Genomic DNA, 288358 nt, shown 5'->3' on the forward strand with positions numbered 1-288358 from the left:
TCATCCTTTATGTCAAGATCTGGTGTACCTCCCGTGACAAATGGTCCTTGGTTATGCATTCCCACCTGTCTGCATACTTTACATATCTCTTACATTGTGTAGCAGGCTTAGCTCCACTGATAATATTTATGAAAATTAAGTTACCCAACATAGATTCTCAGTTGCTCTTCAATGGCCTTGTTGAAATTTTGTACATTTAACATTGGTGGAATTAATTCGCCAGCTAAGCGAATGAAAATACTACACTTCTGAACAAACTAAATGTTGATGTAGCCATGTTACAGGAGACACATCTCACGGATGAGGAACATGAAAAACTTACAAAGTTTAAATATAAAATAGTGACTTATGCATCTTACAACTCAAAATCTAGAGGAATGGCTGTACTAATTAAAAAATCTGTACCCTACATTATACATACTAATATATGTGATCCAAATGGGAGGTTTGTTATAATGGATGTATCTTTTGGTTTAAGACGTATTTAGGGGTGAGCGGGTTCGGATTTCTGAAATCCGAACCCCCCCGAGCCCCCCCGATCCGAGTCCGATCCGAGTCAGGCTCGACTTTTCCCGCCTGACTCGGATCTGACATCGAGGCAAAACGTCATCATCCCGCCTTCCGAGTCTCGCGGGTTTTGGATCCTATATAAGGTACCCGCGTCGGCGCCATTTTCTCACTCGGCTGTGGACAGTGAAGAGGGAGGGTGGGAGTTAGTGCTGCGTAGTGTAGTGTAGTGTAGTGCTGCTGTTGTCCACTACTTCAAAGTCCATAGGGGCTGGCTGTGTTGTGCTGTGCTGCTGTTGTTAATAGGGGCTGTGTCCACTACTTCAAAGTCCATAGGGGCTGGCTGGACTGTGTTGTGCAGTCAGTTCCAAAGTCCTGTGCAGTGTCCCAGTCCTAAAGGGGTGCTGTAGTGTTGTCCAGGGGGTGCTCTGTCCATCAGGGGTGCTCCCCCCAAGTGCTAAAAAAATAATATATTTTCTGTGTTTGTGAATTGTGTGCGCAGTAGCCGCACGTGCATCAACAAAGTAGTGCCAAGCGTGCGCCTGTGTCATAAGTAAAGGGCCGGCTGGCTTGACCGTTAAGGGTGCTGTAACCCCCGAAAGTACACTCCAGTCCAAACCAAAAAAAAAATTATTTTCTGTGTTTGTGAATTGTGTGCGCAGTAGCCGCACGTGCATCAACAAAGTAGTGCCAAGCGTGCGCCTGTGTCATAAGTAAAGGGCCGGCTGGCTTGACCGTTAAGGGTGCTGTAACCCCCGAAAGTACACTCCAGTCCAAACCTAAAAAAAAATTATTTTCTGTGTTTGTGAATTGTGTGCGCAGTAGCCGCACGTGCATCAACAAAGTAGTGCCAAGCGTGCGCCTGTGTCATAAGTAAAGGGCCGGCTGGCTTGACCGTTAAAGGGTGCTGTAACCCCCGAAAGTACACTCCAGTCCAAACCAAAAAAAAATTATTTTCTGTGTTTGTGAATTGTGTGCGCAGTAGCCGCACGTGCATCAACAAAGTAGTGCCAAGCGTGCGCCTGTGTCATAAGTAAAGGGCCGGCTGGCTTGACCGTTAAGGGTGCTGTAACCCCCGAAAGTACACTCCAGTCCAAACCTAAAAAAAAATTATTTTCTGTGTTTGTGAATTGTGTGCGCAGTAGCCGCACGTGCATCAACAAAGTAGTGCCAAGAGTGCCCCTGTGTCATAAGTAAAGGGCCGGCTGGCTTGACCGTTAAAGGGTGCTGTAACCCCCGAAAGTACACTCCAGTCCAAACCAAAAAAAAATTATTTTCTGTGTTTGTGAATTGTGTGCGCAGTAGCCGCACGTGCATCAACAAAGTAGTGCCAAGCGTGCGCCTGTGTCATAAGTAAAGGGCCGGCTGGCTTGACCGTTAAAGGGTGCTGTAACCCCTGAAAGTACACTCCAGTCCAAACCAAAAAAAAATTATTTTCTGTGTTTGTGAATTGTGTGCGCAGTAGCCGCACGTGCATCAACAAAGTAGTGTCAAGCGTTCGCCTGTGTCATAAGTAAAGGGCCGGCTGGCTTGACCGTTAAGGGTGCTGTAACCCCCGAAAGTACACTCCAGTCCAAACCAAAAAAAAAATTATTTTCTGTGTTTGTGAATTGTGTGCGCAGTAGCCGCACGTGCATCAACAAAGTAGTGCCAAGCGTGCGCCTGTGTCATAAGTAAAGGGCCGGCTGGCTTGACCGTTAAGGGTGCTGTAACCCCCGAAAGTACACTCCAGTCCAAACCAAAAAAAAAATTATTTTCTGTGTTTGTGAATTGTGTGCGCAGTAGCCGCACGTGCATCAACAAAGTAGTGCCAAGCGTGCGCCTGTGTCATAAGTAAAGGGCCGGCTGGCTTGACCGTTAAGGGTGCTGTAACCCCCGAAAGTACACTCCAGTCCAAACCAAAAAAAAAATGATTTTCTGTGTTTGTGAATTGTGTGCGCAGTAGCCGCACGTGCATCAACAAAGTAGTGCCAAGCGTGCGCCTGTGTCATAAGTAAAGGGCCGGCTGGCTTGACCGTTAAGGGTGCTGTAACCCCCGAAAGTACACTCCAGTCCAAACCAAAAAAAAATTATTTTCTGTGTTTGTGAATTGTGTGCGCAGTAGCCGCACGTGCATCAACAAAGTAGTGCCAAGAGTGCGCCTGTGTCATAAGTAAAGGGCCGGCTGGCTTGACCGTTAAAGGGTGCTGTAACCCACAAAGTACACTCCAGTCCGAACCAAAAAAAAATTTATTTTCTGTGTTTAGCAGCACGTATATATCAAATCGATATAACATAAATGGAGGACCAAACTTTCTCCGATAAAAATAAAATAGAGAAAGATCAAGAACCACTTCCTCCTAGTGCTGAAGCTGCTGCCACTAGTCATGACATAGACGATAACATGCCATCAACGTCGTCTGCCAAGGCCGATGCCCAATGTCATAGTAGAGGGCACATACAATCCCAAATGGCAAAGTTCAGGAAAATGACCTTGAAAAAGACATTTAAATCAGCTGAAGAGAAACGTAAACTTGCCAATATGCCATTTACGACACGGAGTGGCAAGGAACGGCTAAGGTCGATCCCTAGTATGTTCATGACTAGTGGTTCAGCTTCACATGACGATGGAAGCACTCCTCCCACTAAAAAAATCAAAAGAGTTAAGCTGGCAAAAGCACAGCGAAGAACTGTGCTTTCTAAGAAGATATCACAAATCCCCAAAGAGAGTCCAAGTGTGGTGGTGGTTGCGATGCCTGACCTTCCCAGCACTGGACGGGAAGAGGTGGCTCTTTCCACCATTTGCACGCCCCCTGCAAGTGCTGAAAGGAGCACCCACAGTCCACTTGCTGATATGCAAATTGAAGATGTCACTGTTGAAGTACAACAGGATGAGGATACTGGTGTAGCTGGCGCTGAGGAGGAAGTTGGCGAGGAGGATTCTGATGGTGATGTGGTTTGTTTAAATCAGGCTCCGGGGGAGACAGTTGTTGTCCGTGGGATGAAAAAGCCCATCACGGTCATGCCTGGGCAGAAGACCAAACATTCCACCTCTTTGGTCTGGCAATATTTCTATCCAAATCCGGACAACAACTGTCTTGCCATATGTACCATATGTAAAGGTGAAATAAGTAGGGGTAGGGACGTCAACCACCTAGGAACATCCTCCCTTATACGGCACCTGCAGCGCGTTCATAAAAAGTTACTGTCAAGTTCAGAAACTTTGGCTCAGACCGTAAGCAGTCCAGGGACACCTAAATCCCGTTGTCCTGTTGTATCCAAGCGCCTGCAAACCACACCGTCAACTCCCTCCTCGTCAATTTCCTCCTTAGTCAGGATCGGAAGTAGTCCTGCAGGCCATATCACTGGCATGACTGACTCTCCTATCCGGGATTCCTCCGGAGGATCCTGCATTGCTACGCCTACTGCTGCCGCTGCTGCTGTTGCTGCTGCTGCTGGGAGTCGTTCATCATCCCAGAGAGGAAGTAGGAACACCACTACTTTTACTAAACAATTGACCCTCCAACAGTCCTTAGCGAGGAGGATGAAGTACGACAGCAGTCATCCTGAAGCAAAACGTATAACTGAGGCCTTGACTGCTATGTTGGTGTTAGACGTGCGTCCGGTATCCGCCATTAGTGCAGTGGGATTTAGACAATTGATGGAGGTAGTGTGTCCCCGGTTCCAAATCCCGTCTAGATTCCACTTCACTAGGCAGGCGATACCGAGACTGTACAGAAACGTCAGAAAAAGTGTCCTCAGTGTCCTGAAAAATGCCGTTGTACACAATGTCCACTTAACCACGGACATGTGGACAAGTGGAACAGGGCAGACTAAGGACTATATGACTGTGACAGCCCACTGGGTAGATGTATCACCTTACGCAGCAACAGCAGCAGCGTCACCAGTAGCAGCATCTCAGAAACGCCAGCTCGTTACAAGGCAGGCTACGCTGTGTATCACCGGTTTCAGTAAGAGGCACACCGCCGACAACCTCTTAGAGAAACTGAGGGAAATCATCGCCCAGTGGCTTACCCCACTTAGACTCTCCTGGGGATTTGTGATATCTGACAACGCCACCAATATTGTGCGGGCATTACATCTGGGCAAATTCCAGCACGTCCCATGTTTTGCTCACACAATAAACTTGGTGGTGCAGAATTTTCTGAAAAGCGACAGGGGCGTGCAGGAGACGCTTTGGGTGGCCCGAAAAATTTCTGGCCACTTTCGCCATTCAGCGACTGCGTGCCGAAGACTGGAGCGCCAGCAAACACTCTTGAACCTGCCCCGCCATCACCTGAAGCAAGAGGTTGTGACGCGGTGGAACTCAACCCTCTATATGCTTCAGAGGATGGAGGAGCAGCAAAAGGCCATACAAGCCTATACATCCACCTATGACATAGGCAAAGGAGGGGGTATGCACCTGACTCAAGCGCAGTGGAGAATGATTTCCGTGTTGTGCAAGGTTCTTCAGCCCTTCGAACTTGCCACACGTGAAGTCAGTTCAGACACTGCCAGCTTGAGTCAGGTCATTCCCCTCATCAGGCTTTTGCAGAAGCAGCTGGAGAAAGTGAAGGAGGAGCTAAGATGGAGCGATTCCGCTCGGCATGTGGGACTTGTGGATGAAGCCCTTCATTCGCTTTGCCAGGATTCCAGGGTGGTCAATCTGTTGAAATCAGACCACTACATTTTGGCCACCGTGCTCGATCCTAGGTTTAAAGCCTATGTGGTGTCTCTCTTTCCGGCCGACACAAGCCTGCAGAGGTGCAAAGACCTGCTGGTGAACACACTGTCAGCTGAAGCGGAACGTGACACGTCAACGGCTCCTTCTTCATTTTCTCCCGCAACTGGGGCTGCCAGGAAAAAACTTAGGTATCCTAAGCAACCCGCTGGCGGTGATGCAGGGCAGGCAGGACCAAGTTTGGACATCTGGTCCGGACTGAAGGACCTGGCAACAATTTCTGACATGTCTACTGTCACTGCATATGATACTGTCACCATTGACAGAATGGTGGAGGATTACATCGGTGACAGCATCCAAGTAGGCATGTCAGACAGTCCATACCTGTACTGGCAGGAAAAAGAGGCAATTTGGAGGCCCCTGTACAAACTGGCTCTATTTTACCTGAGTTGCCCCCCCTCCAGTGTGTACTCCGAAAGAGTGTTTAGTGCAGCCGGGAACCTTGTCAGCGAAAGGCGTAGGAGGTTGCTTCCACAGAATGTGGAGAAGATGATGTTCATCAAAATGAATTATCAGCTCTTCCAGGGAGACCAGCCTCCAGAAGGTACAGAGGGACCTGTGGTGGTGGATTCAAGTGGGGACGAGTTAATACTTTGTGAGGATGAGGATGTACACACTGAAGAGGGTGAGGAATCGGTGGATGAGGAGGATGAGGATGACATCTTGCCTCCGTAGAGCCAGTTTGTGCAGGGACACATTAATTGCCAGCTTGTTTTGTGGGGGCCCAAACGAACCAATCATTTCAGCCACAGTTGTGTGGCAGACCCTGGCGCTGAAATGATTGATTTGTTAAAGTGTGCATGTCCTGTTTATACAACATAAGGGTGGGTGGGAGGGCCCAAGGACAATTCCATCTTGCACCTCTTTTTTTCTTTGCATTATGTACAGTTTGGGGCCTAGTTTTTCTAACTGCCATCCTGCCTGCCACTGCAGTGTCACTCCTAGATGGGTCACGTGTTTGTGCCGCCCACTCGTGTCGCTTAGCATAGTCATCCAGCTACCTCGGTGCAACCTTTTGGACATAAAAACACTATTGTGAGGTGTGAGGTGTTCAGAATAGACTGGAAATGAGTGGAAATTAAGGTTATTGAGGTTAATAATAGCATAGGAGCAGAAAAACCTACAAATTCTGTGATTTTAGCTGTTTTTATGCTTTTTTTCAAAAAAATACAGATCCAAAACACAAAACCCAGAACCCAAAACACGGAAGGGTGGTTTTGGCAAAACCAATCCAGATCCAAAACACGAAGAAAGATCCAGATCCAAAACCAAAACACAAAACACGAAAAGTGGCCGGTGCACACCCCTAGACGTATTACACTATGCTCATTATATGCTCCGACTGTTTATTGTAAATCCTTCTTCGCTACAGTAGTCAGAAAACTTTATGCATATTTAGATTCTAATATTTTAATTGGAGGAGATTTTAATACAGTAGCTGCACCGGAACTGGATCATAGTGGCCCCATGGCACAATGAAACATCTCTTCTCAGCTAGGTATTAGATTTCTGTGCACTCAGTTAAATCTTAGTGATATTTGGAGAGAGAGAAATCCCACAACACGTGCATATATGTGTGTATCTGCTGCACATGGGTCTCTCTCCCGTCTAGACTACCTCCTTGTTTCGAAACACTGGTCACCAAGCATATCTAGGACAGATATTGACCTGGTTACATTGTCAGACCACATGGTGGTGTGGCTTGACATAGACTCTGGAGACTCTAGGGGAGGACATAGACAGTGGAGATTTCCCTCTTATTTGGCCTCGTCTCGTAATGTCGAACAATCCTTACTTTCAGCCTGGGAAGACTATGCATATAATAATGAGAACCATAAGTCAGGTTCAGTCCTATTTTGGCAAACGACGAAAACTGTTCTGAAAGGTCATATCATTTCTTATACTAAGGCGCATAATGTGGTAAACTCTCGCTCTTTCCTAGAGACAAAGGAAAATCTGTCCAAGTAATTTCGTATATACTCGAAACATTCTACAAGAGTGAACCAACTGAAATATATTACTAATAAAACATAGTTTAATGATCTTCTCTAGCAAGAGTCAGACAAAAAGATTTTATCGTCTAGATATAGATTTTACAGATATGGGAATAAGTCGGGTAGGCTACTTTCCCATCTTTTACAAGGTCATCGCCCTCCAGCTGTAATTACAGCTTTGCAGGATGGGAGAGGAATCATAAAGACAAAGACTGAGGAAGTACTAACTATAGTTAAGGAGTTTTACTCCAACCTATATAGTCAGGGCCCTATATCCACAGAGAGTAAAAAACAGTTTTGGGAATCTGTGACCTTACCACGAACCAGCCTAGAACACATAGAAGCTCTTCTGGAACCTATTTCAGAGGAGGAAGTAGGGAGAATTATTCAATCTCTAAAATCGTCAAAAACCCCAGGCCCTGACGGTCTCAGTGGGGAGTTCTTTAAAATACTTAAAGGTAAAATTGTACCCACATTGACCGAATTTTACAATTCTATAATAAATAATAGCTCCATGCCACTTTATTTTAATGCAGCATTAATTAGATTAATACCTAAAACAGGTAGAAATCCATTGTCTCCTGCCTCTTATAGGCAATTATTCCTACTTAACTCCACTACAAAATATTCACGAAATTATTAGCGGAAAGGCTTAAATTCATAGTTCCTTCTTTAGTACATAAAGACCAGACAGGTTTTGTCTGGGGAAGACACTCAGTGACTAATGTTAGAAAAGTGATTACCCTGATATATCAGACCCAGGCCTCTGGGAGCCCGAACTCCAATGTGTTACTCTCACTTGATGCAGAAAAAGCTTTCGATATGGTTACATGGGACCACCTTTTCGAGGCGCTTGGTAGGTTTGGGTTCCCCGAGGCCTGCCTAAATGTTATCAAATTGTTATATCACGCTCCTTATATGCAAATTTTTGTCAATGGACAATTGTCTCAACCGTTTAACATACAGTGTGGAATGAGGCAGTGCTACCCTTTATCCCCCCTGCTCTTCGCTCTAGCGCTTGAACCACTGGCAGTAGCGCTAAGGAACTGCCCAGATTTTCACAGGAGCGAAACAGTATGTCACTTTTCGCAGATGATATGCTTTTAATGCTATATCGACCTGACATTTCTATCCCTGCCATTCTGAAAATAATCGACACATTTAGCTCATTTACAGGGTACAAAATAAATGACAACAAGTCGGAGGCACTCCCATTACAGAAACTCTCCCATAGTGGTACACATTCAACTTCATTTGCTCCTTTTCGTTTAGTACATGACAAGATCAAGTATTTAGGAGTGTATATCACTGAATCCGTAGATAGTTTATACTCAACCAATTACCGCGCAGCCTTACTAGCTATTGAAAGTTTAATAATACGATGGCAACCTCTTCTGCTATCTCTCCTTGGAAGAAATGTGATTATCAAATCGATTTTGTTTCCAAAATTAGCTTACCTTATGCAGATGCTACCTCTTAAAATGACATATGCGACATGCTTAAATGTACGCAGCAATTTTGTGGTGGGAAGGAAAGGCTCGCATAGCTTATAGAAAATTGACACAGACTAAACTTAAAAGGGGCTTGGGATTCCCGGATCTGGTAGCCTTTCAGAATGCAACACATTTCAGGTATGATTGGCTTCTGAACACATCGGTGTTTACTGACTTAGAGTTGGAGAATGCGCTATTTCACCCTTATTCACCAGCATCTTTGATGCAGACACCGAGACATAAGATTCCTGTACAATTTCTACACAATATTATGTTTAGACTAGAGATACGTATCTCTCATGGTTAACTGTTAACAAAAAACTAGGTCGCTCGAGCGTCTCAACTAAATTTACTCCGTTCTGGGGAAATGTTAATTTTGAACGAGGGCTTCAAAATACAACTTTTCTTGAGTGGAGAGAAGCAGGAATAGCTCAGATAAAAGACGTGTTTCACCCAAGAGGTGTGTTATATTCGTTCCAACAAATGCAAGATAAATATGCTATACCACGCACACATTTCTTTATGTATCTACAGATTCGCCATTATGCTCTCACTTTTACTTCCTCATTTAATCATTTGCCACCTTCAGATGACTTAGAAATGCTACTTCATTATCTTAAGACTAACCCACACAAGATCAAAATGTTATATGTTGATCTCGTGGATGTTAACCAAACCAAATTGTGGTCTAATACTTATGCAGCATGGACACCTCACTTAGATGGGCAATGCCCATCTGATTAAATCTCAAAATATTATCCCAATACGTTAAAATATCTACATAGCTCTTTATTACAGGAAACTCACATTAAATTTGTTAACAAAGTGTAAATATCTCCTGCACAAAGAAGCCAATTTGTCCCAGATGCAGTGGGAGATTTCCCGAAGTGCAAGACGCAGGGAGCTAATTTTTACCACTGTTTTTGGGGATGCAGAAAAATTAAACACTTTTGGAATAAAATTCTGAATTACATAAATAAAATAACACAACTATGGTTGCCTTTGCATATTATTCCTATGCTTTTCTGTAACTTTGATGTATGGGTTCCTTTTATGCAGAACCATAGCAATTATGAGGTGTTCCCTTTTCTTATGGTTGTACTAACAGTGGCAAAGAAAATTATTCTTCGAACATGGTTAATCCAGGTAGCCCCCTTACTCTCAGTAGTTCAAACTAATCTGCTGGAAATTTTACATTTTGATAGATGCTTTACATTCCCTGATATAGTAAAGGGAGTGGAGGGCTTCTTTAGAAAATGGGGAGTTTATATACAACATTTAAATAGCTCAATACAAGCTGACATAATGAAAATTTTTGAAACTACTGTATAGTCTTTGAACAGAAAGCTGTTGGCCTCACCACATAGGCAGATGAGTAGATTTTCTCCCCCCCTCCTTACGTTACATGGATAAGCTCACCGGTCTTGCCAGAATGTGTGGTAAGCTTCATAACATAAAGGTATTATGATTATAGACTTTGTAGGTTGTGGAGAAGTATAGTAGGAATGTAAATCAGCGACCAGACAGGACCATATCACCCCCCCATCCCCCTTCCCTTCCTTTTCTCCCTTTATTTTACTAATATCTCTTGGATCATTTTTATATATTGTATGATTTGTTATGATTACAGCAAATTACGTTGGCAAATCAATTGAGTTTATCTTGCTAATTGAATTCTCTGTGTTTTATTGTAGAATTCCATTTTACTTATATATACCAACTGACATGTGTAAAAAAAATTTTTTGCGAAAGTTCAATAAAAAAGATTTGTGAAAAAAAAAAAATACATAAAATCAATCATGGGTCAGTCAATAGAAGGACAGGAGCAACAAGCCAGCACTAGTGCTGCGGCTGCTGCCAGTCATTGTACTTCAACATCTACTAAAGGTAGTCATGGGGAAATAAGGTTTAAGAAAGGGCACCTGAAATCTAAACAATATTTCACAATCTTGAAGAAAACATCACCTCTAACAAAAAGGGAAAATGTACTGCCAAAAACTGTAAAATTGGCAACATGCCATAAACCACATGTAGTGGCAAGGAAAGGTTCAGACCATGGCCTTCCTTTGTGAGTGGTGGTCCTGCTTTTACATGCCCTAGGCTGGGGCCAAATTCAGTAAGGTATTTTGCAAACAATAATACAAAGAAGGCCATTGCAATGCCTGGGCATAACACCAAAAAAGCCACCTTTTTCATGTGGAGATATTTTTTTCCAAATCCTGACAACATTTGTCAAGCCATCTGTACCATTTGTGAGTAAGTAAGTAAAGGTAGGGACATTAACCATCTAGGTACCTCCTCTCTATTACGTCATTTGCAGTGAGTTCATGCAAGTTATTTAGCAAAATCTTGAAAATCATGTAAAGAGCAGTCCATCATCAGCTACCAGCAGCATTGATAGATCCCAGCACATAAAGTACATTCTCTATCGTCAATGCCTTCATCATCAACCTCCGCATTAATGATCGTAGGTTGTCCTCCTGTATCCAATTTGTGAAGGCTAACTGACATCTCCAAGAAGAATCCTTGTATCCTAGGGCTGCTGCTGCTGGGGGTGAATCTTCATCACAGAAAGGAACAAAGAAGACTAATAGTTTAAAACACATTTGTAAGAGGAAGAAAGTATTTAAGCTTCCATCCTATTGTACAATGGATGATTACAGCCATGACAGCTATGCTAGGATTAGATCTGCGTCCAATATCTGCCATCAATGCATCTGGTTTTAGATAGTTAGTGGAGGTCCTGTGTCTCCACTACCAAATGCCATCTCAATTCCATTTTCTCAGAACAGCATTTCCTCGCCTGTACCAGGACGTTAAAAAAAAGTATTCTTTGCCTAGGAATTGCCATCATACTGAATATCCACTTGACTACAGATATGTGGACAAACAGTACTAGTCAAACTAAAGATTACATGACTGTGACAGCAAATTAAATGGGTGTATCACCTTCAGCAGCAGTATCTAACATACAACACTAGCTCACAGGCAAGATAATCTCTGTATTAATGGCTTTGCTAAGAGGCATACCTACTTAATCTGATGGAAAAACTCAGGGATGTGATAGGAAAATGGTTTATCCCGCAAAGACTCTCCTCAGGATTTGTCATTTCCGATGCATGTAACATTGTACAGTACAAGCATTACAACTGGGTGAATTTTAACACATACTGTACCATGTTTTGTGCACACAATAAACTTGGTGATTCAGATTTTTTTTTTAAATGACAGATGCACACAGGAGATGCTGTCTGTGGCCCTAAAAATTTCTGGACATTTTTGTAATTTAGTAACCGCATGTACATTAGAGGATTGCAAAGCTACAACAAAAGTTCCATTTGCCATGCCACCAATTGAAGCAAGAGATAGTAACTAGGTGGAATTCAACCCTTTGTTTGCTTCTAAAACTGGAAGAATAGTGACAAGGCATTCAAATGCACACAAGTCATTATATAAAGGGAGGAGGGGGAATGTACCTTAGTCCAGGACAGTGGAGAATACTCTCTGTTTTATGCAAGCTAATTAGGGATGTGCAGGCTCGGATAGGTTCGAGTTTGCACGTACTTTACTGGGGCGTTCATGTCGTTTTGTATCATGCAATGATATGCATCACCAGCTTCTTTGCAGTTACAGAGTAGTATCATCAAATCATATAATTAGTTAATTATCAACTTTGACTAGTCTTATATTCTGCCTTGAATCCTGAGACCTGTGATTTGCTCCTTGAATTCAGTTTCTACTTTAAAAATGTAATTGGGATTTAGGGTGCTTGTTTTGTATAGTTTGTTCCATGTCTCAGATTTGTTTTTTATAGTTATATTAGAATTGTTATCAATCAATCAATCCTTTACCTGATTTCCACTAAATACTCCAACTCCATTTACTTGTAATGGTATCGGCCCTCTAAACTAGTGCTTGATTAATGAAAATATTCTATAGCATCGTATAGTTTATATTAAACTGCCATCCTGTCTGCCACGGTTTCATAGATGTGCTATATTTTTTTTAAACTGCCATGTGTTTGTGCAACTGTTTTGTTGCTTAGTTTAGCCAGCCAGCTCACTGCTGCTTTTGGACAATATTGGTGAAAACAATACTGTGAACTGTGAGGTTATCAAAATTGACTGGAAATGACTGAAAAATAATGAGGTTAATAATACTGTAGGAATAAAAACAGGCCCAAATTACATGATTTTACCTGTTGTATCAATTTTAAAGAAATCCAAAACAGAAAAGAACCAAAACACTTGAGGGTGGTTTTGCCAAAACCAATACCAAAATACGGGGGTCCATGCTAGAGATGACCACTAGAGATGAGCGGCTCGGTTTTATTCAGCTTTTCTCAGTTATGTTCGGATCTCATATTGGGTTTCCGACTCCCATATGTTTTGGATAGCTAATAAGATAAATTCATCTAATCCAAACTTGCACTAATTTGACGAAAAGAACTGTGTCAAAACCAAACCGCTCATCTTTGGTCCTTTCACATCTCTATTAAATACAGCAAAGCAGTGGTGGTTTTACTTAGGGGCTGCAGGACTGCAGTTGCCCCTAGTACTGGTTATATGAATCCCTGCTGTGCACTTTAATATCTATGAGTCAAAAGCTCCCAAATCAAACATTATTTGATAACACCAAAGTGGTCTCCCAGAGAATTATATTCTAGTTTACATATTGAAACTGATGACTTAATTTTTTTGCTTTTTGTTGTGATCGAGGAACACCATAAGAATACTTTTTTACAACAAATTAATCACTTAATATGCCTATAGTTTTTCAAAGGGAATGGGTATGAAATACTGGTGGCTATTTAGCCGCCAGTTCAACTCCCGACTACAGAAGCCCGTCAGGACAAGATCCTGACTAGGGCTGGTAAGTACCCTAACCCTCCTCTCTCCCCCCTAACCCTCCCTTAGTGGTTCCTAACCCCAACCTCCCCGGGGGTGCCTAACCTCCCCCCCGGGAGGGTTAGGTTTAGAATGCGGAAAGCAGGGTTATGGTTAGGCAGCCCCCAGTGGAGCCTAACCATAACCCCCCCTTCTTGCATCCTAATCCTAACCCTCCTGGGAAGGGTGCCTAGCCCTAACCTCCCCCCAGTGGCACCTAATCATAACCTCCACCTCCCAGAAGCCTAACCCTCCCCGGGGGTTGCCTAATCCTAAATCCCCCCAGGAGCCCCTAAACCTAACCCTTCCCTCCGAGGCTAAGTGCTAAAATGCCCGGACTTGCCTCCATCCATCCAGTGTCCTTATTTATTCCGGCATCAGGATTAAGTCCCTCATCGGGCTTTAGTCGGGATATAGACCAGCGGCATGTAGTCCGCCAGTCTATTAACTACATCCCTTTCAAACAACTTTGGACCAGATTATATATTGATAGTTATAATTCTACTGTATTTATTGCTTTGTGCCATGTTTGAAGAGTATCACATTTATTTGTAATGAATGCATCATTGTGTATGTGTGGAGTTTCTGTATATCTTACACTTTTTTATTCTGTATTTTTAAATTGTAGTTATTGTGTAATAAATTGAAATTTATCTGAAATATGTTTTTCTTGTGCATAAATATAGGACCTCTGAGCGCTTCCCTTAATCTTTTGTTTCCATATATTTACATATAGAGAGCCCACATCTCTTTTTAGAGACAGCTTCACTGAGATTTGTTATCATATACAATTGGATAAAATCAGCACCTAGCATTGTGCACTTGTGTTTTTATTTAAGCCTGAATTATGGTCTGTTTGGTGCAAACAGGGCCGTAACTAGGGTAGTGCGGCCGGTGTCATCGCACAGGGCACCACAGGTCAGGGTGCGCTGTTTGGACCTGTCAAATTTCTGTTTATTATCATTCTCACTTGTAGCTTCCTCTTATTTCATCCCCAGCATCTCCTGGCCTCCCCTATCTCTTCCCTGGCCCTTCTCTTTTTGGGTGCATCACTTCCCTTTGAAAAATGAGGGGGTCGCCAATGCTCTTTCTGGCACAGGGCACCAAAGAGTCTAGTTACGGCTCTGGGTGCAAACACTTGTCAAACACATTTATCCATGCAGTTCCTCATTCATGAAGGTAACAAATTACTAAACGTAATTGCAAACCATGACAGTCTTTGCACACATAAATCACACATAAAAGTAAAATATAGAGTTGCATAGCTTATAGATAACAGATTTTAGAGGAAAACACAATTTCTCCTGCTTTTAGCCTGTGAGTTTACTGGATGGTGATGAAGTTCAGGTTACTGTGACCCAATACATGTCACATTATGTTCTAAATCAGAAGCATTGTTTACGCCTTTATATTTAACCCTTAAATGCATATATTTCACATAATGTATTGTATTTATTCATATAATTATTATAGTATTGGACTTGTCTTTTAGTAAAAACACATTGGACAGTGATAACCTAGCAGCCAATCAAATCCTAACTGTCATTTTTCAAACAAAGCCTATAACATGAAAGTTAGGAGCTGAGTGGCTGGTAGTTTAGCACTTTCCAATGTATCACTTTTCAGAGCTTAGTACATCTATTGTAAGTATTGTTTAAAAGATTTAATATAACCACTCAGTAGTTATATTGAATGTATGTGTATTTATCTTTTGTAGTTAAAAAAAAGAAGATTGATAACTATGAAATAGCATAAGAAAGAGAGGTTTAGTAACACACTGTAGCATAATCCAAGGGCAAGTGTGAGATGAGGGCCAAAATTCACATATTGTTTAGTTTATATGCATTCGTGTAATTAAACATTTTTGTAAACAGAGCATAAACATTTAATCAGTATTTCACAGGTGGCTCAGAATTTAAATAGTGCCCTTTAAAACAGAATGAGGGCATAACTTTAAAATTAGAAGCCCAGGCATAGAGTACACTGTACAATGAATAACCCTCAGACTGCAATTATCAGTTGAAATGAATGAATGCAGTAAGCACATATACTGTACATTTATCCGATAAAACAATTATGTGTGAATCCACCAATCATTTAGATCAATTCTGGACATCTTCAGAAATACAGGTGCATACCAACACAACAGACAATATTCAAGATAAAAGCTGTATCACTACTACATCATAAATCACCCTCATTAATTATATAGTGCCCCAAGTAATGGTATACACTGAATGTACCGTATATACTCGAGTATAAGTCGACCCGAATATAAGCCGAGGTACCTACTTTTACCCAAAAAAACTGGGAAAACTTACTGACTCGAGTATAAGCCTAGTGTGGGAAATGGCAGCAGCTGGTAGTGCCCCCAGTAGTAATTCCCCCTGGTTGTGCCCCCAGTAGTAATTCCCCCTGGTTGTGCCCCCAGTAGTAATCCCTCCTGGTAGTGCCCCCAGTGGTAATCCCCCCTTTCAGTGCCTCCAGTAGTAATCCCCCCCTGGTAGTACCCCCAGTGGTAATCCCCCCTTTTAGTGCCCCCTGTAGTAATCCCCCCCTGGTAGTGCCCCCTGTAGTAATCCCCCCCTTGTAGTTCCCCCAGTGGTAATCCCCCCTTTTAGTGCCCCCTGTAGTAATCGCCCCCTGATAATGCCCCTTGGTAGTGCCCAATGTAGTAATCGCCCCCTGGTAGTGCCCCCTGATAATGCCCCCTGGTAGTGCCCCCTGTAGTCATCGCCTCCTGGTAGTGCCCCCTGTAGTCACTCCCCCTAGTAGAGAGAGACGTGAAAAGAAAAAATAAATAAACACTTACCTTAAACTCCCGCTCCTGGTCCCGCCACTGTCCGCTCCTCCGGCCGCTTTGCATGGGAGAGACGTCGTCATGACGACGTGTCTCCCATCACCCACTGCGGGAGCCGGACAGACTCTCAGCGGCTGCTGATTACACCAAACACGCAGCTGCCGGCTCCGGTCAGCGCTACACTTGGCTCGAGTATAAGCCGAGGGGGTACTTTTTCAGCACAGTTTTTGTGCTGAAAAACTCGTCTTATACTCGAGTATATACGGTATACTAACTTATATAGTCTATGTACAAGGGCGTAACTAGAACTTTTTCGGCCCCATAGCAACATTTTAAGGGCCCCCCTAACTTAGGTCTTACACAATACCCACAGTAGTTCCCCTAAAACACTAAATGCCCACTGTAATGGTGCCCCTTATGCAATGCCAAATGTAATGGTGCCCCTTACACAGTGCCCACAGTATTAATAATGCCCCCTGTAGTAATGCCCCCCTAAAAGTAATGCCCCCAGTAGTAGTGCCCCCAGTATTAATGCCCCGTGCAGTGCCACCAGTAGTAAGGGCCCCTGTAGTGCCCCCAGTAGTTATGCCCCCTGCAGTGCCACCAGTAGTAAGGGCCCCTGTAGTGCTCCCAGTTGTAGTGCCCTTGTAGTGCCCCCAGTAGTAATGCTCCCTGCAGTGCTCCAGTAGCAATGCCCCTTGAAGAGCCCCCAGTAGTAAGGGCCCCTGTAGTTCCCCCAGTAATAAAAGCCCCTGTAGTGCCCCCAGTTGTAGTGCTCCCGATAGTGCCCCAGTAGTAAGGCCCCTGTAGTGCCCCCATATGATGCCCCCAGTAGTAAGGCCCCTGTAATGCCCCCTGTAGTGCCCCCATATGATGCCCTCAGTAGTAAGTCCCCATATTATGCCCCCAGTAGTAAGGCCCCTGTAGTGCCCCCATATTATGCCCCCAGTAGTAAGGCTCCTGTAATGCCCCCTGTAGTTTCCCCATATTATGCCCCCAGTAGTAAGGCCCCTGTAATGCCCCCTGTAGTGCCACCAGTAGTAAGGCAGGCCCCTGTAGTGCCCCCAATAGTAAGGCAGGCCCCTTTAATGCCCCATGTAGTGCCCCCCCGCCGCACACCGACATACACACAAAAAAATAATTAAATACTTACCTTAAACCCCACTCCACAGCCTGCTGCCATCTGTCCCAGGCGCCCGCTTCTCAGAACTATGGGAGTGACGTCATGATGTCACTCCCATAGTGCACTGCGGGACCCGGAAGCCGGAGCTCTGTCCTGGTCAACATGGTTTTTTTGTTTTCTAGCCCTAATCTTCACCCTAACCCTCCCCTTGGTGCCTATCCCTAACAGTCCCTCCTGGTGCCTAACCCTAACTGTCGAAGTAGGTGCCTGACCCTAACCGTCCCTTCTAGTGCCTAACCCTAACCCTCCTTCCTAGTGCCTAACCCTAACCGTCGGGGTAAATGCAAATGTACAATTTATGAGGTTATATATATATATATATATATATATATATATATGTAGTCACAATTCATGACATATGTATTTAATGTAGTAACATATCGATTTATGTGGTACTTTTTTTTTCTCTGTGGTGAGGTTGTGCTACAGTGTGTTGGATGCACTGGAGAAAAAGGTTCGGAGTGATATGGCTGGGTGTGGTTGGGTTCCTGTCAGGGAAAGAAGGACCAAGTTCAGAAAGAGATGAATAAGAGCTATTAGCAGCCACTGAGGGTGAGTCTGCAGATCTCTCTCCTCAGTGCCTGCCCTCCTGTGTTCCGGGCAGCCGATGAGTGGCTATGCGCTGCCGGGCACAGGGGGGCAGAGCTGGAGAGGAGACATTAGTGGCTGCAGGCAGCGAGGGAGTGCTGCTGATGGGAGGAGAGCGTCGCTGCAGGAAATCCTAGCTGTGGAAACGGCAGAGATGTTGGCGTGGGCTGAGGTGACCAGGACGTGGCGGCTGAGAGCAGTAAGTGTGGAGCACCTGTGCTTCCAGGGCACAGGCAAGGTATCAGAGACCATCCCTCCCATCTCCGGCAGCTGAGGGCAGATCGGAGGAACCGGTACACATCCAATAGGTGCGACTGGAAGGCTGGGCCTTGGGTGTATTGGGACAGCGGCAGCAGCCCTGTGCCAGGAGTGAGTAGCTGCTGCTCCAGCACTATATAAGACGCCCTCTATATAATATCACACACCAGCTGACTGAAAGCCACTACTATATGTGCACAGGTGTGAAGAATACAGTATATTGGGTGCAGGGAATAACACTGCCACAGTAAGACTGTATAGGCAGCTTTATGCAACAGTAATTAGAAAGTTCACTAGTTATAATTGGAGCCCTTGTTGCACTTTTCTACTCACAATAAATAGTTCCTTGAGAGGGATTTGAGGGAGTATACATCCTATAGATACAGCGTCAGAGGAGACTATCGAAATAAGATTCAGGATTAATTTATATTCTGTTGCCAAAAATAATAAACGAGGGTCAGCAACAGACTATTTGCCTTTATGTGCCTGAATGATCACAGCTAGGTTTTCTACAGTCTGGCAAAATAACAAAACGAGGATATGGGAGTTTGTACATACTTCTCACAGAGACTAGTATACAGAGGTAATAACTATAAGCACTGACAAAGCATAGTCTCACGTGGATAATGACACCAAGTAACACTGTGTATCAGCAGTCTGACCCTAGCAGACTACTAACCAGCCATAGGATACTCACAGAGACTAGTTATAACATGTGAGACTGTGGATATATATAATGAACCATCTAATGTTCTACCTACATGGTTAGTAGGAAAGAGTTTTGATAACATGTCTCTGTACAACATACATATGTTGTTAATGTATATTTAAGAGTAAGACATCCATAGTCTGTTAGAATCCAATATGGATGACGAGGCCTCATAAAATTGTCATTTACTCTGTATAGTTGTTATTATTTCGCAGCTAATTGAATATTTCCTGAGGGCAGTTTATCCCACTAACTCAGAGGAAGAGAATGTGATATATGTTACTAAAAGTGTTGGTGTAATATCTTGTAGGAATATTTTTTGTATGTGAATTCATCTTATTGTATGTAACAGATTTACTGGTAATTCAAGGTATGGAATGTAACTGTATGTTAAGCTCCATATATATTTAACCATTAATATAAACAGGTTTTATTTCTGCAGCAAATGGAGTGGTTACTTATTTGATCATTAGTGGGGAAATAATTATTATATCCAATGTTTCATTCTACTGGTAATTGCTTTACTATGCAACATTAGGATTTATGGGTACATAGACTAATGGGAAATACTAAACCAGTTATACATACTATAACATTTAAAGGGGTTTTCCCAAGTAGGCCCTTATTGACTACTATTACTTGGGTGGAGGCACTGATTCAATAGTACTGTATGTGTACCACTTCGTGGGAAGATATAAGTAGTAACCTATTGACCATAGAGAGGGTAAAAGGGGGGTAACACTATGGTTTGAAAACTGGCAAACTGTACATATATTACCATAATATTGTACATCCAAAAAGTGCTGAATGTACACCGCAGAGGTCATCTACCTGAGAACTACTAAGAAAATGACTTTAACATAAGACACAGGCCCGTATTCAATTAGAGGCGAAAAGCCGTAATCGGCGAAAAAGTGTAGCATATTGCCGCTTTTCGCCTGGTTGGAACTTATCTCCAAATTCAATTCCAGACGGAATTCGCCTAAGCAGAAACTCAATGCAATGTAATAGGCGAAAAAGATTTGCCTATGAATAGCAGGTGAAAAGAAGTGCAAAATCTTTATTTTGTGGTGCAAAGCTGGGGAAAGGACACAGAACCCTTGGAACAGCCCCCCAAAGGACAAAACTGGCAAAAAAAAAAGCCCCTAAGAACACCCCAAAAAGTACTTTCATTTTTGGGGCAACAAAGAAAAAAGTGGGGGAACAAGCATAAAAACTAGCAAAATAGACTTCTTGAGGGTCTGCAAGGATGGGTCAGGTGTTTTTGGGATAGCAGATGCATGTAGCAGGTGCGTTTTTGACATTTTTTAAAAGTTAATTTAAGAGACATTTAAATATGCTAGCACCCATTTTCAAGTACCCCAAATTTGACTGGACTACTTATTATTTACCAAAAAATACTGCTTTATGCCATTCTTCACCACTTTTGCAAAGACGCTAATAAGAATCAATTTAAACTACTTAAGTACCCCAAACACTTTTATTAGGGCTATTAGTACACATGTACATTGATTGACTATGTTAGTGCATCTTATTTGGGGGTACAGACTGATCTCCCCACTTCTGATAGTACTTTCCGCCTGTTCCACATTTACCGCTCTCTGTTTTCGCGTGGTTTGGAATTGAATAGGGTGAAAAGCGGGGACGCGCACAAAAAGTTTTCACCTCTGAAACATGCGAAGGAGGCGGAAAGTCGGACAGGCGAAACCTTTCCGGCTTTTCGCCTCTAATTGAATACGGGCCATAGACTGTGAAATCTCACGATTAATTGAATGTACACTATAATTTGTTTTGCACCCTTGAAGCAAAGAAGTTAAATGATACTGACAAAAAAAATAGAAATATACTATACAGTTTACGCATTAAGGGGCCTATGTATCAAAGCTTGATGAGAGATAAATTGTGACAGAAAAAGTATTAACCAATCAGCTCCTAACTGTCATTTTTCAAACACAGCCTATAAAATGTAAGTTAGAAGCTGATTGGTTGGTGATTTATATTTCACAATTTTCACGCTCATCAAGCTTTGATACATAGGCCCCTAAATTTGTAGAAATGGTACAGCAATATTTGTTTGCGTGTGTGTGTTATGCAAAAGTTTCAACTAATACTGTAAAATATTAAAAACAGATATGGAACAAGCTTTAATATACAGTACTGTACAGGGACTGTGCTATGCTGAACTGGGAAAAAAACTCTCAAAATAAAATGTTACTCTGCCTACAGAAGTACAATTATCAGTTATCTGTTACAGTACATACAAAATTGGAAGCTTAAAGTGAGCAATACACTAGTTTGTGTAGGGATACATCTTGTTCCAGAAATATTGCCAATGCCATATGCAAAGATTATTGCAATGAAGCAAACATTAATTGTACACCTATTATTCACTTTAGATTTCATTTTAGGAACTGTATCACAAAACCCACAATCTCTCACCTCGCAGCAGCTTCTGTTGTGCAGTGATTTTAGGTGCGAAAGTCACAGTCCACAGCAAGAGAATCACCACTCTTTCCATGATACTTGCTAGCTCTCCTCTCTGGCATTGTAATGGATTGTAGCTTCCACATATTATAGGTGGCGAATCTGGCAGCTGCCGTCATGCACTATTGTTGGCAAGAGTACAGAATATGGGTGTGTTCAGATGCAGGAGACCGGATAGTTTTTTTTTCAGCTGACCAGGAGGGCAAATTACAATTGTCTTCTCTGTGTTCCATTTGTCTGTGTTTGAGAGTTATGTGTGGGAATAGACCTGTGCTGAATGAGCCTTTGTATGAGACCACAGTATTTACAAGATCTAATTTTATTTACCAACAAAGATTCCCATTACTGTGTGACATTGTATTGTTCATCATTTTTATATTTTAAAATTAAAAGTTGTATAACAAGTATAAACCTTTAGTAAGGGGCATAACTAGATATTTGTGGGCCCCATAGCAAAATATTATATATACCCTTATGTTCTACCCAATGGTGAAAAATGTATATGACACAAGGAACTTTAGCAAGAAATTGGGCACCATAGCAACTGCACCCACAGCACAGGGATCGGTATGAAATACTGCCGGATATGATCCCGACGCCGGAAGACCGGCAGTGAAGATCCTGATAGTTAAGTATTTTAACTATGCACTAACCTTACCCCCCCTAACCCTCCCTTAGGGGTGCCTAAACCTATCCCCCCCTTCCCCGTAGCCTAAACCTAAGTCTCCCGGGGGTGCCTAACCCTATCCACCCCCAGGGGTGCCTAACCCCCCCTTACCCTAGCCTAACCCTAACCTCCTGGGAGGGTGCCTAACCCTAAGTCCACCCCGGGAGCCCCTAACCTAACCCTCCCCCCTCGCTGCTGTCCACGGCCTCTGCCCGACTTACCTTCGTTCAGTATGCCGGGCGTCGGGCTCCCTGCCAGGATTAGACAGTCGGGAGGTCTGTGGCCAGCATTTTGACTATCGGCATCCTGACTGCATCCCCACCGCACATAAGGTAGTTGTGCCATTGCCTTTGGTAGAATATGTTACCTGTTCTGCCAGATACAGTTTGTGGTCTATCATAGCAAGAACCATTATTGTCTCACCAACTCCTGCTCACTAATATGATTTGTTTCTATTTGTGAAAACAATTTGTTTTATTATTTCCTCTTGTTAATGTAGTAACTCTATATATTGGCAATATAGCCCTATTAACTAAAGTATCACAGATCTTAGTGCAAGGTAGGAATGAGGGGAACAGTCATTCCTGGGATAGCATTCGCTGTTAGCATTTGAGGACCCGCCTAGAGGATCTACGTTGCTTGCGTTATGCTTTAATCCTAAAAAAGACTGCACCACGCTACTACAAAGTTGGGGGCGATTATGTATCATGTATTTTATGTTACATCCAGCCCCTTATCGCATGGCATTTATTAATACCATATGCATGTATAATTATGCTCGGAACAGCTCTTCCAAAAAGAGTTGTCTATTGCGATGTGATGACTTCCAGATTTATAACCCAGGAGTCCTATTGCCCATGCGCGGCTGATGGCTTGCACACGCACATGCCACAAGAGAGGGGTGTAGAGGAATCTTTCGGATCCCTCGTTGAGGATTTCTACAAAAAGAAGCCCGTAGGCTACAATAGGCAAAACCATCTTTAGATGTCATTGCCTATTGGGCACAAGCTCTGGAGACATACATCTTTAGGTGGTGTTACCTATCGGCCAATATGGGGATTGCGGAAAACCTTCAAAAATTGCAGTTTTCAAACGTTTTACAGCATTTTAGCGCTTAATACATCCCGCCCTGGGTGAGTCACATATGGAGATCTTTGCAAACCTCAGAATTCTATAGGCCTCAACTCACCAGTGGCAAGCTACTTACAGCTAAGGCTTTGCTGACAACTTGCAATGCTGCTTCTGGCCTAAACATCTGGTTGAGCGGCTAACCTGCAGCATACAAGGATAATAGTGGGCACTGTGCCTCCTTTTTGTACAGTCTGGCTATTTAAGCCAATCAGGTTTAACACATGAGGGGGCAATAGACATCTCAGAGATAAAATAGAATGGACAATGGTGTGTTCAAAAATTTGCAAGAACATGAAACAGATGCTATCAGAAATGTCAAGTAACAGATGTACCATGTAAATATCACTAATAAACTGAGGTAATATTCTACTATGAATCTCATAAAAGTTTGGAGTCTATGTACTAAGCTTTGGAGAGAGATAAAGTGGATGGAAATAAAGTACCAACCAAACAGCTCCTAACTATAATTCTTCAAACACAGCCTGTAAAGTGACAGTTAGGAGCTGAATGGTTTGTACTTTTTCTCTCTCCAAAGCTTAGTACATAGACCCCTTTATGTGGTAAAATGACTACCATGTGGGTCTTATTAACAGTAGGATAATGGTAAAGTAGAAATTGAAGTTCCAGAGTTCTTAGAAATTCTGTTTAAGTAATGCTGTAGGATTCTGCGCCATGTTAGACATGAGCCAGATACTTTGAGAATCACCTGGCCTGTCATGTATTCATTTATGATTACATGCAACTTGGCTCCATACAACATAGAGGCATAATTCATGTGTATGTGTTTTGTGATGGCTTCTATGGGGTTATTAAGGGTCTAATTTGAGACTAGTTTCTAATGTTTTGGCTCTCAGTTCTAATAATAATAATGTTATTTTAAATAGCACTTTTCTCCTAATAAGACTCAAAGGGGATTATTTATCAAGCAGTGAAAAACTTAGTGAAGTGGACCAGTGGTAACCAATCAGCTATGAAGTAACATTTATAAAGTACAGTCTACAAAATAATAGGTAGGAGCTGATTGGATGCCATGGGCAACTCTCCACTGGTTCACTTCGCTAAGTTTTTCACTGCTTGATAAATAAACCCCAAAGTGCTTTACATTTGCCTTTACAGCACAAAATACAAAACACGCTTAACAAGGGACATTAGTGAAATGCTTGGTGAACAGGAAAGTCTCTAATTTTGAAGTACTCTAGAGTGGAGGCTTCTCGTACTGTGCGGGAAAATTAGTTCCATAGAATCAGAGACACAAAGCTGAAAGCTCAACCCTCAAATGAATTCCGGGAGATTCTAGGTACTGTTAATAGTCCTTCATCAATGGATCGCAGTAATCGAGTGGTAGAGTAAGGGATCAGAAGCTGCTTCAAGTATCTTGGGCCCTGGTCATGTAGGGCTTTGAAAGTCAGTAAACCAATCTTGAAAATTATTTGCCATCTTACAGGCAACCAGTGGAGATAGTAGAGAATGGGTGTTATGTGGCTGGAATGGAGCTGGTTTGTTAATAGTTTGGCAGCTGCATTTTGTACCATCGGCAAACGGTGCAATTTTTTTCCTGGGAGACCAAGGTAGAGTGCATTTCAGTAGTCTAGGTGTGATTATATAAATGCATGTATGACTTTAGGCAAAGCTATGTTCCTCAGATGAAAGAATGAGGATTTGATTGTGGCTCTAGGATGATTTTCTATAATTTTGACAAAGTCCACTATATAAGTGTAATTGGGCAGAACTTTGACCCGGGGCCTTCTACTGGATGGATTTTGATGAAAACTTCTCAAAGGTGAAAGCAATGGGAGGTGGTCCAGTTGGATCCTGGCCAAGTTTTAGGGGGGTTAGGATACTGGGTGGACCTTCCGTTGGTCTACACTGGGCAGAACTTTGACCTGGGGAGCCTGTTCTGAGCCTTCCAATGGATGGATTTTGATGAAAACTTCACAGAGTGGTAACCTTTAATCCCAGAAGACATACTAGGGGTTTGAGGTCCTGGTTGGACCACACCATGGAATTGGATGAAAACTTCACAGAGGGGCGGCAATTGGTCTGGAATGCTTGGCATTTGGTCTGGGATGCCTAACTTAATAACTTAAAGATCAGGTCCTGGTCGGACCTCCCATTAATGTACACTGGGCACAACTTTAATTTAGGGAGCCTGTTCTGGACCTTCCACTAGATGGATTTGGATGAAAACTTCACAGAGGTGTGGCAATTGGTCTGGGATGCCTAACATAATAACTTGAAGATTTAAAGCCAGGCAACACTGGGTACTTCAGCTAGTTATAAATATATACCAATATATGCACTTAAGCTGGGTACACACCAGTGGCATCAGCAGGTGTGCTGACACCCAGTGTGGCACTTCATTACTGCTCATGTGTGCCATTTAGGGGGGCGTGAGCGTGTATGCTGGGAAGCCCCCAGGCACTCCTAGCACAGTGTGGATGACTAGCGCATGCGCGCATTATCTATTACCGAAGCGCAGCTCTGCTCGTTGATAGCAAAATAGCAAAGTAGCTCTGTTATTTTGGTGTCACCTCCTCCAATGATGTCACCCATTGCAGTCAATACCCCCCGAAACCTCCCTAGTGATGCCACTGGTGCACATCATATGATGGTGCAACCCAGGGACGATGCGATGCAATGTAACAATACATTGTGTGCGCTGTACACAATGCACAATCCGGCGAACAATGGCGCAATGTTTCAATATATGCTGCATGTAACTACACCGCATTGTTCATTGCATCATCCAATCTAATGTGCAGAACAGCAGATGAGACAATGTGATGAATGACTATAGGGAATGACAGATCAGGTATACACAGTATACGATGTGTGCGATATATGGTTCTGATCCACATCGGAACGGTATATATCGTACAAAGAATCACATAGTGTGTATCCAGTTTTACTTTCTCTCCCATATATTGATGATTACATTTGTGTGTTTCAAGTACTTTTAAATGGGGCAAATATTCACCAATGTGAGTGATGCTGATGCAGTAATTCAGATAATCACTATTAAGTTTGGTCACACAAACTAGATTTATATATAACCCAGACAAATTTAGCACACTTTGTACTAAGTAAATATATAAGAAGCTTTAGGAGAGGAATATATTAAATGTTTGACAATGGGAACAGGTTGGACTAATCTGATATTTTTGTTGAGTGTATGTATGGTAGTTAGAGGTGTTTAAAGGTTCAATAAATTGGAGGTGTAAATTATGAATAGAAAGTTGGCCTGGGGTTGCTGAATCTATCGTAACTACTTTTCTATGGACAAATCACGTCATTTTCCACAAGCAATATAGGTTATTCCCCATGATCAACTTCAGGAATTACTGACCTTTTAGGACCAATACAGAACCTGTTAAATTGGATTAACTACTATATATTTAAACACATTTAGGGCCTCATTTACTAACAAGTTTTATCACCAAAACAAGTGATAAATGTCACTGTGTATGATGAATGGTGCTCCCAACTGTCAACTGTTAGAAAAATGACTGTAGGGAGCTGATTGGCTGGAGCACCATTTATCATACACAGTGAAATGTATCACTCATTTTGGTGATAAAACTCGTTAGTATATGGGGGCCTTAGTTAGATAATTATAAACAAGATACTGAAGATAACCTAATTTTAAACTGTTTTTTGTTCTTGCAGTACAGGTTGTCACACATATTGCCTTAACCTTATTTGGCTCAGCATTTGGGGAAAACATGATGACATTTAAGATTTTAATATTACTGAAATACAATTATGTTATATGATGTTTCTAATGATACTGTAACATGCCCCAAATTAGAACCTTTAATTATATATTTAATAAATCACGATTCTGGTTTCATTTATAATTATAATATACTGTACCAGTGATGTAACTTGTGTAACTCATGTGGATCTGTTTAGGTGAGTGTATTACAACAATGAAGAGATTGGAAACACTACTGTAATATGTCTAAGTGACAAAACTGCAGTAATAGAGATAAACTGTGTGAATTAACCAGACATTATAAGTTTGTAAGTGCACTTTCTCACTGTTATTCTATTTAACCCCAGGGTCATCAGTTGTAAATTAGGTGTTTACAACTCTGGTTCATGGTGACCTCTTAATAATTTTACACATCGTTGAGACACTGTTTATTCCTTTCCCATAACTGTAATATATATCCCCATCAGCATGTGAATGGAGTAACCCACACAAGCCATGACCACAGTGCAAATTAGTCATTTACTTGTCATTAACTATATTCCTTTTTTCTTTACATTTGAGAAATGATGCTAGGCACCACGGTCTTCATACTGAATATAAAGAGTATCAACATTATTAGATCATTGATAAAAACTGTTCTAATGCACATAATTGTAGAGTAATGTTGTCAATGCTGTATGGTTTCTTCTGTGGGCCATTATTACACAGCTCATGCTTACCGCATTGACACTCTTGTCAAAACCTATGATTGACCTGGTTCATAGTGACCTCTTCCGAGTTTGTGCACATAACAGTAATTGAGACATTGTTTATACCTTTCCCATCCTTTCCCATGATTGTAATTTTCTCCCCATGAGCAATAGCATTGAGTGATCCCCACAAGCAATGGCCTCAATGTATTTTAGTCACTAAAGGGAACCTGTAATTTATACACAGCAGAGGCAGATCATATTTCGGTGGGACCATTATTAATGAAAATGTTGACTATAAATCCCCTAAGGTACTGTACAATTACATTAATGGCATTTTGTTCCTTTAGATCCGAGTGAATTGTTAATCTTAATTCTAATTCCACACTTTAACTATATATATATACTGTATATATACTGTACATATATATATATATATCTCTATATATGTACTGTAGATAAGGAAACACTCAGCAGACTTCAGAAAAAAGTAGATTAAAATTTCTTTCATCCGACGTTTCGGGGCAAACCCCCGTCTTCAGGGATACATACCTCCGAAACATCGAATTGAAGAATATTTAACCTACTTTTTTTTTTTAAGCCTGCTGATTGCCGCCTTATCTTCATCTATGCATTTGGATCTGCCTGCATCCTAGGAGGGCACTGCAGCCAGTAATAAATATTCATCAATAAAGGGAGTGCCGGACTTGCTTTTGATCTATATATATTAGGATTTTGGTACTTACCGATAAATCCCTTTCTCTGATTCCGCAGGGGACATTGGAGTCTCAGTATAATGGGGTAAAGAAGTGGGTTAACCGGGAGCTGGCACCTTTAAAAAATCTGAATGGTAGCTAGCTCCTCCCCCTCTATACCCCCCTACAGCCTACAGGCAGTCTAAATAAACTGTGCCTGAGGGGATCTGGAAAGTAAGGAAAAACGAGACAGAAAAGCTACAGCATCCATGTACAAAGAAGTAAACAGTGTTATAAAAGAAAAAACAACATTCCAATCAGACTCTGGATAAACAAACAACCGTCTGAACCTGGAAAACAATGACAAATGCAGGTAAAAACAGTGCAGGGTGGGCATTCAGTGTCCCCTGTGGAATCGGAGAAAGGGATTTATCAGTAAATACCAAAATCCTAATTTCTACTTCATCCACTAGGGGACACTGGAGTCTCAATACAATGGGGACGTCCCAGAGCTCACATCCCGGGTGGGAAAGCACTGAAAACCCAGCAAAACCACAAGGCCTAACTCTGAAGCAGAGGCCGCAAAAGAATCAAAGCTGTAGAACCATTAAAAAGTATGCCTGCCTGACCAAGTGGCCACTCGACAAAGCTGGTTTAAGGAGACCCCACGAGCAGCCGCCCATGAAGGACCTACCGAGTGTGTTGAATGCACTGTAATAGAAACAGGTGGTTGTCTTGAAGCTGCCACATAAACCTGTCTGATAGTCAGACGAATCCATCTAGAAATGGTTTGTTTTGATGCCGGCCAACCTGGTCGCGCCAGATCAAACCGAATAAACAAAGCATCGGACTTTCGGAGAGAAGCAGTTCTGTCAACATCTAAGGATTTAGAGGCTGGAGACTCATCCATAAACTAAGGGACCACAATTGGTTGGTTTATATGAAAAGCAGATATGACTTTTGGAAGGAAAAACCTTTGCATACGCAACTCCGCCCTATCCACGTGGAAAATGAAATAAGGCGGATGACATGATAAAGTTCACAGGTCAGACACGCCTCGCTGAGGCAAGCGCCAAAAGAAGACCAACCTTCCAGGTTAAATATTTTATCTCCACCCTCTGTAACGGCTCAAAGGTGTCAAACTGGAGAAAAGACAGTACCAAATTCAAGTCCCGTGGTGCCGTTGGAGGCACAAAAGGAGGCTGAATTCTGACTACTCCTTGGAGAAAGGTCTGGATATCCAGCAATAAGGCTAATTTCCTCTGAAAGAAAATGGACAACGCAGATACCTGTACCTTTAAGGAACCAAGACGAAGGCCTGCTGTTAAACCAACCTGAAGGAAAAGAAGGAGGAGTGATACCTTAAATACTGATGGAGGTGAGTTTCATCATTTACACCAAGCTACATACGTCTTCCATATCCGATAGTAATGTTGAGACGTAACCTCCTTCCGAGCCCGAATCATGGTAGGAATCACACTGGATGGGATACCCTTTTTCCTGAGGACGGCCCTTTCAATAGCCACGCCGTCAAACAAAGCCACCTTAAGTCTTGATAAATAAACTGACCCTGAAGAAGGAGGTCTTCTTGTAGAGGAAGTGGCCATGGCTCATCTATCAATAGACTCCGTATGTGGGAGTACCACGCTCCTCTGGGCCAATCTGGAGTTACTAGTAGCACCTTGACATTTTCTTGCTTGATTCTTTGAAGCAATCAGGGAATGAGCGGAAAGTAGGGAACAGGTATATGTAGTGAGGCGGCCACGGGGGTTGTCAGTGATCCACTGCTGCTGTTCGGGAGCAGTAAACTGGTAATTGGTGGTTCAACCTCGATGCCATGAGGTCGGCCTGAGGTCAGCCACAATGCAGAGTCAGTTGGTGAAATACTTGTGGATTGAGCGACCATTCCCCCGGATGAATGTCCTGCCGACTGAGGTAGTCGGCCTCTCAATATTCTACTCCTGGGATGAAGATCGCAGAAATTGCCACTGTAAATTCCTCCACCCAAAGCAGAATTCTGCTTACTTCCCTCATGGAGGCCTGGCTTTTGGTGCCACCCTGTCTGTTTATATATGCCACCGCTGTGGCATTGTCCAACTGTACTCTAATTGCCAGACCCTGCAACAGAGATGCGCCAGCTGGAGTGCATAAAACACTGCCCTTAATTCTAGGATGTTTATAGGCAGTCCTGCCTTCCACTGATTCCAGTGACCCTGAAAATGTTTTCCCAGAGTCACTGCCCCCCACCCTCTCAGACTTGCATCTGTGGTCAGTAGAATCCAATCCCACACTGCAAACCACCTTCCTGCCAGCAGGTGAGAGGGATTCAACCACCAAATGAGAGATATTCGAGTTTGGGGAGACAATAGAACTTGCTGGTGGAGAAAGAGGTTGGATCCTGACCATTGGGAGAGAAGGTCCAATTGAAATAGCTGGGCATGAAATCTTGCATATTGAATCGCCTCAAAAGATGCCACCATCTTCCCCAGAAGTCGAATACAGAGATGTACAGACACTCTGCGATGTCGCAGAATCAGATGCATCATGTGCTGAATGGAGGAGACCTTGTCTTGAGGTAGGAATACCTTTTGTTCCACCGTGTCCAATATCATGCCCAGGAATAGCAGGTGTGGGTTGGTGTTAAAGAGGATTTTTGGAAATTGAGAATCCACCCATGGTGTAAGAGAAGACTCTGAGTTAATTGAATATCCAGTAACAAGTGAGCTACTGACGGCACATTGAGCAGGAGATCATCCATGTATGGAACAATAACAACCCCCTGAAGACGAAGCAGGGCCATCATAATTGCCATGACTTTCATGAACACTCTTGGTGCCGACGAAAGACCAAAAGGTAAGGCCTGAAATTGCAAATGAGAGTCTAGCACCACAAATCAAAGAAATGCCTGATGAGGAGGCCAGATAGGGATGTGGAGATAGGCATCTTTTATGTCTAAGGAAACAAGAAACTCGTCCCTCTCGAGTCCTGCTATAACAGACTGGAGGGACTCCATCTTGAACCTGAAGGCTCGAAGATAGGGGTTTAGATCCCTGAGGTTGAGAATGGGTCTCATTGAACTGTCTGGTTTGGGCACCACAAACAAACTGGAATAAAACCCTGATCTCTCTCATGGGTTGGAACATTCACTACCACCTGAGACAATAGCAGCTTTTGTATTGCTTCCTGAATTACCACTTGCTTTTCTGATGCCAGGTGTAAACCAGTTGTGAAAAAATGAGAAGGCAGCTGGATTTTGCAGTCCAACTTCAGGCCAGGAGTAATGATGTCCCGGACACAGGCATCCAGACAAGATTGGATCCACACTTCTTTGAAGTACAGAAGATGAGCATTCATCCTGGGATCCCCCAAGTGAGAAGGGAGATCATCATGCAGAGGGCTTCGCTGCAGACTTGTCCTGCTGGTACGAGGATACAGAGGATGGTGAAGCTCTACCGCGGTCTCTGGAACCACAGGAGAAGGCCAGAGTTCCTCTGGGATGACCTATAAACCTTCCAGGGGCATGAAAGAGCAGAAAGGATGGTCCTGCAGCAGGTCGTCTAGGAGGAGGAGCAGCAGATGGTAGGTAAGTGGATTTACCACCTGTAGCTTGTGAGATCCACCTATCTAACTCCATTCCGAATAGAACGTTCCCCGTAAAAGGAAGAGCCTCTACTGCTCTCTTAGATTCCACATCTGCTTGCCATTAACGCAGCCAAAGAGCTCTTCTAGCTGAGATAGCTAAAGCCGAGGATCTACCAGAAAGACCACATATGTCCTTAGAAGCTTCCCCAAGGAAAGAAGCTGATTCCGCAATCTGTTCAGCCAGCTGAATGAGATCTTCAGTTTGTGCTCCGGTCTTAAGACCCTCTGCAAGCTGCGTAGCCCAAGCTTCTACCACCTTATTTACCCAACAGCTAACTAGCGCTGTACGCAGGGATACCCCTGCAACTGTATATATAGACTTCAACGTGTTTTCCAGCTTCCTGCCAGAGGATTCTTTAAGTGAAACAGCCGCAGGTACCGGGAGTACTGTCTTTTTAGAAAGACGGGACACTGAGGCATCCACTGCTGGAGGAGTCTCACATAATTTCCTGCTTTCTGGAGGAAAGGGGTAATAAGATAAAAGTTTCTTTGATGTTTGAAACTTCTTATCTGGGTGTTTCCACACTGAGGTTAGCATTTCATCCAATTCCTCAGATGCTGGAAAAGTGACAGCCTGTCTTAGCTTTTTACTAAAGATAAACTGTCTAGCAGTCACCTCTCATACCCCTTTTACACCAGAGCAAAAACCTGGGTTTTTGCTGGGTCTACCCAGGTCACAGCTCAGTGTAAAAGGGTCCCTGAAAAATAACCCAGGTCAAGTGACCCAGCAATCCAACCCAGGTAGCTACCAGGGTTGGACCCAGGATGGACCAGGGTAATGGCGTAGTGTAAACGGTGCAACCCGGGTTATCTGACCTGGGTCATGCCTAAAATGAGCTGATTGGTGGTTGTGGGGCATTCACCTCCCACTTTTTATGATCTCACAGGTTTAGCAGGGCAGACCTGTGTTCAGTGTGAACAGGGCTGACCTGGGAGTAACCCAGATCGAAGGTGCAGTGTAAATGGGTTTAACCTGGGTCTGACCAAGGTTGGAACCATGTCCAAAAACCCAGGTCGGACCTGGGTTTTAGGTGGAAAAGAGGTATGAGTCTTCCACATGCAAAACTTGGCATACTGCAATAATTAATGCTTCTGCGCCCTGAGTTGCAGGTTCTGACTCCTCAAGAATCTGAACCTCATCTGGTTCCTGAACCTCGCCCTCTTCTGGCTCCTGCAACTCATCCTCCTCTGATTCATCCCACTGCAAGGGATTCTGAATCAGTCTCTTACTAGGGACATTATAAGATGAGGCTGCAGGAGGGGCATGGGACATTACCCTTGTAATTCCCTCAACAGACTTGACTAATGAATGAGCCCAATCTGGTTTGGAAGATGTCTTTCTGATGACCTCCCTGTCTCAGTGAACTGCTTCGAGCTCTGCAGACAGAGTAGACATAACTGAACTCAATTGATCAGACCATATAGGCTGAACTGGTGAATCAGCAGTCTGAGACTGAGAAACACACTTGTCACACAACAGGGAAGTATTAGACTGTCCCTGTGTGAATTTCTCTGCACAATTCTTGCAGGATAATGATTTCTTGCAGCCTTAGAACCCTTGTTAGACATGACTTGCAATTTACTGTCACACACACACACACATACACACACAGGTGAAGGGACAGTGAGATTATTCAGAGATCAATACAGATCAATACAGAGCCTGTAAGAACTGGAAAGGGGCATAGAGGGAGATATGCTATGACCCTTGCAGCGCTAACTGAATATTGCTGTAGTATGTAATAAATGTTGTGAAACAGCAGTAATGGCCAGAGTGTCACAGCTCCATTTTGCAGACAGTCTCCGTGTGCAGCAGTAGCTAAAATGGCCTCCAGCCTCCCTTTGGAAGCGGTGAGGTTGCTGGGAGGCATGAGCAGAAGATCTACTTAGGCTCTGCCCCCCCCCCTGCTATGGCGCTCTTTCTCAACACTAGCGGACTGCTGCTATCTATGCCCGGCTAACATCCTGGCTCACCTGCTATTCAGAGAGCCAGGATTCACTAACCTTGCTCTGCCTTGTGATGCCAGCAGCGGGCTTTGCTGTGGGAGCCCGTGACATGCACCGCTGAGGTCTCTGTAGCAGGCTACCCCAGCACACACCGCAAGCAGCTTCGGTGAGGTCTCTCAGGCAGCTATAACGGCACAGACAGGCAGGGGCAGTGAGCTGGCTGTCTGTGTCCTCAATTTGCTGATTGTAGTAATCATGTGACAGAGCTCTAAGGAGCATAGGTCCAGCTCCCAGGGCACAAATTTTAGACTGCCTGTAGGGGGTATAGAGGGGGAGGAGCTAGCTACCATTCAGATTTTTTTGTACAGGAATGATGATTTTTTTTGTCCATGAAAGATGCATAATGTTTTGCCTATTTCTGAGTCCTGTTTTTTGGAGGGAAAAAATCCGAACCTGGCGTGTAAAACCGAACTAATTCGAGCCTGCACATCCCTAGTTATTTTATTTCCTTATTTATAAACAATCTTGTCACACTGTAAGTTGCAGCGCAGTGGGTTATTCTTATTCATAAATAATCTTGTGACACTTTAAGTGGTAGTGCAGTGTGTTATTCTTATTCATAAATAATTTTGCGACACTGTAAGTGGCAGCGCAGTGTGTTATTCTTATTCATAAATGCATTTATTTTATTTAATAACAGTTTCTTATATAGCACAGCATATTCCATTGCGCTTTACTATCGGAAACATTTATAGAACAAAACAGGGTAATAACAGAGAGGTAAGAGGGCCCTGCTTGCAAGCTTACAATCTATAGGGAAAAATGTCATTGATACACAAGGATAGGTGCTATATATTGCAATTTGGTCCAGCCAGAATGCAGAGTTTCTTGATGGGCTGCATGATCCAGTCACACAGGAATGTTGGCCAAATGTCAGGAGTATGTGAAACAAGACAATGTGTGAGGTTATGTGTGGACTGTGAGAGGGGATGTAATAAGACATGGAAGCTATGAAGGTTATGTGGTCGGTTCTGGAATCTGATAAGCTTGTCTGAAGAGGTGACTTTTCAGGGAACGCTTGAAGGATTGAAGACTAGAGGTAAGTCTTTTTGTGTGTGGTAAGGCATTCCATAGAGTGGGTGCAGCCCAAAGAAAGTCCTGTAACCGTAAATGGGAGCAAGTAATGCGTAGGGATGAGAGACGCAGATCTTGTGCTGAGCGGAGAGGTCGGGTTGGGAGATATTTTGAGATGAGTGAAGAGATGTATGTTGGTGTAATTTGGTTAATGGCCTTATGTGTAAGTAACAGTATTTTGTATTGAATACGGTAGAAAACCGGCAACCAATGGAGGGACTGACAGAGCGGGGCAGCAGACAATGAACGTTTGACAAGGAAGATAAGCCTTGCAGCTGCATTCATAATGGATTGTGATGGCGATAGCCTGTTTTGGGGAAGACCAATAAGGAGACTATTGCAATAATCAATGCGGGAAATAATAAGTGCATGGATTTGAGTTTTTGCAGTGTCTTGTGTGAGATATGGTCGAATTTTGGATATCTTTTTTAGATGTATGTAACATGATTTTGAGACGGATTGAATGTGGGGAACAAAGACAGTTCACAGTCAAGGATGACACCAAGGCAGCGAGCTTGTGGGGCAGGGTGGATTTTTGAGTTATCAACAGTGATAAAGAGATCAGGTTGGTAACTGTTATTGGCCAGTGGAAATATAATTAATTCTGTTTTAGAAATATTAAGTTTCAGGCGGTGAGATGACATCCAAGATGAAATGGCAGAAATACATTCAGTGACACGGACGAATACAGATGATAAATCTGGAGAGGATATGTAGATTTAAGTATCATCGCATACAGATGGTACTGAAATCCAAAAGGCAGATTAGCTTGCCAAGAGAGGTGGTATAGATTGAGAATAGCAAAGGACCTAAGACAGAGCCTTGCGGTTCTCCAACTGATAAGGGTAGCGAAGAGGAGGCAGAATACGAAAAACGAACAGAAAAAGAGCGATCAGATAGGTATGAAGAGAACCAAGAAAGAGCTGTGTCCTTAAGACCTAGGGATTGTAATGTTTGGCCATCACTACAATACACAATCAGTGTATTACTACTTTGTATTATTGGACAGCCTGCTATTTTCTAGATTTTGGAACCTTGCACCATCTTGTTATGTAAACACACAGAATGCAGATTGATCCAACACAGCACGCTTTGAAGCATCATTTACATCATCAAACAGTCCGCTTGTCCTAACATCCAGCTGTAAGACCACAGTATATATTGGGACCCCAAACAGGATCGCACCAAGTTGCACATATTCTCCAAGCTAACAAGGGGATACCATCTGTACCAAGGCCACAGCAACCAATTGGACACCATTTGCGGTATCTACCTACCTGCAGGTTAGGTTATAATATAAAAGCATTCCAGTGTGCCACTATAATAACTATCCGAAGTATGTGCATACCATACAATATATGGTTTTATTGAACTTTATTTTATTCAACATTTGTTGGGACTCCTTATCCAATATATTACCATTCTTATACATATGAATAGTTCGATGAATATGTGATTTTACATGCTATATTCATTTAGATATTAAATTGTTTTATTATTCATTTTCATCTGCCACTTCATTGATTTCATATATATTTATATATTATATATATTTATTTATACTATTATTCGATTGTGCTAATTTCTGTATTTATTTGCTTGTCTTACTCTTCAGATGACCTCTGATTTTTATTAGCTGCATTCTTTTAGAGTTATATTTTTTTATCACACCTACACGGTACTGACAGTGCAACCTTTATTCTTATTCTTTTTCTACATACAAACTGGGTGACTGCTGCCTTGCTTGCTCCCCCTGGCAAAGGATTGTTTAGCAATCAATTGATTTTAAAGTACTTATAGTAGTCTTCCTGGTCCCCTTCTGTTATGAAAATCCACTCCCAGCAGCAGCAGGCATAGCACTCAAGGATTCTTCTGGGGCCTGGACTGATGTGAATGATTTAAATATTTTTTGTAAATGCCTTCCCTCCTCCCTTCCCCTTCTCCCTCATGAATTTACTTCGGAATCAAAAAATTTTAATACATTTACTACTAATCAAATCTTCCTTTCCCTGCCTTCAACTACATACATACTCCAACTCCCTCAGGCCTCTTGAATAATAAAAACATTTGTTTCCTGATGTGCCATATTTGAAGTTGAACTGCCACTGATGCTACAATCTTTGACATGCAGTTGCTGAATGCCAAAAATTTCCAGAAATGTTTATGGCCACAGACAGAATCTCCTGCATGCCCCTTTAATTTAAAAAAAATATTCTAAATCACCAAGTTGATTTTGTGGGAAATACATGGTACATATTGTTCACCCATGCTCTCCCCTCCTACCTCATAAATTTGCTTTGGAAACAAAAAATTTAATTAAATTTACTACCAATTAACCCTTCCTGTCCCTGCCTTCAACTGCATACATACCCCAACTCCCTCAGGCCTCTTGATTAATGAAAACATGTTTCCTTATATGCCATGTTGGAAGTTGGACTGCCACGTATTTGTGCCGCCCACTGCTGCCGCTTAGCTTAGTCAGCCAACTAACTTGGTGCAAATGTTGGGCCTAAACCGGATAAAAACAATATTGCAAGCTGTGAGGTGGTCAAATATGACTGGAAACAAGTGGAAATTAATGTTACTGAGGTTAATAATACTGTAGGAACAAAAAAAAATAAAAAATTATGTGATTTTAGCAGTTTTTATCAATTTTTGAAAAAAATTATAGATCCAAAACCAGGTAGTGAGCGAGTGAGACTAGCAACTGAAGAGAAATAGCGAGAGAAATACAGAGAGTAGTGGGACTGGCACTACTAAATAGGACTTGTATTTGCCTAGGGTCCTTCCTCTGTTTGTAATGTAGAGAGTATGGCAATGATAGACAGCACTCCGGGTCTTTTTTTCAAGGCAACATATACCATATAACATATATAACATATATATGTTACCTTGAAAAAGGAGTACTGTTGCGCTCTGAAACGTTGGTCTATTTGTAACATGTTTTAATACAACTTGACTATTTGCAACTAAGACCCGGAGTGGCGCCTATCATTACCATATTCTCTCCTCCTCTCTTTCTTTTGATATATAATTACATATGTGCACCGACCACCTTTTTTTTTTGGTTTTGTATCTATATTTACTTCGAGTTTTGGCAAAACCGCCCTCCCGGGTTTTGGATCTTTTTTTCAAAAAAGTATAAAAACTGATAAAATAACATCACTTGGGCCTGTTTTTGTTATTACAGCATTACTACCTCAATAACATTAATTTCTAGTCATTTCCAGTCAGTTTTGACCATCTTACAATATTGTTTTGACTCAGTTTCATTTATTTTAGGCCAAATGGTTACACCAAAATAGCTAGCTAACTAAGCTAAGCCTTGCAAGACTTAGTAGTAAACTTATCATCATACATAATCTTTAATACAGAGGTGCAGGTATTGGAGAAAGGGCTATCATTTGTACCAACTGTGAAGTTTGACCAACCACAATGGCAAGTGGAACAATTTAGTCTTCATAGACAACTGAAAATTAAGGCATACTTTACCAAAACCCACCCCCTGTGAGTAGGGATTTGACCCAGCTACAACCCAATTTACATAAACTACAACCTTGGTCATCTTTTGACCCATTGTCTTTGAACCCTTTGATTAAGACATTTATACAGCTCACAACATCCTGTGACACCTATCCTTTACAGCACTCCTAAAATTCACAAATCACTAGTAGAACCCGCTTTTCACCCCATTATAGCAGCCAGGGGATCGGTACTACAACCAGATGCTATTTATCTTGATTCACTTATGCAGCCCTGCATTTATCAGCATCCTAACTACCTTTGGATATATCATCCCTTTATTTATCTATACCAGGATAGAGGGAACCCTTGGTAAAACTTGTCCAACAGGCAGCTTGTAAAATAAAGGAGCAGCACAGGTTTCTAACATTCTCAATTAGAATAAATTTTTGTTTGACAACAAATTTTATTTACAGTTGATAGGCTGTGCAATGGCCCCATCGTATTTGAATATCTATGTTTGGTATTGAGAAAAAAATGTTCTTTGAGGAAACATCTATTGCCAGTAGAATTGTGTTCTATACGTGATATATCAACTATTTGCTATTATTTTGGAGGGACCCTAAACAGGATTTGCTCAGTTTAATCAATGTTCACAACATGAGTGAGAGTCCTGTCAAGTTAACATGTAATATCAGTGACGCAAGTGTCAATTTCTTAGGTGTAAATATTTTACTTGAATCAAATAATTTATAGTTTATTAGTCTATAATGGTGTTATAGACTAATAAACTATAAATTATTTGATCACTGGACTTTTGCAAGCAAACATTTTTTTGGATTTAAATATCTACACAAAGCTCAACAAACTCTATATTTAAAACTCGACGGACATCGAGTTTTAAAATACAAATGTCCAAGGCTTCCATTAAACCCCATTCAAGGTGAGTATACTACTTAACCTTGTAGGACCTTGTATTGGTTTAATTGATTAGCACTATGGAAGCTTGTCATATGTGTTTTCCCCCATCTATGGAGTGACCCAAAGGTATCCAGATCTACACTGCATTTTGCAAGCATCGCAGGACCACGATGAAAATTGTGTCCAACGCCTATCACCCACTGGTAAATGGTGAGTGCATTTATTTTTCTTAAAAAATAAAACTTTTTTTTGACGGTATTATACAATATTGCCATTCTGGTTTTTTTACATATCTCTGAATACATCGAGAACACCATCAAAGGCATTTATAGGATAGATCGTAGAAAGCTCTGGAACCATCCTGTATTTCCATAACTGTCTTTTTGGGGGCATTGTTGAAAGGCTTCTACCGTTCCAAGCTGCACATCTGGATCTATCATTGGATCTAATAGGGAAATTGGCGCCAGTCTCACGCATCCCTATTATGCACCATAGACTGACATGTAATTTGAGCTTTGTAGTCTACCAGATAGTTTGCACTTGTGGCTTATCCAGATAGGTCAGAGTGAGAGAACTGCTATTGCCGCCAATAGATCTGCTATTAGATCTGCCATTAGTTCTGGCAAAAGTGAACATTCGGTTGCCAGACACTTTGTCAATGCTCCCAATCTGCTTTCCTTAATCAGATATAGTATAATAGATCATATTCCTCCCTCTATTAGAGGTGGGAATAAAACTACAAAATCAATACAGTGTAAGACACAGTGGATTCACCGTCTTGGCACCCTTGCTCCAAGAGACTTAAATGAACAATTAGCCTTAGGTTAATTATATAGCAATTAGTGACTAAGCCCCCTTTAGGTATATAAAGTGCATCTTTTATTATAAACAATCAAAAAATAAGGTGTCCCACCCTAGCACCAATTATACACAGCATTAACAGGTACTTATCTTAGATACAAAAGGAATAAATCTTGCGCTAAAAAGAAGCACCTGTAAGTAGTAATATCAAGTATCTATAGCTGACTAAGCACCAATCACGTGGAGAATGCCAACTCCACACATAAAAACTAAAAACCAGAAAACATGTTAGGTGCTAAATGGCGCTCAAAATACAAGATATAAACACTCCAAATACTAGCCGTTTAATGATGATTACATACAGTCACAGTTAAATAACTCCCGGGAGTGGGAAATATATTAAATAATACCAATAATATATATAAACAGAAAAATTATATAAATAAAGAAAAAGTATATAATGAATAAAAATATTAGAGAATGGCACAGTAATAAAAAGTCTCTAGCACCAGTATAGAAACATATTACTTAAAAAGTGTCTTTTGTATTCTTTCCAAAATATATGGTATAAAGACACACCGTATCAAAGTCTCTGAGCTAATGTCCACTTGATGAAAATAGGGGGTACTCACAAAACAGGAATGGATAAATTCCAAACTCCAGCTAAACTCTGGATGTAGATAAACCACGTAGAAACAGGGGACTACAGAGAGGTCGTACTGTCAAATAAGTCTAGATGGGGAGCTGCAGACTCACCCAATATGTAGCAGACCAATGGGTATCTCAAATGGCTGTATTTAGCAGACACCAAGCTCCAATTCAGCGATCCCATCCCGCAGTGGATTAAGCAAGCCAGTAGCCCGCTACAGGTAGAATCTCCTCCGCAGGTGGCTAGCTGTATAGTGGCTAGCAGGCAATATGTAGCATATTAGTGGATATCTCAAATAGCTGCTTAAACGGACACCAAGCTCCAAATCAGCGATCCAGTCAGCAGTTAATTAAATAGGCCAGTAAGCCGCTGTAAGCAGGGTATCCTCCACAAATGGCTGGCTGTGTAATAGCTAACTGGACAGCACAGCGCAGCACACCAGCTGACAAGCGGTGATGAGTGAAAATGGGCTATAAACCGGCAGTCATCTCCCAATACAAAGGGAATCCACACTGGTATAAGTTCATGTATAATAGCAGATCCAGGAAACAGCCAGAGCAATAGGAGCAATCGACATGAAGTACAGCACAGTATACCAGGAAAACACCTGAACCTTCAACGCGTTTCTCCGTGTACCACGGCTTTCTCAAGAAGCAGGTGCATCCAAACAGAGGGCTAATGGTCTCCATTTATTCACTCCTCTTGATTAAAGAACAGGTGTTCAGTTTTTAGATAATTGTCTTTAGTAAGGAGCTTTTCACAGTGGTCATTATACATATAAATATATATATATAAAGAAAAGGAAAAATCATGAATCAATGTAAAAATCTTTAAAGGACCCTACCACAATTATACATTTGTACAAACAAAGTATACACAGATATAGATGCATAGAAAAAAATAGATGAATGAAAAAGAGAAAAATAAAAATAAATAAATATAAATCACACATAAAAATTATATATAATATAATATAATAATATAATAAATATTATATCCACATAGAATTAATGTAAATACCATTAGTTGTAGAATGCATGTTCATATAACCGTGTAAAAATTATATATATACATAAACACATATATGTGTATATATACACACATACACAGAATACATACAAGTGTGTACAGACAAAAAAGTACATATGTGCACACACCTCAACAGATATGTGCACATATGAGCCACATAGTGGACATGGCTATAATATAGTAAAATAACTAAACAACATCATTCGTCCCTTCATTATGAAGAATAAATATAATAATACTACATATTAAATAATAACTGATAGCTAATTCCTGAATAGACAAGGAGGAGATGGATAAATATTTAAACTAAAAACTAGAAATAAACCCTCAAACTAATTGTGAGTAAATGAACAAAAACAAAGAAAGAGAGTCCGATATTTCAATGAGAAACCAATATAACCCCCACTAATATTTATTATCAATAAAAAAGAGAGAGAGAGCTCTCAAAACTAAATATAAATACACATGAAAATATGAAAACACATGAAAATACCCGTCAATGCCTAAACGTCTATGCACACACACATATACATGTGAATTCCTCAACACATTAGAGTGAACCATACATTCAAATGCGCATAAAATATGCACGTCTGAATCCACGATAGTGGGGGAATACATATAATAAGTATATACACATATACATATATATATATATATATACACATACACATATAGATAAAAGGGGATATAGATAGAGGAAAAAACTAAATATGCTGATATGCCGTATCAGTAGATCAGCACATATAGCAGATGGATATAATATACAGTGCTCATGCATGTATGGCTCATTCAAATAAATTAAAGGTCGATATTTTCATTAAGGCCTTTAGGTTTAAGAGTTTGCATCTTGAAGATCCAAGCAGCCTCTTGCCTGCATAAAGCACTGAACCTATCCCCACCTCTACAGGTATATGGAATCTGTTCAACTGCAGTAACTTTCAGATCTCTTGGATTTTTATCGTGATACTCCAAAAAATGTCTGGAAACGCTATGATTGAGAGCCCCCTTAATGATATTCCTCCTGTGTTCCAGAAACCTAACTTTTAAGGGGCATGTAGTTCTACCTATGTAATGGAGTTTACATGAACAATGTAGGAGATAAATAACATAACTAGAATTACAGTTTATATAGGAGTTAATAGTAAATTCTTTAGCAGATTCAGACATGTGGACCGCTTTCGTTTTGTTCATAACAAGAGTACATGTAATCCATTTTGTTTTATTACACCTATAGAACCCATATATCGGTTGTTTAGTTAATGTTGTTTGTATACATCCACTATTTGTAGTTGGATTTTTTTAAAAACTAGGGGCAAGAATATTCGTCAGATTTCTTGCCCTTTTGAATATAATACTAGGTTTAGGATCTAAATTGTTTTTTAATATAGGATCTGTGAAGAGTAAACCATAATTTTTTCTTACAATGGTACTGATCTTAGAAGCGGCAACATTATACTTTGAAACAAAGCTCAAACTGAGATCTCTATTCTTTTTATTAATAGATCTACTGTTCCCATCTGTTAATAATTTATCCCTATTTTCCAAAAGTTTGGACCTGTCTAATATCCTTGTTTCCTCTAGTGCTTGAATCAAAATCTGTGTGGGATAGTCTCTCTCATTAAATGCATCTAGCAATTCAGATGCTTGTTTCTCAAAAACATCATACGAGGAACAGTTTCTCCGTATTCGATATAGTTGAGCCAACTCTTCTTATGGTTACTAGAGAATGGTATAAAACCAAGAGTGTCTACTGGTTTTTTGTATGTGGATGAACATATAACTCCCTCTATCACATCTAAAGAAATATCTAAATAATCAATATGTGTAGGATTGTGTGTGCTCATAAAGGACAACCCAAAATCATTGTGATTCAAAAAATTAACAAAATTAACAACTGAACTAGTGTCTCCTTCCCAAATAAAAAACAGGTCATCGATATAGCATCCATAGAAGACCAGGTTTGCAGCGAAAGGGCCGTTCCAAATAAACTCCTCCTCTAGACGTCCCATATACGTAATAATTGTGTGTTAGAGGAATGACGGAGGGACAGCATGAATTTATTTTGGCTTCAATCACTTTTATTCTAACACACAATTATTTTCTTTTTGATCACGTGCACTTTTTGCAGGTCCTCGGTACAGCGATGGGAACCAAGTTCGCACCGAGTTTCGCCAACTTGTATATGGGACATCTAGAGGAGGAGTAATTAGTTTTTTCCTCTATCTATATCCCCTTTTTTCTATATGTGTATGTATATATATATATATGTATATATGTATATATATGTATGTGTATATACTTATTATATGTATTCCCCCACTATCGTGGATTCACACGTGCATATTTTATGCGCGTTTGAATGCATGGTTCACTCTAATGTGTCGAGGAATTCACATGTATATATATGTGTGTGCATAGATGTTTATGCATGTACGTGTATTTTCATGTGTTTTCATATTTTCATGTGTATTTATATTTAGTTTTGGGAGCTCTCTCTCTCTTTTTTATTGATAATAAATATTAGTGGGGGTTATATTGGTTTCTCATTGAAATATCGGACTCTCTTTCTTTGTTTTTGTTCATTTACTCACAATTAGTTTGAGGGTTTATTTCTAGTTTTTAGTTTAAATATTTATCCATCTCCTCCTTGTCTATTCAGGAATTAGCTATCAGTTATTATTTAATATGTAGTATTATTATATTTATTCTTCATAATGAAGGGACAAATGATGTTGTTTAGTTATTTTACTATATTATAGCCATGTCCACTATGTGGCTCATATGTGCACATATCTGTTGAGGTGTGTTCACATATGTACTTTTTTGTCTGTACACACTTGTATGTATTCTGTGTATGTGTGTATATATACACATATATGTGTTTATGTATATATATAATTTTTACACGGTTATATGAACATGCATTCTACAACTAATGGTATTTACATTAATTCTATGTGGATATAATATTTATTATATTATTATATTATATTATATATAATTTGTATGTGTTATTTATATTTATTTATTTTTATTTTTATTTATTTTATTTATCTAATTTTTTCTATGTATCTATATCTGTGTATACTTTGTGTGTACAAATGTATAATTGTGGTAGGGTCCTTTAAAGATTTTTACATTGATTCATGATTTTTCCATTTCTTTATATATATATATATATATTTATATGTATAATGACCACTGTGAAAAGCTCCTTACTAAAGACAATTATCTAAAAACTGAACACCTGTTCTTTAATCAAGAGGAGCAAATAAATGGAGACCATTAGCCCTCTGTTTGGATGCACCTGCTTCTTGAGAAAGCCGTGGTGCACGGAGAAACGCGTTGAAGGTTCAGGTGCTTTCCTGGTATACTGTGCTGTACTTCATATCGATTGCTCCTTTTGCTCTGGCTGTTTCCTGGATCTGCTATTATACATGAACTTATACCAGTGTGGATTCCCTTTGTATTGGGAGATGACTGCCGGTTTATAGCCCATTTTCACTCATCATCTGGCCTGTTTAATCCACTGCTGACGGGATCGCTGAATTGGAGCTTGGTGTCTGCTAAATACAGCCATTTGAGATACCCATTGATCTGCTACATATTGGGTGAGTCTGCAGCTCCCCATCTAGACTAATTTGGCAGTACGACCTCTCTGTAGCCTCTGTTTCTACGTGGTTTATCTACATCCAGAGTTTAGCTGGAGTTTGGAATTTATCCATTCCTGTTTTGTGAGTACCCCCTATTTTCATCAAGTGGACATTAGCTCAGAGACTTTGATACAGTGTGTCTTTATACCATATATTTTGGAATGAACACAAAAGACACTTTTTAAGTAATATGTTTCTATACTTGTGCTAGAGACTTTTTATTACTGTGCCATTCTCTAATATTTTTATTCATAATAATGTCTTATTCCTTGATCTTCGGTCCTTGGTACAGTATATCACAACATATAAAAAGAGGAAAAAATAAAATCTAGTGTAGATTGTCTTAGATTTGTGCAAATAATCTTGCCACGGGTAAATGAATCACATATATCTCAGTCATCTAAAACATGCCGTGAGGAATAATTAGCTTCTGTGCAGAAAATAGTAGTATATACCACATTTATTTCACATAAAACATAACATTAAAAAACATAGACTGTTGATCCCATGCAAGGAACCAGAATACGCCCTAGGTGACAACTCGGGCTTCTTTAAACTATAACCAGGTACATCTTCACATGTAAAGTTGTCCTCCTACCAGAAACAGGTCAAATAGATACATGTAATGACTGAGGAGATGTTAGCAAACCCGGGTGTAACCTCAGTAATTAGTCCTCATCCATCTCACACCGGCTCTGGATAGGTCCTGTGGTATCCCTCTGCCACCAATGCATTTCGACCAGTTCAGGGTCTTTGTCAAGGCAATGAGGGTCAACATAAAGTGGGCTCCCTAAATACCCCTTCCAATTAGGACCTGGTTGCTGGGAAGAGTAATCTCTATTACAATTCAAAAAACATTCTATAACATAAAAATACATTTCTCATCCCAATACTTAAAATAAATCACCTATCGGATGAGGGTCATAATAGCCTTATTTCAATAAAAATCAAACTTAGTGCTGTTATAAAATTATAAAATAGTCTGTATCCACGCAGCACTGGAAGTTCCCACATGTGTCTCTTCCGGTCGCGGGTGTAAACAAATCCACATGTGGTGATAGATAACCTTAACCAGGCTGGTCGCGCCAAAATGGAGGCTCTCAAAACCGGAAATAATGTCAGCAAGATGTTACAGTGTGTGTCTCCACGCACCACTCCGCCATCCCGGAAGTGGCGTCTCGTCATTGCCGTCACAGATCCCGGAAGTCCACGTTTACAACTCCCAAGGATTATGGGATTTCTAGTTTCTCCCTCCGTTTATCATTATAGCTTGAAGAAGCCTTAAAGTTGTACTTCATATCTTTCAGAGCAAGTTTGGGACTTGTAGTTTGACATCCCATTATGGTTAAAACATATGTTCAGAGTCAATATGCAAATTTTCAAAAAACTGTCAAGGATAAAACAATAAAATTAGAATACAAAAATAAAAAATACATAATAATGTTAAGGTGCTTGAATGGTAAAAATGGTCTTATATACAAAAATTCTAGTAAAAACATAGAATTAATCTAAAAACCACTTTAATTCAAAATCTTTGTTAATTCCATTAGGCTGTAACATTTTTAAGGAGTATATAAGATCCATCACTGTTTTAGCAAGTTCTTGATTAAGGTTATTATTTATCCAATTAGCTTTAACTTGTCTTAACACTCCAAATTCTTTAATCTCTCGAGCATCCATATTGTGCTTGGTTTTGAAATGGGACAACAAGGCATGGGTATCCAGAGCTTTTTTAATATTTTGATGCTCCCCTAGCCTAACTTTAAGAGGTCTTATAGTCCTTCCTATATAGTATTTATTACATTTACACCCTATATAATACACCACATATTTGGAGTTACATGTCACAAAATCTTCAATTTTCTTCTCAATGCTGTTAATTTTCACTTCACCGCATTTTCAATCCCCCTTTATCAGTTTGCACATCATACATGACCCACATCTGTAGAAACCTTTGGTAAGGGTTCTACCATTCATTTTAGAAGGTGAGAGGGCACTTTTTGTGATTTTATCCTTAATGTTTTTCGCCCTCCTGTAAATAAATGTAGGTCTTTCCAGGAGGAAAGGTTTAAGGATTTGGTCCGCTTTTAAAATGGACCAATGAATTTTTATGACGCGTTCAATTAATTTATATTGAGAATTCTAATCTGTGATGAAGGCTAAATTAAAACTTACTTCATCTTTTCGAGTTTGTTTGTTCTGGGAAAGTAACACATATCTCCAACTTCATGCATCTTTCCATTGCTCCCTGCACCTTATCTTTTCTATAACCACTATCACCAAATCTTCTTATCATGTTAGTAGATTCTTCCTTAAAAATTTTATCTTCCATGCAATTTCTCTTAAGCCTCTGTAACTGACTATTTGGGATTGAGTCCAACCAATCTGAATGATGGCAACTGGTGGTTTCTAAAAAAGTTCCCAAATCTGTTGGTTTAGTATAATTATGTGTCATCAATTGGCCTTCTTGCACATAAATAGTTAGATCTAAAAAATGAATTGTACGATTACTGACTTCAAAAGTTAATTTAATGTTAAAAGTGTTCTCATTCAAATAATTACAAAATTTGTCCAAAGCTTGTTGGCCACCTCTCCAGATAAAAATGATGTTGTCAATATATCTTGACCATGACACCAGATTCGACCCATATTTCGCGTTATCTCACACGTAACAGGTCTCCCACATGCCCATAAAAATGTTTGCAAAGATTGGGGTGAATCTGGTGCCCATGGCAGTCCCAACCTTCTGAAGGTAAAAGTGGTCTTTAAAGTGGAAATAATTATTTTCTAAAATAAAGGCAATACCTTTCAATAAAAATTCTCTTAAAATCATTGTGTAGCCACTTTCTTCTAAAAACAAAGATATTGTTTCCAGACCTAATTTATGTTGGAGACCGTGTAAAGTGAACAAACATCGGCAGTAATAAGTAAATAATCTTCATCCCATTTTAACCCTTTTAATAAATTTAAAACATCAAGAGTATCTTTCAGATGGGATTTGTTTTTTAAAATGAGGGGTTGTAAAAAGTAATCTATGAATTCGGAAAGATTGGCCATAACTGAATTCACTCCCGATACGATTGGTCTGCCAGGAGTATTTGTTGTGTCCTTATGCACTTTGGGTAAAATATACAGTGCCGGTATAGCTGATTCATTATTAATAATGAATTTAGATTCTATTTCAGTGATAGCCAATTTGTCCACATATTCCCTTACAAAAATTGATAAATTATTTAAAATTCATTGTGTCTGGTTCCGTCTAAGGGCCTGATTCAGACCCACTCGCGAGCGGATGTCCGCTCGCATGTGGGTCGATGGTGTGCACTGCGCATGCACACAATGGAGGGAGCTCCGTTGTGCGCATGCGCGAGACGCGACAAGCGAAGGACTTTCCTTCGCTCGTTGTGTCTGATCAAAGGGGGCATGCTGTTGATGTTGATTGACAGCACGCCCCCTTTGGTGGGCGTGCCGGGGGCGTGCCTCCCAGATTGGGGTGTTCCCAAGGGAATGCCTACCATCAGAAGCCGGCCCCACTGACATCACTAGTGATGTCAGTGGGAGTGATTTTGGCTCTGATAGAGCCAAAATCACTCCGGGCCTTGCGGTTGAGAAACTCAACTGCAGGCTTCGGCTCGCAGTGGCGATAGTCGCGATGGTCAAGACCATCGCGACCATCATCCTGCACGCTCGTATATGCTGTGGGTGGTGACCCACAGCTATACGAGCATCCAGGAGGACGCTCCATAATTATGGAGGTGGGCCCTGATTCAGAGCGAGCGCTCTGGTCAGAGCGTCCAGCTCTGAATCAGGGCCTAAGTTTTTTGTAAGTGATAGTATCCGACAATTGTCTCAACACTTCTTTCTTGTAATTCTCATATCTCTCTAGAGTGCTCACCTCCGACCAGATTCAACTTTCCTTAAGTAACTTGTGTTCTAATTTATTCATTAAGCCTTCTAAGTCATCTTCTTCAAGTATGGTATCTTCCTGAACATTATTAAATAAATTTTCAGACTGTTTTTCTTTTTTCTCTTATAGAGAATATTATGGCCACAACCAGTTAAACACTCTACAGATACAGAGACCAATGAAAAAACACAACAAAATGGTGTTCACTAGTTGCACCATCTGGCAACTTTGGTAGAATCACCTAAGGGGAAAGGTATCTGACTTTCCCCATGTATAGCATGAACAATCAAAAAATAAGGTGTCCCACCCTAGCACCAATTATACACAGCATTAACAGGTACTTATCTTAGATAAAATGATGATGTCTTATTCCTTGATCTTTGGTCCTTGAGGAAGAGTGTGGTATAGTATATCACAACATATAAATAGATGAAAAAATAAAATCTAGTGTACATTGTCTTAATTTGTGCAAATAATCTTCCCACTACCCACATCTCAGGGCATCTAAAACATGCCGTGAGGAATAATTAGCTTCTGTGCACCAATTAGTAGTATATACCACATTTATTTCACATAAAACATAACGTTAAAAAACATAGACTGTTGATCCCATGCAAGGAACCAGAATACGCCCTAGGTGACAATTCAGGCTTCTTTAAACAATAACCAGGTACATCTTCACAGGTAAAGTTGTCCTCCTATCAGAAACAGGTCAAATAGATACATGTAATGACTGAGATGTTTGCAAACCCAGGTGTAACCTCAGTAATTATTCCTCATCCATCTCACACCGGCTCTGGATAGGTCCTGTGGTGTCCCTCTGCCACCAATGCATTTCGACCAGTTCAGGGTCTTTGTCAAGGCAATGAGGGCAACATAAAGTGGGCTACCTAAATACCCCTTCCAATTAGGACCTGGTTGCTGGGAAGAGTAATCTCTATTACAATTCAAAAAACATTCTATAACATAAAAATACATTTCTCATCCCAATACTTAAAATAAATCACCTATCGGATGAGGGTCATAATAGCCTTATTTCAATAAAAATCAAACTTAGTGCTGTTATAAAATTATAAAATAGTCTGTATCCACGCGGCACTGGAAGTCCCCACATGTGTCACTTCCGGTCGGGGGTGTAAACAAATGCACATGTGGTGATAGATAACCTTAACCAGGCTGGTCGCACCAAAATGGAGGCTCTCAAAACCGGAAATAATGTCAGCAAGATGTTACAGTGTGTGTCTCCACGCACCGCTCCGCCATCCCGGAAGTGGCGTCTCGTCATTGCCGTCACAGATCCCGGAAGTCCACGTTTACACCTCCCAAGGATTATGGGATTTGTAGTTTCTCCCTCCGTTTATCATTATAGCTTGAGGAAGCCTTAAAGTTGTACATCATATCTTTCAGAGCAAGTTTGGGACTTGTAGTTTGACATCCCATTATGGTTAAAACATATGTTCAGAGTCAATATGCAAATTTTCAAAAAACTGTCAAGGATAAAACAATAAAATTAGAATACATAAATAAAAAAGACATGATAATATTAAGGTGCTTGAATGGTAAAAATGGTCTTATATACAAAAATTCTAGTAAAAACATAGAATTAATCTAAAAACCACTTTAATTCGAAATCTTTGTTAATTCCATTAGGCTGTAACATTTTTAAGGAGTATATAAGATCCATCACTGTTTTAGCAAGTTCTTGATTAAGGTTAATATTTCTCCAATTAGCTTTAACTTGTCTTAACACTCCAAATTCTTTAATCTCTCGAGCATCCATATTGTGCATGGTTTTGAAATGGGACAACAAGGCATGGGTATCCAGAGCTTTTTTAATATTTTGGAGATGCTCCCCTAGCCTAACTTTAAGAGGTCTTACAGTCCTTCCTATATAGTATTTATTACATTTACACTCTATAATGCACCACATATTTGGAGTTACATGTCACAAAATCTTCAATTTTCTTCTCAATGCTGTTAATTTTCACTTCACCACATTTTCTATCCCCCTTTATCAGTTTGCACATCATACACGACCCACATCTGTAGAAACCTTTGGTAGGAGGTGAGAGGGCACTTTTTGTGAAACCTTAGGAGGTGAGAGGGCACTTTTTGTGATTTTATCCTTAATGTTTTTCACCCTACTGTAAATAAATGTAGGTCTTTCCAGGAGGAAAGGTTTAAGGATTTGGTCCGCTTTTAAAATGGACCAATGAGTTTTTATGATGCGTTCAATTAATTTATATTGAGAATTCTAATCTGTGATGAAGGCTAAATTAAAACTTACTTCATCTTTTCGAGTGTGTTTGTTCTGGGAAAGTAACACATCTCTCCAACTTCATGCATCTTTCCATTGCTGCCTGCACCTTATCTTTTCTATAACCACTATCACCAAATCTTCTTATCTTGTTAGTAGCTTCTTCCTTAAAAATTTTATCTTCCATGCAATTTCTCTTAAGCCTCTGTAACTGACTATTTGGGATTGAATCCAACATTTTCAATGATGGCAACTGGTGGCTTCTAAAAAAGTTCCCGAATCTGTTGGTTTAGTATAATTATGTGTCATCAATTAGCCTTCTTGCACATAAATAGTTAGATCTAAAAAAATTAATTGTACGATTACTGACTTCAAAAGTTAATTTAATGTTAAAAGTGTTCTCATTCAAATAATTACAAAATTTGTCCAAAGCTTGTTGGCCACCTCTCCAGATAAAAATGATGTTGGTAATATATTTTGACCATGACACCAGATTCGCCCCATATTTCGCGTTATCCCGCACGTAACAGGTCTCCCACATGCCCATAAAAATGTTCGCATAGCTTGGGGTGAATCTGGTGCCCATGGCAGTCCCAACCTTCTGAAGGTAAAAGTGATCTTTAAAGTGGAAATAATTATTTTCTAAAATAAAGGCAATACCTTTCAATAAAAATTCTCTTAAAATCATTGTGTAGCTACTTTCTTCTAAAAACAAAGATATTGTTTCCAGACCTAATTTATGTTGGAGACCGTGTAAAGTGAACAAATGTCGGCAGTAATAAGTAAATAATCTTCATCCCATTTTAACCCTTTTAATAAATTTAAAACATCAAGAGTATCTTTCAGATGGGATTTGTTTTTTTAAAATGAGGGGTTGTAAAAAGTAATCTATGAATTCGGAAAGATTGGCCGTAACTGAATTCACTCCCAATACGATTGGTCTGCCAGGAGTATTTGTTGTGTCCTTATGCACTTTGGGTAAAATATACAGTGCCAGTATAGCTGGTTCATTATTAATAATGAATTAGATTCTATTTCAGTGATAGCCAATTTGTCCACATATTCCCTTACAAAAGTTGATAAATTATTTAAAATTCTTTGTGTCCGGTTCCGTCTAAGTGTTTTGTAAGTGATAGTATCCGACAATTGTCTCAACACTTCTTTCTTGTAATTCTCATGGTCCATAAGGACTAATCCTTCCCCCTTATCTGCTGGTTTGACTATTATACCAGTATTACTTTTTAGTTGCTTCATTTTCTTTTTTGGTTTGGTTAAATTTGATTTTGCTCTTAGATAATTCTTCTAGATCCTTCTGTACCAATTTATTGAACATATCGATGAAATTACCCCCCATATGAGTGGGATAAAAAATTGATCTCGGTTTGAACGAAGTCGAGGAACTTGGTTCCTCGTTCATTGTAGGGTCTATGTCAGTTTTCAGAGCAAAAAACCTCTTTAATGAGAGTCTATACACATATTTTTGTAAATCCACATACACTTTAAATTTGTTAATATGGCTTGTAGGTGCGAATTTTAAACCCTTATCAAGGACAGAAATTTCATGTGGGTTAAGTACGTGTTTACTTAAATTGTAGATCTTCACTTTATTTTTTTAATAGTTTCCACAATATTGATGTTAGCTTGACTTTTGCAGCTCTTCTTTTCTTTTTCAAGTTTTTCTTTTTATTTTTCTGCTTCCCCCTCTTTCCCCTATGAGTGGGTTGGTTTGTCTCTCTCTGAAAGTTCTTCTCCCCCTTTAAAAAATAAGCATTTCTCTCTCTATCCAAAGGTTGACACCTATTTGATGTATTAAGAAAAGACCTATCTTTATATCTGCCACTGTCCTATCCTTTTTGGGATTCGTGATTATCCTCTCTTATATGAAATTATACATTCTCTTGGGGGGAATCACCTTTACACGAATTAAAAAAATTGTTCTTTGTTTATTATTAACTGGATTATATCTCCTCTAAGAGGATCCTTTCCGTGGCCTTCTACTTTCAAGGTTCTCATAGCAACTCTTGTCTACCCATCTATTATGATCCCTAGTATTATTTCGACACCCCTCTACAATGTCAAAAGATGGTTGAATGGCTGCTAGTGGTTTGTCAATTTCTTGTTATTGACTATCTCCTAGGAATTCATGTTTATCTTGATTAAACTTTTTAATTTGTTTACTCATCAACTCCTCATTTTTTCTTAATTTAAATTCAATCTCCTTCTCAATAGTACAAAAATCGTCCAATTTAGAGAATGGTGCTGCTAAAGTTTTTAACATAGAGATTTCCTCTTCTAATTCTGACAATTCCGCATGCCATTCCTTAATTATTAAATTCATTAGTTGAAAAGAGCAGCCTTCAATAATACCTTACCATTCTTTCCTAAAAGACTCTGTCGCATTATTAAAGGAGGTTGCTTTATTTCTTTTTAATCATCTAGGGATTAAATGGTGGGCTACATATCTCTCTAGAGTGCTCACCTCCGACCAGATTCAACTTTCCTTAAGTAACTTGTGTTCTAATTTATTCATTAAGCCTTCTAAGTCATCATCCTCAAGTATGGTATCTTCCAGAACATTATTAAATAAATTTTCAGACTGTTTTTCTTTTTTCTCTTATAGAGAATATTATGGCCACAACCAGTTAAACACTCTACAGATACAGAGACAAATGAAAAAACACAACAAAATGGTGTTCACTAGTTGCGCCAACTGGCAACTTTGGTAGAATCACCTAAGGAGAAAGGTATCTGACTTTCCCCATGTATAGCATGAACAATCAAAAAATAAGGTGTTCCACCCTAGCACCAATTATACACAGCATTAACAGGTACTTATCTTAGATAAAATGATGATGTCTTATTCCTTGATCTTTGGTCCTTGAGGAAGAGTGTGGTATAGTATATCACAACATATAAATAGATGAAACAATAAAATCTAGTGTACATTGTCTTAATTTGTGCAAATAATCTTCCCACTACCCACATCTCAGGGCATCTAAAACATGCCCTGAGGAATAATTAGCTTCTGTGCACCAAATAGTAGTAAATACCACATTTATTTCACATAAAACATAATGATAAAAAACAGACTGTTGATCCCATGCAAGGAACCAGAATATCAACTAGGTGACAATTCGGGCTTCTTTAAACAATAACCAGGTACATCTTCACAGGTAAAGTTGGCCTCCTACCAGAAAGGTCAAATAGATGCATGTAATGACTGAGGAGATGTTAGCAAACCCGGGTGTAACCTCAGATATTAGTTCTCATCCGTCTCACACTGGCTCTGGATAGGTCCTGTGGCATCCCTCTGACGCCAACGCATTTCGACCAGTTCAGGGTCTTTGTCAAGGTGATGAGGGTCAACATAAAGTTGGCTACCTAAATACCCCTTCCAATTAGGACCTGGTTGCTGGGAAGAGTAATCTCTATTACAATTTAAAAAAACATTCTATAACATAAAAATACATTTCTCATCCCAATACTTAAAATAAATCATCTATCAGATGAGGATCATAATAGCCTTATTTCAATAAAAATCAAAATTAGTGCTGTTAAAAAATTATAAAAAAGTCCATATCCATGCGGCACCGGAAGTCTCCACATGTGTCACTTCCGGTCGCAGGTGTAAACAAATGCATGTGTGGTGATAGATAACCTTAACCAGGATGGTCGCACCAAAATGGAGGCTCTCAAAACTGGAAATAATGTCAGCAAGATGTTACAGGGACACCAGTGTGTGTCTCTACGCACCGCTCTGCCATCCCGGAAGTGACATCTCATCATTGCCACCACAGATCCCAGAAGTCCACGTTTACACCTCCCAAGGATTATGGGATTTGTAGTTTCTCCCTCCATTTATCATTGTAGCTTGAAGAAGCCTTAAAGTTGTACATCATATCTTTCAGAGCAAGTTTGGGACTTGTAGTTTGACATCCCATTATGGTTAAAACATATGTTCAGAGTCAATATGCAAATTTTCAAAAAACAATCAAGGATAAAACAATAAAATTAGAATACATAAATAAAAAAGACATGATAATATTAAAGTGCATGAATGGTAAAAATGGTCTTATATACAAAAATTCCAGTAAAAACATAGAATTAATCTAAAAACCACTTTAATTCGAAATCTATGTTAATACCATCAGGCTGTAACATTTTTAAGGAGTATATAAGACCCAACTCTGTTTTAGTAAGTTCTTGATTAAGGTTATTATTTCTCCAATTAGCTTTAACTTGTCTTAACACTCCGAATTCTTTAATCTCTCTAGCATCCATATTGTGCATGGTTTTGAAATGGGACAAGGCATGGGTATCCAGGACTTTTTTTAATATGTCAGATATGCTCCCCTAGCCTAACTTTAAGAGGTCTTATAGTCCTTCCTGTATAGAATTTATTTCATTTACACCCTATATAATACACCACATATTTGGAGTTACATGTCACAAAATTTCTTCTCAATGCTGTTAATTTTCACTTCACCACATTTTCTATCCCTCTTTATCAGTTTGCACATCATACATGACCCACATCTGTGGAAACCTCTGGGTTCTACCATTAATTTTAGGAGGTGAGAGGGCACTTTTTGTGATATTATCCTTAATGTTTTTTGCCCTCCTGTAAATAAATTTAAGTCTTTCCAGGAGGAAAGGTTTAAGGATTTGGTGCGCTTTTAAATTGGACCAATGAGTTTTTATGATGCGTGCAATTAATTTATATTGAGAATTATAATCAGTGATGAAGGCTAAATTAAAACTTCCATCAATCTTTAATGGTTGTTGGTTCTGGGAAAGTAACACATCTCTATCCAACTTCCTGCATCTTTCCATTGCTCCCTATCATTTCTATAACCACTATCACCAAATCTTCTTATCATGTTAGTAGCTTCTTCCTTAAAAATGTTATCTTCCATGCAATTTCTCTTAAGCCTCTGTAACTGACTATTTGGGATTGAATCCAACCATTTTGAATGATGGCAACTGGTGGCTTCTAAAAAAGTTCCCGAATCTGTTGGTTTAGTATAATTATGTGTCATCAATTAGCCTTCTTGCACATAAATAGTTACATTTACACTCTATAATACACCACATATTTGGAGTTACATGTCACAAAATCTTCAATTTTCTTCTTAATGCTGTTAATTTTCACTTCACCACATTTTCTATCCCCCTTTATCAGTTTGCACATCATACACGACCCACATCTGTAGAAACCTTTGGTAGGAGGTGAGAGGGCACTTTTTGTGAAACCTTAGGAGGTGAGAGGGCACTTTTTGTGATTTTATCCTTAATGTTTTTCACCCTCCTGTAAATAAATGTAGGTCTTTCCAGGAGGAAAGGTTTAAGGATTTGGTCCGCTTTTAAAATGGACCAATGAGTTTTTATGATGCGTTCAATTCATTTATATTGAGAATTCTAATCTGTGATGAAGGCTAAATTAAAATTTACTTCATCTTTTCGAGTGTGTTTGTTCTGGAAAGTAACACATCTCTCCAACTTCATGCATCTTTCCATTGCTCCCTGTACCTTATCTTTTCTATAACCACTATCACCAAATCTTCTTATCTTGTTAGTAGCTTCTTCCTTAAAAATTTTATCTTCCATGCAATTTCTCTTAAGCCTCTGTAACTGACTATTTGGGATTGAATCCAACCAATCTGAATGATGGCAACTGGTGGCTTCTAAAAAAGTTCCCAAATCTGTTGGTTTAGTATAATTATGTGTCATCAATTGGCCTTCTTGCACATAAATAGTTAGATCTAAAAAATGAATTGTACGATTACTGACTTCAAAAGTTAATTTAATGTTAAAAGTGTTCTCATTCAAATAATTACAAAATTTGTCCAAAGCTTGTTGGCCACCTCTCCAGATAAAAATGATGTTGTCAATATATCTTGACCATGACAGCAGATTTGCTCCATATTTTGTGTTATCTCACACAAAACGGGTCTCCCACATGCCCATAAATATGTTCGCATAGCTTGGGGCGAATCTGGTGCCCATGGCAGTCTCAACCTTCTGAAGGTAAAAGTGGTCTTTAAAGTGGAAATAATTATTTTCTAAAATAAAGAATCCCCTTTGTTTTATTTGCTGCACACATATATAGATTTGTAGTATATTATTGTTAGGGCCAATAGCAAAAGTTTTTCTGTTTTGTATACATTTATCGCATTAATATTGCCATGCTGCTGGTACCATGTATGATATGGGTAAAACAGAGCGCGGGTATATTTCTTTTCTGTTTTGTTTCAAAATTTTGCCGTGCTATCATGGCAGCTTTCAATTAAGGCTATAAAAGGCCTAGTTGGGTGTGGCTAACAGCCAGCCCCTGTATATATGTGTCCCTCTGTATCTAGGAGGTGAGTACATTTAACTACAATGTAATGATGTGCTAGGCATATATGCTAGTGTTAGGGACCTGCAGAAAAATGGGGTCCCTTGATGCTGGGCTGCAGGCTTAAATGCTTTGATCAAATCATGACAAAATCCCCTTTGTTTTATTTGCTGCACACATATATAGATTTGTAGTATATTATTGTTAGCGCCGATAGCAAAAGTTTTTCTGTTTTGTATACATTTATGGCATTAATATTGCCATGCTGCTGGAACCATGTATGATATGGGTAAAACCGAGTGCGGGCATATTTCTTTTCTGTTTTGTTTTAAAATTTTGCCTTGTGCTATTATGGCAGCTTTCAATTAAGGCTGTAAAAGGCCTAGTTGGGTGTGGCTAACAGCCAGCCCTTGTACAGATGTGTCCCTCTGTATCCAGGAGGTGAGTAAATTTAACTACAATGTAATGATGTGCTAGGCATATATGCTAGTGTTAGGAACCTGCAGAAAAATGGGGTCCCTTGATGCTGGGCTGCAGGCTTAAATGCTTTGATCAAATCATGACAAAATCCCCTTTGTTTTATTTGCTGCACACATATATAGATTTGTAGTATATTATTGTTAGCGCCGATAGCAAAAGTTTTTCTGTTTTGTATACATTTATGGCATTAATATTGCCATGCTGTTGGTACCATGTATGATATGGGTAAAACCGAGCGCGGGCATATTTCTTTTCTGTTTTGTTTTAAAATAAAGGATATACCTTTCAATAAAAATTCTCTTAAAATCATTGTGTAGCCACTTTCTTCTAAAAACAAAGATGTTGCTTCCAGATCTAATTTATGTTGGATGACCGTGTAACCTGAACAAACGTCAGCAGTAATAGGTAAATAATCTTCTTCCCATTTTAACCCTTTTAATAAATTTAAAACAGCAAGAGTATCTTTCAGATGGGATTTGTTATTTAAACGAGGGGTTGTAAAAAGTAATCTATGAATTCAGAAAGATTGGCCGTAACTGAATTCACTCTATACTATAGAGTATGTAGTATTGCGTTCAATTAAAAGTATTGTGGACTGTATATCATACTATAGTTTACCTTGTATTGTAATGATTATGCTTTTATGTGGTGCTTAGGTTAGGCTTACTGTATAATCTGCATGTTGTTTTTTACTTTTCAAGAGGTTTTTGATGCTTATTGTTTATGCCCTTATGTTATAGTAGTATTCAACATATGCCCTTATGTTGAATACTGCTGTAACTATGGCGATGGTATACACACAGACATCATGGCACTTGCATAATGATGTCACCACATGTGCTCTGCCGATCGAGTGTGCAGTACCATCCCAGCGAATGGTGCTCAGAGCATTAGGTGTTTGCATCCTCTAAAGCCAAAAACTTTGGCCAAAATTAGGCAAAAAACTCTCTCATATTCAATGCAAAATGTATTATAATTTAGTATAGTAATGTTTGTATAGTGCACCTATTCTCTTTTTTTCTGTGTATGTAATAAAAGTCTCAGAAGGTAGCACCTCTTATTTCTTGTAGGTGTGCAGTCTAGGGCCCCTCCCCATATAGGGAGGGGCTTCAAATTAGGTGCCAGTGTGACATCACACTTTGCCCACCTGGCCTTTTAAATCATATTCAGAGTGGCATGCACTCCCCTATGACAGCCATGATGCACACAATACCAGCAGCAGCCATTGGGATTCCCTGATTACTGCCTGCCAGCCACAAGAAGATCACAATGGCAGGCACTGATGGACCTGCCACAGCAACACAGCCCCTACTCAATGCCAGTGCTCCAGGACCCAGTAAGAGGGCTGGGAGCCCGGCGTGCTGTGACATTATCCTCCCCTCTAGGGGTAGGCACCGAAAACCCCATAAATGGCTTGTTAGGAAAATTTTGATGCAACTTCTGGAGGAGTTGAGGTGAATGAATATCCGAAGGCTTGACCCAACAGCTCTCTTCCAAACCGTAGCCCTTCCAATCTTCTAGAAACTGCACTGTGCCTCGTGACCGCCTGGAATCCAGGATCTGTTTTACCTCATATTCCTCCTGGTTGTCTACTGGAATAGCCAAAGAAGGATTACCATGTGGTGAAAATTTATTGATAACAAGTGATTTTAGAAGAGAAACATGAAATACATTAGGAATCCTAAAATGTGTGCCTAGAAGTTTTAACAGGTATGCCACTTTGTTAATCACTTGGAGGATCTTTAAGTGACCAATGAACCTAGGAGCGAATTTCATTGTGGCTACTTTCAGATGTAGATGGTTGATAACCAGACTCTATCACCAGGCCTCAACAAAGGAACCTTCCTCCTCTTTTTGTTGGCAGAAAGTTTGTACTGTGGCAAAGCTTTATTCAGATTCCTATTTTCCTCCTTTCAGATATTAAGAAAGTGGTTCACAGTACTACAAACAGCTGGGAGTGATACTGGCAATTGTGGTAACACTGAGTTCAAGCCATAATAAATAAAAAATGGAAAATGACCTGACGTTTTATGGAACAAATTTGGCCCATGGCAACATCATCTTGATTGGCGGAGACATAAATCTGAATAAACTTCTTCAAGTCTTGGTTTACTCGCTCTGTATGACTATTACTGAAGATGGAAGAGAAGCTCAAGTTGATACCAAAGCACTTACATAATGCTCTCCAGAATCTAGAGGTAAACTGTACCCCTCGGTTAGAGACAATGTCTCTGGGGAACCCGTGCAACCTGAAGATCTCCCTTATGAATGCTTCTGACAATTTTTTTGCTGATGGTAGACTTCTTAATGGAACAAAGTGAGCGGCCTTGGAAAATCTGTCCACCACCACCACCCAGATAGTATTAAACCCTTGAGGTAGGTAGATCTGTCACAAAATCCATGGAGATGTGGGTCCAAGGATGGTCAGGCACTTTTAGACAAAGCAGAGAATCTGGTGGAGATTGCGGTGGAACCTTATGTTTAGCTAAGATATGACAGGCTGCCACAAAGTCCATGACATCTCAACAAACTGTTGGCCATCAGTAATCCCTGGGGATCAGCTCCAAAGTTCTTTTAACACCTGCATGACCACTGAAGCATGACGAATGTGCCCACTTAAGAAGCTTTGCATGAATTTCGGGTGCTTTAAATGTTTTCTCTGGAGGAACCTTGATATTTCTGGTTACTTGCTACAAAGCAAACAAGGTTAAGAATGGGTTTATTCTCTTGCACTTCATCCACTTTAGAGGAACTGAATGTCTGAGACAGAGCAACGGCTTTAATATTTTTGCTACCCGGATGGTAGATGCTAACCAGGTTAAAACTATCAAAGAACAATGACCATCGGGACTGGTGATAGTTCAAGCAATGAGCTGAGATATGTAAAATTCTTGTGTTTGGTGTAAACCGTCACCAAAATTTTTGCCTACTCCAACAGAAATCCCAACTCTTACAAACCCAGCTTGATGGCTAACAGCTCTTTATTTCAGACTGCATAGTTCTTCTCTGGTGCCAAAAACTTATGGGAAAAGAAGCCATAAGAGTACAATTTTCCTTTCTCATCTTTCTGCAAAAGTACCACCCCCACCCCGGTCATGGAGGGATCCACCTCCTGGAAGAGAGGATGATCACAGTCATGTTGCCCTAGAATGGGTGCTGATATGAAACACTGCTTAAGATGGCCAAATGCATCTTCCACTTCAGGAGGCCACACCCAAGCATCTTTACCTTTTTTAGTATGGGCTGTGATAGGATTTGCAATAGAAGAGTAGATTCTGATGAAATGGTGGTAGAAGTTGTAGAAACCCAGGAAATATTGTATTGCCTTCACCCAGATAGGACAGGGCCAGTTGACAATGGCGCTGAGTATCTCGGGATCCATCTGAGGCCTAGAGCCTAAAATGATGTATCACAGGAATGCCTGTTCCTTTTGCTTGAAGGAACATTTCTCTAGCTTAGAGTTAGTTATCCTGGAGTTGAGACATCACCTGACATACATGCTTGCGATGACTTGCTAGAACCTCTGAAAATATCAGGATGTCATCCAAATACACTACCATGTACTTATATATATAGGTCCCTGAAGATGTTATTCATGTATTTTTGGAAGACAGCAGGGGAATTGCTTAATCCAAAAGGAATGACCAGTTACTTGTAGTGGCAGTATTAAAGGCCATCTTCCAATTCATCCTCAGGCCAGATTCTAATCAGATTATAGGCACTGCGAAAATACAGCTTGGATCATCTTTGCCCCTTTTATTTGATCGAACAGTTCTGAGATCAGAGTTAGGAGGTACCGATTCTTGATTGTGATAGCGTTCAACTCCTGATAATCAATGCAAGGTCTTAATCCTCCATCCTCCTTCTTGACATAGAAAAGACCAGCTCCTGCAGGTGATTTAGATTCCCTTATAATCCTGCATTCCAAATTCTCCTTGATGTATTCAGAAACAATCTGGGCCTCTGGAATCTAGAGAGGGAAGACTCTTCCACGAGGAGGCATTTTCCCAGGTAATAGATCTATCACTCAGTCCCACTCCCGATTAAGAGGCAGAGTCTCGGTGACTTTCTTGCTGAACACATCCCTGAATGACTGGAATGGAGCAGGAAGAAGATCATCTGGGAATATGGTAAAATTTTGGATGATACGATGCAGGGGTTGAATTGTTGGCAAGATCCTCTGATGGCACTGAGATCCCCATGACAAAATTTGGAGTTCTTTCCAGTCTAACCTGGGAGCATGCTTGTTTAACCATGGATGACCCAGGACAACCGGACTTTCAGCTGATGGGAGGATATAAAAGGAAATTAATTCCCTGTGGAGAGGGCCAATCTGCATGGTAACTTGTGAAGTCCTAGAGCGAAATGTAGTCATTGAAAGATTATTCCCAACCACTGTGATGAAACAGGGTGGAGTCTGAAGAGACACTCTAGTAATTTTTAATTCCTGGACTTTATTAGATGTGATGAAATTACCATTGGCAACCAAGCCTAAAAAGCCCCTAAGAGGTTCAATGATTTCTTCTAGAAGCAGATTAGCATCATTAGTGAACTGGAAAGAAGCATTTTCTTTTGCAGTGTGCTGTAATGTACCTAATCTGACCACCCCTCGATCAGTTAGGCCTTCTCATTTCCCTGCCGTCTATAAAAGACAGAGAGAAGGTGATTTGGTTTGCCACAGTCTAGACACTTGTTCTTGAACAAGTACAGCTTGTTCTTGAATTCCTTTCCCTCCTTTACAGCCTTTGGTGTCCCCATCAAACTTTAAAGGATTCGAAATCCATAATGGTGCTGAAGCACCTGCAGCTTGAACGGGCACCACAGGTGGTGGTGCTGGTTGCACCAGAAATGGCTGAGAGGCACCAACTCATTGCATAAGCTTATGTAGGTACTGTATAATATGGAAAGGGGGAGTAGGTGTGGCCTGCACATCCTAATTTTATACATAATAAGAGGTGCTACCATGTTGAGACTTCTAGTACAATGCAGAGGACAAAGAACACAGGTACACATGAGAGTACTAAGAACAATGATAGTAAAAATAATCCTGATAAACTCTACAATTAAAATGCAGTATAAGTGAGGTACTTTGTACTGTGTATAGTATGAGAAGCGCTTATGAAACAAAAATGGTATGTGTCTGTATGATGGCTTCTGGAAGTTTAATGGGTGGGAAATGCCTGCAGATCCACTTTTAAACAATCAAAATAAAATCAAATAATAAAAATAAAATGAAAATGCAAGATGAAACTAAAGATAAATCAAAATAAATAATGAAAAATAAGGGTTTCCAACGCGTTTCATCTACATGACGGACTTTGTCTCAGGGTAAGATAGGGAAGTCACCTGCATACATTGCACTTCAGCAGCGGGCACCCATCATCCTCAAAAAAGAGTATAAACATGGATTGCAGTGATTTTTTTATTTATCAGTTTCATTTATATATATTCATTTTATTTATTTGTGTTTTTTTTATTTATTATATATTAATTTTCATTGTTTATTTTGATGTATCTTTATTTTCATCTTGCATTTTCATTTTCATTTTATTTTTATTCTTTGATTTTATTTGATGGATCTGCAGGCATTTCCCACCCATTAAACTTCCACAAGACATCATACAGACACATACCATTTTTGTTTCGTAAGCGCTTCTCATACTATACATATACTCTTCCTATTTATAATAGAAAGCATAGAAGCAGCTACATATTTTCAGGTGCACTATTACATTATCACTATAAACCGTTCTTTGTACTGTACAAGTTTAGTCAAAATTGTTTGACAATCCACCCCTTCAATAAGATGGGTCATCAACATCACTAATACTAAAGCCGCCCATACATGGTGCGATATGCACCTTGCAACACAACCTGCAATTAGATGGCTGACATATCGGTACAGTCCCCACACACGGTGCGATCATGTGGCCGCCCACCCGACATCCTGGACCCCCCTTCCCCCACCTGCATAGCGCTGCATGGGTTTGTACATCGCATCCCCAGATCAATTGAACAAACAGTAAGATCTGGAGGTGCAGTGTATGACCCCATGGGAGAAAGCACTGGCCTATATAATGCCCATACATGGTACGATATAGCAGCGATATCGTACCAATCTGTCAGATCGGCTACTATATCACAACGTGTATGGGCAACTTAACACATTATGTCAATTTATCCAAGACAGCTAATAGTGCCCATTCTAATATTTAGACATTAATTTAGGAACCTGTGCAGATTATTAAAAGCACCTAAGGGCAGATGAGTGGAGTGCAAATACCAAGCAGACGGAGTCTCAGCCTTCAAGTATACAAAATACACAAATATAGTGGAAGGGGGGAGGGGCTTGGGCTATGTCCACTGCATAATCTGGGCCTGGGCCTGCTCTTGCTTCTCGACTCTGGTGAGGAGGTTCTCTAGAAAATTTCAAGGTGAAAGATTACCAGCGCCATCCATGTTGGGCCTGAGTATTCTGTCACAACTCATGATTAGGTAGTGGATGCTAACCCAATTTTCAGGATTGGTGATATTACGGTCCTGCGAGCCGACCCTCCAGATACGCCAATCTGAGAATCGCCACTCATGACTTTTACAGGTTACCTCAGCACGTGTGGTTATCTAAACTTGGTAACTGCCACCAGCAGAAGAAAAATGTAATGCTAAAACATAAAGTGAGCTTCTGCTCTCACCTGCATACACAATTATCAATACTTAGAAAAATAGGTAACATAAGCCATATGAGGCATTGGGTCATAAAAGCACAGATCCAGAACTAAAATTAATGTTTAATTCAAGAATATCCTCAAAGCTTTATTTACAGAAAGTTACAAAGAATATAATAATGTTAAAGAGAATCACACTGTTACTTACAATTTCCAGAAAATAAAATAACAAATTGGAGAAACAAACCACTCAAATCACATTGGATTAAATGGTTTTGGGATGAGGCCTTCCCAGTGACGAATTAAGGATCACCTGTATCCTTCGATAGCCTCATGCAGAATGAACAATGGGCCAGGGTTGAGTCACATATTTATGCCTGCTTTTCCAGGCACCCCCTCACCCTGGGGTGATTTTAACCCTTTTCAGCTCAGAGAGGATTGTCCAGTTTGCTGAAGCTCAGGGTTTCCTGGCCACATGAGCAGGGGTTCTTTAATTACACATTCAGCTCTCTTTGAAGTTGGGAAGCAGGCCAAGGTCAATAAATATGCCTGGCACCTATGTGAAAAAATTCACACATGCTGAGACAGAGGGCCTGATTCAGACCCGCTCGCAAGCACATAGCACTTGCAAGTAGGTCAATGGTGACCCAGTGCGCATGCTCGGCGCACGCTACGCGTGTGCATGAGCCCTGTAGCAAGTGAGAACTTCACTCAATACGGGGCTCACAAACAAAATGGAGTGGCTGTCGATGTTGATCGACAGCTTGCCCCGTTTTGTAGGCAGGTAGGGGGTTGTTGCACAAATGGAGGCGTTCCCTTAGGTACACCTGCCATTTGTGGGTTGCCCTACTGACATCACTCGTGGTGTCAGTGGTGACCTTCCTGCTCTATTAGAGCAGGAAGTCCACTCGGCATTGCGAGTGCTGAGACCCTACCACAGGGTCTCCTCGCAATGCCGATGGTCGCGATAATTGTGACCATCTCCAGCCCACTTGCACAAGCTGTGGGTGGGCACCCACAGCTTAGCGAGTGGGCAGGATAAAAAAAACTGCGCCCTGATTCAGAGCGACTGCTTGGAAACAACGAGCTGCTCTAAATCAGGCCCTGAGTGTCTTACTGTGAAAACAATTATTTCTTGATCACTGTTCCCAAACCGAACACAGGGCTTAAAATATCTGTTTTATCAAGGGTCTGGCCAGCTGTCCTATAATTTCCACAGACATATTTCTTTTATGCCCTATACAGCGAGACAGGTTTATGGCTGCCTGAGGAAGACAGACCTCCCTATAACCTCTCTTGCCCAGCTTCAAAATGCTTGTCATTTTTCCACACACAAAGGATGCTACATACAAATTACATGTTTTTACCAACACAATATTATGTGCAGTTATGCCCATGCTGATGTGAAATTAGCTTTTCCACTACAGGTGAGACCTAGAACCATGTCTAACGTGTCAGCAGAGACTCCCGCAAAGAGGTTTAGACTTAGCTACATCTAATATGCAGGTTACGACCTGCAGACTTGGTTCCCTAATAGAGACACTGGTGTTTTCTGGATAAAAGTGGAGTACGATGAAGACTTACAACGTAGTCAATAAGCCAGGTCAGAACCAAATGGACTAGACAGTACCAGGGAGCAGATGGATGCAGGTTACAGAGGATAGCCAAAGGGCAAAACCAGTATACCAGGGAGGAGACAGAATCAGGTCACAAGCAAAGCCAAGGTTAGGAACGAGCACTAGTAATCACAGGTGAGAACGCTGGGGTAAGATTTGGGAGCCTATACTCTGGCACTGAATAGTGCTCAGAGTTGTTCTTATATAGGGAGGAACGTCAAATTAGGCGATAGTATGACGTCACACTAGGTGCACCTGGCCCGTAAAATCACATTCAGAGCAGCACGCGCTCCCCTATGAGAGCTTTGACTACACACACACAAAACCAGCAGCAGCCACTGGGACTCCTTGATTACTGCCCGCTGGCCACATCAAGATCACTGATGGAACCGCCACTGCATCACAGCCACCACAGGAAGCCAGCGCTGCTGGTCCTGGTGAGAGGGATCGGGAGCACGTCGCACTGTGACAGTGGAAGAGAGATTGATTGAGTAATTCATTGATTGATTAATCATTATTTTCTTACTGCTATAAAAAAATCAAATCAGAGAAGTGTAAAATGCTATTAATAAAGAAGCACCTAAAATGGATGAAAGTGGTGCATTAATTAATTAATTGATTGATTCATTGATTAATTAATTATAATTGATTGATTGATTGATCGATTGATCAAGAAAATTAAATTTAAGGCCATAAAATATGTCATTGTTAATAGCCAAGGATTCCTCACAAGGGATGAAAGATAAGCCATGATTCAGCCAGTCTTATGCTAACAAATATTAGGAGGCTGACCTGCTGGCCATACTACCTCACCCCTAAACTGAACTGTGATTAGGAACATATTTCCAACCCTGATCAGACCTGGGACAGAGACTTACTGAGTGCCTCACCAACCTGGGGTATGGCCGGGTGGGCACCTTTCACACCTGAGCCGGATCTGCAGTGACCTGGGTCTTTCGGCATTGCAGTGGATGCTTGGAGATGGTGTAATCAACAAGTGCCACTGAAGCCATCCAATCTGGTAGCATGCGGCATGATCTGGGTCGTCGAGAACTGTATCGCGTTGTTAACACTGCAGAGTTACACGGGAATGCCCTGTGGCCAACGCTGCAAACTATCTGAGTTGGATCCCCAGGTCCCTGGACCCGAGTGGATCCATTTACTCTGACAAAAATCCTGGGATGATGCACTTTCACATGCAAAAACCCGGGACTTTGAAGTTGGTGTAAAAGGGATATAAGACTCTCCTCAGGGACATTTCTGAACACACAGTTTGTTCTACTGGCTTAGTGTTTTTTTTAACTCTGAATTTCCGGTTTTATTTTTTTGACACCTCTTCTACTGTATACTCTGATACTCCTTTCACATCGAAATGCTGGTTCGCGCACAGGATTTTGTTCATGCCTCCATCCCAGGTGTGACCCAGCTGAGACCCCTTTCAGACTGGCAGCCAACCTGGCTTATTACCAGGTCGATGACATCAGTGCCATCACATGCTGAGATGGCACTTGGCGATGAGATAATTCTACAAGCAACGACTCTTCCTATGCTTTGAATGGGACCCGGTTTACATCGACCTGAGTTACATGTTCACAATGCATTGTGATCCGGATTGAACCCGTGTTCCACCCTGCTCATTACCAGGGTTGAAATGTCAGTTAATTTTATTTAATTTATTTTAACCTGGCCCTTTCACACTGCACAGTAACCCTGGTTGCTGTGCGTTCACGTGTAGTAACCCAAGTTGTTGCAGCAAGTGTGAAAGAGGTATGAGTGAAAAGGACTTACATCAACAGGAGAGGCAGAAGAAGAAGCCTCACTGACAGTAGTTGCAAGACCACCACTCATAAATAAAGGCCAAGAGCTGAGCCTTTTCTTACCACTGCATGTGGTGAATAGCATGTTGGCAATATTATGTTTTTCTGCACTAAACTTTCTCTTTATTAGAGGTCTTTTTTTCTTTACCACCGTAAAATATTGATTTTTTTTAATTTCAGATGCTTTGACACTTTAATAGATGATGCTAATAGACTAGTATTGGATTCATCATGACTGGTGGCAGCAGCATGCAGCGCTAGTATTTGGTTGCTCATCCTGCTCTTCTTTCGACTAATCATCATCCATATTGACAAATACACAGTTGTAGTACAAACAATTGAAAATATATATTTTTTCTACTTTTTTTAATATGCATCTCAGCTCACACTGCGTGGAGACACAGTGCTTTTATATGTATATGAACAAATGAATAGGGGGACAGTGTACAGATGTAGTACAAACAATAGTAAATGTATTTTTTCTACTTTTTATTAATTTGCAGCTCAGCACTGCATGCAGTCACAGCACTTACATGTACATGAACAAAAGCACAGGGGGACAGCGCACATAGGTTTTATAAACAAAATAAATGTTATTAACTTTTTATAAAAACATTTCTTTACTTTTTCCACAAATGACAACTGCGGAGTCACACTGCTTATATCGCAGTGGGGTATGGCCTGTGGAGTCACAGTGCAGCACCACTGTGTGTGACAGATAGACTAGTAAGGGAGTGAATGGACTCAGCACAGCAGCACCCACTGGAGGTGGAGAGGATGGACACAGCACAGCAGCCACTGGACACAGGGAGTGGATAGACACAGCAGCAGTCACTGGACACAGCGAGTGGATGGACACAGCACAGCAGCAGCCACTGGAGTTGGAGAGGATGGACACAGAATTCAAATGTGGAATGTTGCCCTGCACAGATAAGTATTAATATATATTATTTCAAAAACACTTCAATTTCCCCTCCCTCAAAATAATCTGGATAGTGTATTTAATGGCATCGCTATGGCCTTTACCATCATCATTAAGGGGTTCGGTGCTACCTTCCTCACTAAGACATATATGTATATCAAAAAGAAAGAATGAGAACCAAAAAGGTGCACTCCTGAAGTAAATCTATGTAATGTGTCTCTATGACCACGTGTTATAAGTGATATATTCAGTCTCCTAAAACATAACCTTCATTCAGTGTATTTATTTCAAATCTGGAATATAATCCACAAATTTATTTTGGGCAAAATAAAGTTAAAATATTTAGAAAAAGAAAAGTGAATAAAGTATGAATACTGTGATCAAAATTATACATCCACTGTGTTTGTATTTTTCTTATATTATTCCTCAGTATTGGAAAGTAATTGCATTTACCTGTGCTTTAGACATGTAATTCAGTCATCAGCATAGCGATTAAACCACACAGTCAATAGTACACACTCCTCTAGCTGTCACAGTGCGCCAGGCACCGGCACACGCTTACCAGGTCCAGCGGCACTGGCCAGCGCGGGGACAGCGGATGGGGGGTTCCCGGCATCTGCCGCTGGTCCCCGCTGCTTGTTCCTCTCTCTGATGCAGGTGGGCACACGCGCTGACCTGCTAGGGATTTAAAAGGCCATACATGCCCCTTTTAGTGATGTCACAGGAAGTGACTAGGATAGCTGCCTATATAAGGGGGACTCTGTGAACACTCCAGTGCCAGAGTATAGGCTCATTACCATACTCCAGCGTTACGTGCATATCCTGATTTCCGATTTGACCTTGGCTTCGTTTGTGACCCCGATTCTGTCTGATCCCTGGTTCTGTGTTGATATCTGGTTCATTCCTCGGCTATTCCCTGTGACCCGCTTACACCTGCTCCCTTGTGCCATCTCATCTTTATTGGTTCTGACCCGGCTTGTCTACTATGCCAATCTCCTACACTCTGTCTAAAGTACACCAGCACCTGTATAGGGAAACCTAACCTGAGGACCGCAACCTGTGTGTCAAACGCAGCCAAGCCCATACCTTCTTGCGAGGGTTCCTGGTGAATACCGCCAGCACATTAGACTCCGCGCCTCAGGAATAGGTCTAGCCAATTCCCTGCATACGGGTTGCATCCACAATCCACCCAAGAGTTGTGACAGAATACTCTGGCCCAAAAGAATATGGATGCCGCTGGTAATATTTGACCTCGAGATTTATTGGAAAACCTCCTTGCTAGGGTCGAAAAGCAGGAACAAGACCAGGCCCAAATTATGCAGGTGCTTCGGCGCCATTACGAATTCCAAATCCCACCAAGTATGATTGGGATCCCAAAGGCTGTTGAGGATTTTTGAATTAATGTTCCATTCAGTTCGAAGTCCAAGCTGCAAACTTTTCCTCAGAGAGGACGAAAGTGTCGCTACTGTCCGGACAGGTGTTGGCCTGCGCATCTCCATTATGGGAGAGAAATGATCCTCTGGTAAATAATAGTACTGAGTTCATAGCGGCTCTTCGGAAAGTCTTTGATGAGCCTGGACGAGTGTCCTCTGCAAGTTCGGCCATTCTACAATTGAAACAAGGCAACCAGAATGCTGGGTAATACACCATGCAATTCCGAACCCTTGCCTCGGAATTGGGGTGGAACAACGAGGCCTCGATAGCAGCATTTATGCAAGGTCTGTCAGAACAAATCAAAGACGTTTTGTCATCCAGTGAATTATCTACTGCATTGGACAATTTGAATTCACTGTGTATCCAGTAGATCTCTGCCACAGAGAAAAAGCGTGAGAGAAAGAACAATCCAGACGCTTCAGTTTCAAACTTGCTCCTCGTTTCACAGCTCCGTCTGAGGTTCCAGAAGAACCAATGCAGATCGGGAAGTCATGTTTACCCGCTGAAGAAAGAGAAAGAAGGTTCCGAAACAAGCTATGTTGATATTGTGGAGAACCGGGACATATTCTCTCAGGATGCCCTAAACGTCAGGGAAACGAGAAGGCCTAACTGATCAAGGGGTGGTCAGATTAGGTGCATTTCAGCACACCCCAAAAGGGAAATATGCCTCCTCGTGGAAGAGTGTTCCTCCTTTCGCTTCCTGAAACCCAGGCGGTGCCCGAGTACATCCAGGAGAACCTGGAGCGTAGATGCAGCAGAGAATCAAAATCGCCTGAAGGAGCGGGGTTGTTTTTTGTTAAAAAGAAAGATGGGGGATTGAGACCATGTATAGACTATCGGGGCCTGAATGCCATCACTGTAAAGGATCGGTACCCATTACCACTAATCTCTGAACTTTTTGACCGCATAAAAGAGGAAGGATTTTTTCCAAATTAGACCTCCGTGGGGCCTATAACTTAATCAGAATCCGAGAGGGGGATGAGTGGAAGACGGCCTTCAACATGCGTGATGGACATTACGAATACTTGGTTATGCCATTTGGGTTAAGCAATGCCCCTGCAGTTTTCCAAAAGTACATGAACAACATTTTTCGAGACCTTTTACACAAGTATGTCGTGGTGTATCTGGACAATATCCTAATCTTTTCCAAAGACTTGGTGAGTCATTGTGAACATGTATGTGAAGTACTGTCACAACTATGGGACATTATATCGGGTTCTAGACTTCAAATGGATCCTGAGAAGCTTTGTTAACTGGCCCCTACCTTGGCTTCTGTAACTTTTATCGGCAGTTCATCAGGAATTACTCGTCTGTTGCTGCTCCAATTACCTCTCTCACCAAGAAGGGTCAGGATACCCTGGTGTGGTCACTGGAAGCAGAGGAAGCATTCAACCAATTGAAGCAGTGTTTATCTCCGCACCTATTCTGAGACAGCCTGATTGCGATAAGCCTTTTTTCCTGGAGGTGGATGCTTCCACATTTGAAGTGGGTGCAGGACGGGAAATGGTATTCTTGTGGCTTCTTATCCCGTAAGTTTTCAACCACAGAGAAAAACTATGCCATTGGGGATAAAGAACTGTCAGCCATCAAGTTGGCCCTACAGGAGTGGCGATACCTGCTGGAGGGGGCAAAATTTCCTGTGACGGTCTACACAGATCACAAGAATCTTATATACCTCAGGACCACTCACTGTAAACTATCGGCAGTCCAGATGGTCGTTGTTCTTTGATCGGTTCAATCTGGTAATTACCTATCATCCAGGCAGCAAAAATATTAAAGTTGATGCCTTGTCCCGGGCATTCAGTTCTGCTGAGGAAGATGAAGGTTGGGAGAAGAAGCAAATTTTAAACCCAACTTGCTTCTTAGCGATAACCACTAAGGTCAGGATACCATCAGGAAAGTCAGTTGTAGCACCTAGTGCACTGAGTGTGCAAAGCTGTTACATTGGGCACATGGTTCATGCTTTACTTGCCATTCTGGGGTGAAGAAAACACTGGAGTTAATTCTTAGGAATTATTGGTGGTCTACTGTCCGTCAAGATGTCAAAGATTTTGTGGCAGCTTGCATTATTTGTGCTCAACATAAAGTCCCACCCCACCCATCCTCGGGAGATCTGCATCCATTATCAGTACCCAACTGTCCCTGGACCCATATTTCTATGGACTTTGTCACCGATTTGCCGTTATGCAAAGATTTCAACACTATCTGGGTAGCGGTGGACAGGTTTTCCAAAACCGCTTACTTCGTTCCATTAAAAGGTTTACCTTCGGCCCCAAAACTTGCAGAGGTGTTCGTAAGGGAGATTTTCAGGTTGCACGGATTTCCTAAAGACATTGTGTCAGATTGTGGGGTGCAGTTTACTTCTAAATTCTGGAGGGCATTGTGCAGATGTTTTGGAGTCAATTTGAGATTTTCATCAGCCTACCATCCTCAAAGTAGTGGTCAGACAGAGCGGGTCAATCAAGATCTGGAAAAGTTCATTCGAATGTATGTATTCAACCAATCAGGATGACTGGGTCTCCTTATTGCCATGGGCCGCATTCGCTCATAATAATTTGCTCATGAGGCAACAGATCACTCTCCATTTTTTATACAGTATGAATTTCATCCCGTGTTACCAGAATTACCAGCGTTGGCTTCGGTTTCACTTCCAGTAGTTCATGATATGGTTAAACATTTCCTCAGCATTTGGAAGGAAGTAAAAAAGAACTTGTGTAGAGCATCTGCTAGGTACAAGACGTTGCAGACAGGAGAAGGAAGGGGATGCCTTTACTATGTGCAGACGACCGAGTTTGGCTGTCAACCAAACATTTGTGACTGAAGGTACCTACAATTATATTTGCTCCTAGATTTATTGGGCCATTCCAGATTCTACAAGTGATAAACCCAGTGGCATTTCGCTTAAAACTTCCTGACACTCTTAAAATACCAAATGCTTTTCATGTCTCTCTCTTGAAATCATTAGTCCTGAATCGATATTCAAAGCACATTGATCCTCCCGCAGCTTTTCCAGTAGATCATCAGGAGGAGTATGAAGTAAAACAATTTTTGGATTCTAGAATATCTCAAGGTACAGTCCAATTCTTGGTAGGCTGGAAAGGATATGGTCCGGAAGAGCATTGTTGGATCAAGGCCTCAGATATTCATGCACCTCAACTTCTTCAGAAATTTCATCAGAAGTTCCCTGGCAAACCATTTGTGGGGTGTCTGGTGCCCACCCCTAGAGGAGGGGCTAATGTAACAGTGTGCCGGATGCCGGCACACACTTACCGAGTCCGGCGGCACTGGTCTGCATGGGGAAAGCGGGCTGGGGGTTCCCGGCATCTGCTGCTGGTCCCCGCTGCTTGTTCCTCTTTCTGATGCAGGTGGGCGCGGCTCCCTACGGGCACGTGCACGACCTGCCAGGGATTTAAAGGGTCATACACATCCCTTTTAGTGATGTCACAGGAAGTGTCTAGGATAGCTGCCTAAATAAGGGGGACTCTGTGAACACTCCAGTGCCAGAGTATAGGCTCATTCCGTGCATGGTGGTGTCAGTGGGGCCACCCACAAACGGCAGGCATTCGGCATGGGAACGCCTCCATTTATGAAGCCACCCCCCCGCCACACCTACAAAACGGGGTGAGCTGTCGATCAACAGCGACCGCCGTCCCTTTTGTAGTGAGCCACGGAGCGAGAGAATTTCTCTCGCTCCGTGGAGAATTTCTCTCTCGCTCCAGGGCTTACGCACGTGCAGTGCAGCCGCTGCACATGCGCAGAGCACACCATCGACCCGCTCGCGAGCGCTCAAGTGCTTGCGAGCGGGTCTGATTCAGGCCCTAAATTCATACTACGTCTCCGAGGGCTAACCCTCAGGACGCTTTGCCGCATACGGAGACAAAACATGCCACTGTGTGCACCTCTCTGAATCAGGCCCAGTACAGTATGTTGAATTAATAGAGCAGATTGTTAGCTTTAATCTGACATCTTGTGGTAGAATAGGGTAATGCAGTAAATATGAATTTTAATGTATGTCATTTGAACTGCTTGGCCATCTGCTCAGTCCAAGGAGGGAATTCAATAAGACGTCATAAGCCACTTTTTTGCAAAAAAATGGCTTATCGTGCAAATAAGTACTTATCGTGCTATCCTATTAGTCGCAGTTTTCACGGGAACGAATTCTCCATTGGATTTTTAGTGAAATTAGGGCCTGATTCAGAGCCGGACGCTATTTGCGCTCGCTCGTCCAGAAAAAGGGGCTGGCTATTTAAATTAACCGTTCACTCTTTGCGGTCTGTTCACGCCTCTATGTCTGAACGAGCGAACAAAACATGCGAACGTAATTTTGAAAAAACGCCCCCTGGCCGCTCGCATCATACGTCATGTCCACTATATATTAGATTAATCGAGTACATCAGACGGCGTATGAACTGCTCGCTATTCTTGTGGTTGGTTTTTCCTACCACAATCATGCGAGCAGTTCTAACTATAAAACAACCAAGTGACGTGGTCGATGGCGCTGCTTTAATAATTATGCACACCCTTAAAACGCCCGTTTTGACCTTTAAGCACGCCTGCGTTCTGATCTCCACTCCCCGTTTTCAAGCACCTTCCCCTGTTACCACCCACATACGCCTCATTCTGTCACTCAAAATAGCTCTGAATCAGGCCCTTAGTTATCACCACCTCCTGGGCAGGTGAAAGTTTGGAAAAATCCCTCTATTTTAAGGTAGAAATGTCAGGACTTGGGGCCTGATTCAGACCCACTCGCAAGCGGCTGTCCGCTCGCAAGTGGGTTGATGTTATGCACTGCGCATGCGCACGACGGCGGGAGCTCCGTCGTGCGCATGCGCCAGACGCGACGAACGAAGGAAAGTCCTTCGCTCGTTGTGTCTGATCAAAGGGGGCGTGCTGTCGATGTTGATTGACAGCACGCCCCCTTTGGTGGGCGTGCCGGGGGCGTGCCTCCCTGATGGGGCCGTCAGAAGCCGGCCCACTGACATCACTAGTGATGTCAGTGGGAGTGATTTTGGCTCTGATAGAGCCAAAATCACTCCGGGCCTTGATGTTGAAAAACTCAACCGCAGGCTCCGGCTCGCAGTTTCAAACTGCATGCTCGTATAGGCTATACCCACAGCTATACGAGCGTCCAGGAGGACGCTCCAGAATTATGGAGGGCGGCCCTCATTCAGAGCGTGCGCTCTGCTCAGAGCGTACGGCTCTGAATAAGGGCCTTGGTTCAGAGCCACTGGGAAATCCTCCTTAATGTCTAATTAAGCAAAAAAAATGAATCAACTTAATTTGGCCTATAATAACATGTCATTTTGGGGGTGAAAAAGAACAAAATGCAGGAAAATGGGTTAATTGATGTGGGACAAGCATATAGGGGGGTCTGTATGAAAGGGACAGGTGTTTTTAAGATTGCAGGTGGATGTTAGAGGTGTACAGTATTTTAAAGGTTTTTTTTTAAAGTGTCTTTAAATGATACAAATATATACTGATAGACTTTTTTATTCACCCCCAATTATAGTAAAGCATTTATTTTGCCAAACAAAGACTTGCTTTCTATAATTATTTTTCTATTTTAGAAATATGCATATAACAGCCGTTGTATACAATTTACAAAGCCAAAAAACTTTTATTAAAGCCACTAATACACTTCTATACTGGGGCAACTAATGTGTGTTTTATTTTTCTGTTGGAGGCCATTATGTTTATTTCTTTTTTTTACTGTGGGAGCCATTGTGTTTTACTTTTTTATTGTGGGGGTCAATGTGTTTGTTTGTTTTTTCTATTGGTGCCAATGTGTTTTCTTTCCTATCGGTACCAATGTTTTTTTTTCCTATTGGGGCCAACGTGTTTGTTTGTTTTTTCCTGTGGGGGTAAAAAGTGTGTTTTTTAATAATAAAAATGATAATAAAAGTATTAATTATGGATATAGTTGGGTCAGGGTTCTCCAAAATGTCCTGCACAGGGTGCTAGTAGACCTAGGGCTGGCCCTGTATCTGCTCCTTTATCCCAGAATGTACTTGTGTGCTCTTAATAGAAGCCTAGATGGGACAACTACTAGCAATGTCTGTTTTGAGGCTGACCACTATAACTAGATGGAGCTTACAAAAGAAAGATGATGCTGCAGGCAGGGCCAGCACTACCATTAAGCAGCTTTAGGCAGCTGCCTAGGGGGCCCGGCCACTGGAGGGTGCCACTGGGTCCAGAAAAAAAACATGTCCATGGTCCCAGTCAGTGTAGTGCAGTGCAGTCCGTACTACACAGTAACAAACACACCAGTGCTGGTTAGTACACTCATACTACCTGGAGGCGGTGTGTTTGTTTTAGCAGCCAATGAGAGTCACACAGACTCTCATTGGCTGCTGCGCCCACTGCCAGAGCCGGGCTGAAGCTCACTCATGAGCACTGCCTTCTGGCTCCCGCAATGGGTGATGGGAGAGACATCATGACATCTCTCTCATAGTGCCGAGCGGGAGGACGGAGGAGTGAATGGTGGCAGGCGCAGAAGCGGGGATTCAGGTAAGTTTTTTGTGTTATTTGTTGTTGTCTGTGTGTAAGGGGCACTGCATAGGGGAGACCACTACTGGGGGCTCTGCAAAGGAGGGACCACTACTGGGGGCACTGCATAGGGGAGACCACTATTGGAGGCACTGTATAAGGGGGACCACTTCTTGGTGCACTCTATAGGGGGCACTCCATATAGGGGGCCACTACTGGGGGCACTTCATAGGGGAGCCCATTACTGGGGGGCACTGTATAAGGAGCACTACATAGGGGTGACCACTATGGGGCCCTGTACAAGGGGCACTACTGGGAGCGCTGTATAAGGGACACTACTGGGGGCACTGCATAGGGGGAGCACTACTGGGGGCATTGCATAGGGGGGACATCTACTGGGGGTACTGTATAGGGGGGACCACTACTGGGGGCACTACTGGGGGCACTGTATAATGGCTTGTGTAGCTATCCAAGGCAAGGAAGAGGGGTGCTAGGCTGAAGCTTTGCCTAGGATGCCAAGAGACCTTGCACTGGCCCTGGCTGCAGGCATGACAGTGTCTCACCTATAATTACTACAGTACTACTGCATCCTATAGTTACTATTTACTGCTCCTCCTACAATGACTCATTTTACTGCCTCTCCTGCATATACTACATTTACTGCCTATCCTGCAAATACTACATTTGCTGCTTCTTGCAAATGCTACATTTACTGCCTCTCCTGCAAACACTATATTTACTGCATCCCCTGCATATACATATTTTACTGCTTCTCCTAAATGACTCTTTTTACTGCTTCTCCTACAATGGGCCATATTCAGTTAGGCTGCAAAAAGCCGTTCTCTTCTTCTTTTACACCTATGACGCCATTTTTACCGATTTGAGTTTTCCCCATATTCAATTTTTCTGACTTTTCGCCTATGAATAGGTGGCGAGAAAAAGTGCAGAATTGGAGTTTTGGGGTGCAGACTATTCAGGGGTACCCATAGTGAACCCCCATGTCAGAGCATCTTTAGGGGGGTGTCAGGCTGATTTCCCCAAAAATTACAAGACTTTTCACCGATTTTGTTTTCACTGCGACCCATCTTTGCCGATTTGGAATTGAATATGGGGATATGCGGGGACAAGTGCAATACATTTTTGACCCTGAAACCAGCGATGATGGCGAAAAGTCCGGCAACTGACTTTTTGCTACAAATTCAATATGCCAAAATGACTCCTTTTACTGCCTCTCCTACAATGACTCATATTACTGCATATTCTGCAATGACTCCTGATACTGCCTCTCCTACAATGACTCCTGATACTGCCTCTCCTACAATGACTCCTGTTACTGCCTCTCCTACAATGACTCCTAATACTGCCTCTCCTAAAATTACTCCTGCTACTGCATCTCCTACAATAATTCCTTTTACTGCATATCCTACAATGACTCCTTTTACTGCCTCTCCTACAATGACTCATATTACTGCATATTCTGCAATGACTCCTGATACTGCCTCTCCTACAATGACTCCTGATACTGCCTCTCCTACAATGACTCCTGTTACTGCCTCTCCTACAATGACTCCTGATACTGCCTCTCCTAAAATTACTCCTGCTACTGCATCTCCTACAATAATTCCTTTTACTGCATCTCCTACAGACTCATATTACTGCATATTCTGCAATGACTCCTGTTACTACGATGACTCATTTTACTGCATCTTTTGAAGTAGCTCTTATTATCGCTAATAGAAGGCCTCCATTTACTGCCTCTCCTACAATTACTACTTTTACTGCACCTCTTGCACTTACTCTTTTTACTGCATCTCTTATAATTACTCCTTTTATAGCCTCTATTACAAGTACTCCATTTGCTGAATTTTTTACAATTTTTGCTTGCACTGCCTTCTTGCAATTTCTCCTCATTGCATATTTTGCAGTTATTCCTACAATTATTCAATTTATTGTATGGCATCTCTTGCAGTTTCTCCTTTAACTACATCTCCTACAATTACTCCTTCTACTGCCTCTCCTGCAATTACTCCCCTTATTGCAAATCTTGCAGTTAGTTACTCCTTTTACTGCATAACCTACAACTTCTCCTTGTACTGCATGTCCTACAATTATGCTTCTTATTGCATATCTTGCAGTTAGTTACTCATTTTACAGCATCTCCTGCAATTACTCCCTTTACTGCCTCTCGTACATTAATCCTCTTATTACATATCTTAGTTACTCATTTTACTGCATCTTCTACAATTACTCCTTGTACTGCCTCTCCTACATTAATCCCCTTATTACATATCTTAGTTACTCCTTTTACTGCATCTTCTACAATTACTCCTTGTTCTGCCTCTCCTACAATTACTCCCCTTATTGCATATCTTGCAGTTAGTTATTCCTTTTACTGCATCTTCTACAATTACTCCTTGTACTGCCTCTTGTACAATTACTCCTCTTATTGGATATTTTGCAGTTAGTTACTCCTTTTACTGCATATCCTACAATTACTCCTTCTACTGCCTCTCCTACAATTATTCCTCTTATTGGATATCTTGCAGTTACTTCTTTTACTGCATCTCCTAAAATTACTTATTTTACTGCCTTTCCTACAATCACTCCTTTTATTGCCACTCTTACAGTTACTACTTTTGCTGCATATCTTGCAGTTACTCCTTTTATTTCATCTCTTGCAGCAACTTGTTTTACTGTATTTCTTATAATTAATCTTCTTAGTACATATCTTGCAGTTACTACTTTCACTGCCTTTTCTCTGATTACTCCTCTGACTACCTCTCCTGCAATTATTACTTTTGCTGCATCTCCTGCAATTACTAATTTTCCTGCTTCTTTTATAATAACTTTTTCACTGCCTCTCCTACAATTACTGATACTCCAACAATTACTGCCTCTACTATAATTACTCCTTTTACTTAATCTCCAACTTATTTTACTGCATACCTTATATTACTCCATGTACTTTACCTCTTACAGTTACTTGCTTTACTGCATTTCCTACAATTAATCTTTTTACCACAAATATTGCAGTAACTGTTATCATTGTATCTCATGCAGATATTATTTTTACTGCCTCTCCTCTGTTTACTACTTTTACTGCCTCTCCTACAATTACTCATTTTACTGTCTCTCCTACAATTACTCATTTTACTGCCACTCCTACAATTACTAATTTTACTGCCTCTCCTACAATTACTAATTTTACTGCCTCTCCTACAATTACTAATTTTACTACCTCTTCTACAATTATGAATTTTACTGCATATCCTATAATTACTTCATTTACTGCTTCTCTTGCAGTTACTCATTTTACTAATCTCTCTCTAAGAATTACTTTTTTACCACCACTTTTACAATTACTACATTTACTACATCTCTTGCAGTTACTTGTTTTATTGCATTTCCTACAATTAATCTTTTTACTACAAATATTGCAGTTACTGTCATCATTGCATCTCATGCAGATATTATTTTTACTGCCTCTCCTCTGTTTGCTACTTTTACTGCCTCTCCTATAATTACTAATTTTACTGTCTTTCCTACAATTACTCATTTTACTGCCTCTCCTACAATTACTAATTTTACTGTCTTTCCTACAATTACTCATTTTACTGCCTCTTCGACAATTACTAATTTTACTGCCTCTCCTACAATTACTCATTTTACTGTTTTTGCTACAATTATTCATTTTACTGCCTCTCCTACAATTACTAATTTTACTGTCTTTCCTACAATTACTCATTTTACTGCCTCGCCTACAATTACTAATTTTACTGCCTCTCCTACAATTACTCATTTTACTGCCTCTCCTACAATTACTCATTTTACTGTCTTTCCTACAATTACTCATTTTACTGCCTCTTCTACAATTACTAATTTTACTGCCTCTCCTACAATTACTAATTTTACTGTCTTTCCTACAATTACTCATTTTACTGCCTCTCCTACAATTACTAATTTTACTGTCTTTCCTACAATTACTCATTTTACTGCCTCTCCTACAATTACTAATATTACTGTCTTTTCTACAATTACTAATTTTACTGCCTCTCCTACAATTACTAATTTTACTGTCTTTCCTACAATTACTCATTTTACTGCCTCCCCTACTATTACTAATTTTACTGCCCCTCCTACAATTACTCATTTTACTGTTTTTGCTACAATTATTCATTTTACTGCCTCTCCTACAATTACTAATTTTACTGTCTTTCCTACAATTACTCATTTTACTGCCTCTTCAACAATTACTAATTTTACTGCCTCTCAAACAATTACTAATTTTACTGTTTTTCCTACAATTACTCATTTTACTGCCTCTTCTACAATTACTCATTTTACTGCCTCTCCTACAATTACTCATTTTACCATCTTTCCTACAATTACTAATTTTACTGCGTCTTCTACATTTACTAATTTTACTGCCTCTCCTACAATTACTAATTTTACTGTCTTTCCTACAATTACTCATTTTACTGCCTCTCCAACAATTACTAATTTTACTGTCTTTCCTACAATTACTCATTTTACTGCCTCTCCTACAATTACTCATTTTACTGCCTCTCCTACAATTACTAATTTTACTGTTTTTCCTACAATTACTCATTTTACTGCCTCTTCTACAATTACTCATTTTACTGCCTCTCCTACAATTACTCATTTTACTGTCTTTCCTACAATTACTCATTTTACTGCCTCTCCTACAATTACTCATTTTACTGTCTTTCCTACAATTACTAATTTTACTGCCTCTTCTACAATTACTAATTTTACTGCCTCTCCTACAATTACTAATTTTACTGTCTTTCCTACAATTACTCATTTTACTGCCTCTCCTACAATTACTAATTTTACTGTCTTTCATACAATTACTCATTTTACTGCCTCTCCTACAATTACTAATTTTACTGTCTTTCCTACAATTACTCATTTTACTGCCTCTTCTACAATTACTAATTTTACTGTCTTTCCTACAATTACTCATTTTACTGCCTCTCCTACAATTACTAATTTTACTGTCTTTCCTACAATGACTCATTTTACTGCATCTTCTACAATTACTCATTTTACTGCCTCTCCTACAATTACTCATTTTACTGCCTCTTCTACAATTACTCATTTTACTGCCTCTCCTACAGTTACTCAATTTACTGTCTCTCCTATAGTTACTCATTTTACTGCCTCTTCTACAATTATGAATTTTACTGCCTCTCCTACAATTACTCATTGTACTGCCTCTTCACTCATTGTACTGCCTGTAGTACAATTACTCATATTACTGCATCTCCTATAATTACTTCATTTACTTCTTCTCTTGCAGTTACTCATTTTACTAATCTCTCTCTAAGAAATACTTTTTTACCACCACTTTTACAATTACTACATTTACATCTCTTGCAGTTACTTGTTTTACTGCATTTCCTACAATTAATCATTTTACTGCAAATATTGCAGTTACTGTTATCATTGCATCTCATGCAGATATTATTTTTACTGCCTCTCCTCTGTTTGCTACTTTTACTGCCTCTCCTATAATTACTAATTTTACTGTCTTTCCTACAATTACTCATTTTACTGCCTCTCCTACAATTACTAATTTTACTGTCTTTCCTACAATTACTCATTTTACTGCCTCTCCTACAATTACTAATTTTACTGTCTTTCCTTCAATGACTCTTGCTGTATCTCTTGTAGTTACTTTTTCTTAAATTCCTTTGTGAATATTGGGGGTCATTCAGACCCACTCGCGAGCGGCAGTACGCTCGCAAGTGGGTCGATGTTCCCCACTGCGCATGCGCACGATGGAGGGAGCTCCGTCGTGCGCATGCGCGAGACCCGGCGAGCGAAGGACTTTCCTTCGCTCGGAGTCTCGCATCAAAGGGGGCATGCTGTCGATGTTGATTGACAGCACGCCCCCTTTGGTGGGCGTGCCGGGGGCGTGCCTGCCAGACAGAGGCGTTCCTACGGGAACGCCTACCGTCTGAAGCCGGCCCCACTGACATCACTAGTGATGTCAGTGGGAGTGATTTTGGCTCTGATAGAGCCAAAATCACTCCAGGGCTTGCAGTTGTGAAACCCGACCACAGGGTTTCACTCGCAAGTCCGATGGTCGCGATGGTCAAGACCATCGCGACCATCTTGTTGGACGCTCGTATATGCTGTGGGTGGTGACCCACAGCTATACGAGCGTCCAGGAGGACGCTCCATTTTAATGGAGGTGGGCCCTGATTCAGAGTGAGCGCTCTGGTCAGAGCGTCCGGCTCTGAATCAGGGCCATATTCCGCATTTACACGTTTCTATTTATTTTTGTGCTATCCTTCCTTTGATCCTTTTTCAAGATATTATTAATATTATTATTTATTACCAGTTATTTATATAGCGCACACATATTCTACAGCACTTTACAGAGAATATTGGTTCATTCACATCATTCCCTGCCCCAGTGGAGCTTGCAATCTAAGTTCCCTACCACACTTACACACACTTACACACACTAGGGTTAATTTTTTTTGTTGGGAACCAATTAACCTACCAGTATATTTTTTGAGTGTGGGAGGAAACCGGAGTACCCGGAGGAAACCCACGCAAGCACAGGGAAAATATACAAACTCTGCACAGTTAAGGTAATAGTGGGAATATATATATATATATATATATATATATATATACACACATATATACACATATATAGTGTATACTGTATGTATAGTATATCATATTTATTATTATTTCCATTTGTTTTGACTCTTACTCTAGTTTTAAAACATATTTTAGTTTATTTTGTATGTTGATCTTGATACACTTGACACCGCATTGTGTAAACATTTGAATGCACTTCTTAGCACTAATCATAGGTGCCCATATTTTTGTCAGGATTCTGCCTGGGATCGGCTGTTACTTACCACAGTGCCGGATTCCCCTCACTAGCGAGAGCAGGGAGACATCAGGTGCCTTTGGTAGGTGACTTGCTGAGTATTCTCCCCAAGGCCCAGGTGACTCCCATGCAATTCTCCATATCGGAGTTCCTGTGGCAGTGGTCATGGACACAGCCATCTTGGCTGAATCACCTGATAGATCCTTATCCAGTGGTAGCTGTGTCAGTGACTCATTTTACTGCCTCTCCTACAATTACTAATTTTACTGTCTTTCCTACAATTACTCATTTTACTGCCTCTCCTACAATTACTAATTTTACTGTCTTTCCTACAATGACTCATTTTACTGCATCTTCTACAATTACTCATTTTACTGCCTCTCCTACAATTACTCATTTTACTGCCTCTTCTACAATTACTCATTTTACTGCCTCTCCTACAGTTACTTAATTTACTGTCTCTCCTATAGTTACTCATTTTACTGCCTCTTCTACAATTATGAATTTTACTGCCTCTCCTACAATTACTCATTGTACTGCCTCTTCACTCATTGTACTCCCTGTAGTACAATTACTCATATTACTGCATCTCCTATAATTACTTCATTTACTGCTTCTCTTGCAATTACTCATTTTACTAATCTCTCTCTAAGAAATACTTTTTTACCACCACTTTTACAATTACTACATTTACATCTCTTGCAGTTACTTGTTTTACTGCATTTCCTACAATTAATCATTTTACTGCAAATATTGCAGTTACTGTTATCATAGCATCTCATGCAGATATTATTTTTACTGCCTCTCCTCTGTTTACTTCTTTTACTGCCTCTTCTACAATTACTCATTTTATTGCCTCTCCTAAAATTACTCATTTTACTGCCTCTTCTACAATTACTAATTGTACTGCCTCTCCTACAATTACTCATTTTACTGCCTCTTCTACAATTACTCATTTTACTGCATCTCCTATAATTACTTCATTTACTGCTTCTCTTGCAGTTACTAATTTTACTAATCTCTCTCTAAGAATTACTTTTTTACCACCAGTATTACAATTACTACATTTACATCTCTTGCAGTTACTTGTTTTACTGCATTTCCTACAATTAATCATTTTAGTACAAATATAAAAACAATTATTTATTTTACAGAAATTCCTACAATTACTAATTTTACTGCCTCTCCTACAAATACAAATTTTTCTGCCTCTCCTACAGTTACTCAATTTACTGCCTCTCCTACAGTTACCCCTCTTGCTGTATCTCTTGTAGTTACTTTTTCTTAAATTCCTTTGCGAATATTGGGGGTCATTCAGACCCACTCGCGAGCGGCAGTACGCTCGCAAGTGGGTCGATGTTCCCCACTGCGCATGCGCACGACGGAGGGAGCTCCGTCGTGCGCATGCGCGAGACCCGGCGAGTGAAGGACTTTCCTTCGCTCGGAGTCTCGCATCAAAGGGGGCATGCTGTCGATGTTGATTGACAGCACGCCCCCTTTGGTGGGCGTGCCGGGGGCATGCCTGCCAGACAGAGGCGTTCCTACGGGAACGCCTACCGTCTGAAGCCGGCCCCACTGACATCACTAGTGATGTCAGTGGGAGTGATTTTGGCTCTGATAGAGCCAAAATCACTCCAGGGCTTGCAGTTGTGAAACCCAACCACAGGGTTTCACTCGCAAGTCCGATGGTCGCGATGGTCAAGACCATCGCGACCATCTTGTTGGACGCTCGTATATGCTGTGGGTGGTGACCCACAGCTATACGAGCGTCCAGGAGGACGCTCCATTTTAATGGAGGTGGGCCCTGATTCAGAGCGAGCGCTCTGGTCAGAGCGTCCGGCTCTGAATCAGGGCCATATTCTGCATTTACACATTTCTATTTATTTTTGTGTTATCCTTCCTTTGATCCTTTTTCAAGATATTATTATTATTATTATTTATTACCAGTTATTTATATAGCGCACACATATTCTGCAGCACTTTACAGAGAATATTGGTTCATTCACATCATTCCCTGCCCCAGTGGAGCTTGCAATCTAAGTTCCCTACCACACTTACACACACTTACACACACTAGGGTTAATTTTTTTTGTTGGGAACCAATTAACCTACCAGTATATTTTTTGAGTGTGGGAGGAAACCGGAGTACCCGGAGGAAACCCATGCAAGCACAGGGAGAATACACAAACTCTGCACAGTTAAGGTCATAGTGGGAATATATATATATATATATATATATACACACATATATACACATATATAGTGTATACTTTATGTATAGTATATCATATTTATTATTATTTCCATTTGTTTTGACTCTTATTCTATTTTTAAAACATATTTTAGTTTATTTTGTATGTTGATCTTGATACACTTGACACCGCATTGTGTAAACATTTGAATGCACTTCTTAGCACTAATCATAGGTGCCCATATTTTTGTCAGGATTCTGCCTGGGATCGGCTGTTACTTACCACAGTGCCGGATTCCCCTCACTAGCGAGAGCAGGGAGACATCAGGTGCCTTTGGTAGGTGACTTGCTGAGTATTCTCCCCAAGGCCCAGGTGACTCCCATGCAATTCTCCATATCGGAGTTCCTGCGGCAGTGGTCATGGACACATCCATCTTGACTGAATCACCTGATAGTTCCTTATCCAGTGGTAGCTGTGTCAGTTCTCAGCTGACTTGCTCATCCAATGGACAGCTACCTGGGGGTATAAACAGGACTCCAGGTGAACAGGAAATTGCCTGATCAACTTTGTTATTCCCAGATGGTTGCTGTTTGCTTTATTCCAGGCTTCACATGCAATCTTCCAGAGACTCTTCCCAGTGGTATTTCCAGTGTATACTCTGTACATCTCCTATGTACTGAGTCCTAGTGACTATTTACAAAGTGCCATATCCTTGTGCAGCAGTGTGATAGAACACCTATGCCTGTTTGCTATTTACAAGTGCCATTTCCTTGTACAGCCGTGCTACAGAACACCTTTGCCTGTGTGTGCTATTTCAAGTGCCTTTGCCTGTGTATTATTTAGAAGTGTCATATCCTTGTGCAGCAGTGTGATAGAACACCTTTGCCTGTTTGCTATTTACAAGTGCCATATCCTTGAACAGCAGTGCACCAGAATACCTTTGCCTGTGTACTTGGTACGCACAGTAGTGTACAAGTACGGATCCTCCTTCTCCTCAAGTCAGCAGCATATCATCATTCTCCAGTGCTAGCTACAAAACATACTCCTCAGTGATTTCCTTTCTCTGGTCTCCCACAGCACCTCTTCAGGGTACATTTGTATTGTGCTTATTCTGTACTAGTGGTACAGAGATTATGGACCTTATTCAGAGGCGGCCATACGGTCTACGCCCGCACGGCCACCTCAATGTTTTGCGAGGGAGCCGGCTCCCTCGTGCGCATGCGTGAGAACCGCTATGACCGACAGCGCCGGTCGTAGCGGGTCTCTTTCCAAAGGGGGCGAGCTGTCGATGTTGATTGACAGCTCGCCCCGTTTGGAAGGCGGGCCGGGGGGGTGGCAGCCCAAACGGAGGCGTTCCCATGGGAACGCCTGCCATTTGTGGGAGGCCCCACTGACATCACTAGTGGTGTCAGTGGAGAGCTTCCGGCTTTGACAGAGCCAGAAGCTCTGCGGGGCTTACGACAAGTGAGACCCTACCCTAGGGTCTCGTCGTAAGCCCTGATGGTCGCGATGGTCTCTGACCATCGCGACCATCACCCGAGCGGTCGTTAGAGCTGTGGGTGTTAACCCACAGCCTAACGACTGCAACAGAGGAGGGCGGTCAGGATGCAAGTGGCCGCCCAGTTTCTGAGCGACCGCTTGCATCCTCCGACCGCCTCTGAATGAGGCCCTATATCTCCAGGGGGCCTAAGCAGTGTGTCTTTCTCCATTCCCACTCTCATTGGATCCCAGACCTGGGCACAGCGACCTGCTTGCCAGGTGCAGCTAAAACCCATATCCCGCTTTGAGGGGGCTCTGGTGAAAACCTCCTGGCAGGTTAGACTTAGCATTCAAGGTCAGGTCTCGTCAACATCCCATGCATGTGGATGGGGAGACTGAACATCACCACCACTTCCAGCCCCTCAGTAGGGGACTCCATGACGCTCAGCGTGACACTTTTAATTGTACAAATTATGAAGTTATTTAACATTTAGTAAGAGTAACATCAGGTTCATGTTTGGGGCAGCACAGATGGTGTAGCGGTTAGCACGACTGTCCCGCAGAGGTCATGAGTTCAATTCCCTGTCATGACCCATCTGTGTGGAGTTTGTATGTTATCATCATGTTTGAATGGCTTTCCTACCTCACTCCATAAACATACCTGTAGGTTAAATGGCTTCTTCTTCTTCTTCAAAAAAGAATCCTAATGTGTGAGTGCTTGTTTGTGTGTGTGTGTGTGTGTACATGGGGATCAACTGTTGATGTCGACATTGTTCAAATGTCAACAGGCAACATGTCAACATCTTCACAAAGTCGATATTATCGTTGTGCTGCAGGACGGAAGGGTTAGGACTAGGCTGCAGGAGCGGGGGAGGCTAGGGTTAGGCACTACGGGGACGCTAAGTGCTAGGCTGCGGGGGGGATAGAGTTAGGCACTAGGGGGAGGGTTTTAAAAATAGGGATTCATTTTAGGGATAGGGGGAGAATATTTACCAGAATGCCACTCTGCATGTCGACACTGCATGCTGCATGTTGGCAGTTTGTCCATATTGATATTATGAATGTTGACCTTGTAGACCGCACCCAGTACATGTGGTATGGAATATAGATTATCAGCTCTACTTGGGCAATGGCCGTTGTGAATGACTCAATATGTCCTGTAAGAGTGCTGCTGAATATGTGTGTGCTCTATAAATAACTGTCAAAAAATAATAAATAAAATTGAACCTATTGTTTCTAATGGCACCTTACTCCCTCATATTTTTACTATCATTCAGGTATATTGTTTGTATTAATTGGATTTACTGCAGCATTTCCTCCCAACACTATTAAGAATATAAGTAACAAATGTGTGTCAAACACATTTGCTTTTTGTCTCTCAGTTCCACTCATGCCTTTCTATAAGCAGCTTTGTATACTGTGTATTAATAATGAGACTAGTTAACAAAATAGCTGAAAAGCTATTTGTGAAAAGAGCAAGCCATTACCAGTTCTTAGTCTGGTGAAGATTCTAATTGACTCTGATCAATGCATTTGCAAAGTTCTAATTAACTGTACATAGTGGTAATCTGGTAATGTGCTCCAGAATTCAAGTATAATGTATTTATTAAAGCTGGTGTAGCACAAGCTGGCCACTGATAGTATATGACAGACCCTCTTTGAACCATGCTGGTATACTTGGATAATGGTATATGTTTACCACTGTTGTGTATACCTTGTCTGGCATTGTTGGGTACAAAGAATGGGACATTGTGGGTACATAGGCCCTGATTCAGAGCCGGACGCTCTGACCAGAGCGCTCGCTCTGAATCAGGGCCCACCTCCATAATTATGGAGCGTCCTCCTGGGCGCTCGTATAGCTGTGGGTCACCACCCACAGCATATACGAGCGTGCAGGTTGATGGTCACGATGGTCTTGACCATCGCGACCATCGCCACTGCGAGCCGAAGCCTGCGGTTGAGTTTCTCAACCGCAAGGCCCGGAGTGATTTTGGCTCTATCAGAGCCAAAATCACTCCCATTGACATCACTAGTGATGTCAGTGGGGCTGGCTTCTGACGGTAGGCGTTCCCTTGGGAACGCCCCCGTCTGGGAGGCACGCCCCCGGCACGCCCACCAATGGGGGCGTGCTGTCAATCAACATCGACAGCACGCCCCCTTTGATCAGACACAACGAGCGAAGGAAAGTCCTTCGCTCGTCGCGCCTCGCGCATGCGCACGACGGAGCTCCCTCCGTCGTGTGCATGCGCGGTGCACACCATCGACCCACTTGCGAGCGGACAGCCGCTTGCGAGTGGGTCTAAATCAGGCCCATAGTCCTTGGTCTAATTGTATGTGTTGGATATTGAGTGTCTATTATGTGCAGAGATGGTAAGATGTGATGAGTTCAGCTGATAAAATGTGTTAGAAACTAGTATAAATATATGGATACTGCTGGTATATTGTGCTTTGGTATGTTACTGGTTATTTGGTTTCTATAATACATAAAACATTAATTCAGCAACAGAAACTTGCAAAAAATATATAGTTGTGTTTGTACTGAATATTCTTTTGGCCAAGCTCTTTATAATATTGCTGTCTGCGGAGAACCATTGCTAAACTAAACATTGATTTTGGCATGAGTCAGTGCGCTCTGTAGTGTAGCCTGACACCAACAGGATGTGAAATAAAATGAAAAGGTTTGTTAAACATAGAATACGTTGTAAGGTAATAAAATAATGGCATTATGCCATATTTAAACTGTTAGAACGCATATGGCCTATTCCTCATGCATTATGTGCTACCAGTATAATATATTGCAGGACTGTAACTATGGGTATGTGACCTGTGCCATTGCACAGAGCACAGGGTCCTGGGCGTGGCACCATGGTTGCCCCATGGCACCTGCTTGTGGTTTGCAGGGTGCTTGGAATGGCACCCTGCAGCCAGTAACGCTATTGCAGAGCCTACCTGGACAAGGGACACTCCGAGCAGGCACCCTGCAGAGCTGCAAGGAGTGTCCTTAGGATGTTCCAGGCAGTGCTCTACTTCCCAGTGCCTGGCAGCCTTGGACCCTAGGCTTCACATGATTACGTCACAGGTTTAAGGGGCAGGCCCAACACAGGGCACACTGCCATCCTGTAATGGAGTTGATATATTATATTCAAGTGCACATGACCAACCTGTTAACAATGCATCTAAAGCATGTGTTACTTTTCAAGCTTTTGTCATACCCATTTTCCAAATACATAAAGTCCTCAATATACATTTGGCTCTACATAGAATAGCTACTGATAGTTAAGTGATATACTGTATGTGTAAAAATAATATACCTAGGAGCTTATAAGCACTTAACATATTGAGTTAAAGTTGAAATCATGAAGGATAATGTTTTAACCTATCTACACCAGACTTCCTGTCTATAAGCCTCTTACAAATCTGTGAAATATCCCAAGTTCTGTAAAAATATAAGATGATTGTTAAAATTGTCAGTAGTTCCTACTTATAAGACAATTTTTAGTTTGGCACTAGTGGCCCTTTAAATGACAATATTAAACATATTCCCTTTACTAGATCCAATGAGGCCCCTCTGCCAGTATCCCTCCTCTGTCCTGCTGGGGTCTATGACCATATCAGCCACCAGAACCTCTGAGGTTTCCAAGTGCAGAGCCCTAAGTTAATGGTGCCTCCTTCTCTTATCATGGCAGCGCTTCAGACCTCCAATGTACACTATTGACCCAAAAAGATATATTTATTGGTGCTGGCACTTTGAAGTGGTGCAATAATGGAGCCTGAGGTATTGTGACATAGGGTTGTACTTGCGCCCTGTGCAAATCAAGTCTTCTTTTCTTCGGGTCCAGGTATCATCATTACCTCCAACAATGCAAAGATTGGGGGCTAATGGGAGGGACCCAATAATTGTGGTAAGAGGAATGAAGGGAGGGGGAGATTAGATACTTCTGAAAATGTTCACAATAAAATTTTACCAACTAACTTTTCAACTAAGCAATTCCCAGGCATCATAAAACAGACAATGTTTTCATCGGTGCTGCATAATATGATGGTATATATACTGTAAGTAACCTTTCAGTTTAATAATGACCTTACAAACAAATAAAGACACTAATGCAACTATATGACGTAAGTGCTTTAATTTTAAAAAGAAACAAAATATGACATGTCGCACAAAAAGAATATATAAGTGATGTTGCAATATATTAATTTGTAGTGTATTTTCTCACTGTAAATGACAGCTGCCTCTTATTTATCGTTGCACTCTTTTTGACTTTAAGGACCGACGAGCGCGGACAGGTGTCTTTTCCTCAGATGATGTCCCTGATCCACAGTCAGTGTTTACACAGTCACATTTCTCCACATCGATATATTCATAGTCAACTTCATGTCCGTCAGAACACTGCAGCATAACGTGTTTCTGCCTGGTCTTTACTTCCTGGCAGCAGGTACATTTATGTGACATTGACATGGCAGCTGCTGAGTAGCTGAAATTATGAATCAAAATGATTACTGTGTCAGTTTTGTATTCTTGTGCTATCAAATACTTTTTTATGATAAATGCAGAACTTTTGTATAAGAGTAACATTAAGCTAAAATGTATCTCAACTGGGCTGTGCACCATCGGGCCTTGAACTGTCCAAGTGAAATCCTGATAGCGGAAGGCCGGGTGGATCAGAATGCCGGAAGCGGTGGGTAAGTAGGCTAACCTACCCCTCCCCCCCAACCCTCCCTTGGTGGTACCTAACCCTAACCTCCCTAGGGGGTGCCTAAGCCTAACCCCCCTGCAGTGGTGCCTAAACCTAACCCCCCCTCCCCGCACCCCAAAACCTAACCCTCCTGGGGGGTGCCTAACCCTAACCTCCCCCAGTGGTATCTAACCCTAACCCCCCTTCCCCTAGCCTAACCCTCCTCTCCCCCCCAGTGGTGCCTAAACCTAACCCCCCTTTCCCCAGGACTTTGCCGTTACTTACCCATCCGGACGATCGGGAATCTACTGCTTCGTGATGCCAGCGTCGTTATCCCGTTTACTGTCGGGATATCGTCATCGGTATATTGCCAGGCGGCGGGATGCGGGCGACGGGATATCAACGCCCGGTATTCTGTCAGAGCCCAGTGCTGGTTGTATTAAGTACAGTGGAACCCTACGTATTTTTTTCCCTGTACTTAAACAACCAGGACTGGCTTTGCAAAGTCCGGAGCTGGTTCTGTTTTGGGGGGGTAACTCACATCATTTTTTTTCTACATTTAACTCTTTATTTGCTTTTTACAGTCAGATACATGCAGGCATCTCACTGAAGTCTGCATGTATCTATGTCAATCCGACTTGCTCATGCTCAAATCGAAAGCATGAAGCAGGTCTATCCATTTGGGGATTTGACGTTCGATTTGAAGTTCGATTTTGTGTTTGATTTCAAATCGAATGATCGTAAATAATGGATTTGTGTGTAGGTCTATGTAAAAGTACCGATGTTTTTTCGATGTTCGATTTGAGATCGATTTGAATAAAATTCGATTTGAAATTCAATTTTACATTCGGTTTGGCCTTTAGTAAATACCCAAATGCAAAATCGAATACAAATCGAATACAAATCGAATGCCAAATCACTCAAAATGCAAAACCGAACCTTAGTAAATTTACCCCTTGGTGTTTACTTAAAGACATTCTCACCCATTCTTCATGTCCAAGTCTTTTTGGAATTCATACATTGAAAGTCATACATTCCGCTAAGAAACACAATTATACATATGTGCCATATGTGTTCTATTCCAAGGCGCTACTTCTAACCTAAAGCATAGACCTCCCTTTAGAGGCACTAACAAAATGCTAGGAAATGTACCAAATATTCTTTGTAACTAGAGATGTGTGCGGACCACTGTGTTTTGGTTTTGGCAAAACCACCCTCAAACATTATGATTTTGGTTTGGGCAAAACCACCCTCAAGTGTTCTTTTCTTTTGTTTTAGTTATGGATTTCTTTAAAATTGATAAAAACAGCTAAAATCATGTAATTTGAACCTGTTTACATGCAATCTAAAATCCAACATCTGTTTTTTAAATCCAAGTTCCGAAGTTACAGCACGCCCAAGCCGGTACTCAGTTCTTCTCGAAACCCTAAAATTGATCCAAGCCAGGACTTGTATTGACTTGGAACCCCAAAATTTGTATGTGTTCGGGTTTCAGCAAAACCAAACTGCACATTTCAATTTGTAATTATAACAAAAACATATCTTAGTTCTTTCTGTAATAAACTATAATAATGTTTGCTTGTTTATTTATTTCATTCTTACATTGAAAATGTTCCACAGGATCCTTCACATCGAGACATCTTCACCATTTCTTTAGTTCTGCATTTATTATGGGACAGATAATCATAGTATTGCTGCAACTGACAGGAGGTCGTCTTTTCAATACCTGTGGGATTAATAAGATGACATTAGGTTTTCTAGACACAGTTTATGTCCCCATTATGGTCCAAGCCAACAATTAGGATTGGATATGCCCCTAACTGTCAAATATTGCTTCCTAAAATTAATGTAGTGTACTCTACAGAATGTATCTTTTGCTTCTAGGGATTAGTATATGGAATATCTGTCATTCTATGAAAGTACAGACAACTGTTTTAGTATTCATAATCATATACATACAGAAAAAATAGAGTTAGGACATTATCTTAAATATGTAAATAATATAGCATTGGACATTTTGAGGAGCATGAAAAGTACTTACATATTTTGCAGCAGCCATTAGGTAAAAGTTGAATGGTTCCCTAAACATAAAGAAATTGTTTATATATTTTACTCAGAGATATTCTGTAAAAGTGAAATATTACAGACTCGGAAAGATATGACCATGGCTAACCCCTTCAATCATAACCTGGGGTAATGTGCACTCTAATTATCAGGACAGTCTCTGCTTTTCATGCTTCTTTGGTAATGCTGGGAATAACTATGATTTTTAAATCTAAATTTTATATATATATCTTATTTTCCAAAATGGATATACTTTCATTAGTCAATTTATTGGATTAATTATGTTTTGTCTGTTTTTCCCATAGGGTGGGGGAAATAGTCATATTCTTCAAAATGTATTCCCATATTTACAGATACAAAATTTGGGGCAACCCCAGAAATTTCCCCAAATTTTATTGTCAAGTTCCCTTGAGAATTGCAATTCCAGATATATGGACTTTTCTCAAGGTTTAGGTAGTTATAGGATTAGACAACAACACTGTGACTTTTTGCACATTTGCCTTGCCAAATGTGTCACCAGAGCCTCTACTAGGCTTCCCATATTTTCATCATTAAAATTCCAATGCAAATTGGACATACTGTACAGTTATAGGAATAGTAATTACTATTAAATAAGTCTTTACAGCTCTTTTAGTACTGGTTTGCATGGAAAGTCTGGTTCAGGTCTCCCATGCATTTAACCAGGCCTTTCATCCCTACACATAAATCCCTGTGATGTTGCATGATGATGTGATAGGTACTTCCTTTAACTTCCCAAATATATATACAGTAGTTACAGATGGCACTTGCTTCGAATTCTGCATTTAGTTAGTGGTCATGGAGCCAGGAACCATTCCGTGGTTCTTTGTTCCACTACTAGACCCTACAATTGTCAGTGATCACCCAAGCTTTTAGGCAGTCACAGTACTATACCTTGCTTACACCACCCATCACTTAGGGTAAATTCCTGAGCCATGCTATTGATTTCCTATGCAGTACAATAAAATATATTTTACCACTTTCTGTAGCCTATCTAATAGCCAATTACAGATTTTTGCTCCTGTTCTGCAGCTGTGAATACAGGTGAGATCATAACTGCTCATATCTATGGTGGCTGTATGGGACTAGCTGTTTTGGTGTGCACCTGGCAGTTGTTATGTAATATAGAGGGCAGATAGTCAAGAAAAACATCCCTTAGGGACTAATTAAGTTAATTATCTAAACCGTTGACATTTCAGGATAAATTAAAAAGTTGCCTTTGTAGAAAATTGTTTTGCATGCTAAAGGAGGAAAACATAAGGAATGACATACTTAGGCCGGCCACATATGGAGCAAATACTGTATGTTTTCCAACTTGGTTATTTTTGACATTACTCAGAACCACTAAGCAGACTGAAGAAAGTCTAATCTACTAATGATCACAGTCTCTATTTGAGTGTCATCTATTGAATTATCTTTTAATTTGATCCATGCTGTGGCCAGATGTCCATTCGCACCACTCACAGGTTCACAGTCATCTTCGTTAAAGTAAGGGCAGGAGATTTGTGAGACGGACGTGATGAACTGATTCCTGATCATAGTGCAGCTGTACACGGTACAGTTATCATTTTCAGCCTTAATCATTTCTCCAGGCTGCAAAAAATAGGATTAGAGACAAAGATTAAATTAAATGGAGGGTGGATTTTGTGTCTTCTCTTTAGTAAGTTGTGACACTGATTTCAAATGTTATGATACCTAAATTGAGAACAGTTTATCTCCAGAGACTCTCTCCTGCATCATCTTCTGTGTCTAACATGTTTATTAAAGATATACTTATAAAGTTGCAAAACATAATAAAAAAAATATGTTCTCTTTATGTGTCAGGCTAGTGTGTTTAACTCACTTCGCTTTGGAAACACCCCCATAAGAAAAATCTGCCCCCACCTTCGTGGGTCATTGAATACTCGTAAAAATGCACATGACGGAAATAGTATCATTGTCTCATCAAAGTCCTCTCTACTTGTAGTTTGGAACCACCCATTTTAGTAATTTAACCATTTCTATTTTCTCCTAAAATACTGATTGGTGTATATCATATCATCAATATATCTTGACAGTAAGGAGACAACAAAAATCCGATTCTTCCTACATTCTAAAGAACTCCATTTTAATTTAATGTGCAGTGTTAATATTTGTGTAAAATAAATCCTTATTTTTAATCACTATCAATATTACTTATTGATACTTTCTTCTTAGTAGTATAATAATGTGGAAAAAGAGAAAAACGATTCTGCACAGAACTATTAAGAGTTAATTAATAATAAACCAACCATTCAGCCATCACAGATAATTATCTGTATCAATAGTTGTTGGTGGTGCTCCCAAAGCCAAAGATATGTATTAAACAACAAAAGAGAAGAAAGTATGGCTATTGTCTGGGGCACTCTTTATAATTAATGATAATTAAATTAAGACATAACTTTTATTTTCAACAGTAAAATATTAATCATGTACCATATTTTTATATTTAAAAAATTCAGATGGTATAAATCCATTTTAGATAGATAGACTTCGCGAGTCATAACGAAGTCTGAAGGCGAATTGACAATTCATTACACACTCAGAAATCGGGTATGTTATACAATTAATATCAAATTTGATATTGCTTTGTCCTAATGCAAAATCACTCCCAAAAGTGTATTTTAAACTACAGCACCTGGTATTCCCTGGGGGTCACCCTACCAGGTACTAACCAGGCCAAATACAGTTTAGCTTCCAAGATCAGACGAGTTTGGGCAATCACGTATTGTATGGCTGTAGTAATATTTAGGGAAAATTGCATAATTATTGGATCAAAGCAATATATGTAGGACTAATGTTGTTAATAGTCCATTTTATAGTGAATTGCAGCTTACAAAAAAAGGAATGCACAGGCAAGCCTTAATTGTACCACATAAATCAATCAGAGGAAATTGCCAGACTTAATCTGCAGATAATATCATGTGCTTCTAAATCCACATCATTCAAGTAAATCATGAACATTTATGCATATATTGAAGCTGTATGCAAGACAGATAAAGTTGGTCCGGCAAAGTATCTTGTAATAAACCCTATATCGATAACATCATCAATCACAATCGGGACGGTATTGTATATGCAAAACAGATGAAAGCATACATTTGTCACAACCTGATGTTTCTAATTGGTATAATGAAAATGACACAACCAATGTCTACTCAGACCATTAATGGATATAAAAAGGTTCAAAATCAATGTCTCTGTAGGAATTATTGTGTGCTTAATAATAGAGGTCCATGCGAATTGATAATTGGATAGAAAAGAAACCCATTAGTGAGAATTCATAGCATATATGCATCAAATTCTGGACCAAAAAATTCTATAGTATAGTATAATAATGTGACAAGTTAATATAGTTCACATACATTTATACAGTGTGTTTTCTGCTCTAGTTACTTTTCCATTCTTAGTATATGGAAAATAATTTACATAGTCCACAATACACATAGTGGTATATTTACTAAAGTGCAGATTTTTAGAAGTGGAGTTGTTGCACATAGCAACAAATCAAATTCTACTTAGCAATTATTTAGCACTTTCTAGAAGATAACAGTTAGCATCTAATTGGTTGCTATGGACAACATCACCACTTCTAAAAAGGAATTATAATCACCACTATAACACTACATCCTGCCCTAAAGCCAATCTCTCCATAAACTAGTCTGACACACATTTAATACATTAAACTGTCTAAATCTATAATAAGGGATTAGGCAAACACCTAACTTGAAATCTGAGGATATTTTATTTGACCAGTGTTCAGTACAATCACAATACTCTGATATAGCTTTTAATATAACTATGTCCTGGTATGGGAGTGCTTTATGTTACATCCATACTACCTTTTTTGAAACAAGCATTTAGGCTACATGGGACATACATTCATGAGATGATGTGATCCATCCTGATTTAGGACACAGTGAGTCTGTTCACAAATTCCACAGCAGTCCCGTGAGCTCTCCTTCAGTTCGAAGCCCTGTGATAAATACATTTACTAAAGTTAAATCACATACAACATAACCGTTACATATCAGTGCAGCATTTTCACCCTCCAGAAGAATCACAAATGAAACCGGGGTGGACAGGGAAGGCATATAACCATCTGATGAGATAAGGCAAGACTGTACTTACCGGTGGGCACTGTACGTTGCAGGGTACATGTGTGCATTGTATCTCTAACCCTGTAGCCATGTTTGCATTTTCTGCACATACACAGCTTTGGCAGCTATTGGAGAACACTGGAGCTCCAGGCTGCGGAAAGACAATGTCAGCATCTTGAAGTAGCCAATGGAAATACGTATACACATATAACTAAAGTGGTACAATAATTTTTCCTGTTTAACTTCTTTACAAACATTATTCTTTGCTGATTTATTTTGTTAAAAGCACAATAATATTCTATTTTACATTCTCTTTTTTACTTCAGTCAAAAGATGTTTTCTCCCTAGGTTTACGTCTGATTTTTATGAGCCCCAAAAGGACTACAGCTGGGGAGTCTTGTACTTAGTATTCCTGGTGCTCTCCTAGCTAGGGTAACCTAAAAAGCTGTGGGCAGTGATGATCCTCGCTGGTAGATATGTCATGGAGCACACAATCCTTATTTTCAAGCTCCTCCCCTATGCCTTAGCCTTCTGCCATGGCAGAAAATGATGTACTATCACAGCCAAAGGTTAGGGCTGTAGCACACAGTACTAGTTATTTTTCTACTTGTTTTGTCACTGCACTTATTGTTTTGTAATTTATTTCAAGTTGTTGTTGGGGTGCAGAGACCCTTATGGGCTCCTCCCCAGGATTTAGGTGGTGGCATGTGCTGAGGCCCCCATTACCTTGAAAACCCCAGAAGCCATCTACTCAATACAAGGGTGGTGGTGGTTGGGGAGGGTCAGAAGACTTTGAGCCCTGTGGGGAAGAATAGTTGAACCTAGTGTAAAAGACCTTACAGCAGAGGAGGGTCTAAAGGGATTTTTTTGGGTTCCAGGGGTCAGTGAAAAGTGGTATTGTACTCACTCTTTTGAGAAGGGACAGGAGTTCTGCACCTATGTGTACTGTATAATGAAAAGATTTGTGTTTTCACTTATAGCACTATGCGATCAAAAGCACCAACCCAGGCGCTGAAATAAAAGTCTCTGAATGGAGGTGTGGCGAGAATTCAATAGTGGTCTGAATTAGGGGTGAGCGGGTTCGGATTTCTGAAATCCGAACCCCCCCGAGCCTCCCCGATCCGAGTTCGATCCGAGTCAGGCTCGACTTTTCCCGCCTGACTCGGATCTGAAATCGAGGCAAAACGTCATCATCCCGCCTTCCGAGTCTCGCGGGTTTTGGATCCTATATTAGGGTCCCACGTCGGCGCCATTTTCTCACTCGGCTGTGGACAGTGAAGAGGGAGGGTGGGAGTTAGGGCTGTGTAGTGTAGTGTAGTGTAGTGCTGCTGTTGTCCACTACTTCAAAGTCCATAGGGGCTGGCTGTGTTGTGCTGTGCTGCTGTTGTTAATGGGGGCTGTGTCCACTACTTCAAAGTCCATAGGGGCTGGCTGGACTGTGTTGTGCAGTCAGTTCTCCATAGGGGCTGTGTCCACTCCAAAGTCCTGTGCAGTGTCCCAGTCCTAAAGGGGTGCTGTAGTGTTGTCCAGGGGGTGCTCTGTCCATCAGGGGTGCTCCCCCCAAGTGCTAAAAAAATAATATATTTTCTGTGTTTGTGAATTGTGTGCGCAGTAGCCGCACGTGCATCAACAAAGTAGTGCCAAGCGTGCGCCTGTGTCATAAGTAAAGGGCCGGCTGGCTTGACCGTTAAAGGGTGCTGTAACCCCCGAAAGTACACTCCAGTCCAAACCAAAAAAAAAATTATTTTCTGTGTTTGTGCATTGTGTGCGCAGTAGCCGCACGTGCATCAACAAAGTAGTGCCAAGCGTGCGCCTGTGTCATAAGTAAAGGGCCGGCTGGCTTGACCGTTAAAGGGTGCTGTAACCCCCGAAAGTACACTCCAGTCCAAACCAAAAAAAAAATTATTTTCTGTGTTTGTGAATTGTGTGTGCAGTAGCCGCACGTGCATCAACAAAGTAGTGCCAAGCGTGCGCCTGTGTCATAAATAAAGGGACGGCTGGCTTGACCGTTAAAGGGTGCTGTAACCCCCGAAAGTACACTCCAGTCCAAACCAAAAAAAAAATTATTTTCTGTGTTTGTGAATTGTGTGCGCAGTAGCCGCACGTGCATCAACAAAGTAGTGCCAAGCGTGCGCCTGTGTCATAAGTAAAGGGACGGCTGGCTTGACCGTTAAAGGGTGCTGTAACCCCCGAAAGTACACTCCAGTCCAAACCAAAAAAAAAAATATTTTCTGTGTTTGTGAATTGTGTGCGCAGTAGCCGCACGTGCATCAACAAAGTAGTGCCAAGCGTGCACCTGTGTCATAAGTAAAGGGCCGGCTGGCTTGACCGTTAAAGGGTGCTGTAACCCCCGAAAGTACACTCCAGTCCAAACCAAAAAAAAAATTATTTTCTGTGTTTGTGAATTGTGTGTGCAGTAGCCGCACGTGCATCAACAAAGTAGTGCCAAGCGTGCGCCTGTGTCATAAGTAAACGGACGGCTGGCTTGACCGTTAAAGGGTGCTGTAACCCCCGAAAGTACACTCCAGTCCAAACCAAAAAAAAATTATTTTCTGTGTTTGTGAATTGTGTGCGCAGTAGCCGCACGTGCATCAACAAAGTAGTGCCAAGCGTGCGCCTGTGTCATAAGTAAAGGGCCGGCTGGCTTGACCGTTAAAGGGTGCTGTAACCCCCGAAAGTACACTCCAGTCCAAACCAAAAAAAAAATTATTTTCTGTGTTTGTGCATTGTGTGCGCAGTAGCCGCACGTGCATCAACAAAGTAGTGCCAAGCGTGCGCCTGTGTCATAAGTAAAGGGCCGGCTGGCTTGACCGTTAAAGGGTGCTGTAACCCCCGAAAGTACACTCCAGTCCAAACCAAAAAAAAAAATTATTTTCTGTGTTTGTGAATTGTGTGCGCAGTAGCCGCATGTGCATCAACAAAGTAGTGCCAAGCGTGCGCCTGTGTCATAAGTAAAGGGCCGGCTGGCTTGACCGTTAAAGGGTGCTGTAACCCCCAAAAGTACACTCCAGTCCAAACCAAAAAAAAAATTATTTTCTGTGTTTGTGAATTGTGTGCGCAGTAGCCGCACGTGCATCAACAAAGTAGTGCCAAGCGTGCACCTGTGTCATAAGTAAAGGGCCAGCTGGCTTGACCGTTAAAGGGTGCTGTAACCCCCAAAGTACACTCCAAACCAAAAAAAAAAAAATTTTCTGTGTTTGTGAATTGTGTGCGCAGTAGCCGCACGTGCATCAACAAAGGAGCAGCGCCAAGTGTGCGCCTGTGTCCCATAAGTAAAGAGCCGGCTGGCTCATTTCTTAAAGGCTGGTGTAACCCACAAAGTGCACTACTCTCCAGCAAAAATTAAAAAAATATTTTCTGTGTTTAGCCGCACGTATATATCAAATCGATATAACATAAATGGAGGACCAAACTTTCTCCGATAAAAATAAAATAGAGAAAGATCAAGAACCACTTCCTCCTAGTGCTGAAGTTGCTGCCACTAGTCATGACATAGACGATAACATGCCATCAACGTCGTCTGCCAAGGCCGATGCCCAATGTCATAGTAGAGGGCACATACAATCCCAAATGACAAAGTTAAGGAAAATGATCTTGAAAAAAAGATTTAAATCATCTGAAGAGAAACATAAACTTGCCAATATGCCATTTACGACACGGAGTGGCAAGGAACGGCTAAGGTCGATCCCTAGTATGTTCATGACTAGTGGTTCAGCTTCACATGACGATGGAAGCCCTCCTCCCACTAAAAAAATCAAAAGAGTTAAGCTGGCAAAAGCACAGCGAAGAACTGTGCTTTCTAAGAAGATATCACAAATCCCCAAGGAGAGTCCAAGTGTGGTGGTGGTTGCGATGCCTGACCTTCCCAGCACTGGACGGGAAGAGGTGGCTCTTTCCACCATTTGCATGCCCCCTGCAAGTGCTGAAAGGAGCACCCACAGTCCACTTGCTGATATGCAAATTGAAGATGTCACTGTTGAAGTACAACAGGATGAGGATACTGGTGTAGCTGGCGCTGAGGAGGAAGTTGGCGAGGAGGATTCTGATGGTGATGTGGTTTGTTTAAATCAGGCTCCGGGGGAGACAGTTGTTGTCCGTGGGATGAAAAAGCCCATCACGGTCATGCCTGGGCAGAAGACCAAACATTCCACCTCTTTGGTCTGGCAAAATTTCTATCCAAATCCGGACAACATCTGTCTTGCCATATGTACCATATGTAAAGGTGAAATAAGTAGGGGTAGGGATGTCAACCACCTAGGAACATCCTCCCTTATACGGCACCTGCAGCGCATTCTTAAAAAGTTACTGTCAAGTTCAGAAACTTTGGCTAAGACCGTAAGCAGTCCAGGGACACCTAAATCCCGTTGTCCTGTTGTATCCAAGCACCTGCAAACCACACCATCAACTCCCTCCTCGTCAATTTCCTCCTTAGTCAGGATTGGAAGTAGTCCTGCAGGCCATGTCACTGGCATGACTGACTCTCCTATTCGGGATTCCTCTGGAGGATCCTGCATTGCTACGCCTACTGCTGCTGCTGCTGCTGTTGCTGCTGCTGGTGTCGTTCATCATCCCAGAGAGGAAGTAGGAACACCACTACTTTTACTAAACAATTGACGCTCCAACAGTCCTTAGCGAGGAGGATGAAGTACGACAGCAGTCATCCTGAAGCAAAACGTATAACTGAGGCCTTGACTGCTATGTTGATGTTAGACGTGCGTCCGGTATCCGCCATTAGTGCAGTGGGATTTAGACAATTGATGGAGGTAGTGTGTCCCCGGTTCCAAATCCCGTCTAGATTCCACTTCACTAGGCAGGCGATACCGAGACTGTACAGAAACGTCAGAAAAAGTGTCCTCAGTGTCCTGAAAAATGCCGTTGTACACAATGTCCACTTAACCACGGACATGTGGACAAGTGGAACAGGGCAGACTAAGGACTATATGACTGTGACAGCCCACTGGGTAGATGTATCACCTTACGCAGCAACAGCAGCAGCGTCACCAGTAGCAGCATCTCAGAAACGCCAGCTCGTTACAAGGCAGGCTACGCTGTGTATCACCGGTTTCAGTAAGAGGCACACCGCCGACAACCTCTTAGAGAAACTGAGGGAAATCATCGCTCAGTGGCTTACCCCACTTAGACTCTCCTGGGGATTTGTGATATCTGACAACGCCACCAATATTGTGCGGGCATTACATCTGGGCAAATTCCAGCATGTCCCATGTTTTGCTCACACAATAAACTTGGTGGTGCAGAATTTTCTGAAAAGCGACAGGGGCGTGCAGGAGACGCTTTGGGTGGCCCGAAAAATTTCTGGCCACTTTCGCCATTCAGCGACTGCGTGCCAAAGACTGGAGCGCCAGCAAACACTCTTGAACCTGCCCCGCCATCACCTGAAGCAAGAGGTTGTGACGTGGTGGAACTCAACCCTCTATATGCTTCAGAGGATGGAGGAGCAGCAAAAGGCCATACAAGCCTATACATCCACCTATGACATAGGCAAAGGAGGGGGTATGCACCTGACTCAAGCGCAGTGGAGAATGATTTCCGTGTTGTGCAAGGTTCTCCAGCCCTTCGAACTTGCCACACGTGAAGTCAGTTCAGACACTGCCAGCTTGAGTCAGGTCATTCCCCTCATCAGGCTTTTGCAGAAGCAGCTGGAGAAAGTGAAGGAGGAGCTAAGACGGAGCGATTCCGCTCAGCATGTGGGACTTGTGGATGAAGCCCTTCATTCGCTTTGCCAGGATTCCAGGGTGGTCAATCTGTTGAAATCAGACCACTACATTTTGGCCACCGTGCTCGATCCTAGGTTTAAAGCCTATGTGGTGACTCTCTTTCCGGCCGACACAAGCCTGCAGAGGTGCAAAGACCTGCTGGTGAACACACTGTCAGCTGAAGCGGAACGTGACACGTCAACGGCTCCTTCTTCATTTTCTCCCGCAACTGGGGCTGCCAGGAAAAAACTTAGGTATCCTAAGCAACCCGCTGGCGGTGATGCAGGGCAGGCAGGACCAAGTTTGGACATCTGGTCCGGACTGAAGGACCTGGCAACAATTTCTGACATGTCTACTGTCACTGCATATGATACTGTCACCATTGACAGAATGGTGGAGGATTACATCGGTGACAGCATCCAAGTAGGCATGTCAGACAGTCCATACCTGTACTGGCAGGAAAAAGAGGCAATTTGGAGGCCCCTGTACAAACTGGCTCTATTTTACCTGAGTTGCCCCCCCTCCAGTGTGTACTCCGAAAGAGTGTTTAGTGCAGCTGGGAACCTTGTCAGCGAAAGGCGTAGGAGGTTGCTTCCACAGAATGTGGAGAAGATGATGTTCATCAAAATGAATTATCAGCTCTTCCAGGGAGACCAGCCTCCAGAAGGTACAGAGGGACCTGTGGTGGTGGATTCAAGTGGGGACGAGTTAATACTTTGTGAGGATGAGGATGTACACACTGAAGAGGGTGAGGAATCGGTGGATGAGGAGGATGAGGATGCCATCTTGCCTCCGTAGAGCCAGTTTGTGCAGGGACACATTAATTGCTAGCTTGTTTTGTGGGAGCCCAAACGAACCAATCATTTCAGCCACAGTTGTGTGGCAGACCCTGGCGCTGAAATGATTGGTTTGTTAAAGTGTGCATGTCCTGTTTATACAACATAAGGGTGGGTGGGAGGGCCCAAGGACAATTCCATCTTGCACCTCTTTTTTTTCTTTGCATTATGTACAGTTTGGGGCCTAGTTTTTCAAACTGCCATCCTGTCTGCCACTGCAGTTTCACGCCTAGATGGGTCACGTGTTTGTGCCGCCCACTCGTGTCGCTTAGCATAGTCATCCAGCTACCTCGGTGCAACCTTTTGGACATAAAAACACTATTGTGAGGTGTGAGGTGTTCAGAATAGACTGGAAATGAGTGGAAATTAAGGTTATTGAGGTTAATAATAGCATAGGAGCAGAAAAACCTACAAATTCTGTGATTTTAGCTGTTTTTATGCTTTTTTTCAAAAAAATACAGATCCAAAACACAAAACCCAGAACCCAAAACACGGAAGGGTGGTTTTGGCAAAACCAATCCAGATCCAAAACACGAAGAAAGATCCAGATCCAAAACCAAAACACAAAACACGAAAAGTGGCCGGTGCACACCCCTAGTCTGAATAAGTGCCATGGCAATCCGGTTAGGTGCTACTTTTATTCCACACCTATCTGAGATGATAATTTCAATTACTCCATGTATCGCTGTTTGCCCAGATAATGCAGAGCTCATAAAATGTGCTGGTTCCAGCAGAGACTATAAGCTCTGACTTAATTATTATGATGCAGACTGAGGGCCTGATTCAGAGCCGCTCGTAAGCGGCCGCTCGTTCGCTCCGAGCGATGTTCGCAGATCTGCGCATGCGTATGGGTCGTAATGCGCATGCCGACCCATATGCATGCGCAGATGTGCGAACATCGCTCGGAGCGAATGAGCGGCCGCTTACGAGCGGCTCTGAATCAGGCCCTCAGTCTGCATCATAATAATTAAGTCAGAGCTTATAGTCTCTGCTGGAACCAGCACATTTTATGAGCTCTGCATTATCTGGGCAAACAGCGATACATGGAGTAATTGAAATTATCATCTCAGATAGGTGTGGAATAAAAGTAGCACCTAACCGGATTGCCATGACACTTATTCAGACCACTATTGAATTCTCGCCACACCTCCATTCAGAGACTTTTATTTCAGCGCCTGAGATGGTTGGGAAGGCTGATTGGTTGCATTAATTAACAAATCACAATGCTGTATATTTAATTTATTATATTGAAAACTTACCAAGTATTCTGCATTTCCATGCACACAGACTTGCTTTTGAACTGTAAGAGAACACAACACACATTAAATATTTACATGTGCAAAACAATGTGTTGTCTGATATGATATGGCACTTCTTGCAATGAATAACATGATTCCTGTTGCATATAAACATAATATTATGCATGGCCGGTTATTGGATGGTTGTTATGCAATCTATGCGGCACTCATCATCATCAGATGTAAGGATGGTTATTAGAAGGACTAATGTAGGACATCAGCTACAGGTATACTGTAACTAGTTCTTTGGTTGCAGCTCAGAAAACAGCAAGTATTGAGATTACAGCTAGTTCACTGTGTTGTTTAATGGTAATAATAAAGAACTGAAGACAACTGGGATTTGCAAATGAACTGATCATTAGGATACATTGTCATTAAGCAAAGGACCAGAAGGACAAATGCAATGCGTATGGAATGAGTTAATAGCAAACATGCTGTTCAAATGTACCGTTGAGACCAGCACATATATAAGAAACAGTGAATCACAATACTTGCTGGAGAGCAGGGGTCTTCAACTCCAGACCTCAAGTACCACCAACAGGTCATGCTTTGTGGAATCAATGCTCTTGGATCATGTACAGGTGAGTTAATCTATTTTACTTCCACAGACAGAAATCTTGAAAATATGACCTGTTGGGGATACTTGAGGGGTGAGGTTGAGAACTACAGCGGTACGGTATATATTAGTACTGTAAATATTGATAGAGATAGGGAATTACAACAGTATAGCGTTCCATGCATCTATAGAGTTTAGGAGACTATTGATAGGCAAATTGTAAACACAAATTCATTGGTCAACACAGTCAGTTTCTAAGAGAAAGCAAAGGACAGGCTGCACCTGTGGACAGCAGAACATACCACATTTATACACAGGACAGCAATGGCCCTCAGGAATGCCACCAACAGCTTCATAGCCAAGTCCGCAGTTGGGAGATTTGGATGAGCACAGGCTGGTGTCACACTCTGCATAGAGATAAAAAATCAAAATGTGGCTCAACAAAATATATGGTGGACAAAATATAAATTTCAAGCAAATAAAGAAATTGTTATGTGTTTCCAGTTCTGCATTTCCCAGTTTTACAAACTGAACATCAGAGCAATACAATTGGCAATAGAGTTATAAGATAACTAATGTGTGTATGTTGTGTACAAGCAGAGATATAACAGCAGCACAAGGTGATAAGATTGCTGAAATATAAGTTAAAAATATAAGGTTGTATTATACACAGATGTCTGATCTCAGACCTACAGTAGCTACTGTAATCTTCTCAAAGAGAAACAAAATGAAAATTTTAATAACTTTTAAATGCAAATAAATTCATATGTTCATTGGTTTTACTATGGTCTTATTTATGATTGGTTTTAAAATAATAATTCGGTAACTCTAAACAAATATCTAAGTTTATATGGAGGGTGAAATGACAGTCCAGCTTGTCTGAATGTGTAGAATTAGTTTGACTAATGTGTGTAGAATGACTATATGTACTTTTCACTATACTTACTGCACACAGTCTCATTACAGCAGGTATCAGTGGGGCTGATCTGAATCTCAGGATAGAAGCCTTCCAGTTTACATGCTACTTTTTGCAATGGTCTGCACTCGTGTATCTGACATGTGATCCCACTGCCGCCTTCTCGGCAAATGCAGTCCTGACAGTCAAGCTGGAATACTTCTCCAAACTGTAAGGACAAAAATTAGATCAACATTAGAGCTGATTTCAGAAACTGAAAATCACACTCAAATCTATTCTGAATGGAGTGTGTCAGAATTTATAACTCAAAAAGGCCTATAAAAAGCGAATGGCGAGTAGCAAGTTTGTTTCTTGAAACTCACAGACTTCGCATCGAAGCGCGCTCCCGAGAATTCTCCAATCCAATTAAAGATGCCTATTCGCATTGCTCGCAGCGGAGGGGTGCAAATTGACTGCCAAATGAGATTTGAGAGAAGTGCAATGTGTGGAAACCATCCTGGACCCTCCAAAATGGATAATTTCATTAGCAGGACTGTATAGAAGGCTGTTTGTGGGCATTAGGAAGGTACTGTAGGTTTGTAAATGGTGTCAAATGGCTGATTTGTGGGGGGGGTTTAAATGCAAGAAAATTATAAAAAAACAAACTTTTTTCGTTTAATCCCAAACGAATTAAATGAAAAAATGCAAAAAAAAAGTAGGAAAAAGGGTGATTTTCGGGTACTTTGAGGGCACCTTGAAAAATGTAAAAAAAATTATAAAAACGATTATTTTTCAACTAAAAAATAATTGCAATTAAATCTGGGGTGCCTAAACTAACGAAAAAGTTGATTTTGGGGTAATTTAAGGCCAATATTTTTTTTAACCACAAAAAATGACATGTAATTATTGGACTAATTAAGCTAATTGGAAACTTCCAATTGCCTAATTAGTCATTATGGGGGGGTATCCAAGGGGTTCAGCACAGTATCCCAACATTTTAACCTTAAAATAAAGGTTTTCCTTTCCATCCCTCACCCTCATGGAGGTGCGAATGGAGAGATGTGAATTCAGTCTGACTGATTCAGTGCGAGTTGCTAATTGGATTGCAAAGTGAATTCGCTATGCGGATTCCAAGTGAAAATAGCAACTTGCACCTCGCCATTCGCACCTAATTGGATTGACCCCCTAGACTTAAACTTTAATAACACTTTAAATAACTCATTACATGAACTATAAACACAGGGAAGTAACCCATGGCAAACAAGGCTATATGTTTATCAGCAAAAGTACTCTTCACCCATTTGTAAATATGAGAGAAGGGGAAAAAAATCCCTTTTTATCTTCATGCTTACTTGATCAATATAACTTACAGTACTTCATCAATTTATTATTGTTTTTAAATGCCGACAGATAATAACTGTATGTTCTGTGTTGCTAAGATTGTGTCCATGCATTGAGTCTATTTATAGTGTCTTCCAACGCAACCATTATGGGAATGGATTCCACAGTGTCACTGCTCTTACAGCGGAGAAAACCCACACAAAAACTTTTTGTAGAACTTATTGTGACCTCTACAAGTATACAGTATCTATGACCATAGATCATTCTCTATCATGGTCATCTATCCAACAATGTTCCACCATCTACCGTCTTTCCACACAGTTTCCCAACCTATCTAGCTGCTATGGAAATGATAAAACATTTTGTGTGGACTTTGATGCTACATCATTTGTGTCATCTGCAACTTAGTACTTTAACACCAGATTCTACATATTACAGAAAGAGAATAAGATAAGGAACAGAACAGGCACCTACCTCCCGTGGTATATTGTCAGGTCCAAGACATCCTGAAAAACAAAAATATTGATCATTATCATTATCATTATTATTGTCAAGTATTTATATAGCACTAACATTATACACTCAAGGTGAGATGTATCAAGACTTGGAGAGAGATAAAGTGGAGAAGTTGCCCAAAACGACCAATCATCATTCAAATGTCATTTCAAAGAGTGTGCTAGCTAAATGACGGTTAGAAGCTGATTGGGCAACTTCTCCACTAATTATCTCTCTCCAAGGCGTAATACATCTCTGCCTCCATAGGGTAAAATTGTAGTACAAACAGTAATCAACCACTGATACAAGAGATACAGTATAGGAAAGAGTTTGTTCCAGATCTCATACATTAGTAATTGCTTTTTTTAACTATGCAGCATGTACTGTATGTTTACAAAATTACACATTTATAGTCAGTGTCGGACTGGGCCATGAAGGTCTCACTGGGGGAATGCAGTAGTAGGGGCTCATGTTGAAGTGGTGTGGTCAGTCACCACGGGGATGAAATAATGGCATCAATATTTAATGTTATACATATATTAAATACTATTTATACAGATATTATTTGCAGGAGTTATTACTTATATTAGCGTCACCTGTCTATTATACAGATGTTCATAAGAGCTGTCTACTGTTTATGACAAATCATCTCAAACCATGTATGGCTCCATTACCCACTTTGATGTGTGTAACCATAGTAACTTAGAGAGTGATTCAGCTTGGAATCGAATGGCAAAGCTGCAATTCCATCCTTGTAAATATGCAAATGAAACAGGAGGTGTATGACAGCCCCTGCTGCATTTGCGATCCCAGCACTGCGACTTAGGTCGCAGGATGGGATAACCATCGCAACCATCGGTCGCAATGGTGGACGGCGCCGGGTTGCAAACCAGCTGACTAAACCTCAGCTTACTCAGGCTGGCCGGCTTGTGAGGCCAGGAAACCGCGTCCGTGGACACAGCCCCTGGCCTTGCCAATTAGGGGGTCTATTTACTAAGCAGTGTTAGGAGACAGAGTGAAAAGTGATAAGGTGCCAGCCAATCAGCTCCCAACTGTCATTTTTCAAACACAGCCTGTGAAATGGCAGTTAGGAGCTGATTGGCTGGCACCTTATCACTTTTCACTCTGTCTCCTAGCACTGCTTAGTAAATAGACCCCTTAGTGTGATATTCAGTGTGTTACTAGAATATATGTTGTTTTACACCAATTATTCTGTCTGGTAGTTGCATTCATGCCTGTCTTCTATCTGCCTCTCACTGTTGTGAATTTTTCCATAGCTCCAAATTGTTTTATAATCTTCTGAACAATCACTGCAAATGTTTGTCTTACTAGATACATAAAAAAATAAGTGCTTTTCATTTCTCAATAATTATGAAATAGGTCTATATTTCAACAAATAGCAATTTCTCCTTACCACAAGTGTGCACACAAACATCCGTGCCTGGGCTATAAGCCATAGTACCGAGTGGGCAGAAGCAGCCCTCAACCAAACGCTTATCCTCTTTCAGTGCTGCATCTTCTTCTGGACTGAAATATAGAGAACAATCAAAGTTTACATTCCTCATGCATAGCGGTGACTAATATATAAACCCTAAACCAATCTAGTGCTCTGCATAGATATGTGATGTAAGCATACGCAATGCTGCAGTAAGGGCCATATGGGCCCTGGGCTGAAAATGTTCAAGGACCTATTGCGAGTAGCTGAGGTGGTGTGACCAGTGCTGTGTGGGTGTGGCCAGTGCTATGTGAGTGGGTGTGGCTAGTGCTATGTGAGTGGGTGTGACCAGTGCTATGTGAGTGGGTGCGGCCAGTGCTATGTGAGTGGGTGCGGCCAGCGCTATGTGAGTGGGTGTGACCAGTGCTATGTGAGTGGGTGCGGCCAGTGCTATGTGAGTGGGTGCGGCCAGTGCTATGTGAGTGGGTGTGACCAGTGCTGTTTGGGTGTGGCCAGTGCTATGTGAGTGGGTATGGTCCGTGCTATGTGAGTGGGTGCGGCCAGTGCTATGTGAGTGGGTGTGGCCAGTGCTATGTGAGTGGGTGTGACCAGTGCTATGTGAGTGGGTGTGGCCAGTGCTATGTGAGTGGGTGCAGCCAGTGCTATGTGAGTGGGTGTGACCAGTGCTGTTTGGGTGTGGCCAGTGCTATGTGAGTGGGTGTGGTCAGTGCTATGTGAGTGGGTGTGGCCAGTACAATGTGAGTGGGTGTGGCCAGTGCTATGTGAGTGGGTGTGGCCAGTGCTATGTGAATGGGCACACGCTTAACACTATCAGCCTCACTGTCTCCCTAAGTATGTAAGAATCTAATAATTGCATCATTTTAGAAATGCAATATTAATACATATGATTTATAGTTAACTGTGTGGTTAGCTGGTGATTGGTCGTTATCATTTAGTCATAGTGATGGGCCTATTTTTATGTTGAGGCCTGGAACTGTAGGCCCATCTACCCCATTGTTAATCTGGCCTTCAGCACACGGCTACTAAATACTAGACTAGCAGGTTTTTTTTAAAAAACAAACGATACTTTGCAGCACTTCATTACACTGCTGGCTTTGTGATGTTGTAAACAACTGGTTAAAGGTTATTATTGACTATATTACCTAATGCAAATGTACGAACAAAAAGTAAAGGTTTGCAATAGTAAAATAATTAACACCATTAGCAATTTCAGTTAATTTTCTCTCTGAGCATAGTAGTTTAGTATTGTATGGTATAGGGGTGAGCGGGTTCGGATTTCTGAAATCCGAACCCCCCCGAGCCCCCCCGATCCGAGTCTGATCCGAGTCAGGCTCGACTTTTCCCGCCTGACTCGGATCTGAAATCGAGGCAAAACGTCATCATCCCGCCTTCCAAGTCTCGCGGGTTTTGGATCCTATAAAAGGTACCCGCGTCGGCGCCATTTTCTCACTCGGCTGTGGACAGTGAAGAGGGAGGGTGGGAGTTAGGGCTGTGTAGTGTAGTGTAGTGTAGTGCTGCTGTTGTCCACTACTTCAAAGTCCATAGGGGCTGGCTGTGTTGTGCTGTGCTGCTGTTGTTAATAGGGGCTGTGTCCACTACTTCAAAGTCCATAGGGGCTGGCTGGACTGTGTTGTGCAGTCAGTTCTCCATAGGGGCTGTGTCCACTCCAAAGTCCTGTGCAGTGTCCCAGTCCTAAAGGAGTGCTGTAGTGTTGTCCAGGGGGTGCTCTGTCCATCAGGGGTGCTCCCCCCAAGTGCTAAAAAAATAATATATTTTCTGTGTTTGTGAATTGTGTGCGCAGTAGCCGCACGTGCATCAACAAAGTAGTGCCAAGCGTGCGCCTGTGTCATAAGTAAAGGGCCGGCTGGCTTGACCGTTAAAGGGTGCTGTAACCCCCGAAAGTACACTCCAGTCCAAACCAAAAAAAAATTATTTTCTGTGTTTGTGAATTGTGTGCGCAGTAGCCGCACGTGCATCAACAAAGTAGTGCCAAGCGTGCGCCTGTGTCATAAGTAAAGGGCCGGCTGGCTTGACCGTTAAGGGTGCTGTAACCCCCGAAAGTACACTCCAGTCCAAACCAAAAAAAAAATTATTTTCTGTGTTTGTGAATTGTGTGCGCAGTAGCCGCACGTGCATCAACAAAGTAGTGCCAAGCGTCCGCCTGTGTCATAAGTAAAGGGCCGGCTGGCTTGACCGTTAAGGGTGCTGTAACCCCCGAAAGTACACTCCAGTCCAAACCAAAAAAAAAATTATTTTCTGTGTTTGTGAATTGTGTGCGCAGTAGCCGCACGTGCATCAACAAAGTAGTGACAAGCGTGCGCCTGTGTCATAAGTAAAGGGCCAGCTGGCTTGACCGTTAAGGGTGCTGTAACCCCCGAAAGTACACTCCAGTTCAAACCAAAAAAAAAATTATTTTCTGTGTTTGTGAATTGTGTGCGCAGTAGCCGCACGTGCATCAACAAAGTAGTGCCAAGCGTGCGCCTGTGTCATAAGTAAAGGGCCGGCAGGCTTGACCGTTAAAGGGTGCTGTAACCCCCAAAGTACACTCCAGTCCAAACCAAAAAAAAAATTATTTTCTGTGTTTGTGAATTGTGTGCGCAGTAGCCGCACGTGCATCAACAAAGTAGTGCCAAGCGTCCGCCTGTGTCATAAGTAAAGGGCCGGCTGGCTTGACCGTTAAGGGTGCTGTAACCCCCGAAAGTACACTCCAGTCCAAACCAAAAAAAAAATTATTTTCTGTGTTTGTGAATTGTGTGCGCAGTAGCCGCACGTGCATCAACAAAGTAGTGACAAGCGTGCGCCTGTGTCATAAGTAAAGGGCCAGCTGGCTTGACCGTTAAGGGTGCTGTAACCCCCGAAAGTACACTCCAGTTCAAACCAAAAAAAAAATTATTTTCTGTGTTTGTGAATTGTGTGCGCAGTAGCCGCACGTGCATCAACAAAGTAGTGCCAAGCGTGCGCCTGTGTCATAAGTAAAGGGCCGGCAGGCTTGACCGTTAAAGGGTGCTGTAACCCCCAAAGTACACTCCAGTCCAAACCAAAAAAAAAATTATTTTCTGTGTTTGTGAATTGTGTGCGCAGTAGCCGCACGTGCATCAACAAAGTAGTGCCAAGCGTGCGCCTGTGTCATAAGTAAAGGGCCGGCTGGCTTGACCGTTAAAGGGTGCTGTAACCCCCGAAAGTACACTCCAGTCCAAACCAAAAAAAAATTATTTTCTGTGTTTGTGAATTGTGTGCGCAGTAGCCGCATGTGCATCAACAAAGTAGTGCCAAGCGTGCGCCTGTGTCATAAGTAAAGGGCCGGCTGGCTTGACCGTTAAGGGTGCTGTAACCCCCGAAAGTACACTCCAGTCCAAACCAAAAAAAAAATTATTTTCTGTGTTTGTGAATTGTGTGCGCAGTAGCCGCACGTGCATCAACAAAGTAGTGCCAAGCGTGCGCCTGTGTCATAAGTAAAGGGCCGGCTGGCTTGACCGTTAAGGGTGCTGTAACCCCCGAAAGTGCACTCCAGTCCAAACCAAAAAAAAAATTATTTTCTGTGTTTGTGAATTGTGTGCGCAGTAGCCGCACGTGCATCAACAAAGTAGTGCCAAGCGTGCGCCTGTGTCATAAGTAAAGGGCCGGCTGGCTTGACCGTTAAGGGTGCTGTAACCCCCGAAAGTACACTCCAGTCCAAACCAAAAAAAAAATTATTTTCTGTGTTTGTGAATTGTGTGCGCAGTAGCCGCACGTGCATCAACAAAGTAGTGCCAAGCGTGCGCCTGTGTCATAAGTAAAGGGCCGGCTGGCTTGACCGTTAAAGGGTGCTGTAACCCCCAAAGTACACTCCAGTCCAAACCAAAAAAAAAATTATTTTCTGTGTTTGTGAATTGTGTGCGCAATAGCCGCACGTGCATCAACAAAGTAGTGCCAAGCGTGCGCCTGTATCATAAGTAAAGGGCCGGCTGGCTTGACCGTTAAAGGGTGCTGTAACCCCCGAAAGTACACTCCAGTCCAAACCAAAAAAAAATTATTTTCTGTGTTTGTGAATTGCGTGCGCAGTAGCCGCACGTGCATCAACAAAGTAGAGCCAAGCGTGCGCCTGTGTCATAAGTAAAGGGCCGGCTGGCTTGACCGTTAAGGGTGCTGTAACCCCCGAGAGTACACTCCAGTCCAAACCAAAAAAAAAATTATTTTCTGTGTTTGTGAATTGTGTGCGCAGTAGCCGCACGTGCATCAACAAAGTAGTGCCAAGCGTGCGCCTGTGTCATAAGTAAAGGGCCGGCTGGCTTGACCGTTAAGGGTGCTGTAACCCCCGAAAGTACACTCCAGTCCAAACCAAAAAAAAAATTATTTTCTCTGTTTGTGAATTGTGTGCGCAGTAGCCGCACGTGCATCAACAAAGTAGTGCCAAGAGTGCGCCTGTGTCATAAGTAAAGGGCCGGCTGGCTTGACCGTTAAAGGGTGCTGTAACCCCCAAAGTACACTCCAGAAAAAAAAATTATTTTCTGTGTTTAGCCGCACGTATATATCAAATCGATATAACATAAATGGAGGACCAAACTTTCTCCGATAAAAATAAAATAGAGAAAGATCAAGAACCACTTCCTCCTAGTGCTGAAGCTGCTGCCACTAGTCATGACATAGACGATAACATGCCATCAACGTCGTCTGCCAAGGCCGATGCCCAATGTCATAGTAGAGGGCACATACAATCCCAAATGGCAAAGTTCAGGAAAATGACCTTGAAAAAGACATTTAAATCAGCTGAAGAGAAACGTAAACTTGCCAATATGCCATTTACGACACGGAGTGGCAAGGAACGGCTAAGGTCGATCCCTAGTATGTTCATGACTAGTGGTTCAGCTTCACATGACGATGGAAGCCCTCCTCCCACTAAAAAAATCAAAAGAGTTAAGCGAAGAACTGTGCTTTCTAAGAAGATATCACAAATCCCCAAGGAGAGTCCAAGTGTGGTGGTGGTTGCGATGCCTGACCTTCCCAGCACTGGACGGGAGGAGGTGGCTCTTTCCACCATTTGCACGCCCCCTGCAAGTGCTGAAAGGAGCACCCACAGTCCACTTGCTGATATGCAAATTGAAGATGTCACTGTTGAAGTACAACAGGATGAGGATACTGGTGTAGCTGGCGCTGAGGAGGAAGTTGGCGAGGAGGATTCTGATGGTGATGTGGTTTGTTTAAATCAGGCTCCGGGGGAGACAGTTGTTGTCCGTGGGATGAAAAAGCCCATCACGGTCATGCCTGGGCAGAAGACCAAACATTCCACCTCTTTGGTCTGGCAATATTTCTATCCAAATCCGGACAACAACTGTCTTGCCATATGTACCATATGTAAAGGTGAAATAAGTAGGGGTAGGGACGTCAACCACCTAGGAACATCCTCCCTTATACGGCACCTGCAGCGCGTTCATAAAAAGTTACTGTCAAGTTCAGAAACTTTGGCTAAGACCGTAAGCAGTCCAGGGACACCTAAATCCCATTGTCCTGTTGTATCCAAGTGCCTGCAAACCACACCGTCAACTCCCTCCTCGTCAATTTCCTCCTTAGTCAGGATCGGAAGTAGTCCTGCAGGCCATGTCACTGGCATGACTGACTCTCCTATCCGGGATTCCTCTGGAGGATCCTGCATTGCTACGCCTACTGCTGCCGCTGCTGCTGTTGCTGCTGCTGGGAGTCGTTCATCATCCCAGAGAGGAAGTAGGAACACCACTACTTTTACTAAACAATTGACCCTCCAACAGTCCTTAGCGAGGAGGATGAAGTACGACAGCAGTCATCCTGAAGCAAAACGTATAACTGAGGCCTTGACTGCTATGTTGGTGTTAGACGTGCGTCCGGTATCCGCCATTAGTGCAGTGGGATTTAGACAATTGATGGAGGTAGTGTGTCCCCGGTTCCAAATCCCGTCTAGATTCCACTTCACTAGGCAGGCGATACCGAGACTGTACAGAAACGTCAGAAAAAGTGTCCTCAGTGTCCTGAAAAATGCCGTTGTACACAATGTCCACTTAACCACGGACATGTGGACAAGTGGAACAGGGCAGACTAAGGACTATATGACTGTGACAGCCCACTGGGTAGATGTATCACCTTACGCAGCAACAGCAGCAGCGTCACCAGTAGCAGCATCTCAGAAACGCCAGCTCGTTACCGGTTTCAGTAAGAGGCACACCGCCGACAACCTCTTAGAGAAACTGAGGGAAATCATCGCCCAGTGGCTTACCCCACTTAGACTCTCCTGGGGATTTGTGATATCTGACAACGCCACCAATATTGTGCGGGCATTACATCTGGGCAAATTCCAGCACATCCCATGTTTTGCTCACACAATAAACTTGGTGGTGCAGAATTTTCTGAAAAGCGACAGGGGCGTGCAGGAGACGCTTTGGGTGGCCCGAAAAATTTCTGGCCACTTTCGCCATTCAGCGACTGCGTGCCGAAGACTGGAGCGCCAGCAAACACTCTTGAACCTGCCCCGCCATCACCTGAAGCAAGAGGTTGTGACGCGGTGGAACTCAACCCTCTATATGCTTCAGAGGATGGAGGAGCAGCAAAAGGCCATACAAGCCTATACATCCACCTATGACATAGGCAAAGGAGGGTTTATGCACCTGACTCAAGCGCAGTGGAGAATGATTTCCGTGTTGTGCAAGGTTCTCCAGCCCTTCGAACTTGCCACACGTGAACTCAGTTCAGACACAGCCAGCTTGATTCAGGTCATTCCCCTCATCAGGCTTTTGCAGAAGCAGCTGGAGAAAGTGAAGGAGGAGCTAAGACGGAGCGATTCCGCTCGGCATGTGGGACTTGTGGATGAAGCCCTTCATTCGCTTTGCCAGGATTCCAGGGTGGTCAATCTGTTGAAATCAGACCACTACATTTTGGCCACCGTGCTCGATCCTAGGTTTAAAGCCTATGTGGTGTCTCTCTTTCCGGCCGACACAAGCCTGCAGAGGTGCAAAGACCTGCTGGTGAACACACTGTCAGCTGAAGCGGAACGTGACACGTCAACGGCTCCTTCTTCATTTTCTCCCGCAACTGGGGCTGCCAGGAAAAAACTTAGGTATCCTAAGCAACCCGCTGGCGGTGATGCAGGGCAGGCAGGACCAAGTTTGGACATCTGGTCCGGACTGAAGGACCTGGCAACAATTTCTGACATGTCTACTGTCACTGCATATGATACTGTCACCATTGACAGAATGGTGGAGGATTACATCGGTGACAGCATCCAAGTAGGCATGTCAGACAGTCCATACCTGTACTGGCAGGAAAAAGAGGCAATTTGGAGGCCCCTGTACAAGCTGGCTCTATTTTACCTGAGTTGCCCCCCTCCAGTGTGTACTCCGAAAGAGTGTTTAGTGCAGCCGGGAACCTTGTCAGCGAAAGGCGTAGGAGGTTGCTTCCACAGAATGTGGAGAAGATGATGTTCATCAAAATGAATTATCAGCTCTTCCAGGGAGACCAGCCTCCAGAAGGTACAGAGGGACCTGTGGTGGTGGATTCAAGTGGGGACGAGTTAATACTTTGTGAGGATGAGGATGTACACACTGAAGAGGGTGAGGAATCGGTGGATGAGGAGGATGAGGATGACATCTTGCCTCCGTAGAGCCAGTTTGTGCAGGGACACATTAATTGCCAGCTTGTTTTGTGGGGGCCCAAACGAACCAATCATTTCAGCCACAGTTGTGTGGCAGACCCTGGCGCTGAAATGATTGATTTGTTAAAGTGTGCATGTCCTGTTTATACAACATAAGGGTGGGTGGGAGGGCCCAAGGACAATTCCATCTTGCACTTCTTTTTTTTCTTTGCATTATGTACAGTTTGGGGCCTAGTTTTTCTAACTGCCATCCTGTCTGCCACTGCAGTGTCACTCCTAGATGGGTCACGTGTTTGTGCCGCCCACTCGTGTCGCTTAGCATAGTCATCCAGCTACCTCGGTGCAACCTTTTGGACATGAAAACACTATTGTGAGGTGTTCAGAATAGACTGGAAATGAGTGGAAATTAAAGTTATTGAGGTTAATAATAGCATAGGAGCAGAGAAACCAACAAATTCTGTGATTTTAGCTGTTTTTATGCTTTTTTCAAAAAAAATACAGATCCAAAACACAAAACCCAGAACCCAAAACACGGAAGGGTGGTTTTGGCAAAACCAATCCAGATCCAAAACACGAAGAAAGATCCAGATCCAAAACCAAAACACAAAACATGAAAAGTGGCCGGTGCACACCCCTAGTATGGTATTGACTAGGTTAGTCTAAAAAATACAGTCATTCATTACTGGGGTGCTGTGCATGTATAGGGGGATCTCCTGGTGCCTCTTGTTGCTGCTTTGGTGGTGTCTAAGTGGGAGAGGTATCAAATCTTTGAGAGGGATAAAGTGGAGAAGTTGCCCATAGCAACCAATCAGCTTGTAACTGTTATTTTATAGACTGTGGTAGATAAATAAAAGCTAGAAGTTTAGTGCTTTCTATGGGTAATACCTCCACTTTATCTCCCTCTATCTGCTCCTACTGTATGTCATTTTTTGTAGTTTAATGGAGGGGCCCGGGGGATGAGGGAAGATGACATTATTGTCTGCCATCAGCATCATATAGCAAACTAAGATCATTAAGGAATAGATGCACTCTGCTAATCAGAAGAACACTGCATCAGGGATAAGTAAATACAGTATGTATTTTCATTTAATATACTGAACTCCAACCAAAAGTAAATTATACATGTTAGATGTTCTCCATTTAAAGTTCTCCTTTGTGGATTGAAGATAAATATTTCCTCCTAACAATGTTGAAAATGTTACCATATACAGATGGAGTAGAGCTTATGGCAGGTAGCAGTGCACCATGGATAAGTACGCGGGGAACCTGTGATAACATGTGACAGATGTGTGATTAGTTTAGCTGTGTATAGCTTAGAGCAGGGATGGGGAACCTCAGGCCCGGGGGCCGTATAATGCCCCCAGGGGGTCATTTTGTCTGGCCCTAGGACCTTTTTTTTCTGTTAGCCTCATCTGGCTAGTAGGGTACCTAGAATGGCACCCTGCAGCCAGAATGTATGCAGCAGTGCCACCTGGAGCATCCTTAGGACGCTTCAGACGATCACACCGCTGCCCTTACAGCTCCCCGGAGCATCCTCATGATGCTCCAGGCATTGCTGTAATCACCGGCGATTGTGGCCCCGCCCCATGTGACATCACACAGAGGGTGCGTGGCCTGCACCGGACCCACAAATAATGTTATATATATCAAAATGGCCATCGGCAGAAAAGAGGTTCCCCACTCCTGGCTTAGAGTATTCAAGGTAACTGCAAAAATGCTGTTATGGTGCTCGATTTAGTGCAATAAACTCTGTTTTCTACACTTACGTGGTTTGACATGTTCTTGACAAAGCTGGACCACAGCCATTGTAGACTTTATGTGATGGGCAGGTAATAGCTGGAAGAGAGGAGATTCCATTTCTTTTAATAGAACACATGTATTAGATTATCACTTCATTTGGGGCAATTAGTATAAAAGTCAACTGTCACAACACTGATGACTAAATAAGGCAACACATAAGACAACTTACCACATTCTGGGGCTTGTTTCCTCCATTCAATGCATATTCCCTGATCTCCGCAGAGGAGGGCATAGAGCTGCAAACTGGTACATTCAATGTTTGAGTCAGGGACATGGCAGCTGTCAAAACTGCAAGCTCCATAGAAATCTTTTGGGTCTATAGCCTTATGGCAAGCCTGGAACGTTCTTTGAATACAAATACGGAGAACCATAATTATTCTGTGTACAAGTAAAATATAAACAACTAACAGTTGTTTCCTCTGATATTGCACCTAACATAATCTGGATTGTTAATACTTACGGTCCAGTGATGAGGTTGCACAATGCTGATGGTTTGCAGGGAGTGGGAGGAGATACAGTGACTTTGGGGGGTAATGTAGGTCTGAGGTGGCCACATTCAGGTTTTCTTGGATCTGGCACTATCCAGGTATCAGCCATAATTTCACAGTTGGACACAATTTCTCCGCTGCGTGTCAGGCAGTCATCTGTTTTGTTGTTGGTGCAAGTACCTATGTAGGATGACAGTTTGTATTAAAAAGAAGAAGCAGGATTCATCCAGAGAAATATAAATGCTTCTATCGCTGTTCTGGGTCAAAGGCACCACTTGTTCAAGGTAGACTATAAACTTATTAAGTGGGGAGATACTGTAACAGCGCCAAATCTGCTACTTGCTTGTGTGTACTGTAGCCACAAAATGTTTGGTTGGTATGGGAATTACCTAATTGAGATGTATGAGATCATTCTGGAAGACCTCTGTCAGCCATTATCTGCATTCATCTGTGACTCCGATACATGCACTTTCATCTGCTGACCACACTAACTGGATCAGTGCAACTTGGGATCCCATATTTGTAGCAAATGAAGAGGTGAATTCTGTCTGTGATTGAGCTAAGTGTAAAGGCATACTTAATGTTCCTGGTCCAGGTAATTTCTTCTATACATTAGAAATTCATAAATCCAAAGGATGACCTGGCCTATGAATATTAGGCTGGTATGTATCATACTTACAGTATTCCCTGTCCATTTTCCTACCCAAGTATTGCTCAGTTCTGTAGCATAGAAACAGTAATAGCAGAGTTATCACTTGCTTCTGGGTCCTAAGTTTATTGGGCCCAGTTCTGCTCCCTATATGTCATAGGGGAATCGGGCATAAAAGGAAGACAAGTGGCTGCATATGGAAAACCTCAAAAAAACTAGCAGCATTTATAAAACGAATGTTCTGCTGCCATGACTTAATGTACTTCTTCCTTTGCTAGTGGCCTTTTATGTAGCATAGAAATTAAAATAATTCAAATTTGCTGCCTTCTGTGTGGACAAATGCCTGACCCTGAAGCAGGCATTGGTACGAGAGAGATATCTTCAAAGGGAGTGTTGTTACACCATGTATAGAGGAACGCATAATCAGTCTGGAACCCAAAACAATGAAAAATGTATAGCCAACAGATCCTACACATATTAGACAGTCCCTTTGTCCCCACACTTTCCTTGGTAGTTTGTTCCCAATATGAGGGTCGGGCAGCAGATTAATGCAATCAGTTGAACAACAATAATTTAGAAAGATACTTTAATGAGTATTCAATAGGTTCAGTATCACAAACTAATACTGTCATACTGACAAGCACTCACCACACTGTCCTTGTGTGTTATCTCCGAAAAGCCGATATGGCAGTTTAACAGAGAAAGCCAAACCATTGTATGTGATATTAGCCTCCAGCTCAGGTATCTCCACCACATAGTTGATGCCAGATTTGTAAATTTTCACTCCGTATTTTTTATAGGGAGTTCCAACAATTTCTCCATTTACAACAACCTACAGTATGCAAGAGAAAAATAAACAGTATAATATACTAATAAAATGTTAAGGAGATGTCCAGGCGCAACGGGACAGATATCAGCTCAAATAATACCCATTCTGGCCCAATGCAAGAAACAAAATAACATAAATACATAAAATAGAGTAAAATTAAAAGTGCTCCTCACTAGTACATTAATATACAGTCTTATACTCATTAATATCCAAGGCAAATCCTTGTGGTATTCCCGGATTCTTTTCTTTAGTATTCTTTTCCTCAATGATTTTCAACACAAAAAGAAAGAGAACTAAAAATGTGCAGATTTTTTTAATACACCAATCACACAGGAGGAAATGAGGGAAAGGTGATGTGAAAGAAAGGTCAGTAATTTCCCACGATTAGATCACGTTTTCCAAAAGCTCAATGGTGGAATGACGTACCATACTTATGTCAAAGTAAATTCTAGATGTCCGCGTAAAGCTATCTTTGTCGTGTATCACACGGATCCCAGTACTTGACACCCAGAGTGTAATTAACACCCAATGTGGACCACCAGCAACGTAGCTTACTCACTTGGAAAGGTGTGTTATATGCACTTACTTTGACGTAAGTATGGTACGTCATTCCACCATGTAGCTTTTGTAAACGTGATATAATCGTGGGAAATTATTGACCTTTGTTTCACATCCCCTTCCCTCATTTCCTTCTGTGTGATTGGTGTATTAAAGAATCTACACATTTTTGGTTCTCTTTCATTTTATGTTGAAAATCATTGTGGAAAAGGACGCTATAAAAAAGAATACGGGAATACCACAAGGATTTTGTCTTGGATGTTAATGTGTATAGTATAGTAATGTACTAGCTGGAAACACCTTTCATTTTACTATTTTATGTTTTTATAGTGTAATATACAAAAAAAATAATACAGTGGATGGTAACAGTTGTCAATAGTACCTACATAATCAGGTATTATGAACATATAGCAATTATGCAATTGTTACAACGTTTTATTTTTGTAAAACTGTGTTGGTCTGGTATAAAATTATATTTAAAGGAATTACTGTATATGTGTTAAAAATATAAGAGAGCAGTATTCGTTGTAATGAGTTTAGGCAGCTACAGGTAATATAATTGAATGATAGTGTAATATTATATACACACCAGTGATATCTAGTACACATACCAATGATGCAATGAGAGGACATGTACAGTACAATACATTTCTGTGACTGGGAAATAATAAAGGGATGAATGGATACACTGGTATACTGGGTGTTCGTGGCTGTCAAAAACCTGTTTTGTGCCATTCAAGCAGTAGTTTATTTTGTCTCCAGTTATATTTCTATCTTCATTTTCTAGTTTTTAAATTTTTTCTTATATCTTGGTTAAACTTTTTAATAACTTATATTTCCAGAGATTCCCTAACAGAAAAAAATAGTAATATAGAAAATGATAACTCTGTTACAGAAGCAGGATGTGGTGTGTACAGTAAAATAAGTGTTTTAGGTTTATGTTGCTGACGAGTTGGGAGCAAAGTTAAAAAAAACGAACACATTTGCAGTTTTTCACCATGGCAAAGTTGTACTGCATATAAGGCAGATTTAAATATGCAGAGAGATTTATGGGTCTATTTATTAAACTAAAATATTACTTTTCTCAAGCATTTTAGCTGGAGAAAGGCATACATTTAGCATCTCCATATTTAGTATAGTGAAAAGTGTGGAGCATCTATTTCAATGGTAGCTTCGCTTCTCACATCTTTTGTAGGAAACATAACGCCATCTCTAGACTGCTTCATCCCAGTGTAGTGCTCCCTTGGCTCCTCCACACAGTCAATCCACCCCTCATAATACACCTGCCCTCTCGCCATGAGCACTTTGGGCAGCCATGACCTTCTTCTCCTCCCCAGTGCCAAGCTTTCATTTGGGTGTATTACGGGGGAGGATGACTGCCCTGATCAGGGCCATCTTAACAGCATTGTAGGTCCTGGGCAAAGTAATGCACAGGGGCCCCTACCTACCCATTCACAGAAATAAAAATTGAAATGGTTAATAAAATTAAAGTTTTACAGGGAGGGGGTCTGTGCTCACTCCTAATCAGAGTAGCTGGGGAGTTTCTTTACTCTGCCTGGCTCTCTATGCATGGAGAGAGTGGCCGCACACACCATGTAGATGCCCCCCGGCCCAGCCCACCCTGCTTGAAGACCCCTAGAATCATGGGGCCCTGGGCATCTGCCCAGTGTGCCTATACGTTAAGATGGCATGGCCCAGATTGCACCCCCGCTGGCATCTGAATATGCCAGTTTTTTCTAATCAGGCAGCAAATCCCACCCTTGTCCTCCTATCCTGAGCTGTAAGCTCATACCTGGGCAGCTGGAGGAGGAGACAGCAATGCAACATCACTGGCCCTGACATTTGTGAAAGACGGTAAGCATTAACACCTTTTGTTTATCTCTTTGCCGGGACAGGTCTTTTTTGCATGGTCTGTCTGACAGGTCTTTTTATATAAACATGGAGGTATTGTTAATGCGATGTGTAGCAATAATTATCCACCATCGATCACATTTTTTACTAAATAGACTGCTTAGAGTTGGGAGCTGTCCAGCATTTGTTGATTATATGCAAAAGCAGCCAGTACTTACCCTGCATGCAAAAAAATAATAAAAGTATTTGCACCCCTTGTATTGCAACATGATTTGCCCAGGTGCAAAGTTGCTCCTTTTTTAACTTTGCTCATAATTGTGAATAAGCCCTGTTGTCAACATATCTAGGCATGTTTGAATAAAACTCTTTACAATGGAAAGTGGGATAAGCCAAATTTCATTAATTAACGTGGTTGTGAAAATGAGGACCATAAGTAAGTATCATATACCAAGTATTTATTGTACTTTTATTGTCACAGTCCCCTAACTAGAGGGGGAGTCAGTTAGTGAAGATAGAAAAGCTGTAATAGCCCACAGCATACTGTCACTAAAGTTATATTCTAATTTCCATAGTTATACAAACATTCTCAACGGGCTGCCCAATTGGCTGTCCATGCGGTGAGAGGCAGCACACTTCACGGTATGCAGTAAGTGATAATAACAAATGATTTTGTATGTGACGAGTTTTGATAAAGAGTTCATGGACAAAACTGTAGCTAAAGATGATGGATATCTGCAATCATTTACAACGCCTGTAATTTGCATTTTATTTTTTATTATGGATTATTTAACATTTACAGTCCAGTAATTATCTATTAAGTTCTGTAACGAGAACTGTAATTAATGAATCCTAAATAATCTTTCACCTAATGGGACTTAAATAGGATTGATTGAAGTCAAAGACTTACACATAATGTATTATTAATGTTCCATCCTACCTGTAATTTCAGTGATGTCAAGCTTGTTGTCTCAATGCGGATTAACTGAGATTCATGTCGAACAATAATGTTACGAGGACAGGAGACGAGGTCTTGTGCTCCACAATCATAGTTATCAATGTAAACTCCAAAGTTATCAACCTTCTTATCAATCTCCTCCACTAGAGTATAGGTACAGTTGCCTTGAAAGCTATAATACGTCCCATCAAATGTGAGATAATGAGGATCGCCCCAGCCAGAACACACACCTGGATATCAAAATCGACATTTGTAATTGTACAATTTTTTTTTTTTTAATGGTAAATTGCAATCCATTAAAGTATTATTATTATTTTTGCAGGTGAGATGTCACATTGCTCCACAGCTCTGGACAATGAAGAAAACATACTGTACTTAAAACAGGGACATAATAAGACAAAACAAGTGCAATTCTGAAAACAAAAGCTACTGTAGGTAGGAACTTGCTTATGATGAGAGTTTAAAATTTGGGAAGTAAAGGGCAGACATGAGACAAGATGGGTAAGTGGAGATTGGAAAAGCAAAGAGGGTGTACAGTATCAGTGTGACCAGTTCAGCTGGGAGTACAATAGGCTATTTAAAAAGTGCCTTTTCAGAGACCATTACAAATCTGAAGCCTGGGGTAGACTCTGGTCAATAACCAATTTCAGATTGTGCTTATATACAGCTGGTCACACCATATAGTAGCAGCAGCCCAGATTTTTCAGTTGGTGTTTTACTTCTTTCCAACAATGCTTGAATATTCCAGAATTAATTAGATAGTCATATGAGTAGAAATACTCACAGTCACACTCCCAGTGCCAGCAGCAAAGATCTTCATCTTCTACAGCTATTGGTGGACGTCCACTGGCACATGTGATTATAGGAGGAGGATCACACTTGAGTTCAATTATCTCTACTGTGTTGTTTTCCAGACATCTGGCCATGGTGCAGTTACACAACATCCACGTTTCATTGTGCTGGAGAACCACAGACAGCCAAAGTTAGATTGGAACCAATAGATCCAGATGAATCAAAGTGTAAACATCAGTCAGACATGTATCCTACGTAATATTAGTCTAATATTAGATGAAAGCATAAACCATTAACACTGCATAAATATATGTAACTGATGCGTGAACTCTAGTATACATGCTACGATTTATGAGGGGGTCCCCAGTAGATATCAGTGTACCTCCATCAGTTGAAATAATCCTATTTTTTATTTCCTTTTACAAGTTACTAAACTATGTAGCAACTACTATGGCGTGCGGACAATGATACAACTGTTCTGCTCTTATCTTGCTTGAAATCAATATGACAGTTATCCAGATCTGTTTTTCCATTTAACTTTCATAGTGCCTCAATACACTGTAATGTGCTACATATGAAATAAATGTAATTACTAGGTTCTGCTAAAGTATATTCCAATAGAATATATAGCACATCACCATCACAGAGTTTCAAGAAGGCAGGAGATGAAACTATATGTAATATATATTCCTAAAAACATATTAAATGTAAGAAAACTCTATTCAGGGGTGTATCTAAGATTCTGAGCCCCCTCCCCAATATGTCAATTTAGGCTCCCCCTTTGTCTCTCCATGCCTGAATGAAGATGTACTGCTGCACCCTTTAGGTTTTGCTTGGTACTGTGGAAAAGTCTCCCTTCTCCCAATACAGAAACAATAGCTCTAGACTGTGGTATAGTACAATACCACAACCTCAGGAACATAAAAGGTCCCAATTTTTAATTACTGAAGCCCAAGGTTCATGCTCCAATCACCCAGTGCAATGTAAAACTGTGCTGGGTGCATGGGACTTTATATCCTCTCCAAAAGGAGGAAGGCCCAGTTTCTCCCCATTCCCTCAGAGCCATTGAGGAGACTATAAATTCCTCAAATATCCCTTTGCCAAAGCTAAGAGGGACCACAGCCGCCGGGACTTCAAACCCATTCTGTATAAATCATATTTCATTACATAAGGATCTTGGTGCCCAGCAAATAAAACCAGTGCTCGAAGTGTGCCGGTATGCAATGGTATGGCATACCAGCACTTCAAGCCTTAAAACAAAATTGTTTTTTTTCTTAAATTGCAAGGACGGAGGGCGGAGGCGTGGCTTCAGTGATATGTGGGGAAGCTACATGCCTCTGCCCGTGGCTGTCAGCCAGAGGAGGACAGCCCCCTAAAGCCATAGCCAGCCGCAGTGTGTGATAAGATTGTGTGGCTGGCTCTGTTAATTCTGGCAGTGTGCCATATGGTGCCTGTTTCTCCCGCCCGCCAGTGCATGTTTCCCCCGCCTGACAGTCCCTAGTCCCCCAGTCTACTAGTGAGTGTTTCCCCCACCCACCAGTGCCTGTTCCCCCGCCCGCCAGTGCCCGTTCCTTACCCACTGCTGGAAAGTCACGTCCTGGCAACAGAGTCCGGCATTCTACCTCAGCTGCTGCCACCTGCCCTTCCGGCCATCAGCCAGTGTGTGCTCGGCCGGCCCCTGCCGGATTCAGTGACAGGAGTCACAGGACAGCCCCTCATACTGCCCGGGTGACTGAGTGTGCATAGCTGCTTGAGCCATTGAGCTTATTTTTACTGCTGGGGCTTCCACCCTCCCTAGTAAAGCATTTGCTCCACCTTTTCAATTCTCAGTTGGAGACAGCAAGAAACTGGTAAGTAATACCAGATTTCAGTTAATATTCCTGTATAGTGTGTACCCCACTACCCATAGTGTACCTCACCTCCTCTGTGTACCTCATTTCCTTTGTGTACCCTACCTTCTCTGTCTACCCCCACCTCCTTTGTGTACACCATCTTTTTTGTGTACCCCACCTTCTCTGTGTACCCCACCTTCTCTATGTGCCTCCTTACCTTTGTGTTCCTTACCGCTCCTTTGTCCCCCACAACATTCCCTATTTGTGCCAATATGTTTTTTTGTTCCATGCAAAGCCTATGGGCGGTATCCAATTAGCCCCGAATGTGATTTCAGTGCTAATGGATCCTTCGGAGCTATCCAAGTAGCCCCGTAGTCCGGCACGATGCAGACACTTATTGGCGAAAACACATAGGTCTGTAACCTTATCACGGATTGTATGTGTTTTTTTGGGGCAAATTATCCTATTTGTTCACCCAAAACAAGTGGGATAGGGTGGAAATGTCAAAAGTCAGCAAAACACAGGGATTATTGTAAAAAAAAAAACATTTTTCGCCACCTAAAATATATCCAGGCTGATTGAATACTGCTCTAAGTTTATTTGTTTTTTCCTGTGGTCTATGTATTTTTTATTTTCCCATCGGTGCCAATGAGGTAAATTCAATTTAGGGCAATGTTGAATAGCGCTGGGAACAGGTTATTGGAGCTATTCAGTTGACCAGATAGTCAAGGTGCGTACACAATAGACGAAATGTGTATGCACTGGTATCGGCTGCGACGGGATCTGGAGGGGGTGGCGGCATCGTTAAGTGCGTACACAATGTCAGTAAAGATGGGGAGGGGCGCGCAGCCAAGCTGCATTCGGCAGCATGGTATCACTAACGTTATCCCCAGATTGTACAGCAAGTACAAACAACTGGGCATATCGTTAACAACCCATGGGAGCGCACATCATTAATGATCTAGTGCGTACACACTAGACGATTAAACAAAATTGTCGTAACGATGTGTCGTTATCAGCAATATCGTTTAAACAACCGTCTACTGTGTATGCACTTTTATAGGGGTATTCAATATGGGAGCGATAACATCGTTTTTGCGTTAATATCGCACTTATGACGTCATTATCGCAGGTTTTAGTGTTACACCGTATTCAATTTCAAAGACTTATCGCAGTTTTGAAAAGTCTTTGAAAAAAAACGATGCTAACTTTTCACCATTGAATAGGTGTCGAAAAAAAGTGCAGAATTGGGGTTTAGGGGTGCAGGCTTAAAAAAAATAGCCTGCACCCCTGGGAATGACATTTAAAAAAGAACTGTGTCAAAAAAAGTTTTAAAAAAAAATAGGGACACCCCAAAAAATTAATTTAAAAATTGGGGTGAAAAAAAAAAAACATTGGAAAAAAATTATTAACAATAGGGAAATAGGTTCAGGGCTATTCTGCATGTATGCGGCAGGTGTATTCTAGAATAGAATTATAGCGGCAGGTGCACAAATGCAGAATTTTTAAAAACTTACTTTAGGGACTTAAAAATATGCTAGTACCCATTTTCATGTACCCCAAATTTGATGGGACCACTTAAAAAAATGAAAAAAATAACCTAAGTACTCTTCTGCAACACTTCTTCAATGTCGGGAAAAAACACCTGCTGCGGCTATTTAAATCCCCGACTTTCATTTAAAGGCTAAAACGGGGGTACCCATAGTGATCCCCCATGTTTTTACAACTTTAGGGGGGTCTTACAATTTTTTTAAGGAAAAATTTGTAATTTTACGCAAATCCAACTTCGGAGGCTCCCGTTTTCATTAATTTTATATTGAATACGGGGATAAGCGGGCGCATGCCCGATACTTTAACACAGGTAAAAACTCCAATATGAAACCTTAACTTCGACAGTGAAGTTAACGTTTCATATTGAATACCCCTCTTGGTCCAACTAAAGGATTTATGCTCACACCCTCCAGAGAGTGCAAGCAGAACCGCAATGCTATTTTTCAGTTTAGCATAGTGCTCAGAGCATTGCAGCCAGCACTCTGGTAAATGCCTGTTAGCACTCCTAAACACCCCGCTTAAGGCTTGCTAACGCGCATCTCCCAACTAAGTGCCGGACATGGGGGAAACAATTGAATTGATTCCTTCCCTGCGCTATTCACATCATGTTGAATTCAATTGCCCCTAATATGTGAATTTTGTCATGCAAAACCTGTGTGGTAATTTTCAGTTTTTTTCTTGCAAAACCTATTGGGGGAATTAAATTCCTCTGGGTGGTGTTTAAAGCAAATTCTATTTATTTGGGCGCCCATTACTTTTGAAGAACCCGGAGGCACCAGGTTTAGCAGCACTAAACCTGTCTACACTCATGGTATCAGCAGAGGCGTCACTAGGGTTGGTGTCACCTGGTGTGGTAGCTCATGGTGTCACCCCCCCCCCCCTCTCACTTTCCATAGATGTTATATTACTGTGACCGTGGTATCCAGGGGTGACACAGATGGGCTGGATACAAGGGTCACAGTAATCTAACATCTATGGAAGGTGAGATATCGAGTGGTTTCCAGAATCTAAAACTTGAGGACTCCCTTGGTTGTTCATGCTGATACATAAGTGGTGTATTCCACTTAATAAAGGTACACCCCTATTCACACAGAGGGTGACCACATCTGGTGAAGGTTACCGATATGTAATAATATTGCACTAGGAGGCGCTCCTTATCCACCTTTTGTTTTGTAATATATATATATATATATATATTTATATATATATATATATATACACAGCTACAAAAGACGGTGCACTCCACAAAAATTGATTTATTCAAATATGCACGTTGGACACCAACGTTTCGGGACCACCAAGTGTTACCTTGACAAAGGGACATTGTGGTCCCGAAATGTTGGTGTCTAACATGCTTATTTGAATACATCAATTTTTGTGGAAGCCTCTGAGTGCCGCCGTCTTTGTAGCTGCTTGTGGACTGTATTTACGTGGAGGGCACCAGAGCTGCTGAACGCTGCTCAGAGTGAGTGCCGATCCAAACAGGCTACACAATGCCCACAGTAGTGCCCCTTATACAATTATGACTGTAGTAGTGCCCCTTATGCAATGCCCACTGTAATAGTGCCCCTTATACACAATGCCCACAGTAGTGCTCCTTATACAATGACTGTAGTAGTTCCCCTTATACAATGATGACTGTAGTAGTGCCCCTTATGCAATGCCCCCAGTAGTAGTGCCCATTATGCAGTTCCCCTTGTAGTAGTGCCCTTTTATGCAATACCCCCTCTAGTTGTGCCCAATATGCAATGCCCCTGAATTAGAGCCCATTATGCTGTAGCCCCAGTAGTACCCCTTACAGTACCCCCAGTAGCACCCATTATACTGTACCACCAGTAGCTCCCCTTATGCAGTGCACCCAGTAAAGTCCCTTATGCAGTGCCCCCAGTAATGCCCCTTATGCAGTGGCCCCAAAAATGCCCCTTATGCAGTGGCCCAAAAAATGCCCCTTATTCAGTGGCCCCAGTAATGCCCCTTATTCAGTGGTCCCAGCAATGCCCCTTATTCAGTGACCCCAGTAATGCCCCTTATTCAGTGGTCCCAGTAATGCCCCTTATTCAGTGACCCCAGTAATGTCCCTTATTCTGTGGCCCCAGTAATACCTCTTATTCAGTGGCCCCAGTAATGCCCCTTATGCTGTGCCCCCTTCCCTGTGCACTGTCCACTACTTACCCTCTCTTCTTGACCTGGCCTGCACTCGAGGCCTGTCACTTGCTAAATAAATGGTCCTCTCTCTGGCAGCGCTCACAGTCGTACTCCCTCCGGCTCCTTCTTCTTCTCCCGCAGACTCCCAGAAGCACAAGCGGAGCCAGCGTGCAGCGCGCGATGACGTCATCGCGGCCGGCGGCCAGCACCACACACAAGCACAGAGATTCTCTGTGCCTGTGTGTGTCTCTGGATGCCGGCGCGATGACAGAATTAGCTGAGCGCTGAAGGCGGCGGCGTGAAGGACCAGCGGCATCCAGCTCATGGAGTCGGCGGGGACCAAGTGCGGTGGAGATGTATCTGAGAAGGGTGCGGCCCGCGGGTGTGAGTGCTGCTCTTCTTGGTGTCACCCCTTTGAAGGGTGACACTCGGTGCGGGCCGCACCCCCGCACCTACCTAGTGACGCCACTGGGTATCAGCACCCCAACTGCCGTTTTGGCATCTAAACTACGGACTTTTCACACATTTTTTTTCACCACCTCATGAGGATGTGAGAAGAAATGTGTTACCCACAGTAATGTGTGCCCGAAGGAGCAGAGTTTAAATTGCTGCATTGGGCGCCACACAGAACAATTGAATTCCCCTGTATGTGTTTTATTTATTTCCTGTGGGGCCTATTTTTTCCAAATGGTGCCAATGTGTGTGTGTGTTTTTTCTTTTTTCATGAAAAGCTGTGATTTATCTATTTTCTGTGGGAGCCTATGGGGTATATTTACTAAAATGCGGGTTTTTAGTAGTGGAGATATTGTTCATAGCAACCAATCAGATTCTAGCTATTATCTAAAAGGTGCTGGATACATGTTAAGTAGAATCTAATTGGTTGCTGTAAGCAACATCTCCACTTTAAAAAACCCGCACTTTAGTTTATATACCCCCTGTGTTTAGTTTTCTTCATATGGGTACTGTTTTTTTTCTTCCATACAACGGTAATGCGATTTATTTATTTCCTGTGGGGGCTGATGTGTTTGGTTTTTCAATATGGGTGCCAATGTGTGTTTTTGTTTCATGCAATAATAGTGATTTATTTATTTTCTGTGGCGGGGGCCTATGTGTTTTGTGTTTCCCTATAAGTGCCAATGTGTGTAGTTTTTATTTCATGCACAGATAGTGATTTATTTATTTTCTGCGGTGGGGGCCTATGTGTTTGAGATGAGTGAGAGGTGCAAAAGGTGAGAGATGAAAGATAGGAATGAGAGATGGATGCATGACACTCCCCCGTTTTGAGTGGCCACATCCCTCATGACATGTAGCCACACCCCTCGTGATGCATAGCCACACCCTTTTTTTTGCATGCCTTCAGCGCGCAAACATTCTGTATCTCCATACCACCACTTCAAAATTCCCACTTTGACCACTGGGTAAAACTATGCTGCACTGCAGGGGGGGCAGATGTAAAATGTGCAGGGAGATTTAAGGCACCATGCGAGGCGACAGGGGATCCGTCGTCCCACATATCGGGCGGTCCGCGCACACGGTGCGATCGGGTGGCAGACCGCTCAATATGCCGGCTCCCATCTCCCTCACCCGCATAGCAAACTATGTGATCGCACATTGCATCCCCTGATCGATTGGTCCTGCAGAAAGATCAGGGGGTGCGATGTACGACCCCACGGGAGCGCATTCGGCCCGACATCAGGGCTATACACGGTGCAATATAGTAGGCAAATCACACCAATCAGTCGGATCATCTGCTTTATCATCCCGTACATGGGGGCCTTTAGATTTGGAAGGGGTGTGTCCAAACGGACATCTAAATTGCAGTGTAAAAATAAAGCTGTCCAGCATTTGTGGGCTACATGCAAAAGCAGCAGGTATTTATCGCACATGCAAAAAAAATTTATGTATTTGCACATAGTTTGTATAGATATACAGTTACAGTACTTGCTGTATCTAACCCTAATTCAGACCCGCTCGCGAGCGCTGAGCGCTCGCAAGCGGGTCGATGTTGCCCAAGTGCACATGCGCGAGACCCGAATAATGACGGCCAAGCCGTCGTTATGGGTCTCGCACCAAAGGGGGTGTGCTGTCGATGGTGATTGACAGCACGCCCCCTTTGGTGGGCGTGCCTGCCTAGAAGGAGGCGTTCCAATGGGAACGCCTACCGTCTGGGGCCGGCCCCACTGACATCACTAGTGATGTCAGTGAGAGTGCTTTTGGCTCTGATAGAGCCAAAAGCACTCCAGGGCTTGCGGCAGCGAGACCCTACCGCAAGGGTCTCGTGGCAAACCCGATGGTTGTGATGGTCTTGACCATCGCGACCATCATTTTGGCCGCTCGCTATAACTGTGGATGGTCACCCACAGCTATGCAAGCGGCCAGGAGGCCGCTCCAAAAAGGAGCAGGGACGGCCCTGATTCAGAGCGAGCGCTCTGTCAGAGCGTCCGGCTCTGAATCAGGGCCTCTATTCACAACCTCTAAATTAGACCCTGAGTCCCATATATTTGCTTATTCTCCAAAGTAAAACCTTCAGTCATCAAATTCTGTTCACCGAATTAAAGTTTTTGTATGTCCTAAGTAGGCGACATCACGCCACACATTGTCACCGCTATCACCAATGTAACATAAGGCTATTAATCCTGTAATTCAAGTAATCTGGCAATGATACATTTAAACATATCAAAACCTAAGAAAAACTATGTTAAAACTTGCTAGTACTGTAGTATTCAAGTTACATGCAAGGAACAGTTAACTTACCTCACGATTAGGTTCAAATGGACAACCAGGCTTCTGAATGGTGGAAGAAGCCAATGATGTTGAAGTTGTGGTACTATGTGTTGTGGATTCCTTTGTAGTGGTAGTCTGTGTTGGCGAGCTAGTAGAACGCGCTGTAGTACTTTCTGAAGTTTGAATACTACTTGTTTGGATTTCTGGAGTTGTAGTGGTTCTTGGGGTTGTTGTGACTTCTGGAGTTGTAGTGGTTCCTGATGTTGTTGTGACTTCTGGAGTTGTAATGGTTCCTGGGGTTGTTGTGACTTCTGGAGTTGTAGTGGTCCCAGAAGTTGTTGTGACTTCTGGAGTTGTAGTGGTCCCAGGTGTTGTTGTGACTTCTGTAGTTGTAGTGGTCCCAGAAGTTGTTGTGACTTCTGGAGTTGTAGTGGTCCCAGGTGTTGTTGTGACTTCTGGAGTTGTAGTGGTCCCAGAAGTTGTTGTGACTTCTGGAGTTGTAGTGGTCCCAGGTGTTGTTGTGACTTCTGTAGTTGTAGTGGTCCCAGAAGTTGTTGTGACTTCTGGAGTTGTAGTGGTCCCAGGTGTTGTTGTGACTTCTGTAGTTGTAGTGGTCCCAGGAGTTGTTGTGACTTCTGGAGTTGTAGTGGTTCCTGGGGTTGTTGTGACTTCTGGAGTTGTAGTGGTTCCTGGGGTTGTTGTGAGTTCTGGAGTTGTAGTGGATCCTGGTGTTGTTGTGACTTCTGTAGTTGTAGTGGTCCCAGAAGTTGTTGTGACTTCTGGAGTTGTAGTGGTCCCAGGTGTTGTTGTGACTTCTGTAGTTGTAGTGGTCCCAGAAGTTGTTGTGACTTCTGGAGTTGTAGTGGTCCCAGGTGTTGTTGTGACTTCTGTAGTTGTAGTGGCCCCAGGAGTTGTTGTGACTTCGGGAGTTGTAGTGGTCCCAGGGGTTGTTGTGACTACTGTAGTTGTAGTGGTTCCTGGGGTTGTTGTGAGTTCTGGAGTTGTAGTGGATCCTGGTGTTGTTGTGACTTCTGTAGTTGTGGTGGTCCCAGGAGTTGTTGTGACTTCTGGAGTTGTAGTGGTCCCAGGGGTTGTTGTGACTACTGGAGTTGTAGTGGCCCCAGGAGTTGTTGTGACTTCTGGAGTTGTAGTGGTTCCTGGGGTTGTTGTGACTTCTGTAGTTGTAGTTGTCCCAGGGGTTGTTGTGACTTCTGGAGTTGTAGTGGTCCCAGGTGTTGTTGTGGCTTCTGTAGTTGTAGTGGTTCCTGGGGTTGTTATTACTTCTGGAGTTGTAGTGGTTCCTGGGGTTGTTGTGACTTCTGGAGTTGTAGTGGTTACTGATGTTGTTGTGACTTCTGGAGTTGTAGTGGTCCCAGGGGTTGTTGTGACTTCTGTAGTTGTAGTGGTTCCTGGGGTTGTTGTGAGTTCTGGAGTTGTAGTGGATCCTGGTGTTGTTGTGACTTCTGTAGTTGTAGTGGTCCCAGGAGTTGTTGTGACTTCTGGAGTTGTAGTGGTCCCAGGGGTTGTTGTGACTACTGGAGTTGTAGTGGCCCCAGGAGTTGTTGTGACTTCTGGAGTTGTAGTGGTTCCTGGGGTTGTTGTGACTTCTGTAGTTGTAGTCGTCCCAGGGGTTGTTGTGACTTCTGGAGTTGTAGTGGTCCCAGGTGTTGTTATGGCTTCTGTAGTTGTAGGGGTTCCTGGGGTTGTTATTACTTCTGGAGTTGTAGTGGTTCCTGGGGTTGTTGTGACTTCTGGAGTTGTAGTGGTTACTGATGTTGTTGTGACTTCTGGAGTTGTAGTGGTTCCAGGGGTTGTTGTGCCTTCTGTAGTTGTAGTGGTTCCTGGGGTTGTTGTGACTTCTGGAGTTGTAGTGGTTCCTGGTGTTGTTGTGACTTCTGTAGTTGTAGTGGTTCCTGTTGTTGTTGTGACTTCTGGAGTTGTAGTGGTCCCTGCGGTTGCTGTGACCTCTGTAGTTGTACTGGTTCCTGGTCCTGGGGTTGTTGTGGCCTCTGTAGTTGTAGTGGTTCCTGGTCCTGGGGTTGTTGTGACTTCTGGAGTTGTAGTGGTTCCTGGGGTTGTTGTGACTTCTGGAGTTGTAGTGGTTCCTGGTGTTGTTGTGACTTCTGGAGTTGTAGTGGTTCCTGGTGTTGTTGTGACTTCTGGAGTTGTAGTGGTCCCTGGGGTTGTTGTGACTACTGCAGTTGTAGTGGTCCCAGGGGTTGTTGTGACTTCTGGAGTTGTAGTGGTTCCTGGTGTTGTTGTGCCTTCTGGAGTTGTAGTGGTCCCTGGTGTTGTTGTGACTTCTGGAGTTGTAGTGGTCCCTGGTGTTGTTGTTGTGGTTGGTTCTGAAATTGTTGCTGTTGTTGGAGTCGTAGTTGGAGGTTTAGGACAAGACCACTGGTGCACTTGTATTTTGCACTCAATGCTACAAATGACTTTGTAGCACCATGTGTCATTGACTACACCACTAGTTATTATTTCACCTGAGGGTGAAAACAAACATATTAACAGTAAATACTTTGGTCCTATATTGTCCCCACATTTTATATGAAACTGCATTATTAAGTCTTTATAGATCAGTCTTGACTAATCTTTGGGAATGTATCTAACAATTATGTAATGCAATGGCTAATTCTTCAATAAGTATACAGTAAATCCTAAATACTTTGAATGGAATGACCATGTCCCAAAATAGACATTCCAAATTCCCCACATAATACCATGCAGGACTTTAGTTACGATACCTAGAGGGAAGACAGTGTTGACCTGTGCTCATTTGCTGACAGCCATGCATTATTGCGGACTCATACTTTGCAGCAATAGTTTAATGTAATACAGGTAACTGATATGGCAATAGGATATTATGTACAGTAGATTCATCTACTGGCTTTTTGATATAATACACCCCTCAGTCACATCTCCACTTGAAGCTGAAGTGGCGGAATTGGATGTTAACAGTTCGTTTACATGTAGGATAAATTCAGTGTGGGCTGGTGGAGGGAGTGTCAGCAGAATTGTGTGCAATGCAGAGCTGATAGGGATGAAGTCAGCAACATCTCTTGCACAAGCGATAGGGAAGGGTGCAAGTGCTCACTGATAATTATGAGAGCTATGGTTCCAATTGTAAGGAAAGGGGCAGTATTATTGGGTAGATGCACACAACAGCATATATGTAAATACCCTCATATTTCTCTGGGCACATAATACGGGTTTAATTATGGAGACTTGCTTTCAATATTGAATCAGTCCCTATGTTATCAGACAGTACATATTTATTGAGTATCTTATTGATGGATGTACTATAGCACTGTGTGTTTGATGATCACCACAGTTACCTATGTGCTTGTTATATTCAGATTGCAGACAAGGGAAATGTAAGAATAAAATAAAATCCTTTATAATTGAAATTTCCAAACATAATTTTTTCAGGCAAACACTGTCACTACAGGTTTTGATAACCATGTACCCTCTCTGATGTAGACGCTTTCAGTCTTATAATGTTAATATTATATACCTGTTACATCTCGCATGTCTTTATCACTGTTGAAGTGTGCCATTTTGTATATCTGAATAGGGTCAGTCCCGTGACATAACTGTTGTTGCTAATTTACAGACCTTTCCAGATTACTTGTTACTTAGTTTTACTATACTGTATATAATAGAGACAACAGGGATGCTGTACTGTGATATTGGCTAGATTACCTGGTGGAAACGGTTTGCCATTGTGCACACAAACACACATTGTAGATGACGAGATGGCAGTCTCAGTTGTGATGGTTGTTAAAGGTGTTGTGGTGACAGAACTAGTTGTTGGCAGTGTCTTCCTTGTTGTTGAAATAGTAGATGGTGGCGTTGGTTCTGTAGTAGATTGCTCTGTTAAAAGCAATGAGAAGATGAGATGACTCTGACAAACATACTCTGATAAGCTAAATGCTGGCTTAAATAATAACACAAATACTCTATATTATGGTTAGTTTAGTCCGACAATCTTCTTTTTGACACAAATGAATTTATTTATTTTATTTAATAAGACTGTTATCAATTTTAACAATGCTCCAAATTCCTATTTTAGGCGTCAGATGAAAAGATTAGGAGGAACACCTAATTACATTTAGCCCATGATTAGCATATTTTGGTCCTTAGAAGGACGGCCCAAAAGATGCACATTAACATTGTTTTATCCTTCCTGAATATATATGGTAGAATATCTCTTCATCTCTTACATCTGTCATCTAATATAATTACCTACAGCTTGTGGAGTTATAGTTGTCTCACTCGTTGTTGGAGGTGTATGAATACTAACATGATCTGCATGGGGGAAAAAATGAGTATTGTTTATGTAAATGAAAACAAGTCTGACAGGTAGTTTCATTCTTACTGTACATTCAAAGCTTAAATATAATTTATGTGTGACAGAAGCATTTAATAAACATATATAAGCACTGATTGGACACTGTTTGCTATATCAGCATTAAGGGTGGGATGTACTTTGGGCAGAAATGCAGTCAAACCCGTGAAAATGCCATTTTCGTGGGTATGACTGCATTTCCCATATGTACCAAGCTATACCCAGTGGGTAACGTCATCTCCAATAAAGGTCTATAGGCTTCTTATCAGGTTTCTTCTGGGAGGGATCCACGTGGCACGCAACGTGGTGTTACCACAGTATTAAACCTGGAAGTCCATCTATCTGAGTCTATCACAAGGGACAATTATTATCAAGAGAGTTGTCCTTTGGGATTTTAATTGTATTTCTAGGTACATACCGGCATAATTAATGCCAGTATGTATCTGATAAGTGGCGGGATGTACAGCATCACGGATGCAATGCTGAGTACATTCCACCCTCCCTATGTCACTCTCTCAGCACTAGCCCTTCTTTATCCCTTACTAGCTCTTCTTTGCTCCCATTTCAGGTAAAACTCTTAACCAAACTTCAATCCCTACTAACACCGACCTTTACCTCAGGTGTAGTTACTTTTTCTGTCTGTGAAAAGATTTTTTAAAAAGTGTGGCTTACACTTCTAAAAGTGAGCTAAGCACCGGCACTCATAGCACTAACTAATTGTTGTTATTGTGTGACATGATCCCACAAAAGCCACTACCACCAATAAAGCTCTAATCTGCAAAATAGGGACTTCCAGGGAAATCTGCAGAATAGGGACTTCCTCCAACAACGCCTTAGCCTGAACACTCAAAATCGAACGTCGGCAAAACAATGGTACTTTTACATAGACCAACATACAAATCCCTCATTTACTAATATTCAATTTAAAAAGGAACACCAAATCAAACTTCAAATTAAACTTCAAATCCCCAAAATAATAGACCGGCTTCATGCTGGCGATTTTAGCATGAGCAGGTATGGCTTACACAGATGCATGCACAGATCAGTGAGATCACACACACAGAAACATGCACAGATCTCACTGATCTGTGCATGCATCTGTGTAATTCATACATGCTATAAATTAATTGATTGAAAGTATGCAGGTAGTCATTGTCATCTGGTGGAGATAACCAGCAGGTATATCAGTTTGCTGTGGTTTTATCCAGCGCGTCCACCCGCTGTTGGCTGTACTTGCTGTCACTAAAGTCGGAGTAGCAGTGTCCCGGGAAGTGGTCAGCAGTGAAGTAGCCGCATCAAGGTTTTACCCGGCCCACAGTAACCAGTGCTGGAATTGTGGTAACTTGCAGTCGTTCTGCCCGGCATCTCAGCGGCAGAGGCAAGGTGTTCTAAGCACGATCAATTAGTTGGATTACCCAGGGGCCTGCATACTTTGAATTTAACAACACTACCAGTCTAAACATGCAATAACAGGGGAGAGACTGGTGAGTAACCCTGAGGTGTTCTTTAATCACTCCTTATAGGTTTGGGAGCTGTGTATTTTTCTTGGACATAATATCTGAGCCCTAACCTAAGCACTTTCATATGGATTAAGTTCTTTTCACGTTTTAAGGACTTCCTTAAACATTTACTGCAGTCCTCTGTGGAAAAAAATCATAAACTAAAGCATTGTTACTTGATCATATAATGATTATGGACTTTTAAATGGACACTAAATATATCAGAAGTTTAGTACCGCTGATGAATGATCAGGGAGTTCTGCTGGACTCATGTGCACATATTGATACATTCTGATTATTGCACTCTACTAGAAGAAACTGTTTTGATACATTTTGTATATATAAATAGATAAATGTTTGCTATTGTGCTCTGTGAGAACATAAGATTATATATGTGATCTGTATGTTTGGATGCTGTTGGATTTTATGTTGGATACTTTTCCAGAATAAAATGTTAAAGGATTTTTATCTTTAGCACTGTTGCACAATCTTGGCTCATTATATACAGAAATTGGTCAGCGCAGCTTTCTTCTGTCTTTTGATCTTTTTCTTATAAACAAGGGAATTACAGATACCCTTTAAGCTTGCTGCAGATCTTTTTTAGTTTTATTTTTGTTTTTCTCTGTTTTATGTCAAATATTAACTAAATTTTAGAGCTAGTACCAATTCTAGTCCCCTATTTTAGCCTGTACATTGGTGGGCCCATTCATTTAGTGGGTTGACCGATTTGTACCTTTGTAACAGCAACAATAAAATAAATTCATATTATCGTAATGAACTTTTTTTTTTCACAAATCAAACAAAATTTTAATAAATGTGTTAATGGTATGAGTATGCTTTAAATAACATTTATTGTCATACAACAATGGTAATTGTTCAGTATTGCTCTTTGGTTGCTGGAATTCCATTTTGAAAAGAAAGATATACTGGTGAAGGGCTTAGATAATAGTTATATAGTAAATACTGCACTAGGTAATTATTAAGATACTTTAGTTTCAAATTGAATTTAATGCCCATTTTAAAGTTTTGTCTTTCATCCTGTGTGTTGGAACATATATTTTTTACTCTTACCGGATGTTGCAGATGTGGTCGCAGAAGTTATTGTAATTGCGGTCTTCGTGGTTGTTGGAGTTGTGGTCTCTGACTCAATATAGATTGTTGTTGGGGATGTAGTCACAGATGCTGTACTCTCAGTTGTGGTTGTTGGGGATGTAGTCACAGATGTACTTTCAGTTGTGGCGGTTGTGGTCTGTGTGGTGGTGGGAGTTGAAGACTCTGAAGTAGTTGTTATCTCAGGAGTAGTTGTAGATTCTGGAGGAGTTGTTGTTGTAGTAACCGTGGTTGTTGGTGTTGTTGTTACTGATGTTGTTGTACTCTGAGTTGTGGCAGTTGTGGTGGTTTCAGTGGTTGTAGATAAGCAGTGAGCTGGGAGTGGGAGACAGCAGTACACACTAATCTCATAGTTGTAACACACAGGCATGAACCCATCTTGGTCTTTGTTGTTACAGATGAGCCCATAGGAGACATCACATGTCAGTTTCTGCCCCAAGTCCTCCAGTGGTGAATCCGGGTATTTCTGTGCTCTGCAGGAAATGTTCTCTGGCTTCTCACACACATCATGGCCGGCATTCTTGATGTTCTCATAGGTCTCATAATCTCCTCCATTGGGGTCATATTTAGGATAACTCACATCAAACCAATCTGACCAGGAGCAGTCAGGGATACAGTCAGGTGCTGAAGAAAATATAAATACATCAGATATAGTATTTGTTAGATTTGTGAAATTGTATGTATAAAGTGAGGTCTAGAATCCTTAGCTGATCTTTATAGTATTAAACAATAGAAGGTAAACACAAGAGACAACAGAGGATAAACATTATGCTGTACCGTACTTCAGGTTATACAGATATTATATCTAATACAATTTACATGTGATGGCATAAATGGAGAGCTCCCCTCTAGGCTGTGGTAGGTAATGCTGTTAAAAAAAAACAAGATACAACTTTGAACAATTCTGTGCAAATATGTGAGCTCATATTGTACTCAATGGAAGGTTCCCTGCATTACTGTGTTATGATCTTGATTACATCTGAGATGGACAGGATTGCAAAACCGATTGTGTGCGGCTCTGCAAATACGTCCATCTCTGAATCAGGCCCTTTATCTTTAAATAAGTTTTGTTATTTACAATACAGATCTACCAGAATAACATGTGGATCACTGTGTTGTACAGGAAAAACTTTTTTGATCCCCCATTTCCTTCTTACTTGTAGTTGGAGGTGAGGTCTTTGTAGTGGATGGAGTTGTAGTTTCTGGAGTAGTCTCAGTAGTGATGGTTGTTGGTGATGTAGTCACAGATGTTGTACTCTCAGTAGTGGTGGTTGTGGTCTCTGTAGTGGTGGGCGTAGGTGTCTCTGGTGTAGTCATTATCTCAGGAGTTGTTGTAATCGTAGTAACAGTAGTAGGTTTTGTTGTTACTGACGTTGTTGTACTCTGCATTGTGGTTGTTGTGGTGGTTTGAAGGGATGTAGATAAGCAGTGAGCTGGGAGTGGGAGACAGCAGTACACCGTTATCTCATAGTTGTAACACACAGGCATGAACCCATCTTGGTCTTTGTTGTTACAGATGAGCCCATAGGAGACATCACATGTCAGTTTCTGCCCCAGGTCATCCAGTGGTCTATCCGGGTATTTCTGTGCTCTGCAGGAAATGTTCTCTGGCTTCTCACACACATCAAGGCCGGCATTCCTGATGTTCTCATAGGTCTCATAATCTCCTCCATTGGGTTTATATTTAGGATAACTCACATCAAACCACTCTGACCATGAGCAGTCAGGGATACAGTCAGGTGCTGAAGAAAATATAAATACATCAGATGTAGTCATTGTTTATATCTGTGAAATTGTATTCGCTAACTGAGAGATAGAATACTTAGATGATGTTCATGATACACAGTAACCCAATAGAATATGTGAACACAGGAGACAATAGAGGATAAACGTTATACTTCAGGTAATGCATATATCTCATACAAATGACAAGTAATAGTAGGGAAAGAGAGCGCCCCTCTAGGCTGTCATAGTGTAACCCCCCTTTACCCTCTAAAGGGACACCAGGTTACTAACTCCTATGTAATCTTTTTTTCCCACCCTTAAACTCATTGTTAAGTGGTGTACCTCCTATTACTATTAATTCAGTGCCTCCACCCAAGTATTTGTAGTAGACCGGGCCTACTTGGGAAAACCCAAATGAGAATAAACTCGCGCTTAAACTGCATGTTTATAATTTTACTTAAGCTCACAACTGACATTCGCAAATAATAACATCTTGTATAGACATTATGTAATCACATAACCCAATTACAATATGAGTGGTAAAATTTAACTGAACAGAGTAACATTCAATCCTTGTATATAAATTAATAACTTAGATGTATATAGTGGTAATACAAGTCATATTTTACTGTAACATCTGTGGTCATAAAGTAGTTGATACATTGCAAGTCCTCAACTTGTTTAATACGGGGTAAGTATTTTACACCACTGTCGCTTTGTAGTCCCTTTGACACTTGTCGATAATATGCTGTTCCTAACTTTTAGTTTATAAAAGTTTTGTTGTCGGAATATCCTTTGACGGTAACTTTTCTTGTATGCTGCTGTCTATATCCGCTGAAGGATAAATAAAGTTGATACATGTGTTGCAAATGTTTCTAAGAGAAAAGCATATAGTTATAAACCACCTCCTGAGTTTTGAAATATTTCCTGAGTCGGTAGTTTGCCTTATACCTTCAAATGTATTCTTATGCATATATATATATATATATATATATTTATTTATATATATATATATATATATATATATATATATGCATTTCCTCCTCCCCCAGTTATTTGCTAAGGCTAGTATTGTAGGGAAGTTTTTCCAGCTCAATGGCTGGTAGTACAAATGTCAGCCATCAATACTAGTGTTATTTTTCCCACTTACACTCCTGTGATACTAATGTATAGTTTGTGCAGAGATTGGAGTCTACTCTCTGATCAGCATTAGTATTCATACCACCACCTTTATGGAACTGCAGATTTCTCTGCCGGGGCTCTGTTGCCATCTCTACCTCAGCTGCCAATTAAAGAGAATATGGTGAGGCTTAAATACACTAACAGATTAACCTCAGCCTTGTCCGACAATAGCCTGCCTCCTTCCTACAGCTGCCACCTCTCATGTTTGGTTCCACTCCTCCGCTGGCCGCTACTGCTGCTATTCTGCCTCTGCCTCAATTTTATGAGCATACGTGCCCACCTTCTGGAATGCAGCCACTCAGTTGCAGTTATGGGCCATGACTCCGGCCTCTCACAGCCCCTGCTCACCGCCGATCCCACCATGCAGCTCCCCCATCGGGACCACTGCTGCTGCTCCATCCCCATGACCTCGGCCTCTGACCCGGCTCCTGGGACCAACACTACCGGTCACTCCACCAAAGTGCTGCACGGTGAGTGACTTACTGGGACACCGCTGTCAACCTGCTTCCACAGCTCCGGCTGGGCTCAATCTCCAAGTCCACCCCCTGTGCCCAGGAGCATATCTACCACTCAGCTGCCACCTGGGACATAGGGGGGTGAGAACTCCAGCCCTCTTAGTCTGCTGGCAGCTCCTCCTCTCTGTCTCTGTCCCTGCCCTTCTTTTTCTGATAGGAACCAAACCACACCCAGCTAAATCACTCCACCCTTCTTCTAGTGTGTGTGTTGAGACACATCCCACCAAAGAAAGAAGTACCATATAAACTTACATGTAACTACATGAAATAGATATACTGTACCTGTATACATAAATTATAGAAGGGCCATGTACATGAATACAATAAATACATTTATATACATATACTTTACCTCACAAATTGTACATTTATAAATATTACAATCATTTATGAGTACAGTACTTATTTTAACCCTTAACCAGGATTACAATAGGTACTGCAGTAAAAAAAGAGCTCCAAGTTTGAAGAATATTTTCCTCAGTTGGAGATTCTCTGCATTACTGTTGTATGTTTCAATTACACTACAATAAATTCCAAATGAAAGTAAATATTACCAAAGTTATAATGACATAGTAAGTACTGTGATATCACGTACCAACTGCTTTAATAATCTGTTTTATTAAATTATATTAAGTAAAAAAAAAAATAGATATCTTCAAAATGGCTCAATTTCTGCTCCATCCGGCTTACTGTACATTACCAAATAAAACATTGTCGGGGCAAAGCAACAGACACATTGTGACTCTCTAATAATTCTACTGGCACTTTCTTGCTGCAGCGATATCTTACTGTATCTTATACTGTGTGTGTGAATTTGTTACCTCTGCTATAACTATTGAACATTCCCGAATGTCACATGACACATAACATACTGCACTTTGCTTCTGATGCAGAATAAGCACTACACTAATATCTGTAGTGTAAATTGTGTGAATTTGTTCTGTGCTTCCTCAGACAAGTGAGGACACATATAAGCACCTGTGCAGATTTACTGTACGTGATTCTGCAACTTGTACCTGCTTGCGCCTGGATATTCGGGATTCAAATACAGTAAGGGCACACTAGCACAACTACAAGTAGATGCAGACCGGGGAATAGAAGCATATACACCTTGGGAAGCCGTTTTATTTGCAAATAGACAAACCACTTGTGATTGGCTATTTGCAAACCCTTTGCCGACACTGATTGTTTCTTTTGTTCATTGCTTGGCATGTATTATGCTATTGTACAGGTTATAAGTAAAACATTTTCTTTGTTTTCTACATTAGATGTGAAGATTTGTCTGCTGTATTAGAGATGTTGTAACAGTTTTATTGATACCTAGTTGTTTATGCATTAAGTGCATATAATATAAAAAGATTACAATATGAGTACAAGTGGGATGTAAGTGTCTGTGATGTGTTTCTAGCATAAACTAGACACATATGCTATTTCCCTTCCTGTCCACATATGGGTGAAAATATACAAATTTTGAGCGCAACTCTTTGAATTGAAAATGATGCTAATTTTACTGTCGACTGTTGCCACAACCCCTCTTTATCTTTGTTTTTTTTAATATTATACTTTCTTTTTTTTAATCAGATTTATTATTTGCAAAACAGATCTCCCAGAATAGAATGCAGATCACTGTGTTTTACAGGAAAAACTTTTGATCCCCTGTTTCTTTCTTACTTGTAGTTGGAAGTGTGGTCTTTGTAGTGGATGGAGTTGTAGTTTCTGGTGTAGTTTCAGTAGTGGTGCTTGTTGTTGAGGAAGACACAGATGGTGTTGCACTGAGAGTTGTGGTGCTTGTGGTCTCTGTAGTGGTGGGAGTTGTTTCTGAAGTAGTTGTAATATCTGGAATGGTTGAAGTCTCAGTAGTGGTGGTTGTTGGTGACGTAGTCACAGATGTTGTACTCTCAGTTGTAGTGGTTGTGGTCTTTGTAGTGGTGGGAGTAGATATCTCTGGAGTAGTTGTCTCGGGAGTAGTTGTAATCGTAGTAACAGTAGTTGTTGGTGTTGTTGTTACTGACGTTGTTGTACTCTGCGTTGTGGTTGTTGTGGTTTGAGGAGTTGTAGATATGCAGTAATCTGGTAGTGGGAGACAGCAGTACACCGTTATCTCATAGTTGTAACAAACAGGCATGAACCCATCTTGGTCTTTGTTGTTACAGATGAGCCCATAGGAAACATCACATGTCAGTATCTGCCCCAGGTCTTCCAGTGGTGTATCCGGGTATTTCTGTGCTCTGCAGGAAATGTTCTCTGGCTTCTCACACACATCATGGCCATCATTCCTGATGTTCTCATAGGTCTCATAATCTCCTCCATTGGGTTCATATTTAGGATAACTCACATCAAACCACTCTGACCACGAGCAGTCAGGGATACAGTCAGGTGCTGAAGAAAATATAAATACATCAGATGAAGTTATTGTTTATATCTGTGAAATTGTATTCGCCAACTGAGGTGTAGAATACTTAGATGATGTTTATTATACACAGTAAATCAATAGAATATGTGAACACAGGAGACAATAGAGGATAAACGTTATACTTCAGGTAATGCATATATCTCATACAAATGACAAGTAATAGTAGGGAAAGAGAGCGCCCCTCTAGGCTGTCATAGGTACTGCAGTAAAAAAAAGAGCTCCAAGTTTGAAGAATTTTTCACTCAGTTGGAGATTCTCTGCATTACTGTTGTATGTTTCAATTACATTGCAATAAATTCCAAATGAAAGTAAATATTACCAAAGTTATAATGACATAGTAAGTACTATGATATCACGTACCAACTGCTTTAATAATGTTTTATTAAATTATATTAAGTAAAAAAAAAAATAGATATCTTCAAAATGGCTCAATTTCTGCTCCATCCGGCTTACTGTACATTACCAAATAAAACATTGTCGGGGCAAAGCAACAGACACATTGTGACTCTCTAATACTTCTGTTGACGCTTTCTGGCTGCAGCGATATCTTACTGTATCTTATACTGTGTGTGTGAATTTGTTACCTCTGCTATAACTATTGAACATTCCCGAATGTCACATGACACATAACATACTACACTTTGCTTCTGATGCAGAATAAGCACTACACTAATATCTGTAGTGTAAATTGTGTGAATTTGTTCTGTGCTTCCTCAGACAAGTGAGGACACATATAAGCACCTGTGCAGATTTACTGTACGTGATTCTGCAACTAGTACCTGCTTGCGCCTGGATATTCGGGATTCAAATACAGTAAGGGCACACTTGCACAACTACAAGTAGATGCAGACCGGGGAATAGAAGCATATACACCTTGTGAAGCCGTTTTATTTGCAAATAGACAAACCACTTGTGATTGGCTATTTGCAAACCCTTTGCCGACACTGATTGTTTCTTTTGTTCATTGCTTGGCATGTATTATGCTATTGTACAGGTTATAAGTAAAACATTTTCTTTGTTTTCTACATTAGATGTGAAGATTTGTCTGCTGTATTAGAGATGTTGTAACAGTTTTATTGATACCTAGTTGTTTATGCATTAAGTGCATATAATATAAAAAGATTACAATATGAGTACAAGTGGGATGTAAGTGTCTGTGATGTGTTTCTAGCATAAACTAGACACATATGCTATTTCCCTTCCTGTCCACATATGGGTGAAAATATACAAATTTTGAGCGCAACTCTTTGAATTGAAAATGATGCTAATTTTACTGTCGACTGTTGCCACAACCCCTCTTTATCTTTGTTTTTTTTAATATTATACTTTCTTTTTTTTAATCAGATTTATTATTTGCAAAACAGATCTCCCAGAATAGAATGCAGATCACTGTGTTTTACAGGAAAAACTTTTGATCCCCTGTTTCTTTCTTACTTGTAGTTGGAAGTGTGGTCTTTGTAGTGGATGGAGTTGTAGTTTCTGGTGTAGTTTCAGTAGTGGTGCTTGTTGTTGAGGAAGACACAGATGGTGTTGCACTGAGAGTTGTGGTGCTTGTGGTCTCTGTAGTGGTGGGAGTTGTTTCTGAAGTAGTTGTAATATCTGGAATGGTTGAAGTCTCAGTAGTGGTGGTTGTTGGTGACGTAGTCACAGATGTTGTACTCTCAGTTGTAGTGGTTGTGGTCTTTGTAGTGGTGGGAGTAGATATCTCTGGAGTAGTTGTCTCGGGAGTAGTTGTAATCGTAGTAACAGTAGTTGTTGGTGTTGTTGTTACTGACGTTGTTGTACTCTGCGTTGTGGTTGTTGTGGTTTGAGGAGTTGTAGATATGCAGTAATCTGGTAGTGGGAGACAGCAGTACACCGTTATCTCATAGTTGTAACAAACAGGCATGAACCCATCTTGGTCTTTGTTGTTACAGATGAGCCCATAGGAAACATCACATGTCAGTATCTGCCCCAGGTCTTCCAGTGGTGTATCCGGGTATTTCTGTGCTCTGCAGGAAATGTTCTCTGGCTTCTCACACACATCATGGCCATCATTCCTGATGTTCTCATAGGTCTCATAATCTCCTCCATTGGGTTCATATTTAGGATAACTCACATCAAACCACTCTGACCACGAGCAGTCAGGGATACAGTCAGGTGCTGAAGAAAATATAAATACATCAGATGTAGTTATTGTTTATATCTGTGAAATTGTATTCGCCAACTGAGGTGTAGAATACTTAGATGATGTTTATTATACACAGTAAATCAATAGAATATGTGAACACAGGAGACAATAGAGGATAAACGTTATACTTCAGGTAATGCATATATCTCATACAAATGACAAGTAATAGTAGGGAAAGAGAGCGCCCCTCTAGGCTATCATAGGTACTGCAGTAAAAAAAAGAGCTCCAAGTTTGAAGAATTTTTCACTCAGTTGGAGATTCTCTGCATTACTGTTGTATGTTTCAATTACACTGCAATAAATTCCAAATGAAAGTAAATATTACCAAAGTTATAATGACATAGTAAGTACTATGATATCACGTACCAACTGCTTTAATAATGTTTTATTAAATTATATTAAGTAAAAAAAAAATAGATATCTTCAAAATGGCTCAATTTCTGCTCCATCCGGCTTACTGTACATTACCAAATAAAACATTGTCGGGGCAAAGCAACAGACACATTGTGACTCTCTAATACTTCTGTTGACACTTTCTGGCTGCAGCGATATCTTACTGTATCTTATACTGTGTGTGTGAATTTGTTACCTCTGCTATAACTATTGAACATTCCCGAATGTCACATGACACATAACATACTGCACTTTGCTTCTGATGCAGAATAAGCACTACACTAATATCTGTAGTGTAAATTGTGTGAATTTGTTCTGTGCTTCCTCAGACAAGTGAGGACACATATAAGCACCTGTGCAGATTTACTGTACGTGATTCTGCAACTTGTACCTGCTTGCGCCTGGATATTCGGATTCAAATACAGTAAGGGCACACTAGCACAACTACAAGTAGATGCAGACCGGGGAATAGAAGCATATACACCTTGTGAAGCCGTTTTATTTGCAAATAGACAAACCACTTGTGATTGGCTATTTGCAAACCCTTTGCCGTCACTGATTGTTTCTTTGTTCATTGCTTGGCATGTATTATGCTATTGTACAGGTTATAAGTAAAACATTTTCTTTGTTTTCTACATTAGATGTGAAGATTTGTCTGCTGTATTAGAGATGTTGTAACAGTTTTATTGATACCTAGTTGTTTATGCATTAAGTGCATATAATATAAAAAGATTACAATATGAGTACAAGTGGGATGTATGTGTCTGTGATGTGTTTCTAGCATAAACTAGACACATATGCTATTATTCCCTGCTGGAATACATCTTCCTGTCCACATATGGGTGAAAATATACAAATTTTGAGCGCAACTCTTTGAATTGAAAATTATGCTAATTTTACTGTCGACTGTTGCCACAACCCCTCTTTATCTTTGTTATTTTTTAATATTTACTTTTTTTTTTTGATCAGATTTGTTATTTGCAAAACTGATCTCCCAGAATAGAATGCAGATCACTGTGTTTTACAGGAAAAACTTTTGATCCCCTGTTTCTTTCTTACTTGTAGTTGGAAGTGTGGTCTTTGTAGTGGATGGAGTTGTAGTTTCTGGTGTAGTTTCAGTAGTGGTGCTTGTTGTTGAGGAAGACACAGATGGTGTTGCACTGAGAGTTGTGGTGCTTGTGGTCTCTATAGTGGTGGGAGTTGTTTCTGAAGTAGTTGTAATATCTGGAATGGTTGTAGTCTCAGTAGTGGTGGTTGTTGGTGACATAGTCACAGATGTTGTACTCTCAGTTGTCGTGGTTGTGGTCTCTGTAGTGGTGGGAGTAGATGTCTCTGGAGTAGTTGTCTCGGGAGTAGTTGTAATCATAGTAACAGTGCTTGTTGGTGTTGTTGTTACTGACGTTGTTGTACTCTGCGTTGTGGTTGTTGTGGTTTGAGGAGTTGTAGATATGCAGTAATCTGGTAGTGGGAGACAGCAGTACACCGTTATCTCATAGTTGTAACAAACAGGCATGAACCCATCTTGGTCTTTGTTGTTACAGATGAGCCCATAGGAGACATCACATGTCAGTATCTGCCCCAGGTCTTCCAGTGGTGTATCCGGGTATTTCTGTGCTCTGCAGGAAATGTTCTCTGGCTTCTCACACACATCATGGCCATCATTACTGATGTTCTCATAGGTCTCATAATCTCCTCCATTGGGTTCATATTTAGGATAACTCACATCAAACCACTCTGACCACGAGCAGTCAGGGATACAGTCAGGTGCTGAAGAAAATATAAATACATCAGATGTAGTTATTGTTTATATCTGTGAAATTGTATTCGCCAACTGAGGTGTAGAATACTTAGATGATGTTTATTAAACACAGTAAATCAATAGAATATGTGAACACAGGAGACAATAGAGGATAAACGTTATACTTCAGGTAATGCATATATCTCATACAAATGACAAGTAATAGTAGGGAAAGAAAGCGCCCCTCTAGGCTGTCATAGGTACTGCAGTAAAAAAATGAGCTATAAGTTTGAAGAATTTTTCACTCAGTTGGAGATTCTCTGCATTACTGTTGTATGTTTCAATTACACTGCAATAAATTCCAAATGAAAGTAAATATTACCAAAGTTATAATGACATAGTAAGTACTATGATATCACGTACCAACTGCTTTAATAATGTTTTATTAAATTATATTAAGTAAAAAAAAAAATAGATATCTTCAAAATGGCTCAATTTCTGCTCCATTCGGCTTACTGTACATTACCAAATAAAACATTGTCTGGGCCATGTAACAGACACATTGTGACTCTCTAATAGTTCTGTTGACGCTTTCTGGCTGCAGCAATATCTTACTGTATCTTATACTGTGTGTGTGAATTTGTTACCTCTGCTATAACTATTGAACATTCCCGAATGTCACATGACACATAACATACTACACTTTGCTTCTGATGCAGAATAAGCACTACACTAATTTGTGTACTGTAAATTGTGTGAATTTGTTCTGCGCTTCCTCAGACAAGTGAGGACACATATAAGCACCTGTGCAGATTTACTGTACGTGATTCTGCAACTTGTACCTGCTTGCGCCTTGATATTCTGGATTTAAATACAGCAAGGGCACACTAGCACAACTACAAGTAGATGCAGACCGGGGAATAGAAGCATATACACCTTGGGAAGCCGTATTATTTGCAAATAGAAAAACCACCTGTGATTGGCTATTTGCAAACCCTTTGCCGACACTGTGTTTCATTTGTTCATTGCTTGGCATGTATTATGCTATTGTACAGGTTATAAGTAAAACATTTTCTTTGTTTTCTACATTAGATGTGAAGATATGTCTGCTGTATTAGAGATGTTGTAACAGTTTTATTGATACCTACTGTAGTTGTGCATATGCATTAACTGCATATAAAATAAAAAAAGATTACAATATGAGTACAAGTGGGATGTATGTGTCTGTGATGTCTTTCTAGCATAAACTAGACACATATGCTATTATTCCCTGCTGGGATACATCTTCCTGTCCACATATGGCTGAAAATATGCTAATTTTTCTGTTGACTGTTGCCACAACCCCTCTTTTTCTTTGGTTTTTTAAAAATTATACATTTTTTTATTAGATTTGTTATTTGCAAAACAGATCTCCCAGAATAGAATGCAGATCACTGTGTTTTACAGGAAAAACTTTTGAACCCCTGTTTCTTTCTTACTTGTGGTTGGAGGTGAGGTCTTTGTAGTGGATGGAGTTGTAGTTTCTGGAGTAGTCTCAGTAGTGATAGTTGTTAGTGACGTAGTCACAGATGTTGTACTCTCAGTTGTGGTGGTTGTGGTCTCTGTAGTGGTGGGCGTAGGTGTCTCTGGTGGAGTCGTTATCTCAGGAGTAGTTGTAATTGTAGTAACAGTAGTAGGTGTTGTTGTTACTGACGTTGTTGTACTCTGCGTTGTGGTAGTTTGAAGGGATGTAGATAAGCAGTGAGCTGGGAGTGGGAGACAGCAGTACACCGTTATCTCATAGTTGTAACACACAGGCATAAACCCATCTTGGTCTTTGTTGTTACAGATGAGCCCATAGGAGACATCACATGTCAGTATCTGCCCCAGGTCTTCCAGTGGTGTATCCGGGTATTTCTGTGCTCTGCAGGAAATGTTCTCTGGCTTCTCACACACATCATGGCCATCATTCCTGATGTTCTCATAGGTCTCATAATCTCCTCCATTGGGTTCATATTTAGGATAACTCACATCAAACCACTCTGACCACGAGCAGTCAGGGATACAGTCAGGTGCTGAAGAAAATATAAATACATCAGATGTAGTTATTGTTTATATCTGTGAAATTGTATTCGCCAACTGAGGTGTAGAATACTTAGATGATGTTTATTAAACACAGTAAATCAATAGAATATGTGAACACAGGAGACAATATAGGATAAAGGTTATACTTCAGGTAATACATATATCTCATACAAATGACAAGTAATAGTAGGGAAAGAGAGCGCCCCTCTAGGCTGTCATAGGTACTGCAGTAAAAAAAGAGCTCCAAGTTTGAAGAATTTTTCACTCAGTTGGAGATTCTCTGCATTACTGTTGTATGTTTCAATTACACTGCAATAAATTCCAAATGAAAGTAAATATTACCAAAGTTATAATGACATAGTAAGTACTGTGATATCACATACCAACTGCTTTAATAATCTGTTTTATTACATTTCATTAAGTTTAAAAAAAATAGATATCTTCAAAATGGCTCAATTTCTGCTCCATCCTACTTACTGTACATTAACAATTAAAATATTGTCTGGGCAAAGCAACAGTCACATTGTGACTCTCTAATAGTTCTACTGGCACTTTCTGGCTGCAGCGATATCTTTTCCTGTATCTTATACTGTGTGTTAGTGCTGCGTAATTTTTATACATCTGCTCTAACTATTGAACATTCCCGAATGTCACATGACACATAACATACTACACTTTGCTTCTGATGCAGAATAAGCACTACACTAATATCTGTAGTGTAAATTGTGTGAATTTGTTCTGTGCTTCCTCAGACAAGTGAGGACACATATAAGCACCTGTGCAGATTTACTGTACGTGATTCTGCAACTTGTACCTGCTTGCGCCTGGATATTCGGGATTCAAATACAGTAAGGGCACACTAGCACAACTACAAGTAGATGCAGACCGGGGAATAGAAGCATATACACCTTGGGAAGCCGTTTTATTTGCAAATAGACAAACCACTTGTGATTGGCTATTTGCAAACCCTTTGCCGACACTGATTGTTTCTTTTGTTCATTGCTTGGCATGTATTATGCTATTGTACAGGTTATAAGTAAAACAATTTCTTTGTTTTCTACATTAGATGTGAAGATTTGTCTGCTGTATTAGAGATGTTGTAACAGTTTTATTGATACCTAGTTGTTTATGCATTAAGTGCATATAATATAAAAAGATTACAATATGAGTACAAGTGGGATGTAAGTGTCTGTGATGTGTTTCTAGCATAAACTAGACACATATGCTATTTCCCTTCCTGTCCACATATGGGTGAAAATATACAAATTTTGAGCGCAACTCTTTGAATTGAAAATGATGCTAATTTTACTGTCGACTGTTGCCACAACCCCTCTTTATCTTTGTTTTTTTTAATATTATACTTTCTTTTTTTTAATCAGATTTATTATTTGCAAAACAGATCTCCCAGAATAGAATGCAGATCACTGTGTTTTACAGGAAAAACTTTTGATCCCCTGTTTCTTTCTTACTTGTAGTTGGAAGTGTGGTCTTTGTAGTGGATGGAGTTGTAGTTTCTGGTGTAGTTTCAGTAGTGGTGCTTGTTGTTGAGGAAGACACAGATGGTGTTGCACTGAGAGTTGTGGTGCTTGTGGTCTCTGTAGTGGTGGGAGTTGTTTCTGAAGTAGTTGTAATATCTGGAATGGTTGAAGTCTCAGTAGTGGTGGTTGTTGGTGACGTAGTCACAGATGTTGTACTCTCAGTTGTCGTGGTTGTGGTCTTTGTAGTGGTGGGAGTAGATATCTCTGGAGTAGTTGTCTCGGGAGTAGTTGTAATCGTAGTAACAGTAGTTGTTGGTGTTGTTGTTACTGACGTTGTTGTACTCTGCGTTGTGGTTGTTGTGGTTTGAGGAGTTGTAGATATGCAGTAATCTGGTAGTGGGAGACAGCAGTACACCGTTATCTCATAGTTGTAACAAACAGGCATGAACCCATCTTGGTCTTTGTTGTTACAGATGAGCCCATAGGAGACATCACATGTCAGTATCTGCCCCAGGTCTTCCAGTGGTGTATCCGGGTATTTCTGTGCTCTGCAGGAAATGTTCTCTGGCTTCTCACACACATCATGGCCATCATTCCTGATGTTCTCATAGGTCTCATAATCTCCTCCATTGGGTTCATATTTAGGATAACTCACATCAAACCACTCTGACCACGAGCAGTCAGGGATACAGTCAGGTGCTGAAGAAAATATAAATACATCAGATGTATTTATAGCTATGAATTCAAAAATGGAAAACATTTATAGCTGTATAGCTGCCTATTAACATTTAAATATGAAAAGAATAGTAAAGCCACCCTTGGTGTTCATAAAAGGACCTAAAATAGGTGTCTTCTCAGTCAAAGTATCTCTCACAGCGAGTTCAAAACTTCATCATCGGAGGCCATACAGCCTTCGACGATGAATAGGCCCCTTAGTCACTGTCTTTTCTTATCTTTGTCTGTGAATTTATTCATTTCTGTGAGCTTGGTTTCCGATGTAAATTTTTGTTCAGTGATCTTAATATTTTGAATTTAACAGCTGCTGTTACAAGTACTACTTGTGTGGTTGTCTAATCTGCTCAGGGGTTCAGATGGAAACACGAAAATAAGGGGTTTATTTACTAAGCGGCAGCCTGTAGTAGCCACTGCTTCACGACGTGTTTAAGCCTTACATTTAAAAGGGAACCCCAGAGCATTACTCTTTTACATTTCAGGATTAAACACACCAAGAAGCACAGAATAAACCTCAAACTAGGTGCATCCCAAGCCTAGGACCAGCAGCAGTGTTTGGGGCACTTGGCGGGCAGCGGTGTGGCACTGGCTTCCGTGATCGAAGCTCAGCTCCGATCACATAGTTCAGCATGCAGCAGACGGGCAGCTGGCAGTTGTAGCGGGGAACATAGAGTGAGTAGCGAACAGCAAGTGAAATGGCCACTGGGGGGCTGCGCACGCCCAGCCACAGCAGTTCCATCTCCCATGGGTCTTTGCGGAGTCCTGGACCAGCGGGCTGCACGGACTGACAACTATAGGAGCGGACGGTGGAATGCAGATGTATTCTCATCAATCACTTCACAGTCAGCCTGGCAAAGAGAGCTCTGTAAAAATGTAGTTTTGACTAAGGGCCTGATTCAGCAAGGAACGTAGTTGCATATAAGCACACAATTGGTCGATTAAGTTGCATGCGTATGCATCACAGTGCGCATAGGCGAGCTAGAAGCTGCGTTAGGAATTGTGATCGCAGAGGGTACACAGACCGATGGCAGAGTGATTGATAGGAAGTGCCGTTTGTGGGTGGTGACAGGGGTGTGTGGTCAGGTGAATGCAGGTGTGCCAGTGCATTTCAATGCCGTTGCATGGACGTGCATAAATTATCCACTGCGATACTAGATGCCGTCTGAGACCTCATACCGTGCACAAAAGTAAGCAATTCCTGAGTAAGGTCTGGGCTTCCCTAACTGTCCAATGTTACTCGATGTTACCGATTGTTTTACTATGTTGGTCAAGTATATGGATGTGAGCAAGGGGAAGTGGGCATCTTTATGTCAGGCTTCAATCTCAGGGCCTGATTCAGACCCGGTCACAAGGCTGCATTCGCACGCAGCCTGTCGATGTTTGCATATACATCTCAGTGCACGAACCAGCTGCTGCGATCGGGAATCGACCGCAGCGAGCACACAGAGGCTTCATACAGTGATTGACAAGAAGTGACCATTTGAGGGTGGTGACGGGGTGTGGTCAGAGAAACGCAGGCATGCCTGGGCGTCTAGATGCCATTTCATGGGCAGTCATAATTAGGCCCCAGTGACGGCATACGCATCCTGATGTCTAGTTACACACACAAACATTAGCAATGTCTGTGGCAGGGTCAGGTCAACCACAACTTGTGCGTGTGGGTCCGATGGTCCCCGATGTTACCGATGTTTTCGATGTCTGGCGAGAACGTCAGTGAAGGGAAGTAGGCGGCATTATGTAGTGTTGGGTGTCTACTTATTGTGCTGCGGTTACATTGCGTATGCGGGCATTAGTATATTTTCACATCGACAAGCTGTGTGCGAACGCAGCCTTGCGACCGGGTCTGAATCAGGCCCTCAATGCGAATGCAAACATTTACATGTCAACGCTGATAGTAGCAACTGCGTTGCATGCGTATATAAGCAGAATAGCGATCCATTGGGAATCAAACTCAAGTCAGCTCAGCATGTATGTATGAGGGATTCTGAGCTAAATGCTCTGAGGGTTGCTCTGTGTGCTGGCTGGTTGAGGGGTGATGGGTGTTGCTGGCTCAGCTGCTGCTGTGAGCTGTGCTCAGCAGCTGGGTGAGGGGTGTTGACATGTAGGGGTGTATCTAGGGGTCTGTGCGCCCCTGGCAAAATAATGGACTAGCGCCCCCCTCCCTCCAAATTTCCTGAATAATTTTATTCTGTCTCCCCAGCCACCCCCCTTCATTCTACACAGTCTTTCCCCCTTCTCTCCCCAGCCATTAGCCTTCCACTTTCTGTGTCCCCAGCATTCTCTTTTCTCTGTCCCCTGCCAAACCCTTCTGTGTCCCCAGGCATCCCCCTTTATTCTCCACAGCCTTTCCCCCTTCTCTCTCCCCAGCCATCTCTTTTCTGTGTCCCCAGGCATCCCCCTTCATTTTCCACAGCCTTCCCCCCTTCTCTCTCCCCAGCCATCTCTTTTTTGTGTCCAAAGGCATCCCCCTTCTGCTTCTCCCCCCACATCCAGCCCCTGCATACCACACAGATACTTACCATACCTTCCGATGTGGTATGGCTGCGGCAGGCTCCTCAGTGAGAGCAGCAATGCGGCGCTCGTGACGTCATAACGTCACGCGCGCCTTGTGTAAAAAAAACTTTATTAATCATCTGCTCTGTGCTCACTGCTCAGCTCCTCCACAGAGGACGAGGCCACGCAATGGTGGAGCTCCAGCTGCTGGCACACAATGGGCTCTGTCAGAGTCATGCCGCCGCCCTCCTCCCAAAACTCCCTCCCCGGGCATCCGATCTCCGGCTCCTGCAGCATACCGACCCAGACTCCCACACTAGAGAACACCTTCATCTCCGCTCTGTCCCCTTGGTGGCAGCCGCAGCATCGTGGGCCTGGCCTAGCACCCTCAGTGCCCCAGCCGAGCCTCCCCCCGGCCGGTGCATGCGGGTGGCTACAGAGGCGTATCTATCCCGTAGCTGCAGGTGACACCACTGGGCGGTGCCCCCCTTTTGGCTGCCGCCCCTGGCGAGTGCCATCCTGGCCAATGGGTAGATACGCCCCTGTTGACATGCTGCTAGGTGAGGGGTGCTGACATGCTGTGTTGGGAGAAGTTTGCTGGGTGAAGTGTGCTGACATGCTGTGCTGGGAGAGGGGTGCTGACATGCTGTGCTGGGAGTGGGGTGCTGAGAGAAGGGTGCTGACATGTTGTACTATGAGAGGGGTGCTGGGTGAGGGGTGCTGACATGCAGTGCTGGGAGATGGGTGCTGGGTGAGGGGTGCTGACATGCCATGCTCGGAGATGGGTGCTGACATGTTGCGCTGGGAGAGAAGTGGTGGGTGTAGGGTGCTGTGCTGGGAGATGGATGCTGTGCTGGGGATACAGTCAATATCCCAGCATCAGGATGCCATTGCTTAGAATACCGGCACCGGAATCCTGACACCTGTCAGAATCCCTGCACCGGAATCTCGACCGCCGGCATTCCGAAGGTAAGTAGCAGGGTTAGGGGGAGGGCTAGGGTTAGGGTTACAGGTTAAGGTTAGGCACTAGTGGAGGATTAGGGGTTAAATTAGGCACTAAGGGGGGAGGGTTAGGTTTAGGGTGGGGGAAGTTAGGCTTAGGCACTATGGGGGAAGTTAGGTTTGGGCACCGAGGAGGGAGGGTTAGGATACCTACCGACATGTCAGCATCGGGATTTTGACCACCGGGATCTCGAGCACCAGCATCCCGTACCTAACCCCTGTGCTGGGAGAGAGTTGCTGTGTGAGGGGTGCTGACATGCTGTATTGGGAGAGGGGTGCTGAGTGAGGGGTGCTGACATGCTGTGCTGGGAGATGGGTGCTGGATGAGATGTGCTGTCCTGGAGAGGGGTGCTGTGATGTGTGAGGGGTGCTGTGCAGTGAGGGGAGAGCTTGAGGTGCTGTGCAGTGAGGGGAGAGCTTGAGGTGCTGTGCAGTGAGAGGAGAGCTTGAGGTGCTGTGCAGTGAGGGGAGAGCTTGAGGTGCTGTGCAGTGAGGGGAGAACTTGAGGTGCTGTGCAGTGAGGGGAGAGCTTGAGGTGCTGTGCAGTGAGGGGAGAGCTTGGGGTGCTGTGCAGTGAGGGGAGAACTTGAGGTGCTGTGCAGTGAGGGGAGAGCTTGAGGTGCTGTGCAGTGAGGGGGGAGCTTGAGGTGCTGTGCAGTGAGGGGAGAGCTTGAGGTGCTGTGCAGTGAGGGGAGAGCTTCAGGTGCTGTGCAGTGAGGGGAGAGCTTGAGGTGCTGTGCAGTGAGGGGAGAGCTTGGGGTGCTGTGCAGTGATGGGAGAACTTGAGGTGCTGTGCAGTGAGGGGAGAGCTTGGGTGCTGTGCAGTGAGGGGAGAGCTTGAGGCGCTGTGCAGTGAGGGGAGAGCCTGGGGTGCTGTGCAGTGAGGGCAGAACGTGCCCTATAGAATGTCAGATGCGCTGCACTAATGAGAAAAGATAGCAGGAGCAGGATAGCTGTAATGGCAGATGGCTGAAGAGGAGCCTGACACAGAGAGAGGAACATCAAGAACCTGAAAAGGATGCCCTGGAGAAGACAGAAGAAGCATACAGTTAAAAAAAAAAAAGATATGTGTTTTATTGTAAATGTTTTTACACAAGAAATAAAAAATAAAATACTAGGCTGGGGCTGGAGTCACAAAAGGGGGATGTGAGCACAGCACAATGGGTGAAGGTGAGCACAGCACAGCGATATCGTGCCCCCTTCTGTGATGCCACACCCCTATTCGGGGTCCAACATAGAGGGAGAGGGGAGGGGCATCAGCCAAAATCTTACTTAGGGCACTAATTTGGCTAGGGTTGGCTCTGCCTCAGTGTGTCAGTTGTACCGCAGCATTACATCATTTATTTAAACGGATCCAGCACAGCACCAGGTGGACCCTTTCTGCTGAGGATTTTCATCTGAACCCCTGAGCAGAGTGCAGACCAACACCGACCATGTAATAGCAACTGTAACATTGTAAGTATCTTGATCCTGTTAATAAATGCATTTTTTATTTTTAATTACTGAAAGAACCATGGGCCTGATTCAGACCCACTCGCGAGCGGCTGTCCACTCACAAGTGGGTCGATGGTGTGCACTGCGCATGCGCACGACGGAGGGAGCTCCGTCGTGCGCATGCGCGAGACGCGACGAGCGAAGGACTTTCCTTCGCTCGTTGTGTCTGATCAAAGGGGGCGTGCTGTCGATGTTGATTGACAGCACGCCCCCTTTGGTGGGCGTGCCGGGAGCGTGCCTGCCAGACGGAGGCGTTCCCAAGGGAACGCCTACCGTCAGAAGCCGGCCCCACTGACATCACTAGTGATGTCAGTGGGAGTGATTTTGGCTCTGATAGAGCCAAAATCACTCCTGGCCTTGCGGTTGAGAAACTCAACCGTAGGCTTCAGCTCGCACTGGCGATGGTCGCGATGGTCAAGACCATCGCGACCATCATCCTGCACGCTCATATATGCTGTGGGTGGTGACCCACAGCTATACGAGCGTCCAGGAGGACGCTCCATATTTATGGAGGTGGGCCCTGATTCAGAGCGAGCGCTCTGGTCAGAGCGTCCGGCTCTGAATCAGGGCCCATATCTTTATTGCATATACTGTCAGTGCTTCCTTACATAATAACTACAATTTCTGCAGCACCAGGATACAAATCCATCACATGATCATCTTTCCTACAAGCTGACTATTTCAGTTATTAAAGGCCAATTTATTCTAACATGAAAGGATATTTGACCAATTCGATATTATTCTCAATCCATTATTAGGCCATTAATCAACTCCATTTACAACTCTCACATATACATTTTGAAGGGATTTTTAAATATACTTTTTCCATGTTCATCTGTTTACAGATCTGGCTATTCTTATATGGATAGGGGGTTTGACCAATATTAATTAAATCACCAAATTCTGACTTTTATGAGGTTGAGTATTATGCAAGTTTATGTTTTTATGTGTTTAAATGTTAGGTTAAGCACAACTGTGCAAGTCTATTATTCATAGGTTTCAACACTGCACAAGGTAGGGCAAAATTGAGCTCTGTTGACTACAGTATAGATAGCATAATGAAATAGTTAAAATTAAAATTCTGTAGAGCTGAAATGTGTGGAAAATAGAGTCTACGGGCCGTATTCAATTAGGCTGCAAAAACGGGTTATCGGCGATAATTTAAAGCCGATTACGTCATTTTCGCCATTTTCACTTATCCCCATATTCAATTTCAAAGACTTTTCGCAGGTGCAAAAAGTCTTTGTCAAAAAACGGGGATAAGTTTTCACCACTGAATAGGTGGTGAAAAATAGTGCAGAATTGGGGTTTTGGGGTGCAGACTTAAAAAAAGTACCTTGTCCCTCAAAAGGTATTCTGTGTCAAAAAAATTTAAAAAAGTTTCTCAGGACACCCCAAACAAGGTACTTTCATTTTGGGGGACAAACTTCTAAACTAGCGAAATCGACTCCGGAGTGGTTCCCTAGTATGCGGCAGGTGTTTTCTAGAATGCGGGTGGTTGTGGCAGGTGGATTTTTTAAGAATTTTTAAGGTTCACTTTAGGGACTTCAATATATGCTTGCACCCATTTTCATGTACCCCAAATTTGATGGGACTAGTTGTTTTAAAAAAAAAAAAAAGCTAAATGCTATTCTTCACCACTTCTATAAATATGCATAAAAGCACCTGCTGCGGCCATTTAAAACCCCAAATACCTTTTGCAGGGCAATTCGGGGATACCCATAGTGATCCCCCATGTCAGGCCATCTTTTGGGGGGTCAGGCTGATTTCCCCACAAGTGACAGGACTTTTTGAAACTTACCTTTCCACCGGGTCCCGTTTTCGCCGAATCCTAATTGAATACGAGGATACGTGGGCCTGCGCGTGATACTTTATCCCCAGGAAAAATGGAGATGATGGCGAAAAGTCCGACCTCTGACTTTTTGCCTCTAATTGAATATGACCCTAAAGGGCATATAGTAAGTTGCATAGAAAGTGGTTGTACTTGTGACTGCCACGGATGCCTGATTTACTACCTTATGCTACTGTGAGATTCCATTCAACTAATGCAGGAGATTGTGCGTGTGGCAGCGTAAACTTGTGCCGCCCATTGATTTTACGCAACCATCATCATTAATATTGCATCAGCCCCATGCTCTGTGTAAGAAATCCATCAGGAACAGTCTTCCCCTCCCTGTACGCATCAATCAGAATCGCACAGAGCTTTTCATACACGCCCACATCTCTCCCATGACACTCCCACAAGTCAGGGTGGTCACGTGCAATCGCTCTGTCACCACCCAGTTCTGTGACTTATTTCATGGAAAGACATATAGGGCCAATTGCTGTCTAACTTAAAATAGGACAGACATATACACAAATGCGTAAACTCACTTCTGTGCATGCGCTGTACGCAAAAGCCATTTGCATCCGTGCTAAGAGATCTGCCTAACTCAGAATCAGGCCCTAGGTACTAAACACAGCTGTCATATATGCATTTCAATTTGGGAAAACACCCTACCATTATAGCTGCTAGGAAATAATGAGGGGAACTGAAAAACACTCACCTAGGTACTGAAATAAAAATGACAGTGTATTAATAAACTAGTACTAACAGCACCATTTTGCACTCTAGTTCAGGCATTCCCAACCACGGTCCTCAAGGCACACTACAGGCCCCATACATCAGAGATTGATTGCATCAATCGTGCAATTTGCAATCGATTGTGTATAAAAATCTTCCTTTTTTTCAATTGATTGCAGATTGCAGAATTGCCACAATCGATTGAAAAAGGGAAAGATTTTTCTACACAATAGATTGCAAATTGCACGATTGCTGCAATCAATCTCTCATGTATGGGGGCCTTAACAGTCCAGGTTTTGAGGATAGCCATACTTGAGCACAGGTGTTTTAATTAGTACCTAAGTTATTTTGATTTAACCATCTGTGCTCAAGCCTGAATATCACTAAAACCTGGACTGTTAGTGTGCCTTGAAGACCAAGGTTGGGAAACACTGCTCTAGTTCATAATAAATTAGAGCAGTGGTTCTTAAACTCGGTCCTCAGGACTTCACACAGTTCATGTTTTCCAGGTCACCCAGCACAGGTGTATTCATTACTCACTGACACATTTTAAAAGATCCACAGGTAGAGCTAATTATTACACTTGTGATTATGGGCCATATCCAATTAGAGGCGAAAAGCCTTTTTCATCTGTTTTTTTGCGGAAATTTCGCCTAAAGAAAATTTTGCCAAATTCAATTCCAGGACAATTTCGCCTAAGCGAAAACTCAATGCATTGAATTCTCCAAAAAAGTTTCTCCAATGAATTGCATGTGAAAAGAAGTGCATGCAGCGTTTTTTAAAAGTTCACTTTAGAGACATAATAATATGCCAGCACCCATTTTCAAATACCCCAAATTTGACTGGACTACTTATTTTCACCAAAAAATACTGCTTAATGCTATTCTTCACCACTTTTACAAAAACGCTAATGGCAAGAAATTTACGCAACTTAAGTACCCCAAACACATTTATTAGGGCTTTTAGTACACATTTACATTGATTCCCTATGCTAGTGCATCTTTTTTTGGGGTACAGAATGATTTCCCAAATTCTTTCAGTACTTTTCACCTGTTCCGCATTCGAGTAATTTCATTTTCACCTGTTTTACAATTGAATTAGGTGAAAAGCGGGGACGCGAATGGAATGATTTCGCCTCTGAAACAGGCAAATGAGGCGAAAAGTTGAACAGGTGAAAATATTCCGACTTTTTGTATCTAATTGAATACCCTTCTCTCTGAGGAGACCTGGAAAACATGCACTGTTTGGGGTCCTGAGGACCGAGTTTGAGAACCTGTGAATTAGAGTACACATGCAGCACTGTGATGAGATCAATGACAAACAACAATGAAAGAGCTAGTAGACAAACACTGATCTTAAATCAAATGCCTGAAACAGCCGCATAACATTTCTGGAATTGGTTCATCAAATCGCTACAAAATTTGAACATGTGTTTGAACTTCTTGAATATAAAATCAATGTAACATCTTCTGCAAATCATAGTGAGATCAAAGAATAACCAGGATAGTTTCATACAGTAATATTAACCAAAACAAGGTCTATAATACTCTATGTTTCTGGCATACCACACAACTATCCTGACACAGTCCAAATACATGGACGTCAAAAGGGACAAAAATGGGCAATGCTACCCAAATAGTAGGCATTTGGGGGCAGATCAGTCTGCATGAGTTGCGGCAGGGTTTATTTAGCCATATTTTACATTTAGAGATATATTTCAATTACTTCACCCTGGTTACTTTATGTTTGAAAAGAAGGATCTCCCATAGTGGACCGATCAGGTTTGGGACAGACCTATACTACAGTTAGGGAAAGTGAAGATGATTAATTAGAGTAATTTACTATAAATTAATTTATTTCATTTTATTACTGAAGGGATGAAAAGATATCAAGACTAATTTAGAAAGTAAATGTGAATCAGCAACAATGTCTACTGACTTACTCTCACCTTTGAAATGTACAAATGTCAAACTTGAAAGTAAGTGAAACAGAAAAAAAAGATTAACCTGTATTCCTTAAAAACACTTACATGGAGTTGTCTCCTCGGTCTCAGTGGTGCACTCTGTGGTAGTGACAATCGGGGGTGTAGTTGTTGTTACACTGGTAGTAGTGAGGCTGGTAGTTGTGGGCTGCTGTGTAGTTGATGTTGGAGTTGTATGTTCTGAAATGTTTAGAAGCAAAGAACACATTTATTTAGTGGGCTAACAGATTTGTACATTATTAGTGTCAACAGTAAAATAAATTCACATTATCTTCATGGAGAAAAAAACAGTAATTAAGTTTTCAAAAATCTAAAATTTAAATGAATGTGTTAATGTGATGAGAATGTTTGAATAACATTTCTTGTCATACAACACTGGTAATTGTTCACTATTGCTCTTTGGTTGCTGGAAATTTAGTTTACAAAGAAGGATATACTGGTGAAGAGTTTATGTCACAAACCTGGCTGCAACTCCATCTGAACCCAGACCGTCCCATACCCGACCATTGCCTGTCCCCGGAGTACTCCCCGAGTCCTCATGACTCCTTCTGCTTGTGCTTGCCGCTTCCTCTCTGGCACAGTCATCACTGACTCTGGTGTCCCTGCGTGTATGGGTGCCGCCATCTTGGCTCCAGTCACCTGACAGCGATGTAGCCATTAGCGGTTCAGGCTTTTGCCTTGTAACATTCAATGCCAATGAAAACTCACCAAGATCTATAAAAGGACTTTCTCTTGCATTGACAGATTGCCAGAACAACATCTTGCTAACCCAGCATCACTTGGCTCCTGTGACTCAGACACAGTTATTTATGCCTGCAGTTAAAAAATGCCTGTATCTGGCTCTTCAGTGGAATCCTGTTCAGCTGATACCGGTCCGGTAGTCTCTTCAGCCCATCCCAGTCCGGTAGTTTCTCCAGCCAGTCCCAATCCGGAATCATGCTCAGCCGGTTACAATCTGGTAGTTTTTCCGGTCTATTCTAATCCGGAATCCTGCTCAGCTGGTCCCAGTCAAGTAATTTCTCCAGCCGGTCCCAATCTGGAATCCTGCTCAGCCGGACCCAGTCCGGTAGTCTCCTCAGCCCATCCCAGTGTGGTAGTGTCTCCAACCGGTCCCAATCCGGAATCCTATTCAGCTGATCCAAATTCGGTAGTTTCTCCAGCCAGTCCCAATCCGGAATCCTGCTAAACTGGTTACAATCTGGTAGTTTTTCCAGCCTGTCCCAATCCAGAATCCTGCTCATCAGGTCCCAGTCAAGTAGTTTCTCCAGCCGGTCCCATTCCGGAATCCTGCTCAGCCACATCAACTTGAGTGTCTCTCTTAACCTATTACATTGGGCATTCTGTCAAGTAATCCAATAATTCCTTTAGTGGAATATTCTACATCCTCCTCATGATTCTACAATCATCTCCAGACTGCTATCCAGTTTCTACACTAGAGACTTTATTCCATACCTGACTAGCCACTCTATCTCCATTTCCATACATCTCATTCCCACTCCTCAGTGCCTGTGTCCAATTCTACTCCATGCATAGGAACTTTATCAGACCACCAAGTTTCTTACATTCCAAATCCTCACCAGCTCCAGAACAGAGATCCAGTCCAGAAACTCAAAACCCTGTGGTTCTGACAGTTTAGATCATAGTTATATAGTAGATGCTGCACAAGTTTATTATTAAATTACTTTCAAATATGTAAATATGTTTTGGTTCCCATTGTAAAATTCTGTGCCGTATTGTAGATCAAATTTTGTTTTACCCTTACCGGAGGTTGTGGATGTTGTCGCAGATGTTGTGGTAGTTATTGTCTCTGTGGGAGTTGTAGACTTAATATAGATGGTTGTTGGTGATGTAGTCACAGAGGTTGTGGTCTTTGTTGTGGGACCTGTAGAGGTTGTACTAAAACAGAAATCTGGGAGTGGTTTACAGCAGTATATTGTAATCTGATAATTTAAGCACATGGGAAAGAATCCATCTAGGTCTTTGTTGTTACAGATGAGGCCATAGGAGACATCACATGTCACTTTCTGGCCCAGGTCTTCCAGTGGTGTATCCAGGTATTTCTGTGCTCTGCAGGAAATGTTCTCTGGCTTCTCACACACAACATGGCCAGCATTCTTGATATTCTCATAGGTCTCAAAATCTCCTCCATCGTCTCCATATTTAGGATAACTCACATCAAACCACTCTGACCATGAGCAGTCAGGGACACAGTCTAAAGAAATCAGGAGTTAAATATTTACCACTATGTTGAAACTGTTGCTTAAGGATCAAAGCACTACATATTAGATATTGCTGTTAGGGGAGTGGTGGTCCCAACCAACAATGGTGCATCTTGCTTCATCGATTGATATTTTACTTAAACAATGGATTCAAGCATTGGGCTGGGTGAAGCCAAGAGGCCAGTTATTCACTGCTCTTATAAAGTGACTGCTGTACTCAGAATCTCCCAGCACTTTGCACAGATCATTGAGTGCATATCTTGCCTGTATCTTACAAAGCTCCAACTGGCTTCTTGTCTGACTGTCCTCTAAATTCTACATTGGTCACTACTATCCTAGTGTTAAACAATGCTTTGCATACACTGAGTTTAGAAGCCTTACATCCAAACATTTTAACCATGCTTGTAATTTAATTTTGTGTACAACTGTAAACACATCATCATCTCACCTGGAGTTATTGTTTCCATTGTGGTTGAAGTTGGAGAAGAAGTAGTAGTTGGTGTTGTTGTTGTAGTTGTAGACTCAGGGGTTGTAGTAAATGTACTAGTGACAGTAGGAGTAGTGGTGGCTGGTGTTGTGGTTGTAGACTCAGTAGTTGTAGTAAATGTACTAGTGACAGTAGGAGTAGTGGTGGTTTGTGTTATAGTTGTAGACTCAGGGGTTGTAGTAAATGTACTAGTGACAGTAGGAGTAGTGGTGGTTGGTGTTGAAGTTGTAGACTCTGGAGTTGTAGTAAATGTACTAGTGACAATTGGAGTTGTGGTGGTTGGTGTTGTGGTGGTTGGTGTTGTGGTACTGGGAGTTGTGGTAGGTGTAGTGGAATGAATACATTCAATGCTGCAGCAGTCTACTCTAATCTCATAGTTGAAGCACTTCTGCCAGAGGTTATCGTCCAGCTCTTGCTCGCTGTTTCTGCAGATGAGTCCATATGATATATTGCAGTGAACGTTCTGATTCAGATCATCCAAGCTGACATCAGGTGCATTCACTGCTCTGCATTCAATCTGCTGAATCTGATCGGGCAAATCACAGAATTTATGATGTTTCCTTATCTCATCGTATGTTTCATAATCGCCACTATCCAGATCTTCCCCTGGCTTGCTGACATCAAACCACTGTGTCCATTGGCACACCTCTTCATAAACACAAGCTGCACAAGAGAAGACACAAGACATAGCAGATAACCACAGAATATACATGAATGGTTCATAGTACAGAAAACAATATGAGACTTTCTGGTGACATAGAGGCTCTGGCTCCACTAGATGCATGTACAACACAAAAATAAGCTCTAAAAAGCTGTGCATAAAAACTAGTATATTGTCAGAGACATCACAAATATGCATCCAGCTCTGAACTACTGTAGTTGTATATGGAGCAGATTTATGCCAAGTTTACTTACACTCAGATACACTTACATCCAACCAAGTCATAAGTACAAGAAACATTTATTAACAATTCTTCTGATAGAAAAACGACATGGGGAAGATGTAGTAAACCTTGGACAGAGATAAAGTAATAACCAGCTTCTGTCACTTTACAGTCTGTGGGGTCTATGTACTAAGCCTTGGAGATAAAGTACCAACCAATCAGCTCCTGTAATTTTTCAAGCACAGCATGTAAATTGACAGTTAGGAGCTGATTGGTTGGTACTTTATCTCGACCCGCTTTCTCTCTCTCCATGGGGTATATTTATCAGAGTTTGATTTTGCATTCAATTTTATGTTCGATTTAGCTCACCTCAAATCTAATCAAATAATATGTAGATATCCCTGTCAAAATCCCCTATTTACTAAAATTAAATTTTAGAAGCCTTTTCTAAATCAAATTCAATTTGGTTCGAATTTGAACAGTGATTTCATGTTCGATTTTTCATGTCCATTTCCAAATGGAACACAAAATCGAACTTCAAATCGAACTTCAAATCCCCAAAATAATAGACCTTCTTCATGCTGGAATTTTAGAATGAGCCAGTGTCAATGACACAGATGCATGTACAGATCAGTGTTAAAAAATGTTTCAAAAATGACATGGGTTCCCCCCTAAAAGTGCAATCAGCACCGGACTTTTCAGAGCCAGTCCTGGTTGTGTAATTACAGGGGATATCCCAGCTATGGCAATACCCCGCTAGAAAGAGTCCAGTGCTGGTTTGGCAAATACGGAGGATACCTACGTCTTTTGTCCCCCGTATTTTCAAAACCAGGATCGGCTCACTGAGCCCAGTGCTATTTGTGCAAAATATGGGGGACCCCTACGTCTTTTGTCCCCCGTAGTTACTCACCAGGACTGACTCTGAAAGTCTGGTGCTGGAAGACCGTCAGTGAAGATCCCGACAGGTAAGTATTTTAACTATTTACTAACCTAACCCCCCCCCTAACACTAACCCTCCCTTAAGGGTGCCTAACCCAAATCTCCCCCTCAAGTGCCTAACCATAACCCCCCCTGTAAGTGCCTAAACCTAACTCCCCCTTCCCCGCAGCCTAAACCTAAGTCTCCCAGGGGGTGCCTAACCTCCCCCCGCGGGTGCATAACCCTAACCTCCCCTTTCCCTAGCCTAATCCTAAATCTCCCGGAGGGTGCCTAACCCTAGGCCTCCCCGGGAGCCCCTAACCTAACCCCCCCCTGCAGCTGTCCGCACCCGGCGCCTGGCTTACCTTCGGTCGGTATGCTGGGCGTTGGGCTCCCGGTATAGGTAAAATGACAGGCGTTGGGAGCTCGACGCCTGTCATTAAATCCCCTGCCAGGATTAGACAGTCGGGAAGCCAGTGGCATTTCGACCATCCCCTATAGTGCCTGTGTTATTACATTTCCCATCTTAATGTTGTGTGCATATTTCAGGAAATTCAATACATTTAAGAATTAGAAATTATACTTTGTTTTATAATCATGAATTGCTCAGTAGAGAAAATAGTGCCCTGGTAAAGAATCATTGCGCAGTAAGAGTAGTAGAAGTACTTACTTGAAGATTGTTGGGTTGTTGAGGTCAGAGGAACGGTGGTGCTGACTGAAAATAGAAGTTATATTTTATGATGTCTTCATATTTTGAAGCAAATTACAAATCAACAAGAAACTATAAATACACAATGGGGTATATTTACTAAAGTGCGGGTTTTTAGAAGTGGAGATGTTGCCCATAGCAACCAATATGCCAAAAATGCAACATATGTGATAAAATTACTCTAAGGGACGAATTCAAATAGCCGTGATAATTAATCGCGGGTTAATGCAGTGGCTGGGGCTATTCAATTATAGCCCGTGGCAGCCCTTAACATGGATTTCTGTTGAAGCTTGAGGGAGGCTCGACCAGAAATCTACGATGTTACCTTATGGCGGGTCCCGCAAACACGTTAACCCATAGCTCCAGGCACAAATACCGGGAATCTATGGCTTAACGCGCAGTAGACGTGGATTTACTGCGCAAGGAAAATAGCTTTTAACTGATTAGCTCTCCACGTAAAAATCTAAGGCTACTAGAACTTGTTCTCTGGCGGCAATTTTTTGCGGCTAATTGAATCCAGCCCTAAATGTCATATTATAATGCTATTACAGTGATAGCATCTACAGGATACAGACAACAACTTGAAGAATCTGTGGAAGCATTACCTGTTGTGGTCAGACTGGCTGTCGGAGAAGTGGTAACAGCAGTGGTGGATGAAGTTGTGGGTATTGCAGTGGAACAGACATCAATTTCAACCTTTTCTGTTCCGTTGACACAGGTTATCACAATACAAACTCCAGACTGTTCTTCTTTGGATATGATCTCGCCCTCTTCATATATTGTGCCATTGATGATACAGATACAGGCTACAGTGAATGAGACAATAACAAAAATATTTTGACCTGAATTAAAAAAATCACTTTGAGTTGTAACTTACGTCACTTTTCTGGTGAACAGTACAAGAGCAAGTAACTTCACTATTGGCCATGAACACGTATTGAAACTGGTGCAATTAAAACAATCTAAAAAATAAGTCTTAACTAAGTCTCTCTATTTTCATAGATGTAGGTTTTTTTAACACTCTGCGGTTAGACGTGCTTCTCTGTCTTGCAGTATCTCAGTGAAAGTGCAGAAGTTTAACTCTGCATTAGATGTGCGGTTTGGTTCTCCAGAAATCCGAATCTACCAGAATTTCGTGATGCCGGGTAAATCCGAGTCGCGGTTTTAATCTATTGAGGAGATCCGGGTAAATCCGGGTCGCGCTTCTGATCTTTCTGCGGTCCGGAATTCGGATTTTAAATCCGAATTTCAGGTTTTGGATTGCATAAATTACATGATTTTAGCTGTTTTAAAACTTTTTATCTATTTTTTATTTAAAAAATCCAGATCCAAAACCAAAACACTTGAGGGTGGCTTGCAAAACCAAATCCAGATCCAAAACCTTGAAGGAGATACAGATCCAAAACCAAAACACGGGGGTCGGCGCATATCCCTAATATTTTTTATGGCGACTAGAATCCCTATGCTAGTCCCCATGAAACAAAAATCCCTATTTTTGATTCTTGATTTCTGGCAGTTAAATTAATATAACCTGTTATGTCAAAGCAAAGTAACTGACTTTTTAAACTTTGTCATTATAGCTTTTTGTCCAATATAGTATCAGTATTATTTGTAACACTCTCTATGAGTTGCGGAATGTACAATCACATGTTAACTAAAGCAGGGGTGGGCGATAAGTGGCCCTCCAGCCATTGTTGAACTGCAAAGCCCAGCATGCAACAGTTTTAGCATGGCCTAATAGTAAGACTGTGGCAGGGTATGCTGGGATGTGTAGTTCTACAACAGCTGGAGGGGGGGTGCTTATTGCCCACCCCTATAAATCTAAAGGAATTGGAAATAAATACTCAATTACATTGTACCGTTTAAAAGTTCTGCAGTGGAATGTTATAGTAAAACAGAATTCTTTTTTACTTTTTGCTTCATCTATCCTCAAAGACCTTGCCATTTTCATTGTTTGACTACTGTCTGTGGGCCAGATTCATAGATGTATGCCGATATTTATGGAGTTGAGCGATTAAACTGGTCTGCATTTTTTATTTTATTTCCTGTGGTCAAGGTTTTCATAGGTGATCTTTTATATTTAATGGATGGTGAATTCAAAAATATAACTCAGCTAGCTCAATCAGGTCAGGTTTTTTTACTCTCTCTAGTTTAAAAAAGTTCATATTTCGTAAATAAATTATATAATAGTTTGGAAATTATAATGTTTATTGTATCAAAGCAGACTTACATTCACATCAATTGTACAGTACATATATATACAGTATATCTGTGTGTTCCTGAAGACGGGGTCTCCGTATCCCGAAACGTTGAAATAAACACGTTGTTTCACCTTATTGTGAAGACTCCTGAGTGCCGCTGTATCACTGTGGATTATATATGTATATATATATATATCATCCACACCGGCGGCACTCAGGTACATAAAGGCGTCTCAACACAGGGGTATATACCGACGTTTCGGAGCCATTTATTGCTCCATCATCAAGGTCCTTGATGATGGAGCAATAAATGGCTCCGAAACGTCGGTATATACCCCTGTGTTGAGACGCCTTTATGTACCTGAGTGCCGCCGGTGTGGATGATATATTGGGACCTTCTCGAGTTGGTCTCTGACGGAGGGCACCAGGGCCTTTTTTGGTGTGTAGTGCTGGGAGTGCCACTCGATATGGAACATATATATATATATATATATATATATATATGAAATGGTGCACAATGTAAGTCTGCTTTGAAACAATAAACATTATAATTTCCAAACTATTATATAATTTATTTACGAAACATTAGCTTTTTTAACTTGAGAGAGCAAAATGAGTTATATTTTTGAATTCACCATGCACTAATTATATAAGCTCACCTAAAAAAAAGGTAACTTCAAATATGACGCATGCCAGTGTTATCGGTGAGCTGTGCATTACCGTAGTTGTTCCCAGCATTTGGGGGAGGGAACGAGGAGTGGTGGCAAAGAATGCAGGTATATCATAACTGTTTTGGGGGCGTGTCTCCTCCTGCGTCTATGATCCTGTACGCAAGAAACATGGCTCCCGCATCTCAGTTCCCGCACCATTCTGCGCTACCACAAGGTTACTCTGAAGACTGATAATCAAAGGATCTGTGACTGATTCTGTGTCTTTGTACGCAGATGCTTGGGTTTGCAAAGCCGCAGGTGGTCATCTCTATACATTCCTCGCGGATCTGCATCTTTTGCATATTTTCGCCCAGCAGCTGCGTGCAAAGACGCAGCAGAGGCAGCATTAGCGTCCATCTCTGAATCAGGCCCTATGTCACCTCCTTGTTCCTCATTTATGTCTGTGCGGCACCATCAGTTTATGCTACTACAGGTATATACAGCTTTCCGCTATGTTGTAGTATAATTCTTCTACTCACCATAGAAGAGATATCACAGTAGTAAGAACCCATATACAAAAGCATCTTTATCTTTATAACTAAATGCTAAATGTACCTGATTGATTGTAGACGCAGCTGGGTTTTGATTCAGTCGAACATATACTAAAACGAGAAATCATCTATTAAACATTGCATTGTGCGGAGAGACGATTGCACAAGATTGCAGTCTCAGAATGTCACATAACAAGTCAAGATATTACTTGGTTTGACTACAGGATGCATATTATCCCATATGCATATTAAACGGACTCACTTTAAAATGTGGACTAAATCATAATTCTTACCATGTGTAGCAATTCACATCAGAAGGCACTACAGCACCAATCTCATAGTGAGTATTATTAATGTAACAACCGCATTCCTCTGCCGTAACGCAGATCTTCTGTGACTCATCATAAATGGGTTTATCCTCTGGGCAAGTTGGGTAGCAGCCTTAAAAAGATACATATTTAATTTGTGAGATGAGATAAGCTTTATATGCCAGCGTGTAAAAATGTAAGTCTGTTGAGTAGAAGTACAACCTGGCCAGAGATTTAAGTAATGCATAAATATATAATCATTACTACGGTAATAAGTGCTCTTGTAGTTATATGCACTGAAGACACAAGTGTAACGTTCTACAAATCTATCAGTGCTTCGTGTTTGATACAGTGATATAAAATTATACATTTTGTAAACAAAAATACAATTTTTATATAGTTCAAGTGGCTACGCCAAGTTTTATTCTGAGCGTACCAATGACGTGGTGACCTATTATGTAATATAGAAAGTGATTTATGACAGCTATGGAGCACTTACCTTCCAGATATGTGATGGTGACATTAGTATAGACATTATTGATAGATCGGCATGTTTGTATGTCGTGATTACCACATGGGTGATAATGCCACTCGCACTCATCCTTCGGGTTGTAGTAGTCACAAAATATGGCTAAAGTAAAAAAAATAGTTTTCTGTAAACTGTTCACATTTATAGAGATGGTTAATTAGATTTGCACTAACCATGTACTGATCCTACAACCTAATACACCTTAATGCACAGAAAAACGCAGAAAAGGGAATGTCTAAAGATTATACCTTTTCAGTATATATGGTTACGGTATATTGCTTTAAGAGTTTTGAGGTCATATTAGAAACATCAGAGTCTAAATGCATTTGGATAAAGTATAGGAGTTCAAACCAGATTAAATGTTTGCTTGTATGAATCCTAGTAACTAAATAGCTACGTTGCTTTTTAAACACCAATTTTCAGGGCTAACAACAAGAGATACAGATCAAATAATATTTGTAGGACATCACCAAGTCAGTACAATTTATTCTGGATTCTAATCAGAGGGCCATAGAATTTCTAAAGACCTCTTTACTGAATCAGGACAATACACAAAGGTGTTTTAAGAGGTATCTTGGATTCAATGAAGAGGTCTTATCCACTCTTATTTTGTTCTTGTGACCCATTTTATAAGTGATAAATGTGCAACCATAAATTACTTCAGGTTGGCTAGTAATGTTGTATTGCTTTGTTGTACACCATTCAATGTGAACGTCATAAACTTTGGCTATATGTGGTCTGAGAGATAATGAGTGCTGTGCTGTTATTCTTCTGTCATTGCAAATTTACATTTTGGATATATATATATATATATATATATATATATATATATATATATATTGTATTTCTGAAAATTGTATGTTATAATGACAGAAATCCCACTAACATAATTGGACACACTAAATCACATGACTGTTCACTGCACACCACTCTACGTCACCACATGCAGGAACTACTTACAACTGTCACTCCACAAATGTAAACAATAGCAACACTCACAGAGAAAAGCAGCACAACACTGCCTCACTAACAGAAATACACATTTCTGACAAAAACATTTCAACTGTTTTTATTCACTTACTCTGTTATCCAGTTACATGTTTATTCATTATAAATAATTTAAATTAAAAAGCCTATTCCAAACTATTTTTCATCCTATTGTATATCTGTTCACCCTACTTCATCTCCTTGTAGAATCATTTAGTCACAACTGGGGCCATTTTATAAGATAGATATACCACTCTTGGGTGTGTGGTCACACTATGATATACTATCAGACTATATGTCCCGTATTCAATTAGCGGCGAAAACTGATGTTTTTTTCGCAAAATCGGATGATTTTTGACAATAAAAGGGGCGAAATTGGCCGATTTTCTAAAAGAACAACCAGGCGAAAATGGGAAACAGGTGAAAATGGCGCAAATAACAGGATAAAAGTTTTCTCCATCCCAGACCAGGAGAAAAAAAATGCAAAATCCCTATTCTTGCCTAAAAATGTGGCGATTTCTTTCAGAAGCCTTTCGACAACTCCCCTAATGATAAATTACCGCAACAAATGTCATAAGTTGCGTTCTTTGGCAAAAAACGACCGGTCAAATTTTGGGTGAAAAAAAAAATTGTTGAAAAGGGTTTAATAATGTATTGGGTCTGATATTTCGGGGGGCGGTATGGATGCGTCAAGTGTTTTAAACACTGCACCACAGGCGGTGGTTTTTTACTGTTTTTAAAATTGCGCTTTTACGACACAAAAATATACTTGCTGCATTTTAACGTACCCTAATTTATGTGGAACAGTAATTACCTGGAAAAAAAATAGCTCCCTATAATTTTTTCAATGTTTTCCCATATAATCAAAAGACCACCAATTGACGCAATTTAAGTACCCAGATTCCTTTTATTATGGCCAATCGTACACTTCTAAAATTATTTCCGATGTACGTCAGCCATTTTTTGGGGTACAGATGTATTTTACAGAGTTTTCACCTATTTTCGCCAGGTTTATTTCGCCCCTCCCATTTTTGCGATTTTGTTTGGTGAAAATTAGCCGATTTTGCAGTTTTTTTGGTGAAAATCATCCAATTTCGCCATCAGCAAAAAAACTACTGTTTTCTGCGCTAATTGAATATGGGACTATAATCTTATGAGAGGTACAGTGTACTATTTGCTCTAATTCTTTTGTTGAAAAAATACTAATTTATATACAATTTTCATAGAAAGGAATACAACAGTAGCTCTATCGAACACTTTATCATTTTGTAAATGGATTAGCACAATTTATCCTGTTCTTTGCACGAAATGTTGCATAAAATGTGAATTCCTGACAGACTCTGCAGAAAGTACATAATACTCTACTCACGGCAAATGTCAGGTGTTCTCCAGTAGACACAAGCTTCTGCTTTGGTGCATTCCTGGGCGTAGGCTGCAACTGCACTACAGAAACATTCACAGTCCCCACCACTGTCACACGAGCAGGCATCATTTACACAAGCTTCGTAAAATGGTTTTGGATCCACCTTAAACAAATGTTCACTCTCAGTTAGTTTGTATGGACATAAACATCAGTAACAGTACCGTGGCTCAGAAAGCATTTATTTTTAGACTTTTCACATATATGGATTGATAACTGATCATTTCATGCTGACTTCTATTAGTTTGACATATTTCCTCTGTTTTCTGTCATCTTTGAGCTACCATGTTGCTCCTGAACTAGTTATAGGTATTACTGTGCCGAATAATGAGAACAAAAACAATTCTGTTACACAGAAAATGTATTGCAATGTATAACAGTTATAGAATCATTGGCTAACCCTTGGTACTTAGGAACCCTCAGCCATGATGCCCTTCCGAGACTCCCGCCATATTTATAGTATGGCCTCAGTTAACCAATAGCTGTTAGCTCCAAGGGACTCAACACAACCCTTCCCATCTGTTTAAGTAGTAGGGCAAGGGGAACAAGCATGACCTATGACTGGACTGTCCTTGGTCAGTCAACATTCTCTTTAGACATAATGAGAAGATTTGTTAGTTGTATATATCAGTTGTCTAGTTCTTTGCCAAACTTTAGCTGAAATGTTATTTCATATGAATTCTGCATGGTCTATACCAGTTTACCTTGCTGTGGCAGACTTTGAAAACTTGGCTTTTGATTAAGCCGCACTGCTTCTCAGCCCAGGAGTGGCGATGCGGGTTCTGACTGCAGGGATTGACCACATCTGATGCGTCAGGACAGTTGGAGTCAACCTTCCAGCTGTTTCCAAACTCCAGCACATCAGTGACTTGTAACATGTGGCTGGTTGTAAAATCATTTTGTGATTTATCATCAAAGTTTCCGCACAAACCACACAATTTGCCCTGGAGGAAAAGGAATGATAGAAAAAAAAATGTTTAGTATATGCCACCAGGTATTGTACAGAATATCCACAACCTAAAGTTCATTTCAGTCAAAAAATACTTACAGTTTAATAGACATTTGAATTCAAAAGAACATATTTCATGGTATTCATTTGTGTTTGAACTATTTTAAACAATACTATTTTAGCTTTGGGCTGATTTATGTTCTATGCCAGTATTCCCAAATGCATTCCCCAGGGAGCACTAACAGTACGTGGTTTCCATGTTTCCTAGTTGGTGCACAGGTGTATTAATTCCTGACTGCCACATTTTAAAATATCCACAAATGGAGCTAATTCTTTCACTTTTGATTCTGTGAGGAGCCTGGAAAACATGCACTGTTAGTGCTCTCTGAGGAATGAGTTTGGGGAACATTGTTCTGCGCCAATGATCAAATATTCTATCAGTAGAAACTTTTATTGCATTCACTCTTTGGCACTATAGTAATAACACGTTTTTTTAATTATTTTAATCCCAACTAGTGGAGCTTTATTGTGAGTGTTGCTGCCAACCTCTAAAATGACCTCCAAGTCAAACCGGCATGCAGCCTCCCAGACTATAAACATGTACTTAAAACTCCTCTCTTCATTCAAGGCATTCAACCCTCCTCCTGAGTCTCCACGGTTCTGCTCACCTCTCCGTCTTTGTGTCTACCCTTATCCCTCAAGAATGTAAGTGCTTGAGTGCAGGTCCCTCTGTCCTTTTGCTTTCTCTACATAATTATGTCATTTGCGGGTTGCTATTATAGAAGTATGCATTTATGTACATTTAGGAAGTTGTATGTAATGGTCTAGTTTTTTCACCTTTTTCCATTTTTTGTACGCTCTGTCCCCTATGCATGGCACTAGGGAACGCTTGTGACATCATATAAATAAGAAAATAACAATGTCTATTTATGATCTGTTGACAGTTGTAGCCTGACTGACTTAAACAAACACTTAAACATCTACGTCTCTCATCCCCGCGCATTACTTGTTCCCATGCACGGTTACAGGACTTTTTTCGGGCTGCGCCCACCCTGTGGAATGCCCTCCCACGCACAATAAGACTTTCCACTAGTTTCCAAACATTCAAGCGTTCTCTGAAAACTCACCTCTTCAGACAAGCTTATCAGATTCCAGGATCCCCCCTAACCTAACCTTTTATAGCTCCCTATCTAACTCCCCTATGTTCTCTTTCTTCAATATATCATCCTCCTAACCCTTGGCCAACTTTCCAGTGTGATTGGATTATACAGCCCACCAAGAACATCTGCAATCGGGCTGGACCAATTTGCTATATGTAGCACCTATCCTTCTGTATCAACAGCTATTTCTCTATAGATTGTAAGCTTGCAAGCAGGACCTTCTTACCCTTATGTATGTCTTTTATGTATGTATGTCTTTTACAACCCAGTATAATGTTAATGTTGATTCAAATTGTAAAGCGCGACGGCATTTGTTGCGCTATATAAGAAACTGTTTATAAATAAATAATAATTAACTCTTCTAGGGAAGGGATACATGCATTGTTTACTTACTCTAGAGTGACAAAGATTATGTTCCAAAAGTCCCATGTAATGCTGAATGAACTCTGCTTACCTTGTATGCAGGTGACACCTTGATGAATATTGTGGTTTTTCTGTCCCAAATCAGTAGAATACCATTGCTTGCTTCAATGACCAGGTAAACCCCTACTTCTCGTGTCAGGTACTTCACAGGTTTTCCACCCTGCCCTACGGTTTCCTCTAAGTGTTTTTCTGCTAACTTCAGTACAGTGCTCTGAAATATGTAAAAATCCATCCAAGGAAGGACATATGTTATTGGATGTTTGTATACAGTCACCATGATACTCTACACAATTTAGCAAGTTTTACTACAGCAATATACCTATATTAAATTCTAGCTTGCATATAACATATATGGTTTCTGGTAGTCTTAGTTATATGTTTTATGTCATCCTGGTCTAAATTATACAGTATACTATTAGATTTAAAATTCTGCTAAAATCAACTATGTTAATAATAAACGTACACTCTTAGGGGTAAATATACTAAAGTGAGATTTTTTAGAAGTGGAGATGTTGCCCATAGCAAAAAATCAGATTCTAGCTATTATCTTCTAGAAGGTGCTAGATAAATGTTAAGTAGAATCTGATTGGTTGCTATGGGCAATATCTCCACTTCTAAAAACTCTCACATTAGTAAATATATCCCTTAATGGTGACAATTTGATCTTTATGTCTATCATGAGGGCTTTGTCATACATGTCCAACCAGCAACATTAACATTAAAGTTATTAACGAGGTATAACATACTGGTCATTTACTGGATATGATATATTAGTAAGGTATGCAGTGAATGGATATTTATATAGTAAAACCCATATAACACAGCCATAGTCTGCAAGATGTAGACACGGGGGTAAATCCGGCAAGTCTGCCTGTATTTTTAAAATCTCAATCATTTATATTGCACCCATGACTGTCTGTCTGCATTGCTTGGACTTTTTATTGCACATGGGTCATTCAGTAACAGATTTTTTATTCTCCTCCCAAAACAATTCCCGATCTCACACTTAAAACTTACAACCATCATTAATGACAAGAGTCAAAAATCCACCAATCAACCAAAACACGAGATAATATATATACATACCCCAAGAAAAACTTTGATAGACTTTGAACACGTAACACCAGTAGTGCCACATGGGATGTTCTCTGTGATGATGCTAAAGTTGCCATGAGAATTGTTAGGACCACAGTAATCCTGGAATTAAATGATAAGCAAAATAGCTGTTATTTTCTATATACTCAATGTATCATAGTAAATTTTCATTTAACTATCACACATATTATAGTCTAAAGCTGGGTACACACTGGGGCAATGTCGGGCTGATATGTCATTTCGCAATGACATCTCGCCGACATTGCCCAGTGTGTACACATGTTTGTGCGCTCTTGCGGTCGTTAGTGATGATCAAACCTAGCTATATCGCTAGCGGCCAGTGCATTGTTAATGAATGACGTAACGTTGATCATTCCCTCGTTAATTAAAGTCATCCAGTGTGGATGCACAATCACTGTTGACGGGCATTCGTTCCGATGTTGGAACGAATGCCCGTCGCTCCAGTGTATACCTAGCTTTACAGCTATACAAATAATAACATTGATTGTGCTATAATTTTGGTAATAAACAACAAAATAATAATTTATTTTGTGAAGATCTCAGCAGATCTAAAACCAGTTAAGGAATATTGGGCCTGATTCAGCCAAGATCGCAGTTGCTTACACGCACGCAATCAGCTGATTGTTGCGTACATACATCGCAGTGCACGGGTGCAAACCGGTCTCTGCGATCAGGACTGCGATCGCAGTGGATACGTAGACCCATGGCAGAGTGATTGACAGGAAGTGCCATTTGTGGGGGATGACGGGGGGTGGTCTAGCGAATGCAGGCGTGCCAGTGCTTTGGACGGTCGTGCATAAATTAGCCACTGCAATACCAGACGCAGCCTGAGGCCTCATAGCGTGCGCAGAAGTAACCAATTCCTGAGTGAGGTCTGACATGCCTTTACTGTGCGTATGGGTCCGATATTATTCAATGTTACCGATTGTTTAGCGATGTGGCCAAAGTATACAGATGTGAGTAAATGGGATGTGGGAGTCCTAATGTTAGGCTGCGATCGCAATGTGAATGCAATTATTTACATGTCACCGCTGATATTAGCAACTGCGTTGCGTGCGTATAATCCTTGCTGAATCAGGACCATTGTTAGGACTCTGAAATTTATATTTATAACTATTATTGCACAATTCCTTTTAGCACAACACCACACAAATGTTTTACATTTTAATACCACCCTTTTTTCACCTGTTCAAATTCAATTGTTTCCTCTGAGATATTTCTCAATATTGACCCAATAATTTGATATAATAATTGATTTATCTATAACATGCACTTATTTAAAGACATATAATATAACACATTCCATTCACCACTCATTTCTATGAAAACATTTACTTACAGTAAATACAGAGAACTTTTATTTTACCTGCTAAACCAGCTAGTACAACCCCACCTTGTACTAGCAAAGTTACAATTTTAAAAAGAACCACAAAAACCTTGTTGCATGCTATGATATAAATTTCTCACTTAAGAAATTCCAAATGTCATAATTGTCAGTGTTTGATGGATTCAGATAAACAATGAATACTATTCTAGAAAACAGATATTTAAACCGCTAATCCCCAAAATCTCACTTTCAAATATAAACACATGAAGGCAAATAGTTACTGTTAACCTGCTGCTCTGTTAAAAAGTAACCTCTTTATTATAACAAGGACAACATACTTAGGTCAATGCCCTAATATACAGGTAAAAAAAAGCTGAAACTGTAGTCTATGAAGATACTGTGTTATAATTGGCCCAGCTACAGTTTATGCAGCTACCAATCCACATAGTGCAATTCTGCAACACACTTGTGTTAGCGTGTCTGCTGTGTTCAAGAAGCACATCCCTATAAGGCAAGATGGCGGCCTGCTACAGAGGGGTGGAACAGTAGCACATCTAGCAAGGATGAAATATATATAGTTAACAGAGGGACAAGGGAACACCAAGTTATAGCCTTGACTTGCAGGCCCTGTGTATCTACAGTGACCAAGTAAAGTTAATGGGAATATAACTATTTTGATCTTTTTTGATATAAAGGAACATATGGGATGGGCAAACTTCAACTCACATGGGTGACTCATTTTTAAATTTCATAATCATGAGCACTCATTTTAGAACAAATAGAACTAAATGTGCTGCACGTGTCTCCCAAAATGATCCCATTGCCAACAAATCACCATAGAAAACTTTGATTGAAAGTATCAAAACGGGGCTTCATTTTGTCATCTCTTACAGTATGTCTTCAAATAAATAAATCCATTAACAAGGTCCAGTAACTGTATTAATGTGTGTGGCTAACAATCACATCAGGCCGGCTAAGTCTGCCAGAAAATCAATCAGTTAGTTTCAAAAATGTTGGTTAGCCGGATCAGTGTGGTGTGTTTTCTGGCATAGTTTCAACTCAATTGTCTTTTACTATACCATATCCAAATAGATTTGTGCACTTGTGAACACTGAGGATTTTGAAATGTGGGTATTTTATGTGATCTATAATTTAGCGCGAGTCTAGTCATTCTGCAATCAAACCATTCTTCCAGAAACTGGCAAATGAGTGTGAGATTTTTTCCTTCAATAAAATGGTTAAAAAAAACAGCCTGCAGTGTAATAGTGTATCAATTCATAATATCTTCATACGTATTCTAACAAATGAACCTGCGTTCATCACAACAGGCCGTCATGGGTAAAAAGAGAAAAAAATATTAGTACAGTAGTTTAAACTTTGCTACTTCAAATGTTGGGTGTTGCTGGAGAGGCTGAGGGGGAGATTTATCAAAGCATGGAGAGAGATAAAGTGGATAGAGATAAAGCACCAAAAAATCAGCTCCTAACTGTCATTTTACAGGCTGCGTTTGAAAATTGACAGTTTGGAGCTGATTGGTTGGTACTTTATCTCTCTCTTAGTACATCTACTCCTGAGGGCGTTGTTTTAAACTTGGTGGTGTGATGAGCTTCATGCTATCTTTCTATTCAAGAGCATTGGAAGGTTCATAGTTTGATCTTGTTGTGTAGCTTTCCTGAATCACGGCGCACTAGAGAATCAGTATGTTTTTCACGGCACTCCTAGGAAAAAAGTTTCTTATTGAGAATTCAGCAAAAATTATTAAATGAAGTAAATTGTGCTTACCTGTCATCTGTAGACTCAGTTATGTGGTGGTGGACAGGAATGTGCTTCTGTTTGACTATATATTTTATAATTGACAGACACCAGCACTGGTTTTGCCTATCACATTGACCATGAATAATTTGATTTGGTCCTGAACCTCTAACCCATGGCACCCCTGCAAGTGCCATGGCACCCAGTTTGGGAACTACTGAGTTAGTCAATGCATGATGTGAAGAGAACGCTATTCAGTTTTAGTAACATTATAACTCTATAGAGCCAAATATTCTATAGTTATAGATGGCTTAGATTAGATCAAGCAAGTATAAAAATATAGACAAAAAGGGACTGATTCTGAGTTGGGAGCAAAGCAAAACAAGCAAGTACTGCATCTTTGCACCTTGGTAAAACCATGTTGCACAGCAGGAAGGGCAGATTTAAAATGTGCAGAGAGATTTAGATTTGGGAGGGGTCTGTCCGAACTGAAATATAAATTGCAGTGTAAACATAAAGCTGTCCAGCATTCGTTGGCTACAAGCAAAAGCAGCCAGTATTTACCCTACATGCAAAACAAAACAAAGAAAACTAAATGCATTTGCACCAGGGTGTAAGGTGTGCGGTGCACACGGGCCCCTGGGTCCAGGGGGGGCACACGGCACACTCTGCACCTATATTTTTTAATACTTACCCCTCCGAAGTCCCGCGTCGGCTGTAACGCTGCACAAACCACTTGGAAAACGACCGCCGTGACCATTTTCCCGGCATCTTGCGCATGCACAGTAGGGAAATCGCGGGGAAAATGGCGGCATGCGCAGTTTACTCTTGGCACAGACTAGTGCCCAGAATTTACTGCTGCAGTGATGCAGCCAGCCACCAGGGAGAGAGGAGGGGGCTCCCTCCTCTCTTAATACGTCTCTGATTTGCACTCCTTGCATTGCATCATGGTTACTTGCTTGTTTTGCTTTGCATAGAGTAACAGATGGACATGAAGCATAGTACAGTGTTACAGAAGTTTGTTTTTGGTGTTGGTAATATTAGAATAATATCTGGAGTCCCTTACCTGGGCAGCCACAAATTCACAATTTCCATCAAAGTCATATAACTTGTCATCAAAAGTGATATAATGACCGTTTCCATAGATTGTACAGGTGCCGTAACATATAACATTAGTGCAGCTCCATCTTCCGCTCTGACAAAGGCTGCAAATTAATTCACGCTATTAAATTGACATTATAAGTAAATATATATGAATATTAATATGAAACTTCATTGCAGGTTACATAATGTAAAATAAATAAGCCTGATCTGTAATGTCTACTGACGTATCTGACCACATTATATCATTATTGATCATTGGATACATAAATAATATTATCAGTTTTGTCATTCATTTTTGCAATATGATTGAATTATATGCATGTTTGTTCTGTGTTCATTCACAGGACTGCAACAAATGTAAAAGAACAGAATGTGGCAGGTAAAAGAGGTAGTGGATTAGTTTCAAGTCTTTTGAACATGTTTGCAGATTTCAGCGGAGAAATAGTTTATGTCACCATCTTGTAGAGAACTGACAATCATAGTCACATTATAATCTTATTGTCTATACTGCTAGTGGCTGTGCAGTAGTACATTATTAGTGCAACTACCCCTCATTGGTTTCTGTTCAATATAAGAGTGTTCTTCCAAGCAAAGCCCCCACGTGTCTCCACAGTTCATCAGCAGTGTGCAGAGCAATGATCCATGTATAAAATAGAAAAAAGCAAGGGGCTCTGGGCCTGATTCAGAGCCGGACGCTCTGACCAGAGCGCTCGCTCTGAATCAGGGCCCTCCTACCTAAAAATGGAGCGGCCTCTTGGACTCTCGCATAGCTGTGGGTTACCACCCACAGCTTATGCGAGCGCCCATGATGATGGTCGCGATGGTCAAGACCATCGCGACCATCGGGCTTGCGACGAGACCCTGCGGTAGGGTCTCGCTGCCGCAAGCCCTGGAGTGCTTTTGGCTCTATCAGAGCCAAAATCACTCCCACTGACATCACTAGTGATGTCAGTGGGGCCGGCTCCAGACGGAAGGCGTTCCCATGGGAACGCCTCCGTCTGGGCAGCAACGCCCCCGGCACGCCCACCAAAGGGGGCGTGCTGTCAATCACCATCGACAGTACGCCCCCTTTGGTGCGAGACCCATAGTGACAGCTTGGCTGTCGCTATGTGGGTCTCGCGCATGTGCACGACGGAGCTCCCTCCAACGTGCGCATGCGCATTAGGGCACCATCGTCCCGCTTGCGAGCATCCTGCGCTCGCGAGCGGGTCTGAATTAGGCCCTCTGTGGGGCCTGGGGGGGATTGAAGAGTGGATTATAGGGCAATATGGCAACTTCATTTTAAAATCATCACTGTTTTAGGTGTCTATTTGCTAAGGTGAATGGGTCCGTTATACAAATGGGAACAGTAGTTTCCGCATATTTTAAAAAACTGACCTATTCATCATTGCTCAGAACGCTGACAGTTTTTGTAGCCTAATTGTGGGATCTGTTGCCATCTTTAGATGGTGTTAGCCAGCTGAGCCCTGCTACTACCTATAGGAAGAGGATCCGAAGTGCGAAAAGGGATCCCTTTGCTGTGCCCATTCGGATCCCCCTCGCTGTGCACATGCGTGACCTAAGCTTACACACTGGCAGTAGCACGGCCTTTCGTCACTAGTAATTAGTAGCGATGGTTTGGCTGCTAGGGGCCGGAGCACAGCTGCTTTTTTGCAGCAGCTGTCCGGAACTTAATTGCTCTGGTGAAATTGGGTCTGTTGCTGCAAATTGTGCATGGGGCTACTGCATGTTAATAATGAATAGACCCCTTGGACACTATATGGATGGTCCAAACCATTTAGATAAAACTTTAGATTTAGACTTTGTCACATTTATCACAAACATATTACATTACCATGTGTTGCAGTCCACCTTGACCTTAGTCCCATGGGGAAATATATCTTCATTATGGACACAAGGACACCTGTTTTCAGGAACACATCCTCCAGCCCCATCATCTAGAAGACCATTGGGGCAAACACATCCTGAGATGCACTCCGTCTGAAACTAAGTTAGCAGAAAGTACAGGTTATTATTTTGTGTTATCCTCATCATATACTGTAAAAATCAGCCAAACAGTTGTGTTCAAATTAGGCATAGCATGGTATGTATTGTATGAGGTCAGTGTTAGCAGTATGCACACTACATAACAGGTTTTGGCACAATAGCGTAGGCTATGTAACCATAAATATATTATAACTTAGGATTTCATTGCTTCAAATGTAACATCAGAATAAAAATAAAATAAACGTACATATTCCACGCTGAGCGTCTTGCAGCTCCTGTGACTGTAGGCTCCTGAAACAACTGATTGGACCTTGTTACAGTCAAAGTAGACCTTCCCTTCGGAGCAAGCTGTAAAGAGACCAGGAGTCTTTATGTATGGAATAACTAGTCTTGGAATGAACAATTAAATGTGTAGAATATATTATTTGCGCACATTACCCAATACACAATACATTATTAGCTTATATTATTCAGTAACATTGTGGCAATTGTATAAATGCAATTTTTTTTAGTTTTGTGCATCAGTGTGACATGACTTGTTTACATCGTCATTTAATGGTAACATTACTTATATAATTGGGCAGCACTGACGGAAAACATGGTATATTCATATTCATTATTGTTTTCTGCAAACTATTTTATACTTTAGATATAATGATGGAGTACTGTGTGATATACTGTACATATATTGAAACTTGTTTGTAATGTTTGTTATTATTATGTCAGCTCCCAATGTTGATGTGTAACATTTGTATGATAATACTTGAAGCAGCCTTTTTTCCTTACTGTCATTGACGTGAGTACTGCAAATGAGTTTCCCATTGTGGCACGAGCTGGGGGTAAAAAATGAAATACATCATTAGCATTTCTATGTAAATACTCATAATAGACTTATACTGTTTATACAGTTATTAAACTACGGATAAGATATGGTTTATCTTCGATGGTGTCTCAGTAATAACATTGCAGCAAAAGACATGTCATTATCATTAGTTTTTGCAGCTGTAAGTAAAATCTACACAGGTATATTGGGATTGTGCCTAAAGTGACCATTGGTTCCTAATTTTTAAATAATATTTACAATTTTATTAACTTTAAATATAGAAAGATAGAAAATTCAGAGCAGCACTGGGTTCTTCAGTGACCAACATCACTAAGGAACCCAGCGGTTCTCTAAAATTTACTTTGGGGGATTATAGACTAATTTTCAATACACTTATTTCTGTGATGGTATTATGCTATGGTATATTATATTTTCATTAAATGACATAAGAGAGAAGAAATCATAAGGCTCATTCACAAATCCATATACCAAGTCTCAAACGATAATGGAAACTCTTCATTGTTTATTTCTTCACCTTGTGGTGTTATTGAACATAGAGTCACCCCTTTCTGCTTTATTATATTTGATTACCTATCAGCACCATAACAAGGCAGCAGTGGCCCTGTGCCAGCCCTGCCCCTTAAACTCGTGACATCATGACATCACACCTAAGCAGCAGGGAAGCCATACACATGGAGAGGGCATACTGCAGATGGAATCTGATGAATCTGGGCCATCTCAATGGAGTGTTCATTCCCATGCTGGCTGCCTCAGGAGAATAAGTGGAAGGCTAGGTTTACAGGCAGACTTGGATGACCAAAAACAGGCTGGTTCCATAAGGGATCATTTAAGAACAGCCAAAAATCAGGCATCGGGATAGGAATGAAAATGCCACGTCAGTAATGGGTAGCTGGTATAGAAACTCCCAGCTGGACATAGAAGCACAGATACCTGTTGCTTTGGCACCACAGTGTGTGAGGAGCTCTCCTTTTAAACAAGACACTGCTAAGTAGTAGCTGGAAATTTTATTTATTATTTATTACCAGTTATTTATATAGCGCACACATATTCCGCAGCACTTTACCATACCTCCCAACATGACCCTCTCCAGGAGAGACACAATGCTCTGGTCCTGGACTTCCCTGGTAAGAGGTGAGGCTGCAGCGCAGTTCAAAAGTCAAATAGGGGAGACACACGAACTGTCATTTCACACACTGCCAAACATCATTGGCTGGGACTCACTGGCAGTTGGTGTGACTCCCCTATTTGAATTTTGGACTGTACTGCAGCCCCGCCGTGCATGATCAGCTCACTGCGATCGGGATTACAATAGCAGAGAGCACGCAGAGACATTGAAAAGTGATTGACAGGAAGTGCCGTTTGTGAGTGGTAATTGGGGGGGTGGTCAGCCTAACGTTAACGTGCCAGTGCGTCTGACCGCCGTTGCATGGGGATACATAAATCAGCCACTGCTATTGCATATGCAGCCTGGTATCCCTCTGCATGCAGGAAGCTTGGCAACTTCTGCGGCAGGGTCATGTCAACCACAACTGTGCTCTTGGGTTCGATGGTTCTCAATGTTACCGATGTTTCTGTAGATTTGCTGAGTATTTCGGATGTAAGAGTGAACGTAAGGGGAAGTGTGTATGTAATGCTGGGCGTCTGCTTCCTGTGCTGCGATGGTAGTGCAAATGCATTCATTAGCATATTTTCGCTTTGGCCAGGTGCATGTGAACGCAGATGTGCGATTCGTGCTGAATCAGGCCCTATATTCCGTACCACATGCTCACACATATACACACTAGGGTTAATTTTTATTGGGATCCATTTAACCTAACAGTATATTTTTGGAGTGTGGGAGGAAACTGGAGCACCCGGAGGAAATTTACGCAAGTATGGGGAGAATATACAAACTCCACACAGTTAGGGCTGTAGTGGGAATCGAACCCAAGACCTCAGTGCTGCGAGCTATACATCACATTGGAGCATTGATGGCCCAAAGGAACACCATTGAGCATACATGTTACAAATCTTCTGTAAGTAATGGCAAGTCAGAGTCTGCAGGGTGACAGGCCTAAGGCCTGCTGTATCACAGTTCATAAACAGCTTGTACAAGAGTACTGAACTCATTTCAAATCAGCACAGACAGGCAGAAAAAAAAAGACCCTGGAACAGGTTCACAATAGAGAACCAATTCTTAGAGTATAAAGCTTTACTAAGATTTGATAATGGTGGCACCAAGATCTACTGTACCAAGCTTCCCCAATTATTTTACTAAATCAACAAGGATGGATTAAATGCCCTGAAATAGAGCCATCATTTTCTATGTTAAACTCTTAGAATTATGAGTTTCAGTGTCATAGTTGTACAGTGTCTTATTCAACCCTTACCAACGTTCATTCTGTTTGTACATCACATCCAGTGGATTCAGGTAGTTGCCATGGTAATAGCACGAACACTTGGATTTAGATACACACTGGTCCTTCTCATTTAGGTACTCTCCTTCAGGACAGCCACAGCCATCTACTGGCGTGAACACACTAGTGCAAGCTTTCTCTCCCTCTGCCAAGGAACGACATGTCGGCTGACACGTAGTCAGGTTATACAGATAGACTTGGGAAGATGGGCAAGAGGTAATGTCCTTTTCTGCAGGACATAAAGCAAAAGAGAACTGTTTTACAGAGCATTGAAATCAGGGAACTCTTTTTGTGTGTTTGCATATGTTACATATTAAACTTGTTTAATTTGACAGATATTTATAGAACAAGAAGTAAATAACAAATCATGTTGCCTTTTTATGTGTGTAAAGGATATGACCTGTAGTTCAAATTTGCAGCATACAGTATCTCTAGATTTAATTAATGGAGTGCTATATATAATGTATGAATACCAGGACATAATATACTACCCTAAGTAAAATTGTAAATTGCTGTAGTACCCATAAGAGGTAAAGAGGTCATTATAAATTATTTGGCTGATGTGCAGTAAAAAGGAGTATATAAACAATGGGCCACCCAATAAATTGCAAAGGTAGTGCCATTTCCCATAACCTTGGCTGGTAGCAGCAACATCAGGGGACCCCCTGAATTTCCTGTTACTGGCAGTAGGCAATTACGCCAGGGCTGGTGGCACAATAGAAGGGAAACACGCAGCATTGAATCCTGGGTATACACTAAACGGGTATATCTGCAGATGATAGTTGTTCGTACACACTGAACAACCGTCATCTTCTGTGTTCAGTGTGTAGGAGGAGGCGGGGGACGGGTTGGGGGCCTGTCCACCCCCTTCCCCGCGGCTGCCGCTGCATGTGTTCGGGCGGTCTGCAGTGCAGTACACACTGTCTGCAAACATATCTGTCCATCGGCTGTGCAGCACAGCCAATGCAATATGTCTGCCAACATCGTTCACAGACATATTGCGGATACACACTGGCCGATGGGCAGCAGATATATTGGCCGATCAATTGATCGGCCAATCTATCTGTCAGTGTGTATCCAGCTAAGTGTCAAATAGCCCTGGGCTAGTCAGAATGGTTTCCTAGGGCATCAGGCTTGATTTAAAAAGAATGGGCCCCTCCAACCCCAGGAAAACCAACCACCTTGCCGATAGCATTAGAACTAATACCAACACCCTGGTGTTCCCAATATTGCCTGTCCACCCTGTCTTCTCTATATACAATATTGCTTGTTCAAGCCACTTACCACATATGCCGTTTCTCCATGCCCACAGGATGATCCCTTTGGCAGCGCAGGCTCTGACGTAGGATGAGACAGCAGCGCACATGCAGATCTCACTGTCTTTACAGTTACACGAGTCATAACGACATCTCTGTCAGGTGCAAAAAAAAAGTCGGAAACTATAGTAAATGAGGATCTACATGAACGGGTGACTGTACACATTCAGTGATACTGACCTTTGCATATTCAGTTGGGTCTATTGCAGAATGACATATGGCAAATTGAGTCTCTTCTTTTTCCAACCTAGAACACCAGAAGTCTGCATAGTTTTCTGCACAAAAAAAGGAACAATGTCATTTAAATCTAATTGAAACATGTGGTCAACTGGAAAAAGACAAAACATTGGTTTGCTAAAAGGAAAACCATTCATAGTCTCAATACTAATTGCCAGTAACATGGGAAACTGACGGCAGCACCTGCAGCTCTTTGGGGTCTATTTACTAAGCCTTGGATGGAGATAAAGAAGACGGAGATAAAGTACCAGCCAACCAGCTCCTAATTGTCACTTTCAAACAGAGCCTGTGACATGGCAGTTAGGACCTGATTGGCTGGTACTCTATCTCTGTTCACTTCATCTCCAACAAAGGCTTAGTAAATAGACCCCTTTGTCAGTTAGTACAGAGAATTTGACTGGGCTATCCATAAACATCTCAGTAATGCTGAGTACACACCTGAATGATGGTGTAACGATATATCACACACACTACACGATCCACCGTATGACAATGTAACAGTATCATGCCATCAATGGAATAGTCCCATCTGATGTGCAGCACAATAGATGGGACAATACAACAACTGGAGTCACCGGGTATGTTGACACCGGTGCACACTCAGGATACCCCAACGCACCTGAGGCACACCCGGCTGCAAAATCGCGGGTGATCCCGATAACATCACTCCGGGGGCAGCCCATGGAGACTGGGCAGTCTGCACTGTTAGCTCCTCTTATATAACAGGAGCTGGGTGCTGCAGGAGAATGTCACACTGCAGCACCTGGCTCCCGTCACCCCTTGAGGGTGTCACCCGGGTGTGCGGCCCGCACCCCCCTCATGACGCCACTGGATGCAACCACCTATTTCATCAAACAATGAATTAGGTGGATTTGCCCGTACACACTATACAATGGTCATTGCGATCCATGGCAGATCGCAAGATCGGACGATATATCAGAAAGTGTGTACCCAGCTGAACGCTGGCTTGCACCTCTAAAGTGAATAAGTTTCCATTATCTTAACAGTGTTCAGTATTTAAATTGAATAAATAATTTGCTATGTTCTTATTGTTTATGGTCTGTGTTCAGTATTTAAATTGAATAAATAATTTGCTATGTTCTTATTGTTTATGGTTTGCTAACTATAATAAATTGTACTATATATGTATATGTCTACAACAAGAATGAGTAAAATTTTCAAACCTTGAAAAATAAAATTACTGAACATTTTATTGAAAAAAAATAGTAACCAAAATGTTTGCTGACATACTGTAAAGGGTGATGCAGAGTAAATACAATGCCAGTTCGCATAGTGTATCTTATGTGAAATCATGCTGCAATTGCGATTATGCACGCAGTTAAACTGCAATAGTATGCTAATTCATTGGGATCACTATTTCGTTGCAGCACTACACAAGGACACCCAATTTACTTAGCACACATACGTACTGTTTAACAAGACTGCAAAACCATCAGTACAACTGAGCACCATCGCAGCCTCACGCACACTTGCACAAGCTTGGACCTTGCTCAGAAATTGCTAACTTCCACGCAAGTTATGAGACCTCAGACTGCATATGCCATCACAGTGGCTAATTTATACAGGCGCTTGCAATGGCATGCAAAGGCACTAGGACACCTGAATTTCGCAGACCACCCCCCCCCCCGTCACCTCCCACAAATGGCACTTACTGTCAGTCATTCTGCGATGGACATGCATAGTCAATACGATCGCAGCGGCCGGTTCGCACAAGCGCACAGCGATGCATTCGCATGAGCAGAACAAAACAATTGCCCGATTGCGTGCCTAATCGCAGTTGCGTACGGTAGTGAATCAGGCCCTTTGTCCATTGCCCGGGCATAGGTTATATCTGTGCATGGCTAAACAAAAGGTTGTCTCTGAGGTTTTTCTCATATGGGAAGCTGTCTCTGATATATTAGAGAAGTGTTTGAAGCTTATTTGATGCCTAATAATTAATGTGTATTTTGCAAACAAAACTAATGGCTATAAGCATAGGCATAAGTATAAGTGATAAAAATCTGGTGTAAACCGAGCACATATGTTGCTGGGGCCCATCTGAGATAATCACAGCTTTGCATATACATATAGTCATATACATATAGCTGCAGCTTTTTAAGAGAATGCTATTGTGCCTACTGTACATTCCAGTGTACAATTGCAGCTAACTCTACATCAGTCCAGTATAGTATATGTAAGATACCATGTAAAGCAATTTCTAAGGGCAAGGGTCACATTTTTTTTAATGCTTTTTAATCATGATCAGGTATTATTATGTTATATTAAAGATTATAGTGATTGCAACCTTGAGACTGAAGAAATTATTTTAGATGTCTGGCATAGTCTGATATACCAATCTGATATAACTGGTTACAAATATCCTATCTTTTGTTACACAGTATATATACTGTATAGTAATTTAGCATTATCATGGACCCTAATTACATAATTAAATGCATTCTTACTGTTTTCAATGCTGAGGCTGCAGGGATCGTCCAGCCAGTCTGATATGTCGTGGCAGCTGGGTTGGGCTTTCCACGTATTGGCAAAAGCTGATGCCGTGGCTTCTACTAGTCCCCCTGATGTTTTAAAATCATCTCCTTCCTTATAATTGAAGTTTCCACAAAGACCTATAACACAAAAATGACTCGTTACATTTTTATAATACATCTAATTAAAATAAAATATAAGATATTAGAGATATCACACCAGAAAAATAATATCAAGCGATATAAAAATATTGTATGCAGCTTTTATTTCTTTAGTATTATTATTATTGGTGATTTGTAAGGTGTCACAGTGCTCTCTAATGCTGGTCATTGGGGAAAACATACATAAAACATAAAACATACATAAGCATAGACATAAAGGTTATACAGAGAACAGAAAATAGTTTTGGTAGCATCATTGGTAAGGAAAAAGCATATAGTGGCACTACTTGGAAGGTGGAGGTAACAGGATTGGAAGAGAGGCTGGAAGTGAGGAATAAAACACAGAGTAGAGGCAAAAGTGATACCCAGGCAGCAGATTATGGTCTCTGGGGAAATAGCTGAGTTATTGGTGGTGAGGAAGAATTGAAGGGGAGGAGGGAATATCACAAGCTCGGTTTTGGACGTGATGAGCTTTGATAATATTAGGACATCCATGTGATTACACAAGATAATAAAGAAGGGATGAGGTCAGGGGAGGAACATCTGGGGCTTGTCAGCATAGATGAGGTACTGGAGACTGAATGAAGTCATTAGTTCCCCAAGAGATGAGATGTACAGTGAGAAGTGATGGCAGACAACAGGGCCCTGTGGGACTCAAACAGATAGTGGGGGAAGAAGGGAGCATATGACAGAAGTAGAGACACAAAAGGAGCTGTGCAATAGGTAGGGAGTAAACCAGGAAAGAACTGTGTCTCAAATCCCAGTGTCGTGAGGCGGGTGTGATATGTATTACCGCTGGCCACATGGCCAGCGGTTCAAATCCCGACAGCGGCTGCCCAACAAAGGAGGAAATCACGATCATCCTAAAGGTAAGTATAAACTAATCTAATTCTACTCCTTAACCCTAACCCTCCTTTAGGGTGCCTAACCCTAACCTCCCCCCTGTGCCTAACCCTAACCCCCCTCTAAGTGCCTAAACCTAACCCCCCCCTTCCCCGCTGCCTAAACCTAAGTCCCCCGGGGGGTGCCTAACCCTAACCTCTCCCTTGGGGTGCCTAACCCTAACCCTCCCTCCCCCTAGCCTAACCCTAACCTCCCGGGGGGGTACCTAACCCTAAGACCCCCCCAGGAGCCCTAGACCTAACCCTCCCCTCCGCGCGGCTGTCCGCTGCGGCGCCCGGCATCAATTTGATCAGGATGCCAGGCGCCGGTCTCCCGGCGTCGGTAAAATTACAGGCGTCTAGATTTATCTATCATTTTGTACACATAGTGAATCAGAATTTAAGTGACCTTGCAGTTGACTCCTAGCAGATTTCTCCATAGTGATGTACAGCTGCATTAGGGGTAACAGCTGAATCTGAATCTGGAGACCGTAAGTGACTTGAGCAATGATATAGGAATTAGAGGGCTGAAGAATGGTGAAACTGGCTGTGGAGGAAACACAGGGAGACAGAATTGGTTTTCATCACATAAAGTTATTTCTTTATCTCATACAATATAGTTAAATGATTACATTGATATGTTATATACTTGTATCTAAATGATATTTTGCTGTACATTGAAATACTGTTGGAGATTTTACCTGTGACATGAGGCAGAGTGATTTTAAGCTCATTCAATAATACGGTACCATCTGCTTTGAAGGTCACAACCTAAAGGAATTAAGTGATATTAGAGTTATTGTGGTGCATTATATTGTTAGTCTCTTCTCTCTTATGTTATTTCCAATAGGATGTAGAGAGGGGTAAGACCATAGAGTACATATATGGTATTACTAATAGAAAATAGACATTACAGTTGGAGAAACTTTTTATAGGAATGTTCTGGCTTCCTGTAAGCTGTGATTGGTCGGTGATGTTTCTCATGGTTACCAGGTATTGGTATATACTCACATTCTTCAGGTTGTCTGTAAGGAGTATAACAGATTTTAGGCAAGTCTCTCTCGCAGCAGAACTACAAGGTGCTAACTCCCCTAAGAGGATGTGCGATTCATTTCCGTTACCCTGCAATAGAAAGGACTGTAGTCATTAATAGCTCAACAGGGTTCATTCTTCTAAACAGAGGCACGTCCTTAAATTGCAGGAATTATATGTCCGTCAGGATGAAAAGTGTAGAATAGAATGAGAATCAGTTCAAGATTTATTTTAATACAATATTCAGTTGACAAAAACATAACCATTCGTTAATTAGCATTAATCTATATTTCATATGTATTATTTGCAATGATTTTTAGACCTTCTTAATGAATAGGACTTGTATTCTGAAGGATCCTTTCATTTACCTAGTGTGTGCTTTAGTATGTATTGCCCTTGAGGTGCACACCCTCATTTGTCTGCAGCATGCTTGATTGTATCATGTGTTTGCATAAAAGGAGACATACATGTTTGTACTGCTATAAAAGGTAGCCTTTGCGTGCTGGAAGCATATAGGCCCTGATTCAGAGCCGGACGCTCTGACCAGAGCGCTCGCTCTGAATCAGGGCCCACCTCCATTAATATGGAGCGTCCTCCTGGACGCTCGTATAGCTGTGGGTCACCACCCACAGCATATACGAGCGTGCAGGATGATGGTCGCGATGGTCTTGACCATCGCGACCATCGAAACTGCGAGCAAAAGCCTGCGGTTGAGTTTTTCAACCGCAAGGCCAGGAGTTATTTTGGCTCTATCAGAGCCAAAATCACTCCCACTGACATCACTAGTGATGTCAGTGGGGCCGGCTTCAGACAGTAGGCATTCCCTTGGGAACGCCTCCGTCGGGCAGGCACGCCCCCGGCACGCCCACCAAAGGGGGCGTGCTGTCAGTCAACATTGACAGCACGCCCCCTTTGATGAGACACTCCGAGCGAAGGAAAGTCCTTCGCTCGGCGCATATCGCGCATGCGCACGACGGAGCTCCCTCCGTCGTGCGCATGTGCAGTGCAGACCATCTGCCCACTTGCGAGCGGACAGCCGCTCGTGAGTGGGCCTGAATGAGGGCCATAGTGCAGAACATAGTGCTTGTCATTCATCTCAGAGCAACTTTGAATTTTACCAAGCTTTACTTCCTTTCAGCTTGCTAATTATACTTACTGTAGATAGCTATTTATCATGCTTCTACAGTATATTAGCTAAATATATTTAACTATCAGATATCAGTGATCAAGCAAGAAACATCTAGTTATGTACAGCGTATGGTTTATTAGTACACTATGAAATGATTAGACCGTGTCTTGCCTTAGATAGCACATAGTAACAGTTGCCATGGAAAGTATAGGTCTTTCCATCAAAAGTGGTGAAATGGGCCCCTCCTTCAATGGAACAAACTCCGGGGCAGGCACCGTCTGTGCAGTTCCATCTTCCCGACTCACAGAAGCTGAAATGAGAGCATTATTGAAGTGATAAATCATACATGAATAATACAAGTCTAGGGGGTCTATTTACTAAGCAGTGTTAGGAGACAGTGGGCCTGATTCAAAGCCGGACGCTCTGACAGAGCGCTCGCTCTGAATCAGGGCCGGCCCTCTGGTATTTTAGAGCGGCCTCCTGGCCACTCGCATAGCTGTGGGTGACCACCCACAGCTATAGCGAGCGGTCATGATGATGGTCACGATGGTCAAGACCATCGCGACCATCGGGCTTGCGAATAGACCCTTGTGGTAGGGTCTCATTGCCGCAAGCCCAGGAGTGCTTTCGGCTCTAACACAGCCGAAAGTACTCCCACTGACATCACTTATGATGTCAGTGGGGCAGGCCCCAGACGGTAGGCATTCCCATGGGAACACCTCCGTCTGGGCAGCCACGCCCCCGGCCCACCCACCAAAGGAGGCATGCTGTCACTCAACATCGACAGCACGCCCCCTTTGTTACAAGACACGGAGCGACGGTTTGCCCGTCGCTATCCGGGTTTTGCGCATGCGCATGACGGAGCCGGCACCGTCACGCGCATGCGCACTGGGCCACCATCGACCCGCTTGCGAGCGCATAGCGCTCGCGAGCGAGTCTGAATCAGGCCCAGAGTGAAAAGTGATAAGAAAGTGATAAGGTGCCAGCCAATCAGCTCCCAACTGTCATTTTTCAAACACAGCCTGTGAGATGACAGTTGGGAGCTGATTGGCTGGCGCCTTATCACTTTCTTATCACTTTTTACTCTGTCTCCTAACACTGCTTAGTAAATAGACCTCCAAAGCTTCTATAACTCAACAGGTACCACTGACTATTGGGAGAACTATCACACGGATTGCTGCAATTGGTAATAATCATATATTGCTGGCTCTTATGGACACATATTTGTTATGCTTTGTGCTCTGGCCACACAGTCTATTTATCAAGCAGTGAAAAGTGTGGAGAAGTAGACCAGTGAAGATGTTGCCCATAGCAACCGATCAGCTTTGAAGTAGAATTTATCAAGTACAGTCTATAAAATAATAGGTAGTAGCTGATTGGTTGTTATGGGCAACTTCTCCACTGGTTCACTTCTCCCCGCTTTTCACTGCTTGATAAATAGACCCCATGGTATCTTTTATGCATTTAGAACTCATTATGGATGTCTTTTAATCGGCGTTGTTAAACTAAATATTGACAATGACTGAAGGTCTGTGATAGCAGAGATGGAAATCAATTGTTTGTTTTGCTGATCATTGTGATGGAACTATGGAACCTATAATACACTGAAAAAGGAAAATGATAACGTTAATGGAATGTAGGTAGATTGATGACACATGCATTGTTCTTTCTTACCAATAATCACAGTCATTCTGCATTGTTTCTCCTGGTTTATACAGTTTTCCTCGATGTGTGCACTGGCAGTCACTAACTGCCACACAGCCCCTGTCACTGTAATCATCTTGCACAGTGCCTGAAAAAAGATAGGTGTAAAAATGTATCTATATTTATATCAGCCTGATCCTGCTAGATATATCATCAAAGCATACCCTTCCATCAAATCATACCCTTCCATCAAAGCATAAGCATAGCCTTCCATCAAAGCATAAGCATAGCCTTCCATCAAAGCATAAGCATAGCCTTCCATCAAAGCATACCCTTCCATCAAAGCATACCCTTCCATCACATAACTGTGTCACCAGGCCGCTTTCCCTCCTGCCTCAGCCATCTCTACCTCACCTACTTCCTCCACTCAGGTCCCCATCTACACACTCATGTCATCTGTCTGCCCTCTCCCCTAGATTGTAAGCTCCTAGGAGCAGGGTCCTCCTCCCTACTGTCTCACAGCCCTCTTCTCTAGCACTTCAATGACAGCCTTCACCTTCCCAGCTGTTTTGTGTACTGAGAATTGTGTTGCTAATTGTTACTTGTGCTGTGTTTATATTTTGGTTACTGTATTGTCATGTAATGTTCTGTGTACCCTGTACTGTATGTACGGCACTGCTGACCACTTGTGGTGCCCTATATATAAAATGTAATAATAATATATGCTGCTCACTTCAATACAATTCTGCCATCTCCTGCCAGTATACAGCGTATAGGAACATCTACAAGCTGGTAGGAGAGTGCCCTCCCCCTCCTACTTATACAGTACCCAGGGAGGTGGGGAGGGCCACATAGTGGGTGAGATGTATCAAACCTTGGAGAAAGATAAAGTGGAGCCAGATAAAGTACCAACCAATCAGGTTCTAACTGCCACTTTACAGACTGTGGGCGTTATTGAATTAGTTTTGCATCCCCGATAAAGTTCAGCCGGACTTTTCGTCTACATCGCGTCTTTTGGACGTGGATCATGCACGTCCCTGCTATTTGCCATATTAAATTCCAAAAGACGCGAAAACGGCAACCCGCGAAGTCAGAACAGGCGGAAAGTGGTGTCAGAATCGGAGAAATCAGCCTGATCCCCCAAAAAAGGGGATCAATGTAGTAGTGCCCAAATAGCCCTAATAAAACTGTTTGGGGTACTTAAATTGGTTCAATAGCCTCTAATTAGCGTCTTTGCACAAGTGGTGAAGAATGGCATAATAACGAAAAAGAAAAAGCAATCACCGCCACCTGAGATAAATCTAGTAATTGACCACTGACTAGCCTGCTGCTCTCTATAGCAGAGGATTTACTCTACCCTCTTTTATGAGTTAAATAAAAAAAATACAAAATTGAGAGTGCTGGCAGACAGTTTTATATATAAAGAAAAATATATATTATTTTATCTAGTTTCTTTTTTAAACCAGCTTACACCTCTTTTCCACCTAAATTCCGGGTCTGACCAGGAGTTGGAACAGAGTTCCTATCCGGATCAGACCCGGAATTTTGCCGGCGCCGACTCGGGATATTCCCGAGTCAGCGCTGCTCACACCGCAGTCGGGTCTGCATAGACCCAGCTTTTGCGGAGTGAAAGTGGTCGCTTGGAGATGACGTCATCTCCAAGCGCCACTGAAGCCAGACCAATCGGCCGGCTAGCAGCGCACTCCAGGTCATCGTGACCCGGAGTGCGCTGTTCTCATAGCAGGGATTCACGGGCTACGCCCGTGTTAAACCCTGCTAGTAACCTGGGTTGAATTGCCGGGTCACTCGACCCGGCGATCCAACACTCTCCCCTTTTACACCAGGGAGCTGCCCGGGTTAACCCTTCAAAAACCCGGGTTTTAGCTCCGGTGTAAAAGGGGTATTAATGACATACACACATTCCTTCACATTCAAAACGTCGCAATATACAAAAACACTTTTCCAATAAGAATACTTATTAAACGTACACATGTAATTCACTGATTAACTAATTACAACATACACCTCCAATGTTACTACTAAAAAAATTTATTTTCCACTATCTGTTATACCCCTTATACACCGGAGCTAAAACCTGGGTTTTTGAAGGGTTAACCCGGGCAGCTCCCTGGTGTAAAAGGGGAGAGAGTTGGATCGCCGGGTCGAGTGACCCGGCAATCCAACCCAGGTAACTAGCAGGGTTTAACAAGGGCGTAGCCCGTGAAACCCTGCTGTGAGAACAGAGCACTCGGGTCACGATGACCTGGAGTGCGCTGCTAGCCGGCCGATTGGTCCGGCTTCAGTGGCGCTTGGAGATGACGTCATCTCCAAGCGACCACTTTCACTCCGCAAAAGCCGGGTCTATGCAGACCCGACTGCGGTGTGAGCGGCGCTGACTCGGGAATATCTCGAGTAGGCGCCGGCAAAATTCCGGGCCTGATCCGGATAGGAACTTTGGGCCTGATTCAGAGCCGCTCGTAAGCGGCCGCTCGTTCGCTCTGAGTGATGTTTGCCCAACTGCGCATCCGTACGGATCGTTATACGCATGCGCGAACCAGTCAGTGCGGTCGAAATTTATGTGCTCGCAAAACAGCGAATGCCTGATAATTTGAGTGACAGGAGGAGGCGTATGTGGGTGGTAATGGGGGAAGGTGTTTGAAAACGGGGAGTGGAGATCAGAACGCAGGCGTGCTTATAGGTCAAAACGGGCTTTTTAAGGGTGTGCATAATTAATACAGCAGCGTCATTGACCACGTCACTGGGTTATTTTATAGTCAGAACTGCTCGCAAAATTGTGGTAGCAAAAACCAACCACAAGAATAGCGAGCAGTTCATACCCTGGTCGATGTACTCAATTAATCTAATAAATAGCGGACATGACATAGGATGCGAGCGACCAGGGGGCGTATTTTTTAAAAAAACAACCGCAAGTTTTGTTCGCTCGTTCAGACCTAGAGCCGTGAACAGACCGCAAAGAGCGAACGGTTGATTTGAATAGCCACCCCTATTTTCTGGACGAGCGAGCACTAATTGCGTCCGGCTCTGAATCAGGCCCTTTGTTCCAACTCCGGGTCAGACCCGGAATTTAGGTGGAAAAGGGGTATTATAGTAACCAGTTGCATTTAAAGCACAGATAAAAAGATCACAGGTCTATAAACAACAGCAGATCTCATTTAGGATAAACAGAAACAGTTGTAGCTTTTTCACTTTTTAGCCTATAATGTGTATCCACTTGAGGCTTTTATTATCCTCCCTTGATATTATCCTTTTCTGGAATATTGTATATGAGTTTTTAGTTCCAGCTAACACCATATGTTTCCTTATATACTGCAATTTTGTATAGATTTATGAAAAAGAATGTCCGTTCTGCAGTATCACTAAGTACACAGCAAACAGTTCTGTTTATGGCTTTGTATACAGACACAGTGACAATTGGGTATTTTTAATGTGCAAGATTTTGCTTTAGATACAAATAATGTCCAGTTATGATTATAGCTGACTACACAAGCACAGTGGCAATAAAATCTTTTTTGCGAGATGTGAATATATACTTTGTAAAAAATAGATTGCATCCACAGATATACTGTATCAGCGATATATGTATTGGCATGTATAAAACTGAATGCTTGGCATCCACCAGTGTGTGTATGTCATTAAGCTGGTTTAATAAGGAAACTAGATAAAATAAAATATGTATTTCTTTATATATAAAACTGTCTGCCAGCGCTCTCAATATTGTATTTTTTTTATTTAAAAAATGGCATAAAGCAGTATTTTTTAGAGAAAATAAGTAGTCCTGGCAAATTTGGGGTACCTGAAAATGGGTACTAGCATATTTTAATGTCTCTAAAGTGTAGTTTTAATAAAAGTGAAATTCCTCAATCATAAAAGCACCTGCAATCCCCAAAACACTTGGCCCCTTCTTAGAGCACCCCCAGAACCATATTTTGATAGTTTTTTAAGCTGTCCCCCCACTTTGTGCTTTTTCACACCCAAAATGAAAGTACTTTTTAGGGGTGTTAAGTTTTTTCTGGAATTTTTAGACTCAGTTGTCCTTTGGGGGGCTGTTCCAAGGGTACTGAGTGGTTTCCCCACCTTTGCACCCCAAAATAAAAAATGTGCACTTCTTTTCTCCTGCTATTCAGAGTCAAATCTTTTTCGCCTATCACATTGCATTGACTTTCTGCGTACGCGAAAAGTGGGTGGAATTGTGGAAGTTTTTCGCGGATCTCGGCTTTTCGCATCTAATTGAATACGGCCCTGTGTTTGAAAAATGTCAGTTCAAAGCTGATTGGTTGGTGCTTTATCTCTCTCCAAGTTTTGATACACCTCCCCAATGTGAAATACTCAAACCCTTTATCTGAGCACTACTTTTCCAGATCTCTGAGTTCCTCATTCCTCTGATGCACACTGAGATTGTTTCCTCATTCTCTGACATGATGTAACCTAATTAGCAGAGCAATTCCTCACATCTATTGATTTCTTATTTTCTGTTCACTTAGGGCCTGATTGACGCACAGGAGAGAACGCACATACTTGGCCGATGTTTTCGCACTGCGCATGCATCACAATGCACGTGCGCAAACTAGGCAGTATGATCGGGTTAGGGTATGCAGACTACACGCAGTGTGTACGCAGACCCTTCCAAAATTGATTGACAGGAAGTGCTGTTTGTGGGTGGTGACGGGGGGTGGTCAGGCGTACGCAGGCGTGCCTGTGCGTTGGGGCGCCGTTATAGGGGCATGCATAATTAAGGCAGTGCCATACGCAGCCATACCGTAAGCTCTACACAGGAAGTGGCCAAAATCCTGTGGCAGCTCAGGTCAGCCACTAATATGCTAATGGGTCCGATGGTTCTCGATGTTACCGATGTTTACGCTATCTTGCATACCGATCAGGCTTTGAGTAAAGGGAGATGGGCGGCTTAATAAGCCACTGGGCATCTGCATCTTGTGCTGCAGTCTCTGTGCATATGCATTGATTATAGTTATTGATTATTCTCGCAGCGGACGGGTGCATGCATTGTCTCCTCTGCGTTCCTTGCTGAATCAGGCCCTTAGAGCAATTGGAATGTTTTTAAAAAATGTGACTGTAAATTATAAGGTTTAACATTTGTACACAACTTACCTGCAGGACAGAAGCATCCATCCATGTAATGTTCCTCACACAGACTGTGTATCTCTAGATGGGAGCATGAATTCTTACAGGGGGAGCCGCTCTCTTGATAAATCATACTGGCTGGACATTGCTTGGCTGGAAAATACATTTGAAAACTGTTGTTGTAATTTGCACTTTGAAATAAAAATAATATTAACCGATATTTGTATATAAATCTAATTTATAATTTTTTTTGTTTTTGAATATTATTTTATGAAAAAGTAAATTCAGTCTCTGACTTAATTTTTTTAGAGAAACAACTGTGGTCAGAGCACCTTTTCTTATTCACATCAGCTCCTGCTTGTCCAGGATTGCCAGACTTTGGAAAAGAGGGGGTTTGAACAAACAGACCATGGGAATGTATGCAGCAAAACAGAGTATTTCAGGATATGAGTGTGTTGTCTTGTGGGTGGCAATGACCAGTCTTCTTGTGTGCCAATGTTAGTGAGGAGAGAGTGAATTGTGATAGTGGCGATGGCATGTAATGAGGAAGACGTAAAGGCAAACATTACAGTTACATGATGTAGAGAGCAGGGTCTCCACGCAGCACAGAGTAGCATGTGAGTAATATCTCTGAACAACACAGTGATGTGAGACTCCCATGAAATTGATTGCGCTGTCAAACAAACTTGTGTATGAAACAAAGTTCATGAATTAAACTTCCCCAAAATCCATATAATATATGATTGTTTTAGTTATGGAGATATAAATTGGTTTATAATGATGCCTACAGTCCCCCAAACTCTAAGCTGTCTTCTCACCTCTCCTCATTAGGACAGTCCATGATGTCACCTGTATGTGCTTGAGTAACAAGTTTAATGATATTAGAGTTTTGCTTCTCTAGGCTCATCAAGAGCAAACCTCCTATATAAAATCATTGGTGCAGGTATGACTGTCATAAGTGGAAATGTAAGCTTGGGGTGAGCTACTTGCAATGAAATTGCATCTATGTCATGTTCTTACAATTCATCGTCACTTATTAATACATTTTGGTCTCACTGATTAGTTTAGGTTTTAACTAACGCATTGGGGCTGATTCTGAGTCCCACGCTGCTGGTGCAACCGTATTTGCATAATTTACCGTAGTCGCAGCTGCCACTTTATGTTAATGCTAATAACAGCCCTTTCCCTGATGTACAGCCGTGTGTCTAAATGCGGGAGGGGTGGGACGCCCACTTTGTGCATCTGCAGTCAAAACTACCAGAAGCACCATCATGACTTACACCAGCCCTATACTAGATGCAGAAGCTCTGTCAGAGTATAGCCTCCAATGTATGCAACTAAGCTTCTGAGTTTGCAAACACTCCTACCCATGACCCTTCAATAACAGGCCCATCAGACGAAATATCTTTGAATGTCTGTTTAGACACTTTCCAATCATCACCCAGGAGTGCCCAATAATGTACATTCTGTAGCCAGTGCAACTCAATCAATCCTGTGGCTCTGTGCGCAGACACTGTGAGACGCATGCATTGTGCGACTCTTTAGAGATTTAGGGGCATATGTATCAAAGCTTGATGAGAGATAAAATTGTGAAATATATATCACCAACCAATCAGCTCCAAGCTATCATTTCTTAAACACAGCCTGCAAAATGTAAGTTAGAAGCTGATTGGTTGGTGATATATATCTCATAATTTTATCTCACATCAAGCTTTGATACATATGCCCCCAAGATGCATGCTCATTTGCAAAAACTACTAATATACAGGACATTGGCATTGCATGTCATTCAGGATCTTCCCCATAAACTCACAATTGTTTCAATAGGTGATCAAGAAGAAAACAAAAATCGATTGTGAGCCTATGACTTAAACACCACCCAGGTCACCGGTAGTTATACTTTGTAACTGACTGATACTACACATATCATTTGTCATTGGCATATAGTATAGAGCAAAAAAATACTTACAACAGAAGTTGTCCCTTCTCCAGTTGCCTGGGCGTCCACCTGCATGAGAGCACTGTCTGGAATACTCGGAGATAGTGCTGCACAGGCAGAAGGTGTCTTGGGACTGATCACAAGAACACATGTCTAGCATACAGGCCTGGATGTAGGATTCCACATTGAGGAGACTTTGACAGTCTGAAAACGCAGAGTGTCCCAAGTGTTCTTCACAGACAGCGCGCTGAGGAAGAAATTATGCTTTATATCAGTGAGGAGTGAAAATATTTGAATAAATCCGTAAAATTCTCTTGTAGTCATAAAATCACTGTGGAGAAGTTCTATTCCTTACATAACCACTTTTTTAAAAAACTAGACACATCAGTCATTTTTTCTGGAAAAAATCATTAATACACTAATGGCCATGGTAATTGTATGCCAGTTATTGATTAAAAGACAAAAAAGAGATATTACAATGCTTAATCTTTTCTGAGATAAACTCTTCTATTACTATTTTGCTATGTGTAATATATTAGAACTAAAAGTAAAGACTGTAAATAGTTTCTATTTTCCTATTATCCAACTTGATAAATTGATCTAAAATCACTATGATCAAAACTGTGCAAATCTGGAAAACAAGTACTCAAAGTCACTAAAATAGCAGCAGCGATGCTATTACAACCACTAACAAAAATACAGATAGTAATAGATTGCATGACGCACTCATCGCAAGCATAGCGGCATTTACTAATGCTGTATGCTTGAGGAAAATCACAAAGGATGGCTCTCCCGGTAAGAACTGTCCTTGGCAATAGAAGGACTTCTGGGTTTAGGACTCAGGAGTCCTTCTGCACATGCATCAAGTGCCGCACATGCCGCAGAGGGTCCCTCTTAGGGGGAAATGCGAATAGAAGCCCATAGGCTTCTATTGGTTAGATGGCGTTGCCCGCCGCATCCAATTTCCGGAATGTATCGCATTCGGAGCTTGGTGCAATGGCATTTTCTGAGGTTTCACAACAAAATGACATGATGGCAAATGAAATTGGTCCAGTGAATACTTGATCATGCCTGGAGATGTTACTTACGTATTGGGAACAGCGGGTTGTGTCAGCCTTCTGTGTCTCATCTGAGTCTGTGCACTCATCATTTGGGTCATGGATATTCTGAAGATTTCCAAATTGCACAGGGTTGAGAGTGATATCTGTGGATCAAAGACACAATGTAATATATATACACATAAAACATATTGTATCTATAAGGTGCCCATACACTGGCAGATTATATTTCTGCCAGTTTATGGGCAAGAACCATGTGTCCAATTTAGCTACAGATGTGGCCTTATATATTGTTGCTGCAATCATGCCAAACAGCCCCACTCGGCACGTCAGGTCCCGCTGCTTACACCTAGCCTCATATTTGCATCATGTTTTCCTGAAAACGCATCTTAGTTGCATTACACTAGGAGACTACACTGATTAATTTGATATGCGACACTTGTACTGTATATCTGTATGTGAGTCTGAATCTATATATGAAGTGCTACAATGCAGCGACCGCCAAGGTCCATTGTGCTTCATTTACAGACTCAGCCACACACAGATATACAAGTGTCATATATCAAATGAATCAATGCAGACTGAGGGTCCGATTCAGCGTCAAACGGAATTGCAAAGCTGCTCGCAAGCAGCTTTGCCATTCTGTCTGTTCTGATATGGTAATACAGCATGAGGCATCACGCTGCCTGCTGCTTTACGTATCTGAGCTGCTTTGTCCAACACAGCATCAGATACTCTGCGGGACATCGAACGACTAAGGTGACCCATGGGGTCACACAGCTGGCTGCTGCAGTAGAGATGAAGAAGCGAGGAGATCTCCGGCAGCTTGCGGAGATCCTGGCTTCTTCCCTCCCCCCCAGCGGCGGTGACACGCCTCCGTTTCAATCACTGACAGTCTGCTGCCCATCTGCCAGTGGGGTCATGCATCTGTGCAGATTCCCAAACATCGGGAATCTGCATTCAGCAGTGCACTAGTGTGCACTGCTGAATCAGGCCCTAAGAAGCATTTTTGGGCAAAAAAGACGTTCAGCGCAAACAGAGTCGCACGGAACCTGGTGGCTCACTCATGCCAGGTGTCTCACGCTGCATGGTGTATTCAGTCTAGGTCTATGAGGACACGTCTGTACAAACATGAGTGATCATAATGGATGGATCCGACCACTCAGGGCAGTGGCGGGCTGGGCTGGGGGGCAGGGTGCCCCCGGGCCCCAGCGCCATGCGGGCCGCTGGCCGTGGGTAGTCTGTGTCTCTGTGACACAGCTGCCTGCACCAAGCGTGTAGCACTGACTGGACGGCGTTTGGTCAGCGCTACACAGTACCTGACAAACACACAGCCGCCGGTGCCGGCAGCTGTGTGTTTGTTTTGATCAGCAGCCAATGAGAGTCTGTCAGACTCTCACTGACTGCTGCTGCGCCCACTGCAGGAGCTGCTGCTGCAGTGGGTAATGGGAGAGACGGCATGCCGCCATGACGTCTCTCCCATAATGCAGAGCGGCCCAGCCCAGGAGGACGAACGGAGGATCGGATGGCGGCGGCGGGAGCGGGGATTCAGGTAAGTGGTTTTTTTTTATTATGTGTAGCACTACAAGGGGGAGAGCACTACTGGGGGCACTAAAATGGGGAGAGCACTACTGGGGGCACTAAAATGGAGAGAGCACTACTGGGGGCACTAAAAGGGGGAGAGCCCTACTGGGGGCACTGCAAGGGGGAGAGCACTACTGGGGGCACTAAAAGGGGAAGAGCACTACTGGGGGAACTACAAGGGGGAGAGCACTACTGGGGGAACTACAAGGGGAGATCACTACTGGGGGCACTACAAAGGGGAGAGCACTACTGGGGTCACTACAAGGTGGATTACTACTGGGGACACTACAAGGGGGGATTACTACTGGGGGCACTACAAGGGGGATTACTACTGGGGGCACTACAAGGGGGGGACTACTACTGGTGGGCACTACAAGGTGGGGACTACTACTGGGGGAACTACAAGGGGGAGAGCACTACTGGGGGCACAAAAAGGGTGGGACTACTACTGGGGGCACTACACGGGGGGACTACTACTGGGGGCACAACAAGGGGGGACTACTACTGGGGGCACTACAAGGGGGGACTACTACTGAGGGCACTACAAGGCGGGGACTACTACTGGGGACACTACAAGGGGAGGACTACTACTGGTGGAACTACTAGGGGGAGACTACTACTGGGGCACTACAAGGGGGAGAGCACTACTGGGGGCACTACAAGGGGGGATTACTACTGGGGGCACTACAAGGGGGGACTACTACTGGGGGCACTACAAGGGGGAGAGCACTACTGGAGGCACTGCAAGGGGGGATTACTACTGGGGGCACTAAAAGGGGGGACTACTACTGGGGCACTACAAGGGGGAGAGCACTACTGGAGGCACTGCAAAGGGGGGCTACTACTGGGGGCACTACAAGGGGGGATACTCCTGGGGGCACTACAAGGGGCGGGACTACTACTGGGGGCACTACAAGGGGGAGACCACTACTGGGAGCACTATAAGGGGAGGACTACTACTGGGGGCACTACAAGGGGGAACACTACTAGGGGCACAACAAGGGGGGGCTACTACTGGGGGATCTACAAGGGGACACTACAAGGGGGGGACTACTACTGGGGGCACTACAAGGGGGATACTACTGGGGGCACTACAAGGGGCGGGACTACTACTGGGGGCACTACAAGGAGGAGACCACTACTGGGAGCACTACAAGGGGGGGACTACTACTGGGGGCACTAAAAGGGGGGACTACTACTGGGGCACTACAAGGGGGAGAGCACTACTGGAGGCACTGCAAAGGGGGGCTACTACTGGGGGCACTACAAGGGGGGATACTCCTGGGGGCACTACAAGGGGCGGGACTACTACTGGGGGCACTACAAGGGGGAGACCACTACTGGGAGCACTATAAGGGGAGGACTACTACTGGGGGCACTACAAGGGGGAACACTACTAGGGGCACAACAAGGGGGGGCTACTACTGGGGGATCTACAAGGGGACACTACAAGGGGGGGACTACTACTGGGGGCACTACAAGGGGGATACTACTGGGGGCACTACAAGGGGCGGGACTACTACTGGGGGCACTACAAGGAGGAGACCACTACTGGGAGCACTACAAGGGGGGGACTACTACTGGGGGCACTGCATAGGGGGTACCACTACTGGGGGCACTATATAAGGGGCTTACTACTGGAGGCACAAGGGGCACTGCACAGAGGAGACCACTACTGGGGGCACTATATAATAGGCTTACTACTGGGGGCACAAGGGGCACTGCACACGGCAGGCCTCCTCCCTGGAACACTGGAGGGTGGGCGCCGTAGCACGCACGTGCTCCGGGCACCCTGGCTACACTCTACTCCTCTGCCAGGGCCACCTGCATGCATTTGCCCCCCAGGCAAAAATGTTGAAAGCCAGCCCCTAACTCAGCGACCGGGTGCAGGCCAAGTGCCTGAATTTCTTTGTGCCCTTTGAGCTGAAAGCTGTACACAATGTGAGATCATGGCTACCCTCTGACCTTTTCCACCAGTACTTATCAAAGTCGTATTGATCCTGTTGATTGGGATTATAAACCATTCAGGACTCATAGATGCAACAAATCATGGAAAATGTAATCTAAAATAGCAATCCAAATAGCTACTGTATGTATTTATTGGCAATGTTATAAATAATGACTCTGCTATCACATACTTTTACCCCAGTTATCTTGGTCAACACGGTGCAAATATTGGAAGCTTACTAAGGGCAATTTTACTGTTTATATATCAGTATACTGTATTTAACAACAAGGGGGAGATTTATCAAAGCTTGGAGAGAGATAAAGTGGAGAGAGATAAGGTACCCACCAATCAGCTCCTACCTGTCATTTTTCAAACATAGGGCCTCTTTTATCAACGAGTTTATCATTCACAACGAATGATAAAACTTGTTGCATATGATAAATGCATTTTTCAAACAGATGACCGTTGGGAGCTGATTGGGTGGAGCACCATTTATCATAGACAACTAGTTTTATCATTCATTGTGAATGATAAAACTCATGGATAATTGAGGCCCATAGCCTGTAACATGACAGTTAGAAGCTGATTGGTTGGAACTTTATCTCTCTCCAAGCTTTGATAAATCTAAAGTCTGTCACCTCTTTGTAAAAAAAAAAAAAAACTCAGCTTGTAAACTGTATGCTATACGGCAACAATAAGGCATAACAATAAGGCAGCTATCCACTTGGCTAACAAATACTTCAAATACCAGGAGATTTACACATTCATTGTGATATACTATTATTGATATACAGAATTATGTATATCAATGTAAATTGTATAAATGTTACTATAACAAAACATGATATCCAGTTGCTTATATATACAGCCATGCCCCAGGTGTATTTACATTGCACAATCCATTACCAGATCTGACAGCTATGTTATCTGATGTTTTCTTGTCATTGAAATAATAATAGTGAACTATATTTGAAAAAAAGTTATTGCAGTGAACCAGTTTGTCCAGATCACTTACCCCCAGAGAGAAATTCATTATAGATGGGAACGCCATTATAATCCCCACACAGACCACAGGTGTGGTTGTTAAACTTTGGGTCAAGCTCCAGCTGAGTAGAGGAAAATATTTGATAATATAAATAGTTCACTTTCAATAGAAAGGACCGTACAGTTCTATTTACTGTGCCATGAAATTAGACATTTTAAAGTATGTTAGTATGGTAGTACAGGTTGAGTCTCCCATATCCAAAATGCTTGGGACCAAGGGTATTTTGGATATTGGAATATTCCATATTTTGGAATATTTGTATACCATATTGAAATCTAAACACAGAATGCATTTATGTGTTATATACACCTTATACACACAGCCTGAAAGTAATTTTATACAATATTTTCAATAATTTTGTGGTTCAAACAAAGTTTGTGTACATATACACATTATACACAAAGCCTATAGGTCATTTTATACTTTATTTTTAATAATTGTGTGCCTTAAACAAAGTTTGTGTACATATACACATTATACACAAAGCCTATAGGTCATTTTATACTTTATTTTTAATAATTGTGTGCCTTAAACAAAGTTTGTGTACTTTGAACCATCAAAAAGCAAAGGTTTCGCTATCTCAGTCATGCTGAAAACATTCCGTATTTTGGAATATTCCGTATTTTGGAACACTTGTATATGGGAGACTCAACCTGTAACATGAAATGGAATCTGTATGTCAGAAGTGACTTGTTAGATAACTGATAACAGGAAAGGAAAATGATTGATGGAGAGAGTGTGTTGGCCCCATGGACAGGATAGGGCCACCTGGCTGAGCAAGTTCTATTTGAACCTTTGCCAATCAGTTTAGTTAGTGGGCTCAGGCTGCCAAGTGTCAGTCATGCCTTGTCTATTACAGTAAATGGGAAGGATATCTGACAATTTGCTTTATTTGTTGTGTTACTCACCATGAGTGCGTCTTCCTTATTCCACATGAGGGTCAAGCCTGCCTTTGCGTACACCTTGAAGTAGGCATCATTTTTGTGAATGAGGATCCCAAAGCTGTAGTAGGGTGTCATGGCACTGCAAAACAATTGATAAAAAAAGAAATAATTAAGATGTCCAACAAATTTGTGAAAGTTTAATTTCAAAGCGACGCGGGCAGCAAATTAAATTTTATACATAACTATCAAATGTATGAAACAGTAACTGTTCCACAAGGGAAAGAGGTGCTAGATAGACAGATGTTACTGTATGTCAAATGGAAAATGTTAAATTCATTGAGAAGTACAGTACTTGTATCAGACTGGCAAATACAGGATTAAAATTGGCCTGTCCATTTCTTAACTTAAATTTCATATCACTTTTAATTGTGTAGCATAAATATATCATATACATAAGTACAGCATGTACGGTCAGTATCCTAGCTACAGTACAGTACCTTCACCAAGCATCACTGTATAATACATTTAAGATTGCAATCAAAGGACTTTGCCTGGCACATTAGTTATCATAAGTGATGCTAGAGCTTTTTTATTGTTTTAGTATTTCTGACAGTATTACTTTACTGATTAATTCCAGTCAAGAAATACTGTCAACCTCTATCCTGCTGTCACCCTATCCCAGTGAAGACTACTGTTTATCTTGAGCTATTTAGTCCAGGACAGTACATCCCTGCAGCCTTTACGTGTATGAGAAACTAACTCCTTTATACAGTATCAATGGTTCAAGCTTAAGCTGGGTACACACTATGTGATCCCTCGCACGATATATATCGCTCCGAAGCGGATGGCAATGATACATCTTGTGGATCGCACAGTCTGCATGGTCGATCGCGCGTGCCCAGGACAAATATCGGGACGCAGTGCGCAACATCTGGTACAACCCTCACAATGAATAATCATGCACTTGGAGTGGTTTCAATAGCATCATTTGGCCAATAAAGAAATTCAGGTGAATTTCTCTAAGACACTCATTAATGGCTTAAATGATGTGGGACAGGTATGTGGGGGAATTGATGGGAGAGGGGTATTAGAACTTGCAGATGCGAGGAACTGTAAAAAGTGTTTGTTTTAACATTTTACAAACTTGAATAAAATGTATATAATTTGCTGAAAAACATGTGCTTGCTATCATTTTTCCACCATTAATAAAAAGTGCAAAAAGTACACATTTGACACCTTTTAAAAACCTTCAATACTTTCCTCATGCCCAGTAACAGCCTTCTATATGGTTGTGTTATCTCAGTTGTCACTTTTTGGGGCTTCCATGATGGTTTCCCCACTTTTTTGTGCACTTCTTCCAGGTCGTGGTTTGTAGAAAAAGTGCGCTCCCTCACCGCGACCACCGCAAATTGACAATAATTGGACCTTGCATGCCTCGGGTGTGCGCATTCGTGCGATGTATGCGAGTTTCAAGAAACAAACACACTTCTGCAATCTCGCACCTAATAGAATTGACCCCCTAGGATTATACAGTGTAAAGTGAGCAGCTTCCTAAGGTGATATTTACCAATGCTTTATGGGTGAAATAGATTATTTGATAAATGTGAATGCCCATGTGTTTATGCATTAAATCCTTGCAATCTAATGAGGCTGAATTACTTTTGTTTTTGCTTTCTAACAATTGTAGCTATTTGTCTTATTCCTTTTTATTTCACTTTTAGCAAGGTAGAATTAGCCAGACTGGGGAGACTTAATGGATCGCCCACTGTGTTTAGGTAATGACACAACTATCCATTGTGTATTTCTGCTTCTTCATAATGAAAAAGTTAAATTATTTCCATATACTTAATAATTAAGGCTGCTATAAATGTTTATGGACTCTTGCTACACTGTTATCTGTTGGGTTCCACCTCAGACTGCGCACCATATGTTCTAAGACACATATAAGATTTGGCATAACCATTAGGAAATTCCACTATAATTGCTTTATCCAATGCACCGCACCTAAGGAAACACCTTGTACAAATGTCAGTCAGTACCCTGGACCTTCCAGGAGACAGCTGCTCTATATTTAAGCAATGATGTCAAAAAAGTAAGGAGGGCTGATTAAGCATAATTTAATAATAACCCATCACATATATGCCTTAGAAGTCATACAGTGGTCAATGTACTAAGCCTTGAACAGAGATATAGTGGACGGAGATAAAGTACCAACCAATCAGCTCCTAACTGTAAACTTTCAAACACAGCTTGTACAGTGACCATTAGGAGCTGATTGGTCCACTTTCTCTCTCTCCAAAGCTTAGTACATAGACCCCACAGTTTGATCTGTGACTATAGGCCAGTGTTGGCTAACCTTGACACTCCAGCTGTTATGGAACTACATAACCCAGCATGCACTGCTACAGTTTTGCTATTAGGGCATGCTAAAACTGTGGCAGGGCATGCTGGGATATATAGTTCCACAACAGCTGGAGTGTCAAGGTTAGCCAACACTGCTATAGGCCAACAAAAGCTAAACTGTACTGTAAGCGACAGATGGAAGGATAGATGGAAGAGCAAGCATCAAATCACCATATTAATGTTCTCGTTCCATAGATAGAGTTCAGCAATGATCACATGGGACTTTGACAGGCCAAATAATTGATATGAGGACATACAGAACATTAATACATAATCACATGTTCAGAATAGTACATACCTACGAACAATTACAATGGTTAAAAAGGGCTAATTTTTAATTTGGTATAAAAGTAGGGTTTTAATCACTACAGTCATCACAGAAAACATTAAGAATTAATTTTAATGCATTACCAAAATAACATACTGTATATAATTGGCAGTAATGAAAAAAATTTCATTATTTATAACATTTTTACCACATACCAAAGAACTAGGAAACTGCTGTATAAGGTTGTATCACGTGATACAAACAGAAGTAAAATACTGCAGAAAATGTAGATTGCTAGAATGGAATCGGACCTAAGCCCAGCGGATAAAAGGATCACTGGCCGGCAGCAGGAGATCACGACAGAGGTGAGTAAACTACCTAACCCTCCCCTCTTCCCCCCAACCCTAACTCTCCTTTAGGGGTTCCTAACCCTAAACCTCCCCCCTGGTGCCTAACCCTAATCTCCCCCCTGGGGTGCCTAAACCTAACCCACCCTCCCCGCACCCTAAACCTAACCCTCTTGGGGGGTTGCCTAACCCTAACTTCCCCCCGGGGGTGCCTGACCCTAACTTCCCCTTCCCCTAGCCTAACCCTAACCCTCCTGGGGGTAGGCAAACCCTAAGTCCCTCCGGGAGCCCCTAAACCTAACTCTCTCCCCCCCCGCGCAACTATCCGCTCCCAACGCCCAGCTTACCTACAATCGGTGAGCCGGGCGTCAGGATTTCGGCGTGGGGCTGATGATGGGTGTTGGGATTTCAACACTTATTATTAGTCTCTTGCCAGGATTTCACAGTCGGATTACCGACCGCCGGCTTCCTAACTACATCCCACTAGAAATGCTGCTGAGGTGCTACATATGGGAGTGTAAATTTAAATTACAACTGGAAGGTGTAGGTGCATTGTTGTAAATAGGTAGCGGTACATTAAGGAATTCCAGCTCTAGCGTGTGGTGAGGAAGAAAAGGTTTTAGCAAATATAGAAACATTTATTTGAACACGTCATAAATTGCCCAGTAGCATAAAGAGATGACAATACTGTATGTGCGAGTGAGTAGTTGATTGAATGTCCGTAATAGTGGTACCACATGAGTGCTTATACACACTTTAGGGCTTATTTACTAATACTTCATTTAGGTGGATATATTGCAGCGAATTACAGCAACCACTCAGTAATGATCTGCTATCTCTCTAGTTCTCAGACATTTATTTATTAACATTTATTTATATAGCAGCAGCTTATTCAGTTATGCTTAACAATTAAAACCAAAACAGTAGTAAAACAAGACTGGGGAATAATAGACAGACAGGTAAGAGGGTCCTGCTCGTAAGCTTACAATCTCTAGGGAAATTGGAAGTGGATATAGGAGGATAAGTACTACATATTACACAATGGCCGCAATTCAATTCAATGCAATGTTGAATAGTCCCAGGAGGGAGCTTCCGGAGCTATTCAATTCAGCGTGCTGTTAAGTCAGAGAGTACAAGTGTTTAGTCGCGAGAACCGGCATTCTCTGACAAAGGTGCCGGCCGCGAGACTGTTAGCGCCACGCTAAGCCGGCAAACAGCGGCGCGGACGGCACTTTTGACATATTTCTCCTCGCATCCCCTGGAGGGTGCAAGAAGAAATCCTTTAGTCTGACCAAACATCTCGTTGAATTAAATAGCTTCGGGAGCTACCTCCCGGAGCTATTCAACATCGCATTGAATTGAATCCCGTAGAATGATTCTAGATGGGCTACAGTATATGATCGTCACACAGCAATGTTGGACAGTGGACATTCAGTGATTGTGGAAAGGGAACATAGTAAAAGTTATGTGTGGACTATGTAGAGGGGAGGTAATTAGTAGAATATCTATTATTTGGGTGGTTATGGTATTCGATAAGCTTGCTATACAATGAGAGCAAGTACTTTATACGATGCTATGGTTTACTACAGATTTAGCTCGTAAAATTAATTTGAGCAGATAAGCCCTAATCAATAAGATGTATCAGTCTGAAGCTGCCAGAAAGACCCAATGTAACATTCACAAATAATTCAAATAATTACCCCTATTACAGGAAGGCACATCAGCTACAGCAGCACCACAGTACCTGCAGTGTGCTCTTGTGTGATATGACATTATGGCATCACTATAGGAGCATCTAATAATTACCCCTATTACAGGAAGGCACATCAGCTACAGCAGCACCACAGTACCTGCAGTTTGGTCTTGTGTGATATGACATTATGGCATCACTATAGGAGCATCTAATAATTACCCCTATTACAGGAAGGCACATCAGCTACAGCAGCACCACAGTACCTGCAGTGTGCTCTTGTGTGATATGACATTATGGCATCGCTATAGGAGCATCTAATAATTACCCCTATTACAGGAAGGCACATCAGCTACAGCAGCACCACAGTACCTGCAGTGTGCTCTTGTGTGATATGACATTATGGCATCACTATAGGAGCATCTAATAATTACCCCTATTACATGAAGGTACATCAGCTACAGCAGCACCACAGTACTTGCAGTGTGCACTTGTGTGATATGACATTATGGCATCACTATAGGACCATCTAATAATTACCCCTATTACAGGAAGGCACATCAGCTACAGCAGCACCACAGTACCTGCAGTGTGCTCTTGTGTGATATGACATTATGGCATCACTATAGGAGCATCTAATAATTACCCCTATTACAGGAAGGCACATCAGCTACAGCAGCACCACAGTACCTGCAGTGTGCACTTGTGTGATATGACATTATGGCATCGCTATAGGACCATCTAATAATTACCCCTATTACAGGAAGGCACATCAGCTACAGCAGCACTACAGTACCTGCAATGTGCTCTTGTATGATATGACATTATGGTATCACTATAGGAGCATCTAATTATTACCCCTATTACAGGAAGGCACATCAGCTACAGCAGCACCACAGTACTTGCAGTGTGCTCTTGTGTGATATGACATTATGGCATCACTATAGGAGCATCTAATAATTACCCCTATTACAGGAAAGCACATCAGCTACAGCAGCACTACAGTACCTGCAGTTTGGTCTTGTGTGATATGACATTATGGCATCACTATAGGAGCATCTAATAATTACCCCTATTACAGGAAGGCACATCAGCTACAGCAGCACCACAGTACCTGCAGTGTGCACTTGTGTGATATGACATTATGGCATCACTATAGGACCATCTAATAATTACCCCTATTACAGGAAAGCACATCAGCTACAGCAGCACCACAGTACCTGCAGTGTGCACTTGTGTGATAAGACATTATGGCATCACTATAGGACCATCTAATAATTACCCCTATTACAGGAAGGCACATCAGCTACAGCAGCACCACAGTACCTGCAGTGTGCACTTGTGTGATATGACATTATGGCATCACTATAGGAGCATCTAATAATTACCCCTATTACAGGAAGGCACATCAGCTACAGCAGCACAACAGTACCTGCAGTGTGCACTTGTGTGATATGACATTATGGCATCACTATAGGAGCATCTAATAATTATCCCTATTACAGGAAGGCACATCAGCTACAGCAGCGCTACAGTACCTGCAGTGTGCTCTTGTGTGATATGACATTATGGCATCGCTATAGGAGCATCTAATAATTACCCCTATTACAGGAAGGCACATCAGCTACAGCAGCACCACAGTACCTGCAGTGTGCACTTGTGTGATATGACATTATGGCATCACTATAGGAGCATCTAATAATTACCCCTATTACAGGAAGGCACATCAGCTACAGCAGCACCACAGTACCTGCAGTGTGCACTTGTGTGATATGACATTATGGCATCGCTATAGGAGCATCTAATAATTACCCCTATTACAGGAAGGCACATCAGCTACAGCAGCACTACAGTACCTGCAGTGTGCTCTTGTGTGATATGACATTATGGTATCGCTATAGGAGCATCTAATAATTACCCCTATTACAGGAAGGCACATCAGCTACAGCAGCACCACAGTACTTGCAGTGTGCTCTTGTGTGATATGACATTATGGCATCACTATAGGAGCATCTAATAATTACCCCTATTACAGGAAGGCACATCAGCTACAGCAGCACTACAGTACCTGCAGTTTGGTCTTGTGTGATATGACATTATGGCCAGAGCTGGATTAAGGCTTTGGGGGGCCCGGGGCACTTAAGACAGGGGGGCCCTAAAGTCTAAAATTAAATTCCTAAGGGATGGAAAACGGCACTCAGTGTTTATTTACAGAGTTTGAAATATACAGCGAGCCGGGGTCGTGTAGCAAGTTGTATATTTCAAATTCTGTAAATAAACACTTCGGAGTGCCGTTTTCCATCTCTTACGCTGCATCTACTGTACCTGGCACCCTTGATAAAACTTTGGACACTGAAGTGCCCATTACCTATATACTAGGGGTGAGCGGGTTCGGATTTCTGAAATCCGAACCCCCCCGAGCCCCCCCGATCCGAGTCCGATCCGAGTCAGGCTCGACTTTTCCCGCCTGACTCGGATCTGAAATCGAGGCAAAACGTCATCTTCCCGCCTTCCGAGTCTCGCGGGTTTTGGATCCTATATAAGGTACACACGTCGGCGCCATTTTCTCACTCGGCTGTGGACAGTGAAGAGGGAGGGTGGGAGTTAGGGCTGTGTAGTGTAGTGTAGTGTAGTGCTGCTGTTGTCCACTACTTCAAAGTCCATAGGGGCTGGCTGTGTTGTGCTGTGCTGCTGTTGTTAATAGGGGCTGTGTCCACTACTTCAAAGTCCATAGGGGCTGGCTGGACTGTGTTGTGCAGTCAGTTCTCCATAGGGGCTGTGTCCACTCCAAAGTCCTGTGCAGTGTCCCAGTCCTAAAGGGGTGCTGAAGTGTTGTCCAGGGGGTGCTCTGTCCATCAGGGGTGCTCCCCCCAAGTGCTAAAAAAATAATATATTTTCTGTGTTTGTGAATTGTGTGCGCAGTAGCCGCACGTGCATCAACAAAGTAGTGCCAAGCGTGCGCCTGTGTCATAAGTAAAGGGCCGGCTGGCTTGACCGTTAAGGGTGCTGTAACCCCCGAAAGTACACTCCAGTCCAAACCAAAAAAAAAATTATTTTCTGTGTTTGTGAATTGTGTGCGCAGTAGCCGCATGTGCATCAACAAAGTAGTGCCAAGCGTGCGCCTGTGTCATAAGTAAAGGGCCGGCTGGCTTGACCGTTAAGGGTGCTGTAACCCCCGAAAGTACACTCCAGTCCAAACCAAAAAAAAATTTATTTTCTGTGTTTGTGAATTGTGTGCGCAGTAGCCGCACGTGCATCAACAAAGTAGTGCCAAGCGTGCGCCTGTGTCATAAGTAAAGGGCCGGCTGGCTTGACCGTTAAGGGTGCTGTAACCCTCGAAAGTACACTCCAGTCCAAACCAAAAAAAAAATTATTTTCTGTGTTTGTGAATTGTGTGCGCAGTAGCCGCATGTGCATCAACAAAGTAGTGCCAAGCGTGCGCCTGTGTCATAAGTAAAGGGCCGGCTGGCTTGACCGTTAAGGGTGCTGTAACCCTCGAAAGTACACTCCAGTCCAAACCAAAAAAAAAATTATTTTCTGTGTTTGTGAATTGTGTGCGCAGTAGCCGCACGTGCATCAACAAAGTAGTGCCAAGCGTGCGCCTGTGTCATAAGTAAAGGGCCGGCTGGCTTGACCGTTAAGGGTGCTGTAACCCTCGAAAGTACACTCCAGTCCAAACCAAAAAAAAAATTATTTTCTGTGTTTGTGAATTGTGTGCGCAGTAGCCGCATGTGCATCAACAAAGTAGTGCCAAGCGTGCGCCTGTGTCATAAGTAAAGGGCTGGCTGGCTTGACCGTTAAGGGTGCTGTAACCCCCGAAAGTACACTCCAGTCCAAACCAAAAAAAAATTTATTTTCTGTGTTTGTGAATTGTGTGCGCAGTAGCCGCACGTGCATCAACAAAGTAGTGCCAAGCGTGCGCCTGTGTCATAAGTAAAGGGCCGGCTGGCTTGACCGTTAAGGGTGCTGTAACCCCCGAAAGTACACTCCAGTCCAAACCAAAAAAAAATTATTTTCTGTGTTTGTGAATTGTGTGCGCAGTAGCCGCACGTGCATCAACAAAGTAGTGCCAAGCGTGCGCCTGTGTCATAAGTAAAGGGCCGGCTGGCTTGACCGTTAAGGGTGCTGTAACCCTCGAAAGTACACTCCAGTCCAAACCAAAAAAAAAATTATTTTCTGTGTTTGTGAATTGTGTGCGCAGTAGCCGCATGTGCATCAACAACGTAGTGCCAAGCGTGCGCCTGTGTCATAAGTAAAGGGCTGGCTGGCTTGACCGTTAAGGGTGCTGTAACCCCCGAAAGTACACTCCAGTCCAAACCAAAAAAAAAATTATTTTCTGTGTTTGTGAATTGTGTGCGCAGTAGCCGCATGTGCATCAACAAAGTAGTGCCAAGCGTGCGCCTGTGTCATAAGTAAAGGGCCGGCTGGCTTGACCGTTAAGGGTGCTGTAACCCCCGAAAGTACACTCCAGTCCAAACCAAAAAAAAAATAATTTTCTGTGTTTGTGAATTGTGTGCGCAGTAGCCGCACGTGCATCAACAAAGTAGTGCCAAGCGTGCGCCTGTGTCATAAGTAAAGGGCCGGCTGGCTTGACCGTTAAAGGGTTCTGTAACCCCCAAAGTACACTCCAAACCAAAAAAATATATATTTTCTGTGTTTGTGACTTGTGTGCACTGTGGCTGCACGTGCATCAACAAAGGAGCAGCGCCAAGCGTGCGCCTGTGTCCCATAAGTAAAGAGCCGGCTGGCTCATTTCTTAAAGGGTGGTGTAACCCACAAAGTGCACTACTCTCCAGCAAAAATAAAAAAATATTTTCTGTGTTTGTGTGCGCTTTAGCCGCACGTATATATATCAATATAACATAAATGGAGGACCAAACTTTCTCCGATAAAAATAAAATAGGGAAAGATCAAGAACCACTTCCTCCTAGTGCTGTTGCTGCTGCTGGGAGTTGTTCATCATCACAGAGAGGAAGTAGGAACATCACTACTTTTACTAAACAATTGACCCTCCAACAGTCCCTAGCGATGAGGATGAAGTACGACAGCAGTCATCCTGAAGCAAAACGTATAACTGAGGCCTTGACTGCTATGTTGGTGTTAGACGTGCGTCCGGTATCCGACATTAGTGCAGTGGGATTTAGACAATTGATGGAGGTAGTGTGTCCTCGGTTCCAAATCCCGTCTAGATTCCACCTGCATCCTCAAAGCAGCAGCGACAAGCATGCGTCTGTCTGTTAAAGGGTGGTGACACCCTCAAAGTGTGCTACACAAACAATTAAAATATTCTTCTTTTTTTCTGTCTTTGTGAATTGTGTGGGCTGTAGCCGCACCTGCATCCTTAAAGCAGCAGTGACAAGCGTGCGTCTGTCTGTTAAAGGGTGGTGACACCCTCAAAGTGTGCTACACAAACAATTAAAATATTGTTCTTTTTTTTTCTGTCTTTGTGAATTGTGTGGGCTGTAGCCGCACCTGCATCCTTAAAGCAGCAGCGACAAGCGTGCGTCTGTCTGTTAAAGGGTGGTGACACCCTCAAAGTGTGCTACACAAACAATTAAAATATTGTTCTTTTTTTTTTGGTCTTTGTGAAATGTGTGGGCTGTAGCCGCACCTGCATCCTTAAAGCAGCAGCGACAAGCGTGCGTCTGTCTGTTAAAGGGTGGTGACACCCTCAAAGTGTACTACACAAACAATTAAAATATTGTTCTTTTTTTTTCTGTCTTTGTGAATTGTGTGGGCTGTAGCCGCACCTGCATCCTTAAAGCAGCAGCGACAAGCGTGCGTCTGTCTGTTAAAGGGTGGTGACACCCTCAAAGTGTGCTACACAAACAATTAAAATATTGTTCTTTTTTTTTTGGTCTTTGTGAAATGTGTGGGCTGTAGCCGCACCTGCATCCTTAAAGCAGCAGCGACAAGCGTGCGTCTGTCTGTTAAAGGGTGGTGACACCCTCAAAGTGTGCTACACAAACAATTAAAATATTGTTCTTTTTTTTTTGGTCTTTGTGAAATGTGTGGGCTGTAGCCGCACCTGCATCCTTAAAGCAGCAGCGACAAGCGTGCGTCTGTCTGTTAAAGGGTGGTGTAACTCTCAAAGTGCTCCAAAAAATAAAAAACTATTTTTTTAATGTGTTTGTGACTTGTGTGCGATGTAGCCGCACCTGCATCCTTAAAGCAGCAGCGACAAGCGTGCGTCTGTCTGTTAAAGGGTGGTGACACCCTCAAAGTGTTCTACACAAACAATTAAAATATTGTTCTTTTTTTTTCGGTCTTTGTGAAATGTGTGGGCTGTAGCCGCACCTGCATCCTTAAAGCAGCAGCGACAAGAGTGCGTCTGTCTGTTAAAGGGTGGTGTATCTCTCAAAGTGTTCCAAAAAATAAAAAACTATTTTTTTAATGTGTTTGTGACTTGTGTGCGATGTAGCCACACTTGCATCCTCAAAGCAGCAGCGACAAGCGTGCGTCTGTCTGTTAAAGGGTGGTGACACCCTCAAAGTGTGCTACACAAACAATTAAAATATTGTTCTTTTTTTTCTGTCTATGTGAATTGTGTGGGCTGTAGCCGCACCTGCATCCTTAAAGCAGCAGCGACAAGCGTGCGTCTGTCTGTTAAAGGGTGGTGACACCTCAAAGTGTTCTACACAAACAATTAAAATATTGTTCTTTTTTTTTTGGTCTTTGTGAAATGTGTGGGCTGTAGCCGCACCTGCATCCTTAAAGCAGCAGCGACAAGCGTGCGTCTGTCTGTTAAAGGGTGGTGACACCTCAAAGTGTTCTACACAAACAATTAAAATATTCTTCTTCTTTTTTCTGTCTTTGTGAATTGTGTGTGCTGTAGCCGCACTTGCATCCTCAAAGCAGCAGCGACAAGCGTGCGTCTGTCTGTTAAAGGGTGGTGTAACCCTCAAAGTGTGCTCCACAAACAATAAAAATATTCTTTTTTTTTTCTGTCTTTGTGAATTGTGTGGGCTGTAGCCGCACTTGAATCCTCAAAGCAGCAGCGACAAGCGTGCGTCTGTCTGTTAAAGGATTACATCGGTGACAGCATCCAAGTAGGCATGTCAGACAGTCCGTACCTGTACTGGCAGGAAAAAGAAGCAATTTGGAGGTCCCTGTACAAACTGGCTCTATTTTACCTGAGTTGCCCCCCCTCCAGTGTGTACTCCGAAAGAGTGTTTAGTGCAGCCGGGAACCTTGTCAGCGAAAGGCGTAGGAGGTTGCTTCCACAAAATGTGGAGAAGATGATGTTCATAAAATGAATTATCAACTCTTCCAGGGAGACCAGCCTCCAGAACGTACAGAGGGACCTGTGGTTCCAGCAGGGACGAATTAATACTCTGTGAGGATGAGGATGTACACACTGAAGAGGGTGAGGAATCGGTGGATGAGGAGGATGAGGATGACATCTTGCCTCCGTAGAGCCAGTTTGTGCAGGGACAGATAAATTGCCAGCTTGATTTGTGGGGGCCCAAACGAACCAATCATTTCAGCCACAGTTGTGTGGCAGACCCTGGCGCTGAAATGATTGGTTTGTTAAAGTGTGCATGTCCTGTTTATACAACATAAGGGTGGGTGGGAGGGCCCAAGGACAATTCCATCTTGCACCTCTTTTTTTTCTTTGCATTATGTACAGTTTGGGGCCTAGTTTTTCAATGCCATCCTGTCTGCCACTGCAGTTTCACGCCTAGATGGGTCACGTGTTTGTGCCGCCCACTTGTGTCGCTTAGCATAGTCATCCAGCTACCTCGGTGCAACCTTTTGGACATAAAAACACTATTGTGAGGTGTGAGGTATTCAGAATAGACTGGAAATGAGTGAAAATTAAGGTTATTGAGGTTTATAATAGCATAGGAGCAGAAAAACCTACAAATTCTGTGATTTTAGCTGTTTTTATGCTTTTTTTCAAAAAAATACAGATCCAAAACACAAAACCCAGAACCCAAAACACGCAAGGGTGGTTTTGGCAAAACCAATCCAGATCCAAAACACGAAGAAAGATCCAGATCCAAAACCAAAACACAAAACACGAAAAGTGGCCGGTGCACACCCCTAATATATATATATTTTATATACGTCGTGAGTGCCACCAACCATTCCCTGCTGTGTATTGCTTAATTTGCTTAATACTATGGATGGAACCTGGGGTATTATATATATATATATATATATATATATATATATATGGAGCAGAGTGCCAAGCTGATAGATGCTGATTGATTTTATATACAGTATATATATACATACGTATAGAGGTAATGGGCACTTCAGTGTCCAAAGTTTTATCAAGGGTGCCAGGTACAGTAGATGCAGCGTAAGAGATGGAAAACGGCACTCCGAAGTGTTTATTTACAGAATTTGAAATATACAACCTGCTACACGACCCCGGCTCGCTGTATATTTCAAACTCTGTAAATAAACACTGAGTGCCGTTTTCCATCCCTTAGGAATTTAATTTTAGACTTTAGGGCCCCCCCTGTCTTAAGTGCCCCAGGCCCCCCAAAGCCTTAATCCAGCTCTGTATATATATATATATATATATATATATATATATATATATACACACACACACACACACACACACAACCACACATTCAAAGTAATACTACCTGGAGCCTTTAATTTATTCAATTTTAATTGATAATTAAAACAAGTGCACTACTCTCTGTCTTACTTTATCTACTCTCTTGAGATGATGATCCCTTTTGCTGGCAGACAGTGACACAGAAGAACTGCACAGCGCGTTCTTCTTTCTCCTCCTCGGGTGATCCTCCATGTGCAGCTGTGCCTGTGATGCCCCCTCCTTCCCTGCCACCTGCACGCCGGCTGGCCAGTCCCTGAAAGCCTGCAGCCCTTTTCATTGGACGCGGCTACCGGCATCCCAGCAGCAGTGCTCTGTGTCGCCGCGCTGTCTGTATGACGGCTATCAGTGCAGTAGCTGCCGCTGCTGGTGTAAACTCTGCTACAGCGCTTCAGATCGGATCGGTAAAAAACATCCGATCTGTGGCAGGGGGCCCTCTCAGAGAGGGGCCCGGGGGTACTTGCCCCCCGAGCCCCCCCCCTTAATCCGGCCCTGATTATGGCATCACTATAGGAGCATCTAATAATTACCCCTATTACAGGAAGGCACATCAGCTACAGCAGCACCACAGTACCTGCAGTGTGCACTTGTGTGATATGACATTATGGCATCACTATAGGAGCATCTAATAATTACCCCTATTACAGGAAGGTACATCAGCTACAGCAGCACCACAGTACCTGCAGTGTGCACTTGTGTGATATGACATTATGGCATCACTATAGGAGCATCTAATAATTACCCCTATTACAGGAAGGCACATCAGCTACAGCAGCACCACAGTACCTGCAGTGTGCACTTGTGTGATATGACATTATGGCATCACTATAGGAGCATCTAATAATTACCCCTATTACAGGAAGGCACATCAGCTACAGCAGCACCACAGTACCTGCAGTGTGCACTTGTGTGATATGACATTATGGCATCACTATAGGAGCATCTAATAATTACCCCTATTACAGGAAGGTACATCAGCTACAGCAGCACCACAGTACCTGCAGTGTGCACTTGTGTGATATGACATTATGGCATCACTATAGGAGCATCTAATAATTACCCCTATTACAGGAAGGCACATCAGCTACAGCAGCACCACAGTACCTGCAGTGTGCACTTGTGTGATATGACATTATGGCATCACTATAGGACCATCTAATAATTACCCCTATTACAGGAAGGCACATCAGCTACAGCAGCACCACAGTACCTGCAGTGTGCACTTGTGTGATATGACATTATGGCATCACTATAGGAGCATCTAATAATTTTCCCTATTACAGGAAGGCACATCAGCTACAGCAGCGCTACAGTACCTGCAGTGTGCTCTTGTGTGATATGACATTATGGCATCGCTATAGGAGCATCTAATAATTACCCCTATTACAGGAAGGCACATCAGCTACAGCAGCACCACAGTACCTGCAGTGTGCACTTGTGTGATATGACATTATGGCATCACTATAGGACCATCTAATAATTACCCCTATTACAGGAAGGCACATCAGCTACAGCAGCACCACAGTACCTGCAGTGTGCACTTGTGTGATATGACATTATGGCATCACTATAGGAGCATCTAATAATTACCCCTATTACAGGAAGGCACATCAGCTACAGCAGCACCACAGTGCCTGTAGTGTGCACTTGTGTGATATGACATTATGGCATCACTATAGGAGCTTCTTATAATTACCCCTATTACAGGAAGGCACATCAGCTACAGCAACACTACAGTACCTGCAGTGTGCTCTTGTGTGATATGACATTATGGTATCACTATAGGACCATCTAATAATTACACCTACATAAGTAGGTATACTTTTTTTATGTATGCTTAAAACTTTTATACATAGTGTATGATTACATCCAATGCAGAATTAGCACCAAGGTTTATACCATAAAGTGATCAGTGCCAGGGCCAGGGCTATAACTAGGGGTGTGTAACCGGTGCTGCCGCACAGGGCGCGAGGCTGAGGGTGGAGCATCATTGCTGTCCCCGTGGCTCTGTTTCAGGCTGTAAGGATACCCCATTGCTTGTAGAAACACCCAGCACATGTCCCACTGCTTGCAAAGGCACCAGGCATGTCCCTGGGATGCACCAGATGACACCTCCATGCTTCAGGCCCCTCATTTCAGTGACATGCCAGTAGGCCTCATGGACCAGCACAGGACACGCAAGTGCTCTGCTACAGCTCTGATCAATGTTATAGATATATGTAATGATGATGACATTGTTATTAAAGCCGGGCATACACTGTCAGATAAAATGCCTGTCAGACCGACACACATTTTATCTTGCAGCCTGACACCCTGCATATATCGTGGGCATACACTTTGAGATGTCCTTACAGTGTATTGACCCTGATATCTGCGTTCCGTCCCCGGGGAGGAGACATTTCCTTGATCCTTCCCTGGGAAGGAACAGGGGAAATGTCTGGCTATCGGCCACGGCTGGGCAAATACTGCCCGATGCGGCAACATTTACTTACGGGCATGCCTGATCAATCAATATTTAACCCTCGGTCGCTCGCACGCACACAATTATCAGGGCGATCCGCAGATATTGGGTGGATCACCCCGAAATTTGTACAGTGTATGCCCAGCATAAGCTTTAATGGGTAGATGTATTAAGCCTTGGAGAGAGAGAAAGAGGAAAGAGATAAAGTACCAACCAATCAGCTCCTAAGTATCATTTTTCAAACACAGCCTGTAACATGGCAGTTAGGAACTGATTGGTTGGTACTTTCTCTCTCTTTACTTAATTTTCCCTCCAAGGCTTAGTAGATCTACCCCAAAGTATGAAAACCATGAGGTAGTTTTATTCCTAATACCAACTGAATGTGCTGTTTAAGAAAGTCATAACTGTTTGTACCAACAATTTCAACATGGATAAGAATGAGGGGGAGATGTAACAAGCACTAGAGAGAAATAAAGTGGAGAGAGATAAAGTACCAACCAATCAGCTCCTAAGTGTCATTTTTCAAACACAGCCTGTAACATGGCAGTTAGACGCTGATTGGTTTGTCCTTTATCTCTCTCCACTTTATTTCTCTCCAATACTTGATACATCTCGCCCTAACTGAGAACTAACTTTAGACAAGCTCTATAACCCTTTACTGTATAAAAATTAAATGCGTCTGCGCACGCTCCATGGAGGAGGAGAGCGCAGGACAATGTTAGAAGAAGGCCTGTATGATATTTCACAATCACATATCATGGTAGAATAACTGTGTAAATAATAATATATATATATAATAATATATATATAATAAATTGATATATATAATAAATTGATAAAGCAATGAAGGAAACAAATGAAACATATCAGGAGCTGAAGGCTAAAAAAAAAGTTTATACAAACTCACATGGCCCCGTTCACCACCACTAGGCTGCCTTTCAGTTGAATGATGACATCTTTGATGGTGATGGTAATCTTGTCTATGAGCGGGTGACCGCTGTCCATTGAACGGTGGACATGGATGGAGAATTCCTGATAAGAGTCTCTACAGTCAGAGGCCAAGTTGTAGCTGCAGCGGCCAGGGAATTGGTAAAAGTCTCCATCAAAGGTCTTGAAGTGATAGTTTCCCCATGTACTGCAGACGTAGTGACCATGATTACGGATTCGACCTGTTTAGAGTCAGCACAAATGTGTGGAATTAGTAGCAGGTTAGCATAGTCTGTAAACAAGCTCTTACAAATAGCCTATAGACATATCATTACCAGATCTACAAAGGTACAAAGGTTAAGAATTCAGCTATAATTACTGTACCACTTAATTTAGCAAGTGATATATCATTTTGAATACAGTACATCCAAAGCATAAATTCATACCACAATTATATACAATCTAGGACCTGCTATATGATTAGCGTGTGTTCTCAAAGAGATTAAATCAGAAGTTCCCAAACTCCGTCCTCAAGGCACCATAACAGTCCAGGTTTCAAGGATATCCATGCTTGACCACAGGTCAATTTGATTTAACAACCTGTGCTCAACCATGGATATCTCTAGAACCTGAACTGTTGGGGAGCCTTGAGGACCGCATTTGGGAACCTCTGGAACAAAGCATTTTTTTACTCACATTAAAGTATCCTCATATAAAGAATGAAACCTGTTCAGGCTCAATTTTTACATCACATATTTTATATAAAATATATTAAGATAGAAATTTAAAATGGGGAATAATTATCTCACTGAAAGGGTAATATATAGGTAGAATGGGCTCTCAACAGACGTGGCAGAGGCTGAGATGGTACAGGATGTTAATCATATCGGGGATAGACATAATACAATCCTAAATCTGGGCACAACAATCACATAGGGTCTATGTTGGCAGAGTAGATGGATTGGTTCTTAATCGTTTAAGATTACAGTATACAGTATGACACAGAGGAGAAGTTGAATATACTGTACAATAGATACAGTATGGGTGAGAGGAACTATACACAGGTTTCAGTATATAATTTCTAAATATCATGAAATTATCCAACGTTTCATCTTGTAATAACATCCACATACTGTAAGTTTCACTTCATTGTAAAAGCATATACTGTATAAGGTCAGCATGATAAATACAGCAAGCACAGCCCTTATTATTTGTGTATTTCAGCTATTAGTGTGCAAATAATAGATATATTGCATGGATACATTAATTTCTAACTGTTTCAGTATAACATCATCTATGTATTTGTTTCCCATCCTGCCAGTAATTTCAGATTGCTGTAGTTTGTCAGCGTCCTCATCACTGTGTTGTCCCAATGGAGACAATGCAGAAAGCTGGGAGGTAGCAGGTATAACGGATACTGTAAGATGAATTTACTGTACCTGGAATGACATCAATGGCACTTGAAAGGGCCAATGACAGCCATAGCGCCCACAAGCTGGCAGTCTGATACCCCATTGTATGCCCTGAGGGCGATGGACCTTCAGTAGTATCAGCCACATTGACACCTTGCTCTTTATAGGATTATTTGGTGTGTTAGTGACATCACAGCAGGTGGGGCAGGGAAATCTTTAATCTTTACAATCAAGGTAAACATTCCTTTTCTCTACACATGTTAAGCTACTTGGGAGGGATCTACTGAAAGATATTAATTTCCTTAACCCTGTCTCTGCTAAAGAATCTCATGAGGCACGGAATGATCCATTTAGACTGTATATCTGCTGCACTGTGAGGACCATTTTACATACCAATGAAGAAGCGTACAGCAGATCACTGGCTAATCAGCATTGCTATCTATCTAAACAGTGCATTGTCAGAGAAGTTCCATTTTTAATACTATCATTTCCACAATTTATAAATAGCTAATCTTAAGGTCCCCATACACGGTAAGATTCAAAATTGGTAAGATGAGTTGTACGATTGCCCTTGAAATTCTTCCCTAGATATTCTTCATAAGATATGGTGAAATGGTGTACGATTGATCGTTACGATCATAGGATAAGATGCATAGAAGTGTATCACATCATACACAATCGGTTGGGATCTCTCTGCAAAACCATCTGATCTGCGATCCAACTAGAGGACGGCGGGGATGCACATCGGGGTCGCAGAGCACACAAAATACACCTATTTTCACACGATTGGTCCGTCCAACCTGTCGTAACTGGCCATATCGTGTAAAAAATCGTCCTGTATATGGGCACCATAAGAGAGATCAATGCTTAGCTTCTCATCATTGTTTTTTATGGTTACTAATCCTCTTGGAAATTTACTGTATCTAGATTGAAACAATAATAAAAATAATATCTTATTTACTTTTGCAAGCTAACAATGTAAGCAGTCACAGAGTATTTCCAGAGTTTTTCCATTGCTCTTTAGTGTCTATTTATCCTAGTTTCCCAATACTGTGATCATATTTGAAAATGTGAAATGTCGGCATGTGGAACGCCAACATTCTGCACAGACCGGCAGCGGAAGGTTAGGCTGTGGGAGGGGAGGTTTGGGTTAAGCCCTAGGGGGAGCATTAGGTGTTAGTGATACTCAGGGTCCGCCAAGAGAGGGAGGAGTGGGTAATAATTACCCAGGCTTGATGGAGGGGCATCCCCTCCCACCACCCTTCCTTTCCTGGTCCCACCGCAGCTGTGTGCTGGGCTGCGGATGGACCAGGGAGGCTGCTGATCAGCGGCAGCGGTCTCCTTTGGCTGTGTAGGGATGGGGGAGCAATCACAATAATTGCCCCCCCCCTCTACCGCTCCCCTTCCCAGCTCTATACAGCTCTAGTGATATTTACAGTCTTAAGTGATACTACTGTAGATCTGCCGGATGTCTTCATCAGATGACTGCTGGAACTGTAAGACATTGCTGGAGCCACCAGACCTGCTGTACTATGTAAGTCACCACTAGACTACCAGGAATGTTTTGTTGACATTCTAATCATGTCGACATTTCATCAGTGTCAATATGATACAGGGCTGGACTATAGATAGGCGGGGTGGTCGCCTAGGAGCCCCTACACATTGGGACCCCTTGGTGTCAGTCATGTACTTGCCCAAGGGTGCAGCAGAGCGCAGACTCCCAACAGTGTTCATATGCTGCCCGGGGTCTCCTGCCGTCACTAGGGCATGGAGGAGGAGTTTCCTAATGTTCAGTAGATCTATGTTGGCTGGCCTCAGTTTCTCTGCCAATGGCTGCAGCATGTGTGTGTGTGACTGAGGCGGTAACTCCTCTTCTCTCCCAGCTCTCACAGTGAGTCTCATCACCAGTCCCCGGCTAGCAAGGTCTGACAGCAGCAGCACTGTACCCTTCCTGCCTGCTCCCCGGTACTACACATGGGAGTGGGGGGTCTCCATGGCAGGGATGGGCATGTCAGTTTTATTAGTGGGGGCCCCCACAACTTTGCACCAGGGCCTCCACAAGCCTTAATAAGGCTTGACATGATGAATGTCGATCTGGTCAATGTCAACATAGCTATATTGTCGACATGCTGCACATCAAAATTATGACCAGGTTGATATTCTCATGTCATGACGTTATCATACACAATCTGTTATTTTTAACTAGTATTACAGACCAGTCATACATGGGGTTGCTACCTGTAGCTGTTATTGCTCCCCCCTCTTTCTCTGTACACCCCCAATTCAATGTCTGTTCTACCCCCAATCTCTCTGGGGGGGAGATGTACTAAGCCTTGGAGAGTAATAAAGTGGAGATGGCTAAAGCACCAACCAACCTCCTAACTGCCATTTTTCAAACACAGGGCCGTATTCAGTTAGACGCGAAAAGCCGAGATCCGCGGAAAAGTATCGCCGATTTTGGCTTTTCGAATGGCAAAACTTATCTCCGTATTCAATTCCAGCTGGGTTTCACGTACGCAGAAAGCCAATACAATGTGATAGGCGACAAAGATTTGCCTCTGAATAGCAGGAGAAAAGAAGTGAAACATTTTTATTTTGGGGTGCAAAGGTGGGGAAACCCTTGGGACAGCCCCCCAAAGGATAACTGAACTGTGTCAAAAAATCCCAGGAAAAAATGTAACACCCCAAAAAAGTACTTTCGTTTTGGGGGCGAAAAAGAACAAAGTTGGGGGACAACTTAATAAAGTAGCGAAATAAGGTTCTGGGGGTACTCTAAGAAGGGGCCAAGTGTTTTGGGGATTGCAGGTGCTTGTATGATGGAGGAATTTCACTTTTATTAAAACTTTGCTATAGAGACATTAAAATATGCTAGTACCCATTTTCAGGTACCCAAAATTTGACAGGACTACTTATATTCACCAAAAAATACTGCTTTATGCCATTCTTCACCACTTGTGCAAAGACGCTAATAAGAAGCTATTGAAACAACTTAAGTACCCCAATCAGTTTTATTAGGGCTATTCGGACACAACTACATTCATCCCCAATGTTAGTGCATCTTTTTGGGGTATTCAGGCTGATTTCCCCTTTTATGACAGCACTGTCCCCCTGTTCCGATTTTGCGGCCTGCTGTTTTCGAGTGGTTTGGAATTTAATGCGGCGAATAGCAGGGGCGCGGATGATAAGTTTCCACATCCAAAACATACGAAATAGGCGGAAAGTCAGGTAGGTGAAACTTTATCGCCGACACAAAACAAATTGAATACGGTCCACAGCCTGTAAAATGACAGTTAGGAGCTGCTTGTTTGGTCCTTTATTTCTCTCCACTTTATCTCTCTTCAAGACAGAGCCTCCCCTGTCATACTCCCTCTCCTATCATACTCCCTGTCATGCTCCAGAGTTTTGATATAAAAACTGTGTTTTTATTAGTGGTGAGCGGGTTCGGATTTCTGAAATCCGAACCCCCCCGAGCCCCCCCGATCCGAGTCCGATCCGAGTCAGGCTCGACTTTTCCCGCCTGACTCGGATCTGAAATCGAGGCAAAACGTCATCATCCCGCCTTCCGGGTCTCGCGGGTTTTGGATCCTATATAAGGTACCCGCGTCGGCGCTATTTTCTCACTCGGCTGTGGACAGTGAAGAGGGAGGGTGGGAGTTAGGGCTGACTGGGCTGTGTAGTGTAGTGTAGTGCAGAGTAGTGTTGTGCTGTGCTGTGCTGCGCTGTGCTGCTGTTGTCCACTACTTCAAAGTCCATAGGGGCTGGCTGTGTTGTGCTGTGCTGCTGTTGTTAATAGGGGCTGTGTCCACTACTTCAAAGTCCATAGGGGCTGGCTGGACTGTGTTGTGCAGTCAGTTCTCCATAGGGGCTGTGTCCACTCCAAAGTCCTGTGCAGTGTCCCAGTCCTAAAGGGGTGCTGTAGTGTTGTCCAGGGGGTGCTCTGTCCATCAGGGGTGCTCCCCCCAAGTGCTAAAAAAATAATATTTTTTGTGTGTTTGTGAATTGTGTGCGCAGTAGCCGCACGTGCATCAACAAAGTAGTGCCAAGCGTGCGCCTGTGTCATAAGTAAAGGGCCGGCTGGCTTGACCGTTAAAGGGTGCTGTAACCCCCAAAGTACACTCCAAGCCAAATAACAAAATATTTTTTCTGTGTTTGTGAATTGTGTGCGCAGTAGCCGCACGTGCATCAACAAAGTAGTGCCAAGCGTGCGCCTGTGTCATAAGTAAAGGGCCGGCTGGCTTGACCGTTAAAGGGTGCTGTAACCCCCAAAGTACACTCCAGTCCAAACCAAAAAAAATATATTTTCTGTGTTTGTGAATTGTGTGCGCAGTAGCCGCACGTGCATCAACAAAGTAGTGCCAAGCGTGCGCCTGTGTCATAAGTAAAGGGCCGGCTGGCTTGACCGTTAAAGGGTGCTGTAACCCCCAAAGTACACTCCAAACCAAAAAAATATATATTTTCTGTGTTTGTGAATTGTGTGCGCAGTAGCCGCACGTGCATCAACAAAGTAGTGCCAAGCGTGCGCCTGTGTCATAAGTAAAGGGCCGGCTGGCTTGACCGTTAAAGGGTGCTGTAACCCCCAAAGTACACTCCAAATAAAATAAAAAAATATTTTCTGTATTTGTGAATTGTGTGCACTGTGGCTGCATGTGCATCAACAAAGGAGCAGCGCCAAGCGTGCGCCTGTGTCCCATAAGTAAAGAGCCGGCTGGCTCATTTCTTAAAGGGTGGTGTTACCCACAAAGTGCACTACTCTCCAGCAAAAATAAAAAAATATTTTCTGTGTTTGTGTGCGCTCTAGCCGCACGTATATATCAATATAACATAAATGGAGGACCAAACTTTCTCTGATAAAAATAAAATAGGGAAAGATCAAGAACCACTTCCTCCTAGTGCTGTTGCTGCTGCTGGGAGTTGTTCATCATCCCAGAGAGGAAGTAGGAACACCACTACTTTTACTAAACAATTGACCCTCCAACAGTCCCTAGCGATGAGGATGAAGTACGACAGCAGTCATCCTGAAGCAAAACATATAACTGAGGCCTTGACTGCTATTTTGGTGTTAGACGTGCGTCCGGTATCCGCCATTAGTGTAGTGGGATTTAGACAATTGATGGAGGTAGTGTGTCCCCGGTTCCAAATCCCGTCTAGATTCCACCTGCATCCTCAAAGCAGCAGCGACAAGCGTGCGTCTGTCTGTTAAAGGGTGGTGTAACCCTCAAAGTGCGCTCCACAAACAATAAAACAATTCCTATTTTTTTTCTGTCTTTGTGAAATGTGTGGGCTGTAGCCACACCTGCATCCTTAAAGCAGCAGTGACAAGCATGCGTCTGTCTGTTAAAGGGTGGTGTAACCCTCAAAGTGCGCTCCACAAACAATAAAACAATTCCTATTTTTTTTCTGTCTTTGTGAAATGTGTGGGCTGTAGCCGCACCTGCATCCTTAAAGCAGCAGCGACAAGCGTGCGTCTGTCTGTTAAAGGGTGGTGTAACCCTCAAAGTGCGCTCCACAAACAATAAAACAATTCCTATTTTTTTTTCTGTCTTTGTGAAATGTGTGGGCTGTAGCCGCACCTGCATCCTTAAAGCAGCAGCGACAAGCGTGTGTCTGTCTGTTAAAGGGTGGTGTAACCCTCAAAGTGCGCTCCACGAACAATAAAAAAAATCTTATTTTTTTTTCTGTCTTTGTGAAATGTGTGGGCTGTAGCCGCACCTGCATCCTTAAAGCAGCAGCGACAAGCGTGCGTCTGTCTGTTAAAGGGTGGTGTAACCCTCAAAGTGCGCTCCACGAACAATAAAAAAATTCTTCTTTTTTTCTGTCTTTGTGAAATGTGTGGGCTGTAACCGCACTTGCATCCTCAAAGCAGCAGCGACAAGCGTGCGTCTGTCTGTTAAAGGGTGGTGTAACCCTCAAAGTGCTCCAAAAAATAAAAAACTATTTTTTTTATGTGTTTGTGACTTGTGTGCGATGTAGCCGTATGTGCATCCTTAAAGCAGCAGCGACAAGCGTGCGTCTGTCTGTTAAAGGATTACATCGGTGACAGCATCCAAGTAGGCATGTCAGACAGTCCGTACCTGTACTGACAGGAAAAAGAAGCAATTTGGAGGTCCCTGTACAAACTGGCTCTATTTTATCTGAGTTGCCCCCCCTCCAGTGTGTACTCCGAAAGAGTGTTTAGTGCAGCCGGGAACCTTGTCAGCGAAAGGCGTAGGAGGTTGCTTCCACAAAATGTGGAGAAGATGATGTTCATAAAATGAATTATCAACTCTTCCAGGGAGACCAGCCTCCAGAACGTACAGAGGGGCCTGTGGTTGTGGATTCCAGCAGGGACGAATTAATACTCTGTGAGGATGAGGATGTACACAACACTGAAGAGGGTGAGGAATCAGTGGATGAGTAGGATGAGGACGACATCTTGCCTCCGTAGAGCCAGTTTGTGCAGGGACAGATTAATTGCCAGCTTGTTTTGTGGGGGCCCAAACGAACCAATCATTTCAGCCACAGTTGTGTGGCAGACCCTGGCCCTGAAATGATTGGTTTGTTAAAGTGTGCATGTCCTGTTTATACAACATAAGGGTGGGTGGGAGGGCCCAAGGACAATTCCATCTTGCACCTCTTTTTTTCTTTGCATTATGTACAGTTTGGGGCCTAGTTTTTCAAACTGCCATCCTGTCTGCCACTGCAGTATCACGCCTAGATGGGTCACGTGTTTGTGCCGCCCACTCGTGTCGCTTAGCATAGTCATCCAGCTACCTCGGTGCAACCTTTTGGACATAAAAACACTATTGTGAGGTGTGAGGTGTTCAGAATAGACTGGAAATGAGTGGTAATTAAGGTTATTGAGGTTAATAATAGCATAGGAGCAGAAAAACCTACAAATTCTGTGATTTTAGCTGTTTTTATGCTTTTTTTCAAAAAAATACAGATCCAAAACACAAAACCCAGAACCCAAAACACGGAAGGGTGGTTTTGGCAAAACCAATCCAGATCCAAAACACGAAGAAAGATCCAGATCCAAAACCAAAACACAAAACACGAAAAGTGGCAGTTTTTATACATGTGTGCTCCCCAGCCATTGACCTCACCGCATGTCATCAGAGCAACGGATCAATATTACCAATATATATTATATATATATATATATATATTGGACTCTATGTTGGGATTCTTGCATTCAATCTGGAGTCACCGTCGGACAACATTGATGGTTTACAGGGGTAAGTGGGCGTACGAGGGAGGGGGGATACTTGCCAATTAGCTGGGAGATAGGAGAGAATGTGGTGTCCGAGCAGCCAGAGCTGTGAGGGAAAGGGAGCTATGAGGGGGGAGCTCTACACTGCACAGCTATTAGACACACGCCTACACAGGGGCGTATCTATAATGGGTGCAGGTTGTGAGGTGCACACGAGCCTCCGCGTCCAGGAGGGGCCCGCACTCTGCTCCCATATTTTGTAAAACGTACCTCTCCGAGGTCCCGCGTCAGGTCCCTCAGCGCTGCTCAAAACGCCGGAAGATGTCCACCGCTGACATTTTTCTGGCGTTTGCACATGCGCTGTGAGGAAATCGCTGGAAAAATGTTGGTGCGCCATTTCCCTGGCGATATATGAATGTGCAGTAGACTCTTAGTCTACTGATTATACGGTGGCTGGCCAGCCGCGTCAGTCGGCTGCCGGGGCGTGATGCAATGAATTGCACATTTTGGGATGTAAACTTACACTATATGTGTGTAGGTTATAAAATTAGAAAGTGCAATGGAACAAATGGGGAGATTTATCAAAGCTTGGCGAGAGATAAAGTACCAACTAATCAGCTCCTAAATGTCATTTTTCGAATACAACCTGTAAAATTACAGAAGCTTCTTGGTTGATACTATATCTCTCCACTTTATCTCTTTCCAAGCTTTGATAAATCTCCCCCAAAGTAAGAAATAAATACCAAGGGGTCTATTTACTAAGCAGTGTTAGGAAACAGGGTGAAAAGTGATAAGTTGCCAGCCAATCAGCTCCCAACTGCCATGTCACAAGCTGTGTTTGAAAAATGACAGTTGGGAGCTGATTGGCTGGCACCTTATCACTTTTCACTCTGTCTCCTAACACTGCTTAGTAAATAGACCGCCAAGACTTTGAAGTGAAACTTTGCTTTAAGTGGTTTTGTCCTAATATTTTAGGATAGCAAATGTGCACATAAATAGGCTGGGTCAAGCTCAGACATATATCCTGATCTTCGCCTGTATTCACAGTTGTATACATCTATGTGGCCGCACTGCTCCAATCCCTCTGTTTGTCCAAGTAGGGATCCTGAAATCAGCCGAATCTCTGCCTACGCTCACTTCTGAATAGTCTGCAATTCTGTTTACACACCCATGACACCCCGTCTGGACACTTGGGGGTATATTTGCTAAGATGTGTGTTTTCAGAAGTGGGGATGTTGCCCATAGCAACCAATCAGATTCTACGTATCATTTATCTAGCACCTTCTAGAAGATAATAGCTAGAATCTGACTGATTGCTATGGGCATCAACTCCACTTCTAAACACCTGCACTTTAGTAAATATACCCCTAACACTGCATAATCTGAACACCCAGTTACACCCATGAGTGGAGTTGCGGCTGAGATGCGTTCCAGTCTAAATTGTCTGAGTTTCACCAAGTTGCATATGATTAGCTACAGAACATGCGCAGTGTGAAAATAGCAATATCTATCTGTAACTATAAAAAAAGCCCCAAAATGAATACTGACCAAAGCGACCATCTATAGATGCACAGTAATGGATGTCTAGATTAAATGTTTAAAAATAAAATATGCTGTTAATAACATGTTTCAGAAATATAATTAAATACTTATCAACTATGCTTCCAAATCTAGAAATCACATAGTCAACCGTTTAGTGCAATGTATGTATTGTTATAGGATGTGTGACTCCCTGGAGTTAATAGTCCCAAATATTTATACTTTTTTCTCATTAATTTAGTAACAAGGTGACATGTTTATTGGGTGTAAGGGTCAGTGGCAGGCTGATATTCAGTATTGACAATAACTACCACATAATGTGCATGGTCTTACACCATGTCAGACTATCAGAAGACTGATATAGTTAATAGTAAACCAATGCCTTAATTACTTTGTTCTTTAAAAATATATTTATTGACTGACAATTAAATATTAAAGGTACTGTATTTTATGCAATAATATTTTTTTTACCTCACAATATAAAATCTAATGGTGAGTATCCACATAGCCAGTTTGACAGGAGATTGCATGATAACAACGTTGTTATCGTGCAACCGCTTGAAAATCGTGCATGTATCGTGCAGTTAAATGTCTAAAACGACCCGCTGGTCGTTTTAGACATCTATCATCGCGCGTACATGCTGGTCAACCTGACGATCACGTCAGGTTCAGCATGTACGGGGATGATGGATGTGCCTACACTGAACGACTGAACGTTCAGTGTAGGCACATCACAGACGGAGAAATGACAGCACGATTACAATGTCGTAATCGTGCTATCGTTTCCATGACTGGTAGTGGGTTCACACCTTTAGACTATCAATGACCCTCTTTTATTTGACAGGCATTTGTGTAATTAACATGTGTTCTAAGTCTGGTGGTCTCACATGAATTATATAGACAATGATTTAAATATGATTGTGTACTGTAACTGGTAGTATGGGTAGCATACATCCAGATATGAGGATTGTTTCATATAAGCATAGCATTCAATATGATCGTCTAATAGGCTGCAATCTAGTGCACGAGGACTTAGGGGGTGCACCACCGGGGGCAGATGTGTGATGTAGGGGTCTATTTAATAAGCAGTGTTAGGAGACAGAGTGAAAAGTGATAAGAAAGTGATAAGGTGCCAGCCAATCTGCTCCCAATTGTCATTTTTCAAACAAAGCCTGTGAGATGATAGTTGGGAGCTGATTGGCTGGCACCTTATCACCTTCTTATCACTTTTCACTCTGTCTCCTAACACTGCTTAGTCAGGTGCGCCGAGAGGGGGGGGGGCGGGTACTGATTACCCGGGCCCGGGCATGACAGGGGGCCCGGGGACTCAGCACACCACTAGCCTTTTTAGCATATTTCCTTTTTTTTATTTTTACATGTTTACTACACCTCCGCAGCAGCTGCTGGCTGGAGGCAGTCAGAAGTGGGAGAGTCTTGGTCACCGCAGTGAGGTGATCGTACAGTTAGTGTCCTGCCACGTGTTACAGACACTGGACTGCAGCTCCCGAGTGCCGCACTGCAGCGGCATAGGCAAATGCAGGGGGGGTTTCCATCTGCCTGGAAACCCCCTTCCTCAGCACATACCATGAATAGTAATATAATAGAATTTTACTAGTGCTACATGTTCTTCTCAGTATCACAAATAAAATAATTAGCACCACCTGTGGATCTTTTAACATGTATCAGCCAGTAATAAATAACCTGTGCACCAACTAAGAGATCTGGAAAACATGCACTGTTAGGGATGCACTGCTTCTATAGCATATATGTACATATATGTCCATGGAAGTGCTAGGTTCTTCTGCTACTCCTCCAGGCTCCCGGACTTGCTCCAATGCTCTGCAATGGTGCCCACATATGAAAAAAAAAACATTTTGCTCAGACAGGATGGACCTACTGCCGCATCTAATGGCATACTGTGATCGCTGGTCTTGTATATGCTGGAATTATGCAACACAATATACTTTGTATGTAACATATTAAAGCTGGATAAGTGCTAATTATGCCCTCTTCATGGACCGGCCACACTCACTCTAAAATCAAGCATTTGGAAACCCCCCTCTAGAAATCCTACGTTTGCCACAGAGCGGAGCCAATAGTCTCGCAAGATGATGACGTCATCATCTCGCGAGACTCTCTCTCTACACCAGGCCCCGGGCTACGAATGGGAACTGGGAGGGACTTCAGAAAGTCAGCCTGGGTGACCATTGGCAGGTACAGTGAGTCAGTAAGATATCTCTGTATGACTCATGGAAGAGCAAAGAGTGCTACACCACTGACTGCTGTGTTCTGTAACTGTGAGTCTGTTTATATTTATTTATTTATTAACAGTTTCTTATATAGCGCAGCATATTCCGTTGCGCTTTACAATTGGAAACATTGATAGAACAAAACAGGGTAATAAGCTTACAATCTATATGACTTTAATATGTGTTAATTGTTTTTTTTTATATCCATATATATATATATATATATATATATAAAATTATATATATATATATACATATATATCTATCTATCTATCTATCTATCTATATATATATATATATATATATACATATACTGTATATATATATATATATATATATATATATATATATATATATATATATGGGATGTGCAGGCTCGGATAGGTTCGAGTTTGCACGTTGAGTTCGGATTTTTCCCTCCAAAAAAACGGAACTCAGAAAGAGGCTAAACGTCATCTTACATGGACGAACATCATCATTCCTGGACTTTTGTCCAGGAATGATGATGTTCGTCCATGTAAGATGACGTTTAGCCTCTTTCTGAGTTCCGTTTCTTTGGAGGGAAAAATCCGAACTCAACGTGCAAACTCGAACCTATCCGAGCCTGCACATCCCTAATATATATATATTTATATATATATATATATATATATATATTTATCATGTATATATATATCTCCTGTGTATGTATATTTTTATATATATATATTATATGGATAGATAATGTATATAAATTACATATATAATATATAGATAGGTATATCTATTTAAATATGTGTAACATAAATTTATATATATTTGTGTGTGTATATATATATCTATGTGTCTATATATGTATATATGTGTGTTTTATATATATATATATATATATATATATATATACAGTATATATCTATATATATATATATATATATATATATATATAATAGATATATATTTTGGCTGCATGGCATCGTCGTACATGATACCATCTGATTGATTTTGCAGCAGGGTAACCAGAAGATTTCACGTGCAACCATGTGAGTGCGCAAATAGGGTATCCACTCTGCACGATATGCCCGGTTTGTGCCAATATTGTGCAGATGTGTACCCACAGTAAAGCCGGGTACACATTAAGTGAAATGTCGCCCAATCCAGCAGATCAGAGCGACATTTCAGGCACATCGGCTACTGTGTACCCACTATGTTGCTAGAGATGCGCGCTCCAAGTGCAGCATTGTCCCCACCATCGCTGTTGGCATCAGCAAGTATGTACGCACTTGTCAATGCCGGCACCCCGCCGGGTCCCGTCGCTAATGTGGCCTTAATAGTGAATACTTTCGTCCCAGCTGCTGAGAGCTATGTCATGCTCCTGTGAGTGGGTGCTTCTCACATGCTAGACACACCCCCAAAAATGGTGCAACCATGCCTCCAACATGCTGTGGCCACACCCCCACCAGGGGGGCCCCGGGAAGTTGCTGTACCGGGGCCCATGATTTCTATTGACAGCCCTGTGCTTAATAAATAGACCCCATAGACCTTACTGTCAATGTTTTTGATTTCTGTTGGCTGGTCCTTCTGCAGGTAGTACCAACATACTTAATTTTTCCAGAAATTGACACTTCTTTTCTCCTTTCCATCTTTCATTTTACCCCTTCGTAGTTTAGGGGATTATTCAGTGTTGATTAGCAAACTAAAGATCAATGTAATAAAAAGATGTGTCCATGTCACCTGGACACAGTAGAGACAGGTATTTTGTGGGTTGCACTAATATTCATGGCTTCCTCATTAGATTTTAATCAGAAAGCAATGTGCTAATTAAGGCTCCACTGAGGAAACCACATTTTAAAGGTGAAATGCATTTGAAACCAAAAAAAAATACCAAGGGGTAAATTTACTAAAGTGATAGTTTTTAGAAGTGTAAATGTTGCCCATACCAACCAATCAGATTCTAGCTATTATCTTCTAGAAGGTGCTAGTTAAATGTTAAGTAGAATCTGAATGGTTGCTATGGGCAACATCTCCACTTCTAAAAACTCTCCCTTTAGAAAATATACCCCCAAGTATTTGTTATTCATATTCAATCAATCACATATTTATTTATTGATTTATTGATTATTCTTTAATAGATCTATTTCGTTCATTTAATATCGTCATTATACATATCCTACATTTCTTGAAATTATTTTTTCTCATATCATATATTTTTATTATTTATTTGATTTTACCTTAATTTCTTTTTTATTTTTCCCTCCTGATTCTCACTAAATGCACACTCTACCTATTTGTCCACTTAGTGTACATGCCAAACAGTGAGAAAGCTCTACAACATATAGAACATATTCCATTTCACAATTTTTTTTTCTTTATTATTTCCATCTTTTCTTTCTTTTATTTTCAAATCATTAAAACCAGTCCTCACTAACTGCACTTTTTATAACTCTCCGTTCTACTCCCTTTTTCTTTATCCTATCCATATCTCTGATATTATTCCCTAGAATTCTACCTTGATCATGCCTCAGTTTATATTATGGGGTAAATGTACTAAGACACGTTTTAGATTTGTTGTTTTCTTGAGATTTTGGTGCGATTTTGCAAATCGTGAATTTACTAAAATTTGCACCGAAATCGCACCTCAAACACGACAAAACACCAAATTGATACAATGCACCATTAGACCAAACTTCGCAAATTTAACATAAAGGCCAATACAGATCTCAGATTTACTTAGATTCTTGTTTGTCAAACCGATAGACTTCCCACTGCAGTCGCAGCTCAATGCACAAAATCAATAGACCATCAAATCAGTGGCGTGTTTCAATCATGATGTTTATCAAAGGACCCCAACGCAGCTGCAGCACTCTGTGTGATTTCAACATGGCAGAATGTGTTTTTTTGCCATATTGAGGCAAAACTGTTTTTCCTTTTCTCCCAGCTGACTGAAAGGACCCAGGAGCAAGAAAAATAACAAAATAACCAGCAGGTGGATGTGCCGCAGAGGCTACGCAGGTCTAGGTTTTTCCATGGGGGGTTAAACCTCAATGTAGTCTCTAATGGCGAATGTCATTGCGATTTCTGGAGCATACTAGATTTGCAAATTCAATTGAAAAAACAGTTATTACAATTGAATTCACATCAAATCACATCAATTCTCACACACTACAATTTGCAGGGGATCACCATCAAAACAAAACAGACAGACAAACACTATTCATAGTAAATTTGAGATTTGGAGCACAAAATGTTCTGGCAATGTCCAGCAAATCTGGTTCGACGGCAAACACGATTCTTAGTCATTTTACCCTTAGGTGTCTTTATAATTTAATAACTTTTTTGCCCATTGAAACATCTCTGGTAAGAGCTCATTGCACACCACACTGGGCATTTAAACCCATATAATTGAGACAAGAATAGGTATATTTATTAAAGTGAGAGTTTTTAAAAAGTGGAGATGTTGCCCATAGCAACCAATCAGATTCTTCAGCTATTATCTCCTAGAAGGTGCTAGTTAAATGTTAATTAGAATCTGTGAGCAAAATCTCCATTTCGAAAAATTTTCGCTTTAGTAATATATACCCCTAAGACCCCACCAGTGCTCCACAGCAACAAACACTAAATTGAACCTGTAAGATTGGGACTAGGCTTTTACTTTGTTGCTATGATTAAAAATATATAGGAAGGAACGCTATCATGTTATTAGTCAGAATACTTTATTATATCTGTATGTATATTCTGGTGTTACCCAATGCCAAATGTAAACAAGTGAGAATGTATATTTCTGTTGACATAAGATTATACTATGCTCAAACCATTTTATTAAAGAGATTAGATCGCTTCAGTGTTTGAGCAGAAAAGTTCCTCCAGTTCATGGAAATGATCAATATACTGTATATATATTCAATTGTTTTTTTGTTTGTTTTTTTTTTTACTATTTTTGGATTATAATCTGCAGGCGGATTTAACAAGCCTTTGACGTTTGGTGCAATCCCTGTGCTACGGTGACATACATATACACAGTTAGTTATTTATTGGTCTTGTTACAACATCTTAAATAAATACAATATTTAAGAGTTTCCAAGCCATGACAGCTGCTGTTTGCTCATTGTGTAAGAAGCGAAAAATATTTAATAGCCCTGTAATTCAACTTCCTACATAACTCCAAGTACATTGTGACATTAAAGGGGAATCATCATGTTCTGTAATTATTTTCTCAATTCCCGTTAACAGTTCTCCCACTGGATGTTTTAAAGCCATGTCTACCTATTGCTTTCATATAGTAAGGAGTCAAGGGCCAGGCTGATAGAATGCTAAAACTTTTTGGCTCAGTAAATGGAAAAGCAATTAGCCAGTAGGAGTCCAGTAATGTCAACTCTGTGCTCCTGGGAACTTTCCATTTGTTCTATTCTCCACAGACACAGGAAGAATATAAACTAAGTGCTACTATTATTAAGGGCTGAGAACTTTGATCAACTTATGCTAATAATTGAGGGCAGAATGTGATCATACAGCTAACAGTTTATGGCTGGATAGAAGTCATGGGTTGGGTATGAAATCCTGGCAGTTGGGATGCCTGCTGTCAAAATGCTGACAGTGGCATCCCAATGCTGGGAATCCTGACAGGGATTGGGTATGTATGTTAACCCTCCCCCCTTCTCCCCCTAATCCTAACTCTCCCATCTTGCACCCTAATTCTAACCATCCCCACCCTGCATCCTAAACCTTCCCATTAGTGCCTAAACCTAATCCTGCCCCCTTGGTGCCTAACCCTAACCCCTAACCCCCCCTCGCAGTGGTGTCTAACCCTAACCTCCCCCCAAAGCCTAACTCTAACCTCCCTGTGGATGAGTTGGAATCCGAACCTGCCCGAACATTAAGAATCTGAGTAGATCCGAGTGGCAGCTCGGATATTCCCGTCTGACTGGGATTCCACTTTGAGGCAAAACTTCATGGCGTCGGATTCTCGTGGGTTTTGGATTTTATATAAGGCACCACGGACGGGACTCGGTGCCATTTCCTTATTAAACACACTGTTGTATGCTGTGTATAAATATATATATATTGTGATAACTTGGGGTAATTAGCTTGGTAGAGGGTGGATTGGTGCAGTGTTTAGGTGCTTAATGAGGGTCCACACACAGCTTTCAAGTAAATAAATTCAATGGTGCTTTACTTTCCAGCTTGGAAACCAGGAAACAGAAATAGAAAATAATAAACAACCTAGCCCTCTCTTATGGCGCTAGCTCACTTCTTGAACCCTCTCTATAAGGGTGCAGCTAGTCTGCCAATAAAGTCTCTGCCTGCTTCTCTACAGGTGTATCGCCAGCTCCAGCCTGGCTTGGCTGCCACAGCTATGCATACACAGTCAATCTTGGTGGCCTTCCCTGTATCCTACAGGCCCTGGCTTCCTCAGCCTGCAGCCTAGCTGCTTCAATGTCACACAGTCTGAGAGGTTTGTGGTCCCCCCTGCCTCCTGCAAGGTCTGGACTCAGGCCTCCTGACCCCCAATGGCTTGGCTTAGCTTCACTGGGCTCTCTGGCTGCCACAGTCCCACATTGACTGTCTACAATGGCAGCCTGACTGGTCTGCCTTCTCATCAGCCCACCCCTGAGCTCTCTCCACAAGGCAGCCCTCACACATCTTCCCAGAATCCTTTTCTCCTCTCTGTAGGCAGATCTCTCCTGCCCCACACAGAATCTGCTGCTCACCAGTGCCATCTCTGGTGACACTGCCACAATATATATATATATATATATATATATATATACACAAATAGCCAAGGTGCGGCACTCACGGCATAAATTCAATAAGTAGACGATGCCTGACATTTAGTTTTCAACGTTTCAGTTCTTTACTGTACCATCACCATAGCTACCATGTAAACAAAGACAAAATCTAAAATCAATCGGCACAGATACAGAGCTACTTAGTTATTTGTCCTTGTGGATTATCCTATGTCGGTAAAACCAAGCGGAAATTTAAGGAACAAATGGCTATCCGCAATGCACTGGCGAGTGGTACCAGCGAATAGCCGGTGGCGCGTCATTTTGCTGAGTTTAATCATCCCTTATCTAGCATCAAATACAGAATGATTGATCATATTCCTCCCCTAACATGAGGTGTTGATCGCGCCACCAAGTGTTATTGCAATGCGAGGCGCGCTGGATAGCTCGGTTAGATGTCATCTCTCCTAATGGACTTAATGAGAATATCTCATATAACAGCTTCCTATAATCTATTTATGATCAATTGAACCTTTATTGACATATCCAGAGTGTGTTAGATCACTTTTTTGATATGTGATCATTTTGTCGACATGCTTAGGGATGAATCACTAACATTGGATAGAAATTCACCATAAGATATAATTTGTTTATACCTAATAATTATTAGTATGATTGATCCCGTTTGTGTTATCTGTAAGTTGCTCTATATCTGTGCCGATTGATTTTAGATTTTGTCTTTGTTTACATGGTAGCTATGGTTATGGTGACACGATTGAGGGAGGCTGAGCCTAGACGCTTGTGCGTCATGACGTCATCTTCTGGTGCCGCCAGACGGGTGAGTGGTCCCGACTCCGGCCCCCTGTTTTGCACGTGGTGCTCTTCATGTATAAAGGTATGTTTGTTATGCATATTTGTTATCTTGATAAAAGTTCAGTAAAGAACTGAAACGTTGAAAACTAAATGTCACGCATCATCTACCTATTGAATTTATGCCATGAGTGCCGCACCTTGGCTATTTGTATCCTAGGAATCTGTGAGGGCACCGGCAGCAGATATTTCTTCGTGTGTCATTGGGAGTACCAGGCCATCTATGCTTGTATATATATATATACATATATATATATATGGGGGGTACATGCTGCTGTGCTGTACTCTGCTGTATAGGTTGTGCTGCTTAGTTAATGTGTATATAGGTGGTGCACACTGCTGTGCTGTACTCTGCTGTATAAGCTGTGTCCAGACTCAGAAGTCACAAGTGGCTGTATTGCTTAGTCAATTTGTAGTGCATAGGGGGTGCACACTGCTGTATGCTGTGCTGTACTCTGCTATATAGGCTGTCCCCACTCACAAGTCACAAGTGGCTGTGCTGCTAAGTCAATGTGTATAGGGGGTGCCTGCTGCTGTATGCTGTGCTGTACTCTGTTGTATTGGCTGTGCTGTGTCCAGACTACATGGGGTAAATATACTAAAGTGAGAATTTTTATAAGTGGAGATGTTGCCCATTGCATCCAATCAGATTCTACTTAACATTTAACTTGCACCTTCTAGAAGATAATAGCTAGAATCTGATTGGTTGCTATGGGCAACATTTCCACTTCTAAAAACTCTCACTTTATTAAATATACACCCATCAGAATTACATTCATGTGCATATATAAGCCCTGTGACTCCACATACTTTGTACTGTTTGGTGTGCTTTGTTTTGCTCATGTGAATATATAAGCCCTGTGGCTCCAGTCCATGTAGGAATACAACTGTGCCATAAAAAAAAATAATTGTATTGTTTGTATTCTTTTGTGCGCTTTGCTCATGTGTATATATAAGCCCTGTGGCTCCAGTCCATGCAGTAATACAGCTGCGCCATAAAAACAAAAATGATTGTATTGTTTGTACTGTTTTGTGAGCTTTGCTTTGCTCACGTACATATATAAGTCATGGTGCTCCAGTCCACGCAGGAATACAGCTGTGCCATAAAAAAAATAATTGCATTGTTTGCACTGTTTTGTGCACTTTGCTCACATGTATATATAAGCCCTGTGGCTCCAGTCCATGCAGTAATACTGCTGCACCATCAAATAATAAATAATTGTATTGTTTGTACTGTTTTGTGCACTTTTCTCACATGTATATATAAGCCCTGTGGCTCCAGTCCACGCAGTAATACTGCTGTGCCATCAAAAAAATTAATAATTGTATTGTTTATGCTTTTTTGTGGGCTTTGTTTTGCTCATATGCATATATAAGCCCTGTGGCTGCAGTCCACGCAGAAATATAGCTGCACCATCAAAAAAAAAAAAAATTTGTATTGTTTGTACTGTTTGGTGCACTTTGTTCACTGCAGCTGCTGCCACCAGTAATGATGACAACACTAGTAATTCAATGTCCTTCTACTAAAGCCGATGCTCAAGGGCATAGAGGGTCTAAGTCAAGGCATCTAAAATACAAAAAACAATATACAGTGATAAAGAAAAAAACACATCTAATAAAGGGAAAGTTTGGTGCAAAAATACATAAAATTGTCAACGTGCCATTCACCACACGCAGTGGCAAGGAAAGACTGAGAGTGGTGATTTTGCAAGTGTCAGTGAGGCATTTTCCTTTATCTTTCATGACAATGCAAGATCTTATCACTCAGAGTGTAGAAGAGGTGTAAAAAAAAATGAAAACCACTAAGGCAGTAGAACAAACTGTGCGTTCAGAAACAGAAATGTCACAAATCCCTGAGTAGAGTTTAAATGCGTCCACGAGTGTGATGTGTGAGGCTGACCTTTCTGATACTGTTGTACCCTTTGCAAATGTGGGGATGAGCAGCACAAAAATATCTGATGACATAGAAATTGAGGATGCCACCGAGGAAGTGCGAGGATGAGGGGGATATTTGTGGAGCTGTCACCAGCACTAATGAGGTTGTTAAGGATGAGGATGTTATTTGTGTTAGTCAGGCACCAGTGGAAGCAGCTCTTGGCCACGATAAGTGGAAGGCCATTGTCAAGTGTCACACGCCAGCCTGGAGACCCCAGAATCAGACCCCGTCGCTTACCTGTGCGGGCGCTGACCCACGCTGTCTTCCGGCTCCCGCGCTGTACGCTCCTTCCTCTTCTCCCAAGGCAGTCTCCGCTGTTGTCCTCTGGAGGGTCCCGCTGCTGTGCTGCTCCCACGCCGGCTCCTGCTGACCGCTGGTCCCCGCTGACTACCTCCAGGAAGCGCTGTCCTCCGGTCCATGGGCGCGGCCATCTTGGATTGCCCATGTGACCCCACTACCACCAATGAGGAGCCTTCTCCTTCTCTCTCAGCCTGTCAGCTCCCAGTGTCCACTATAAAAGGATCCCCAATGCTCACACAAGTTGCCAGTGCAACTAATTTCTTAGTTTAGCTAAGCAAGCCTTCCCACTGCACTCCAGCCGCTCCATGCAGCCGCTCAGCTACCAACGTCTACCCACGGCTATCCAGCCGCTCCACGTAGCCACTCAGCTACCAACGTCTACCCACGGCTATCCAGCCGCTCCACGTAGCCACTCAGCTACCAACGTCTACCCACGGCTAACCAGCCGCTCCACGTAGCCACTCAGCTACTAACGTCTACCCACAGCTATCCAGCCGCTCCACGTAGCCACTCAGCTACCAACGTCTACCCACGGCTATCCAGCCGCTCCACATAGCCGCTCAGCTACCAATGTCTACCCACGGCTATCCAGCCGCTCCACGTAGCCGCTCAGCTACCATTGTCTACCCACGGCTCTCCAGCCGCTCCACGTAGCCACTCAGCTACCAACGTCTACCCACGGCTATCCAGCCACTCAACGTAGCCACTCAGCTACCAACGTCTACCCTCGGCTATCCAGCCGCTCCACGTAGCTTCCTAGCTACCTCGTTACTGCCGCATTCCTCAAACTCCTGTCAGTTCGCTGCACCCTCTCATGCGGAGAAACTTCATTATGCCAAGTCTCCTCCAGCGAGCGTCTGCGCCAAGTAATACAGATCCAAGGCCCAGTCCGGGAACACAGCTCCTAAATTCCACGTTTGTGACATCAAGAGTGGGCATAAGACCAACTAATGCACCTCTTACTGTATGTGTGGAATTATGTTTACCCAAATCCTGACAACAATTGTCAAGCCATCTGTAGCATTTGTAAAACCATGGTAAGCAGAGGTAGGAACGTTAACCATCTAGGACCCTCCTCCCTGTTACATCATTTGCAGTGAACTCATGAAAATTTTGTGACAACATCAGAAACTGGTGCTAAAAGTCCAGCATCAGCTAGCTCCCTTCTCTCATCTAGATCCAAGCACCTGCAATCTCTACCACCAACATCTTCATCCTCAATATGAACTCTGACAAAGCCGTGGGTGGGCCCACAGGAAAATGCATCAGGTGCATGCTGCTGCTACCTGTACCTTGACTGTTATCTGCTATCTCGGTGTAGTGTCATACTATTGCCCAGCTGATGTCCGTCCATTGTGGATTTACCTAGAGACTTCGACTCTTACTGTCTTCATCCAACCACCATCTGTGTGTGGTCCAGGGACCAGCACTCATGGATGTTCCATCAGGTCCTGACAAGATAGTGCTGTGAGTACAGGCATGGGCCGCTGCTTGCCACTTGAGACCCCCTACTACTGACTCCGATCCTGACTTTTCATTTCAGCCTCCTGCAGTGTGTGGTGCAGAGTCCAGCACTCGCTAGCGCCCACAAGTGCACATTCCACTCCGACCGCATGCCTGTGCTGAGAGCAACTATAAGAGGTGGTGCCCACTACCCCAGACCCCACACACCATACGCTGTCAGCCGGGGTCTCTTAGGTTACAACCAACCAGATCCTTCAGGGTGACCTTCAGTGGACATACGTGAAATACAAGCTCTTGGTGGGGTGATTATTATTGGTTCATTTGCTTCGGCCAGACCTACAATACTCAAACACTGGCCAGTCATTCAGGATATCCATGTTGTTCCCATTAAGGAGCTCCTATACACACTATACTATTGTGGAACTACAAGCATTTGGAGTTCATTCTAAGAAAGTGCACATTATTATGAGACTTTTTTCTATCGGACTGCTGGTAACTATACTATAATTTTGATACCACAATTTACATATAATTATAATTACACCAATGGTTTGCATTTGTGTTTGATTTCTGCAGTTGTACACGGTCATATGGTTACTTTTTAACATATGAATTGATACTTTTAATACATTGTTATTTTATTGCACGCTTGCTTCAATATATCTTTTGAATTCATACAATACTGGTACCAGCGCTGTGAGCTCTTTTATCTATTCATCCTCAATATCCACAGTAATGATCGGAGGTAGTCCTGCATCTAATTTTTTAAGGCTAGGTGACTCCTCCCCTATCCAGGATTCCTCAGAAGAATCCTTCAGTGCTAGACCTGCTGCTGTTGCTGCTGCTGCTGCTGCTGCTGCTGCTGGAGATGGATCTTCATCCCAGAAGGGGACCAAGAAGACTTAGGGCCTGATTCAGACCCACTCGCGAGCGGCTGTCCGCTCGCAAGTGGGTCGATGTTATGGACTGAGCATGCGCACGACGGAGGGAGCTCCGTCGTGCGCATGCGCCAGACGCGACGAGCGAAGGAAAGTCCTTCGCTCGTTGTGTCCGATCAAAGGGGGCGTGCTGTCAATGTTGATTGACAGCACGCCCCCTTTGGTGGGCGTGCCGGGGGCGTGCCTCCCTGACGGGGGCGTTCCTAAGGGAACGCCTCCCGTCAGAAGCCGGCCCACTGACATCACTAGTGATGTCAGTGGGAGTGATTTTGGCTCTGATAGAGCCAAAATCACTCCGGAGCTTGTGGTTGAAAACCTCAACCGCAGGCTCCGGCTCGCAAATTCGATGGTCGCGATGGTCTCGACCATCGCGACCATCACAATGCACGCTCGTATAGCCTGTGGGTGGTGACCCACAGCTATACGAGCGTCCAGGAGGACGCTCCATGAAAATGGAGCCCGGCCCTCATTCAGAGCGTGCGCTCTGCTCAGAGCGTACGGCTCTGAATGAGGGCCTTAGTATTTAAAAAAAACAACTGACTTTAAAACAATCCTTTGCAGGTGGAAGCAAGTATGACAGCTCTCACCCAGTCGCACAGCGGATCACTGATGCCATCATGGTTATGCTAGTATTAGATCTGCATCCAATATCTGCAGTGGGTTTCACACAGTTAATTGAGGTCCTGTGTCCCCGGTACAAATTTCATTTTGGTTCCATTTTACCCGAAAAGCCATTCCTTGGCTGTACCACGACATTAAAAAAAAATAATTATTGGCCTACAAAATGTCAATGTACCCACTGTTCACCTAACCACAGATATCTGGACAAGCGGTAGCCAGCAAACTAAAGATTACATGACTGTGACAGCCCATTGGGTGGATGATTCGTCTTTAGCAGCAGCAGTATCTAACAAGCAACGCCAGCTCATTCAGAGGCAGGCTACTCTGTGTATCACCGGCTTCACTAAAAGGCATACCACTGACAACCTCTTAGAAAAACTAAGGTATGTCATAGTAAAATGGCTTAGCCCACTTGGACTCTCTTCAGGATTTATGACTTCTGACAATGCCACCAATATTGTGAGAGCATTACAGCTGGGTGAATTCCAACACTTCCCATGTTTTGCTCATCAACTTGGTGGTACAGGGCTTTTTAAAAATGTCAGGGGTGTGCAGGAGATGCTATCTGTGGCCCGAAAATTTTTAGGACATTTCTGCTAATCAGCCACAGCATGCAGGAGATTTCAGCAGTTGCAAGAGCAGTAGAATTTGCCCTGTCACAAACTGAAACTGAAACAAGAAGTGGTAACCAGGTGGAATTCCGCCCTTTATATGCTTCAGCGGATGGATGAACAGCACAAACAGCCATCAACAGCATACAACAAGCCATGACATTGGGAGTGGAGGGGGAGTGTTCCAGTGCAGTGGAGAATGCTTTCCGTCTTGTGCAAGGTGCTCGAAACCTTTGAAGTAGCCACCAGTGAAGTGAGGGTCTCATTCAGACCCGCTCGCGAGCGCAGGACGCTCGCAAGCGGGTCGATGGTACCCAAATGCGCATGACGGAGGGAGCTCCGTCGTGCGCATGCGCGCGACCCGCAAAGCGACAGCCAAGCTGTCGCTCTGGGTCTCGCTCCAAAGGGGGCGTGCTGTTGATGGTGATTAACAGCACGCCCCCTTTGGTGGGCGTGCCAGGGGCGTGGCTGCCAGACATGGGAACGCCGACCATCTGGATCCGGCCCCACTGACATCACTAGTGATGTCTGTGGGAGTGATTTTGGCTCTGATAGACCGCAGGGTCTCGTCGCAAGCCCCATGGTCATGATGGTCTTGACCATCGCGACCATCAACATGGATGCTCGCATAAGCTGTGGGTGGTAACCCACAGCTATGCAAGCATCCATAAGGCCGCTCTGAATTTAAATAGGACAGCCATGATTCAGAGCGAGTGCTCTGGTCAGAGCGTCCGGCTCTGAATCAGGGCCTGAGTTCAGACACTGCTAGCTTGAGTCAGGTGAATTCCCCTAATGAGGCTTTTGGAAAATCAGCTTGAGAAATTGTAGGAGGAGTTTAAACAAAGTGATTCAGCTAAGTGTGTTGAATTTTTAGTTCAAGTCCTTTGTTTTCTTCGCCAGGATCCAAGGGTTGCCAATATCATTAAATCGAATCACTACATTTTGGTGACTGTGCAGGTTTTAGATGTACGTTTTGTCTTTCTTTCCAACTCAGATTATAAGAGATGCAAAGAGCTCCTGGTGAGCAAGTTGGCAGCTCAAGTGGTACATGACACAACAACATATCCTCCTTCAGTTTCTCTGGCAGCTGCCAGGAAAAAACTCCCAAGATACCCAGTGGTGGTGCAAAAGAATCAATTTCTAAATGAATTGCCAAGAAAAAGTCATACTGCTATCATGACTCCATGGTTGATGATTATTTTCATGACACCCTACACATATGCATGTCACAGAGTCCCTTTGACTACTGGAAAGATAAAAAGGCAATTTGGAGGCCTTTGTACAAGCTGGCTTTGCATTACCTAAGCTGCCCACCCTCCAGTGTGCACTCAGAAAGAGTTTTCAGCACAGCTGGAAACCTTATCAGGGATCGGCATTGGGGGCTACTTCCTCAAAATGTGGAAAGGAGGTTGTTCATCAAAAGTAACTGGAAATTCCACGAGGAAGACCTTTACCACCAATTATATTGAAAAAAATACAGAGGAACCTGTAATGGTGGATTCCAGCAGGGATGAATTAATATTGTATCAGGATGATGTACACACTGATGAGGGTGAGGAATCAGATGAGGAGAATTACCTCTTCCAGTTCCTGTTACTGTAGATTAACAATACTGTTAGCTGTCTTATGCATATTGATAGCTTGTTTTGTGGGTACCTAACAAAACCAATCACTTCAGCCTTAAGTGGCAGTCCCTGTCGCTGAAGTGACTAGTTTGTTAAACTGTACTGTCCTGTTTAATATATTCAATATAAGGGTGAGTGGAATGGCCAAGGATAATAACATCTTGCACCTCTTTTCTTTGCATTAGGCACTGTTTGGGGCATTGCTGAATGACATTTTTTTAATATAGTTTGTTAAACTGCCATCCTCTGCCATTGCTGTGTGGCAATGTTTCATACATGTCCTATATTTTTTAACTGCCATGCGTTTGTGCCACTGCTCTGATGATTTTTACTTGTTTCATACTGTATCTATTTCAAATAAAATCACAAATAGATATACTTGCAAAATACTCATGCCTGTTTCAACCTTGATTTGTAGATACCAATCAGGTTACCTTTTTTACTTTTATTACAATATGTAACAAGAGATGGGCTTGGCTTCCCTTGATTATAACAGCCATGTTTGGTAGGATGCAACTCAAGCACCAAAATGAGATGATATATTTTGTGATGGTATCTGGAGATGTTCTCCCCCCTTTAATACTACCCCTTCCTGTTCAGAGCTTCCATTTTGTTTGCTGCCACATTAATAGTTCTTCCACCCGTTCAAGAATCAAAATAGGCGGGTGCAACACTGCCATTACTCCCGTCGGTGGAAGGGCCCAAGGACAATTCCATCTTGCACCTCTTTTCTTTGCATTATGTGCTGAATGGTCCAGTGCACATCTCTAGTCATTTTGATGACTGCTAACTAGTATGCATATAAAGGAGGAAACTGAAATATTGATATACAGATAAAATGCACCTACAGCCATGGCCAAAAGTTTTGAGGATGTCACAAGTATTGGTTTTCACAAAGTTTGCTGCTTCAGTGTTTTTAGACCTTTTTGTCAGATTTTACTATTGTAAACTGAAGTAAAATTACAAGCATTTAATAAATGTCACAGGCTTTTAGTGGCAATTACATTAAGTTTATGCAAAGAGTCAATATTTGCAGTGTTGACCCTTCTTTTTCAAGATCTCTGCAATTCGCCCTGGCATGCTGTCAATCAACTTCTGGGCCACATACTGACTGATGGCCGCCCATTCTTGCCTAATCAATGCTTGGAGTTTGTCAGAATTTATGAGTTTTTGTTTGTCCACCCGCCTCTTGAGGATTGACCACAAGTTCTCAATGGGTTTAAGGTCTGGGGAGTTTCCTGACCATGGACCCAAAATTTCAATGTTTTGTTCCCGAGCCACTTGGTTATCACTATTGCCTTATGGCAAGGTGCCCCATCATGCTGGAAAAGGCATTGTTTGTCACCAAACTGTTCTTGGATGGTTTGGAGAAGTTGCTCTTGGAGGATGTCTTGGTAAAATTCTTTATTCATGTCTGTGTTCTTAGGCAAAATTGTGAGTGAGCCCACTCCCTTGGCTGAGAAGCAACCCCACACATGAATGGTCTCAGGATGCTTTACTGTTGGCATAATGTGTGGAGACTACAGTGTAGCATAATGTGTGGGCACTACGGTGTAGCCTAATGTGTGGACACTACAGGTGGCATTATGTGTGGGAACTACAGTGTAGCATAATGTGTGGGCACTATAGTGTGGCATAATGTGGGGTACTACAGTGTGATATAATATAGTGTCGGGCACCCATTGCATCTCCATATCACTCACTGTCTGTCACCTCTCCACAACACCCTCTCACTGTCACCCACTGTCCATCCCTCTCCCCACTGCCTGTCATCTCTCACCCACTGCTTTTCCCTGTCACCCATTGCCTATCCCCTCTCCCTTTCACCCATTGCCTGTCATATATCCCTGTCACCCTCTGTCACCCACTGCTTCTCCCTGTCACCTCTCACCCTCTTCCCTGTCACCCACTGCCTCTTCCATCTCCCTGTCACCCACTGCCTCTACCCTCTCCCTGTCACTCACTGTCTGTCATCTTTCCCTGTCATTCATTGCTTCTCCCTGTCACCCACTGCCTCTCCCTATTACCCCCTCCCTGTCACCCACTGCCTCTCCCTATCACCCTCTACCTGTCACTCACTGCCTCTTCCCTCTCCCTGTCACCCACTGCCTGTTATCTCTTCCTGTGACCCACTGCTTCTCCCTGTCACCCTCTCCTTGTCACCTTCTTGCCTCTCTTTGTATACCTCTTGCCTCTCCCTGTCAGCCTCTACCTCTCCCTGTCACCCACTGCACTTTGAACTTGGAGTTTGGCGGAGGAGGGGGGCCAAAAGCAAATTTTTGCACCTGGACCCACCACTCACAAGTTCCGCCACTGGCCGACACAGTCCTTTACCACTCTGTCTGCTCCGGCACTAATATCCAACTAAATATAATGAAATTGCTTTTCAAATATACGCAAAAAGCAGCAATTTTGAAAACGCAGTTGGGCCTCTTTTTTATCAATAGTGTCCTAACAATTCTACAACATTTAGTTCATAAGGAAGCAGAACTGCTGGAATACTGTGAGGTAACAAAGGTAAGGCTGTTCTTATGAGTGCTGTATTGCAGTATGTGGAGCACTTTAGCTGTTTATAATTTCTTTGCTAGTAAACAATCCGCGATCACTTTCTCTTATTCTTTATCTCCAAAGAAATGCACAGGGACTTCGGTGGGGATCGACATTGGATTGCCAGACACCAATAGTAGGCACATACCCTGATCCCCAGCAATTCTACCCTCGATACCAACATTATTTATGTAATCTGTTTATGCTGCTGGTGTGTGCATGTGTGTGTGAATAAGGAGCATTTGTCTCAAGGCAATTTATGTGAAAAGTTTGTGAAAATGGCACTTTATGCATAATTTTCATGCTATTTTATTTTTAGTAAAAAAAAATGTTTATGCATAAGATAATTGCGGCAAAACATTTAAAACTTTAAAATATCGCCAAACATTGTCTTTTTATTTTATTTTGTTTTTAAAAGTGTTGTTTTTCGAAATTATCAAGCACTGAAAAGGATTTGAATTTTCAAATTTGATTGCTTAAGTTTTCAAAATCTTTTGATGGCAAGTTAGGTAGAATTTCATGAAAATGAATGGAGGAAAGGCATATAGTATTTCTCACCCCTCCCAGGATTCTCGGTGTTGCTCCAAGCACAGGGAGCATATCTTGTGGCAACAGAAGATTGAATACATTTTCTCTACTGGTCAATACATCTGATATACACGCATCTACTCTCATAGATAAACTTAACACTGTCCGCAATAGTTACTTCACTGCCCACTGCAGGGGTTGGCAAACTGTGATTCTCCGACTGCTGTGAAACTACACATTCCAGCATGACCTGACACAGTTTTGCTGTTAGGGATTGCTAGAATCGTGGAGGGCCATGTTGGGATCACTTGCTAATTGCCGTATTTAATTTATAATTGCCATATCCAGGTGCATCCAATAATTTAATAACATTTAAGCTTGAGCCATAAATCAGTCCATATCACAGTTTGTTTATCAACGTCCCCAGTTGGTGCTGTAAAATAATGTCCATCATTTATTTTACAATATACTAGCTCAGAAATATAAAAAAAATAAATACTTTTGTTTATTAAATTTTAAAAGTCCATTATTACCATCACAATAAAAGTGATACTTTTTGTATGCAAAATGCAATTAATATACATCTGCCCCTATAATCTAATAAGGTTTATAGAAGAGGCTGTGGATAAGGCTGTACCAAATGATGAGGGTGACTGGAGCTGAGTGTGCAGAGTAGAATATACACTTTATATGTTTTATTGATGTTTATTACAGTGTTATGTAAGTTTGTGGGTGTGAAATCTGGGGTGGTACCAGATGATGAAAGAGAGTATTTAGATTGGAATAAAACACTGTTGTTCCTTTGAAGAGGGAGCTTTGGAAGCACTTAACCATAATATGATATTAGAACACAGGTTCTCAAACTCTGTCCTCAGGACATGTTTTCCAGGTCTCCTTACAGAATCACAAGTGAAATAATTTGTTTCCCCTGTAGATCTTTTAAAATGTGTCAGTGAGTAATGAATACACCTGTGCTCCTGCTGGGTGACCTGGAAAACTTGACCTGTGTGGGGTCCTGAGGACCGAGATTGAGAACCACTGTTTTAGAACAATCAAGATGATCTTCACACTGTAAATTTAGTATAATCTGCTTTATTAGTCAAAATGACAGACAAATTCCACACACAAGACAGTCTCCAATTTGATGATCCCCAGCACTTGCTTCTTTGAAGATTTTCCCAGTTGTAGTAACGGTTGAAATTAGGGCACTAAATCTTTGCCATTGGCGTATCACTTTTTGGTTTGATAACCTAGGTGTCATTCAAGCCCTTTAATCAGAGCGCGGCATCTGGCTTTGAAGTTGTTAGAGGTATCTGGGGTTTTTTGCCTGCATAGGAAGGAACATATACTTTAAGGTGCGCCATGTCCCAGGCATTGAAAATTAGATTAAAATTAGATTGTGAACACTTTATCTTGTTTTCAGTTGGCTAGGTTTAGATTGCTAGTGCCCTGCCAGTTAATCCAGTTATCATGTCCCACTTAACTCTGGCAGATCATAAGGCCAGCATTGCAGGGCTTGCTTTGAAGACTTTGGCTTTGGGTGTGCTGAAGACTTAATAGGCAGCTTGTAGTGACTGGTAGGGTGTTTTTGCATCTGGTGGTAAGGGAGGGAAGACATTTTATGACTCTATGTTGGCCTTTGTGTGGGAGTGGCATGATCTAGGCCATTCAAAGGTGGCAAAGTCTGCAACATTGGCTGACATATCTTACTTTTCAAAATTGAATGGTTGGTTGATCCTACCAAATTGTTCTTGCTTTCTAAGGAGGAGAAGTGTTGGGCTAAGGATCAAGCTGGACCAGAGGATTCTCACAGACCTATTGATCTTGGCGTCTTGCAGGACTTGATCACTACGGTTTCAAAGATTGCAATGAATATGAAGCAGATCTTTTTCATGGTGTTTTTTGGGTCTTTTAGGGTTGGTGATCTTGTAGCTGTCAATAAGAGTTCATCTAACTTTTTTTCTTCTAACATTGTTGTTATTATGTAAAATACATAAATCAAAAATTGACCAGTTGGATAAGGGCCGTTTCATTTTTTTTTAACCACCCATCCTTCACCATTGGTGTCTCCTGTAGTTTTAGCTGAAAACCTTTGCAAGTTGCAGCCACAAGGGGCGGTTCAATGGCTTATCGATGGAGACCTTTCACCACTGACAAAGTTTCAGTTTACCAATGTGTTTTGTAAGTGTCTTGTTGCTTTAGGTTTGCCTGTAGAGGCTTATGGAACTATTCTTTAGGATATGCACAGCGACTTCTGCAGCAGGTTCTTCCATTGACTCCATAAAACAGGTTATCAGCGTATAAAGTTTATTTACGGGTCTCGGTAGGTATTCCTGAGTTTGCACTCTGATTATGGTTACAGCCTATGATGGTATCACCTTGACTGGTACTACACTAGTACCAGGAAAGTGATTACGCAGATCCCCAAGTCCTGATGTAGTGATGGCAGAGCTGATTATAGTGCCTGATTCAGAGATAGATGCAGTAGTACAGCTGCAGCATCTTTGTATACAGCAGCTGTACTAAAATATGCAAAAGCTGCAGGAGGCATCTTAAGTAAAAAGATGTCCACTGCCGGCTTCTCTGATCCAATGCTGCATCTGAAGATCAACTGTGTGACCATCGGACATCTGAGTAGCCCTTCTGTTCATAAGCAGGTCTAAAAACATTGGATTTAGAAAAATCTCTTAATTAGGCCCATAATACTCACAGTACAGTAAATAGTCTATAATTTTGCCCTTTATACCATACACCCCTCTTCTGCCACCACATATGGTAAATAAAGGACTTGCAGGTCGCAGGTCCCCTAAGACTCCGTCACAATTGTTCAGACTCAGTGAGCAAACTACCATGCAGTTAGCATAGGCAAACGCGGGGGGGGAGGTTCTGGTTGCCTGGAAACCCCCCTCCCCTACCCACACCATAACCACAATAATAATAATAATAATAATAATAGAATTTTACTGCTACATGTTCTTCTTACTATCACAAATTAAATAATTAGCACCTCCTGTGGATCTTTTAACATGTGTCAGCCATTAATAAAAACACCTGTGCAAAAACTAGGAGATCTGGAAAACAAGCACTAATAGGGATGCACTGCAATAGACCCTCAATAGGGTTAATTACTAATACCTAAAATAGCGAGACCAATATGTACATTATGTCCAGGGAGTGCTAGGTTCTTCTGCTGCTCCCCCAGACTCCCAGACTTGCTCCAATGCTCACATCTGATGGCCCTACTGCTGCAAGTTATGGATTACTGTCATCGCTGGTCTTGTATATGCTGGAATAATGACACACAGTACACTTTGCATGTTGCATATTAAAGCTGGTTAAGTGCTAATTATGCCCTCTTCATGGACTGGGCAAATTGCTCTAAAATCAAGCATTTAGAAACCCCAGTCTAGAAATCCTGCGTTTGCCACTGGTTAGTCTCTCCCTGCTTCTAGCAATAAACAACAGTTACAGCATAACCTTAGATTCCTTTCGCAAAGACTGGGTTCTGGAGCATATATGAACTAGACTAATAAAGGCACAATTTATTTACAACAAAGTACAATGCTTAGTTACAGAGATGGTATAAATATAAAGGGCTACAGATTACATAAACAAACATGTGTTGTTCAAAATAAAAAGGAAAATTTTGCACAAGGCTTATTCTGAGGCCGAGGGGAATGGTAGAAAAAAGCAGATCCAGGCTACAGCTCAAAATTGATCTCTCAAGTCTGACACAGATCAACATACTCCCATACCTTTTATCACCTGTTCCCTGTTCCCACTCTTTTAGTGAGGTCATGGCCAAGTGCCTGATGACTGGCTGATTGGTTAATTAAACCAGGATCTATCCCAGGACTTCCCATATAACTCTATTATTTAAGCTATAATAAGAGTGTTATACCCCTTTTACACCAGTGCTAAAACCCGGGTTATTGCAGGGTTAACCCGGGTTGCTCCTTGGTGTAAAAGGGGACAGGGTTGGATTCCCGGGTTGAGTGACTCGGCAAACCAACCCAGGTAACTAGCAGGGTTTTACACGGGAACAACCCGTGAAACCCTGCAGTGTAAACAGGTACCCCTGGTCATTCAACCCGGCTCCCATTTACAGCATGGAGCCTTCCGGGTTTCTCGGCGCTGGGAGATGGTGGTTCTGTGCTGTGTGATCGGTTATAGATTCCTGGGGCCAAATAAAACGGGGTGAGAGTTTAGAAAATGTGAGAGTTTAGCAGTAAACAAGTTTTGTCTTCAAACTGGGAAAAAAATTGGATGAGAGTTTATATCGTGAGACTTTTTTGAGTCTAAAAACATAAGAGTTTGCATGTTCTCGGACTCTATTACATTGGCCAAGTTTAAAAAGTGTGAGAAACCTCTAAAATTTTCTAAACTCTCACCCTATTACATTTGGCCTCTCATGTCTCCTAAACTATACAATTAGTGATGAGTGGTACTACCCAATCCTGTTTATGTAGGGGTGGATTTCCACCCTGTTTGTTTAAATTATGATATTGGGCTGTGTCTGAGGTTGCACTGCTTTATTTCATTAATATAACCAATCATAATTTGACTAATAAATTAGGCTGTGATCTCATTTGTCAAATATATGTGTCTGTGTCTATTTCTGTAGTTTAGTAAGTTAAGGTTTATAGTAGGGGTGAGCGGGTTCGGATTTCTGAAATCCGAGCCCCCCCGATCCGAGGCAGATCTGAGTCAGGCTCGACTTTTCCCGCCTGACTCGGATCTGAAATCGAGGCAAAACGTCATCATCCCGCCTTCCGAGTCTCGCGGGTTTTGGAACCTATATAAGGTACCCGCGTCGGCGCCATTTTCTCACTCGGCTGTGGACAGTGAAGAGGGAGGGTGGGAGTTAGGGCTGTCTGGGCTGTGTAGTGTAGTGTAGTGTAGTGCAGTGTAGTGTTGTGCTGTGCTGTGCTGCGCTGTGCTGCTGTTGTCCACTACTTCAAAGTCCATAGGGGCTGGCTGTGTTGTGCTGTGCTGCTGTTGTTAATAGGGGCTGTGTCCACTACTTCAAAGTCCATAGGGGCTGTGTTGTGCAGTCAGATCTCCATAGGGGCTGTGTCCACTCCAAAGTCCTGTGCAGTGTCCCAGTCCTAAAGGGGTGATGTAGTGTTGTCCAGGGGGTGCTCTGTCCATCAGGGGTGCTCCCCCCAAGTGCTAAAAAAATTATATTTTTTGTGTGTTTGTGAATTGTGTGCGCAGTAGCCGCACGTGCATCAACAAAGTAGTGCCAAGCGTGCGCCTGTGTCATAAGTAAAGGGCCGGCTGGCTTGGCCGTTAAAGGGTGCTGTAACCCCCAAAGTACACTCCAAACCAAAAAAAAAATATTTTCTGTGTTTGTGAAATGTGTGCGCAGTAGCCGCACGTGCATCAACAAAGTAGTGCCAAGCGTGCGCCTGTGTCATAAGTAAAGGGCCGGCTGGCTTGACCGTTAAAGGGTGCTGTAACCCCCAAAGTACACTCCAAACCAAAAAAAAAATATTTTCTGTGTTTGTGAAATGTGTGCGCAGTAGCCGCACGTGCATCAACAAAGTAGTGCCAAGCGTGCGCCTGTGTCATAAGTAAAGGGCCGGCTGGCTTGGCCGTTAAAGGGTGCTGTAACCCCCAAAGTACACTCCAAACCAAAAAAAAAATATTTTCTGTGTTTGTGAAATGTGTGCGCAGTAGCCGCACGTGCATCAACAAAGTAGTGCCAAGCGTGCGCCTGTGTCATAAGTAAAGGGCCGGCTGGCTTGACCGTTAAAGGGTGCTGTAACCCCCAAAGTACACTCCAAACCAAAAATAAAATATTTTCTGTGTTTGTGAATTGTGTGCGCAGTAGCCGCACGTGCATCAACAAAGTAGTGCCAACCGTGCGCCTGTGTCATAAGTAAAGGGCCGGCTGGCTTGTCCATTAAAGGGTGCTGTAACCCCCAAAGTACACTCCAAACCAAAAAAAAAATTATTTTCTGTGTTTGTGAATTGTGTGCACTGTGGCTGCACGTGCATCAACAAAGGAGCAGCGCCAAGCGTGCGCCTGTGTCCCATAAGTAAAGAGCCGGCTGGCTCATTTCTTAAAGGGTGGTGTAACCCACAAAGTGCACTATTCTCCAGCAAAAATAAAAAAATATTTTCTGTGTTTGTGTGCGCTTTAGCCGCACGTATATATCAATATAACATAAATGGAGGACCAAACTTTCTCCGATAAAAATAAAATAGGGAAAGATCAAGAACCACTTCCTCCTAGTGCTGTTGCTGCTGCTGGGAGTTGTTCATCATCCCAGAGAGGAAGTAGGAACATCACTACTTTTACTAAACAATTGACCCTCCAACAGTCCCTAGCGATGAGGATGAAGTACGACAGCAGTCATCCTGAAGCAAAATGTATAACTGAGGCCTTGACTGCTATGTTGGTGTTAGACGTGTGTCCGGTATCCGCCATTAGTGCAGTGGGATTTAGACAATTGATGGAGGTAGTGTGTCCCCGGTTCCAAATCCCGTCTAGATTCCACCTGCATCCTCAAAGCAGCAGCGACAAGCGTGCGTCTGTCTGTTAAAGGGTGGTGACACCCTCAAAGTGTGCTATACAAACAATAAAAATATTCTTCTTCTTTTTTCTGTCTTTGTGAATTGTGTGGGCTGTAGCCGCACTTGCATCCTCAAAGCAGCAGCGACAAGCGTGCGTCTGTCTGTTAAAGGATTACATCAGTGACAGCATCCAAGTAGGCATGTCAGACAGTCCGTACCTGTACTGGCAGGAAAAAGAAGCAATTTGGAGGTCCCTGTACAAACTGGCTCTATTTTACCTGAGTTGCCCCCCCTCCAGTGTGTACTCCGAAAGAGTGTTTAGTGCAGCCGGGAACCTTGTCAGCGAAAGGCGTAGGAGGTTGCTTCCACAAAATGTGGAGAAGATGATGTTCATAAAATGAATTATCAACTCTTCCAGGGAGACCAGCCTCCAGAACGTACAGAGGGACCTGTGGTTGTGGATTCCAGCGGGGACGAATTAATACTCTGTGAGGATGTACACAACACTGAAGAGGGAGAGGAATCGGTGGATGAGGAGGATGAGGACGACATCTTGCCTCCGTAGAGCCAGTTTGTGCAGGGACAGATTAATTGCCAGCTTGTTTTGTGGGGGCCCAAACGAACCAATCATTTCAGCCACAGTCGTGTGGCACACCCTGGCGCTGAAATGTTTGGTTTGTTAAAGTGTGCATGTCCTGTTTATACAACATAAGGGTGGGTGGGAGGGCCCAAGGCAATTCCATCTTGCACCTCTTTTTTTTCTTTGCATTATGTATAGTTTGGGGCCTAGTTTTTCAAACTGCCATCCTGTCTGCCACTGCAGTGCCACTCCTAGATGGACCACGTGTTTGTGCCGCCCACTCGTATCTCTTAGCATAGTCATCCAGCTACCTCGGTGCAACCTTTTGGACATAAAAACACTATTGTGAGGTGTGAGGTGTTCAGAATAGACTGGAAATGAGTGGAAATTAAGGTTATTGAGGTTAATAATAGCATAGGAGCAGAAAAACCCACAAATTCTGTGATTTTAGCTGTTTTTATGCTTTTTTTCAAAAAAATACAGATCCAAAACACAAAACCCAGAACCCAAAACACGGAAGGGTGGTTTTGGCAAAACCAATCCAGATCCAAAACACGAAGAAAGATCCAGATCCAAAACCAAAACACAAAACACGAAAAGTGGCCGGTGCACACCCCTAGTTTATAGTGGAATAATAAAACCACTGGGTGAACTACTGTACCAGATGGAAAGTCAGAGAAAATTGAATCGGGCAAAATAGATTTATAACAGTACATTTCAATTGTCCAGTTGTTACATTTTAAAATGGGCAAATCTAGCCTAAGGGGTCTATTCATCATCACTTAATTCTACAAAAGCAGGTGAAAATGAACATTAAGTTATCGGGCCATTCATCAAGAAGGTAAAGCAGGAGCTATCACAGATTTCTCCTGCTTACCTTTCTCTCCCGGAATGGCCCACTGTCCCCATACACTATGGGGACAGAATTCATCAAGCATTCATCATTATTACTTTACAGGTGGCCTACAGGTCCCAGCAAGCCTGCCCCAGCACGCTGGAACTTGGAGAACCACAAGTGCCTACTTGCCCGGACATTAAAATAAATACAAGACACATGAATGTTTTCCAAGCGGTTGTGGCTATATATATATTTTTGTTTCTCTTTTTTTGCTGCCTCGTGCTGGCTTATATAAGCCAGCGGAGAGAGCGGGGCGATGATGTCGCGAGCTATTATTGGCTCACGGTGGCCATCCTGAATTTAAAAAATTACGCTGAGGCGCCATTTTTGAAACAGGCACCGCTGCTGAACTCTGCAGAATGGCTGGTAGGGACTGGATCTTCTTGAAATCAGGCTTGCCGCCATTCCAGCTATCACCGCTGGATCCCACCGCCGCTAACACCTACAAATCCAACGGGTCCCGCAACTGCTAACGCCTGCACCTCCGCCATATCCCCGCCGCATACCCACCCATCACTGGATCCGCTGTCCATTCACATCAGACAGACTGACGGGGCGTGCTTTTATGTGAGCTGAAAGATCGTCCCTGTTAATGAGGCATTTCTATAGGTGCCGCTTTCCCCTATATTTTCAATGTGCTTTTACAACCCATGGCATTGCCCCGCCCCCGGCTTCAGAAAAGTATAAAAAAAAAAAGTAGAATAATGCAAAGCAGATCTTTATGACACTGTATTTGTGTTATAAATATCTCTTTGTAATATTTTAATCCCCTGGAAGAGGCATCCTCTTAGTTCCCTCTGCCCCTGCCTGGCACCTTCCACTGGATGCCGGGGCTTTTGTGCACCTGCATGACCTGTAGATTACACATACGCACAAGTTTCACTGCTCCGAAATGAGCAGGGAGAAATTCACTGCTCCAAAAGCAGTAAAAAGACCCAGGGAGACAGCTGATTTTTGGAACAGGTGTCTCCGCGCCAGAGCAATCATGAATTCCTTCGGCACTCGCGGCGTGTAGGAATGTTAATTATTCGTTCAGACCCCGATAATTTACATAATGAATAGAGCCCTAAATCCTGATATAATACTGTCAATTCCTTACTATGGAGTTTTGAACCTTAAGTCAGTTTGTTTTAATTTATGGAAAGTTCATAACTCATGTTCCCTAGTAATGTACTGTACCATTATGTTTTGTGACACATTGTCTCTTTCTGTTCTCAGTGTAGATCAGGCAATTGTAATATTATGTTACTGTTCAATTAAGCTAAGCACAACAATTGTAAACCTGTTTCTTCTTACTGCCTACTGTTGTATTGTACTTTATATACTTGAATGCATTTATAAAAAGAGATATATTAAATTCCTTTATTACTAGATATGTTTGAAATATTTCCAAAATGTTAACAATAGTTTAAAGTTTGATATTTTTCAATTAGTTCATGAACGTTTAATAATAATAATAATAGTAATAATAATTTTCTTTATATAGCACTTTTATTTATATAGGACTCTCTTTACAGACAACAGAAAACATGTTACATTATACAATGTTTGACCAGCTTTTTTGAGCTTAATATCTACATTTTAAAGCTTAAATGGATTTCCATGCATGAACTTTCCAACATAAATAAGGAAAGGCCCAACCTGCAATATTTTATATTTAATTTTAATGTCAAAGAAACAACATCCATATAATCAGACCTCGAATGACTAACCCAAACCTTAAACAAAGAAAACCAAAACATTGCACGGGTTTGTAAAATGAGGTAGCAAATACCCTGTCCACAAAAGCTTGCAATCTAATTATACAATTTATATAAAAAGCACAAGTGCATGTATTAAGCAATGGACCCAGAACATATTAATTTATGGTTCCATCCATAGGAATACTGAATGGCATGGCTACACCGCTGGTTTGTGTGTGGGTAGAGAAACAAAATGTTTGTCAGAAGTCCAGACAGAGCAGTGCAGTTTAATATGATGTTAAGGTAAGATTATATGTGGAATATGATACAGTATACTTTCTTGAAGATGTGAATTTTCATAGATTACATAAAACTTTGTTAATTACGGGACAATTTGATAGGACAAGAGAAAGTGCTGCAGAGCTCAGGTGTAACATAGAGTGACTAGAAAAGGGATTCACCCCTCTATTGTGCTCTTTTACATTTTGCTAGGTTACAGTTCAACATGGAACCATAATGGATGGAACTGAAACGTATTCCAATAATCATCACTAAGTACTCGAAAATGTGCCAACATTGTTTATTCCATCCATTTGCCAATATTAAGCCATGGGAGCATTGTGAACACCAGACCTCAGGTGAAAAAATACAAATGACTAGGTACACAGAATTTGGGGATGAGATATACAGTAAGTTATTATATGTTATCCAAGGGAAATGAGTACCACCACCTTTTTCTCTCTGGAAACAACTTCTGGATTTGCTAGTGTATTTTAGCACTCCCCTCTGGAACTTGTATCACCAAACTAGTCCATACCTGCTACTTAGTTATTATACAGGTATATAGCACAGTGACATCACTATGGGGATGCGGGCCACACCAGGTGACACCATCCAAGGGAGTGACACCGAAATTATATAGCTGCTCAGCTATTTTGGCGTCAACCCCTCGGATGGTGTCACAGAGCAGCACTGCAGCTGTGCTTGGAGAGGCTGGGGGCTGACTATCAGCTCCTGGAGTGCTGGGCAAGCCCCCAGCGTATTGAGAATGGGGGTGTGATGCACAGTCATGCCCCTAAAAATGTCACACCTCAGGGGGCGTGGGCACAAGGCCATGCCCCTTTCCATGAGCATGCAGTTCATGTGTGGTTTGGATCTATTACAAAATAGGATAAGAACAGACTTCAAAGGCTAGTAAGGGTCACAGAAATAATTATTGGCATTGACCTCCCCTCTCCTTAGCAAGCAGGCAAGTAATATCATTGCAGATCAAACACTTCCAGGTCATGATCTATTTCAATTACTTCCCTCTGGCAGGGGTTATAGATCGCAGCATGTAAAAACTTCCAGACACTTGAATAGTTTTTTTCCACAGGCTGTTAGTTTGTTATATAATTGAGATAGGGTTAGGGGAGTGGGAGGTGTTTGGAATGGTTCTGTAAAATTATTTTTTTATTTTCTAATAAGTATTTAGCAGTTGTAAGAATTAGTTGATTGTTTATTGTAATGTAGTTTGTCATTGTAATTGTATTGTTGCTTTTATGTAAGTTTTTTGGGAGGGGTGGTTATCCGGGAATAAATTCCTTGTATATGTTTGAATACTTGGCCAGATTCTGATTCTGATGAGCCTGCAGCCACGGTGCGTACGAATAGTCCATAGATGCCGCACTGGGTGTCAAAGCCCATAGTGACACATATCATACAGTACTGAGGTATGTGACCATGTTTTTCTTTTCTTTATATTTCTTTTTTGTGTAACTGTTAAATACTTACTGTCTGTATACATAAATCATGCCGTTATTATCAGAGGATGGCGTAAGAGGCATTCATGTAGAGTAGACACAGGACAACTGAACTGGCTCAATATTATGTTTCTCAAAATACATTCAAAGTTTGAAGATAATGGGAAAGTAATAATGTTAATAAATATCAGATGAACACAGTCATTGTAATACTATTTATGTAACAAACAGTTAATGGTGTTGTGCTTCTATGTATACTGTATGTGATGTGAAGTAGCTAATTCTGTGTCGCAGTTAGATAGTATTCACAAGTAAAATAATAATTCAGAAACATATTTTTAAAGGAACATGCAGTTGAACAAAGTCATCACTAATTTATCTACCATACTAATGTACAGTACTAATGAACTTGTATTTATATAACTTAATGTGTGTTACCATGAATGCATTATATAGGTACACAGAAAATGTGAGTACTGGGATGCTATACCCAGTTCTGTAACAGGGCGTTATGCTGCCCTGTGCCGGCCCCATCCCCTAAACATGTGCCGTCATGATATCACGCTTAGGGGCAGGACTGTCAGCGCTGCCGCTGATCAAATAGTATATAACTATGAGTACCAGTAACTACTACACTTCAAATAAACATGACACCTAGTAAAGTACATGGACTGTTTGGTGTGAGTGCAATTCCGCTAGTGGTGCTATTAACTCTGCATAGCATTGCCAAGTAGCACACACACGTATCAACAGATGTCCGATGCAATGGAGCAATTGTTTTTGCTGTTGCACATGTGCCAAAGCCACACCGTGCATGGGCAGTGATTGATTAGCGATGGCGGTTGCAGAGAGGATTTATTTGCACATTGAGTGACAGGTAGTCAGCATATGGGAGAGGTTATGGGGAGAGGCTAGAAAAATACAAGTGTGTCTGGTGCATTTTCCAGGCAGGCCCTAGTGAGCCTCGGCTTATTTGTATGCAGCTGGAGAGGCTCAGGCATCTTACTCAGAGGTTTGATGTGTGACCCAATGTTCCTGATGTTTTCGCCTTTGTTCATAGTGGTGGATGTGTTGGAGGTGGGCGTCTATGTACAATATGGCGGCTGAGTCATTTGATTGTTTTCAGGATTGAAGCAGCCGCAGGCATTGCGTTCATCTATGAACCAGGCCCTGTGTCTGCAAAGTTGTACATAGAGTGCACTGGTATACATTCATTTCAGTGGGCTGGGGACTCAGTAGATCCTATTACAGCTTTCTATGGTGCAAGTAAAGATCAGACTGCTTCTGCTGTAATTACAAATGTTTAAATTGTTACAATCACATACTATCAGAGTTAATAAGTTACAGACTGGTTTATGATTGGACAGTTATATTTCTTTTGAAATTAAAATATCACAGTTTGACTGTATTTCTATATTAAGAGATTGGTTATTTTATTGAAAGACCTGTTTTTCGACCATTGCTTTTATCAAGTTTATTATTTTATTACTGATAGACCTGTTTTTTGACCATTGTTTTTATCAAGTTTATTATTTTATTACTGTTTGTATTAAGTATGACATTTGTATTTATTGTACATCTTGGGTCAATAAAGAGTGCACTGTCTATGGACATCTTTTTATGGGTTTGACTTCTGTCATATCAGTTTTTCATATAGCGCTAATTCTATTTATGAGGCATATATAACCACCTTTACAAGATAAATTTAATAACTCTGAATGCTGTTCAAGAATGACATGACTCTAATGTATTATAAGGAAATATAATTGTTTAGAATAATTGCATTAACAAAAAATAATAATAATAATAATAATAATTTTATTTATATAGCGCTTTTCTCCTAAAGGACTCAAAGTGCTTTACATTTACAGTACAAAATACAAAATAAGCTTAAGGGACATTAGGGAAATGCTTGGGTGAATAGGTGAGTCTTGAGTCTATTTTTGAAGGATTTTAGAGTGGAGGCCTCTCGAACTGTGCGGGGAAGTGAGTTCCAAAAGCTTGGAGCCACAAAACTGAAAGCTCGACCCCCAGACGAATTCCGTGAGATTCTAGGTAGTGTTAATAGTCCTTCGTCAATGGATCGCAGTAATCGAGTGGGACAGTAAGGAGTCAGAAGCTGTTTCAGGTACCCTGGGCCATGGTCATGAAGGGCTTTGTAAGTTATTAATCCAATCATAAAGCAATTCGACATCTGACAGGCAGCCAGTGAAGGGAGTAGAGAATGGGTGTTATGTGGCTGGAACGGGGCTGGTTGGTTAATAGCCTGGCAGCTGTATTTTGTACCATCTGCAAGCGGTGTAATTCTTTTGCTGGGAGACTGAGGTAGAGGGCGTTGCAGTAGTCTAGGCGTGATGATATAAATGCATGTATGACTTTAGGCAGATCTTCTGAGGGAATTAAGTGCTTGATTCTGGCTATGTTCCTCAGATGAAAGAATGAGGATTTGATTGTGGCTGATACCTGATGTTTAAGTGTCAAGCCACTATCCAGGACAACACCAAGATTCTGCACTTGTTTAGTGTTTTGTAATTCTGAACCCCCAAGCGTAAGTCCTGTTGGTTGGCTATGCTGTTGCCCTGTCCTGTGACCTATCATAAGGACCTCTGTTTTATCAGGGTTCAGTCGCAGCCAACTGGCACTCATCCACTCCTGAAGCTCAGCTAGGCAGCCATTTAGGGTTGTTATTGGGTCCTTTGTACCTGGAGCAAAGGACAGGTACAGTTGTGTATCATCTGCATAGCAGTGGTAGACCAGGCCATGACGTCTGATTATTTCACCCAATGGTAGCATAGGTTGGGAACCAAATCTGGGCACCATGCAGTTAAAGCTTTTAGCTCCCAGGATGCACTTGGGTCCACTCTCCCTATAACCCCACCCCCAAGCCAGAGGCACCTCAGTTAGTAAGTAGCCAAAGGCCGGAGGAGGAGAGAAAAAGAGAGAGAAAACTGGAACACTCGATAACCATACTCACAGAAATGGGAGACGGAAAACCGGTGACCAGCCAAACAGCCCATTTGAAGCCAGGTGCGTCAGGGCGGGCGCCCTGTGGACCCTATGGACTTCGTAGAAACAGTTTGTTATTTGGTTCCCCAACAGACCATATTGTTCCTGATATAATCCGGAATCCATTTTTGCATGAATGCGGAGCCCACTAGCTTGGTAAAATTGTATACATGTAGATTTATACAGTATAATTCAGCGCAAGCTAGCCTGAAACGGAAAATATATATTTTTGATACTGGAAATTCATATGCCTAATTGATACAGATGTGTCCTGCTACATCCTTGCTCATAGTGCTCCATACAGGCTTCTAAGTCATGGCATGAAAATAGCGTGGCATGGCGCGGTAAGGCACAGTGAGACTTGCCAATATCCACCGCATGCAATACACAGCTTCACCGCTAGGTGGCCAGTGCTCCACTAAATAATTGTGAATAAGTGGTGAATAATACAGCATTGGATGGATACAGTATTAAGAATAAAATAGAACGGTAAGCCCTGACAGGTGGACCAATCACATACTGTACATTATTGCAGAGTGTAAACAGTGTCTTTAATGCAGTATACAGTACTGTAGTAATTCTGCATGGCAGGCTATTTTCGGGAGTGATGTGCGGCACTCACACAGTGATGGCTTAGAAATTAGTAGTGGGGTTTTAGCAGTGCTTTATGAAATCATCAATGAACCATAAATCTCAGCCCAGAAGAGGCATCTTTAGATTGCTAACTGACTGTGCTTTTTATGCCGCACACCTGCGGCAATGTCGGCACTGCTGTACCACTAGGACCTTGTACAACATGTGACTAATCGTTACACATCAGTAAGCGCCAGTCACTTCAGCACTGTAGAAAGTGGTGTGCGGCGCTCACACAGTAATGGCATGTCTTAGACTTTAGCAGTGGGGTCTGAGCAGTGGTGTATAAAACCATCACTGAACTACAAGTCTCAGGCTAGAAAGAGGTGTCTCTGGATGCAGCAGTTCTTTCTGTGCTCCACATTGTACTGTAATGAATAGGGAAAGGACAGGAACATGTTTTATAGCTGTAAATGCTACAGTATATTTTCAAACTCACTTAGTACATTAGTTGAATTATCCATTTTAGAAATTAGAAACAACTTAAATATAGACTTATTTAAAATCAATCATGCACAGAAATCTTCATGGAAATATTTTGGTCATCTTATTATAAATTGAAAGATATAGGTATTTAATACACAGTGTAAATATCTTGTTTTAAGACAATTACTTTTTAAGTATTACATTAAAAATACCGAAAGATTACTCATTTAAAAGCGATGCAGAATGGGCCTATAAGTCGCACCGAAAAGCAAACCTAGCAGCATCTATTGCCGGTCACTCGTCTGCGAGCTTATGCAAATGACCTGTAAACTCCTTTGTGTACAATTGTGCAACCAAATGTGCAAGGACTGAGACACCCACTTTTAGTGCCCTTGCACATAGTAATACAGATTGTTGCATCCTTCGGTCGCATGAGACCTATGGTAGGTGCAGTATATCAGTCTGATAATACCCTTCTATGCTTGTGGGTGTGCGTCTGTGTATGCAGCCACTTGCATTGACAAGCCTGCGGCACTACCATAATACGCCCACGAAGCTGACCTTTTTTATGTGCACTAGTAGCCACCTCTCAGTCACCGCATAGGAATGCCCATCATTTTTCTGCCACACTTCTGATGCCATCTGTCCCAATCACAACAGCACCTATGTGCCTATCCTCAGTGTAACACTTGTGGTGTAGGAGATTTCCGAATTTTTCACACATACGCAGTTGTATATTATCACTTAACTACATGAACATCAGCATTGCATGTTACTCAGGAGGTTAGAATCACGTGTAGGAGTCCAAGTTTAGAGTCCCGTGGATCTTGCACTTGCAGCTCTATTCCCTTGGAGAGACAGGCCAGGGAGCAATGTACTGTACACTTACAAATGAAGCATGCTTCTATAAGATGCACCTTATTTTGAAATATATTTTGCACCTACATGAACCACGTGCAAGTTTTAAAGTTGATAATGATGATTGTTACATCTTTGTTCTGCATGCATCTATACACTAGATTTGAGGCTGTGCACATCTTACCATATGCAATTAAAAATCCAGAAGCAGAAGCGCAAGTATCTAGACACATCTTTGCTCATATACATTAAGTATATAAAAAAATTACAGTATAACTTGATATGCCTCAATATTTTGTTACCTCAGTAAGATGATATAGCTGTCATTTAACTATATTTTTTCAGGATTTCTGTCCTCACAAGCAATGAATTTTATTTTCAGGAGTATTTCCAATACAGTAAGTGTATGTCCAATTTTATTCTGTACTGGCTCCATCCCATCCCACCTGCCCTATTCTCTGCTCAGTCCCACATCTCCCATATTTGCTGCTCCCCCCCATACTTACCCCAAAGGCCTGTCCCATCTCCATAACAGTGTCGTTGGGGCGTTCGCACATATTGGAGACAGGATAGATTTTCAAAGGTTTTATATATAATATGTTTTAGGCAGGTGGAGAAAAATGCTGCAAAGTAAGTGGTGTATCAAAAATAGAAGTGTTAGTAGTTTATTTTTATCAATAGCCAAAATCCAAATTAAATGAACAGAAGAGAGATCTAAATCAAATCAATATTTGGTGTGACCACCCTTTGCCTTAAAAACAGCATCAATTCTTTAAGGTACACTTGCACAAAGTCAGAGCTATAACCCCTGCTGCACGGGCAAAATAAAAAACAATTATACTTACATCTCCGGTGGTTTCCACGGCTCCCAGGGTCCTCCGCTCCATCTTGTCTCTGAGGAGGGGGCTGCTGGGAGGCTTTGAGGGCTGCTAGTGGGAGAAGCAAGGGCTGCTGGGAAATATAGTTCTCCCAGTGCCTGTTACAGGGAGGGGGGACACACACGGGGGGTCACATACACCAGGGATCACTCACCCATACACTCATGCACACACACACTCACTCTCATACACCCTCACAAACACTCACACACAGTGCCATACTCATCCTGCTGCAGGACACCGGGTCCCGACGCTGGAGGAAGAAAACACTGCTTCGGAAAGTGAGTAAGTAAGGACTAATTAAGCTAATTGGTAACTTCCAATTGCTTAATTAGTGTCAGGGGGGTGCCACTGGGGGTTAACAATTTTAGGAAAAATCAGACTTGATCTGGAGGTGCTCAGAAAAAAATCTCCCGGTGCTAAAACTAGCTAAAATCCCACACTTAATTGAATAACAAAAATCCCATACCTGCAGGTGGAGGATTATTGTTATTCTTGCACCTAATTGAATATGCCCCATTAACGGAAACAGAAACAGGAAGAGGCTTAAAACTGGGTGGGGAACAGCCAAACTCTGCTACAAAGATGAGGTTGTGGAAGACCGTTTCATGTCACAGGTCATACACCATGCAAGACTGAGCACAGCAACAAGACACAAGGTAGTTATACTGCATCAGCAAGGTCTCTCCCAGGCAAAGATTTCAAAGCAGACTGGGGTTTCAAGATGTGCTGTTCAAGCTCTTTTGTAAAAGCACAAAGAAACAGTCAACTTTGATGACCATAGATGCAGTGGTCGGCCAGATGAAAGACACATCAGGTTTACTTCCTTCGAAATCGGAAGATGTCCAGCAGAGTAGGAATACAGAATGCTGGCGCTCTGGATCCCGGCGGTCAAAATCCTGATGCCAGCATACCGACAGGAGTAGGATACCGACATCTGTCAGAAGTTATCCTAACCCTCCCCTTCTCCCTACCCTAACCCTCCCTGCTCGGTGCCTAAACCTAACCTCCCTACTTAGTGCCTAAACCTAACATCCCCTCCATGCACCCTAACCCTACCCCCTTAGTGCTTAACGCTAACCCTGCCCCTAGTGCCTAAACCTCCGGGTTCCCGGAGGTCGGGATGCTGGCACTGGGAATCTGACAGGTGTTGGGATTCTAGTGCCAGCATTCTGACCACCCAAATCCCCGTGGTCGGGATATTGACCACATCCCATCCAACAGTGCCATCAGCTCAGAACTGGCAGAAACCAGTGGGACCCAGGTACACCCATCTACTGTTTGGAGAAGTCTGACCATGTGGCCTACGACATGGAAACAAGGCCAAGCTTTCTACATCATGCAATACCATCAGAGAGGCATCTGATTGGCTCCAAATTAATTCTGCAGCAGGACAACAACCCCAAACATACAGCCAATGTCATTAAGGACTATGGGCCTGATTCAGAGCCGGACGCTATTTGCGGTCGTTTGTCCAGAAAATAGGGGTGGCTATTCAAATGAACCGTTCGCTCTTTGCGGTCTGTTCACGCCTCTATATCTTAACGAGCGAACAAAACTTGCGGTCGTTTTTTTAAACAATACGCCCCCTGGCCACTCGCATCCTACGTCATGTCCGCTATTTATTAGATTAATCGAGAACATCGACCAGCGTATTAACTGCTCGCTATTCTTGTGGTTGGTTTTTGCTACCACAATCTTGCGAGCAGTTCTGGCTATAAAATAACCCAGTGACGTGGTCAATGACGCTCCTGTATTAATTATGCACACCCTTAAAACGCCCGTTTTGACCTTTAAGCACCCCTGCGCTCGGATCTCCACTCCCCGTTTTCAAGCACCTTCCCCTGTTACCACCCACATACGCCTCATTCTGTCACTCAAAATAGCAGGCATTCGCTATTTAGTGAACAAACGATTTTCGGCCGCACTGACTGGTTCGCGCATGCGTATTACGATCCGTACGCATGCGCAGTTGGGCAAACATCGCTCGGAGCGAACGAGCGGCCGCTAACGAGCGGCTCTGAATCAGACCCTATATTCAGCGTAAAGGAGAACAAGGAGTCCTGGAAGTGACTATATGGCCCCGACAGAGCCCTGTTCTCAACCTCATCGAGTCTGTCTGGGATTACATGAAGAGACAGAAGGATTTGAGCAAGCCTACATCCACAGAAGATCTGTGGTTAGTTCTCCAAGATATCTGGAATAACCTCTCTGCTGAGTTCCTTCAAAAACTGTGTGCAAGTGTACCTAGGAGAATTGATGCTGTTTTGAAGGCAAAGAGTGGTTACACCAAATATTGATATGATTTAGATTTCTCTTCTGTTCATTTACTTTTGTATATTGTTAATTGATAAAAATAAACTATTAACACTTCTATTTTTTTAAAGCAGCTTTACTTTGCAGCATTTTCCACACCTGCCTAGTACGTATATATATATATATATATATATATATATATATATATATTAGGGGTGAGCGGGTTCGGATTTCTGAAATCCGAACCCCCCCGAGCCACCCCGATCAGAGGCCGATCCGAGTCAGGCTCGACTTTTCCCGCCTGACTCGGATCTGAAATCGAGGCAAAACGTCATCATCCCGCCTTCCGGGTCTCGCGGGTTTTGGATACTATATAAGGTACCCGCATTGGCGCCATTTTCTCACTCGGCTGTGGACAGTGAAGAGGGAGGGTGGGAGTTATGGCTGGCTGGGCTGTGTAGTGTAGTGTAGTGTTGTAGTGTAGTGTAGTGTAGTGTAGTGCAGTGTAGTGTTGTGCTGTGCTGTGCTGCGCTGTGCTGCTGTTGTCCATAGGGGCTGTGTCCACTACTTCAAAGTCCATAGGGGCTGGCTGGACTGTGGTGTGCAGTCAGTTGTCCATATTGGCTGTGTCCACTCCAAAGTCCTGTGCAGTGTCCCAGTCCTAAAGGGGTGCTGTAGTGTTGTCCAAGGGGTGCTCTGTCCATCAGGGGTGCTCCCCCCAAGTGCTAAAAAAAATATTTTTTCTGTGTTTGTGAATTGTGTGCACTGTGGCTGAATGTGCATCAACAAAGGAGCAGCGCCAAGCGTGCGCCTGTGTCCCATAAATAAAGGGCCGGCTGGATTGACCACTAAAGGGTGCTGTAACCCCCAAAGGGCACTCCAAACAAAATAAAAATATATATTTTTTTGTGTTTGTGAATTGTGTGCGCAGTAGCCGCACGTTGATCAACAAAGTAGTGCCAAGCGTGCGCCTGTGTAAGATAAATAAAGGGCCCGGTTGGATTGACCGCTAAAGGGTGCTGTAACCCCCAAAGGGCACTCCAAACAAAATAAAAAAAAAAATTCTGTGTTTGTGAATTGTGTGCACTGTGGCTGCACGTGCATCAACGAAGGAGCAGCGCCAAGCGTGCGCCTGTGTACCATTAGTAAAAGGCCGGCTGGCTTGTCTGTTAAAGGGTGCTGTAACCCCCAAAGGGCACTCCAAACAAAATAAAAATATATATTTTTTTGCGTTTGTGAATTGTGTGCGCAGTAGCCGCACGTGCATCAACAAAGTAGTACCAAGCGTGCGCCTGTGTCATAAGTAAAGGGCCGGCTGGCTTGACCGTTAAAGGGTGCTGTAACCCCCAAAGTACACTCCAAACAAAATAAAAAAATATTTTCTGTGTTTGTGAATTGTGTGCGCAGTAGCCGCACGTGCATCAACAAAGTAGTGCCAAGCGTGCGCCTGTGTCATAAGTAAAGGGCCGGCTGGCTTGTCCATTAAAGGGTGCTGTAACCCCCAAAGTAGACTCCAAACAAAATAAAAAAATATTTTTTGTGTTTGTGAATTGTGTGCGCAGAAGCCGCACGTGCATCAACAAAGTAGTGCCAAGCGTGCGCCTGTGTCCCATAAATAAAGGGCCGGCTGGATTGACCATTAAAGGGTGCTGTAACCCCTAAAGGACACTCCAAACAAAATAAAAACATATTTTCTGTGTTTGTGAATTGTGTGCACTGTAGCCGCACGTGCATCAACAAAGGAGCAGCGCCAAGCGTGCGCCTGTGTCCCATAAGTAAAGAGCCGGCTGGCTCATTTCTTAAAGGGTGGTGTAACCCACAAAGTGCACTACTCTCCAGCAAAAATAAAAATATATTTTCTGTGTTTGTGTGCGCCTTAGCCGCACGTATATATCAATATAACATAAATGGAGGACCAAACTTTCTCCGATAAAAATGAAATAGGGAAAGATCAAGAACCACTTCCTCCTAGGGCTGTTGCTGCTGCTGGGAGTTGTTCATCATCCCAGAGAGGAAGTAGGAACACCACTACTTTTACTAAACAATTGACCCTCCAACAGTCCTTAGCGAGGAGGATGAAGTACGACAGCAGTCATCCTGAAGCAAAACGTATAACTGAGGCCTTGACTGCTATGTTGGTGTTAGACGTGTGTCCGGTATCCGCCATTAGTGCAGTGGGATTTAGACAATTGATGGAGGTAGTGTGTCCCCGGTTCCAAATCCCGTCTAGATTCCACCTGCATCCTCAAAGCAGCAGCGACAAGCGTGCGTCTGTCTGTTAAAGGGTGATGTAACCCTCAAAGTGTGCTCCACAAACAATAAAAAAATTCTTCTTTTTTTTTCTCTTTGTGAAATGTGTGGGCTGTAGCCGCACCTGCATCATTAAAGCAGCAGCGACAAGCGTGTGTCTGTCTGTTAAAGGGTGGTGTAACCCTCAAAGTGCGCTCCACAACCAATAAAAAAATTCTTTTTTTTTCTGTCTTTGTGAATTGTGTGGGCTGTAGCCGCACTTGCATCCTCAAAGCAGCAACGACAAGCGTGCGTCTGTCTGTTAAAGGGTGGTGTAACCCTCAAAATACTCCAAAAAATAAAAAACTATTTTTTTTATGTGTTTGTGACTTGTGTGCAATGTAGCTGCACGTGCACCAACACAGTAGCAGCGCCAAGCGTGCGCCTGTGTCATAAGTCAAGTGCCGGTTTGGACATCTGGTCCGGACTGAAGGACGTGCCAACAATTTCTGACAAGTCTACTGTCACTGCATATGATACTGTCCTCAAAGCAGCAGCGACAAGCGTGCATCTGTCTGTTAAAGGGTGGTGTAACCCTCAAAGTGCGCTCCACAAACAATAAAAAAAATCTTCTTTTTTTTCTGTCTTTGTGAAATGTGTGGGCTGTAGCCAGACCTGCATCCTTAAAGCAGCAGCGACAAGCGTGTGTCTGTCTGTTAAAGGGTGGTGTAACCCTCAAAGTGCGCTCCACAAACAATAAAAAAATTCTTCTTTTTTTTCTGTCTTTGTGAAATGTGTGGGCTGTAGCCGCACCTGCATCCTTAAAGCAGCAGCGACAAGCATGCGTCTGTTTGTTAAAGGGTGGTGTAACCCTCAAAGTGCGCTCCACAAACAATAAAAAAATTCTTTTTTTCCTGTCTTTGTGAAATGTGTGGGCTGTAGCCGCACCTGCATCCTTAAAGCAGCAGCGACAAGCGTGCGTCTGTCTGTTAAAGGGTGGTGTAACCCTCAAAGTGCGCTCCACAAACAATAAAAAAATTCTTCTTTTTTTTCTGTCTTTGTGAAATGTGTGGGCTGTAGCCGCACCTGCATTCTTAAAGCAGCAGCGACAAGCGTGTGTCTGTCTGTTAAAGGGTGGTGTAACCCTCAAAGTGTGCTCCACAAACAATAAAAAAATTCTTCTTTTTTTTTCTGTCTTTGTGAAATGTGTAGGCTGTAGCCGCACCTGCATCCTTAAAGCAGCAGCGACAAGCGTGCGTCTGTCTGTTAAAGGGTGGTGTAACCCTCAAAGTGCGCTCCACAAACAATAAAAAAATTCTTCTTTTTATTTCTGTCTTTGTGAAATGTGTGGCCTGTAGCCACACCTGCATCCTTAAAGCAGCAGCGACAAGCGTGCGTCTGTCTGTTAAAGGGTGGTGTAACCCTCAAAGTGTGCTCCACAAACAATAAAAAAATTCTTCTTTTTTTTCTGTCTTTGTCAAATGTGTGGGCTGTAGCCGCACTTGCATCCTCAAAGCAGCAGCGACAAGCGTGCGGCTGTCTGTTAAAGGATTACATCGGTGACAGCATCCAAGTAGGCATGTCAGACAGTCCGTACATGTACTGGCAGGAAAAAGAGGCAATTTGGAGGCCCCTGTACAAACTGGCTCTATTTTACCTGAGTTGCCCCCCCTCCAGTGTGCACTCAGAAAGAGTGTTTAGTGCAGCCGGGAACCTTGTCAGCAAAAGGCGTAGGAGGTTGCTTCCACAAAATGTGGAGAAGATGATGTTCATAAAAATGAATTATCAACTTTTCCAGGGAGACCAGCCTCCAGAACGTACAGAGGGACCTGTGGTGGTGGATTCCAGCGGGGACGAATTAATACTTTGTGAGGATGAGGATGTACACAACACTGAAGAGGGTGAGGAATCGGTGAATGAGGAGGATGAGGATGACATCTTGCCTCCGTAGAGCCAGTTTGTGCAGGGCCAGATTAATTGCCAGCTTGTTTTGTGGGGGCTCAAACGAACCAATCATTTCAGCCACCGTTGTGTGCCAGACCCTGGCGCTGAAATGATTGGTTTGTTAAAGTGTGCATGTCCTGTTTATACAACATAAGGGTGGGTGGGAGGGCCCAAGGACAATTCCATCTTGCACCTCTTTTTTTTCTTTGCATTATGTACTGTTTGGGGCCTAGTTTTTCAAACTGCCATCCTGTCTGCCACTGCAGTGTCACTCCTAGATGGGCCACGTGTTTGTGCCGCCCACTCGTGTCGCTTAGCATAGTCATCCATCTACCTCGGTGCAACCTTTTGGACATAAAAACACTATTGTGAGGTGTGAGGTGTTCAGAATAAACTGGAAATAAGTGGAAATTAAGGTTTCTGAGGTTAATAATAGCATAGGAGCAGAAAAATCAACACATTCTGTGATTTTAGCTGTTTTTATGCTTTTTAAAAAAAAAATACAGATCCAAAACACAAAACCCAGAACCCAAAACACCGAAGGGTGGTTTTGGTAAAACCAATCCAGATCCAAAACACGAAGAAAGATCCAGATCCAAAACCAAAACACAAAACACGAAAAGTGGCCGGTGCACACCCCTAATATATATATATATATATATATATATATGTATATATATATATATATATATATATATATATATATATATAGTAAATATAAACCAACATTTGATCGTGAGTGCTGCTTCCACCAGTAATATTTACTCTGCACAAGAGTAGCTCACTGAGTAAAGTTTGTTCTGTGCTGCGAATGGCAACATTATATATATAATTAATACATTCAAGGTGACAGTATTGTTAAACCATCCTGGATAAAAATATTACAGTCAGTGTAACAATAGTAACAATATAGGCTGTATTTACTGCCCATAATCTCATTGCAGCAGATATCAGAGGGGCTTAGCTGGGTCTCAGGATAGAAACCTTCCACTTTGCACTGTACCTTTGCGATCAATTTTATAACATGCGATTCATCTGCCTCCTTCTTTAGAAATGCAGTCCTGCCAGCCACACTGGAACACTTCTCCAAACTGTATGGACAAACATACAATTAATCCCTGTTCACAGATGACTACAAAAACTAAAATGGCTCCTTAAACGTAAACTAAATTGTATAGTCACAAAGCATAAAGGGAAATATAGTATAACTGTGCCTATTTGTGGCATTTTAACAGTGATGTTTTATTTGTCATACTTTGTAACTGCTTTGTATAACTTTTTATGAGATGTAGTCACTATCCCAACACAGACAATGCCGGCAGACATAATACCGGCGCCGAAATCCCAACAGTGCCCAGAATTCCAGCTCCAGAATCCCACTGGCTGGTGAGTATTATGGGTTAGGTTTAAGGTTAGGGATTAGGGTTAGGCACTAGGTGGAGGGTCAGGCTGCTGGAGGGGACAGTTAGGGTTAGGCTGCGGGAAAGTTGGGGGAGGGGGAGGGTTAGAATAATTACCTGTATGCGTCTGGATTTTCACTGTCGGGATTACACTGCCAGGATTCTGACCGCTGGCATTATCAATATATACACCAATTCTTTCCCCTCTACCTCAGCACTGTTTTCTTCTGTACAGTTATGTATATCTTTTTTGAGACTGACCATCACATATAGATGCAGTGATTATGGGTTTTACTCTAAACTGCGCCCAGGTTTGCCCCTTTTTTTTGTTTAAGAAGCAGGTCATGTTTGATGTCATATACATTCTGTGTCCCTACTACCAATTACATATAATATATCTAATGTATGAACAATAATGGCATATCCACAGGTATACAATCGGGAAGCCGATTGTCAGCTTCCCGACTGTCATATCCCGGCGAGGGTGAAATGCCGGGAGTCTAGATGTAGACGCCTGACATTTCCCCGATGCCGGGAAACCGGTGCCCGGCATCCCAATCGAAGGGATGCTGGGAGACCGGTGCCCGGCATCCCGATCGAAGGGATGCTGGGTGCCGTGAGCGGACAGCTGTGGGGGGGAGGGTTAGGTTTAGGGCACCTGGGGGGGACTTAGGGTTAGGCACCCCCTCGGGAGGGTTAGGGTTAGGCTAGGGGGAGGGAGGGTTAGGGTTAGGCACCTCCGGGGGGGACTTAGGGTTAGGCACCCCCTCGGGGGACTTAGGTTCAGGCAGCGGGGAAGGGGGGGGTTAGTGTTAGGCACATAGAGGGGGAATTAGGGTTAGGCACTTGGAGGGGAGGTTAGGGTTAGGCACCCCTAAGGAGCGTTAGGGTTAGGGGGTTAGGTTAGGTTAGTCAATACTTACCTATCGACGATCGGGATTTCCAGCGCTGTCGGGGGTTCCGCTTCTGGGGACTCTGCTGTGGTCGGCAAGGTGCTGCCGGGAATCGAACCGATTCCTATCCACATTATGATAAATACAAAAGTGTCAACGGGATGCGGTGAGCATTATGATAAATACAGAAGTGTCAACGGGATGAGGTGAGCATCCCGACAAGCGGGATGTCGGCTGCCGGAACCTCAGCATCGGAATCCCGAATGCCAGGACAACACCGGCGCCAAAATCCCGACATGACTTGGGATGCCGATTTTAGGATCCCGGCAGATGGCATCCCGATCGTAAGGACACCACGGAAAGGAGTCCTTACGATCTGTCAGGTGCATACCCACCATTAGAGTGTAGTGTAAATGTCCTTTTCAATTCTTGGTATTTACTATGAACCTCTAGAAGATAAGCTCAACAAAACTATATTACCATTATTACAGATTCCTATATCTGCAGCAGAGTTGACAAAATGTATCTGTTTATAATGGATACAGAGTAAGCAAGTTGATACAATAGTAGCTATTTACATAACTGTCCTCAATCACAGCCGAATAATACAGCAGGATACTATCTATCCTGAAACTAAGCTGTTTAAGGTTTATTGATTAAGGTCAATTAGTGATACAAATTAAAGTCACCCTTATCAGGCTGGCCCAATATAGGAATTTGTAATCACATATGGGTTCCTATCCACAATTTTATTGAATAACACCCATGGCTCTGGAGATTGTCTTATTATGAGAAGAGGAACATGTTGTTGTATCTCTCTTATTGCGGTATCACCACTATCTTTGCAATTACAAATTGTGAACCGTATACCCTCATTGTTCATTTCAATATGAGATGTTACAAATGATTGCTTTATATCAGGGGTGATTACACTGTGTTCCATGTTATTCCACATTTGTTTGGTGTACTGCAGAACATTATTTAATCACAGCAGTGTTTATTTCAAAGTAGTAGTTACCCTGTTTGTTAAAGCAGCAGAGGTGAAACGCGTGTCACTAGGACAGGCTGACCTGAAAAGACTATGGCCCGTATTCAATTAGTTTCGCATCCGCAATACTTTTTCGCTCGCCAGACTTCACACCTGTATTGCATATTTTAGCCGCGGAAACTTATCGTGTGTGTACCCGCAATTCACCCTATTCAATTCCAAAAACGCGAAAAAGGAGATATGCGATGTCAGAACAGGTGAAAAGTGGTGTTAGAATCGAGGAAAACAGCCTGAACCCCACAACAAGATGTAGAAACTTTGGGGATCAATGTAGTAGTGCTCGATTAGCCCTAATGAAACAGTTTGGGATACTTAAGTTTGTACAATTGCCACTAATTAGCGTCTTTGTACAATTGGTGAAGAATGGCATAAAGCAGTATTTTTAGGGGAAAATAAGTACTCCTGTCACATTTGGAGTACCTGAAAATGGGTGCAAGCATATTTAAAAGTTGCTAAAGTGAAGTTATAAGAAACACAAAAAAAGGACCTTCAGCAAACACCTGCAAACCAAGAAACACCTCACCCAGACTTCCAGACCCCCAAAAAGTCTATTTTGCTAGTTTTTAAGTTTGTGTCCCCACTTTGCACTTTTTCACCGCCTTTTTCAAAGTGCTTTTCTGGGGTGTTCCTTTTTTTTTAGGGGTTTTTTGATGCAGTTATCATTTGGGGGGCTGTCCCAAGGGTGCACCCCAAAATAGCGATTTTGCACTTTTTTCTCTACCTATTCATAGGCAAATCTTTTTTTACTATTACATTGCATTGCGTTTTTGCGTACGCGAAAAGTGTTTGCAATTGAATACGGAGATAAGTTTCCGCCAGGCGAAAAGTCGCAATCAGTGATACTTTTTCGCAGATCTCTGCTTTTTGCATCGAATTGAATACGGTCCTATGTACTAAAAATATTATGAGAAAAAGGTAGTGTTGTTGTGTACTCATATGCGTGTAGTTATGCATAGTTTTTATAATTTGCATTCATTTTATTTATAAAATAAATAAAAATAAATGTTACATTTTAATAGTACATATCACTTATTTAGTTGTAGTATGCCCCATAATAGAACCTTTCTCTTGACTACTGTGATAACGCATTTTCTAGGGAGCACCACCCAGCACTATAGTACATTGATAGTAATTACCTGATATATTGAACCCAATCTGGATTATTAGTGGTATGAATTCATTTTGAACTGAATTCTGAGCAGAGAATTTATTTCACTACGTGTTCCGATTTGGAACAGAAGGGTTAATGTGTCATGAAAATAATATCACATTGTATAAAGAAACAAAAGTGGGTAAATGGAACTTAATAACCTATTACCTGTATAAATATACATAGTTATGACATTATAATTATGATTAATATTAAAATGTAAAGATTGAATTCTAGTACATATCATGTGTCAATGTGACATAACTAGAGTAACAAAGC

General features: G+C 42.2%; 1 protein-coding gene and 1 pseudogene across 1 annotated transcript; both read right to left on the minus strand.

The window, feature by feature from the left end:
- Positions 1-92359: 92359 nt before the first annotated feature.
- Positions 92360-231921, minus strand: MUC2 (mucin 2, oligomeric mucus/gel-forming). Its single transcript, XM_088471030.1, has 61 exons — positions 231846-231921; positions 230387-230648; positions 213760-213874; positions 212822-212912; positions 208305-208420; positions 207247-207463; positions 205305-205430; positions 200208-200325; positions 198705-198843; positions 197384-197494; positions 197074-197143; positions 196782-196919; positions 195306-195470; positions 192784-192878; positions 192572-192698; positions 191261-191516; positions 188834-188880; positions 188295-188395; positions 187896-188047; positions 186024-186162; positions 181849-181959; positions 180794-180973; positions 178935-179174; positions 178180-178336; positions 175794-175925; positions 175280-175427; positions 175051-175097; positions 172190-172390; positions 171546-171590; positions 169131-169736; positions 168124-168579; positions 166410-166547; positions 160062-160088; positions 156445-156801; positions 156094-156240; positions 154039-154614; positions 151882-152589; positions 149694-150401; positions 147518-148225; positions 143582-144166; positions 142386-143048; positions 139713-139775; positions 139170-139340; positions 135498-137950; positions 127208-127382; positions 126406-126653; positions 122879-123062; positions 121554-121761; positions 121263-121438; positions 121060-121129; positions 111658-111770; positions 110223-110254; positions 108459-108636; positions 107815-107919; positions 106918-106958; positions 99140-99259; positions 98889-98984; positions 96455-96583; positions 94950-94989; positions 94511-94634; positions 92360-92707 (listed from the first exon to the last, which is right to left on the minus strand). Exons 1-61 carry the CDS (start codon positions 231919-231921, stop codon positions 92473-92475), a joined length of 14562 nt encoding a protein of 4853 aa, XP_088327156.1. The 3' UTR covers positions 92360-92472.
- Positions 97635-97752, minus strand: LOC148525222 (5S ribosomal RNA; annotated as a pseudogene).
- Positions 231922-288358: the final 56437 nt, after the last annotated feature.

The sequence above is a fragment of the Taudactylus pleione genome, unplaced genomic scaffold (assembly GCF_031769625.1).
Source record: "Taudactylus pleione unplaced genomic scaffold, aTauple2 ptg000109l, whole genome shotgun sequence".
NCBI classification, from domain to species: Eukaryota; Metazoa; Chordata; class Amphibia; order Anura; family Myobatrachidae; genus Taudactylus; species Taudactylus pleione.

What these genes read in the sequence shown, in the direction of transcription:
- MUC2 (XM_088471030.1), bottom strand. Translation starts at nt 231,921, where the DNA reads ATGGGGTATCAGACTGCCAGCTTGTGGGCGCTATGGCTGTCATTGGCC. An exon ending in TGCCATTGATGTCATTCCAG is followed by an intron (nt 230,649 to 231,845) that starts GTACAGTAAATT and finishes GACTCTAAACAG; the next exon opens with GTCGAATCCGTAATCATGGT. An exon ending in GGAGACAACTCCATGTAAGT is followed by an intron (nt 160,089 to 166,409) that starts GTTTTTAAGGAA and finishes ATGGCATGTCAG; the next exon opens with CACCCCTCACCCAGCACCCA.